Here is a 288,358-nt window from a genome sequence, read left to right on the forward strand (position 1 = left end):
CCACCACTTAAACCAAGAGATTTAAATCAATTTTGTCAGCATTACAAAAAACATTTTTTGAACATATTCGGGACATTTCCTTGACTTTGTTTTCTTGTAAGATATGCTTTACTGTGGGCATCACTTTTAATGACTTAATTTGATGATGGCTGTCAGGGTTTACCTTACATGCACTGTTTTTTTTAAGTAGACTGGTCAGACTGTTTGTTATTCCAGAAGCTTCTAAAGGATGTTTTCTGGCTTCCATACCTACTATTTCTAAGTGAATTTAACAGGTTTCTGTACAGTCCTATGAGTTGCGAGGTGAAAGTGCCATCTTTTCCTGCTCAAGCCTGTCTAAGACTGAGACATTGCTCCTCTTTATATGTTCCCAAAGTTCTACAAATGCCCTTGGTTCCTTTTTTGTTTTGAGTTTTTTCTCGTTGGGCTGATTCGCCTGTGTTTTTAGATGTGCCCACCCCTCAGTTTGGTTTCCTTTTGACGATCCCCAGGTTATTTTCATCAAGGCTGTGTTCCTCAATGGATGAACATCTACAGCTGAGCAGATTTGAGATGGGAAGGGTTATAGCCTCAAGGGAGTTTTCTATGTGCCCAGTGTTCCATTTCTTCTGTGGGTGACAGTATAACCCTAGGTTGCTTATTATACTCAAAGCTGTGACTCTCAATCTACTTTGGGAAAAGCAATTTACAATGAGTACAAAAAAAAAACTATTATATTAACCTCCAATTAATTATTCACTACTGTCTAGGCCCTCCATGGGAAGATATCTTCAAACATCCCATATAACCTTCAGGCTGCATTCACATCTGCTGAGGGTTGCGGGAACACATGGACCTACGTAGTGTTTTATTGGCCTGGAAAATTCACATAGGCCAGTAAAACAAATAGATCAGCTTAAAATCACAGCCAATTACAAGTGTAACGTTGGTTGGGTTTAAATGAGTCACCAGTAAAAACCTGTAGATGAATAAACCTTACCCCCACAAAATAATGAAATGATTTTTGAATTTGATTGATTGTTGAGCAGGAGTTAAGTGCTAAGGTACAATGATTGTAACTTGTTCTATATTCCAGAATATTATACTCTGGAGACAGCACAGATCTTGTAAGGATGTGGAGATTGTAAAAATGCATAGATAGGATCATCTCTTGGAGGAGACAGATTATTTGGTATCTCAAAAGTAAATTGCTGTAGGAGAGTTGTAAAGAAAAGGAAAAGTTCCATTCTGGCTAGCTGTTCTCCCAGACAAGCCCGTCGACCTACCAAAAAAAAAAAAATAATAATAATAATTACAGGGATAATATTGCTATTTATATTTTCTTTAACTTTTTACATAAAATAAAAGCTCACATGTTCTTAATGTGGTACAGAAAATTGTATAAAACATTTCTGCAAAAAAGAGGCATTAGGAAGATACTGACTATTTTGTGAGATCCTTTTCTTTCTCAGAATGCCTTTTAAACACCTGCTTTAATAGGCAGGGTTAAAATTCAGTGTTTTCAGTAGTGGATCACAGTATCTCACAAAAGTAAGTACACCCCTCACATTTTTGTAAATATTTTATTATATGTTTTCATGTGACACCACTGAAGAAATGACACTTTGCTAAAATGTAAAGTAGTGAGTGTACAGCTTGTATAACAGTGTAAATTTGCTGTCCCCTCAAAATAACTCAACACACAGCCATTTTTGTGTAAATTGCTGGCAACAAAAATAAGTACATCCCTTTGTGAAGATGTCCAAATTGGGCCCAAAGTGTCAATATTTTGTGTGGCCACCATTATTTTCCTGCACTGCCTTTTGGGCATGGAGTTCACCAGAGCTTCACAGGTTGCCACTGGAGTCTTCTTTCAATCCTCCATGATGACATCACGGAGCTGGTGGTTGTTAGAGACCTTGCGCTTCTCCACCTTCCATTTGAGGATGCCCCACAGATGCTCAATAGGGTTTAGGTCTAGAGACATGCTTGGTCAGTCCGTCACCTTTACCCTCAGCTTTTTTTTAGCAAGGAAGTGGTCCTCTTGGAGGTGTGTTTGGGGTCATTATCATGTTGAAATACTGCCCTGTGGCCCAGTCTCTGAAGGGAGGGGATCATGCTCTGCTTCAGTATGTAACAGTACATGTTGGCATTCATGGTATCCTCAGTGAACTATAGCTCCCCAATGCCAGCAGCACTCATGCAGCCAACAGACCATTACACCCCTACCACCATGCTTGACTGTAGGCAAGACACACTTGTCTTTGTACTCCTTACCTGGTTGCACCCACACATGCTTGACACCATCTGAACCAAATAAGTTTATCTTGGTCTCATCAGACCACAGGACATGGTTCCAGTAATCCATGTCCTTAGTCTGCTTGTCTTCAGCAAACTGTTTGCAGGCTTTCCTATGCATCATCTTTAGAAGAGGCTTATTTCTGGGAAGACAGCCATGCAGACAAATTTGATGCAGTGTGGGACGTATGCTCTGAGCACTGACAGGCTGACCCCCCACCCCTTCAACCTCGGCATTAATGCTGGCAGCACTCATATGTCTATTTCCCAAGACAAATTCCGGATACGATGCTGAGCACGTGCACTCAACTCCTTTGGTTGACCATGGCGAGGCCTGTTCTGAGTGGAACCTGTCTTGTTAACCACTTCCCCACTAGCCACTGTGCTGCTACTGCGGCACAGTGGCTCGTTATCGTCTAGCGACGTAGACCTACATCGCTAGACTCCTCCCCTGTAGGTGGCACTCGCGCGCCGCCGGAGGCGCGCTCCCGCTGTTTTCATTCACAGCGGAAGTCGGGCCAGGGGAGGAGCGGCGGCGATCGCCCCTGCTCTGCTCCAATCGTTGGGGAATCCAGTTTGGAGATCCGCCCGCCTGTGTAAACAGAGCGGGCGGATCTCCTAAGTGACAGGGAGTGACAGATCGGAGTGTTCAGCATAGCTGAACATCCGATCTGTCCCTGGCTCACACAGTCACCTCCCCCCCCCCACACGTCAGTAAGCACCAGGCATACATTAACCCCTCCCTCTCCAATAAAATGAACCCCTTCCCTGCCAGTGTCATTTTTACAGTAACAGTGCATATTTATAGCACTGATTACTGCAGTAATGTCACTGGTACCCCCAAAAGTGTCAAAAATGTCAGTCAAGGGTCCGATCTGTCCGCCGCAATGTCGCAGTCCCGCAAAAAAAAAAATCGCAGATCGCCGCCATTACTCGTTAAAAAAAAAAACACCAAAAATGACATAAATCTTTCCCTTAGTTAGTAAACGCAATAACTTTTGCGCAAACCAATCAAAATACGCTTATTGTGATTTTTTTTACCAAACATAGGTAGCAGAAAACAAATTGGCCAAAAATTAGGTTTTTACATCTTTTTTGGGGGGAATTTCATATAAAAAAATGTTAAAAATATTGTTATTTTTTCAAAATAAACGCTATTTTTTTGTTTATATAAATCGCACAGGTGATCAAACACCACCAAAAGAAAGCTCTGTTTGTGGGAAAAAAGGACGTAAATTTTGTTTGGGTACAGCATCGCACGACCGCGCAATTGTCAGTTAAAGTCGCACAGCGCCGAATCGCAAAAAGTGGCCCAGACGTAAGACAGCAAAATGCTCTAGTGGTAAAGTGGTTAAATTGCTGTATGGGCTTGGCCACCGTGCTGCAGCTCAGTTTCAGGGTCTTGGCAATCTTCTTATAGCCTAGGCCATCTTTATGTAGAGCAACTATTCTTTTTCAGATCCTCAGAGAGTTATTTGCCATGAGGTGCCATGTTGAACTTCCAGTGACCCGTATGAGAGAATGAGAGTGATAACACCAAATTTAACACACTTGCTCCCCATTCACAACTGAGACCTTGTAACACTAACAAGTCACATGACACCAGGGAGGGAAATGGCTAATTGGGCCCAATTTTGACATTTTTACTTAGGGCTGTACTCACTTTTGTTGCCAGCGGTTTAGACATGAATGGCTGTGTGTTGAGTTATTTAGTGGGGACAGCAAATTTACACTTTTATACAAGCTGTACACTCACTACTTTACATTATAGCAAAGTGTAATTTCTTCAGTGTTGTCACATAAAAACCTAGAATAAAATATTTACAAAAATGTGGGGTGTACTCACTTATGTGAGATACTGTATGTATGTAGCAGAGTAAACAGGCTGCTAACACTTGTCAGTTGCTGGTATCTAAGCAGATTTCCCTGCCATTTGTGTTTATTATAGTGATCAGTAAGTTTTTTTATGCAATATTGAGATTCAAAAGCATTAACATTGCAGATAACATAACAAAGAAAAATAGTGCAGTGCTAAATTAAACTAAATAACAAAATTCCATAAATCATATAAGATAGTCCATAAAAGTCCATCAAATGAGCAGATCAATCGTCTAGGGAGAAAGCCTTCAGTGAAGAGAGATGAGTATCATGCAATACTGTTCCATGTGTGACAGCCCATCCACCAAGAAACCTACTGCCTCTCACCTCCACTATTCAATCACTAGGGGTCACCAGGCCAATCAGTAATAACGATGGATCCAATCCTATATAGGGAATCTAAACAAGACACTGTCACAGTGCCAATAGCAGTCATGATAAGAGCAAAAATCTTGCCAGGCGGCTGCGGGTGATGTCAAACTCCTCCCCCTGTACGTGTTAGGTCAATGGGCGTGACTTCGTCAGCAGTGTCGGAAGTATGCCAGTTCCCCGCTCATTAAGAATGCTACCACATAGCAACTGGAAGCCAGATCGGGTAACCAGGAAGGGAAAAGAGAGCCGACACGCCCCCCATCCTCTTTTTTGTCATTTTTTTGTCATTTTATATCTTTTTAGTTTCAATTTGTTTACTATCATGCAGTCGATATTGTGTATTTTATTGCTTTGTGTTTTGATGTTTTATTCTTTGTGATTGCCATTGGGGGCCGCGGTTTACGTCACACTCTTATATATATTTATAAATGCTTATACGCAGTCTAAATATTTAAACCTATTTTTTATATATTTTTTATTTACTTGGGCTGTATCATGGCTATATGGCTTTGTCTCCATCTTCTGGTAAGCAGGATTCTCTTGTCTAGCAGTTCCGGTGTCTCCTGGATGTGGAGCGGGTCTCCCTGTTAGGAGGGGGGGGGCGTGTCAGCTCTCTCTTCCCTTCCTGGTTACCCCATCTGGCGTCCAGTTGCTATGTGGTACTGGCATACTTCTGACCCCACTGACGAAGTCACGTCCATTGATGTAACGCGTACGGGGGGAGGAGTTTGATGTCACTCGCAGCCGCCCGGCAAGATCTTTGTTCTTATCATGACTGCTATTGGCACTGTGACAGTGCCCTGTTTAGATTCCCTATAGAGGATCGTATCCATCGCTATTACTGATTGGCCTGGTGACCCCTAGTGTTCGAATGGTGGAGGTGAGAGGCAGTAGGTTTCTTGGGGGATGGGCTGTCACACATAGAACAGTATTGCATGATACTCATCTCTCTTCACTGAAGGTTGTCTCCCTTGAAAATTGTTTTGCTCATTTTATGGACTATCTTATATGATTTATGGAATTTTGTTATTTAGTTTATTTTAGCGCTGCACCATTTTTGTTATTTACTGCCTAAGGTTTTATGGTTTGGCCTCTTCAGTGTTCAGCAGCTGTAGCTCCAGAGTTAGATGTGATTGATTTAGCGCTGAATATTTTTCTCTTTAATTGCAGATAACATGACATTAAATAAGCCATTATCTTTAGAGAATATGGAAGCTCAAAACTTTTCTATCGGGTTACTTATAGTAGGATACGTTCATGACTTGTAATTACTCAATAATCCCCACAAATCATATCTTTGGAATACCAGCATAAAACAAAAAAAATTACACTTTGCCCTGTTTAATGTATACAGTACCTGCGGAAAATGGAATGAAGGCCTCTCGCTTTACAAACTTGCCATTTTCATCAAGGAAATGCTTTGGATAAAACTGGTATGGCTTTTCCCAGACCTGCTCATCTTTTAGCACAGAGGATAAATTGGTGAAGATAGTAGTTCCCTTAAAAAATAAAACAATAGGATTTGGAATAATTATTTCACCTAACCTGCTACAGGTATATACATGAACAAAAGTCTGCAGTTAGAAGTTAGTGAATGTGCATGGATTCATTTCGCAGCCATTTGTCACACCCATCAAGTCTGAAAATTGTGAACTTGGGGTGAACCTGGAAAAATAATTCTGCCCATTTTCAGGGCTAATAGGCAAGGGATTGTGAAACAAAGGGCATGAGGAGCTGGGCACTGCACTGGCAGACATGTATGGATGCAAATTACAGTTTAAAAAACACCATTTAGCAGGGGGAAAAGGGGGTAAGCTGTACAGTATGTGATGATATTGAAGGGTACAATTTTCACAGATAGTGTCAGTGACAATGTATTCTAGCAGATTTAAAATTAAAGCCTGCAGCTGACTAAGTTGAGATGCTAGCTGCTTTTACGCAGCCTGGTCATGGGCGAACTCAAGCTTTGTGACTAAAGCTGGCCATAGACTGAACGATTTCCCCCGTGGTTGCAGGAAAGAAAATTCCTCAATTTCCCTTCAACACAAGGGGCAGGCTGAGAACACAGTGATTAATGCTAGCAGCTAGCAATAATCGCATTAGAAATCCAACACGCTAGTTGCACCCAAACTGTTTGATCAAAGCTCGGCTCAGCCCTGCTGAACCGGTCAAATTTCAGCTTTAGCCTAAGAGGAACTGAGCCCTGGGCGAGTCCATAAGTAGCAAGTAGCTGAACATTCTGTACTCTGAGAAATTCACTACATTACTATTACAGCATCTATCATCCTCCCCGCTCAGCATCCCCCACTCCCCACCTCTCTCCTTGACTCTACTTAGACCAAAGTGTTCATTGTTTTAACAGCTGCTGTTAAGGAAGTTGTTGAAGGTAGTCTCAGACAAAGTGATAGTTTTTGTGTACAGAGTTTAATTTTTTTATAATGATCCTTTGTACCAAAGTTTATGTGTGCCTGTGAGACTGTCAGTTGTAGCAGAGTAATTAGGGGTATTTTGTAAGTATTATGATTGTGGCATATGTGTGCATTGTTAACCTGCATTGTTGACCTGCATCTAACTAATGAATAGAAAAATAAATTCACTTTCTTAGAACGTTCTTTTCCTAAGTATTTTCATTTGAAATCTATGGCCAGCTTTATTCTTGATGCCTGCACTCTGTGCATTATTTGCATTAACTACTTTTGACAATTAGCAGAGTAAGCTCAGGTTTTTTTTTCTTTTACTAAACTTATTTCAGCCCCTCCCACTGTTAGTTTGAATTGGTCACACCCACTATTCACCATGGCATGCTATACAAGACCCATTATTTTTCACCTTGGGCTGCTCAAGTGTGCATTGGGTGCTTCACAGTCATAGTTACACATCTGTAGAACATGCTATAAAAAGAAAATTAAAGTTGTAAAGTATTTATAATAGAGTGTTTATACATTTTAATTTACCTTTGGAATGAAAACTCCACGAATTTCCATGTCTCTGTAGGTCATGTGAGGAAAGGCTAAAGGAACAATATCACTAAAGCGCTGTATTTCATGGATCACGGCATTGGTATATGGCATTTCTAGGATATCCGCCATTGTTGGTTTTCTATTTCTTCCAATTACTTGATCAATTTCTTCATGGACTTTTTCTAAACCAAAATGTACATCGCTATATAAGCCTCACAGACAGATACCAATCTCACCGCTGATCAATGTAGAACATCTAATAGCCGTTTATTTATGGATTACATAACATTTATTATTGAATACAAACACCCATTATATATTTACTGAGCGCAGTTTTATTGTTACCTAGGCTTATACACCCGTCTTGTCTCTATCCATGTAATTGTCTCTCACTGTCATTGTCTCAACTCCAGGTAAACCTAAATATTGACCCTTGCAGTGGGCAACCCCACCCCCACTGCAAGGGGTAAAAACTGTGTTTTGTCTACGAACAGGGGCATTGAGTGTACATATTTGCCTAATTCCTCCTTCCAGCAAGCTCTTCAACCAATCCCCTGCAGCTGTCTGTGTAAGCTGCAGTCCAGCCCCCTTAGTTTACAATCCAACCAATCCCCTGCAGCTGTCTGTGTAAGCTGCAGTCCAGCCCCCTTAGTTTACAACACAGGGTCAAAGGTCCTGTATTGTATGTGATGATGCCGAAGCTCTGCCCACAGACCAGAGCTTTAGGTAGTAGAGGAGAAATCTGGAGCCAGCCTCAACAGAGGTCTAAGTAAACCCCTAGGCATAATGAGCAATTCACCCTTGCATTGTGGGGGGCGGGGGCAGGACTGCAAAAACATATCAGTGTAATAGTGATTTATCAGCTCAAATGAATAAATGCAGTTTGTTAGATTCCATTTAGGCAAAAGCTAGCTAGTAGGGAAAACGTTATAATCAGTATTGAACTAATGGATGCTGAAAACTTGGAAACATAACAGTTTTGTTTATTTTCTAAACCACATGTTTTTCCACTGAAGTCCATATTTAATGTATATAGTTGTATACTACCTATTTTGTGAGGTAAACAATAAATAAACAAGTACAGGCAGTTCCCAATTGCACGCAGCCAAACTATGAATGACAGCTAGTAAGCCATGATTGGTAGGGATTGCTTGTTATTATCATTCTGTCTGAAATATGTTGTTTGACCCCCTTGTTGTTTCCGTATTGCCAAGCATTGTTACTTACGTTGGATGTTGGGGTACAGAAGCATGTATATTAGTGCCCACCTCAAGGTGGTACTTGTAGTACCTGTCCCGGCAGTAAATAAATCATATGTTGAATACAAGAGATTTCTGTCAGTAAAACTAGAATCACTGTCCTTTTCCTAAAATAAGAGAATATTTGAGATAAAAACATAAGCTTGTTTGGATTGTATGCAGCATCATCTTGTTTTACATTATGTTTTGAATCACTAAGAGACACAATGCAAATTGTATTAACATTTGGGTTTTGTCTTTTTTGCAGTCATTCATTTCTGGAAAAGTAGGCTTTAATGAGTTAAAAAACAAAACCAGAGAAATTCCCAACTCAACTCCGCAACCAGTCTTCTTACCAACTGAATTAAGCTGTCTAACAATAAAACAGCGATTGCCTAAATTTAACAAAAAAGTACACAAATGCAACAATATATGAATAAAGTGCTAAAATATTCCACAACTGTAAGTGCAGCAGTGCTTCAAATGTCCATAAAGTGCATAGATGTGCTTGAAAATATAAAGCGCTGGAGTGTTTAAAAACCATCAACTGGTGCAGGGTGCTTCACTCCCCTCCTATGTCCCCACTCACCAAAAATATTGGACCCTCAGCTGTTTCAGATGTATTTCTGGTATGAAAACCATTGACCTCACTTCTTGTCCTCTGTGGAACGCACGCTAGCATAGCTTTCCCGGAAGAGTTGTACTCTCCAAAAGCGGAATCTGTCCGATTTTCTGTAAGTAGCGTTACATTGTGCGCACATAAATAATTGTTTTACGGACATCACTATGCCAGCCCTTTATTTTGTTTGAGCCTCAAAGATCGCACGATAGCTGGTGAGCAACGGAATGTGGCAACAAGGAGGACCATTGGCGCTCACTTCACTGATTTTAAGCTTTACTGACCCCAGACTGAAACAGCTCAGGGTCCAAAATTTTCGGTGAGTGGGGACATAGGAGGGGAGTGAAGCACCCTGCTCCGGTTGATGGTTTTTAAGCACTCCAACACTTTATATTTTCAAACACATCTATGCACTTTATGAACATTTGGCATGGTTGCACTTATAGTTGTGGAATATTTTAGCACTTTATTCATATACTGTTGCATTTGTGTACTTTTTTGTTAAATTTAGGCAAGTGCTGTTTTATTGTTACTTATTTATTGCTGAGTCTTACTTAGTGAACAGCAGTTGCCCATTCAGTGTTAATTTCGTCGACTAAAACCGACTAAAACGTTTTCGTCTACTAAATTAACACAATTTTAGTCGACTAAAATACAACTAAAACTAAAACAATTCAGATGACTAAAATACGATTAAAACTAAAATGGCATTTTAGTCTTAAGACTAAAATAGGACTAAAACTAAAATGGCATTTTAGTCATAAGACTATAACTAAAACTAAATAAAAAATTGGCATCATCAAAATTAACACTCCTCTGCTGGCCATTTCTATATCGGCAACACAATTCCACCCAGAGCATGTAATAATAGCACATTAAAATTTAAACATGTATTGCACCACCGCATACGCATAAGTAAGGAGCATCTACTAAGCGGCTGAAAACTAAACAATTAAGAAAAAAGCTTTTCTTATATTTTTCCCTAATATTTAATGTTGGTAATATATTCAGGTAATATGTGCAATGACATTACAGCCTATGGAGTTTACAGCAGTGTTAATTTCGTCAACGAAAACGTTTTCATCACCGCTTTCGTCACCGGCATTTTTCAACTGACGAAAACGAGACGCAAAGTATAGCACATTTTCGTCAAATGACGACAACTATGACGAAAATCAAATCCGTTTTCATTACCGAACGAAAATTAAACAAGGATGTGAGGCAGGGACGTTTACCCAACTTCCGGTTTTCACGGAGCTCCGCCTGTGTGGCGTCTGGCGTGGCGTGCCCCGTGACGTCCAACGTGAGGAGTGGACTACTACAAGAGAGTCGACTCAAGACCAGTCACCTAACCTCACCAGAGCACTGCAGCTGCAGCACTACAGCCAGACGCACCTGGCCCGACTCATCACACGGCACTGGCACCCGGCCACCACCACATCCAGAGCAGAGCACCCACTGTGAGTTAACAGCCAGGCCAGCTATTACTGCCTCCTTGAGTCCCCTCAGACCACTCACCAGTCACCACTGGCATCTGATTCCGCCATCCATCCAGGAGTGTGTGCGTACATATAGGCCGCTGAGGCCCGCCCAGCCCATCCTGTTCAACAACTTCAGTTCAGAGTGAGACCAGAGACCACCCTTAAACCTGAGACCCCCATCCAGCACTCTGAGCAGCACTGTATGCACTCACTGCACTGACTGCAGGCAGCAGCATTATAGGCCTCCTCTCTGACCTGACCATCACCATTTAGATGACTAAAATGAGTTTTAGTCTACTAAAATGTAGGACGTTTTAGTCGACTAAAATGTAAGATGTTTTAGTCAACTAAAATGTACTGGAGTTTTAGTCGACTAAATACGACTAAAACTAAAACACTTGCAGAAGACTAAAATGGGACTAAAACTAAAATGCCATTTTAGTCCTAAGACTAAAACTAAATTGAAATTTGCTGCCAAAATTGACATTGTGCCAATTATTATTAGCACTTTATTGATGATTTGCACATCATTTTCTCTGTATATGTCTATATATGCAAGCACTATTTTTATTAATATTTAACCTGTCTAACAGTATGCATTAAGAGCAGGGGTTTTTAAGGAGGATTGAGCTACCTCCATGCCCACCTGCCCCCTATCTATCCATTAGAATGCATGTGCTTCCACTGTGGAGACTCTCATAAATTTACAGGAGTTAGGACTGCAGGTAATACAGGGTGACATGAAGTGGCCTTGCAGCTTACGCATGTGTTTGCAAATTTGTGCTTACTAAACCCCTGTTTATAACGCAAACAGTTAGACAGGTTAATTCAGTAGGTAAGCAGGCTGGTTGATGAGCTGAGCTGGGAATTTCTCTGGTTTTGTCTTTAATGAGTTAAAATATACGTATTACATACTTACAAAATAAATCTGTAAGAAAATAAGAAATGGCTCAATCCTTTCACATTATAGACCTCTAAAAAAAAAAACCTTAAAGTGATAAAACTAATTTTTTTTACATCAATCGCTCTTCAATAGCAAGTATATCATGGCTCTGTTTCTTTTTTTTTTTTCTGTTTTTTTTCAGGCTTTTTTTTGTCCTGTATATGCTCCCTATCTTCTACTGATGCACCTCACAGCTTCTAGTGAAGGGCAAGCAGTGCCATTATTTCTGGTCACATGCTCCGCAGTATGTGTACTACAGTTCCCATAGAGCTGAATTTGTCTGCATGTAGATGTGTAGTCGATCTCAGGGGCAAGCAGAAAAGGGAGGCTACATTCACATACACAAAGGGGGCATAAAGAATGAATGTAACCACCTTATAACAGGAAGTCAGAAAACTGCAAAAAAAAGCTTGCATTCGAGAGATGAAACAAAGGAGAAGAGCGACAGAATGTACATTCTCCTTAAATTTAAACATATTGCATTTATTTTATTTTCTAAAAAATATGAAATTTGTCGCACTTTAAGTCAAAAACTAACCATCATTATCAAATACCCAATGTAAATATCTGTTCACCTCTGTTTACCTTTTGCAGTACAGGTTTGGTTGGAAAAACTCTATTTCTGTATTAATTTATCAATATATTACAAATAAGTTTATAGGTATCTAAAAGCCTTTTACTGGCTTCAAGTTAATGTCTAAATTATGGTTAACAATCCATTAAAAACAATGTTGTTACTATAGCAACAGGCATATTTATGCTATTCTATGGAAATAGATTAGCATACACGCTTTCTTTTTTAATTTTTTTTTAATTTTCCTAATATGCAAGGGATGGGGAGAGGAAACATGCACCAAAAGTATGCATTACTGGCACCTCCCCAATCACCACTAAGGTGGTTGCTAAGCTTTTTGGTCTTTTGGTCAAAAATCAGAAATCTGTTAAAATATAAATATACTAGTAGTCACTATACAAAACTCATAAGGAATTTTCAAGTATATGTAAACCCTAACCAATAACCCTAATTTGCTCCATTTTGGTTTGTTAAATATGCTATTGAAAGTGTTTTATTATATGTTTGGTAAACAGTTGAGCCTGCCATAAATCCAGTGCTGTACTGTATCCTGTCCACTCTGCCTGTGCTGCATTATAAAAACAAATCTTAAGCAGCGTTACTTTCTAACTCTAGCCCCCCCCCCCCCTTCCCCCATGAGAGAACATTCCCCATAGGAATGGTGGGATGAGGTGATGTTATGCAGTTCAAATTAGGGGGGAGTAGTCAGTAATAACAGTGTTCCTTCATGGATACACTACAGTACGAAAAAAAAAAGGACCTGGTAATCTAAGAATATAAAGAATTATTAGAATGTTCCTCATTGGAAAGGCTATAATATGGTTAACAAGGAGGAAATCCAGCTGTGTCTTCCCTTCCCTCCTATAGCATTAGGTGTGGTAATACTTGCAGCATCTATTTCTCCAGGTTAATGTGCACGGTGCATGTACACCTTTTTTTTTTTCCTTACGTTGTACCAGTTTTTTACCTTTTCCATTTCTTGTAAATAAGCATCAATGAAATCACGAATATAATTGGGATTATAACTTTTCCTGTGTTCTGAAACAATTTCCTTTAAGAATTCCATTGCTTTATGATCTGATTTAAGAACATAGTCAGCAAGCCCTGGAATATTCAACAGCCAAGGAATTTCATTTATAACCTAAAAAATAAAACCAAAAAAGATTATTTCTTTTTCTTTATAATTTATAATAAAAGAGAATGATTCTACAAATCTGTTATTGCTTTATATTTGACTCATGGAAGCAATCATAACATTGGGAGTCTTGTTGCATGACCTTAGTCTCTTGTGTATTGTAATTATCTAGCAAGCTGACTTCTTCCAGGTTAGTGATTTACCAAGTTGTAGATAAAGAATGAATATAACATCCCAGGAGCTTAGAAAATCAGAAATGACATCGCTCTTATTTCTGACGTAATAGGTCAGAGGTAACATCAACTTCTGTAGGGTAGAAGGTGTGCATTGCATTACACTTTGGAGGGTAGACCCACTGACCAAAGCATAAAGGTATTACTCATGCACCACGAAGCTATGGTGATAAAGGCAACATAAAGGAACATCTTCCTTCTCCTTCCTTTACACACTATGCTACTGGATGGGTGAGCATGTCACCACTGCTGCTGCTAATGGCTGACGCAGAGGGAACAATTGAACTCTATTTGTAGAGTAGGTGCCAGTATCATTTTAGGAGGCAGTCTGGTGTTGTATTGTGAGGGCATACATAAAAATAAGGTTTGTCAATTAGATTAGGATCTAATCTCTCTCTCTCTCTCTACTCTCCCAGGGACTTCCATTTAAGGTGGACATGACAAAACTCCTAATGTTTTTTTGCTTTCTCCCTTTCTCAAATGATATATATGCCTTAAAGATTTGTTATTTGTAAGCAATATATAATAAAATGGAGTCTATACAATTGATTTAGGGTTGAAATTTTATATTGGTAAGAAAATGTTACTTATACTATTGTAGATACTTTGAGAAAAGCTTAAAGTGGAAGTCCAGGCTCTAACTAACTAAGCCTAAAACCCCCTTCTAACTCCTATAGTATACTAACTACCCTGTAAAAGAAAGATGCATATACTTACTTATTTTCAGAGCTCTCTGATCCAGTCATGTGATCTCCACAGCTGCCAACTTCATGGGAAAGGAGAGAGCGCAGGCAATGGCTGAAATGCCTGGGCAGTGACATCACCCATAAGCATACTATAGGGCATCTGTTGTCAGTTGTCCCTCCTCTTCTCTGAAGCCACCACTGGGAGTCAATCACACTCTAACAATAGGTTAGTACAAGCATTTTCTTTCTACAGGGTAGTCAGTATAGACATTAGAAGGAGGTAGGCTTAGTTAGTTAGAGCCTGGACTTCCTCTTTAATATTTCTCCCCTCCATAACTCCAACACCCCCCTCCTACACCTCTCTCCGCAACTCCATCACTCTCCTCCCACATCTCACTCTGTGACTCCAACACCTTCCTCCTATACCTCCCTCCATAACTCTTCTCCTACACCTCCCTCCATACCTCCAACACCCTCCTCCTAAAAAAAAAAAAAAAAAATAATATTTCTCTGAAGAAGAGTTTATTTCAGGAAATCCATGAGAACCTGTTTAAATTTTACTATTCGTGCACAAGTATACATGTTTCAATAAAGAAAAAGTAGTTTGTCGAAAAACGCTCATATGGAATGTTAATTGATTAAAAAGCAAATGTACAGTATGCATAATATGGGCGATTATGTGGCAATATTCATGGACATATATGTAGAGAAATTACAACTAATCATATTTTTCATATATTTTGAAATATAAATGATTGGTTTTCATTTTAATCAATGTATGAAAGTTTAGTGTACCCTTTCATCAAGGCTCAAAATTTCAAGTCATGAGCTATTAGCCAGGCCTTATAAATTACTCGCCACCTGTTGCCCCACCCAGCCCCTACCCTGCCCTGCCCCTAAATCCGCCCCTAAACATGCCCTTGGGAATTATCTCATGAAATTACACTGTTAAGGCTCCGTTTCCACTATTACAGCTACAAAGTCGTGCTACTTCTAGCTTAACTTTGTAGTGTAAGTTGTTTGCGGCTTTCAGTGTGACTTGTCCCTCATTATAGAAGGAAGTTGCACTGAAGTCGGCCCAAAAGTAGTGCACAAACTATTTTTCAAGTCGCTGCGACTCAAGTCGCAGCAGTTATGTATCAAGCTGCCCCCAACACTACTAAACAAAAGACATATAGGACCCCTGCAATCTGGTGAGTGTGAATTTCATCTACCTTTTCACGGTGAAACACTAGAAGGGACACCAGGGCAAGAGCGATTACATTTATCACGGAGCACCAAGCACTAATCCCTTTATGTTTGGACATTCTCTGGCAAGAAGTCACAACTGGGTTTAATCTTTTACTTGCACTTATATTATATTTTAATTGCACCTGAATTTATTAATTTTTGCACATGAACTTTAAGAACTTTTTTTGTGATTGATATATTGTTTCTATAATACTTGTTTTTACATATTTTAATAGATATACAGTTTTATTCTACCGTATTTTATATTTATTACAATTTTACCTCAGCGCTTGTTTTCTATTGCCAAGTTACAAATCCCTCTGTCGGATTAGCCCATGGCACTTGTCTTTTATTCTTTCAAAGATTTCTGTAAATAAATAATGAAGTGGTGGTGGCAGAGCGACACACAGCTGTGCCAAATTCAAAAAGTGACATGAGCCACCAGATAGAAGCACATCTGTGATCCTGCCAGAGGGAGAAATTTGTTTAGTAGTGTGGGGGCAGCTTTATACCATGTTACATGTCACACCCTAAATATCGAAAGGTAGAGTTAGCCTTTAACTAATATTAAAATAAATATAAGATAGCAGTGATAAGAAACTTACTTAACCCCCTCTTGCCCAGCCCTGGCATCCCTTCAACAAAGTCTTAATGCAGATTAGGAAGTATTGACAGATCGATCTAGGATTCATTAATATATAGTACCTGGGCCAGAAATCCAGAATCAGACTCTAAGGCTGCTTCCAGAAGATGTAGAAGTTTTTGAAATTTTGCATCATCATATTCAAATCGATCTCCAAAAGTTATGGAACAGATGACATTGCTAACTGCATTGTCAATAAGATGATGAGGATCAAATAGATGACCTAAGACGCAAATAACATAAGGTCATTAAATATATGCTGTAGTCAAAATAAAGTATAAAGTCATATGTATGAAAATATACTGCAGTGGAAAGTAGCATATCATATATGTACATAATAAGCACCATCATGTATGGCGTGCACAGGGTCCAAGATCCACAACAGTGGGCAAATTATTTACCCACTTCCTAGTCAGTTGGCATAGGATATATCCAGTGGCAGGGATTTTCTGTTTATGGCAGTCACCAGCCACAGTTGGGATGGTGGAGACTGGCATCAGGTTAGATTGCGATGCACAGGTTGTACACTCACAGGTTTCAAACAGGCTTCAAAAAGTGATAGAAAGTTTTAGACATGACAGATTCCAATTTTTGAAATATGAAAAGTACAGTATAAGGAATGTCAGACACAGTGAGGTCAATATCAAATGAGAAACCTACAGTAAAGCCAGGAAGTACTAAAGGAGGAATGGGAGTCATGATCAGAAGGAATATCAGTGGTCAGAATCAAGGACTAGAGGTCAGGGGAAAATTAGCGTATAAGGTCCAGGAGAGGACTAGGAACTTTTGGCCTCTGGGGTAAACACAACCAACTAGCCATCTCATGACTAAGACAGTTTTATGTGAGCTAAAAAGGTGCACCACGAAAGTGTGCTGTGATGCTACATTGGTGGCCATGGTAGAAGGTGGGTGTTAACCTAAAGGGTGTATGTATATATATATATATATATATATATATAGTAGGGGATCAGACTCAAGGCAGGGACACGCTCACAGTTTATTGAGAAAAAATGTCATGTTTAATCCACACTCAAGTTCATGGCCAAAACAAACAAAAGTAGACTTCCGCTCAGCTGAGCCTTACTGTGTCCGTAGTCCGTTAAAGTCCTTGTTCAAAGGTAAGTGTCCTTTCCAGAACAAACATTGGTATCTATGTTTTAAGGGACAAGCAGCCATGCTCCCAGTTGCTTCCTCTAATGGAGACATCCACCCTCTCACTGAGATTCAGGTCCAGCTGCCTTAATCAAGGCCTAGCCAGAGACCATCAAACTGTGGTCCACGGAATTGGGAATCTGTCCCACCCAGAACACTATCAGATTCCCAGTAAAACCAGCCCCGGGACAGACTTTACTAATAAAGGTAAAGAACTAGCACTCTTTACCATAATGTCTTTGCTGATTTTACCTTAGATCGAAAAATCTAAGAAACCGTGGAGGAACATAGATCCCATCAACCACTTCCCCTGCCATTTGGAGCTGTTTTACCAGAACCCTGCTACAATATATATATATATATACAGTATATATATATATATATATATAAATATATACCAAAAAGGTGGATTTTAACCGATGAGCTGAACAAGATGATCTCTGAAATTATATGGACTGGCCTAAATAAAATACTATACTCCCCCTTAGTTATCCTGTCATTGCCTTTTTGAGTCCTACACTACACCCAATGTATGGTATGCTTTCATTGATACAGAAATCCGCAGATAGGAACGAGACAATTTACTGTTGCTATAGCACTAATTATGCAGCTCACTTGCCTTCAAACCCTCCCTGTAGGATGGTCGATCAGACCTCTTGTAATGTATCATGTTCTTTTGCATGTAATATGCCATGAAAATAAATAAAGATTGCTTAAAAAAATAAAAATAAAATACCATACTATTATTACCTATAACCCTCAATGTTCTTTAACAAATGGGGTCAGTACATTTCCCATTTTAGTGTCACAAAGTAAGTGGACGCTTAAAGATTTTCCTCTTATACATTCCACCTACTCCTCCTATGCGAGAGGTGTTGCTATTCTGCTGCATAAAAAATGAACCTGCATGGTTGAGCATGTGGTCACGGACACGAGAGCTGATTTGCTATTGTTGTATTGAATATTGAAACCCAATTGGTGGCTACACTCAGGCTGGGTGCGGAGCCCTTTGTGAAATTCTCAGTTTTCCCTATAATTAAAAGAGTTCTGGGAACTCAATGAGGGCACTGCTGCTCCACCTGTGGTGTAGGACGCCTTTCAAGGCATCTGCCCTGGGGGCTTATTTCTCAGCCATAAAAGCTGCTAGGGTTGAACAAAATTTAACAACTAAGGACCTACAGGACAGGGAACAGGACTCATTTTCCCCCTCTTTTTTGGCTGAATTGCAAATGGCTAGAATGGCATTACGAAAACCTTACTCAATGTGTATCCCAAAAACAAGCAGAGGATTTTTTTTTAAAAGGGCGATAAACATGAGAAATTACTGGCTATGCTCACTGCTGCTTCCAAGCAGGATACAGTGGTCCCCTGCATTGCCTCCATAGATGGCACTCTGGTAAGGGATGAGGAGGGCATTATGCAGATTTTCGTTGACTTCTATTCCTGGTTGTATTCTCAAAGTCAAAAATCCTGCACCTGAGATCCCATCCTATGCTGGGGGGAGGGGGGGGACAGATCCAGCTGCCCCATCTCCCTTAATGTCTCTCCTCTCCTGACTTTTTTAAAACTTAAAGTGGATGCTTGGAAAAATCTCCTGCTTTTGCTTATTGGTAGGATAAACCTGATCAAGATAAAAATGTTGCCTATATTTCTCTGAACCTCCCCAGTGTGGATCCCTAAGTCTGTAGTTAAATGTATTGATAGTTTGATATCTTCATTTCTCTGGCATGGGGGGACCACCCCCCAGCTTAAATTGACCTTATTACAGCAGCCGTGGGGGGAGGGGGGCCTAGCAGTCCCTATCTTATATAAATTCTTTCTAGCTGGTCAATTAACTTTTGCCCACCGTTGACTGACCACCCCTTTTGATGATGCCTCTGTATCCTTGGAGGCGGCCTGTGTGGGATAATACGAAGCCCCTACTTATTTATTATTATAAAACCCCCATACTGTCTCACCTCCTCTATGCGCTCAGTTATTAAAGCCTGGCGTGTGGCGCATGGTCTCTATTGGCCAACCCTGGTCAGTTATCTCCTCATGTCCCATTATAGAGGAACCTAAATCTCCCTCATTTTTTTTATTTGCCAGTAATGTGGGCTAAATTTTGCATCAAGACACTACATGTTCAACTTTGTACAACATTGTACAACATCACAACTTTTGATGAACTTAAAGTTCGCTTTAACTTACCTAACATGCATTTTTTTGTTTTTTCCAACTAAGACCTGCCTTTACATCCCAATTTGGCACGGGCCCCCTAGACATTGAACCCTGTGAACTGGAGCTGTTAACCTGCAGTGATGAACTAACCAAACCGCTGTCTACCATATTTAAAGACCTGTTTCCCAAAACAGCTCAGCTATTGCAGCCCTGCAAATACGTTTGGGAAGCTGACTCCCCTGCACTAAACTGCGATGATTGGGACGATGTTTGGGAGGCCCCATTTGCGTGTTTAGTTTCTACTAGAGACCGGTTTATTATACATTGTACAACATCACAACTTTTGATGAACTTAAAGTTCGCTTTAACTTACCTAACATGCATTTTTTTCTTTTTTCCAACTAAGACCTGCCTTTACATCCCAATTTGGCACGGGCCCCCTAGACATTGAACCCTGTGAACTGGAGCTGTTAACCTGCAGTGATGAACTAACCAAACCGCTGTCTACCATATTTAAAGACCTGTTTCCCAAAACAGCTCAGCTATTGCAGCCCTGCAAATACGTTTGGGAAGCTGACTCCCCTGCACTAAACTGCGATGATTGGGACGATGTTTGGGAGGCCCCATTTGCGTGTTTAGTTTCTACTAGAGACCGGTTTATTATACATTTTAAATTCCTATACTTCACTCCTAGTAGCCTGGCTAGAATATATAGGGATCAATCCTATAGTTGTTGGAGATGTTTAATGTCAAGGGAAAACATTTTGCATATCTTCTGGGATTGTCCTGCCAAAACCCTTCTGGCAGGAGGTTGCAGCATGTATTGCTTCAATCACTTCCATCTCCATTCCCCTCTCAGTGGAAGTCTACCTATTGAGTCTGGTTGAACCCCTGGTGACTAGTAAGGCTATACATACCCATCCTACTATTTAATTTTTTTTATGCTAGAAAGCTGATCATCTTATTCTGGAAAAAGTCTTCTGTGCCAACATTGGCAACATGGAAATCCTTAGTGAATAAAGCAGTCCCCTTTTACAAAGCCACTTATATGAGTAGGAGGGCCCTTACCAAGTTTGACAAGGTTTAGGGGGGGTTGGATCTCATCTTCAGATACAGTCTCGGATTGATATGGGGTACTATTCCTCTGTCCCTTAATGCTTACTTCCTGTTGGTATCCAGTGGTTTATTTGTACAGTGGTTCTTACGGGAAATGGAATGCTGATCAGAATGACCTCCTATGAAAATCACCTGAATGATTGTTTTATGTGGGATTGTGCTCTCCTGGTGGGAAGGGGAACATGGGACTTCTTACAATTGTTGTGATAGGGTAACATCTCACTGGCTTGACAATCATCCTTCTCCGGCCAGAGGTTTTCATTGGTGCATGTTCTATGGGGCAAATGTCTAGTTTGTTTTTTATTTTTATTTTGTAATGGTTTTATTATCCGCCATTGTGGGTTGGTATCTTTTATGTACACTGTTGTGTATATTTTTTTTCATATTGTCAAACTTCAATAAAAAATGTAATTTGCAGAAAAAAAAAATGATTTTCCTCTGTCTGGTCTTGGGAGCACAGGCCTAATCAGCAGACAACTATAATATACAGTGTAACACCCAGCAGATGGCATTAACTGAAGATCTTGCTCTAACTGAGGGGTGAATAAGGAGAAGATAGGGGCTGGAGGGGGATGAGGTTCTCCACCAATGGCCAGCAGCACAACATACTTTATATTATTGGTCCTGGCCTCAGGGAAAACTGCCTCCTTGTCCTCCAGCACAGTTCTCTCCTGCAAAGGTACAGTACAGTAAATTCAGGGCAGATAGAGAGTGACCAGGAACTGGGAACCAGGTAGGCAAGGGAACAAAGCCAGGACCAAAGACTTCACATTGGCAAACTTAACAAAATACTTTCTGAAGTCTAGACATACAGGAAAAGCTACTGGATTCAAGACCACACAAAAGCACACCCTATGCAGAGTAATGTGAACACTACAAAAAGCAACCAAAGAGTAGAGCAGTCAGGACACTTGTGCCTATATACAGTATAGTGTCCAAAGAAAAATATGTGATTGGGCACACAAGATACACAGGTCACAGGGGAAAGGAAATTTAAAAATCCATATTTTAGATTGATGACCGTTAGATAAATGTCAAAAAAACGATCTTGCAGCATCAGAAGCACGCGGTTGAGGAAAATCACACTGTGAACAATAAAAAAGATAAAAAAGGGTACAAAGACATATTGAGGGGGAATTTATCGAAACCGGGGCAGCCGGAATCTGGTACAGCTGCACATGGCAGCCACTTAGCTTATATCTTCAGCTTAGAAAATGAAAGATAGACACTGATTGGTTGTTATACACAGCTGCCCCAGATTCTGACTTTTCCGGTTTTGATAAATTCCCTTCATTGTGTATTATCCTAGGGAAAACTGATATAATAAAAAACAAGATATGCACTCACAAGAGAAAATTTTAAACGTGCTTATGAACTTTATCACATCATAGTAGATTTCCCCTCTGCTACTCAAAAGTGTTTGTGAGCTGAAGCTGTGAGGATGCCACTGCTCATTGCTATCTGGCAGGTCCTTCACTTCGCTCCTGGAAGACCCATTGCAGAATTCTCATTCTACCCAAAGCTTCAGCTGATGTCGACAGTTGAGTGGTAGTCTGTGGATCACACGAGGCTGTTGATAAGTGTATTTATAATATTCTCTTGTGAGTGCATATCTTACTTTTTATTGTATCAATTTTTCCTTAGATAATTCATTAAGTCTTTTCCCCCATTTTTTCCTTCTTTTGTTGTCCCTATACATTATACAGTTTTTATACGGTATTCAGACCCTGATTTAATACCCACCATTGTAGGATTTAAATGCAGTGCATAAACACTGAGCTTCTTCTGCCACTCTCTCCTCCAGAGACTTTTTTCCCATTCCAAAGTTTCTTAATGTAGACAATGTAAACCTTCTTTGCTCTCTCCAGGATTTCCCATATCCAATAATTACCAATCCTAAGGAATCATAGCAAAGAACATTTTTATTTTGAGTTAGTACATTAAGGTAGTTAAAGCTGTACTCCAGCTAGATATAAACGATATAGAATAATTGAAAGAGGAAAAAACCCCAATAGTGGGATTTATTATAGCGCTTGCTGATACTATTCAGGGGTAGGCAATTGCTTGTCTGTACCCTGGATAGTGAAATTTAGGCCATCAAAGTGATATAAATAAATAAATTATGTGTATGACACGTGAGTGTGTTAAATATTTTCACAATTAATATTGTATAAATAAATCGCACAAAAATATAATCCACAGTAAATGATATTAAAATTCACAATAAAAATTTGCACAAAACATACACAGTAAAACCTAGTGTGTCATAAAGTGCATAATAGTGCCAAGAGATATAATAAAATAGTGCCAGGGAATGTCCAAATACACAGTTCATAGGTGACTTTAGTGCATAAATGAAAACTTTGGTGCCAAGTAGGTAAAGTGCAGGTGCTTAGTGCGGGTCCTCCAGTAGTCCAACTGCTGGTACTTGGGCGTGATTAATATGGATTAATGGGGATGTGCACTTACCAGATGTAGTGGGTCTTAAATACCGTATGGCAAAAAGACCTTCAGGGCTTTATGGCCTCCTGGGCCTGGAAAGGTATCTGCTGGGCCTTGTAGTCCCTCTGTGGTCCGGGATCCCTCTCCTTGATATCGATCCTCAGGGTCCGTTTTTAGGGAAAAATAAAGTGCTCCAGATAGTGCAGTGCCATTAAAAAGTAGCCTTTATTAAATATTGCTAATGCACAGTACAAAAAAGTTTAAAAGTTCAAAATTGCGCCTGCTACAGATGGTGCCTGTGAGTGGAGAGCGGTAACTACCGGCTTGCGTTCCACCAGGCTCCCGGAGCGTGCAGCGTGCGTTCCACCATCGAGGTGATTTTAGAGAGATCTCCTTTAACCAATGTGTGTCTGGAGCAGGCAGTGGAAGAAAATCTCCCGATAGGACACAGGGGTCCTAGCTATTCCCAACTAAAAAAAAATATTTTGGCTTTATATATATTCCTTAAGACTCGATTCACACTAGCGCGACCTGTCAGGCGACTTGTCAGCCTGACAAGTCGCGCTCCCTCGCGGTCCATTGACTGCTACAGAAACCGTTCTAATAGGAGCGACACAAGTCGCTCCGACTTAGAAAAAGGGTCCTGTACTACTTCGGGGCGACCTCGGAGCGACTTGCATAGACTTCCATTAGGTGAAGTCCATGCAAGTCGCTCTAAAGTTGTGGTGCATGGGAATGCACAAGTCTCCCCCGAAGTAGTAAGGAGTCGTGTTGCCCCAGTGTGAACCGAGCCTTAGACTGAAACAGAGGGTTTGTTTTAATTTGTTTTTCCTCCCGGTGAATACAAAGAAACTGGACTGTTTACAGTGTGTATGTATATGTATCCATTATTGCATATGTAGCACTGCCCCCGTAAGGACTGCCAGATTTCACATTTTTGGGTCCCCCCGAGTTACCAGCATACAAAAATGACAATTTCATGTCCTTACTTTCTCCTTCCTTGGCTCACTCCAATAATCAGTCCAGGGGTATTTTGGTTGTTTTGTGTTATTATTATAAATTAGGGTTAGGAGAAGGGAATAGTGGGATACTCCAAATTAACTATGCACAAGTGGTTGAGGACTCCTATCTTCAGGTACAGCCAGGCTGTTGATTCACCCTCCCACTATGGGTGAATTTAGGATTTTTCCTAAGACGACTTGGTGGACTAGCAATTATCTTCAGGACACTCTCACTAGCATCCTCTTTCTCTTCACTGTGGACACCTGTCCACTGACTATCCTACACATGTGGTGGCCCCCCCCCCAGGTCAGGACCCTTGACACGAGTCCCTGTACTCTTGATATTGGGACCCCAGGGTCTCCAGTGTCTCCCTCTCAGTCAGCTTTCCTGGACCTCTGGGTTCAGCTCCTCTCATCCGTTCCCCTGGCCCTCAGGATGACCTCCTGCGGCCGCATGCCACTGCTACAGAGGAGGAGGCAGCTGCCCCTCCCTCCGGGACTCCGCTCTCCAGCCAAAGACCCCGCAGCACATGTGCTCCTGGCTTTTATACAGTATCCCAGAATGTACCAAGGCGACCTGCCCCCTGACAATCATCTTTGGTAGGCAGAGAACAATATAGACTTACCTGCAGCCCTTCTGGCAAGCAGACAAGGCTAAAAACTATACTTTCTCACTTGCACCTACCTAGGAGGGTGATACACATAATGTAATATATTTTTTTAAAATGCAACAAGGGACAAGGCAAAAATTTGAACTGGTATCTGACTTTTGCAATCCGATGTACAGCACCACTCTAGGAAAATGAGAGAAGGAAGCAGGACCTGCCAGGAAGGCTGCATGTAAATGTGTTGAGAAGAGAGCAAATGGATAACCTCATCAGACTGCTGCTGCTCTTTCACTGTGTAAAGCGGAGTTCCACCCATTTTGGTGTTTATTAAAAGTCAGCAGCTACAAAAAGTGTAGCTGCTAACTTCTAATAAACACACACTCACCTGTCCCATGGTCCCCTCTCCACCCCCCCCCCCCCCCCAGCACCAGCATCTCTAGTGTGACGTATCCCAGAAGATATCAGGGAGGGGAGGGGGATAGGAGAACTTCCGCTTGACCTGCCTAGGCGGCCCGAGCAGAAGTGGGAGCGGGCATCTATCATATCTAGGTACCTGCCCCCCCCCCCACACAAAAAAAATGGCATGCCAAATGTGGCATGTCAGGGGGTCAGGAGGCCTTAAAGTGGAAGTTCCACTTTTAGGAGATAGATGGGGATGTGCTGTGTGAGCAGGCTGTGTAAATCTCAGGATTGGCTACACAGAAATATAAATACGTTGGCAAGTAAGACAAATCCCTTTGATTTTTTTTTTCTATATGTGTATATGGATGTTTGCCTGGTGTTCATCGTTGAAGCTTTAATAAATGAGAGTCACTGATGATATCCCTCTTTGTGTGGGGGTGTAACGTTAAAAAACCATACCCCGTGGAGAAACCATACCCTCGTCACTTCCGGGCTGAAACAGCTGAGCAGCGCAGCAGTGCGCATGCTCAGAGCCCCGGATACGTGATTGAACATTAAAGAATTAGACAAGTGCGCATGCTCGGTGGGCATGAAATTCTCACGGCACTGTGTCTAATGTAAAACTTGCGGCGCTTACATTAAAACAGCTTATCTGAAACGTAAATCATCTCCGCTCTTCGCCCTGTCACTGCCCTCATCTCCGGTAATAAATATAAAAGCGGTGGCGGGTGTATGTGATGTAAATGTGACGGCGATCGTGGCTCCGTGATCCGCTTTTATATTTATTACCGGAGATGAGGGCAGTGACAGGGCGAAGAGCGGAGATGATTTACGTTTCAGATAAGCTGTTTTAATGTAAGCGCCGCAAGTTTAACTACCGTGAGAAATCCATACCCTCCGTAGCGGAACCGGAAGTGACGAGGGTATGGTTTTCTCACGGGTATGGATTTTTCACGGAACACCGGGACTGGTCTTGTATCCTCCCCTGTAATTTTCTTCTGGGTCTACTGGGTCCCTCCCACAGCTATGCTATCTGCACAGGCTATATGCAACTCAGTGATAATGGAAATCATTTTTACAAGGTACTATCTGGGTTTGCATAGGAATTTGGTGCAAGCAAAGTAGATTTGTATATTTTGTGGCAATTGAGGAATACAATCAAAGTAGGGCAGTGCCAGGGAGTGCTGAAGTGTGCTAAAGCACCAGTAAAAATCAACTAGCAACCCCAAAAACACCCAGCCAGTGGTAGTGGGCAGAGAGGCATCTGACTCCTGACATGATGTGTCTCAGTCTGCAGTGTTTTCAGCAGTGTAAACAGGACTAAACTTGCCTTATTAGCTCCCTGCTCTCACCTGTAGAAAAAGAGCAGAGGACGTTTTGCACATAGCACTTGCTTTATAGCTCTGACAGATTAAATGAGAGCTGTAAATAAAGTGACTAATATAAAACAAGTAAAAGTTATCCAGGTTGTTGTAGAGCAGAACACTCCCTGTGGTCGTTTCCAAGCACTCCCATTCAGTTGGGGAGCGTGGGACTGCTGTAACGAACTTCAATATGAAAAGTAGGAGGAATCTGGGGAACTGCAATGAATAAGGCCTGGAAACAAGAAGTATTTTTTCTCTTTTGGTTTAATTTAATTTATTGCAGGATTTGTGCCCGATTAGCTGCAGTGGGGGGCATAGGTGACATTTGAGGTTTATAAGACTCCTGCTGTCTCCATAAAGAGTACCTGTCACCTGCCCATGCTGTCAAATAGGAGGCTTGTAAGTCCCCTTGTGATAGAAAAATATATAATGAATAAAAAGGGGTCAAGAAATTTTAATAATAACAAAATAAATATTATTAATTGTTAACTCTAAATTGAGAACCTGTAAATGCCTTTAAAGCTTCACTAACTATGGTCCAGAAATATTTAGACAAGGGGGGATGAAGCGCCTGGACCAGGTGGCATCCACCCACCCATCCTAAAATAATTGAGCGCTGTAATTTCAAAGCCTCTGTTTTTAACTTTTAGGGACTCGTTAAGGACTGGAATAGTACCACTGGATTGACAAAGGGGCAATGTGGTGCTTATATTTAAAATGGGATCAAATTCTTTGCCAAGACTGTATTTGCACATATACAGTGCTTTGTGAAAGTATTCGGCCCCCTTGAACTTTTCGACCTTTTGCCACATTTCAGGCTTCAAACATAAAGATATAAAACTGTAATTTTTTGTGAAGAATCAACAACAAGTGGGACACAATCATGAAGTGGAACGAAATTTATTGGATATTTCAAATTTTGTTAACAAATAAAAAACTGAAAAATTGGGCGTGCAAAATTATTCAGCCCCTTTACTTTCAGTGCAGCAAACTCTCTCCAGAAGTTCAGTGAGGATCTCTGAATGATCCAATGTTGACCTAAATGACTAATGATGATAAATAGAATCCACCTGTGTGTAATCAAGTCTCTGTATAAATGCACCTGCACTGTGATAGTCTCAGAGGTCCGTTTAACGCGCAGAGAGCATCATGAAGAACAAGGAACACACCAGGCAGGTCCGAGATACTGTTGTGGAGAAGTTTAAAGCTGGATTTGGATACAAAAAGATTTCCCAAGCTTTAAACATCCCAAGGAGCACTGTGCAAGTGATAATATTGAAATGGAAGGAGTATCAGACCACTGCAAATCTATGAAGACCTGGCCGTCCCTCTAAACTTTCAGCTCATACAAGGAGAAGACTGATCAGAGATGCAGCCAAGAGGTCCATGATCACTCTGGATGAACTGCAGAGATCTACAGCTGAGGTGGGAGACTCTGTCCATAGGACAACAATCAGTCGTATACTGCACAAATCTGGCCTTTATGGAAGAGTGGCAAGAAGAAAGCCATTTCTTAAAGATATCCATAAAAAGTGTCGTTTAAAGTTTGCCACAAGCCACCTGGGAGACACACCAAACATGTGGAAGAAGGTGCTCTGGTCAGATGAAACCAAAATCTAACTTTTTGGCAACAATGCAAAACGTTATATTTGGCGTAAAAGCAACACAGCTCATCACCTGAACACACCATCCCCACTGTCAAACATGGTGGTGGCAGCATCATTGTTTGGGCCTGCTTTTCTTCAGCAGGGATGGGGAAGATGGTTAAAATTAATGGAAAGATGGATGGAGCCAAATACAGGACCATTCTGGAAGAAAACCTGATGGAGTCTGCAAAAGACCTGAGACTGGGACGGAGATTTGTCTTCCAACTAGGGATGATCGAACGGTTCGGGTCCACCATCGGTTCGGCCCGAACATTGGGTGTTCGAGGTTCGGCCGAATTTAGAACTTTTTGCCCAAAAAGTTTGGAATTCGGCAACCAGAACTGCCCAAAATGCAATGCTTCAGGAAATGGGCTTTAAAAGCCCGTGATTGGACCAGAACCATTAGCAAAAGCCAATTGAGGTGGCAGGAGAATGCTAGGAATGTGATTGGAGTGACTAGGGGGTCCCTAGACCAATCATTAGTGAATACGCCCCCCAGTATATAAGATCGCCCCCGCCATATTCCCAGCATTGTTATACTGGACATGGAAGAGAGTGGAAGCAGTTCTGTTAATTTTACTTTAAAAGTGTCATTTAGCTATTTTTAGTGTGAGGAAAGGGATATCTAGTGTAGTTAGAGTGCTCCTTTACACTTAAGTTAGCTTCAAAAATTTAGTTTCTGTAGGGAAAGTGTTAAGTGTCAGGGGACCGTAGTGTAGTGTAGGGTTAACTGGCAGTGACTGCTATGGCAGGGTGACAAAACCCCTCCATAGCAGAGTGACCGCTATAGAGAAATGATCATTTCTCTGAATAGCTTCGGGACACCATTATGGCTTCTCCCCAGCCTAGCATTTTTTATGCTGCAGGGGCTGCCATTGCCAGTGCTTTTTTGAGGACATGTTTGATGTCAGACATGACATCTGAACATGTGTATAGGGGGTATATATAGACATATATGTCTGAATATATACCCCTAGACATATATAGGTGTGATAGTAGCAGAAATAAATGCTTGCGCTAATGAAATCGTTTACAGTAATATATTTCTGCTACTATCACACCTATATATGTCTAGGGGTATATATTCAGACATATATGCCTATATATACCCCCTATACACATGTTCAGATGTTTTGCCTGCCTCAAAAGAACCCCAAAAAATGCCAAAAAAACGCTAGCGTCAAAAAAAAAAATGCCCAGGTGTGTTTTTGCTGGCATTTTTTGGGGGGTTTTGGAGGCAGGCAAAACATCTGAACTTGTGCACAGTACCACTATACACAAGTTCAGATGTTTTTTCTGACTGCAAAGAACCCAAAAAAATGCCTGCTTTGAAACCGGCAAGGTGTTACAGCAGCGAAGCCATATTCCTGTGCTCAAAGTTTTCTAATACAAACAATCCTTTTTTTTTTCTGGTTCTGGACATGCTACAGAGCTGAAACTTAACAGGTACACCTTTTAGACCCCCCAGACACAAAATCACACAAAAAAGTTCTTAAAAATTGTCATTTTTGATAAAAAAAGCCAATTATTGAAAAATTAAAAAAAAAAATTAAAAAAAAAAGAGATTTTTTGATTTTTACTTTGGATTTAGTATCTGGGGGGTCTAAAAAGTGTACATGTGAAGTTTCAGCTCTGTAGCATGTCCAGAACCCCCCAAAAATTAGCATTTTCTTATAATTTTTATTAGAACAGGAATACGGCTTCTCTACGGCGCTTTTTCTTGCATTTATCGGGCATTTTTGGAGGCAGGCATGACTTTTTTTGGATTTAGTGTCTGGGGGGTCTAAAAAGTGTACCTGTGAAGTTTCAGCTCTGTAGCATGTCCAGAACCAGAAAAAAGATCATTTTTCAGTAGAGCAGGGATGGTGGGACCCCTCTTTTACACTTATATGATCTTTTTTTGGGGTTCTGGACATGCTACAGAGCTGAAACTTCACAGGTACACCCTTTAGACCCCCCAGACACAAAATCACACACATTTTTGATAAAAAAGCCAATTATTGAAAAATTAAAAAAAAAATAAAAAAAAAAAAGAGATTTTTTGATTTTTACTTTGGATTTCAGATCTGGGGGGTCTAAAAAGTGTACATGTGAAGTTTTCAGCTCTGTAGCATGTCCAGAACCATAAAAAAAAAAGATTGTTTGTATTAGAAAACTTTAAGCACAGGAATATGGCTTCTCTGCTGTAACACCTTGCCGGTTTAATAGAAGGCATTTTTTGGGGTTCTTTGCAGTCAGGAAAAACATCTGAACTTGTGTATAGTGGTACTGTGCACAAGTTCTGATGTTTTGCCTGCCTCCAAAACCCCCCAAAAAATGCCAGCAAAAACACACCTGGGCATTTTTTTTTTTGACGCTAGCGTTTTTTTGGCATTTTTTGGGGTTCTTTTGAGGCAGGCAAAACATCTTAACTTGTGTATAGTGGTATTGTGCACAAGTTCTGATGTTTTGCCTGCCTCCAAAACCCCCCAAAAAATGCCAGCAAAAACACACCTGGGCATTTTTTTTTTGACGCTAGCGTTTTCTTTTGGCATTTTTTGGGGTTCTTTTGAGGCAGGCAAAACATCTGAACTTGTGTATAGTGGTACTGTGCACAAGTTCTGATGTTTTGCCTGCCTCCAAAACCCCCCAAAAAATGCCAGCAAAAACACACCTGGGCATTTTTTTTTTTGACGCTAGCGTTTTTTTTGGCATTTTTTGGGGTTCTTTTGAGGCAGGCAAAACATCTGAACTTGTGTATAGTGGTATATATACACACATACATATATTTATATACACACCTAGACATATATAGGTGTGATAGTAGCAGAAATATATTACTGTAAATGATTTCATTAGCGCAAGCATATATTTCTGCTACTATCACACCTATATATGTCTATAATCATATAAGTGTAAAAAATCTCTTTTTTTTTTTTTAATTTTTCAATAATTGGCTTTTTTTATCAAAAATGACAATTTTTAAGAACTTTTTTTTGTGTGATTAATAGTTAATGGGGCATGACCCAGAACCCTAGGCACTTTTTAGGGGCATTTATTGGGTTTTGGGGCTTCAAAATTGTGTTTTTTGATTACCGAAGTTCGGGTCCCATTGATTTCAATGGGGTTCTGAAATCCGGGCCGAACTTTCGGGAAGTTCGGATGTTCTGGCCGAACCGAACTTTTCAAAAGTTCGATCATCCTTACTTCCAACAAGACAATGATCCTAGACTTAAAGCAAAATCTACAATGGAATGGTTCACAAATAAACATATCCAGGTGTTAGAATGGCCAAGTCAAAGTCCAGACCTGAATCCAATCGAGAATCTGTAGAAAGAACTGAAAGCTGCTGTTCACAAACGCTCTCCATCCAACCTCACTGAGCTCGAGCTGTTTTGCAAAGAAGAATGGGCAAAAATTTCAGTCTCTCGATGTACAAAACTCATAGAGACGTACCCCAAGCGACTTACAGCTGTAATCGCAGCAAAAGTTGGCGCTACAAAGTATTAACTTAAGGGGGCTGAATAATTTTGCACGCCCAATTTTTCAGTTTTTTATTTGTTAAAAAAGTTTGAAATATCCAATAAATTTCGTTCCACTTTATGACTGTGTCCCACTTGTTGTTGATTCTTCACAAAAAATTACAGTTTTATATCTTTATGTTTGAAGCCTGAAATGTGGCAAAAGTTCAAGGGGGCCGAATACTTTCGCAAAGCACTGTATATTCAACAATAAGTGACCATTGTGTTCACCTCACTCAAAGTCCCAAAGGGCAACCTTTTTCGCTTGTTATGTATGCAGTGAATATGCCCAGATTGTATTTAACCATACCTAGTTAGGACACATTTTAATCTCATGTAGCTGCATATGCAATTTGCACACAGCAGCTTTTCTCTCTTTACTGCACCTAAGGGAGTTCAGTCTGTATTATTATTAAGCTGTGACGGCTTACTATATAATATTAACATTTTTAATTAATGAACAGACATGGCAGAGATCAACTATGAGGAAAGATTGGCTGAACTGAATTTTTTCTCTTTTTAGAAGGAGAGATTAAGGGGGATATGATCAACATATGTAAATACGTAAGTGGTTCATATAGTGACCTTGGTGTTATTAACTTTAAAGTCATCACAAAGGACAAGGGGGCACTTTTTATGTTTGGAGAAAAAGAGATTTCACCTCTAAATACGGAAAAGCTTCTTCTCAGTCAGAGCTGTGAAAATGTGGCATATAATCCCTCAATAGCTGTTTCTAGTCAGCTCAGTAGATTGCTTTAAATAAGGCCTAAATTATTTCCTAACTGCACAAAATATAACTGGATACTAATATTTATAGGTCAGGTTGATCCAAGGAACATATGATTGTTTCCTGGGGGATCAGGAAGGATTTTTTTCTCTCACTGGAGAAAATTGAATCATGCTTTATTGTTTTTTTTTTTTCCTCTGGGTGAACTGTTGGTATGAGATTGTGTATATGGAGGTTTGTGTGTGTGTTTTTTTCTCTCTGTGGGTTGAACTGGATGGACTCGTTTTTCAAGCAAACTAACTATGGAATCACTAATGTGTATGTATATAACAATGAATGTCTCTTATGGTCTGTTAAAGATACAGTTGAAAGAGTTGTGTCCCAAATTTTTTTTTTTTTTAATTCTGTCCTCCTTACCCCCCATGTAATCACAATGCTGCTTCCCCATAGATATAGTAAGTGAATGAGCATTGTCACACTAGAAAGTGTTTTACTAGTTAAGTTCACCAGGAGAAGATAAAGGAAAAACGCCTGACAAAAAAAAGGAACGATTGAATATACAACATCAAAGCACTGATAAGTCGCAATATTACATTTTTGCCCTTGCAATTAGAATTGCTTTAAATTATAGTGGTTTTTTTTGTACTTGGGAATTCAGTTAAATTAATGTCAGAAGGATTTTTTTTTTTTTTTTTTACAAAAATATGATTTTAAACTCTGTAACGAGCAGGGCCTTCTAAGTCCTCCTGTATTGAATTGTTTAGTAAATATTGTAAAGCGCTGCACAAACTGCGCTATATAAATCCTGTATAATAATATTAATAATAATAGTTACATAGTTAGTGAGGTTGAAAAAAGACATCAGTCCATCCAGTTCAACCTATGATGTGTGTGTGTTTGCTTTTAACCGTACATTGTATACCCCTGTATGTTGTGGTCTCTAAGGTGCCCATCTAATAGTTTTTTGAAACTATCAATGCTCCCAGCTGATACGACTGCTTGTGAAAGAGAATTCCACATCCCTACCGCTCTTACAGTGAAGAACCCCTTACGCATTTTAAGGTTAAACCGCCTTTCCTCTAGTTTTAGTGAGTGGCCACGTGTCTTATTGTATCTCCTTTCTCTGAATAGTTTGTTCCTTATGCTAGGGTCGCCAGTACAGTATTTTTACATTGATATCATATCCCCCCTCAATCGTCTCTTCTCCAGAGAGAATAAGTTCAGTGCTTGTAGTCTTTCCTCATAGCTGATGTCCTCCTGTAATGTTCTGGTACCTCTGGTACCCTTATTCCACTTTCCAATTCAGTGTATGCGTCCCACCATTCTCTTCTGGTAGGTGCGCATACACCTTTAAGACCGATGCTGTCATCACTGAGCGCCGCAGAGCGGCTATTTCAACCGCCGGCGTTCTCACTCACATGTTCGTTCAACCGTCATGGTTGGATCGTCCCTGTCTGAAGTCGGCATACCAGATGTTACTCGCTCTTGTATCTCGCTACCTGAACTTGTTCCATATCTGATCCTGTGTCTCGCCACCCGATCACTCCCGGCATGCTGCTTTCACCCTTCACTCTTCAACCTGCCTTGAAGCTCATATGCTTACAAGCGTACCTCGCTGTCGGAACCTCGCTACTGATCCCTGTATCCCGCTACCGGATCACTCGCTCATACCGAACCTCTCTACTACTGCTTGCTATTAGTGATAAGTACCCTGCAGGGGAATCCTCCATAACCTTCCTACTAAGCTTACACTATCTAGCTCTGCATATTAAGGACTGTTACTATCATCTGCACTATTATTTAGATTGCTAGCTCTTGAGCCTACTAACATCTATCCTTGCACTGGGTTAGTCTCTCCTGTATGTCATCTGCTATCTTACCACCTACTACCATACATGATTGCTAACCTATCTGCATCCTACCTGTTACCATCTATACTCTCATGAACATTTCTCTCAAGTGCTGTTCACCTATTGTCACTGTTCATACCTGTCTCTTCAGCTCACCACCACTATACTGCTATATACATCTATCACTCCAGGAACATCTTATTGAGTGTGTATATTTGTATGCTGAATCAGACAGACCACAGTGATGAGTCTTGGGAGTTGGAATTGGTATTTCAACGTATCTCTACATGACTGCTGAGTGGAGTTTTTCTGCAGCTGCAAATCCATCTTGTTTCAGAAAACGCAGGAGTGTTACACCTCCATTCCCCTAATTATTTTTGTTGCCCTTCTCTGGACTCTTTCCAGTTCCAGCACATCCTTCCTGAGGACCGGTGCCCAGAACTGGACAGCATACTCCAAATGTGGCCGGACCAGGGTCTTGTAGAGTGGGAGAATAATCTCCTTATTTCTGGAGTGAATCCCCTTTTTTATACATCCCAGTATTCTGTTGGCTTTGCTTGCAGTGGCTTGGCATTGCATGCCACTGCCAAGCCTGTTGTCTACCAGTACCCCAAAGTCTTTTCCATCCTAGACTCACCCAGAGGTTCCCCCCCTAGTGAGTAGCTTGCTTTCTGGTTTCTGGCACCCAAGTGCATTACTTTACATTTTTCAACATTAAACCTCATCTGCCATGTAGTTGCCCACCCCGTTATTTTGTTCAGGTCCGCTTGTAAGGTTTCCACATCCTGCATAGAAGATATTGGCATGCTTAGTTTAGTATCATCTCCAAATACTGAGATTGTACTCGATATCCCCTCCTCTAGATCATTTATGAATAAATTAAACAGGATTGGTCCCAGGACAGAACCCTGGGGGACCCCACTTTCCACACCCGCCCAATCCGAGTACTCCCCATTAATCACCAAACTCTGGACTTTCCCCTGGAGCCAGTTCTCTATCCAGGTACTCACCTTATGGTCCATACCTACCTTCCTTAGTTTGTACAGTAAGCGTTTGTGGGGAACGGTGTCAAAGGCCTTTGCAAAGTCCAGATACACCACATCCACAGGCTTCCCTTTATCTAGGTGGCAGCTCACTTCATCGTAGAAGGTTAATAGATTGGTTTGGCAAGAACGATTTTTCATGAATCCATGCTGATTACTACTAATAATACAGTTTTCATTACTAAAGTCTTGTATGTGGTCCCTTAACATCCCCTCCAAAATCTTGCAGACTACAGATGTTAGGCTGACTGGCCTATAGTTACCCGGGATACATCTCGGCCCCTTTTTAAATATTGGTACCACGTTGGCTTTTTTCCAATCAGCTGGCACCATACCCGTCTGTAAACTATCCTTAAAGATCAAGAATAATGGTCTGGCAATCACCTGGCTGAGCTCTATCAGAACCCTCCGGTGCAAGCCATCCGGTCCCGGGGATTTATTTATGTTAAGTTTCTCTAGTTTAGCTCTAAGTCTATCCTCTGTTAGCCATGGCGGCACTTCCTGAGGTGTATTATTTAGTTCGGCCTTACAAGCTGGGTTAGTGTAGCCCCCCGATTCTTTTGTGAAGACTGAAGAGAAGAAATTATTTAACACTTCCGCCTTTTCTCTGTCCTCAGTGGCCATATTTCCTTTATCATCTTTTATGGGGCCAATGTGTTCTGGCCTCGCTTTCTTACTGTTTATATACTTAAAGAACTTCTTGGGGTTCTTTTTACTCTCCTCCGCTATATGTCTCTCGTGTTCTATTTTAGCCGCCCTGATTTCGTCTTTACATTTCTTATTACACTCTTTGTAATGCTTAAATGCAACCAATGACCCCTCAGTCTTGTATTTTTTGAAGGCCTTTTCTTTAGCACTAATATGCATTTTTATGTTGGAGTTTAGCCACCCAGGGTTTAGCTTTGCTCTTTTAAATTTATTTCCCTTTGGAATGCACTGGCCAATCCCCTTGTTAAGTATGCTCTTGAAGCACTCCCATTTTTCCTCCGTGTTCTTTGTTCCCAGGGTTCTATCCCAATTGATATTTTCTAGCAGCGAGCGCAGTTTTGGGAAATTGGCTCTTTTGAAATTCAGCGTCTTAATATTACCCTTGTGCTTCCTATTACTGTAATTAATACTGAAACTTATTGACCTATGGTCACTGTTTCCTAAGTTGGCCCGTATTTCTATATCCGTGAGCAGGTCTGTATTGTTAGTAATCAGTAGGTCAAGTACCGCATTGTTTCTTGTCGGTGCATTCACCATCTGACCCATGAAATTGTCCTGCAAAACATTTAGGAACTGCCGAGCCTTGGCCGAGTGTGCGGTTCCTTCTGCCCAGTCTATATCAGGATAATTAAAGTCCCCCATTATAATGACATTTCCCATCCTTGCTGCCAATCCTATCTGTAAAATGAGGTCCACCTCCCCCTCCTCCCTCTGGTGGGGGGGCCTATAGCATACGCCCAATATTACCTTCCCAACCGTGCCTTCCCTTTGAAGCTCTACCCATAGGGATTCTGCCTCGTCCTTAGCTCCATTATTAATATCATCCCTCCTATTTACCTGTATACTGTTCTTAATATACAAACATACCCCTCCCCCTTTTTTACCTTCTCTATCTCTGCGATAAAGGGAATACCCCTGAATGGTCGCCATCCAGTCATGAGAGCTGTCAAACCAAGTCTCAGTTATCCCCACAAAATCTAAGTCCTCCTCAAACATCAGTAGCTCCTGCTCTCCCATCTTGTTGGCCAGGCTTCTGGCATTGGTATACAAGCCCCGTAATTTTGACCGGTTACAAATATCCTCATTTGATGTTTTTAGGCTGCTCTTGTGATTTTTCCCCATACCCACCTTGGGTATAGGAGCTCCGAACACCCTACCGCTAATGCCCCCATTTCTGCCCCCTGAATCTTGCTTTCCACTGGCTAATTCTACATCTGTACCCTACCCCCCATTCCCTAGTTTAAAAGCCCCTCTAACTTTTGTGGCCATCCTCTCACCCAGTACGGCTGCACCCTCCCCATTTAGGTGCAATCCGTCCCTACCAAAGAGCCGGTGGCCCACTGAGAAGTCGGCCCAGTTCTCCAGGAACCCGAAACCCTCCTTACTACACCAGCTCCTCAGCCACTTGTTAACTTCCCTAATCTCCCGCTGCCTCTCTGGTGTGGCTCGAGATACAGGTAGTATTTCGGAAAATACTACCTTGGAGGTCCTTCTCCTCAACTTAGCGCCTAAGTCCCTGAAATCGTTTAGGACTCTCCATCTTCCTCTGCCTATGTCATTGGTACCCACGTGTACCATGACAGCTGGGTCTTCCCCAGCCCCACCCAATAATCTGTCCACCCGATCCACGATGTGCCGAACCCGAGCGCCTGGCAAACAACAGACTGTTCGGCGCACACGGTCTTTGTCACAGATTACACTGTCTGTCCTTCTAATAATTGAGTCCCCTACCACCAGCACCTGTCTTTCCTTTCCCTTTCTCCCGGCCTCACTGGAGGAGTTCTTCCCCTGGCAGCTAGGGGCGTCACTCTGCTCCAGCAATGCTGGTCCTTGACTGGTTTCCCCAACACCACGCAACGGATCAGCCTCCTTGCCTTGTTCCCTTCTACCCCTCCTAACTGTCACCCCTCTACTCTGCTCTGATGCCTGCACCTCCGATACTCCACCCACCTCTGTGCAGACCCCTGCCTGCACCTGACTGGTACAATCCTGGCTCTCCTCCGGTATGGACATTCGTCTCAGTGTTGCCAGCTGCTTCCCTAGATTCAGGACCTGAGCTTCCAGGGAAGCAACTTGCTTACATTTTGCGCATTTGTATTCGCCCTCGATCCCATGACCAAGGAATGCATACATATCTCAAGATGTACACCGAGTCGCATCTCCACACCCGCCTGGCATTGTACCTACTAATCTAATCTAATGGGGATTCAGTGATTTAAGTCTATCCTATGTGGCTATTTCCTGGCTTCCTAACTCTACCTTCTCACCCTCTGGTACTTCGCTACCCTCACTTTATACTCAATTGCACAACACTCACAATCTCACAGCCCGGTCAGTCACACAACACTCCCAGTCTCACAGCCCGGTTCAGTCGCACCACACTCACAGTCTCGCAGCCCAATTCAGTCGCACCACACTCAGTCGCACAGCCTGGTCAGTCGCACAACACTCTCAGTTGCCCAACACTCAGTCGCACAGCCCAGTCAGTCGCACAACACTCTCAGTTGCCCAACACTCAGTCGCACAGCCCGGTCAGTCGCACAACACTCTGTTGCCCAACACTGTCAGTCGCACAACACTCTGTTGCCCAACACTGTCAGTCGCACAACACTGTCAGTCGCACAACACTGTCAGTCGCACAACACTGTCAGTTGCACAACACTGTCAGTCGCACAACACTCTGTTGCCCAACACTGTCAGTCGCACAACACTGTCAGTCGCACAACACTGTTGCCCAACACTGTCAGTCGCACAACACTGTCAGTCGCACAACACTGTCAGTCGCACAACACTCTGTTGCCCAACACTGTCAGTCGCACAACACTGTCAGTCGCACAACACTCTGTTGCCCAACACTGTCAGTCGCACAACACTGTCAGTCGCACAACCCTCACAGACACACAGCCCGGTCAGTCGCACTCAGGTAGCAATAGGTATTCCCAGACACTCAGGTAGCTATAGGTACTCCCTATAATAATAATGTCTTGGAAAAATAGTGAGCAACAGAAAAATAAAATTATACCTACAGTATAAGGACATCCTGTATGCAAACGGTATCCAGAATGGTATCTACAGTATGAAGGTTTAAAGAGTCAGTAGATGCTCAGTAGCATTAAGAACTACAAAGCATGGAGGAGAAAAGCCTTTTACTACATAGGTATGTAAATACGTTTTTTGTGAAGAAAAACTGCGAAAACATATGGAGAATGAAGGTAACACTTCAGGCAGGAATACAATTCTGAAACAATTGCATGACTGAGACAGACTCGTAGAGATTGGAAAGTTATAAAGATAGTTTTAAATACAAGTATTACTATAACTCAAACTGCATGTTGTCGAAACTCTTAGCTAGTACCTCTCCCTGGGGGAGGAGTTCCAAATTTTAACAATAAAGATTCCTTTTTGTAATCTAAGGGTAAATCCCAAATTGTGGAAAATATGATAGGGTAATTGGCGCTGCCAAATTGTGAAAAATGTACAAAGGTGTGTCTCACAAATCTAGGTACATATAGGTGATCAATAAATAATATCAATAGTATAAGTGATAGTCCTTATATATACCTAATGGTTCTGATATTAGGCCACAATAGGTGTTATAAACATCAATAAATTACCAATAATTTATCAATTAATAATACTAATAAATACTTAATAGAATTCAATAAAAAAGAAGAGAACCAGCATAAATAAATAAAACCGTGAGCAGTGTCTCAAAGCTGAAAATAAAGTGACTCTTTGTAATAAATGATGTGAACACTAGGTGGCAGTGCTGGTTAAAATTAATAAGTGTGGATATCCAAGTAAAACAAGTAATAAGTGGTACAAGGTGCCAAGTGCTATAATTATATCATATTTTCCATAACCTGATATAGTTTTTACTATATTTTTGGGGTAGGCTGCAGCCAATCATAGTAGATCCATTTGCGCGGAATTCTTTCTTTATTAAATCCCAAATTGTGGTTGCACGACCTTAGCATAAACAGTTTAAAACAGTAACAGTTCACCTTTGATATATTTGTACATTGCAATCAACCCCCCGAAGTGCCAGTGTGAATAAGTAATCTTTGTAATCGATCTTCATAGCTAAGGTCCTCCATCCCCCATTTAATTTTGCGGCCTTTCACTGAACTCTAATTTAACAAAGCCTTTCCTGAGAATTAGTGAACCAAAATTGAACTGCATATTTAAGGTGAAGCTGAACCAGTGATTTGTAAAGGGGTAGAATTAGGGCTCATTTAGACAAGCAAAGAAATTTAAGTGCCCAATAATGCACCTAATTCCTTAAGACATGTTAACTGTGCGTTTTTGTTGCATTTGATACTCTGAACTATCCCTAACACCTCATGTCCAATCACTGTCCAAATCTTGCTGCCTCAACCTCTGCAACATCCCCAAAATATGCCCCTTCCTTACCTCGGTTACTGCAATTCCCTCCTTATTGGATTGCTTTTACATAGACAATTCCCCCTTCAGCCCATCATGAATGCTGCTGCCAGGCTCATTCACGTTAACAGTTGTTCAGTGTCTGCTACTCCTCTCAGTCAGTCCCTCCGCTGGCTTCTGCTCACTGAACAAATTAAATTTAAAATACTAACAACTTACAAAGTCATCTACAACTCGGCAAACAGCTACATTACTAACCTAGTCTCAAAATACCAACCTAATCGTTCTCTTTGTTCCTCCCAAGACCTCCTGCATTTTAGCTCCCTCATCACCTCCTCCCATGCTCGCCTCCAGTACTTTTCCTGAACCTCTCCTATCCTATGGAACTTCCTACTCCAATCTATCTGACTATATCCTACTCTGTTTTTAGACAATCCCTGAAAGCTCTCCTGTTTATGAGAAGCTTATTCTGCCCCTACCTGAAAACCCTCAGCTTCAGAGAAGCCTATTATGCCCCTAACTAACAACTCTACTTTTTTTTCTCCATCAGCTTATCCCCCACAGCTATTAACTTTTGTATCACTTGAAATCCACCATTACTAAATATGGTAACTTGCATAACCCTACTCCATTTGAAAACTTGTGCATGGATATGTCTTACGTGCCTCATCACTTCACCACTTATCTCCCCTGTATAAATTACTGATAGCCCCCCACAGGATTCATCTTGCAGTACATTCGCAAGTGGGAATAGGATCTGCAGTTGACTTTCTCCCTGGCTCAAGTCGAATTGGACTATATTGTTTGCAAACAAGTCTTCTATTGCTAACACATTTCAGGAGCAGGGCTACACGATTTTATGTTGTTGGTACAGGGTCCTAACTACATTACATAAAATCTTTCTGCACACATTTAGCCTATGTTGGTGATGTGGTACAAAACGATCTCTTCCAGCCCTCAGAGGTCCCCCACTGTATAATAGGACTGTGAGACAATTTCAAATGCTAGGTGAATGCAGCCTTTCATGGATAGGGGAATTCAATGGGGAACTACAAAAACAAGGAGACAGGAAGGCGCAAGCACCTAGTGTATTACCGCAAAAAATGTACTTGAGCAAAAAAAAAATGGATAAAAACTGGATACTTACAAAAGTGCAACAGGTAAAAAAACATAGACCACAAGATACCATATAATGTAAGATATGTATGCTCCAAAAGTATCCCACTATATAGCCAATCTTATGCGTTTTGGGCACGCACCCTCTTCCTCAGAGCTCAGCTAAATCTTTTGCAGTAATTTACTAGGTTCTTGCGCCTTCCTATCTCCTTGTTAATGTTGGTGATGTGGCAGGGAAGAAGGCTCTTATCTGCACATCCTTTGGACTGCTCAAAACATCCGTCCATTTTGGGAAGTATAACAGTTGGTATTCAAGCTTACGTTGATGGAACTGGGCAGTCATCCTATAGGCTACTTGCTCCATCTCAACAGTGTCCCGCTTTTTACGTTATAAGTCTTCACTCACAGTAAATTTTCTGAACAAAGTCCAGGCCTGTAGCCCAGGTCTGTACCCTGGTCCTTAGGAAAGAAGGCTATACACCTCCAATCTCTTTGTGGCTTACAAAAATCAATGATATTAAATGCATTGAAATCCTTACAGCCTCCTTTAACCATAGGGAGGAGAAAATGTGGAACACGTATCCATGGTTATTCTTTCCCTGTTTTGCCACATACCAGGAATTAATCAGCAGGTCCGTATTTAGAACACCCCAGGGCCCTCTAACAGGTGCACCCCCCCCCCCCCCTCCCAGTTTACATCTGTTCATAAGCCAAGAAAGACAGGAGAGGGGAAGTGATGCTCTTTCCTGCTCTTAACTGTACCCACAGTTTTACAAGGGCTGGTGTGCACCAACCAACAACCTCGGACAAATGGGCAGCCCTAAAATATTGAATAACCTTTTTTCTATTGATGTATTTGAAAATAGATTTGTCTAACTCGCTTCATGAATGCATTTCATGTATTGCAGTTTAGTCCCATTGATTGCTCCCTTGCATTTCTTGTTGTATTCCTTGTATATTTGGAATGCTAAGGGTATCCTTTCTACTTTGTACTTTTTAAAGGTCTGTTTCTTGTTGTATTTCTTGTACAGTATATTATTATTTTTATTATAATTCAGGAGTTATATAGTACCAACAGTTTGGACAGCGCTTTACAACATGAGGTCATACAATACAGTTACAATACAATTCAATACAGGAGGAATCAGAGGGTCCTGCTCGTTAGAGCTTACAATGTAGAAGGAAGGGTTTTGTATATCTGGAATACTAAGGGTGTCCCTTCTACTTTGTACTTTTCAAAGGTCTGTTTTTGTACTGAATAATCTATTTCTTTGTACAATGGAATGTAGCCAAATAGGTTTTAGTTTTATTCAATTGCAATGGTCAAGTCAGCAAATTATGTTCAGATCAAGTTCAATAATTCAGTAAAAAACAAACAGAGCACCTGCATTAGTGGATTGATTTGGAAAACAGTGTAGGGCTATGTATTTTCCCTTGTTTATAAACCTAAAATAAATTCACTCGACAAGAAAAAATAGGTGGTGTATTTATAAAGAAAATGATCTCAACATTTATTTGCTCACTGTAACTTTCACCCCATTTATGACGTGGCTATTGTCACATTCTGTGTGCATTCACTGGAGAATTTCACATGTAATAATATAAATGCTAAATGTAAAACCATGTGCATCCAAAAGCCCAGAACACCAAGAATATAGGGCAAGGCAATGGGACAACACATTTGCAGCCCAGTGCCATGCTGATAACAACCTGGACAACCTTCAACATTGGAAAGGCCATTTGGAGGGGTCCCCAAAAAGTGGTTTCTTATCTCAAAGTACTTGTGCCTGAAGCTATCCAGAAGGGGAGTCAGAATAGAGCAATAGACATGACATGTAATTGTCCGTAAACAGGGTATGCTAGTCTGTGAGGAGTTAAAAAAAACAACAAAGATGTCTTCTCTAATCCATGGACCTTCTTGCACATTTAGTCTAAAGGGACCTATTGTGTAAACTATTTCTAAGAGTTTACTAAATTAAACATATGAGTACACGGGATCGTGTCAAGCGGCCTGACCTGAGGGGGGCCACCCCAAATGTAGGATAGTCAGTGAACGAATGTCCCGAAGAGAAATGTAATTCACCAAGTCTTCTGGCAAGAGACCTAAATCCAAACCTACCTAAGTGGCAAGGTGGATCAGCAGCCTAGCTGCATCATCAACTAGGAGTCCTCGCAACTTGTGAAAAACTACATACCCCTGGACTGATCATTGACTGAGCCAAATATTAAAGTGTTAAATTGTGAATGACAGTGTTGCTAACGGTAACCCAGGGGGACCCAAATCTGTGTTATCCAGCAGTCCTCAAGGGGGCAGTGCTACATTTGGGGGCATCATCTGGGATGCACTCCTGGGTTACCGCAAAGGTTGCTAGTGGCAACGGCCAAGAAATTCAGCCAAGTAATGACATGCTTTCCCAAGTAATGTACTGGAGTGTCAGTGAAGAGGATAATGTCTGCATTACAGTGATCAGTGAAAGTGTCCTGACAGGTCAAGTTAGTAACTGTGATTGCCATTGGCAACGAACGGACATTTACCCAGGAAACAGTATCTGTTCTCAAGTAAAATGCAGGAGAGTTGATGGAGAAGAAATGCACTGTATTGTACAAAAAGACTGTGTCTGCTTTACAATAATCAGTGCAAGTGTGGATGAAGAGAGTAGTGACCCGGGACACTGGGATCGGTGTGTCGGGGGTCATGTCTGTACATGCACTGTGAAGAAAAGTGTTGACCATGCAATTTATGACAGCGGGACAATTTTCCTAAACAGTGTGGGAAGACTTGTCTGTACATATGCTGTGGAAGGTCAGTTGGCTTGGCAAGATAGAAGTGCAACTGATGCCCAGGTACAGACAGAGATGGTGGATGTGTGTGGATTGTGGAACACAATCTGCCAGGCAGTGATCTTTGTGCGGGCTGAGCAGATTTCTAGCAGCAGTGAAGAGGTTACTGCACCGCGCAGAAAAGCACGCGCTGAGGAGATCTGCCTAACAGGAGGAGCCCCGACCAGAGAGTCAGCTAGTCATGAGTTGTGGGCAGGGTTGGTGCCCACAGACTGCCAATCTGAGAGGAGGAAGAGAGCTGAGACATCACTTCCACCTTCTAATGTAGATGAGATGGAGACACGTGTGTGGAGGAGCAAGATAGCGGATGCCAGAGTGAGCCGGAGCAGGGGCTATCCCACGTGTTGGCGGAGTACCCGAGAAGCTGATGGAATTACCGGAGTTGGTCCTGTGGGACACCGGAGTTCAGTTGGGGCCCAACGGAAGACTGGCGCTGTGCAGTAGAGGAGGCAAGAAACATCTCGGGCTGGTATGTGGCAAGTGCTTGAATGTGTCCTTGCGGCTGCAGGCCTAGAGTCAGTGTGGACACTGTGGTGAACTACTTTTGCAGGCAGTGCAGAGTGATTGTCGGCCTAGGAAGCTGGGTGTGAGCTGGGAGACAGGATTCACTCAGGAGTTGCTGGTGCCCATGAGGATCCCTGTGGGCAGAGGAAGGGGAGTGCTGAGAGCGCTGCTGGAGCTGGGCCCAGGTGCAGATTTACACTGCCATATGCCAGACCAGGGAGACTCACACCTTGGAGGTGAAATGTACCCAGGTGATATAGGCTGAGTCGCAACCAGGAAGAGGGCAAGCTACACCTGCACAGGCAGAAACCATGGCTTCAATCAAGGCAGAGGGGAATCAATGGACTCCCGGGAGAGAGACCTCCAGTGTGTCAAGTGAAGAGGAGGTCAGAGCCATTGATGTAGGGTCACCCAGCTTCATGCATCGGTTCGGGTTCTTGGAAGAAGTCATAGATGTTTGGAAGTCGGAGAAAGAGACAGCATGGGACTGGGGAGCAGATGAAAGGAGCTGCTCTGCAAGTCCCAGTTTATCTGATGAGGAGCAAAAGGATTCTGTGGTACGCATGCAGTGTGCCTGGAATCTGGGGTTCTGTGAGGCCTATGCTACGAGGGTCCCAGATTTGTCTCCACCTCGTACCTACACCTGGGCTCTGGATCAGAACGAGGCCTACTCTAAGCAAGCTCACGAGAAGAACAGAGACCCTATACTCCCCACCTGGAAGAGGAAATAGGCAGACCCTTCCCAGGTTCTCAAGGTGTCAATGGCTCATACAGAGGAAGGTGGCCCTGGAGTATGGGTATGATTACCCCTATGCTCCTCTGGAGATTATGTTGAAGATTGAGGCTGGAAGAGAAGAGTAGTGCAATTATGTGATTTTGGAGTTCCTTTACATCCCCAGGCTGTATCAGGACAAAGAAAGGCCTGAGCTATGGGACACCTTCTGCTCTACAAAAACAAACTGGAACCTAGGGCGGGCCATCTACATAGACTGTGTGGAGGTCCATCACCCAAACAGAACTGGCCAGGCTTGGTCTGTCCGTGTCCAGGACTCTGAGAGGAAGTCTGTCCAGGTCTCTCATCCTGATTCCTGACCATTACTGCTAAGGATGTAGGACCCCACCCTTGCAGAGGTACTGTTGCTATAAGGCTGGCTAGCCTAAGAACTCTTTGAGAAGTAAAGGGACTGGTGAGCCCGAAGTTCAAGTGCAAGTTGAACCTGGGTGGCTAAACTCCAACATAAAAATGTATATTAGTGCTAAAGATAAGGCCTTCAAAAAATACAAGACTGAGGGGTCATTGGCAGCATTTAAGCATTACAAAGAGTGTAATAAGAAATGTAAAGACGAAATCAGGGCGGCTAAAATAGAACACGAGAGACATATAGCGGAAGAGAGTAAAAAGAACCCCAAGAAGTTCTTTAAGTATATAAACAGTAAGAAAGTGAGGCCAGAACACATTGGCCCCATAAAAGATGACAAAGGAAATATGGCCACTGAGGACAGAGAAAAGGCGGAAGTGTTAAATCATTTCTTCTCTTCAGTCTTCACAAAAGAATCGGGGGGCTACACGAACCTAGCTTGTAAGGCCGAACTAAACAACACACCTCAGGAAATGCCGCCATGGCTAACAGAAGATAGACTTAGAACTAAACTAGAGAAACTTAACATAAATAAATCACCGGGACCGGATGGCTTGCACCCGAGGGTTCCTAAAGAGCTCAGCCAGGTGATTGCCAGACCATTATTCTTGATCTTTAAGGATAGTTTACAGACGGGTATGGTGCCAGCTGATTGGAAAAAAGCCAACGTGGTACCAATATTTAAAAAGGGGCCGAGGTGTATCCCGGGGAACTATAGGCCGGTCAGCCTAACATCGGTAGTCTGCAAGATTTTGGAGGGGATGTTAAGGGACCACATACAAGACTTTAGTAATGAAAACTGTATTATTAGTAGCAATCAGCATGGATTTATGAAAAATCGTTCTTGCCAAACCAATCTATTAACCTTCTACGATGAAGTGAGCTGCCACCTAGATAAAGGAAAGCCTGTGGATGTGGTGTATCTGGACTTTGCAAAGGCCTTTGACACCGTTCCCCACAAACGCTTACTGCACAAACTAAGGAAGGTAGGTATGGACCATAAGGTGAGTACCTGGATAGAGAACTGGCTCCAGGGGAGAGTTCAGAGGGTGGCGATTAATGAAGAGTACTCGGATTGGGCGGGTGTGGAAAGTGGGGTCCCCCAGAGTTCTGTCCTGGGACCAATCCTGTTTAATTTATTCATAAATGATTTAGAGGAGGGGATATCTAGTACAATCTCAGTATTTGCAGATGATACTAAACTAAGCATGCCAATATCTTCTATGCAGGATGTGGAAACCTTGCAAGCGGACCTGAACAAAATAACGGGGTGGGCAACTACATGGCAGATGAGGTTTAATGTTGAAAAATGTAAAGTAATGCACTTTGGGGCCAAAAACCAAAAAGCAAGCTACTCACTAGGGGGGGAGCCTCTGGGTGAGTCTAGGATGGAAAAAGACTTGGGGGTACTGGTAGACAACAGGCTTGGCAGTGGCATGCAATGCCAAGCCGCTGCAAGTAAAGCCAACAGAATACTGGGATGTATAAAAAAGGGGATTCACTCCAGAAATAAAGAGATTATTCTCCCGCTCTACAAGACTCTGGTCCGGCCACATCTGGAGTATGCTGTCCAGTTCTGGGCACCAGTCTTCAGGAAGGATGTGCTGGAACTGGAGAGAGTCCAGAGAAGGGCAACAAAAATAATTAGGGGAATGGAGGACATCAGCTATGAGGAAAGACTGCAAGCACTGAACCTATTCTCTCTGGAGAAGAGACGACTGAGGGGGGATATGATATCAATGTACAAATACTGTACTGGCGACCCTAGCATAAGGAACAAACTATTCAGAGAAAGGAGATACAATAAGACACGTGGCCACACACTAAAACTAGAGGAAAGGCGGTTTAACCTTAAAATGAGTAAGGGGTTCTTCACTGTAAGAGCGGTAAGGATGTGGAATTCTCTTCCACAAGCAGTCGTATCAGCAGGGAGCATTGATAGTTTCAAAAAACTGTTAGATGGGCACCTGTAAGTTCCAGCACAAGTTTAGTTGTTGTTGCTAGGGCCAAAGCCCTATTCCCATATCCCCCTTTCCCTTCTATCCTTGCAAGAGGGATTGGGAATCAACAGAATTGCTACCACTGTGTAGTACCATCAAAAGAGGGCCGACCCTCTAACACACAACAGACTTTCTGTTCAGAGGACTTCAGTTGTCACTTGGTGTCATGCTTCAGTTACTATCAGAAGTTTTATTCACTATATGTTCTAACCAGATCCTTTGGGTCAAAGGCCAGGATTACCTACTGGAGCAATTCAAGAGACACTTTGTGAAGAAGCTTTGGCCAACGGGCCAGGAGAAAGATTACAGAGAGAGAGGATTCCTTTACAAAGATACTTTGCTCAAAGGATACTTTGTGAAGATCCTGTTGGGCCAATGGGCCAGTTGGGAGAACTTTGTGCGAGTTGCTACCTCAGACAAGGAGGTAGAGGCTCATTGTCTCTTCAGAGGAGGGGATGCCAGAGGAGGGACCCCTCGAAGAGATGTTCAAAACTTACAAGTGGCACAAGCTTGCTCAGGCTCCAGCAATATAGCTTGTCGCAGAAGAAGATGTGTTGCCTTGATGTTACAGAAGGAAAAGACACTGTGAACACCAGTCGGGTGGACTCTGCATGTCATTATTCTGAACTTGTGGGTCTGGCTATAATAGGAGGAGAGTCAGTGCCCTAGTGTTGAGGAGGGACTGTGCCTATTATCTAGTCACCAAAATGATTCTTAGATAGATAGTTAGCTTGACAGGATCTAATTGTTATCTCTTTCAGGAGCAACAATGGAACATTGAGTCAAGTGTGCCCTTAGGGGGCATGAATTGAAGAGAATCTCTACAAGAATGTGTAGTCAGAACTAATGTGGTGAGAAGGTCACCTCTGAGGAGAGGACAGTCTCACTGGTGTAAGTAGCAATGTATTTATGCTTAACCAACTTTCTTCGCAGGCTTGCTTAGGATTTTCCGGGTCTTGCTAGGTCCTCCAGTACTCAATGTAAATTTCTATGTCATGCAGATACTGAATCTAGTTAGTTAAACAGGGTAATGTATGTTTACCTGTCCAAGCAGATTTTTGTTTGGCAGGGGGTGCATTGATTTAAATGCACCTGCCATGTGTATATAACCATGTGAATATCTGTACAGTAGAGTCATACAGTATATTGTTTTTACATAAAATATTATATCTACTGGCCACAGATGGGGTATGCCCCATGGCCTTATACAGTACATTTGTTAATTCCCTTTTCCCCCTTTTCCAGGATTGTGGGATACTCCGTGGAAATTTTTGGAAAATAATTTTTGGAGGGGCGGCTGCCCAGAGCCAGTGAGGACTATAGTATAGTTTTTGGCTCTGTCTGCCAATCAGCAGGCAAAATCTATATTGCTTTCTGCCTACCAGAGAGCAGGATCTGTGAGTTAGGTCTGCTCAGCGTGCTCAGTGTGTGATTCATTGGGTCTAGATAGTGTTTCACACTGGTCCAATAGGGAGGCATGTTGGACAGTGGGAGGAAACCTGACCAATGGGTGCACAGGCTTTGATACAGTCCCAGTGATTGGTAGAGACCGGCTGTCTCGGTTCATGATGGGATACTGTATAAAAGCCAGGAGGACATGTGCTGCAGGGTCTTTGGCTGGAGAGCAGAGTCCCGGAGGGAGGGTGGTGGCTGCCTCCTCCTCTGTAGCAATGGCACGTGGCATCAGGAGGTCGTCCTGAGGGCCAGAGGAACGGAGCTGAACCCAGAGGACTAGGAACTGACTGAGTGGGGAGACCATAGAAAAACATTATCGTGAGTACAGGGGATCGTGTCATGGGGCCTGACCTGAGGAGGGCCACCCCAAAAGTAGGAAAGTCAATGGACGGGTGTCAGCAGTGCAGAAAGGAGATACTAAGAAGAGTGTCCTGAAGAGAAATGCAGTTTCTGGCAAGAGACTTAAATCCAAATCTACTTAAGTGGCAAGGTGGATCAGCAGCCTGGCTGCATCATCAGATAGGAGTCCTCACAACTTGTGAATAGTTAAAAAAAACTACATACCCCTGGACTGATCATTGGCTGAGCCAAGTATTAAAGCGTTAAATTGTGAATGACAGTGTTGCTAACGGTAACCCAGGGACCCGAAAGTGTGTTATTCAGCAGTCCTCAAGGGGGCAGTGCTACATATGTTTCAAGTACCAAATAAGAAGAGCAGGTCTCCTGATAATCATAGATCAACTGAAGATATCACAGTCTTTTGAGTTCCACATTCACAGGCAAGGTCTGTCATCATTTTCCACCGAATAAACAAAAATGGAATATATTACAGCTTAGCAGTTTTTATTTGTGGTGGCTGCATTAGTTTTCTTTTTTCCCGTTTCTTTTTAAATAGTGGTCCTGTAAGTAAGAGTTAGGAGTAAAGAACATCTCCCCCTCTCATTTTCTTGCTGGGAACAATACAAACTGGTAACAGTGAGCAGAGGCAGAAGGCACAAGAAAATATCAAGTCACAAAGTTTCTGGCAAGATTTTTACCATTTTATGTACGTATTAATTCATCTGCAAAAAGAAGAGTAAATTAGAAATCCACCTACCTAATTTTAGCTAATGGTCCAAAAGCCCTCCTGGCTAAATATCGCAGTATGTTCTCTAACTTAGACACACTGCTTACATTCTTTTGATTTATTTTATTTTAGTTACCTTTTGTGTTGCCTGTGAATCCTAACTTCTCAAAGAGAGGAAAACGCGGGCGATCTGCTATATCCTCAGATCTGTTGATTAAGGCTTCCTTCATTGCTTCAAATCCATTAAGCACCACTATCTTGTGCCAGAAGAAATGCACACTAACAATGTCTCCAAACTTTTGCCTCACCTGTTGAAAACATACTACATGAATTTTATTGCAATAATAATTTGTGTATAGTGCTAAGATATAAATAATTAAAGCATATGTAAACCCTCACCCTGTAAAACAACCCATTCAGTTTAAAATATAAATAAAAGGCAAAAATATTTGTGTATAGGTATAAAAAAAAAAACAATAATAACCACTTCCTGCAAGCTCACGTAGCTCTATGTCAGCTGCAAGAAGTGGCTGTACCGGGGTAATGCCTGCAGCTAAAGGCATCATCCCAGTACCATATTTTAGAGCCGGCGGTCGGCTTTTAGGTGGTAATGGCTGATGCGGCTCGGGAGCCGCTCGGTCGTTACCCCAGCGAGCAGGAGGGGATGCCCCCCCTCCCGCCGCTTTCCGCGGCTCTGCCCGAGCAACCAGCTGGCGCCTCTGCCGGCTGGTTGGAGTCCCGAACTAAGCCGGATTCGGCTTCGATCGGATCTCCAAAGATGTAACCCGGAAGCGGCATTCATGACGTCACATCCGGGTTACTCGGTGGCTAAAGGCGCTGAAATTAAAAAAGTGACAGTATTCATAAATTAAGTTTTTGGCATTTTGAATACATTGAAGAGCAGTGGAGGGGTCGGGGGTCTTTTAGACCCCTGATCCCTCCATAAAGAGATCCTGTCACTGCCTATTGCTGTCACAAGGGATGTTTACATTGCTTGTGACAGCAATAAAAGTGATCAGATTTGTTTATTTAAAAAAAAAAAAAAACCTCTGCTAAAATTAAAAAAATAAATGGGAAAAAAAATACATTTTAAAGCGCCCCTGTCGCCATGAAATAAAACGTATACTGAAGTCGCACCCGAAAATGAAAGCGCTGTTCAAACCACACATGCGAGGTATCACTGTGATCGCCAGAGCAATAATTTTTAAAAAAATAGCTACTCTGTAACTCTAAACTGGTAACCGTTAACATTTTTTAAAGTGTTGCCTATGGAGATTTTTTTTGACCGTAGTTTGTCACCATTCCTCTGGTGTGCGCAATTTTAAACCAAAACATGTTAGGTATCTATTTACTCGGCGTTACATCATCTTTCACAAAATAAAAAATGGGCTAACTTTACTGTTTTGTTTTATTAAATGCAGTGAAATTTTTTTTTTTTTTTAAAATGGCGTTTGAAAGACCGCTGCGCAAATCTGCGTGACAAAAAATATTGCAACGACCGCCATTTTATTTTCCTTGTCTTTGCTAAAAATATATATATATATATATATATATATATATATATATATATATATAATGTTTGGGGGTTCTAAATAATTTTCTAGCAAAAAATACAGATTTTAACTTGTAAACAACATGTGTCAGAAATGGGCTCCGTCAGAAGTGGTTAAAAAACATTTTTCCCTTTTTTATAAGTGATTACATCCCCTCTGTTCTCAGCTGGATAGTAGCTGGAGAGGATAAGTACACAGATCTGCACAGTGAATGACTCTGCGGGGGGCTGTCAGGACAAATCTGAACATTGGAAGGGAGCACACTGAGTTCCCAGCTATAGCTAGAGAACTGACCAAGGTGTGTTCTCCTGCTTAGTGAAGTCAAGTTAGGTTATAATAATCCCACTCCTGTATATACAACCAAAATAAAAACTGTACCCTTGGATTTTACACAGGTACCACCTTTATAAAATTAATTGCAATAGTTTAAAATGTACGCATATCTTTTTTTGCATAAAAGTTTAATTAAAGTTACATATTAAACAACAAAGCTAAATCAAATATTTATATAGCATCTTTTACCCTGGATTACCACTATATCGTTTATCTTAATTTTCAAAGTTAATTACACAATATGTCTTTGTCATGTGGGCCAGTATTCCGATACACATAGAGAAAAAAAAGGAAAATTGTATCATACTTACCGTAATTTTCCTTTCCTGGTGCCTATCCATGGCAGCATACCTGTGATAGAGCTCCGCCTCTACTCCGCCTTCAGGACTAATGAATAGCATAAAAGAAAGACGCCCCCTACTCCCAGCATTCTCCTGTGATATAAAACACCGAAGGAGGGAGTGTATGCTGCCATGGATAGGCACCAGGAAAGGAAAATTACAGTAAGTGTGATACAATTTTCCGTTTTCCTGGTGCCTCCATGGCAGCATACCTGTGATAAATAACTAGCCGAAAAAGGGTGGGTAGATGCTAAACATAAAGAAAATGTTTTATTTAGATGAAGAAAGGGCTTCCTGCACTGCCCTTCTTCCAAATTCTACAGAGGTCAGTGCTCAAGGGCCAACTCTATAATGTTTTAGAAATGTGTGCTGAGACAAACAGGTGGCAGCCCTGCAGATGGTCTCCAGGAAGACGTTCGCTCTGGATGCCTACGAGACAGAAATTGATCTCTTAGAATGAGCCCTTAACTGCTCTGGAGGAGCGCCCTGTACAGTTTACGAATCAGTTTGACAATCCAGGATTCAAGAGTCCTGCTAGAGGCTTCCTTCCCTCTGTTTTTCCCCATGGGATAACAAACAGCCTGTTAGATGTTCTAAAGTTTTTGTAGCCCTGAGATACTTCTTGAGGACTTTTGATATGTCCAAGTTTGGATCTATTTCTGACTGGGAAAAGACTGGCAAGGCCCATGGTTCCCTGAGATGACTTGCATGACCTTAGGGGTGAAACCTTGAATAGGTCGCAGTTCCACTCTGTCTAGAAAGACAGAGACATGATCATCCTGGATTCCCAGGGCTTGCAACTCTGATATCCTCCTGCCAGATGTAATTGCTAAAAGAAAAGCTGTCTTTAAGGATAAGTTCCAGATTGATATTTGTTCCATAGGAGCAAAGGGATATTCCGATAAGGCTTCCAGGATTAAAATTAGGTCCAATTTTGGAAAAGTGTGTCCGACCGGAGGGCGTAACTTTAACACCCCTCTAAGGGACGTAATTATGAGAGGGTTGACCGCCCATCTTGAATTTGTTGCCACTGATAATAATGCAGCCACCTGGACCTTTAATGAGCTGAGACCTAGGCCTAGGTTAAGTCCAGTCTGCAGGAACCCCAAAATATTGGAGACTGAAGGTGAGGATGGATCTAAATTTTTTCCAGCTGCAAAGGTTTGGAACTTTTCCCACACTCTTGAGTAGATGGAGTTTGTGGATGGTTTCCTTGCTTGAAGGAGTGTCAAAATGACTTCCTGGAAACAGCCTAAGGCTTCAAACCTCCACTCAATTTCCACAACCATAGATCCTGTCTGTGCAGGCTTGGATGAGAGACTCTGCCTTGCTGTAGAAGTTGAGGGAACAGGTGAAGTCTCAGAGGTGTGCTCACAGACAACCGCATGGCCAGCAGAAACTAAGGTCTCTTGGGCCAATAAGGAAGAATCACCAGGATGTGTACTGGTTCCTTCAGGAGCCTCAGGAGGAATTTTAGGATAAGAGGGCGAGGTAGGAAGGCATATGCTGTGTGGAAGTCCCAGGTGTATGTCAGAGCATCCACTGTTTCCGCCTGGGGGTGTGGAAAGCGGGAGATAAATCTGGGAAGCTTGGTGTTCCGAGGTGTAGCAATAAGATCCACCTGCAAGAGGATGTAGTCCAGGTAGTGATATACTCATAGGCCCTTTGACCTGAGAGGGGCTATGGTAGAGACTAGGGCTGAACGATAGTCGATGTGATATCGACTATCGTTCTGCAGGCATGGGCGATATTCATATCGCCGAAGACACGATATTCAGGCATTAGGCAGGGAGGCAGGGAGAAGTCGGGACTCGGGGGGAGGAGGAGGACTCACAGTGATTACATCCGTCCCACACTTCCCTTCCAGCTCCGCCTCTAGTATCCAGCCGACCATTACTCCGCCCTGCTCCGCCCATTGTCTCTCCTGGCTGCATCGGGGGCGGGATCAGGCTGTAATGTTTTGTAAATAGATTCAATGGAGAGACAATGGGCAGAGCAGGGTGGAGTAATGGTCGGCTGTTGACTAAGAGGCAGAGCTGGGAAGGCTGGAGTGCGGGGTGGATTGCATGGCGGCGGAGAGGCTACAGTGTTTGCAGCAGGAGAGGGGGGAGAGACGTCCGGAGCATGGCGGAGGAGCAGCGCGGGACAAAGGCTGCTACCGACACTTCACTCAGCCTGCTTCCTCTACACTACGGCTCCGACACAAGGCTCGGGCTGTCCAGGCGGGAGAAGTTCTACGAGTGTGGTGGATCCCCTGGCAGAAAGCTGAGCTCTGCTAACTGATCCCTCCTCCGGAGACTGTCTGGGAGAAATATTGCGATATATATAGTTAAAAACAAAATATTGCAATATACCTTTTTCCCCAATATCGTGCAGCCCTAGTGGAGACCAGGCCCTTCGTGAAGACCCGAGGAAAAGTGCCTAAGCCAAATGGGAGGCCCTGAAACTGAATATGTAGGGGACCCACTGCAAACTTCAGGTATTTCTGAAAGGATGGAAGAATCAGAATGTGATAGGCATCCTGAACATCTATTGAGAATAACCATTCTTTTGGTTGTACCGCCTGGATTATCGCCTGCAGAGATTCCATCTTAAAAACTTTCTAGATCGATATGTTGATTGAGCTTTCTCAGGTCTATTATTGGTCTCCATCCCCCAGTTTTCCTTGGAACGAGGAATAGAGTGGAGTAAAAACCAGTATATTGTTCCGAAGGGGGCACTGGAACCACTGTGCTCTGTACTTGGAGGGACTTAATAAACTGTAGAAGAGTTTCCACTTTTTGTGGTGATGTTGGGGGTCTCTGTCCTCTTGAAGTAATCTTGAGGAGGCTGAGGAGAGAAAGTCCAGTAGTGTTCGTGTTTTATTGTAGATAGGACCCAAGCGTCCTTGCATCTGTTTACCCAAACTGGCACAAAATGTTTGAGCCTGGCTCCCACCGGGAGTGTTTGGGCCTGCCCTATGTCAAAAGGATTTTGTTTTATCCTGGGGGTGGAGAAAGGCTCACTCTTTCTTGTCCCCAGAGAGGAAGACAGGGTACCCCTACGGGTTTTCTATCCTGGTGAGATTGTCTGAAATTTCTTGACCTGGATTACTGAAATCTAGAAGTGAAGTTTCTGGATCTCCCGGCCCTTCTGTCTTGTGGAAGTAAGCCTGACTTGCCACCAGTCACTCTGGAGATTGCTTTGTCCAATTTCTCCCTAAAGAGCGCCTTCCCATCAAAGGGAATCTTGCACAAATTCTGTTTTAAAGCAATATCCGCTGCCCACGGCTTTAACCATAAGGCCCTTTTGGCTTTGACTAAATGCAGCATTGCTCTGACTGAGCAGCAAATAGTGTCAATTGCTGCTTCTTTGATTAAATCGTCTGACATCTTCAACTCGTCTAGTGCCCTTATGATGTTTTTCTTTGGCACCTCTCGTCACATAGGTGACTTTATGTTTTCTGTCCAGGCTTTTATTGCTGTGGACACTGATGGAAGGGCTATTGCAGGCTTACAAGCTGCACCTGACGCTAGATCGCTCCATTTGAGATCCAGATCCATACACCTCTCTAAGGGATCTTTAAAGGTTGCCAGCAAGCCCCAGACTGATTGATCAAAATTTATAGGGAAGGGGAGGGAGGGAAATCCCTGGGACCTCTTCTTCCTGGCAAAAAAGGCAATATTTCCTTGCTGGTTTTTTTTTTTTTTTAAAAAAGATGAAAGATCTTATGACTTGACTTTTAATTTAATCTTTTAACTCTTCTTTCCCATGTTTATCTGTTTATCTATTTATTTTATTTATTTATTCAATTTTTTTTTTCACTCCTATCCAGTTACCGACTGGAATACAGGAGTTAAAATGGCCGCCGAGGCCTTCGCCGTCGCTACCACGCATGCGCCCACGTCCGCCTATCTGTCCCTGGCACGCATGCACAATCCGCCAGGCACGCCGAAGCCGAGACCGTGGACCGCGCTGCAGACACCGCAGCCGCTATACCCCTATAGTGAGTGGAGGTTTTGAGATGCCCTATTGGAGAGCCGTTCTGTACACCTTTGAACCTACATGCCTGCTTGATGAACGCGGGGTTCACTCCCTCAGTTCCCAGGCTGGACATAACCCCTGACGATCTGTAACCCCTAATAACAATTGATACCTTACTGTAAGTTATACCTTTAATTGGTTTGAGACCTTGTGCCTATTGGATGTATACTGTTGTTCATGTATGTACATCTCTTTTAGATACTTGAATTATGCCTACTCCTGATGAAGTGAAATTAGTTTCACAAAACGCGTTGAGTTCAATACAGGCAATTCCGTTATTACAAGCTTATAATATGCAATCAATTGTTCTACGGCCGTATCTATTTTGTTATTTTGTATTGTACCATTCTGTTATTATCATGATAATAATGTATTATCTTGTACCATTGTTATGGTTTATCTACATTTATATTTGTACCCTCCATGTTTACTCCCATGTTATGGGTTACATATTTAACAAGAATGTTTTTAATTTTTATATTTTTTATTTTTATGAATCTATGGATCTTGATTATTGGTCTATGGATTTTAAATAAATCTACCATCCTACTATATATTCCTTTCCTTTCTTTTTATGCAGTTCCACTATTCTATATTAGCTGGCCACACCTCACATAAAGTCCCAATTTTATGTTTGTCCTTTTGCTATATTGCATATAGGGATGGAGACTCTGGTGGTCATGAGTCTCATATAAAGTCCCAAAATTTCCTCCCCCATGTTTCACTAACTCTGATAAAAGCTAAAGAAACGCTGAAAAACACAAACTCCCCCCCCCCCCTGCCTCCCGGAAATCGCGGCTATTCAGTGTTTATCAACATTTTTGAGCCATAAGCTTTTGTGGGAGTATAGGTTTTGCTAAAAAAAAGCTAAAAAATGCTACTGCTGAAAAAAGCTAAAAAATGCTGAAAAACGCCTTCTACAGCTACAGCTTTCTACTGACGTTTTGATAATGTCTAGTGTGCATGAGGCCTAACATATATTTTAATCTAGTTGATGAGGGCACAAATTACCTTTTTTTGGGAATCAATTCAAATTGCAGCCTTTGACGTAAACATTTGATGCATGCTTAGTGAACGTAAATGTCATCCAGTATACATATACAAACATATACACTCTGTGGGGAAGATTTACTAAAACTGATCCACACAGAATCTGGTGCAACTCTGCTCAGAAACCAACCAGCTTCCAGGTTTTATTGTCAATGGTTAATTGATCAAGCCAAAGTTAGAAGCTGATTGGTCACTATGCACAGCTGCACCAAATTCTGTGTGCTCCAGTTGTAGTTAATCTCTACTACTGCATTTTTTTGTTTTTTAACACTTTTTTGCACACTTTATTTTTTCAATTTGCCTGCTGGACAGAGCGAGAACAGTTTAAAGTATGTACCAGCGCTGATGCTGAGGGATAACTTGCTTTGCAGATATTTTGCTGTTAAATTCTTAGTAACTTTCAAATGAGGATATTGTTCCTTCATTTTTATTTTTTAATGCCCTATTTTGTTCTTATGTTTTTTGCAACTTTGAACATGGTTTTACTTTTAGCCTCTATTGCTGATTTATTTATTATTATTATTATTATTATATTATTATTTATTACAGGTATTTATGTAGCACCAACAATTTATGCAGCATTTTACTTATATATTGTACACTCACATAATCCCTGCTCTAATATGAGATGGAGAGGTAGAGCGGTGATGCCACTTCGTCCAATCAGAGAACACTTGGCATTCATTGAGAAAATTCAAGTGTTCTCTGAATAACAGCCATCCTGAGCGAGTGACCTCCTGTGTTCCCTAAGCAGCAGGGCAGCCGCTCAGTACGGGGCCCTAAATCCACCAGCGATGCTTACTTCAGTGATTTCCAGCTTCTGTGGGGATCTTTCAGGTATGAAACATGCATTGTGTCCAAGCTAAATCAATGTAACTATGCAAAAATATGCAAACCTAAACTTCAGCTTTAAGCTACCATTTTGTATTTCCAAGTCCTCTATCAGATTAAATATTTTTATTGGTTTTGTTTTCTGGTGTTATCATTGTATTTATAATTCTCATGCATTTATCATGCCATACATCCTAGGAGGCTAAAGAACCAATCTCACGACATTCTGCCATCTTGTGCATATGCAGTAGGGAGCTGGCTGTGATTGTTCAGTAAGTCGGAGCTTGCTCCCAAATCAAAGATGTTAGTGTGATAATTAAGACAGAGATGAAGACTTTGGGATGTAGGAAGACCATACTGGACTTCTTGGACTGGTAAGTATGTGTTTTTTTAAGTCAGCAGTTGCAGTACTTTCAGATTGATGACTTTTTACTTTTTCAAACCTTGGTGAAGGTTCTCTTTAAAGTATATATCAAGCCAAAACATTTTGTTTAGGTTTTGGATAAAGTGGGCCATAATTGTAACTGTTTTTGGGATTTTACTGCTACCCGGGGCTCCATTGGAAAGATTTAACCTTACCTCCCGTCCTGCTAATGACAGATTCACCAAACAAGAAGGGAGGGAAAATCTGCAATAGGGACATGAAAAGAAATAAAAAATCTGACATGGGTTCTGGTCTTCCCTTTCTCTACTAAAATATAGTATATTTATTTTGTTTGATTGCTATTGGATCACCAGGTATAATTTTAAGCCAATTTTAGGAAAATATAAAAGAAAAAGGAACAGCTAGAACGTCATATTAGGTTTGAGTGTTTGAATTTAGATACACTTTAGGTTAAAGCAGGACTGGATCCAAGGGAGGTGTTGGGGTGGGCTATGCCCCCCAGGTCTCTGAGAGTGCGTCCACTGATCCATGAGCCAGTTTTATGCAGGGGACCCTGATGGGGACAGTGATGTAACAGAGCACTCTGATGGGGACACCTGATGTAAGGGGGGACTCTGAAGGGGACACCTGATGTAAGTGGGGACTCTGACGGGGACACCTGATGTAAGGGGGGGACTCTGATGGGGACACCTGATGTAAGGGGGGACTCTGATGGGGACACCTGATGTAAGGGGGCACTCTGATGGGGACCCTATTGTAAGGGGGCAATATCTGATATAAGGGGGCACAGGTTCTGTTTAATCATCCTAATCTAATGACAGCCTAAAATATACATACTAGTGCTTCCCAGGTTGTGACACTGTGTGACAGACTGTCAGTGACTTAAACCCAGTGTTGACATTATGCCCCCTGGGTTAAAGTAGAAATGTAGGCAGCTTTATGGATCAGACAACCTAGTTACTCCAACACATTTACAGGAACACGCAAAACCTTTATTAAAATGTATCTCAATTCAAGAGTAATGTGTATTTTATTGCAGCTTACCAATCCTTAGATATGGTGGCAACATTTTTTTTCCTTTTTTTTTTTTATGTTTTTTCTCCTATATTTTCACCTGTTGATTCTATCAGTAACATACTTCTAGGGAGCAAGAACAGTTAATTGGTAGGGATTCCATACACTAAGGCTGGTCATACACTATACAATTTTCTTATTCATTTTTCTTTAGATTTACCTTCAACTATGTAATGCAAGAGCCTGCCTTGATGCAAACACATTGAAAGTGTTTAGGTTTGACCTCATATTATATGGTATTGGTAAATCCAAAGGAAAATTGAATAAGACAATTGTATAATGTATGGTCAGCTTAAGGTAAACTTATGAAGCTAGTATATATAGCTTACCTGGTTGAAAAAGGCCATTGGATGTCTGAAGTCAATCTGTAGAATGTTACCTAGAAATGGCACTCCACTGGGACCTGGAGGAAACCGTGGGCCCTTTTTTCTCTTCACAAAATCCAACAGGAAAAGACAAATAAAGACTGTGAATACTAGTAAAAATACATTAGAATACAAAAAGGGGATAAGCCCTAACTTTGACATATTTGGTATGAATTCTGAGATGATCTTCTAGCGTCAATTATTTGCTTCAGGATCTTGCATCTGTTGTAACGTGCACTTTGCCTAATGATTCTTCTGTACAATGTACAAAGGCTCTACTGCCAGCATTAAGCAACATGGGTAAACAACTGCATGTTACGCCTCCCACTGAGGTCATCTTCTGAATTTAAAGTGGCAACAACCATAGGATGTAGTGAGGGTGCAATGGACCCTTGTGCACAGCAGTGCAATCATTTTTGAGTGTGTATTCAGTATATGTATAAAATAATACCTGTATTAAACAATACAAGGTTTATCAAATTACAATAGCAAATACAAGTGAAAGCATACTGCTGCATTATAATACTTCTGAAAATGGTGGTCCCTAATTTAAAAGTTTAAACTAAACTTAGGCTCACCTAGACACAGCAACCCCTAACTATAGTAAGGCTGATTTAAATGATTTTTTGTCTTGTCTCCTAACTAATTTGTTACTACATTAGTGTTTTTGTGCTGTTAATTATTAAACACGTAAAAAACAATTAAGTGAATGCAAAATATGTTTTTTTGGTTTTCTTTTTGCTTTGGATAGAGTGTAGGAGGGTTAGAAGCATTGTCGGGTTTTTTTTGCTGCCTATGTCCTCACCATTGTCCTAACTATTGTTCCTATTCCTAAACCTTGCGCTTAACCAGTAATGAAATGAAATGATCAATTGAAAGGAAACAGCATTTCATCTTTATTGTATTTATTATTTATTTTACTCTTTACTGGGGGATAAGATTCAGATGTGGATTTTATTTTATTTATTTTTCAGGTTCTTGAATGTCAGTCAAATTTATGTTGAGAGAATTTTGGTGCAGCACATAAGGTATGGGAGCTGGATAACTTAGTCCACACAGCTGCTATGGGGGCTGGGGGTGGAAGGTGGAAGGGGGCCCAATTAGTAGGACTCTTGAGGCAAACATTAAAAAATCAGTGTACATTTGAAGAAACACAAATCCAGTACTGTATTATCTGGGCTTTTTTGTCAGAGAAAAGGTGCAGGAACTCAGAATTCCCCCACCACCCCTGCCAGTAGTGATGTGGCGCATTGTGCATGCCTCGCCCAATAAAAGGTAACTTCCTATGACTATGTCTGTGATGATGAAATGCGTCAGAACGTCAGTGTTGCCATGTAACACTGCAATCCCTGATTGTTTTTCACTGGATGTCTGTAAGTGTATTCCTGTTCTTTCTTTGCAATAAATCTAAACAGTTTTACACTATGTCGGCTTTGTCTGACTTATCCCTTTTCATGTTATCGTGAGGGACTTCCTGGCATCCACAAATGAAAAGCTCAGACCACCTTAAGGAAACTTCGAGTGATTCAGCTACTTTTGGGGAGTTTTCAGTTAAACCAGCCTGTATGACCCATTTGCTATAAGGTATATTGGGTCCATACCCTCAGGTGAGTGCATTTATTGTTTTCTTGGTGGTGGGATTATCTCATCTCTAAACGTCACCTAAAGATTTGGAGATTTTGCTTTTTTCACCTGGGACTCACCTTTATGAACATTTTAAATGTTTACTCCTTCACTACGTTTTACACTATGTTTTTAGCGCTGCACTTATATTTGTATTCTCGTTCAATAAAGGATGTGACCAAATTACCTAGTGGGAGGGTCCTAAAGGGGCACTGTTAAAACTAGGAGTAACAGGGTTCAGGAGTAAGTAGTAAAAGACCTAAGCGCTGACCATAAACAAGATGTAGAAACCAGGCAGAATAGAGTGTGATAGAGAACGAATTATTAGCAGCCAATTCTAAGTAGTGTCACCACATACATAAAAGCAAAGGAATAATCAAATAATGAATTGGCGCTTAATTAATCACATAATACACATGGACATAGCAAGAATACATAAGAGCTACAGAATATATTAATATTGCTAAAATGATTGATAATATAGTGATGTGGTAAAGTGCACTGTGCTAAAGGTGCTAATAAGTGAACCACAATAAATAATGATATAAAAACTTCAATCACTGAAAGGAAACAAATAATAAAGTGACAGTGAATCAATGTGCACTGTGTCAAATCTGATTCAGTAAAAAATCTGATCAGGAGGGCATAAAAGTGGTAAAGGCACACTATAAATAAATAGGTGCGAAAAAAGAAAAATATATTAAGAGTATAAATACCCCCAAACAGCAAAAAAGCTGGGGGGGGGGGGGGTAAAAACAGCAAATACTCCAAAGGTAAAAGTCCTTGTAAAGCAATAATGACGTAGTATACAAAAGTTCATAAAAGAGGCGACAATCTTAGTAAAAAGTGCTGGTGTCTAAGCAAGTTGCCAGATGTGCGGGAGAACAGGAATAATCCGGTAATAATGGTGAGCATGTATCCATAAATAAGTGCAATGGGCGCTCACCTCCAAATCACTCATAAAGAGCGTTTGTACCAATAGGTAGCAAGGTCTCCACTGTGGATGGTTTGATCCGCTTTCCAGTAGCCAAAGGGGTCACTTCTATGACAGGCTCCTTAATCCCTTCTAGACAGCCAGCATCAAGCATCAATGGATATATTGTCCTAAGCAGGGTTTGTGGCTCAGACCATAGATAAAAGGAAGAACTTCATAGTGTAGTAAGTTTGTAATACATTTATTGAAAAAACATAGTAAACTCACATTTCAGAATATGAATAACAGCGTGGTAGCGTGGCAGCGGTATGGCGGTGAATACCGGTAGCTTCCGGTCTCGGCCGAAGACCAGAAGTGACATCAGACGGCTTCTCCCGACGTGTTGCGTCACAGCACAACGTGACTTTGGAGTATTTTCTGTTTTTACCCCCCCCCCCCCAGCTTTTTTGCTGTTTGGGGGTATTTATACTCTTTATATATTTTTCTTTTTTCACACTTATTTATTTATAGTATGCCTTTACCACTTTTATGCTCTCCTGATCAGATTTTTTACTGAATCAGATTTGACACAGTGCACCTTGATTCACTGTCACTTTATTATCTGTTTCCTTACAGTGATTGACGTTTTTATATCATTATTTATTGTGGTTCACTTATTTGCACCTTTAGCAAAGTGCACTTTACCACATCACTATATTATGAATCATTTTATCAATATTAATATATTTTGTAGCTCTTAAGGGTTCAGGAGTGGGTTATGTACAGGGTGATTGGGTTCAGGAGTGGTTATGCAGAGGGTACAAGGTTCAGGAGTGCATTTGGCACAAGGTAATTTTATGTCTTTTTGTGTGAAAGTAAGCAAAAAATTATACAAGGGACTGTCTGTGAATATACTATACCTGAACTTTGCATAAGCCCATGACACAGTTCCCCACACACAGCTAATTGGTAATTTAAAGTCTGAAGGTTTACAACATTCAGTTTATAAAATGGATAGAAAACTGTCTAAAAGACCATATTCGGAAAGTAGTGATTAATGATTCATGCTCTAAAGTTAATAGTGGTGTACCCCAAGGTTCGATATTGGGATCCTTACTTTTTCACCTATGTAGTTAATAAGTGATATGGAGTTTTGAGATTGGGGTTATTCACAGGGTATGTAGTGCAGGAAAATGTACACATTTGCAAATTTACCTGCATCACGCAAAAACATGCTGCCTTTTGCAAATGTACGCTTATTGCACAGTTTGATTGGGTAACTATGTGGCAAATCAGGTTTAATGTTGACAAGAGTAGGTTTAAGCATGTAGGAAATAAACATATGCATGCATCATACATTCTAGGAGGAGAACAGCTGTGGGAGTTAATGGTGGAGAAGGATCTGGGTGTTCTTGTAGATTATAAACTTAAAGTGGTTGTAAAGGCTGAAGTTTTTTTTTTACATACATGAAGGTAAAAAACCTTCTGTGTGTGTCACCCCAGCCCCCCCCCCCCCCCTAATTCTTACCTGAGCCCCCTCTGATCCAGCGATGTTCACGATAGCCTCGGCTGTATGGGGACTCTCCCTCCACATTGTTGGAGACAGCAGTGGGAGCCCATTGGCTACCAATTCTGTCAATCACAGCCAGTGAGTCAATGAGGAAAGAGCGGAGGGGGCAAACAGAGGTTCTATGTGTCTTATGGACAGACAGAGCAGTGGCTCTGGATTAAGCGTGCAGCGGTGCCTCCAAGGAAAGCAGCTTTCACTGCTGGGGGCGCTGCTAGAGGAGGAGGAGCCAGGAGCATCTGCAGGGGACCCGAAAAGAAGGGGATGAGAACTGCTCTGTGCAAAACGACTGCACAGAGCAGATAAGAATAACAAAACACTTTTAGTGTAGCGCCAGTCTTGTGGGCCACACTGGACCGGGTGGCAGGGCCTAGGAGGCAAATCGGTCTGGCGCCCCCATAAAGCGAATGCACTGCTGCCAGTATGATAATAATGGCCGGCGACCGATGATTGGCCTGATGTTTGGACAGATTAGCGGCCGCACCTAATACAACTGGAGGCCGCAAATACTAGTAAGTGTGGCACTGGCAGCAGGTCTTAGGAGCCCTAATGCTCCGCCTACCCTCTGCAGCATACCAGACTTTTGTAGTCTTCTGGATGATAATTAAAGCTGGAACATATACTTTTTTTGCTCATGGTTTTTGCAACCTGTTGATTTGTCTTAGGTTTTTCTCTATAGGAACATCTTAATGCCAGTTAATCCTGTTTTATTTAGCAAAATGTATTGTAATTAAACATACACAGGTAAAAGATCTTTCAGTCTGTGTGTTGACATATTTTGGGGTCATTTTTGGCCTGAGTCCTAATGCTTTGACTATTAAACTGGTTTGTGAATGTCACATGACCACCTTCAAATGGAACTAGGGCTGCACCATATTGGAAAAAAAGTACATTGCGATATTTGTTTTCCCAACGATATATATTGCGATATTGAGAGAGCCATCAAGCTAAAGTCAACAATTACCATTGATTATTAATAATTTCACAAATAAGCAAGCTTTATTACAAGTGACAAAAAGGTCACTTATTATTTTATTACAAAATTAGAACATTTCTTGTAAACACAAAAGCAGAACACATTTTTAAATAAATAACAAAATAGTGCAGCGCTAACAAGTATAAAGATGGTATCAAGGAGTCCAAGGTGCAGATATGGTGAACCATGCACAAAATAAATATTCAGTGCTCTTTGTAATCCTCCACCCGGTCTCATCAGCCTCTCACCTCACACTTAGCTCCTGTGTCACCAGACGGGCTAAAAAGACATACACTTTCTCCAGGGATATCACCAATATGGATCAGATCATCAATCCTCTTCATCAATAAATATAGCTCACAGGTAACAGATCACAGATCCACGCAGCAGGTCACAGATCATTCATTAGATGTGGTGTCTACATCAGTTTTCTTTTCTTTAACTTTTCTCTTGCGTTTACACCTGGTGATCTGGACAGCAACACACCTCCTTTTGCTGCTGTAGGTCTGCTGGCACCTGTGTTTCCACAAGCTTGTACTCTGCACTGAATTAGCAGCTATCTAGATAGGTCAGCTAAGTCAGTGAAGCAAGAGCAGAGACACAGGGGCTAAGTGTGAGGTGAGAGGCTAATGAAACCGGGTGGAGGATTACAAAGAGCACTGAATATTTATTTTGTGCATGGTTCACCATATCTGCACCTTGGACTGTTCTCCTTGATACCATCTTTATACTTGTTAGCGCTGCACTATTTTGTTATTTATTTGATATTGGGACTTTTTGGTTTATTGATCCTTAAGTGCATAGCAGCTTTCCATATTCGTTTATTTCAGTTGCGCTGATTTTCTTTGTTTATTATTTCACATTTTTAAATAAAACAGCAGCTTTACACCAACCCCCCTGATTGGTTTACATTACAACAATATAACTTAACATATTTTTTATAAAACAACTCACAAGCATTTTGGTTCACAATCTTTTGTTTTTAAGTCAACTTTTCTTAGCAAAAGTGCCAAAGTAAAACAGTGTTGGTCATCAATCATCACAAATAATCATGGCTAAACAAAATTAAATAAAACTTCTAAACTGAGTATTCTTTAGTATGATCATTCATGATCATGCATGGCTGCTTATGTATGCTGTTTGCTTACTCAAGGTTTTTAGCTAAGAACACAAGTCTATCAACCTTTGCAGGCTTGAGACAGGTTTGTTGGCAAGTGACGATGTTGCCACTAGTACTGAAAAGTCTCCCTGACGACGAGCTTGTCGCAGGAATACACAGGTATTTGCGGGCAAGTCTGGCGAGACGAGGAAAGCTTATTTTGTGTACTTTCCACCATGCAAAAGGATCCTCCTCTTTGTCTATTGGAGGTGTTAGCAGGTAGGTGTTTAACTCTGCTTCCAAAGCATCCTTTAGGGTCAGAGAGGAATCTCTGTTTAAAGAAGCTTCCCAATGACTTCTTTGCTTTCTTTGCCTGGGGTTCACTGGTAACGTTGGGCTCCACGTCAGGGCTGCAGCTTGATTTCTCCTGCCATTCCATCATCTGTGATGCCACTCTGGCCTTACTTGGGTCTTGTCTGCACTGATGAAGTCCATCTTGAACCAGGGGTCCAAAAAAGATGCCATATCTAGTAGCTTCTGAGTATCATCATCTTCTGAGGTAGTCCAGCATCTTCTTCTTTATGTTCTTGATCAGGTCTGTGTCTTCCTCTCTCATTTCCAGTAGTGAAGTGTTGAAGAACTGAATAACTGGCTTTACAAAGGAGACACTTACGTATTCATCCCCTGAAAGTGCATCAGTAAAATCCAGCATTGGGCCCGGTGACTTGCTTCCAGATTCCAGGACATCTATATCTTGCCAGGTTGGAATTAGATGCCGCAGCTTCTTGTCTGCAGATATGAAACGTTATTGCGTCTGTTATCTCTTTCTGTCGTTGAGAGCCTTTCTGGTAAGGTGTCACACTGGCAAAGGCATCACAAATATTTGTTTGTTTTGGTTGACAACATCCAGATTTGACTTTGCATTCGCCGTAAAGAGGTTTGTGGTGCCGTTTTAAGTGATCAGACAAATTGGTGGTGTTTCCTTGTTTTGTGGCCACAACTTTATTGACACTCCATCCAAAGTACCTCTTTTTGGTCAACATCGTCCTTTTTGTACCCGAAATACTCCCAAATACTTGATTTCGACTTTCTTTTTGGTAAGAAATCATTTTTTTGTGGCGGATCCTCTTTGTCTCGCATTTTTAGTAGTGATGAATGTTGTGAATGTTGGCTGTGACTGAGCGGCGAGCGCCGTGAGCAGCGGCACAGCAAACCAATCACGTGTGACCAGGGCTGGCCCAAGACATTGTGCTGCCTGGGTCCAAGAATGAAATGCTGCCCCCCATCCCCCCCCCAAAAAATTCACGCCCTCCAAAAGGCCCCCACTTTCTATAGGACTATGAAAGCAGTCAGAGGGGTGTGAGTGTGTACGGAGTGACAGCAGGAGCAGGACAGCAGTAGACACTGGGCAGATGAGCGCACCAGGCTCTCTCCTGTCTATAGTGCCACAGTGCCCTGCAGTGCTGCGAGCATGGTACAGGAGAATGCAGTGCTGTGGGCATAATACAGAAGAATGCTGGGCTACGGGCATGGTACAGGAGAATGCAGGGCTGCGGGAATGGTACAGGAGAATGCAGGGCTGCGAGCATGGTACAGGAGAATGCGGGGCTCTGGGCATAATACAGGAGAATGCAGGGCTGCGGGCATGGTACAGGAGAATGCAGGGCTGCGGGCATGGTACAGGAGAATGCAGGGCTGCGGGCATGGTACAGAAGAATGCAGGGCTGCGGGCATGGTACAGGAGAATGTGGGGCTGCGGGCATGGTACAGGAGAATGCGGGGCTGCGGGCATGGTACAAGGGAATGCGGGGCTGTGGGCATGGTACAGGAGAATGCGGGGCTGTGGGCAGGGTACAGGAGAATGCGGGGTTGTGGGAATGATACAGGGGAATGCGGGGCTGTGGGCATGGTACTGGAGAATGCCGGGCTGCGGGTATGGTACAGGAGAATGGGGGGCTTCGGGCATGGTACAGGAGAATGTGGCAGAGGGCATGGTACAGGTGAATGCGGCAGCGGGCATGGTACAGGAGAATGCGGTGGCGGGCATGGTACAGGAGAATGCGGTGGCGGGCATGGTACAGAAGAATGTGGTGGTGGGCATGGTACAGGAGAATGTGGGGCTGCGGGCATGGTACAGGAGAATGTGGCGGCGGGCATGGTACATGAGAATGTGGCGGCGGGCATAGTACAGGAGAATGTGGCGGTGGGCATGGTACAGGAGAATGTGGTGGCGAGCATGGTACAGGAGAATGTGTCGGCGGGCATGGTACAGGAGAATGCGGGGCTGCGGGCATGGTACAGGAGAATGTGGTGGCGGGCATGGTACAGGAGAATGTGGCGGCGGGCATGGTACAGGAGAATGTGGCAGCGGGCATGGTACAGGAGAATGTGGCGCCGGGCATGGTACAGGAGAATGCGTCGGCGGGCATGGTACAGGAGAATGCTTTGGCGGGCATGGTACAGGAGAATGCGGGGCTGCGGGCATGGTACAGGAGAATGTGGCGGCGGGCATGGTACAGGAGAATGTGGCAGCGGGCATGGTACAGGAGAATGTGGCGGCGGGCATGGTACAGGAGAATGCGTCGGCGGGCATGGTACAGGAGAATGCAGGGCTGCGGGCATACTACAGGAGATGCAGTGCTGCGGGCATGGTACATGACACTGCATCTTCTGTAGTATGCCCGCAGCCCCGCATAATGGCAGGTAGTGTGGCTGTGGAGGAGTGTCACTTACCTGTTCCTGAGGCTTTAGATTTGAAAATGGCACCGCCCGCCACCAACACGCCGCCGCTCGGGAAAGCCCGCCCATGTTCGGCTATTCCCGGAAATAGCCGAATATGTACGGGTTTTACTTGAGCTGAAGAAGAGAAGAGGCGGCCGGGGCCGCCCCTCTCTGAGTGCCGCCTGGGTCCCATGGTCCCACCGGGACCCATGGTAGGGCCGGCCCTGCGTGTGACTGTGCACTGTGCAGGCATGCGGAACGTGCAGCCTTCTGACCATACAGGGATAATGTTAATGTAGGGCAGTACTGCAGCCTTCTGATTGTAGCATACAGGGTTAATGTTACTGTAGGGAAGTAGTGCAGCCTTCTGATTGTACCATACAGGGTTAATGTTACTGTAGGGCAGTAGTCCAGCCTTCTTCTGATTGTACAATACAGGCCAGAATTAATGTTACGGTAGGGAAGTAGTGCAGCCTTCTTCTGATTGTACAGGGCAAGCCAGGGTTAATGTTACTGTAGGGAAGTAGTGCAGCAGCCTGCTTCTGATTGAACCATACAATGCAGGCCAGGGTTAATGTTAATGTAGGGAACTGGGAAGTATCACAGCAGGTTAAGAAGACAGTGTGGTTGAAGGCAGAGAAGTCAGGACTCACAGTGGTAGAAGAACACAGCCTGACATCCGTCCCACATGTTCAGTCTGCCTTGGAGCTAGTTCTCCTGACTGAGCGGTGAGCACCGTGAGCAGCGACACAGCGAACCAATCACGTCGTGAATAGTGGCATAGCGAACCAATCACGTGTGCAGGCACGCGTGATTGGTTCGCTGTGCCGCTGCTCACGGCGCGCTGCTCACCGGAGAACTAGCTGCAGGGCAGACTGAACATGTGGGACGGATGTCAGGCTGTGTTCTTCTACCACTGTGAGTCCCGACTTCTCTGCCTTCCATTGCATGTTCCGGCGATATGACTATCGCCCATGCTCACAGCATGATATCGATGTGAACATCGAATATCGTTCAGCCCTAAATGGAACTGTAGTTGGGCAGGTCCCCATCCCCCAGTGTTCCTCCCGGTATAAGTGGCACTGACAGCCAAGAGCGGTACCTGTGTTGTCAGATCAGCATTGTATGTCCAATAATCCACAAATATGGATTTAGTCCAACCCGATCTGCTGGCCCAATGTGATGTCATCACACCAAATGTGCTCCACCATTTCCAACAAATATAACTCACCAGATAGGAAACCAGCACTCGCACTTAATAGAAATTTCCAGCATGATGGTTTGTATTTGAAACTTCAGCCATAAATCTTCATAGACATATTAGTCTCACAATGTTGCCAGATGGGGATAAGGGATGAGAGGAGAAAGAATGCCAGAATAGTGTAACTTCGTATTAAATCATTTATTTAACCGGTTACCGACCAAACGCCGCCTATTTACTGCGGCAGCGTGGCTCTCCCAGGCAAACCGACATAGGTGTATGTCGGTCGCTTCGAGGCAACCAGGGCGCAAAAGCTTCTGCCTCCACTTGACAACGGGGAAGCCGATGCAGCGGCCAGACGGCCACCTGCGATCATTCCCCGTTGTAAACACAGCTGACCATTCTTCTCCCTGGAATGATCACAGAGCACCTGTGATCCTTCCATACAGGATCACATGTCTCTGTGGTCATTTCAGTTAGAATCACTCCCCTAGACTCACATTTAACCCCTTGATCACCCACAATGTTAACCCCTTCCCTGCCAGTGTCATTATTACAATAACAGTGCATATTTTTAGCACTGATTATTGTAGTAATGTCACTGGTCCCCCCAAAAGTGTAAAAAATGTCAGTCAGGGATCCGATCTGTCCGCCGCAATGTCGCAGTCCCGGAAAAAATCGCAGATCGCCGCCATTACTAGACTAAAAAAAAAAAAAAAAACAATAAAAATGACATAAATCTTTCCCGTAGGTAGTAGACGCAATACCTTTTGCGTAAACCAATTAAAATACGCTTATTGCGATTTTTTTTGCCAAAAATATGTAGCAGTAAACAAATTGGCCTAAAATGTTAAAAAAAATTATTATTATTTTTTTTGGGGGAAATGTCATATAGCAGAATGTGAAAAATAATGTTTTTTTGTTTTCAGAATTGTCGCTCTTTTGTTTATAGCGCAAAAAATAAAAATCGCGCAGGTGATCAAATACCACCAAAAGAAATCTCTATTTGTGGGGAAATAAGATCGTAAATTTCCTTTGGGTACAGCGTCACACGACCGCGCAATTGTCAGTAGCATTTTCAATTGAAATGTTCCAAATGTTCACCCAATTCTTTGTCAATGAAATAATGTGAAATGTGCTGCACAAATCTGTGTGACCTATATAGACACTTAATATCACTTTAGTAACACAATAACTTTGAAATCACTGATATTGTATGTAGTTGTGAATGTACAATAAACTTCTTTTGTGATATTAGTTTTATCTCTCTGTATGGGGAAAATATTTTTCTAAATATCCTGTGTTGTGAAATATATAACAACCGTGCACAAAATAAAAACAAGTAAACACAATTAATTAGTGTCCAATTCCATATGCCATATATCCAAATTATAAGTGTCCAAAAAAAAAGTGAAGTTTGTCCCAAGCACCAGTGATCTTATCTTGTTTTAGGACTTGCCAGTATTGCTGGATTATCTGTCCCACCGCTTTATGTTGTATGTTATAATATAAAGTACAACTACCCCATCTGATGGTACGCTATAAGGAGATTTCTTTCCATATTCATTAACTCATTTCTTTCTTTGTCTAACTGTTCCTTCAGGTATCCCTTTTTTGTAAACATCTTTGTTAGTTTATTTGATTGTAGCATATACTCCTCTATCTTGGTACAATTTCTCCTGATTCTAACATACTGGCCCTTTGGTATGTTATAAATCCAGGGTTTGTGGTGACAACTATCTGTTGGTATGTACAAGTTACGGTCTGTATTTTTGAAATGTGTTTTTGTTTAATCTTACATTTTCAATCACTATTTCCCAGTCCAGGAACGTGATGGTTTTTCTACTAATTGTACTGGTAAGTATGATGTTCTTATCATTGTTGTTTAATTGGCTTATGAGATTTTCCATTTCAAACAAACACAAATAAATTACAGTTAATTAATGTCCAATTCCATCTGCGATATATCCAAATTATAAGTGTCCAAAAAAAAAAAAAAAAATATATATATATATATATATATATATATATAATAGCCGAGCCACTTATAATTTGGATATATCGCATATGGAATTGGACACTAATTAGCTGTGTTTTATTGTGTTTATTTTGTGCACGGTTGTTATATATTTCACAACTCACAAGGATATTTAGAAAAAAAAAATTTCCCCATACAGAGAGATAAAACTAATATCACATAAGAAGTTTATTGCACATTCACAATTACATACAATATCAGTGATTTCAAAGTTATTGTGTTACTAAAGTGATATTAACGCAGCACATTTCTTATTATTTTATTTAAATTACACTCACGGCAAGGGAATGAACAGTGCTGGCAGCATTTCTAGTCCACACCACCATAGATTGCTCGCAGTCCTTTTCAAATATTTTCAATTCTTTATCAAATTGTGCAAAGAAAGGGTGATTTTTGTGATCACCCATAAGCGAGTTTAAATGGAATTCAATTCCTTATCTATTTCTTTTAATCGTTTTTGATATTCCCCCATAAGTAAGATCATCATTCTAGTTTAGCAAGGTTGTAGATTTTTTTCCTATTCATTTTTAAAGGGTACGTCGATATTTTCCAATGTTGGACAAATCTGTATCCACAGCCCAAAAGGGGCAATGTTATTTTTGATATATTGCTCAAAGGAATGAATATGCCAGTGGTTTGTCTTCTTCAATGTGATTGTTCATGTTTTTATGTAGGCAAAACTAAACCTGAATTCTGGACACGGGCATATCGCCACATAATTAGTATGAAATCCTGTAATCCCGACCTCCCCCTAGGGAGACATGTTGCCACTGTTCATAATGGCAACTTCCTGAAAATATTGTTTACAATCCTGGATCGAGTACAGGTTTTGGGGGGGGGGGGGGGGGGGACTGGAACAAAATCCTTTTAATGCGCAAGCAAAGGTAGATATTTAGGCTCAACGCCAACTATCCGCCAGGACCTAACGAATCCATATCTTACAAACCATTTTTGGAAGGATTTGTTTCAGGAATTCCCGAACTAGATTAGTCTCATTGGACATTCATCTACACCAGTGTTAATTTCGTTGACTAAAACCGACTAAAACATTTTCGTCGACTAAATTAACACAATTTTAGTCGACTAAAATATGACTAAAACTAAAACAATTCAGATGACTAAAATACGACTAAAACTAAAATGGCATTTTAGACTTAAGACTAAAATATGACTAAAACTAAAATGGCATTTTAGTCAAAAGACTATAACTAAAACTAAATCAAAATTTGCTGCCAAAATTAACACTGGTGCATGCTGAAAGCTTAATACCATAAATAATAACATATTCGATTTTTCACTCCAGGACCAGCAGTAGTATATAATGAGTTTGGAAATTGTATAGAAATGCTTAAATAATGCATTACAAATTACAATTGAACTACACCCATTCGATTATAGATGACTAAAATTAGTTTTAGTCGACTAAAATGTAGGACGTTTTAGTCGACTAAAATGTACTGGAGTTTTAGTCGACTAAATACGACTAAAACTAAAACACTTGCAGAAGACTAAAATGGGACTAAAACTAAAATGCCATTTTAGTCCTAAGACTAAGACTAAAACTAAATTGAAATTTTCTGCCAAAATTAACACTGATCTACACATACATACCCCCCATATCATCAGTCAATAAAAAGGGATCTAGTATTTCACTAAAATTTAATTTACCCTACGTTTTCTCTTTTCCCCTCCCTCCTTTTTCAGTAGGTTATATATTTAACTAATTTAAGGATATCAAAATTCATTATCCCATACAGTAAGTGATAGATATTTGGTCAATACTTACCTCAATTTTGTGGATTTTCTTATAAACATAGATATACTTGTTGTAATAGGTTCATCTTTGGGACCCTTTCCTTTATGTTTGACGCTTTTTGTATCTATATATGTATACAGTTCATGCCTATGTGGGCGTTTCAGGTCATCCACCAGATGGCACTGTTGGGACTTCACCCCCGGTTTTCCTTCCACACGGCGCACAGGGGCAGTCTGGGACACTGATTCATAGTTACATAGTAGGTGAGGTTGAATAAAGACAATAGTCCATCCAGTTCAACCAGTTCAACATCGCTCTCGGCCTTCTCTTCGGTCCAGGAGATTAGGTAGCTTCCCGATCACAGTGGGACCTTACGTGCGTCGGTAGGCAGTTGACATACGATGCCACTCCCTTGGTTGATGGGCGCACGCGTCGCATTGTGGATGACGTCACTGCACGTGTAGTGCTTGGCATCCTCGGGCAACAGTCTCCATGCCACCACCTCTCTCTAGGGTTGAGGAGCAGCACCGTGCGCTGCTCACCCAGGGGGCTGTCTTGGAGCGGCCAGGTGCAATACTGCAGTGATGAGAGACACTCCTCCTCCTATGATCTATATAAAAAGGCCCAGTAAATCTAGATGCCTCAGTCATAGATATCATTGCGGCTTGCTGCAGGATTCATTTGTGAGGTTTCAGGTAATGGAGCATTTAGGAACAAGACTATGCTTAGAGAACTATTTGACGACTGCCTTTCTTAACTATTACCCCATTGGGGGCCATTGTGTGTTTTTCTCACTTGCCCTCTCTTTGGGGTGTAGTTGGGCTGAGACCATAAATATATTTAGTCTATTTACCTTTTTATGATTGGCCCTACTGCCTTAAAATCCAACAGTGGAATTATGCTTTGAATTACTATTAGGATATCATTTTAGTGGGCTTCTTACATGAGGTGCCTGATTTCTCTCTCTGCAAACCAGTCCTTAGCTATATTATATTAATTTGCTTTACAGATTTATATGAATATTATCAACGTAGGGCTTTTTCCCCCTGATGCTCCTTTTCTTTCCTCCACTCCCCTGCCTCAACCTGGGGCTCCTACATTGGTCTGACTGACAAAAAATACAGTCCAGGTATGTATGGGAGGATTATTAATCGTAACTGAAAACCATGAAAGTTTGCATTATGACTATTCTATTTATTCTTGGCAGATTGGTTCTGTTTTGAAAGAGTGGTCATCATTCTTTGCCCCTTGCGGTTGGAATCAATTGGGGTGTGAACTCACAGGTAAAAAGGATCCCGAAGAGCATGCAATGGCAGAATAATCCTTCTGTTTTTAAATGATGCGGTACATGTCTATGTGGCCTATCTAATCATGGGTCAGTACATGTGTTTATATGTAACATATTGTTCTATATGTACAATTATAATAATTTTCTGTTTTTGATGTATAAACTGTCAATGTTCTACATTTGTAGAAAGAATCTGCTGCTAAAGAAGAAAAAAACGGAATTTTGTAAAATCTTACCTGTAAAATTCCTTTCTCTGAGTCCTCCGACAGTCGCCGCCTCTTCATATTCGTCACATATGGGGTATTAGACTTTGCTCCGAAGGAGTAGCTAGGCAACAGAATATGTTAACATTAAAGCTTTTAACATATCCCACCCTCAAGGGGTGGTCCCCTCAGTCAATACCCTCCTACTTCCTGCAACCATATCTCAGTTTCAGTGGAATAGCAGTAGAGTATACAACCAAACCCCAAAAGAGGGGCGGGGGCGGCGACTGTCGGAGGACTCAGAGAAAGGAATTTTACAGGTAAGATTTTACAAAAATTCCGTTTTCTCTTACGTCCTCCGACAGTCGCCGCCTCTTCATATTCGTCACATACGGGGACGTCCCAAAGCAGTGCAAACATGAGGGGTGGGAAACGCATCCGCGCCGAAAGGCAACGCAGTCTCCGCATCAAAGAAAGGAACCTTACCAAAGGAAGGAAACCAGCTGGGCTACAGGAAAAAACAAGTGCTCAACAGGAGCAAAAACCCAGGAAAAGACAAATAACCAGGGGATAAAAAACTTATCCCAACAGCCAGAGGTCCCCAACAAGGGACCCTAGGGAATTGCCGCACTAAGAACCTTGCGGCCAAAGGAAGCATCCGCCGATGCCTGAACATCTACTTTGTAGAATTTTGTGAAAGTGTGCACGGTCGACCAGGTCGCCGCCTTACACACCTGGGCTACAGAAGCCCCATGACGACAGGCCCAAGACGTACTCAGAGATCTAGTAGAATGCGCCCTCACAGGCATAGGGGGAACCTTCCCCTGCAAAGCATAGGCCTGTTCAATGGTCTGCCTGATCCATTTGGCGATGGTAGAGGCCGACGCCGCCATGCCCTTCCGAGGACCCTCTGGAAGAACAAACAAGGAGTCCGTCTTTCGAAAAGACTCAGTCGATTTAAGGTAAACCCTTATCGCCCGAACAACATCCAAAGAATGTAATCTCACCTCCTTTGGATGTTTAGGCTTCGCGCACAGCGAAGGTAAGACAATATCCTCATTAAGATGGAATTCCGAAACTCGCTTCGGAAGAAAAGAAGGATTAGGTTGCAAGACCACCTTATCCAAATGAACAACCAGATACGGAGACTTGCAGGACAAAGCCGCCAGCTCCGACACTCTGCGAGCCGAAGTGATCGCAACCAAAAAGGCGACCTTTTTGGACAACATAGACAACGAGATCTCCCTGATCTGTTCAAAAGGAGCACGTTGTAACACAGATAGAACGAGATTCAAGTCCCAAGGGGGCAGAGGATCCCTCCTAGGAGGAACCAGATGCTGCACTCCCTGAACAAAAGTGCCAACCAAGGAGTTGGAAGCCACGGGACGTTGAAACAGAACGGCCAGCGCAGACACCTGACCCTTTATCGTAGCCAGCGCCAAACGCTGATCGACACCCGTTGGAAGGAAGGACAGCACTCGGGAAACCGAGTACATGCGGGGTGAAAACCCCCTGGACTCACACCAGGCAAAATAGGCCTTCCAAGTACGGTAATAAACCTTCCCCGAGGAAGACTTCCTCGCGTTGATCAAGGTACGAATGACCTCTGGGGAGAGACCCTTCTCCTTCAGGACCTCGGTCTCAACAGCCAGGCCATCAAAGCCAGCGACTGTAAAGCAGGATGGTATATCGGCCCTTGAGACAGGAGATCGTCTCGAAGAGGCAGACGCGCCAGATTCACGAGGTCTGCGTACCAGGACCGGCGAGGCCAGTCCGGTGCCACAAGAATCACCGTGCTGCGTTCCGAGTGTAACCTGCGAAGGAACCTGGACAGCAACTGAACCGGTGGAAACGCGTACATCAGCCCGAGAGTCGCGCGTCCTTGCCACGAACCTTCTCACCTTGTTGTTGAGATGAGACGCGAACAGGTCCACATCTGGAAGACCCCACTTCGCGCACAACATCTGGAAGACAGCCGGGTGGAGAGACCATTCCCCCTGATCCAGGGTCTGGCGACTCAGATAGTCCGCCTGCCAGTTCTCCACCCCTGGAATGTGAACCGCCGTTATCGCCGGGACATGAGTCTCGGCCCAAGACAGAATGTCGGCCACTTCTCGAGCCGCTCGGGCACTCCTGGTGCCCCCTTGGTGGTTGATGTAGGCCACCGCCGTGGCATTGTCCGTCTGCACCCGAACCGGGCAGCCCTGCAGCCGGTCCGTCCAGCGATGAAGACAGAGATTTATCGCACGCAATTCCAGAATGTTGATCGGAAGAGAGGACTCCCCCTCCGACCAAGTCCCCTGGGCGGACAGAATGCCCAGAACACCACCCCAGCCCGACAGGCTGGCATCCGTGGTGATTACCGTCCACGAGATAGGACGAAACGACTTGCCCCCGGACACCATCGGGGACTGGAGCCACCACAGAAGGTCTCTTCTGGTGCGATGACTCAACGAGATTTGAAGATCCAGAGATTGAGGTCGCCCGTCCCACATGGACAGGATCTCCGCTTGGAGACCCCGCGTGTGAAACTGGACGAAGGGAATCGCCTCGAAGGCCGAGACCATCAATCCCAGACATCTCATGCACGTCCGCAGAGACGAGTGCGGAACGTCCCTGAGGGACCTGACTTCCTCCTGAAGAGTTCTGAGTTTGTCTTCCGGCAGGAAGACCTTCGCCTGCACCGAGTCCAAAATCATTCCCAGGTAGGGAAGACGAACCGACGGACTCAGTGTCGACTTGGGAAAATTTATCGTCCAACCAAACTCCTGCAGAGTTTGCATCGTGACAGACAGGTCCTTCTCCAGACCCTGGCTGGTCGCAGACCGAACCAGAATGTCGTCCAGATACCCCAGGACAGAAATGCCCTGGGCCCTCAATAATGCCAGAACCGGTGCAAGCACCTTGGTGAAGACCCGCGGAGCCGAGGCGAGACCAAAAGGCAACGCCACGAACTGGTAGTGATCCTCCGCAATGGCGAATCGAAGGTACCTCTGGTGACCCTCGAAAATGGGGATGTGAAGATACGCATCCTTCAAATCGATGGAGGCCATGAATTCCCCCGGAACCAGGGCAGCCACCACCGACCGCAGGGATTCCATGCGGAACTTGCGAACCCGCACAGAGCGGTTCAGAGCCTTCAAGTCCAGAATTGGACGAACCTTGCCCTCCTTTCTGGGCACGGTGAACAGATTGGAATAAAACCCCCGAAATCTGTCCCGATGAGGTACCGGAACCACCACTCCCTGAGCCCTCAGGTCCCGCACCGCCAGGTGCAGGTCCCGTAAACGCTCTGGAGACAGTTGAAGATTTGAGGGAAAAAATCTGCTCTCCGGCCGAGAGAGAAACTCGATCTTGTAACCAGATCGAACGATCTCCTGAACCCATCTGTCCCGCACGCGGGCCAACCAGGGCTGAAGAAAACCGAGCAAGCGTCCCCCCACCCCAAAACTGGGTGAGGGCGCCCCTTCAGGCCGCACTGTTATGGGCTGCGGATCCGGATTGACCGGACTTCTGTTTACCAGACCAGGGCTTCTTCTGAGAGCCTTGACCTTTGAACGGTTTGCCCTTGTAGTGCGACCGAAAGGCACGAAAGGACCCCTGAGGGGGCCGAAAATTAGCATGCTTCTTCCCAGAAGCCCCCTTAGCCTTGGGGAAATGGGGCAAGAGAGTGCTCTTACCTCCGGTGATCCCCTTAATCAACACATCCAAGGACTCCCCAAAAAGGCGAGACCCATCATAAGGCAGATTGGCTAAGGTCTTACGTGAAGATTGGTCCACCGACCAACATTTCAACCAAACCAGGCGGCGAGACAACACCGCCACGCTGTGCACACGTGCAGCCAACGGGACTAGGTCCAAGTCCGCATCACACAGATACATGACACCCTGGTGGATTTGATCCACCATATCCAGGGTCGCCGGCGAGGCCGAATCGGCCACTAGGACGCGCCTAAGCATCTGCGTCCAACTTGCGACAGCCTGGGCCGCCATGAGAGAGGCAAACAGAGCCTTAAGCATAGAACCCGTAACAGAATAAGTATGACGGGCAAGAGACTCCAATCTCCTATCCGTGGCATCACGGAACACAGGGGAATCCTCTGCAGGAATCGCAGTGGATTTGTTTAAAACTGCAATTGCGTGATCCACTGGGGGTGGCACACACCACCTTTCATCAGTGGAAGGCGAGAAAGGATAACGCAGCTTGAACCTACTTGGTACAGCAAAAGGTTTGCGTAGATTGCGCCATTGTTCCTTAACAGCGCGCTGAAAATCATCATTGCAGGGAAAAACCTGCGGCGTCCTGCGTTTCCTCTGCATCCCATAAGCCGCCAAGGCAGCGGGGGGACACACTTCATCCTGCAAATGCAGCGTTTGTTTTATGGAAGCAATCAATTCATCCATGATTGCAAGCTCTTCAGGCGAGCCAGGGGGAGAATTATCAACCCCTTCAACTTCAGCCTCCACCTCGGACCCCACTAGATCCAGGGAGGAGCGGGACCCCGATAAGGAGGCCCCCGCCATAACAGCCCCATCACCTTCACCCTCAGAATCAGAGGAAAGAGAAACTCTGGGTCTTTTAGTAGATTGAGCAGCCACCAGCATCTGCACCTGAGCAGCAAGGCCAGCCACAATAGTGGCTAAATCCCCCCCTGGGGGGGAAACAGCTGTCCCCTGGCTTTCCACCAAGGTGGTAGGAAATTTGCCCTCCTGAGAATCCATTGCCCCAATTACAAATGCCGGATAATAAAGGGTTAACTGCCCCTTTACCAAGCTCGGCGAGCGCAGCCCACCGCACCACACACAAGCACAATGAGACCCCCACAGGGACAATAAAACTGACACAGGCAATGGATAAGAAGGATATAACCTGAGGAGACCCTCGCCGCTGCTGCTGCCTCGATCGGTGTATCCTGGAGAAGAGGAAGTGATGCGGCCAGGGCGCTCTATTAAAGCCTATGGGAGGCTACAAGAAAATGGCCGCCATGCATGTAGAACATGCGGCCGGAGCGAGTGTAGGCAAAATGGCGCCGTTTGGCGCCGAAACCGCCGCTCCACAGTACAGTAATGCACACATGTTATCCATGTATAAAAAAACATGTTAGATCGCCGCAGCGATCGCTGTATAGTGCCCAAACATGCCACAAAACATGCCCCACAGCACACAGCTTCTCACACTGACAAGGCTGACACACACAGTGTCACACAGCTCCCCCCCCCCTTGCAGCCCACAGCATGCAGCCGAGTGATAGGGAGACAAACAGTGAGAACAGAGGCAGGTTACACAGTCCCAGACTGACACTCCCCCAGACAGACAGGTCCCCACATAGATACACTTACCTCACAATGGCGTGGGGGACCCGCACAGGCGAACAAGCCGCTGCACATGAGGCAGGGAGAGTCGCATACAAGACGCACAGAATGGGGGTTAAGAAACCGCACAGCGTCCAGTGAGGTAGCCACCTCACCAATCATCCCTGCACCGAACAGGGATGGGTCGTTCACTGTGCCAGGAGCGTTACCTGGCTGAACGCTCGATGGCAGGCTGGGAAGCCACTGACCCACGACCTGCGACCAGGGGGATCAGCCCGAGACCCAGCCCGCATGATCCTCTTCATCCGAAGAACTAACTAATGCTGACAAAAAGAACAGCTAAGTAAAGGTAGAGAGAAAACTCAAACAAAAAATCAAAAAAGAAGAAAGAGTCTGGGGCACAAAGCCCCAGCACAGAGAGAGCCAGCCACTCCTGACAAGCTAGACATTGAAACTGAGATATGGTTGCAGGAAGCAGGAGGGTATTGACTGAGGGGACCACCCCTTGAGGGTGGGATATGTTAAAAGCTTTAATGTTAACATATTCTGTTGCCTAGCTACTCCTTCGGAGCAAAGTCTAATACCCCATATGTGACGAATATGAAGAGGCGGCGACTGTCGGAGGACGTAAGAGAAAGTTTGTTTTCAAAACGCGTCGGACTATCTTCTGTCACACAACTTTGGACAGTCTATGCATTGTTACCTATGTATTAGTCCACCAACTGGTGTTTGTCTACCGCATATTTTTTAAGATGTATCATTGATTGTTTGTTCTGTCCTTTTGAATAAAACTTTGTTACATTTTTCTTACTCTTGATTATCTTTATGACCTAAAAATCCCACCAGAGGGTTATCTTTGTCCATATTCTTCACCAAAAAGGACTGGGACCTAACATTCTCCAAAAAATTTTGGCTCTATACACTAATTCCTCTGCGAGAATACTCTCTAATGGAATCCTCCCAGACCCAATAGTAATTTGAAACTGGACTCACCAGGGATGCCCCCTTTCTCCCCTTTTTATTATGTTTTGACCATGGAACACCTTGCGGTGGCCATCCGCAATAACCCAGATTTTAAGGGTATTTTAGTTAGTTCCCATCATTACAAACTGTCTCACTATGTAGAGGATCTTCTTCTTTATATTTCTTCCCCTCTTACTTCCCTGTCTTCGCTAATGAGGGAATTTGCAGACTTTGGACATGTGAGTAATTTTAAAGCTAACTTGGGTAAGACGGAGACCTTTAACATCTCCTTGTCCTCCTTAGAGAGCTCTAGACTTTGTTCTAACTTCCTTTTTAAGTGGAAACCTCAAGCCATTAAATATTTAGGTGTGCATATCCCTGCTACTCTCTCTAAACTGTCAGATCTAAACCACATACCCCTGCTCTCCCTTATTCACACTTGTCTTAAATTATACGATAAGCCCACTATCTCTTGGCTTGGGCATATAAACTTCATTAAAATGGACATACAGTGGGGATTGAACGTTTAGGCATTGTATTAATGTGCATAAAGAAGCCAAGGAAAGATGGAAAAATCTCCAAAAGGCATCAAATTACAGATTTGACATTCTTATAATATGTCAACAAAAGTTTGATTTTATTTCCATCATTGACACTTTCAAAATTACAGAAAACAAAAAAATAGCATCTGCAAAAGTGTGGGCACCCTGCAGAGTTAATAGCATGCACTGCCCCCTTTGCAAGGCTGAGACCTGCCAGTGTCATGGATTGTTCTTAATCATCGTCTGGGAAGACCAGGTGATGTCAATCTCAAAGGTTTTAAATGCCCAGACTCATCTGACCTTGCCCCAACAATCAGCACCATGGGATCTTCTAAGCAGTTGTCTAGAAAACTGAAAATAGTTGATGCTCACAAAGCTGGAGAAGGCTATAAGAAGATAGCAAAGCGTTTTCAGATGTCAATATCCTCTGTTCGGAATGTAATTAAGAAATGGCAGTCATCAGGAACAGTGGAAGTTAAAGCAAGCTCTGGAAGACCAAGAAAAATATCAGACAGAACAGCTCACAGGATTGTGAGGAAAAACAATTCAAAACCCACGTTTGACTGCACGATCCCTCCAGAAAGATCTGGCAGACACTGGAGTTGTGGTACACTATTCCACTATAAAGAGATACTTGTACAAATATGGTCTTCATGGAAGAGTCATCAGAAGAAAACCTCTTCTACGTCCTCACCACAAAAATCAGCGTTTAAACTTTGCAAATGAACATATAGTCAAGCCTGATGCATTTTGGAAGTTCTGTGGACCGATGAGGTTAAAATGTAACTTTTTGGCTGGAATGAGCAAAGGTACGTTTGGAGAAGAAGGGGCACAGAATTTAATGAAAAGAACCTCTGTCCAACTGTTAAGCATGGGGGTGGATCAATCATGCTTTGGGGTTTTATTTCAGCCAGTGGCACAGGGAACATCTCACGAGTAGAAGGAAAAATGGATTCAATAAAATTTCAGCAAATTTTGGATGGTAACTTGATGCCATCTGTGAAAAAGCTGAAGTTAAAGAAAGGATGGCTTCTACAAATGGATAATGATCCTAAACACACCTCGAAATCCACGGGGGATTACATCAAGAGGCGTAAACTGAAGGTTTTGCCATGGCCTTCACAATCTCCTGACCTCAACATAATTAATTGAAAATCTATGGAAAGACCTTAAAAGAGCAGTGTGTGACAGACAGCCCAGAAATCTCAAAGAACTGGAAGACTTTTGTAAGGAAGAATGGGCAAAGATACCTCAAACAAGAATTAAAAGACTCTTGGATGGCTACAAAAAGCGTTTAGAAGCTGTGATACTTGCCAAAGGGGTCAGTACAAGATATTAACTCTGTAGGGTTGCCAAACTTTTGCAGACGCCATTTTTTTGTTTTCTGTTATTTTGAAAGTGTAAATGATGGAAATAAAATCTAACTTTTGTTGACATATTATAAGAATGTCTAATCTGTAATTTAATGCCTTTTGGAGATTTTTCCATCTTTCCTTGGCTTCTTTATGCACATTATTACAAATTTTTACCTGGGGTGCCCAAACTTTTGATCACCACTGTACTGCCCAAATTGCTTTATACTTTTCAAACGGTTCCAATAGCTCCCCCCTACGGATTCTTTGCTCATGTTAACACACATATACGTAACTATATCTGGCAGCATAAAAAATCAGCTCCAAGCTCTTTCTGCCTAAATCTAGAGGTGGGGCTGCTCTACCTCACATACTACTATGCCATAAAGCATCCTGTATTCTCAGAATTCTTGATTGGTACCAGTGCCGAGACTCTAAATAATGGACGGTCCTGGAAAATTACCTTCTCACTCCTGACATCACGTCCTTACTATGGACCAACCCAAAAGACAGACCACATACGGATGCCTTACCCCTCTTGGTGGCTTCTAATCTTCATACTTGGGCCCCTATGTAGGGAGGGGTTTACTCACATTGAGACCTAGCCCACTGTCGCCACTTTTGAGACTCTTGCATTTTCTCCTACCTGACTTTCTTATTTGGAATAAGGCACACAAACTACTACTTTGTCACACCCTGCAGAATTGTACATTGATCCCAATGTCACAACTGCTAGGGTCTTGTCATACCCAGGCCAGGGCTTGGATGGAATATTCTCAACTCCATCTTTATCTTTCCTCTAATATACCTACAACTGCCCTGATTATACCACTTACTGATTTCGATCAGTACAGTCACGATCACTTACAGATTGGGTCAGCTTGCTAACCCAATCTGACAGGCTGATACACTGCTTATCTCACATATACCAAGTTTTGCTGAAGACCACCCTGCCACAGGACCCTCCATTCATTGCTAAATGGGAACAGGAACTTAATATCCCAAGTAGTGACTTTGACTGAGACAAAATGCTGACATTTACTTACAGGACCTCTATATCCTCTAGAGCAAAAGAGCTCAAATATAAGATCCTTGCCAGGTGGTATCAATGCCCTACTACCTTACATAAAATAGACCCATCCATTCCAAACACCTGCTGGAGATTCTTTAAGGCCCCAAGCACCATGACTCACATTTGGAGCACTTGCACACTCCGAACTTCTTTCTGGGACAAAATACTATAAAAATTCACCTCTACTATGATTTAGTCATAACAAAATTGATAATTCTCCTCTCATTACCTTGCTTTCAATGATGGCTGAATCTTAAAAACAATAAACAAAACAAAAAAGTCTTCTCCGACACTTCTTGATTTCTGCACGCACTGTAATTGCCAGGGCCTGGTGAAAACCACAGCCCCCGTCCTTTGGGGATTGGGCCTGTGAAATGGATTCTATTTGCCACCTAGAAAGGTTGACCTCCTGGGAGATATAGATAAAACTGATGATTATACCTTGACTAGGACAGTCTGGAATCACTTTTGATATTCCTCTAAATTTGATTCCTAATTTTTATCCCCCTGACATAACATTTGTTATCTTTCCTGGATGCCTGGTTTTGTCTTTCTTCACAGTGCTTTTTCTCTCCCCTTCTCCTCTCTTTCCTCCCTCCTCCATATATTTTTATTTTTTTATTTCTTCTTTTCTCCTCTTTCTGTACCCTCATTTGTGCATGTCTACCCACGTTTCCTGGTTATTAGTATGGCGTATAGACTTTTATATGTTTGTCTGGTTAGAACTATAAAGTTATTATGTTTATGTTGTTGAAAGCCCTCTTTTGATGAATATCATCCAACGCTTTCTATGTTGCTGGTACAAACATACTGTTGAAATCTCATTCTATGCTAATGTTGGATGTTTACTTATGATGGCCCACTTACTAAGGTGGATAGGTGACCATGCTTTATTTCCACTTACCTTATGTACCAGTATATATAACCTACTGTTGCTACTATGTGTTGTACTGCATACGGATCTCATCCTGAACTTTACAATCCTTCTGTTTGTTTCTTTTTTCTTTCATATGTATTTGTGTGCTAACAAAACTCAATAAACAAAGATTAAACATACTCTAGATCAACTTAACCCGCTGCGGTTTGCGTGGTTTAGTCCGCACTGCATAATAATCCTCAGCACTGCACAAAAATAAACCCCAGCACTGCAAAATTATAACATACCATATTAAAAATTTCTCAGAACTGAAAAAAATAAATAAATAAACCAAATGACAACCGTGCACAATAACTGCCAGCAATGTACAGTAGTGCTCAGTAGTTTTATCTGTGTCAGGAAAAAATGAATGCCACTATAGTTCTGTCAATAATATATCTGAACTGTTGCTAGTGTAGGTAATATAACCTTTACCAATAGTTTACTTCAGATGTATTGTATAAATGTCTCATTATTGTTAGGAAGCTGGTGGGTTCCAGCTCCTTATCATCGATGACTCATCCCTGTAGCTGACAGTAAGTATGAGTCACTCGTTGTTAGGATGCTGGCGGGTGCCAGCTCCTAACAACCAGTACAAATGCCACTGTAAAACGGATCAAAAAATAATTTTGATGCATGTCCTTTGAAGTCTTCGAACCACAGAATCACACTGCATTGCACCAAACTTTCACAGAACCCTTTTCAAAGTTGGATCGCAGTTGCTCTGCATGTATGTGAATGGGCTCCATAAAAAACAGATGTTATTGTCATGCAATTCAATGCTTTCCAACTCGCATTAGAAATCAGTGTGAACTAGGGCTTAATCTGCATGCCTCTCTAGTCCCCAGTACTTCCCGACCAATTATACATTTATATCTTTTCCAATAAAATAGGTTATTGATTTCCACTTATTATTTATGCAGAATGCCTCAATGCTATTCATTAAGCCTTTAAGTGTCAATAAACCCATACTATGAAAAACTCTCATTATGTGCTATATAACAGACTGTGTATACTCACAGAGCCATAAAAGCATTTATTTTGTGTAGAGTGAAATATACCTGGTTGATCCTGCCTTTAGCTGTCCTTCCTATTTTCTCTGTGTCCCCACTGCAGGATTGTGTAAACCATCTTGTGTCCTCTACGGAGCATGCTCAATTTCAGCTCTCTTCTAAGCTCTTCATTGCCTCCCGTTTCTTATCTGTGCAGCCTACATTAGCATACAGTTACACATGTAGGCATATACACAGTGCTAAATGACACTCCTGTCCCCCTCCATGTCCTCCTATTTCTAAACAATATGGGGGTGGGATATAGTATGCTGGTTGATTACATTCACTAAAAAACTCACAAGAATGCTTAGTTATAATACAAATCTGTATTAAGTATACCTGTAAATGCTAATACCTGTAAAGTAAAAAAAAAGAACCTTGGATGCTGATGCAGTCTGAATAAAATGAAAGCTAGTGCCATTCATCTTTGACTACACCATATTAATGTACAAAAAATACACATTTGAAGTTCAATAAAGATTTATTGGGAGCTGTAAAACAGTTATTTGATATTTCTAATCTAATCTGAATTGCTCTTCTGAAACTGCTTTTTTCTTTAATCATGTGACTGGCACAGCATCAGTCAGGGTGTGAAGACACAGACTCATACTGTAGAGAGGATACATCAGAAGAGTAACAGAAGCCCTCCCAAAGATCTTACCCTGCAGATGTGAAAGAAACAGTGCTGAAAGAAAAAGGTACTTAAAGGATTAAAAAAATAAAATAAAAAATACAGTGCCATGATTTATGTGAACAAATTATGGCAATTAACACTTATCTGTTTAGTTCCACTTTAACCACTTGCCGACCGCTCACATTGGTGCTACTGCGGCAAAGTGGTTCAATTCCATCCAGCGACGTAGACCTACGCCGCTGGACTCCTCCCCTTGTGGGCGGGCGTATTCAGCTACAGCAGGAGTCGGGCCAGGGGAGGAGCGGCGGTGATCACTGCCGCTCTTCCCCGATCGTCGGGGAATCGAGTGTGGAGATCCGCCCGCTTGTGTAAACACAAGCGGGCGGATCTCCTAAGTGACAGACAGGGTCAGATTGCAGGGTTCAGCATAGCTGAACCTGCGATCTGTCCCTGTGTCACTCAGTCACCTCCCCCCACACACGTCAGTAAGCACCAGGCATACATTAACCCCTCCCTCTCCAGTAAAAATTAACCCCTTCCCTGCCAGTGTCATTTTTACAGTAACAGTGCATATTTATAGCACTGATTACTGTAGTAATGTCACTGGTACCCCCAAAAGTGTCAAAAATGTCAGTCAAGGGTCCGATCTGTCCGCCGCAATGTCACAGTCCCGCAAAAAAAATTGCAGATCGCCGCCATTACTTGTTAAAAAAAAAAACACCAAAAATGACAGAAATCTTTCCCTTAGTTAGTAAATGCAATAACTTTTGCGCAAACCAATCAAAATACGCTTATTGCGATTTTTTTACCAAAAATATGTAGCAGAAAACAAATTGGCCTAAAATGATAAAAAAATTTGATTTTTACATTTTTTGGGGGGGAATTTCATGTAAAAAATGTGAAAAATATTGTTATTTTTTCAAAATTGTCGCTCTTTTTTTGTTTATAGCGCAAAAAGTAAAAACCGCACAGGTGATCAAATACCACCAAAAGAAAGCTCTGTTTGTGGGAAAAAAGGACGTAAATTTTGTTTGGGTACGGTGTTGCATGACCGCGCAATTGTCAGTTAAAGTTTGACAGTGCCAAATCGCAAAAAGTGGCCTGGACGTAAGACAGCGAAATCCTCCGGTGGTAAAGTGGTTAAGTTGGTTGCAGCCGATTGATTACATGGCAAATTCTTTTTTGCTGAAGATCCATTGTGTGAAATCCTCAGCTCTGCATAACTCCTGTCATGAAAAAATTCAGATTACATCTTTTTTATAAAAGGCACAACAGGCTTTTCACTCGCATAGTGAATAAGACAAAACAACTCCCTGTAACTCCCAGTCGGGGCCTCTTCCGGATCTCACGAAGATGTTCTCAGGTCCAAAAAATTAAAGCGGCAATACACACACACATTTAAAACACATTTAAGTCCAAACAAAATAAGATAAACAACGCTTATGCAGCATTTAGAGAAATGGTGCCACATTGAATTAATAGACTTTGCCTGAAGTGCAAGGTCTGCTTTAACACTTGATTTACCAAAATTCTGGTAGCTGATAAACAAAGCAGCTACTGGAACTTGATTTTTGACGTCTGCATAGTACATCTAGAGTCAACATGAAAAAAAAAAGGAACAAATGTGCACAATCCAGTTTAAATGTTTAGCAGTGTTTTTTTTTTTTTCTTTCAAGAAACATATTACATTTAATTTACACAACAGTTTTATTTTTCATAAATCACACATCTTAACTAGATTATAAAACTCACAGTAATTTGTAACAAATAGAATCTTCATAACATTTATTATAAATATTTTTATCAGCTTAATACATTGATATTTGGAGTTCTATGAAAAAAAACTTCTAAAATATACTGTACATAGTCCTCTTTATTAAAACAGATCTCACATGAAAATACAAGTCTGCTATGCTGAGAGCTTCCCTTCAACTGAATAAAAAAAATCGAATGAAAGCTGTCAAAATGGGAAAAACATTTAAAATAATACTAGCTTTAGATGCAGCTTATGCCCACTAATAGAAGGTGCTGGTGGTGACATGCCTTACCACTGCCATCACAAATAAAGTGCAGGAACTCATTCACATGGGATTTCAAGCACTCACAAGGCAGCAGTGAGGCACGGTAATGTCACCAATGCCTCCAGGAAGTGGGCAAAACCTGCGATAGAGGAGTTTTTTTGTAAAGAAAAAAAAAAGGTTTATTTTGGCAGTTTTCATGAGTTTATTTTATTTAGGGAAAGGGGGCTGTCAGCAAAATGTACCTTGTAAATGCATACAAGATCCGCTTTATTAGGTAAAACATTGTAAATATGAAATCGTATATAGTATCTTCATACATTAAACAATACGTAAAATACAAGCAAAGTATAATCTTACATTTGGAACTGTGCCTTTTTCACCCATCCATTAAATGCACAGGTGGAATGTAGAATGATACTTTGCTTGTGACTTTCCATTCTTTTTGTATGGTACACATTGTGTATTAATGATCATAGTAGGATTTAACTTAATGGGGTTGATGACCTTTAAAGGAATATTCACTTTAAAAAGTGTAAGCGCCTGTTCACACATAAATGTACAATAAAATGCATAAAAATACTTGAAAAATGGATGTGCTTTGCTTCAATTAATGTGTGTTGATGTGCATTTTTATCCTCATTAAATTGGTATGCATTTTGAAGGTTAATTCCTCTGATATCACATTCTTTTCCTGCTTATTGTTTGAGAGAAGGAGTGAAGGAGAAAAATAATGAGAAACAGAGAGATGGACACATTTTTGTTTTGGAGAGACATTAGCAAACAGGATATCTAGTGTAATAGTCCTAATCATTGTAAATGCACTAGTTATTTTGTTTTTTATGTGTCCTTGCGTTGACCTGCATTCTTCCAGTGTGGTAAAATACAGGTCACTGCAGTATATGTGAACAGAGCATAAGTTCTTATATTTTAGCAAATAAGGGGAATGCTATGTTTACTTCGAGTACCCAATCATGTGAAAAAAAAAACAAATTTTGAAGTGAACATAGGCCTTAGTCAAACTAAGTGTACAGTCCCTATTATTTTAGTAAAGCAAACCCCATATGTCCTAATTATATGACTTTCTGTAAATCAGAGTGCCTAAGTTGGTCTGTAGTTCTTTTTTTCTTAACAACATTACCATGGCTTTAGGCGGTAAACAATACATATAATATATGAACTATATATATAACAGATTTCATAATGTAGAATTTTGATTATTCAGATTTCCAATGATTTAAGGATTTATTATTCTTATTTCAAACAAAGTCACAGCAAAGTGTTTTCTTTAAAGAATAAGTTCATGTTATATGTTTCACCCGTTTTTAGTTCCTGCACCTTCTTCCCTCTTTCCCCACTCTCTATGATGGTGGGCGAGGGTTCCTCATCCCACACCCGCTGTCACTTTTTTTTTAACACTTTTTAATTAACAAATGTACGTTACAGTAACAATTTCAACAAAATGCTCAACATGAGCACCATAGCAATAAAATACAGTTAAAATGACATGTATCAAGTTATTTGAAAATGTATATACAGTTTGCTTGGATCACAAAATAAAAGATATAAAGCATACAATGAGTCACCATTATTTCCCCAGGTATTAGATATCAACTTTGAGAAGTCTGAATTCTAATGGTTATTATAATGTACGTCTGAGTCGATGGGTTTCTTAATTAGTGGAAACGGTAAGGGTAGATGCATACCACACATCCCAAATCTTATTATATTTTGTTGGGCACCCTCTTTGTTCATATACAAGTTTTTCATATGGCAGTGTTTGGTTTACCATCTTTATCCATGTACGAACAGATGGAGGATTGGGTTAAATCCATTTTAGTGCAATGGCTTTCCTACCCAGAAACAGTGTTTCTTTCAGTAAGACTCTGTGATATACCTCTGCCACTGTTCCTCATCCAGAATACCCAAGAGGCATTTTCTAGGGTACATGGAACAGGTAATGATAAGAATGAGGACAGAAGATCTATCACCTGTTTCCAGAAACGAACTATGACAGGGCATACCCAAATTACATGTGCAAAATCAGCTTTTGTGTGATTACATCTCATACAGTTAGACGTGGGTATGCGATAGATAGCATGCAATCTCACCGTAGTAAGGTAAGACTGGTGTATCATGTATAGCTGTGTCAGCTTGTTAATAATTGCTGGAGACACCTAAAAATGAGAGGAACAAACCTCTTCCCAATCCTCCTCAGCTAAATCTGGTATGATTTATTGCCATTTAGATGGTACTATCAGTGGATTTTTGCTAATAGTGGCATTTAAAAGATAGGTATAGACTTCGGAAATTAGTCCTCCAGGACCTTGTGACTTTAATATGCCTATGAGTGGGTAATTAGAAAAATTTGAGACATAAGTCTCAAACTGAGCATGCAATGCATGCCTAAATTGAAGGTATTTGTAAAAGTTCGTACGGGGAAGGTCAAGTTTCCGCTGTAATTCAACAAAAGATGAATGGACAGTGCCATTATAGATATCCTCTAGAGCACAGGTGTCAAACACAAGGCCCGCGGGCCGAATGCAGCCCCCCAGGCCATTTCATGTGGCCCTCGTACCTCTCCTGCAGCTGCAGCCCCCCCTTTGTCTCTGCCCCTACATTGTCTCAGTAGTCGGCAACAGATGGGACAGAACTCCTTTGATAGATCCAGCGATTCTCTGTGCAGCTGCAGAAAGGCTCGTCTTTGTCCTCCCCCTTCTTAGCAGTCCGCAGCTGAGAGGAGGGCAGAACTCCTCTTACAGATCCTGCACCTCTCTGTACAGCCACAACACCACCTTGTCTCTGCCTCCCCTGGTCTCAGCATTTAGCAGACTCTAGAAGCTGACTCCAAAGGGTAAGGGGGTGCATTGTGATGTAAGGAAGGGTGGGTGACTCTTGACCTCTGATGGTGGGGGGGCTCTTGACATCTTATGTAAGGGTGTAAGGGGGCTTGGGATGCTCTGGACATCTAGTCTTACAGATATAAAAGACCCTTAGAGGGCAACCATAATGCTGATGTGGCCCGCGATTAAATTGAGTTTGACACCCCTGCTCTAGGGTATTTAAACCTTTTTGTTCTGCTGTTACTTTTTAAATGTAGCACAGCTGTTCAAGCCTTCACCCACTTTGCCATGGAATAAACTAAAAGTACCATCAGCCAATCCAACAGATGTATTTATAGTCTGAAAAAACTGCAGGTGCACTTTATCAGCACAATCGTAGATAATTCACACCGCCTACAAGTCTGCAATGACAGCTGGTACAGATCTACAGGCAACAGACCTGCAGACAGTGTGTGCAGCAGCCTGACATCGCACCCACAATCTGCTGAATTTTTTTGCCTGCAAAAAGATATATATTTCTTATTTTTTATGTAAAGGTGAACATAGCCTTTAAGGCCTCCTTCACACCCTGTGCAGAGACGTGAGGTTTACTACACCTCTTTCTGCATGGTACAAAGAAGTCCATCTTTTCTGCCCAGAAATCTGTAACGCGTATGCAGTTTTCTGTACAGAAACCTCAAATTACATCATCAATGCGGTGTGGACAGTGCACATAGAGAAAAAAAAAATTTTTGTGCACTTGCAAAGAATTTATGTTATATATTTCTGTGCAGAAAAAATAAATTGTGACAGCAGTGCTATGGTGTGATCACGGCACATAGAAAACTATTTGTTTTTTTTTTGTGTCCTTGCCGAGACCTACATAATACATACATCTCTGCACATAGTGTGAACAAGTCTATGCAAGCCAAATCTGCACGCTTTTTCCATCAGTTTTTTTGTACATATGTGCATAAAAACTGATGGAAAAAGCACACAGATTTGACTTGCATAGGTGTGCGCAATTTTTACTTGTATTTGTAACGCTGGGCATTTTTCCTGAACTTGCAGAACTCTATTTGCCCATAAGATGGCAGTGTCCACTACTTTGCCTAATCATAGCTCTATCACAAATGCCCAGAGTAGACTGGGAGATGTAGTCTCGAAAGAGGATCTTGAACACAGTGATGTTGGGGTCAAAACTACAAGGCCCACCACAAGCACCATAGAGGGGTAGGGATGATATTTAAAAAAAGCTGGGGAAGAAGCCGGGCAGTTGGGCAAAGATGCCCCACCAAAAAGTTGTGATAGCCATGCAATGCTGTGTCTGTGTTGAACCAGGCCAGGCTGAACTGCATTTGACAAGGCCGAACCAGAGCCAGAGGGGGGGGGGTTCTGCTGAGCCTTATAAATAACCACAGGTGGAGCATCCATCGTCCGAAATCACTGTTCAAGCTGCATTTAGCATGACCCCCATTGCTTATGGGGCCCCCACCAAACAAACTACTCATTGTAGCATGAGGATTGCTGCAAAGGGATCCAGTGAGAGGATCTCTCACCCACGCAACAAGCACAACCAGCAGTTTAATTTGATGTAAGGTAAAAACCTTCTGCATGAAGCTTTCCCCGCAGTCCCCCCCCCCCACCCCCAGATACATACCCAAGTCAAACTCGATCTAGCAATGTGCATTATAGCCTAGGGACTCTCAGCTCTCTCACTCCTCATTGGCTCAGATATAGCATTGGCTCCCGCTGCTGTTAATCAGAGCCTGTGACAAGGGAGTGAGGGCAGAGCTGAGCCCCACTTTGTGTGTCTTATGGACACATTGAGCAATGCTCAGGAGCAAGCACGCAAGAGTGCTTAGCTGGTGGGAGGAGCCCAGAGCACCGGCAGGGGACCTGAGAAGATGAAGATTAGGCCTGCTCTGGGCAAAAACATTGCACAGAGCTCGTAAGTAGACCATGTTTGTTATTTTAAAACCAAAAAAAATAACTTTTAATAATACCTTAACTCAAGTTTTCAACTCAAGCCCAAGGGAATGCCATTATCCTTGACATTTCTCCCACTAGAGGCCAGACACACTTGCTGTCATTTAGCAACAGCTAATAACAATACAGACAGCCCCAAAGCTACAGTTACTCCAGATTGCTGACGTTACTTCTTGTGCACCACTTTTTACTGCATAATACCCTAGCAATAACTCCATCCAATCCTCTCTCTACATTGCATTCTCCTTTTCTTTGAACGTGTTTACTTTTACCTAGCTGCCTTAAAGGTTGCATACCCACTGACTGAGTCAAACTCTTCATCTAACTTTTCTTGAATTATTAGAATCATTGCACTGTTTTTGTGTGTCAACATTAAAGGGCCCCAGCTGTGCCGGCTAAAGCTTACATCAACAAACTGTTCAGATCTTATTGCATATCTGGGGCAAAACTGGGTTGCTGATAGGGTATCAAACTTACAGACCTAAGCCTAGCCCCTCTTGTTTGAAATCCCTCAAGTGAACTAGCCTGCCATACCTATTGTTAGTTCTCTATAGTCACTTGGGACATAAGCCCTCTTGGTACTACAGTATTTGCAGAGTCTATCCGTAAAGGTACCTGGGTTAATTGCATTGTATTTATATTGTACTGTTTTATCACATGATGGCACTGAACTACTGATCTGCTGTGTTACTCTTTTTTACTTTGGTCTGCCAATACAATCTGTTTAATCTCTAACGGTCAACGTGTGCCAACTTTGTGTGACTGCTGGGAGTTCCCAGCCAAGGTATTCTGATAGTGTCAGCATGAGTGAGTGAGGAACCAGAGAAAGAGCAAAGGACCCACAATAATTCCATGGGCTTGTTCATGTGCAGAGATGTGCATATTTGTTATGTAGGTCTCTGCAAGGATACAACAAAAAAACAATTGTTTTTATGTCCTCTGTTCACAACATAACACTGCATGTCACTTTTTTCTGTGCAGAAATATGTAACATAAATTCTCCTCAAGGGCACAACAAACAATTGTTCTCTATAGATTATGAATTCCAACAGCACAACAATAAAACTTTAAAGGCATCTTCAGCCAGAGAGGGGAAGATGAAGGGTTAATGGTGTTTTCATGCTGTATATTCTTCTCTATTTCTCATGAAGCTATCCTTGATTCATAGTCATAACATTTTGTTTGTTCAGCTATGTCTGACTAGAGCTGCACGACTAATCGTTAAAAAATCCAGACCTCAATTCACCCCCCTCACCATCTTAAAACAGCATGTCCTCGATTCTTATAGAGCGATTATCTGCTCATTCCCAGCTGTCAAAAAAAAAAAAAAAGAGCCTCCAGCAAATGTTACATAGTTAGTGAGGTTGAAAAAAGACATCAGTCCATCCAGTTCACCCTCTGATGTGTGTGTGTTTGCTGTTAACCGTACATTGTATACACCTGTATGTTGTCGTCTTTAAGGTGCCCATCTAATAGTTTTTTGAAACTATAGATGCTCCCTGCTGATACGACTGTTTGCGGAAGAGAATTCCACATCCTTACTGCTCTGACAGTAAAGAACCCCCTACGTACTTTAAGGTTAAACCGCCTTTCCTCTAGTTTTAGTTAGTGGCCACGTGTCTTAATGTTCATCAACATTGTTAAGGCTGCTAGATAACTATAAACACAATGTTTTACAATGTATCTTTTCGTTCTTTTAGAACAAAGGAATGAACTTCCGTCTGTAAAGGAGGGCAGTTTAACTGCCTAAAGACTAAGCCTTTTTCTGGCACGTGTTGCTTACAAGTTAAAATCAGTATTTTTTTCTAGAAAATTATTTAGAACCCCCTAAACATTTTATATATATATATTTTTTTAGCAGAGAGCCAAGAGAATAAAATGGTGATCGTTGCAATCTTTTATGTCACACTGTATTTGCGCAGAAGTCTTTCAAACGCAGTTCATTAAATACACTTTAATGAATTAAAAAAAAAAACTAAACAGTAAAGTTAGCCCATTTTTTTTTTTTGTATAATGTAAAAGATGATGTTACGCCGAGAATGATGAGAGAATTGGGATCTTTAAGCGAAAAATGTTGGTTTCTAATTTTATCCAGAATCGTGCAACTCTATGTCTGACTCTGCTGAAATAGTTGCACAATAGAACATCTGATAGGTAAATTTGTTATGGGTACACTTTAAACTGTTGTAGTATGCCAAAAAGTATCATGTGATCGTGAGTCATACTGTAGCCAAGCCACTTAATACGAAATTAACTTTTCTGTTGTTCTAACTGTATATATGCTTGGGACATTTCCTGAAATAAACAAACATACTTTGATTCTACCCTCATGTGTCTCTGTTTGTTCCCAAATATTCGTAGGGAGTCCATCTAGCCGTCCGGTTCAAAAGTCCCTTAAAGAAGAGTCTGAAGATTTCAAATCAATGTCAGAAAGAAAAACGTGAAAAAAAGTGAGAAAGAGGAAACTCTACCAATGATGGTTGCTACTGGATCAGATGTCCCCAATGGGAATTTTCTCTTCTACTACTGTTCTGGGGAGAAATGTAAAATTTTAGATATACAGTACTCTAGCATTCTTTACTGGTGACATCAGTGATCATGACAGAAGGTGAGAAGGTGGACACAGTATTGGAAACTGTCCAGAACTGTCCACTGTCTATTCTGTCTAAAACAAAAACCAAAAAAGGTTTTGGCTCACATTCCACTTTTAAGTCTAACTTCAGGATATCAGCAACCCACCCCTGCCCCTTCCCCACTAATTAACCTCTACAAGAAAAAAAAAAAAAACCTATCCAAATGCAAGTTTTACTTACCTGAAACCCCGTGCACTTGATAATCCACATCACTGCCTTCTCGATGTGTACACCTCCTTTTGGTGGTGGCAACATTTCCAGCGGAAATGGCCTCTCTATATAAGCAGAGAACACATGGGGGCATTGAGGGGACCAGTGCCCAAGAAGATAATGAGTGGGTAAAAATGCCTGATCCCTGGGGCAGACAATTAGCTTACCTCCTAGAGGAAAACTTTGATCCATTACACTGCAGAATGGCTTAGGAAGAGGAGTTTGGAAACAAGTTTGAGGAAAAAGGTAATTGGTGCACAATTTTATTTTTGTCGTAAATTGGGCTTTAAGTACTGTACCTAGTTTTGCAGTAGTTAAGGACTGTTAAGAGATAACTAACACTTTAAGAACTATGGTACCATTTTGATTTAGTCTGTTACACTCTGGGCACAGCACAAATCTCGTAGGGATGTGGACTAAGTGTGAATGCATATATTGGATCATCTCTTGGGCGAGGCTTTTTACTTGGTATCTCAAAAGCAAATTGTTGCATCAAAGTTGTGAAGAACAGGAAAAGTTCCATTCTGGCTAGCTTTTCCCCTAAACAAGCACGTCGACCTGCAAGAGAAGACAAGCAGATAGTAGATCAATGTTTCAGACAGTGCTATAATACACCATAACTTCAGTATATGCAGACAAATTAAGCAAGTTTATACTTTGTTTTCTTTCTTTTTCTATGAGTTGGCAGCTGGTAGTAAACTCACTATCTTTGATTTCATTTTGTTTACTTTAACCACTTGACTGCCAGGTGATTTACCCCCCTTCCTGACCAGGCCATTTTTTGTGATACAGCACTGCATTACGTAAACTGACAATTGCACGGTCATGCAACGCTTTACCCAAATAAAATGTATGTGCTTTTTTCCCAAATATAGAGCTTTCTATAGTGACCTATAGTGGTACTGCGATATTGCGGCAGACAAATTGGACAACTAACTGATACTTTTTACACTTTTTGGGAGCCAGTGACACCAATACAGTGATCAGTGCTAAAAATAAGCATTGTTACTGTACTAATGACACTGGCTAGGAAGGGTTTAACATCAGGGGCGATCAAAGGGTTAAATGTGTGCCTAGCTGGTGATTCAGTGTAGTGGGGAAGATGCTTTTACTAGTGAAAGGCATGGATCGGTGTTCCTGCTTCACAGGAACACAGGATCCATGCCTTCTGTACTGGCAGAACAGAAATCTTGTTTAAATAGGAAGACATAGGTGCACCCCCCCCCCCCCCTCCGTATAATGTGCTGGTATGCATCACATACAGTGCTCAACATAAATGAGTACACCCTAACAGATTTGTCAGAAAACCTTTACTTTCCTTTAAGAATCAACATTTTCTATGGGACACTATACTACACAATACTGCCAGAAATGTAGGCCATTGATTGCAACCAAGATTTGTTACTTTGCACACACAAAAAAAAAGGTATTTTTCCTAACAAATTCATTCAAGACCATTTTGCAAAATGAATACACCCCAATGAAAGTCTTAGGAGCAAAGCCAAATTTTAGACTACAGGTGAGTGTAATTATTCAATAAACAGGTGTCCAGCAGACAGTTGAATATAAAAGGGTGCTATTTAACAAAGAAAACCCCTTCCCATGTCAGCAATGGCACCGTATAGAAGAGAAATGTCACAAGGCCTGAGAAAGAAAAGAATTTCTTTACACAAGAAAGGTGAAGGCTACAAGAAGATCAGCAATACTTTACTTATCAGTCAGTATACTGGATCGAATGTGATACAAAAATGTAACAGAGATGGAACTGCAACCCTCTCATAGAGACGTCACAGCCATCCACAGAAGTTAACACCTTGACAGGAGTGTCTTCTGATGAAAGGGTTGAAGAAAATCACCATGCAAGTTCACTGCAGTTAGCTAAAGAACTGCAAAGCCAAACTGGGGTGATTGTGCTCTGTGACACAATACGGCGTACACTGCAGAGGAATGGCATGCATGGGTGTTGTCCACAAAGGAAGCCTCTCCTTAAGCCTGTGCTGAAAAAGAAGACTACAGGGACTCTGTACTCTAGCGTGATGTGATGAGACCAAGATAAATGTTTTTGCAACTGATGGCTTCAAAACTGCATGGCATTACAAAGGTGAGAATTACAAAGAAAAGTGAATGGTGCCTACAGTGAAACATGGTGGTGGCAGTGTCCTTTTGTGGGGCTGCATGAGTGCCTCCCTCTGATTACCTTTCCCTTCGGGACCCTGCTCTCCAGCTGAAAGCCCCCAAGCACATGTGCCCTTGCCATTTATACAGTATCCCAGCATGCACCGAAGCACTTTTCTCTGTGCACTCTCTTGTCAGGTTTCCTCCGAGTGTCCAATATGCCTCCCTATTGGACCAGTGCAAAACATTTCAGACAAGCTGAGCTGCACCTGAGCACCATGAGCAGACCTCACTAATGGATCATGTTCTCTGGTAGGCAGAGAGCAACATACATTTACCTGGCAATCTCTTTAGTAAGCAGAAAGACCCAAAAACGATACTCTCTCTCTACCACCTACATAGGAGGGTGCTACACTTACTTTCATGTAATGAGCTAAACAAGTGTTCTATAAAACTCAGTTTTGTCAAAACTTTGGAAATTGTTCTTGTGTTCATTAAGATAATTTATTAAAATCTTACTTTTCAAAAGGGGTGTACTCATTTATACTGAGCACTGTACTAACACTTAATGAAAGACTTACCTTAGAATGAAAAGTCTTCCTACTGGGTTCGCCACAGTGTTGCCAATCGTCAGTATTTTTAATGGCAGTCAATAAAAAAAAAACTGACATTTTTCTACTGCCACTAAATACCAGTGACAGGAAAAATATGGCAGTAACCCTCGGCTCGGAACTGCGCATGCATGTGTGCTGTACTTTTTATAGGCTTACCTGTAGGTACAAGTAAACAAGAGGGACTTTACTACTGAGAGGCTGAGCCAGGTGCCAGTCCATGGTGTCCAGGGATCCTGACTTAATGTGGCAGTCTTGCCCCAGCCTGGCCTGGCTCTGTGATGTCAGCTGCCAGCAGGATACAACCCGCTGTCTGCTGAAAATAGGTCACATAAGTGCAGAATGAACTGCACTCCTGTGATCCAAATGAGCTTTGGCTGTACTTCTTAATTTTTTTTTAAGATTCATGACTAGACGAGTTAACTTCAAATTTGCAGAGGAAATATCTTAATAAAAGCAGAGGAAATATCTTAATAAAAGCATACCAGAGCACGCAAGTTAAACTATCAACATCTCATAAAATGGCATGCATGTATGCATTAAAATAGTAACTAAAATGAATAAACAGTTAATATGCATAATTCCCCTGATCCTGTGAGATTAGGCAGATATGAGAATGCCTTGAATTCTATAATGTATGGTATTGTCATGTTTATATATAGTATATAGTAAATAAAAGCCAATAATACTCAAGGAAATTAATGAAAGTTTGTGACAGAGCTACTAAACAAACATAGTATCACAATTTGGCACCTGCACATATGTTGCCCAAGTCAACCAAGAAAGAAAAAAGTTTAACAGCACAAAAAAGTTATATTTACCTGCTGAAAACGGCATGAAAGCTTCTCGCTTTAAAAACTTGCCATTCTCATCGAGGAAATGTTTGGGGTAAAACTGATATGGTCTTTCCCAGACTTGTTCATCCTTCAGAACAGAGGACAAGTTGAGGAAGATAGTGGTTCCCTTTGAAATTAAAAAATAAATGAAATAAATAAATATTTAATAGTGCTTTTTAGCATACTGTGCCTGTATATATGCTCATACATATTTATAATAATTAAGAAGGAGGGTTTAGGGTCTATTATTGATAGTCGGATTAGAGACAAAATTAAAAGGAGTTCTTTTTCAATTTTATCCTAATAGTAGTGTGGTGGCAGCCTTAAGGCCATAGATGGTTTGAATCTCGACCGGTTCAGTAGGAAGGGCATGCTGAATTTACCCAAGTTGACCAGCCTGCTGGCCATTACATGCGGTTATAGTCATAATCACTGTGCTCTCCCGGTGGGGACAGCTTCCCCTGCCAGGAGAACACAATGAATCCACAGGAGGAATTCTCCTGTCATCACTGTCCGTGGTTGCGGGAAATAAATTTTCTCCGTCTATTGCCGGCCTTAGTCACATTAGAATAAATTAATGAAAAAAATGAGCACTGGCTTGTGTGTATATCCTGTGATGATAAATAAATATATATTCAAGATAAGTTGATATAAATAGTATCTGTATCAAAAATTTATAACCAATGTATAAATAGTTTATGATACCTAATAAAATGATAAAATATACCAAATAATATACGCACTGTAGTAATATATATTGTGACTTAGGTGACTTAGGTGATGATTTAAATCATAAATGTGACAATGGTGATAAAATATAAGTCTCTTCCTGACAATCTTTGAAATGAAGCTCCACTACCCTGTTTCTACCCCTGTTTTCTACATCCAGTTGATGTAACTTCGTTGTTATTGTCTTTTTTGATGAAACCAATAAAAATGTATTGATTGAAAAAAAAATATAAGTCTCTTCCTAAGGACGCGATAAAAGCAAAATGCATTGTGGTCTTCTGTAAACCGGAAATCGAGAGAGCCAGCGACGTCACTTCCGCTTTGTCTGGAATGCACGCCACCGCTGCCACGCCACCAGAGGCTGTGTGTGAGAGACACTGTCTAGGACAGAACACCTAGAGTGTCATCTCCACAGATCTCAATTTGCAAACAGCGCTTCCACCCAGTGCCAGGCTAGGCACTTCATATTGTAAGCAGCCAATTCTTTTATTTTATTTCTCTAATAAAAAACGGAATTACACAATTTTTTTGGCTTCCCCACCATTTCTTTTTACATACATCTGCCTGAGACCACTATCCTGATCCTGATCCACCCTAGAACATCAACTTACTTACTTACTTACCTGGAGTGGACAAGTTTGGTGGAGGATTGATCCATCCTTTAAAGGGATCAAAGGCGATTTAGGTCCTTGCGACCTAAAGCGATCTGGTAAGAAGCAAACATTGCCCACTTTTACCAAGAGCACAAAATTGGAGCACAAAAGCACTTTGAAGATTCTATTTATTTATTTACTATCACGGACTATTTCGTCAGTTGCACTAATAATTTTATATATTAAGGATTTTACTGTCAGTCATATGCGATTTTATGCAAATCCAGTAATTTAATTATTTATATTTTATCACCATTGTCACATTTATGATTTAAATCATCACCTAAGTCACAATATATATTACTACAGTGCGTATATTATTTGGTATATTTTATCATTTTATTAGGTATCATAAACTATTTATACATTGGTTATACATTTTTGATACAGATACTATTTATATCACTTATCTTGAATATATATTTATTTATCATTACAAGATATACACACAAGCCCACTATATTACCAGCGCTCATTTTTTTCATTAGTTTTAACATTTGATGTTTTTTTTTTATATTTTACCATAAAATAAAAAAGAGCAGCAGGTATCCCACATCCTACACAGGGCTAGACACAAAAACTAGGCACCTTCACCCTGATAAATAAACATTAGAATAAATACTACAACAATTACACAAGCAGGAGGCTTGAACTAAACATTCCATAACAGTAGAAGCAGAACCAGGTTCGCCTGTCAGTTTTTCCATGCATTCCTATGGGCAAGGAGTCTGATCTGGTCCGCAAAAAAACCCAGACAATTTTCATCCTCTTCTGTTTAGGTGGATTGGATCAGAGGGTAGTCGGGTGTAAATAGAAAATAGAGTCCATTTACTCCCGGCCACCCATAGAGCAGAGGTGCTCTGTCCGTGTCTTCTCTCAGAAACTGAGCAGACACAGACATTCCATCCACCTGCTCTGCTTTGATCAGCAGTGGATCTGTGAGCTGATCCCCCTGCTGATCGGATCAGCCCCATGTATACATAATGTATAATTGAAGTGCACCACTTTTTGTTTCTAGTTTTAGATTGAGTGGGAAAGGATTAGAATACCTATCGGGGTTTTTATTACTGTCTATGTCCCGATTAGTGAGATTAATCCTGTTTATACTAGTGACTGTTATCACCGTAGAGTAGAGAAGCAAAATTTCAATAGGGATGCTAGTTCTGCTGCCCCTGGTGACTACCAGGGTTTTGGCTCACCTTTGAGGGATTTTCTCTCACTTCCTATTGTGTCTTTAGGAAAGGAAGTGAAGGGAAATCTTCCAAATGGGGCACAGACAGAAAGTGGTGTCAGCCAGAGGTGTAACTAGAACCTTCAGGGCCCCGGCGCAAGAAACCATGAAGGGCCCCCACAACCCTGGCCGAGGCCCTTCCCTTCAAGCCTGGGGCTCTTCCCACTGATCCTGTGGCCCTTTACTCTCATTGTGGGGCCCTTTATTATGGTCCTGCAGCAGGACCCTTTAACAAGTTCAGCAGTGGGCCCCCTTCCTGCCATCTTGAGGCCTCCCCACAGTGGTGGAATGCCAGGGCCCGGTCACAAGTGTGACCTTTGCGATCCTGGAAGTTCAACAACTGATGTTGATAGTTTTTATTTTTTGGTAGTTTAATTGTATTATTTTTTATCATTTTAATTTATTTTTTTACAATGTCACTGACTATGACTCTGTCCATTCAGAAAAGGAAAGAGCTGGTAAATTACATATTTACCGACCCCTTCCTGGTTTTCTATTGTGACACATCCCCTGCAGCAGCCGGCAGGAGAGGTAAGGGAGCACATTAGGGGGGGTGGGCAGCACAGTAGGGGGGGGGCAAGGGGAGCACACAGGGGCCCAGAGACAGCAGAACACAAGTGAACTGGGTAGGAGGATTGGCGGTGGCAGCATACAGAGGAACCAATCTCCTCCATTTTCTCCCGCAGCTACAGGAGGAAAAAGGAGGACAGTGATTTCTCTACATGCTGCAACTGCCGCCCCTCCTATCCAGGTGTACAGGGGAGCCACACAGGCCCCCTAAAGCATGTGCAATTGTAACCCCTGCAACCCCTGTAGTTACGCCCCCTGTGTCAGCCTTGCCAAGTTTTCTTCTGCTAAACTGATAAAAGACCTATCTTATTGTCCACAGTATATACACTTATTAATCTGCCTTTAAAAATAACAACCAGGAGGGGAAAACAGTATCCTTTAAATAATGCAGGCAGAGAGCACATAATGCAGAGCAGTGCTGAACTGCTGACAAGATCTACAGGTATTGTTTTTCTACTTAACAAACAGATATAATAAAATGTTTTCAGTGGGGTATGTAACAGATTAAAAGGGAGCAAATAAGAGAAGTTAGGGTTAACAAATGCTTTAATTAAGTGTTATATAACATTTTATTATGGACCGTGGTCTGACTCCACTATGGAAGCCAATGGCTCCTAATGAATTAGCTGGACAGTTTCTGTGATATGAAACAAGTAGCCTAAAGTGTGTTCTTTGTGTTGAAAATATGGGATTTCATTAGAAATGAGGGAATTTGGCTGAGTTCATATTGCAGAGGGTTGGTGAATCCTGTTTGAAATTTAACAAGCTCAAACTTAGTCGCAAATCCTATTAAAGTCTATGGAGGGCATACTGTTAGTGTTAATAGGCAGACTACTGTAAAAGGAGCCATGGGAAGCTGTGCACTGCCAAGTGGGACATGTATTTGTAAAATGTTTTAAAAAATACTGTACAGCGGGGAGAAAGCCTTTTCATGCAGCTTCGTAGGCAACATTAATATTAAACAAATCCTTTAAATAACATGTCAGGCCCCTCAAGCTATATGAGGTGTTACAGAACATTGTGTGTTTTTACAGGCAGTCACAATACAATGACAGCATACAGTGGCAGCGCATATTTGGCTGTGGAATTTCTTTTCGTTTAGAATTAGCTAAGTCCTAGAGACAAAGAGCAGAGGCAGGGATGTTACTACAACAATTAAGATACTGCAGAAAATACAGCAGTGTAAAATTGGATGCAGCATTTTAATTGGGGATAATAGGCTTAACCAGTGTAAGAATAACGGGGTTGTAAAGTCAGAAGGTTTTTTAACTTAATGCATTCTATGCACTAAGATAAAAAATCTTCTGTGTGCAGCAGCCTTTCCTAATGCTTACCTGAGCCCCCTCTCGATCCAGCTGTCCACGACTGTCTCAGCCGCCCGGGAGGATTCCCCTCCTCATTGGCTAAGACAGAGCAGCGGCACCATTGGCTCTCGCTGCTGTCAATCAATGTCAGTTAGCCAATGAGGAAAGAGAAGGGGCAGAGCCAAACCGCAGCTCCGTGTCTGAATGGCCTCACGGAGCTGTGCCTCGGCTTGGGTGCCCCCATAGCAAGCTGCTTGCTGTGGGGGCACTCAACAGGAGGGAGGGTCCAGGAGAGCTGAAAAGAGACCCGGGAAGAGGAGGATACGGGCTGCGCTCTGCAAAACCAACTGCACAGAAGAGGTAAGCAAAACATGTATAGCACTATTCCCAAGGGAGCTGCTGATTACGGGTTCCCCTGGGTTACCACTAGCAACAGTAGAACAATCTGGCATTTTCCCAAGTGTTTTACCTCAGACAAGAATCAGTCCAGTTTCTTTGGTTTTTTATGTTTTATTTGGAACTTGCATAGGAGAAGGGATGAGTGGGATACTCCAACTGGACAGAACTATGCACAATAGGCAGGGACAACTTGAAAAATGCTGATTAACGCTGAGTAACGCTGAGTAACGCTGAGTTGAGCTAGTCATGGCTAGGCCGCTGCTTCACTTTGCCCTATGCTGTGAAAGGAGTTACTTAAGCTTCCTGAGGTAACACTCTATCCTGAGGCAAGCTGTACATTGAGGTAGACTGTGCTGCTGAACTACTTCAGGGAACTTCCTGGCACCCCCTTTGTCCCTAATCTTCAGGGTTAGCTACTTGGCACCCCCTTTTCTGTAACTCTCTGTGTAAGCTGGCTCCTTGATCCCCTGACTTCTCTGGAGTGGTCCCCTCTCTTAGACAGACCCTTAGGCAGATCCATCAGTACTCACAATACTGTTTTACCCAAAGACTTCTGCCCAACAACTCCACTGGTCAGCACACTGGATCCTCTGCAGGCCAGCTCCACACCTGGTCTCTAGGCCGAATGCCTGGACCACCTTCCTCACACCTGCAGGAGGAGACAGCCATCCACCTCCTCCGGGGACTTTGCTCCCGCCAAAAGACACTCTGCCACATGCCTCCTCAGGATTTATTACCAATCCCAGGATGCATTGCAGCAATGTCTGCCCACTGGGACAGTCATAAACCCTGGTGTGCTATCGGTTAGGTTTCCTCCACTGTCCAACAAGCTCCCTTATTGGATACAGTGGGGAGACTCCCTATACCCAAAGTGGACAGCTTTACCCCAGATGCCTGCATTGTTAGATGTGCCTCTTTTAATGATCAACCATGTGAGTTGCTAAATGTTGTACCTTCATTAGATGTAACCACATTGCTACACTTAGAGGCGCCTCTCTTCTCTTTTATACTCTATAGTTCCTGCTGGATTTTGCTTCTGATCCCCTTGGGGAGGAGCCATTTGTGGATGGACATTTTATGGTTACACAACCTATCATATTGCTATAATCTTTTTATATGGACTATAAACTGAAGGACTTATGAATAAATGGTTGTGGAACGAACCATCTGATTTTCCATTATTTCTTATAGGGTAATTTGCTTTGATATACGAGTGCCTTGGATTGCAAGCATGCTTCCGGAACGAATTATGCTCGCAATCCAAGGTTTTACTATAGTTACATAGTTAGTGTGGTTGAAAAAAGACAAGTCCATTCAGTTTACCCCCCCCCCCAAAAAAAAAAATAAAAACACACACACACACATAAAAAAACCTCCATATTCACAATCGTATATCCACAGTTGATCCAGAGGAAGTCAACAAAATCCCCAATAAAGCAGGATCCAATTTGCTCCAGTGGGGGGGGGGGGGGGGGGGGGAAATTCCTTCCTGATCCCCCGAGAAGCAATAAGATATTCACTGGATCAACTTCACCTATAAATATTAGTATCCAGTGCATATGCATTTAGGAAAGAATCAAGGTCTTTTTAAAAATATTCTACTGAGCAGGTTAGAACCACAGCTTTTACTGTGAAAAAACCATTCCATATTTGGAGGTTAAATCTCTTTTCCTCCATACATTAAGAGTGGCTCCTTGTCCTATACACCAAGTTCACTATATGGACCCCTTATGTATTTAAACATGTGGATCATACCCCCCCCCCCCCTCCTTTAATCTCCTCTTTTCAAGAAAGAATTCATTTAGTTCAGCTAATCTCTCCTAATAGCTGAGCTCCTCCATGCCTCTTATCAGTTTGGTTGCCCCTTTTTGTACTTTCTCCAGTTCCCCAATATCCTTTTTGTGAACTGGTTTCCAAAACTGAACTGCATATTCGGAATGGGGTCAAAATTATATCTCTTACTGTCTCTGGAGTCTACACTTCTTTTAATACAAGAAATAATTTTGCTCACTTGGAAACCGCAGCTTTACATTGCATGCGATTATTAGGCTTACTATCTACAAGAACACCCAGATCCTTTTCCACCATTGATTCCCCCCAGTATGTGTGATGCATGCATATTTTTAGCCCCCAAGTGCATAACTTTACATTTTTCAGCATTAAACCTCATTTGCCACATAGTCACCTAATTAAATAGTGGATTGAGGTTGCCTTGTTAGTCCCCTTACAGTGAGGGGAGTTACTTATCCACAAGTCCTCATATTGGCCCTTCTTAGCCTGCTGGCTATACTCAAAGTGAATGTATACTACACTCTTTTCTTTTTTTTTTTTTGTTTTTAAAGTGTAAGTTCATCTTCAGGAAGATTTTCCAAAACAAAACCCCCATGCAATTCTATACCTATGAATAGCACACAGGGCCAGATTAACGTAGGGGCTATTGGAGCTGCAGCTCCAGGCCCCTACCTTTTATATAGGCCCCGGGTTGGCCATATTCACTGTGACCGCTCTTCTGTCACTTGTAAAAACAGAAGTCTGGCTTCTATGCTCGCTTCCCCAGGCAGCACCCTCAGAACCTCCCCACACAGCGCGAAGGCCTGACAAGGAGGGACAGTTGCCGATGCATGGATGTGTTTATGGGCTTCAGAGACAGCATCCCATGTTGAATTAGGCATGCATGGCTGCACCCTTCCTCCTCTGGGTGCATGCCAAGGCACGGCCCTTAAGGCCCTTCAAAATCCTCAGCACCAAGACCATGATGCTCTTAATCCGGCCCTGATAGCACATACTAGACCTTCCACAGTTGTAAATGGGGAAGGCCCTCCGATTACAGAAGACCTCTCCAGAAAAATGCTGGCCCCTTATTCCCCTCCATCCTTTTGTTAAAACTGTGCTCGTACATAGTGCACCCTGTCCTGGCTCCAGCTGAGCTTACTAGTGGTCGTCAGGGCTGTTTAAACTGTATGCATGCACAGTGCATGTTCTTGTGCATGCGCAGTTTGAACGACGCAGAGCAGCTGCTACTAAGCTCAGCTGGGGGCAGAAAAGAATATACCATGCATGTGTACAGTTTTAATGGACCAGAGCTTCCACCAGGGGACACATTATTGTGATATTCAGCCTGTCCTGCAAACAGCCAGACAGATGAGGATGAGGACCCAGTGGTTTTTCTGGAGAGTAGCCCCAATAGCTGCATATGTAATGGGTGGACCTTCACTATTTACAGGACTAACTCTAGTATGTACTATTCATTGGATATAGAATTGCATAGGGGGTAGATTTTGGAGAATATACACTTCAAATTCTGAGCAAATCTGCACATACATTCTCTGGGATGGCAAATTTCAAAACCGGAGGATTCACCTCTAATGCATGGTAGCAGAAAACCTGAACTTTAATCTTAGCTTTCACAACTAAGACAAAAATATACACCAGTGACAGTAGTTCTAAAGGCAGAAGGTAAACAACCTTCTGGGTTCAGCTCCCCTTATACTTACCTAAAGCCCCATTTCGGTCCAGTGAAAGAGCAGTGGTTCCCCTGGGTCTTTCCCTGTTCATTGGCTTACACAACAGTGACAGTAGTTCTAAAGGCAGAAGGTAAACATCCTTCTGTGTTCAGCTCCCCTTATACTTACCTAAAGCCCCATTTCTGTCCAGTGAAAGAGCAGTGGTTCCCCTGGGTCTTTCCCTGTTCATTGGCTTACACAGCTAGTGAGCCAATGATGAGAGAATGGGGGGCAGGGTAGAGCCACGTTCTGTGTGTTAATGGACAATGCCAATTCACAATGCTTTTGGGGCAAAATCATTACAGAGAGCAGGTACAATTTGAGTCCAAGATGGAGAAACAGTCCCGTTCTTTACTTCGCCAGGGGATGCTGCGGCCTTGATAGATACTCTATGTAAATAATGCTGTTCTGGCTCTTCTCTGCTCCAGTTGTTGTTTATGGTGTGCGCTAAAGTATGCTGTGAAGGTACTTTACTGTGGTTTGGTTTCCTCTTTATGCCTCTAGGATATACAGCACAGCCACGATCACCTATGCCTGCTGATGTTGCAGCCCGGAGGGAATCTTGTCAGCAAATAGATTGCTTAGCACCACTTCACTTGCAGGCCTATCAATTGGTTGCATTGTACCAGTGCCTTCTACAATATTGATTTCTTCCCGCAGCTGTACACTTTTTACATTGCTAACATTTTAAGATTATACCCCCAGTTACCACTGGGTGTCTGCACCGTACTTCAATCCAATTGTTCTGGTTCCTGTGATGTCTCTACTTTACTTCGTACCCCTACGCCTTTTGCACACTGTGCCCCCTAATGAAATTATAACATTTTTAGGGTTGGGTTAAAGGCCTCCCCAGGTTTCTGTGGGAAATGGCGGGGAGGATGTTCAGACGTTTAATGTGTTGGCTCGATTTTTGTCGAATCTCTCCATCACAACTTTGTGCCCTGGGACAGTACATTTTTGTATTTCTCATGTTTCTTTCCAATCGGGTCCAAACCATGGCCAGTCCTAGTCCTACATACTTTTTGCCTAATTTTGCTATGGTCCCTTGCACTATAGTCTCGTGGAATACGAGAGGATTGAACTCCCCTATCAAACGCTCTTTAGTGTTTCAATTCCTTAAAGTCTATCGTCCTCAGATTTGCATCCTGCAAGAGACTCACCTGGTGGGCGGTAAGACCCTCAGCTTAAAGTAGCCATGGGTGGATTACTACTACCATTCTACTTATTCCAACTATTCCAGAGGTGTGAGCATTCTGATACATAAATCCCTCCCTTTTTGGTTGCTGGTCCTGGTGTTGGACAAGGACGGAAGGTATATCATCATTCATGCTATTGTTGACTCTATGGAAATGGTTTTATTAGGACTTTATTTACCACCTCAAGCCCCAATTCAGCTGTTTAATACTATCGTGGCATGCCTGTTGGAGTACTCTACTAATAACATGCTAATTTTGAGTAACTTTAACAGGGTCCTTGACCCAAGGGTGGACAGAATGACCTCCAACAATGCAACTTACACTGACCTTTTGGTCTGAGCTGAAGCATCTTACCTTACAGAGGTTTGGAGATGGCGGAACCCTTCTCTGTGGGAGTTTACTTGCCATTCGGCCTCCCATAAAACTTTCTCCCACATTAACTTGTTTTTTGCAGGGGGTTCTGTCATTCCAAGGATCCAGGAAATTACTATCCTGCCATGGGGCATATCGTACCATGCTCCTGTTCTGCTGTTTTCACTACTGAGACACAGTTGGTGGGGCTATGGAGATTGTCTAGATTTTGGTTAGCTGATCTGAGGGTTGAAACGCCAATCAGACAGGACTTGTCTGAATATTGGACACACACTGCCTCCTCCTCTGCCACTTGAGATGCTTTGAAAGGGTAGGGTGGGGTTAGAAAAGATTTGAGAGCTGGACTCACTACCTACTCAGCCCTACAATTCGCTCTTAAGGAGGTTGCACTCCTCCATGCCTCTAGGACTAAGACTCAAATTCTCCATCTCAAAAGGATTTTTGGGCAAGGGGAAAAAAATGGGAAGATGCTGGTTTGGCTGGCAAAAGACCACTCTGCCTCTGTCACAATTTCACAGATTTTTTTCCACTGAGGGAGTAATTTTAACAGACCCCACCTGATAAATGACAGTTTTGCTTCATACTATCTAAGCCTTTATAGCTCTAGAGTGACATATGCGGAGCAGGACCTTCCAAGACTGATGGACAGCTAAATGGAGAGATTGGATGCCCCCAATGCACGCTTTAGGCGGTACAAACAGCAATATCTGCTCTCCAATCTGGAAAGACACCTGGCCCTGATGGCCTCCCCACAGAATTTTATAAAACATTTTCTGATGAGTTAGCCCCCAGACTCCACTCGCTCCTTCTTCATCCCCCTGGATTCAGGAGCCCTGCCAGCTTTCATGCTGGATGTGGTGATTGTAGTGATCACTAAGCCTGGCAAGGACCCTGACTTATGTTTCACCTATAGGCCAATTTCAGTCTTAAACATGGATGCTAAAAGCCTTGCAAAAATTCTATCTAACCGCCTAAATGTGGTTATATCAGCCTTGGTACATCTGGACCAGTCTGGGTTCATGCCAAGCAGGAGGACATTGTTTACTCAAATGGCTGTGGCCGCTGAAGACAGTCCGGGGGTGGTGGTCTTCTTAGACGCTGAAAAAGCTTTTGATTCTGTTGAATGGACCTACCTTTGGGCTGTCCTTCAGTTATTCGACTTTGGCCTTTGATTCATTGCTTGGTTGCGCATGATTTATTCAAACCCTCTAGCCAAGGTACGTACAAACAATTATATAACAAAAACTATCAGCGCAAAAAAATATCAATAGTGAATGGTGCAATAAAAAAATGATATAAAGACCAGCTGCACACACTAAAAGTGTCTAAACCACACAATGTAAACTAAATAAACCAAAAAGTAGTGTTGCGCTAGTCATGGGCACACATAGTGTAATAAAACTCAAAATCTGTGTCCATACATGTTCCAATGTCCATACAATCAATCAAATAAACGGTGAATCCACGTGTCCAAAAGAATCTTGTGCAAAACGTAATTAGTGCTTTCGTGATTAGTGCAATCCCACCACCAGGTGAATTGGTCTATCTCCTCCACTATAGACCCACTGCTGGGTCAATCACGCGTTGTATATACACAGGGACCTTCAGATAGTAAAGGCTATGGATAGCCTATCACCTCCAGAGGGATTCTCACCGATAGACATAAAAGGGGAACAAAGGAAGAGATCTAGTGCTCTCTGTATGGTTGCAGTAAACCACTTTATTGAGTAAAGGAATGGTACTCACAAAGGTGGCGCTTCCAAATCGCATAGCAATCAGCATAAACGGTATCTAGGAGGAGACAGCTTCCAGCACGTAGGCTCTGTCCCCTATTCGCGTGACGTTGAATATTCTTATTTCCGGGGTCCTGAGCTGCATAAAAGGCACAGGGAGGGCAATATGTAAATAGATCCAATCAGCTTCACTGATTGAAGCTGCGCAGCACACCATGCAGTCTCCACCCCTACTGAGGAAGTCAATGCCTGTGGTTGGGCTTCGACGTCACGCGTATAGGGGACAGAGCCTACGTGCTGGAAGCTGTCTCTTCCTAGATACCGTTTAAGCTGATTGCTATGCGCTTTGGAAGCGCCACCTTTGTGAGTACCATTCCTTTACTCAATAAAGCGGTTTACTGCAACCATACAGAGAGCACTAGATCTCTTCCTTTGTTCCCCTTTTATGTCTATCGGTGAGAATCCCTCTGGAGGTGATAGGCTATCCATAGCCTTTACTATCTGAAGGTCCCTGTGTATATACAACGCTGTGATTGACCCAGCAGTGGGTCTATAGTGGAGGTGAGAGACCAATTCACCTGGTGGTGGGATTGCACTAATCACGAAAGCACTAATTAAGTTTTGCACAAGATTCTTTTGGACATGTGGATTCACCGTTTATTTGATTGATTGTATGGACATTGGAACATGTATGGACACTGATTTTGAGTTTTATTACACTATGTGTGCACATGACTAGCGCAACACTACTTTTTGGTTTATTTAGTGTATGAACAATTCACTATCCCTCTTCTTTCTTCTGCCCAGGGGAACAAGACAGGGCTGGCCCTTTTCCCTGTGTCTGTTTGCCCTTGCTCTAGAGCCTTTAGCTGTCTAACTTTGTGATGCAGATTCAGGTAAGGAAATAGAAGTTGGTGGAATTGAAGACAAACTGTCCCTGTACACGAACAATGCCCTTTTATATCTTAGAGACACGTCCTCCTCTTTACAGGCAGCTCTGAGGATAATTGAAGAGTTTGGCACTTTCTCTGGGATTATGATAAACTGGGAGAAATCTCTGACTTTCCTGATTAGCCCTTCAGACCCTAAACTGGCTACAAATATCTGCTTTGTTGGTTAGAGAGATTTAAATAACTTGGGATACATATGGGCACATTGGACAGCTCCCTGACATCCTACATCAAGCTCAGCCTACTCCCTCTCCTTGGGCTCTTCTCCCAGAGATGTGCCTCTTGGAAGTCATTCCCTCTCACTCCAGTAGGCAGGGTAAATCTTATTAAAATGGTATATTTGCCAAAATTTCTTTATTACTTTTGGAATACCACAATTCCCATACCAAAAATGTTTTTTTTAACAAACTTGATAGTGTTGCCCTCTGCTTTGTATGGTCTGGAAAGGTCCCACGTCTAGCAAAGACAACACTACAACTCCCACTGTCACAAGGTAGATTATCACTCCCAAATTTTCAGCTGTATCATTGGGCAGCAGTGCTGGTAACAGTCCGCTGGTGGTTTTCGCAGCCTAGAAACAATTCCGCAGTTCGTTTGGAGATGGCCCTGTTGGACTCCTATGGTACTTTAAGTAATTTTATTTTTCGAGTTGTCAGGTCTATTCCAGCTATTACCAGCCCAATGAAAACAACCCTTTTAGTATGGCATAGTGCTAGGACAAAGTATCAATCTCCCCTGTCCTTCTCTCAGCACACACCTTCTTGGGGCAACCTTAATCTCCCTCACCTGCGTAGTATCCCAGGTCTACAGCTGTGGGCAGCTCATGAAGTGGTGGGCCTCAAGCATATTATGTAGAACAGAAGACTGACCAATTATAACCTTCCTATTTCTATGTTCTTCAGATATCTACTGCTGAGGCATGCAGTCCAGGGCCAATTTCCTGCCCCCTTACTGTTGAGTCAGACCCTATCGAGTGGTTGCTTACCTCGAGCGTGATGGGGAAACCTCTCCTCTCTGTATATTAGACTCTATTTGGCTTATTATTAATACCTCGACTCATTCTTATCAAAAATGGACTACTTACTTGACAGATTTGGATGGAAAGGAATGGGAGACTTGCGCAATCCACTTTGTTACGAATATGATCTCTGCTAGAAAGAGGTTTTTGCAGTTAAAGCTCTTTCTCCATACAGCTCATTTTACATAGTTACATACAGTGCCTTGCGAAAGTATTTGGCCCCCTTGAACTTTGCAACCTTTTGCCACATTTCAGGCTTCAAACATAAAGATATAAAACAGTAATTTTTTGTGAAGAATCAACAACAAGTGGGACACAATCATGAAGTGGAACGAAATTTATTAGATATTTCAAACTTTGTTAACAAATAAAAAACTGCAAAATTATTCAGCCCCTTTACTTTCAGTGCAGCAAACTCTCTCCAGAAGTTCAGTGAGGATCTCTGAATGATCCAATGTTAACCTAAATGACTAATGATGATAAATAGAATCCACCTGTGTGTAATCAAGTCTCTGTATAAATGCACCTGCACTGTGATAGTCTCAGAGGTCTGTTTAAAGTGCAGAGAGCATCATGAAGAACAAGGAACATATCAGGCAGGTCCGAGATACTGTTGTGGAGAAGTTTAGAGCTGGATTTGGATACAAAAAGATTTCCCAAGCTTTAAACATCCCAAGGAGCACTGTGCAAGCGATAATATTGAAATGGAAAGAGTATCAGACCACTGCAAATCTACGAAGACCTGGCCATCCCTCTAAACTTTCAGCTCATACAAGGAGAAGACTGATTAGAGATGCAGCCAAGAGGCCCGTGATCACTCTGGATGAACTGCAGAGATCTACAGCTGAGGTGGGAGACTCTGTCCATAGGACAACAATCAGTCGTATACTGTTCAAATCTGGCCTTTATGGAAGAGTGGCAAGAAGAAAGCCATTTCTTAAAGATATCCATAAAAAGTGTCGTTTAAAGTTTGCCACAAGCAACCTGGGAGACACACCAAACATGTGGAAGAAGGTGCTCTGGTCAGATGAAACCAAAATCAAACTTTTTGGCAACATTGCAAAACGTTATGTTTGGCGTAAAAGCAACACAGCTCATTACCCTGAACACACCATCCCCACTGTCAAACATGGTGGTGGCAGCATCATGGTTTGGGCCTGCTTTTCTTCAGCAGGGACAGGGAAGATGGTTAAAATTGATGGGAATATGGATGGAGCCAAATACAGGACCATTCTGGAAGAAAACCTGATGGAGTCTGCAAAAGACCTGAGACTGGGACGGAGATTTGTCTTCCAACAAGACAATGATCCAAAACACATAGCAAAATCTACAATGGAATGGTTCAGAAATAAACATATCCAGGTGTTAGAATGGTCAAGTCAAAGTCCAGACCTGAATCCAATCGAGAATCTGTGGAAAGAACTGAAAACTGCTGTTCACAAACGCTCTCCATCCAACCTCACTGAGCTCGAGCTGTTTTGCAAGGAGGAATGGGCAAAAATTTCAGTCTCTTGATGTGCAAAACTGATAAAGACATACCCCAAGCGACTTACAGCTGTAATCGCAGCAAAAGGTGGCGCTGCAAAGTATTAACTTAAGGGGGCTGAATAATTTTGCACGCCCAATTTTTCAGTTTTTTATTTGTTAAAAAAGTTTGAAATATTCAATAAATTTCGTTCCACTTCATGATTGTGTCCCACTTGTTATTGATTCTTCACAAAAAATTACTGTTTTATATCTTTATGTTTGAAGCCTGAAATGTGGCAAAAGGTCGAAAAGTTCAAGGGGGCTGAATACTTTCGCAAGGCACTGTAGTTAGTCAGGTTGAAAAAAGACACAAGTCCATCTGGTTCAACCAAAAAAAAAAAAAAAGCAGTATTGAAAACCCAACCATACAATCCCATATACACAATCCTATATCCGCAGTTGATCCAAGGAAGGCGAAAAAAACCAGCAAAGCATGATCCAATTTGCTACAGCAGGGAAAAAAATCCTTCCTGATCCCCCGAGAGGCAATCGGATATACCCTGGATCAACTTTACCTAAAAACAATTTTTAGTACCCAATTAATGTATATTAAGTACACCCAGGAAAGAATCCAGACCTTTTTTAAAGCAATCTAGTGAGCTAGCCAGAATCGCCTCTGGAGAGAGTCTATTCCCCATTTTCACAGCTCTTACGGTGAAGAAACCTTTCCGTATCTGGAGATGAAATCTGTTTTCCTCTTGACGTAAAGAGTGCCCCCTTGTCCTCTCTGTTGACCTTAAAGTGAACAACTCAACACCAAGTTCACTATATGGACCCCTTATGTATTAATACTTGTTGATCATATCCCCCCTTAATCTCCTCTTCTCAAGAGAGAATAAATTCAGTTCCTCTAATATTTTTTCATAGCTGAGCTCCTCCATGCCTCAGTTTGATTTTACCCTGCAACAGCTGGCTGCAATCTCACATTGTTACTATTCCTCCTGTACACGTTGCCACTCCTCTGTTGGATCCTTCCTACATATGGTGTGGACTTGCCCCTCTAATAAACCTTTTTGGATGGCAGTGGTGGCTGAACTTAATAGGTTGAGTGATTCAACCCTCAGATTGGACCCTAAGGTGTTCCTGCTACATATCCTGGATGGTGTGTACTTGGGTCGCTATGTAAAGTTGTTTATTTTCTTTGCTACTTTTTGTGTCGCAGGGAGATCCTCTTTAAATGGAAGTCGCCTCACCCTCCCACCTTCTTTTTATGGCGTACCGCCATTAATACTGCATTACCAATGTATAAGTTGACATATGTAAGTAGGAACTACCCCCAAACATTTGACATGATATAGTCCGTCTGGATAGACTACTGGGGCTCTAGTCAACCTGTATAATGACAAAAGTGGAATTGTACCACGTAGTGACTCTATTTAATGGATATCGTGCCATTCCCCCTCTGTGGCTGCTTTCCTCTTCCTCTGCCCTCACGATTCTTCTCTACCCTGCATGTCCTCTCCCCTGTCATCCACTGTCCCCCCCCCCCCCACCTTCCATTTTTATTTATTTTTTCCCTTTCTCCCTTCCTCACGCTGTGAGAGTGTCCTTATATCATTTAAAGATCTTCATGTAGACTACACTCTTTCATTGGTTGCTTATAGACCTTTTTTGGATAATCCAGTCAGTATATTGTTCTTGTTAATTGGCTTGGGGCGCCTTTAGATCAGTACACAGATGTAACTCCTTTGCTAGTGACTTTGTATTCGATGATGGTGGATTGTACTCATGTTTAGCCTATTTGCTTTTTGTATGGTTATCATGTTGCTCAGCTGTATTTGTCTGATTTATACTCAATAAAACTTTCTACTTGTTAAAAAAAAAAAAAAAAAAAAAATATAACGTGAAAAAAAAAACTTTAGAATCACTTTACAAGAGCTGTAACTGTATTACTGCAAAAGACTATATCTGACCTCACCCCTAGGGTCCTTTCTTGTGTCTCTGCTACAAATAAACAAATACATCTTCCTTCTTTGTGTGAAGAAATGTGATATTATAATAAAATTAGATTGTGTTTATATTAGTTTCCCTGAAATTATATTTAGATCAAGCAGTATTAAGATTAGATTCCCAAATGCAATGTTGTGTTCTGACTTTCTAGCATCAATACTTAAAGCAAAGTAAGAAGTCGTTCCCTGCATATTTGATCTGGGCCAGTGACTCAAAGTATTAAAGCAAGAGGGCCAGCATGATAGCCAGACACCTAGCATTTTTAGAAGGAAAGGCCAGCAATAGACACCTGCTTAGGGTAAATGTAGAGCAGATAAGCATTATGTTTAGGTGCATATAAATACAGCATTACCTTTGGTAAAAAATACCCTTGAATTTCCATATCTCTGTATGTCATATGGGGCAAAGCTAAGGGACTGATATCTCCACAGCGCTGAATTTCATGGATCACAGCATTAGTATACGGCATTTCTAGGAGATCTGCCATTGTTGGTTTTCTCTCTCTTCCAATCACTTGATCAATTTCTTCATGGACTTTGGCTAAATCAGAGCATATATCACTATATATTAATGTATAATACACTTGGATAGTTTACCATAAATAAAGTAAATAGAAAAGAAAAAAACAATATTTTGTATTGTTTAGGACAAAAATGTAAGTTAAAAACCACCATTCTTTAGACAAGGTGTAAATACAAAGTTGAGATACTACAGGGGCATGTGCCATGGTTCTCCTGCCTGGTGCCCTGGGTTTCGAAAGACCAATACAGAACAAAGAAGAGAGTATATGCCGCTAGCACACCATAGATTCATATCATATACTCCAAATATTTATTGGGGTCACCACATCATAAATATTTCAGGTGCAATGTTTCAGGGTCATATGCCTTGCAAAGAGTTCCTGTGTGATTCAAGGGTGTTGCGTTTGTACTATTTTTGATTTGATTGCTTTAATAAATATTTGGGCTATATGATATGGATCCATGGTGTGCTGGTGACATACAGTGGGTACGGAAAGTATTCAGACCCCCTTAAATTTTTCACTCTTTGTTATATTGCAGCCATTTGCTAAAATCATTTAGGTTCATTCTTCTTCCTCATGAATGTACACATAGCACCCCATACTGACAGAAAAACACAGAATTGTTGACATTGTTGCAGATTTATTAAAAAAGAAAAACTGAAATATCACACGGTCCTAAGTATTCAGACCCTTTGCTCAGTATTTAGTAGAAGCCCCCTTTTGATCTAATACAGCCAGGAGTCTTTTTGGGAAAGATGCAACAAGTCTTTCACACCTGGATTTGGGGATCCTCTGCCATTCCTCCTTGCTGATCCTCTCCAGTTCTGTCAGATTGGATGGTAAACGTTGGTGGACAGCCATTTTTAGGTCTCTCCAGAGATGCTCAATTGGGTTTAAGTCAGGGCTCTGGCTGGGCCATTCAAGAACAGTCACGGAGTTGTTGTGAAGCCACTCCTTCGTTATTTTAGCTGTGTGCTTAGGGTCATTGTCTTGTTGGAAGGTAAACCTTCGGCCCAGTCTGAGGTCCAGAGCACTCTGGAGAAGGTTTTTGTCCAGGATATCCCTGTACTTGGCCGCATTCATCTTTCCCTCGATTGCAACCAGTCGTCCTGTCCCTGCAGCTGAAAAACACCCCCACAGCATGATGCTGCCACCACCATGCTTCACTGTTGGGACTGTATTGGACAGGTGATGAGCAGTGCCTGGTTTTCTCCACACATACCGCTTAGAATTAAGGCCAACAAGTTATATTTTGGTCTCATCAGACCAGAGAATCTTATTTCTCACCATCTTGGAGTCCTTCAGGTGTTTTTTAGCAAACTCCATGCAGGCTTTCATGTATCTTACACTGAGGAGAGGCTTCCGTCGGGCCACTCTGCCATAAAGCCCCGACTGGTGGAGGGCTGCAGTGATGGTTGACTTTCTACAACTTTCTCCCATCTCCTGACTGCATCTCTGGAGCTCAGCCACAGTGATCTTTGGGTTCTTCTTTACCTCTCTCACCAAGGCTCTTCTCCCCCGATAGCTCAGTTTAGCCGGACGGCCAGCTCTAGGAAGGGTTCTGGTCGCCCCAAACGTCTTCCATTTGAGGATTATGGAGGCCACTGTGCTCTTAGGAACCTTAAGTGCAGCAGAAATCTTTTTGTAACCTTGGCCAGATCTGTGCCTTGCCACAATTCTGTCTCTGAGCTCTTCAGGCAGTTCCTTTTGACCTCATGATTCTCATTTGCTCTGACATGCATTGTGATCTGGAAGGTCTTATATAGACAGGTGTGTGGCTTTCCTAATCAAGTCCAATCAGTATAATCAAACACAGCTGGACTCAAATGAAGGTGTAGAACCATCTCAAGGATAATCAGAAGAAATGGAAAGCACCTGAGTTAAATGTATGAGTGTCACAGCAAAGGGTCTGAATACTTAGGACCATGTGATATTTCAGTTTTTCTTTTTTAATAAATCTGCAACAATGTCAACAATTCTGTGTTTTTCTGTCAGTATGGGGTGCTATGTGTACATTCATGAGGAAGAAGAATGAACCTAAATGATTTTAGCAAATGGCTGCAATATAACAAAGAGTGAAAAATTTAAGGGGGTCTGAATACTTTCCGTACCCACTGTATACTCTTTTCTATGGTGATAACAGTTAACCAGCTGGTTGTTGCTGCACCCTCTTTTTTCCAGGTTTTTCCCAGAATGTACATAATATAACTGGGTACTAGGTAAAGTTGATCCAGGGAATATCTGACTGGGGATCAGGAAGGAATTTTTTCCCCTGCTGGAACAAATTGAATCATGCTTTGTGAGAGTTTCTTGCCTTCCTCTGGATCAAATGTGGGTACAGTATGGTGTATGTGGGATTGTATATATATATTTTTCTCTTTTATTGGTTGAACTAGATGGCTTTTTGTCTTTTTTCAACTTGACTAACTATGTAACTATGTAAGAAAGGAGTGCAATGGGAATATAATATATGTCAGAGTGACTTTCTCTGTTATATGCAGGCAGCACTGGGCAGAGGAATATCTAGCTCTGTGGTACACGTGTACTCTCAATCCGACACTTCTCTATTGACCAGCAGCAAGGGAGATCCTCTCCACTGAGCTGCAGCAGTGGACACTTCATCACTGACCAGCAACATTATTATTTACACAGGATTTATAAAGCAACAACAGTTTGCTTTAGCACTTGACAAAATAAAGGGAGACAATGCAATTTAAGACAAGAAGGTCAGGGACCCCTGCTCATGGCAGCTTGCAATTGAAAGGGAAGTGTAAGTGATACAAAAGGGATTAGCTGTGTGGGGATGAGTTGATCAGGAAAGTAAAAGTTCGGTTACTAACTAGAGGCAAGATAGGAGGTAGACATGTGAATGTCATTGGTATGTCATAAAGTCAAGCAAAGAAAAGAGATACCATATATACTCGAGTATAAGCCGAGTTTTTCAGCACTTTTTTTGTGCTGAAAACGTCCCCCTCAGCTTATACTCGAATCAAAAAAAAAATGTCCCCCCGGCCGGCCCGACGTGCTGTAGATTTACAAATGGCGCCGCCCGGCGCTGACACGTCATTGCGCATGCGCCGCCACCGCTCGGGACAGGCCGTACACGTTTGGCTATTCCCAGGAATAGCCAAACATATATGAGCTTTCCCAAGCGGCGGCGGCGCATGCGCAATGACGTGTCGGCACCTGGCGCTCCATTTTTAAATTTAAGGCGCCTCTGGAACAGGTAGGTGAAACACAGCCGCACTACATGCTATTATGTTGGGCTGCGGGCATACTACAAGGGATGCACTGCTGCGGGCATGGTACACCTGTACCATGCCCGCAGCACTGCATCTCCTGTAGTATGCCTGAAGCCCCGCATTCTCCTGTACCATGCCTGCAGCACTGCATTCTCCTGTACCATGCCCGGAGTTCTGCATTCTCTTGTACTATGCCCACAACCCTGCATTCTCCTGTACCATGCATTCTCCTGTACCATGCACGCCGCCCTGAATTCTCACCCTGGGCTTATACTCAATCATTTTTCCAATTTTTTTGTGGTAAAATTAGGGGCCTCGGCTTATACTCGGGTCGACTTATACTTGAGTATATATGGTAAATGATTGCTTATTCTACCAAGATATTCTAAAATGTACTGAAGCTATTTTTTTGTACCCCTGGAAAATATTAAAATAATTGGCTAGCAGTAACATTTCAAACAAACTGTTTTCTCTAATCTTCACATTTCTTCAGTCTTGTCATCAAGTGAGTTAGACTGTTTAAATGGACAAAAGTAGTTTCTCTGCTGTTTGGTATCATCGTGTGCACCACACTGAACATGGAACAGAAAAAGCAAATGGAAGTTCTCTGAAGAGATCAGAAAGATCTCAGAAAATGATAGTCTAGCACATCAAAGGCAAAAACGATAAGATTATCTTCAAACAGCTTGATGTTCCAGTAAATTCTGTTTGCTCAAGAAGAGTGGACCGAATTACCTCTTGGCAGATGCAGAAGTCTCATTCAGGTCAACAGAAATTATTTGCAGTGATTACTTTTGAAGTAAAATTCACAGAGGCCTGGTCAGTAAATTTTTCTTCCAGTAGAGGTCCAAATATCATCTTTGTGCTATGACTCATATCAGTGTCCTCAGTTATCCCTTCATATCACAGACTCTTTTCACATCGCAACCCCTCCTTCACACCAGTGTTCTCAATTCCCCATTCACATCACAGTCCCCAGTCCCATATTCACATCACAGCCCCTCCTTTACATCATTCCCCTGTTCACATCACAACCCCCCCCCCCCCCCTTCATATCAACATCTTTATGTCTCTCTTTTTCTGGAGACTGGAGAAAAAGAGAGACATGAGGGACACAGAAATGTCCTGCTGAAAGAACAGAGACTGCGGAAGCTGACCCAACAAGTGTGAAGGCTACACAGGAGAAGTTCTGGTCCTTAAAGATCCTGGGCAATGTGCAATAATCTTGAGGGTCTTAATTTATCTGCAATCTGGTGAGTGGGGAACCTTGAGGGGCACCTTGTCACTTTGCAAGCACCTGAATTATTTTTTGGCACCTTGGCACCTTAATTGGATCACTTTAAGGACTTTTTGTTTCAAGCATTGAATATTCTTTTGGAGTATATCTAACCACTTATGTGTATACATGCACTTTATAATTTATTGGATATTGCATATTTTTTAGCACTTAGCACTTTGTATATATGATCCTTTTATGCACTTTATAAATTATTGAATATTGTTTATATATCACAGCACTTATCACTTTATTGAAGCTAGCGCTGCATAAATTCGTTTTTATCACATCTTTAGTTTCCACTTCTCATCACAGGCTGCCCCTCACATCACAGTCTCCCCCTTCCTTCACATCATAGCCCCCCTCTTTACATTAGTGTCCTCTGTCCCCCCTTCACATTGCGGCCCCCCCCCCTTCCTTTACAGTTCTGCCTTACACAGCTTCATGGCAGAGAGAATAAGGCAGAGCAGGACTGGACAGAGAGCAGGGTTGGTTGTGTATATTGATAAGCACATGATGCAGGGCAGTCCTGGCAACCAGAGGATCACAACTGAGACAGGAAGACCCAGGAGAGGAATTTAGCTGTGCTGGAGGCTACATGTTGGCCGGGCAGGAGGAAGAAGTGGAGAGAGAGAGGGACACCCTGGTTGCTGAGTGGCATCCGGTTAATGAGCATAGCTGCTATACTTAGGATAAACACTCTGAACCATATTCATTTATCAGAAATGCATCACAGTCTGGATAGGACTCTTGGTCAGTTCCACCATTTAATGGTATCTCTAAAGCCTTTGCAACAAAATATTAGATTAGGGGCCCATCTTTTTTTAATTCATAAATATAAAAATAAAAAAAAAGATCAAGCACACCCTGTAGTTACCTCTAAAAACTTTTATTTATTGGCCAAATCAGACAAAAGAGCAATTAAGCAGCATTAGATCCCACCAGCCACTAGAGAGACCTCGGCTAAACCCACTCCACTCAACTAAACCTACCCTAACTCACTTGAAATTCCTAGAAGAACACCCCACCCATAAAGGTACTCCCGTGGGAGCTGGTGTTAGACTCCCCTCCTACCTGCCTATTAGCCTGCCACAGACAAAACACCACAAATAAAAAAGATATTATACTATGACCTGTCAATACCCTGAGAGGCCAGCACCTTAAAACCACTATGGGTGAATGGGGTTCTAGAACGCTACAAGGTAGGGACTACATCTGGATGGAAGCAGCAAAAAATATATATAAAGATAGTGCGGAGCTCAACAAAAAAACCAAGAAAAATGTAAATGATCATCCATAAAGGCAAAGATGGATCCTTTAGATCATAGCAGACAGGCACAAAAGCGAGCTGGGATATTGGCCCTAGTGCCAATGTGCAACTACAAGGATCATATAAGCAGTGAGTAATCACATAACCTTGAAAGTGGTGTTATTTAATCAAATGAAAAGTCTGGGTTAGTGTCTATTAATCATATGACAGTTCACCATTGATATCACAGCTTATGGAAATCACACCAGCACGGACCAAGGAGAGGATATATGCAGAGCGTCCAGTCCATGGAGTTGCTCCCTAAAATTATACTTACCTCCATCTTCTCGCTCCGGGTCACCTGAAAAACAAATGAATAATCTGGATTTTTTTTTTTTTTTTTACTTACCTCGTTTAGAAGAAAATATACTTACCTTACTTCTTTCTTCCTCCCCTCGGTGGCCACGGCGAGTCATCACTTCCTGGCATGCAATGATTCCTGGGAGCTGAACGTCATCGCTCCCAGGAATCAATGCGCCTGCACCGGCCCCAACGTCAGTTCCGGTGCAGGCACCGTCATACCTTGCAAAACAGCTTCTGGGCATGCCCAGAAGCTGAGCAGGGATGACGCTGCGGCACCGGAAGTGACGGCGGGGCAGGTGCAGTGCATCGTGGGACCACAGAAGACGGAAGAGGATGCAGAAGAGGATCCCGCTGGCTTCAAGCTGCCCACACCTGAGATGGCAGCGCTGGAGTATAAATTTTCAAGGTAAGTATTTCTTCTAAAAGGTAAGTGCAACCCAGGACAGATCAGAGGCTAGCCATTGTGGAATGCACTAGCCCTGACTGTCCCGGGGGTATTTTTTAAAAAAAAAACGTTCACTGGGTGGAACTCCGCTTTAATGCTTGAGATATATAACACACATAGACTCTAATAGGTGGGTGTAGTCCGGCCTGTAGCACTGGGGTGGTCCCAAAAGTTGAGTAACCCAAACCCCTATGCAACATACAACTGATATGACCATTCACACAACCACCTTCGGTTTTTAAGGGCTGCAGTACTCACGTCCCTCGATCCATACAAATGGTCTCACTTTGTGCTGTGTTGTGTCTGATGCTTGTCTCCTGTGGGGATGGATGATAGTAAGCAGGCTCCCGTTACTGTGCCAGACTAGGCAGTGATATGATAAGTACGTTGGTCATGGTGGTAGTAACCACTCCCACTGTGTGCTGCAATCTCGGATAGTCCAGACAGGTACAAAAAACAGGCATACCAATAAGTAAAGTTGTGCGGCAAGGCAGGGAGGATGGGGCTCGTCCCTAAACTGTCACTGTGTCTACATGTTTTGTTCCGTCCACCAGTAACTTAGTCAGAACATGTGAGACATGAGTTAAAGCCAGGTTAAATTCCCACCCCTTCATCCGGAGATGACCCCTAATTCAGGTCTATGATCAACTCACTACGGGGAAAAGCATATACATTAGTCAAATTTCCCCAAATAAATCAAACAGGTGGAAAAAACATGGAGATCAGCCCCTATAATAGGGGAGTGCATGTAAATAGAAAAACAAATGTATAGAGACATGTGGAAAGAAGAGCCAATGTCAAATATGGATTACAGCAGACAGTATAGTTAGTTCATATTCATTAACAGTATATGTATACATTCTAAATGGACCAGAGCCCATATCTCTTACACAACCCTCACAAGGCATGTATGCCTATGGGGTCATAACGTACAGTATCTCACAAAAGTGAGTACACTCCTCAAATTTTTGTAAATATTTTACAAGGAGGAGGAGCAGGAGGAGGAGAGCAGCCAGAAAGAACGAAGCTAACAAAGTATGTAGAGGCACCATTTTTCAATGACAGTAATAAAATGTAGGAAGGATCTATAAAAAGGGGCTGGCGTGATTTTTTCTTAACTGCAGAGTACGCAGACAGGGCTGTCCCAGGGCCAGGAGAGGCGGGGCAGCCGACCTGACACCCCTCCAATGTGTGGCACCCGGGGCGGACCACCTGATCCCCGCTCCCGTTGGAATAAAAAAACTTAGGCGTATAACACGCACCCATTGTTTGCACTATATTTTCAGGGGAAAAAAGTGTGTGTTATATGCCGATAAATACTGTAATTGTTTAAATTCACTCTGGTGTTTGGGAGCGTGTTGTTCCTCCTTGCAGAAAACTGCCCTGATCTTCTGTTCAACTTCATTATTAATCCAAAAAGCCATTCTGGGTTTTAATGATTAAAGACACTTGTGTATGCTAAATACCAAAGAGTTAGAGGGGAGGTTGTAAGTTGGTACTATACAGAACCCCACCTACCTGGAGTAACCTATAAAGGTGGTTGTGAGGTTGTAAAATGGTCATCAGTGATATCAACTAGGGCCAATTAGTGGGGCGAGAAGAGTGAGAGTGAGAGATGACAATGACCCCAAAAGAGATCATAAAAAGTGGGGGGGTAGTGGTCTATGGGAACCGATGCTGTACAGTCTCAGAAAACTGAGATCTCAAAACTTTGCAGACCTCTAACCAGAAAAGTGGTCATATAAGACCAGAATATGCAATTTTGTCAATTTCTCCTCCTCCTTTGAAATATATCAGTTGACTGTGTGGTATGATATATGTAGGAATATCTAGACGCAAATTTAGCAAAAGGATGGGGGAGCACTTGACAAGTATTACCACAAAAGATGATGATTCACGATTTACAACATACTTTAGGGATGCATATGGTGCATCAACTAAAAGCTTTAAATGTTTGGTGATTTACAAGTTGGAATTATCAGAGAGAAGAGGGGATTTCAATGTTTCTTGTGATCAATGAAAAGGACCCCCACACCCCTGTCCCTCGTAGCTTTTCTTACTATAAATCAACTATATTCTTATTTGCCTAGTCCTGGTATCAATAGCAGACTAAGCTTATTAGCCTTTAAAAACTCCTAGTATTAGATAATAAAAAAAACTATATATATATATATACAGTAAAACCTTGGTTTGAGAGCACTTTGCAAGACAAGCACATTTTTTAAATACATTTTGACTTGCTATACAAGCGATGTCTTGATATACAAGTAGCGTCATGTATAAAAAAGAAGAGAGGAGCCTCTAAGTGTAGCAATATGGTTACATTTAATGAAGGTTCAATATTTAGCAACTCACATGGTTGATGATTAAAACAGGCACATCTAAGTATGCAGGCATCTGGGGTAAAGCTGTCCACATAGACCATCCTCTGCCCAGCCATCTTCATCATCCCTTCCCCGCTGCACTCCACGAGTGATCCAAAGCCTCACTTTCAGATCACTCTACTGAAGGCTATTCTTCCCGGTCACGATTGCAGACTGACAGTGGTGAGAGCCGGTGGTTCAGAAGATGATCTATGTGGACAGCTTTACCCCGGATGCCTGCATACTAGGTGTGCCTATATTAATCATCAACCATGTGAGATTCTAAATGTTGAACCTTCATTAAATGTAACCATATTGCTACACTTAGAGGCGCCTCTCATCTCTCTTATATTCGGTAGCTCTGCTAGATTTTGCTTCTGATCCCCTTGGGAAGGCTACATATTGTGGATGGACATTTTATGGTTACACAACCTGTCACATTGCTATAATCTTTTATATAGACTATAAACTGAAGGACTTGTGGAACGAATCATCTGAGCTTCCATTATTTCTTATGGGTAAATTCGCTTTGATATAAGAGTGCTTTGGATTACAAGCATGTTTCCAGAACGAATTATGCTCGCAATCCAAGGTTTTAGTGTATATATATATATATATATATATATACACACACGTTATGACCCCATAGGCATACATGCCTTGTAAGGGTCATGTAAATGATATGGACTCTGGTCCATTTAGAATGTATACATATACTTTTAGCAAATATGGACTTTACTGTGTGCTCTAATCCATGTTTGATAATGGCTCCTCGTTCCACATATTTCTAGACATTTGTTTTTTATTTACAGTACATGCACTCCCCTATTATAGGGGCTGATCTCCTATGTTTTTTCCACCTGTTTGATTTATTAGGGGAATTTTGACTAATGTATATGCTTATACCAGTAGTGAGTTGATCATAGACCTGAATTATGGGTCATCTCTGGATGAAGAGGTGGGGCTTAGCCCTGATTTAACCTGGAGACAACTCATGTGTCACATGTCCTGATGAAGTTCCAGTGGGTGAAAGGAAACATGTAGACACAGGGACGGTTTAGGGACGAGCCTCATCCTCCCTGCCTTGTCGCACAACTTCACTTATTGGTACGCCTGTTGTGTATACCTGTCTGGACTATCCTAGATTGCAGCACACAGTGGGAGTGGTTACTACCACCATGACCAACGTACTTATCGTATGACTACCTAGTCCGCCACAGTAACGGGAGCCTGCTTACTATCATCCATCCCCACAGGAGACAAGCATCAGACACAACACAGCACAAAGTGAGACCATTTGTATGGATCGAGGATCGTGAGTACTGCAGCCCCTATAGACCCAAGGTGGTTGTGTGAATGGCCATATCGGCTGAATGCTGCATAGGGTTTGTGTTACCCAACTTTTGGGACCACCCCAGTGCTACCAGACGGACCACACACCTATGAGAGTCTATGTGTGTTATTAAGTACTGGAAGCTTTGCATATATCCTCTCCCTGGTCCATGCTGGTGTGATTTCCATAGGCTGTGATATCAATGGTGAATTGTCATATAATTGATGAACACTAACTCAGACTTTGCTTTTGATCAATTAACATCACTTTCTGTATCGTTCCAATTTTAGTATATGTGCTGCCGAGGCAAGAACTTAACATCACTTTCAAGGTTATGTGATTACTCACAGCTTATATGATCCTTGTAGTTGCGCATCAGCACTAGGGTCAATATCCCAGCTAGCTTTGTGCCTATCTGCCATGATCTAAAGGATTCGTCTTTGCCTTTATGGATGATCATTTAAATTTTTCTTGGTTTTGTTGTTGAGCTCCGCATTATCTTTATGTATATTTTTTGCTGCTTCCATCTGGATGTAGTCCCTACCTTGTAGAGTTTTAGCACCCCATTCACCCATAGGGGTTTTAAGGTGAGGTGCTGGCCTCTCAGGGTATTGACAGGGCATTGTATAATATATTTTTTATTTGTGGTGTTTTGTCTGTGGCAGGCTAATAGGCAGGTAGGAGGGGAGTCTAACACCAGCTCCCACAGGAGTACCTTTATGGGTTGGGTGTTGTGCTAAGAATTTCAAGTGAGTTAAGAGTATTTTTAGGGATCTGATTCTGTTTAATTGCTCATTTGCCTGATGTGGCCAATAAATAAAACTTCTTAGAGGCAACTACAGGTTGTGCTTTATCTTTTATTTTTCTGTTTTTATATTTATGATGCTTGCCTATTGATTACATCCCCCCTCCCCCCTGATATTTTAAGGTGATAGGACCTCTTTTTCTTGTGTGGATAGTACAGAACTTCCAGATACATTTTGTTTTCTTTTTTCTTTTTCCCTATTTCTTTGGATATTTTTACCCATCTTTTTTGACCATGCCATTTTCATTTGCCTTATTGTTTAAAAGATTCTGTTGAATCCAAATCAAAGTCTATTTTTTATTAAATATGGAATACCTTTCACACATACGGTCCGTTCAGTTCATCAGTTCAGTTGCGTCAAAATGTATCAGTTTTTCATCCGTTTTTATCAATTTTTCATCTGTTTTTCGTCCTTTTTCATCCGTTTTTCATCCATTTTTCATCCGTTTTTTTTTTTACATCCACTACCAATGAAAAACAGACCATTTGTCCGTTTACATCCGTTTTTTGTCCGATCCGTTTTTTTGACGGATGAAAAATAGGGCATTCATCCATTCAAAAAAATGGACATTGACGGAAGCGGATGAAAACGGATGATATTCCGTTGTCATCCGTTTTTACATAGAGATGCATTGATGTCCGTTTTTCATCCGTCAATGGATGGATGAAAAACGGACAAACAGACCGCATGTGTGAAAGGGGCCCAAACAATGATAGATGCCAGTTTGATCAGTTTCAAAGTATTTCAGAGTAAATTGTGTTTTTTTTTTTTTCCAATGGAAGGATACCAATGAATTTGGCCCCATCTGTATACTTGTATATAAATGAAACAATATTCAGTGCTGACATTAAGTCCAGACCATATATAGATTAGCAGCTGAACACTCAAGGGCAATCACATAAAACCTCCATGAAATATAAGTAAAAAGTGCAGTGCAATCATATGGAAATACACATTATAGCAGCAATTGATGTATCCAAGTCCACTTATACAGAGACAAATCTCCAATACAGCAAGAGAAAAATATATGACTCCAGTCTGTAAAGTGCAAAGTAATAGAGACAGTCCTTCCGTGGGTATTAAGAAGCAGAAACCTCTCTTGACATCCCACCACCAAGGCATTCTCTGCCTCTCACCTTCATATACAGACCCTACAGGGCCAGCCAGCGTTCAATGAGATATCCTGATGCTGACACTCCTGATCTCCTAAGGGTAGCTTTCCCAGGTCTCCTCTGTAGTAATTATATGCAGGGGGGAAAGAAAGATCTAGTGCTCTCTGTATATTTTGAAGGATTTTTATTAAAGATAATCATTGCAATCACATGAACAGATAAATGAAAAGCTTCAAATTAACAAACTGGGTGTGCATCGGCGTGTTCCTGTTGTTTCCTTGGTGTACCAAGATGGCCTCGGTCACGTGACTTCCCCCCGTACACGTTACGTCTTTGAGTAGGTGGGACTTCGTCAGCAGGGATAGGGAAGCAATACACAGACCTTGTTTTTATTGCCGCACCTCCGCCCTTCTGTTGACAGGGGCGTTACTTATTACCTACGCAACACACTCCTCCTTCGCCTCAGAAGAGACTTCCAGCTGTCAACGGCGGTAGATTAAACCGATTGTAGCAAATAGCGGCCTCAAAGAAGAGGATCGCAGGTATACCCTTCATACCAAGAAACATATTTTAGCAGTAACAAGGAGTATTAATAGGATTACTCCAGATGGGTCACAAACAATGTGAAACTAACTGCTATTCCAAAGGAATCACCTTAAATTATCCATGTAATCATAAGATGATAATTGTCAGCAATGACCCCTGCCATCTCAGTAATAACCATCAGGTGGCAGTAACACACCAAACACATATTATAAATATATTTCCAGCACAATATATAAAACTAAGTATTTTAAAATAATTAAAACTTCTAATCAAAAGACAAAACCACAAAATACACTGAATATAGAGAACCAAAAAATACTTTATCTATCAGAAATAAAACAAGTTAAGTCAAAGTCCACATTAAGTCCCAATAGAGTCAAAACTTTGACCTCATATATCCAGGAGGACTCTCTGCGGCTAAGTTGGCAAATAAAATTCCCCCTGTCCAGTGGCGATTCACCTTTTCTATACCCCAAGACTTCAAACCGTTTGGATTTCTCTGATGGTAATCTCTAAAATGTCGGGATACACTATGTGTGACTAGGCCCTTTTTTTATGTTATTTACATGTTCACCGACACGTACATGAAGCGCTCATGAAAAGTTTGTCCGATGTACTGTAATCTGCATTCGCATTCCAACATGTACACCACTCCCTGCGTAGCACTTGTAATGAGATTTTCAATTTTATAGATTTTTTGTGTAGCCTTAGAGACAAAGTCCTTTCTCTTTTTGATGTTCTTTTTACAGCTTTTGCATGTGGCACATTTACCACGTGCATAGAAGCCTGACAGAAAAGAGAAAAGGCAGTTCTCTTTATTAATAGGGAGATCTACAACTCCCGGGGCTACTTTGTCTCTTAAGGAGGGTGCTTTTCTGTACACAAATTTGGGATGTTCAGATAGAGACTGGCCCAAGATCTTATCCTGTCTCAGAATATCCCAGTGCTTCCTAATAATCCTGTGTGGTTGGGGGTGTAGCGCTGATCGACAGATTAGAAATTAAAAGTCCATATGAAGTGAAATATATCCATGTGACATATAAACCACACCAACAGTCTTGATAATGCAAAAAGAAGTGCAGTAGATCCGCCACCAGAAATATCCTCAAAATGCCCTTACCAGACTAATAGACCAAACAGGTCATAAGAAGCAGATTGTAGGTAGCAGAAAACCAAGGGTCTGAAATACCAAATTCTTCACTCTCTGCATATTATCTTGAACCGCCTGTGAGCCTTAGTGAACTCTGTGTCCTGCTGGTGTCAAGGGTGCCTGTATCCGCCTAAGCTTTAGTCTGCATTGAACCCAAGATGCCTTATTAGTTCCTCCGCCTGTAGCTTCCTGACAGCCCGTGCTTGAAGGAAACGCTATTTAAAAGGCACCAGAGCCTCCGACGCCTGGAACTTTTCTCTTTCTTTCACTGATGGACACAGCTCCATATTCTTGAACACCTCAAGATGTTTAACATCCAAACCTGGTAGGTTAAAGGTGAATTTATTTCTTAAATGGGAATAATTATTTGTAGAAGGGACAGAATTCTTGACAATTGGGCTAAAAAGCAAATATTTCTTAAAGCGGAGTTCTGGCCTCAAAAAAACACTTTGGGCCATCCGCTTGCTGACAATCACCTGAAAAAGAAATGGATAGTCCCGATTTTTTTTTTTGTTTACTTACCTTGTTATTGAAGAAAATATACTTAACTTTCTTCCACTTCCTCCCTCTGCGGTCTCTTCCTGCTTGCATTGACTCCTGGGAGCTGAACGTCATCGCTCCCAGGAATCAATGCGCCTGCACCGGCCCCGCTCGTCAGTTTCAGTGCATGCACGTTATTCCCTGCTGAACAGTTTCTGGGCATGCCCAGAAGCTGTGCAGGGATGACACGCCTGCACCGGAACTGACGAGCGGGACTGGTGCAGGCCATTCTGGGACCAAAGAGGACACGGAAGAGGATGCTCTGGCTTCAGCTGCCCACACCTGAGATGGCAGCGCTAGACCAGACATTTTCAAGGTAAGTATTTCTTCTAAAAGGTAAGTGCAACCTGGGACAGTTCAGAGGCTATCCATTATGAAATGCACTAGCCCTGACTGTCCCGGGGTATTTTTATCTAAAAAATAGTTTCCGAGGCCGGAAACTCCACTTTAATGCTCAATTGCCTAGTGAATTCTGTCTTTTGAAACCTTTGTCCTCCTCTGCATCCTCTCTGTCTTTTCTTTTCCTTATGCTGTTGTTGACATTGTCTGGCTGGGTATAATTCCCTTTCCACGCATAATCCTGAGTCGGAGTCCTTGGAGGTAGGGGATACATATATAGTTACATAGTTACATAGTAGGTGAGGTTGAATAAAGACAATAGTCCATCCAGTTCAACCTGTGTAGGTGTGTGTGACTGTAATCATCTAACATAGCCCTCAATCTCCTGATCCTTGAGATGTAAGTCTAAGAGTCTTTTGAAAGTCACCATACTACCCGCAGAAACCACCTCTTGTGGTAGACAATTCCACAATCTTGTAGCCCTAACAGTAAAGAACCCCCCACGTTGCCTGAGGTTAAAACGCTTCTCCTCTAATCGCATTGTATGTCCTCGAGTCCTCATGCAATTCCTTCGAATGAACAGCTTTTCTTCTAAGCTGAGATCCCCATTAAGATATTTATAAATTGCTATCATGTCCCCTCTCAGACGTCTTTTCTCCAGGGAAAATAAATCGAGCGATTGCAGCCGCTCTTCATAGGTAAGGTCCTCCAACCCCCTAATCAGTTTAGTTGCCCTTCTCTGGACTTTCTCCAGCTCCAACACATCCCTCCTGAGGACTGGCGACCAGAACTGGACAGAATACTCCAGATGCGGTCGGACCAGAGTTTTATAAAGTGGAAGGATTATAGTCTTATCTCTGGAATACATCCCTTTCTTTATGCATGCTAATATTCTGTTGGCTTTGGAAGCTGCCGCTTGGCATTGCATGCTGTTGCCTAATCTATCATCAACTAAGACTCCCAGATCTTTCTCCATTTTTGATTCCCCCAAGGGTTCCCCTCCTAACGTGTATTGTGTTTTTATGTTTTTGGTCCCCAAGTGCAAAACCTTACACTTCTCCACATTAAACCTCATTTGCCATGTCGTTGCCCACTCCGTAATTTTGTCCAGGTCATTCTGTAGGATATCTGCTTCATGCTGTGCAGTTATTGCCCTGGCCAATTTTGTGTCATCTGCAAAAACTGATAACAAACTACTGATCCCTTCCTCAATGCTGTTTATGAATAAATTGAACAAGGTTGGTCCCAGGACTGAGCCCTGGGGCACCCCGCTTACTACCTCAGACCAGTCTGAGTATGCGCTGTTTATTACTACCCTTTGGACACGGCCTTTTAGCCAATTCCGTATCCAAGAGCAAACCCTGCTGTCGATACCTGCAGACCTTATTTTATAAATTAAGCGCTTGTGGGGAACTGTATCAAACGCCTTAGCGAAATCCAAGTACACCACATCCACTGGTCTCCCCCTATCTAGCTCACAGCTCACTTCCTCGTAGAATGCTAAGAGATTGGTTTGACAAGATCGCCCATTTGTAAACCCGTGCTGGTTACTACTGATGATGTTGTTGTCTTTAGCATACTCTACGATATAGTCCCTTATCATCCCCTCCAAAAGTTTACATATTATTGATGTCAGACTGACAGGCCTATAATTTCCCGGGATATGTCTCTGGCCCTTTTTGAATATCGGAATCACGTTAGCCTTCCTCCAATCCCCTGGTACATCTCCTGTCCTAATACTGTCAGCAAAGATCAGGAACAGTGGTCTAGATACGTATGCCACCTGGTGGTTATTACTTAGATGGCAGGGGTCATTGCTGACAATTATCATCTTATAAAGAGGTAGAAAGATCCGCGCTTAGGATAGAAGGCTAAAAAGTTATCAACCAAGGCTGCTGCCCACTTCAAAAAATGCAACCCTAAAAGGGAAGCATCAAATGTATGAGAAAAGAGGAGGGAAGTGATTGGCGCTGCCAGATAGGGATAAGGTAATAGGAAATTAAGACTGTATTACTTAATGGTGTTGGATCACTCCTCAGATATGTTGCCAGGTGATTTTAAAAATTGCACATCTTAGGGAATAAATTATGGCTGGTTAGATGTATCGGGTGTATTTCAAATGTATAGATGTTGTACTTATGTAAAGTTGCCTAAAAATGGCCAAACCGTGTAATTGGATTATATGGATAAGTGGTGATTGAAAGGTTAAAATTAAAAGTTAAAATGTATGTGCATCCGTATTAGGTAAAAACATAAACACTCCAAAGAATATAAATGTGGTATAAGTAATCCAATATATAGTAGAAAATGTAGAAGTGGTGCAAAGGTAGCTGTGTACGTATTACTACAAAAAAATTATTATAAATAAGAATGTGTGCAAAACCAGCAATGAACCTGTGCAAATCTAGCGGTATAAATAAATATAGTTCCAAATATGTGCAAATATGCTAACAAATAAATATCTATGTGCTAAACCAGCAATAGACCTGTGCAACTCTAGCAAAATAAATAAATATATTACCAAATATGTGCAAATCCGCTGACCAATATGTATGTGGAAAACCCGCAGTATAATCGTGCAGGTCCAACAAAATAAATAAATAAATAGGGATATTTCTAAGTGTGTGCAAATCTGCTGTCTAAGTGCATATAGTCATATGTGTATGCAATAAGTGTGCATGTGCATATAAATACCAAAATTAAGGAAATAAAATGCAATAGTAGGTACAGATAAATGAAAAAAGTGCCTCACTTGTAGACAAAGAAAAAGTATATATATATACTCATACACTTAGGGTGTATATAGCTCTAATAGTATAAATACAGTAGAACTTATGTGCAAGCTCAGCAAAAAAGATAAATATAACTGCCCATATGCGGATGCAGCAGTGCAATTTTAAAAAGTGAAGAAAGTGCAATCTCAGCAAGATAAATAAATGTAACTATATATAGGCACATCCAATAAGTCCAGGTGTCATGCAATCAGAATTGGTGAAGAAATCCAAAAAGTCCTAAAAATATATAGTCCATAGGCAGATTGTTAAGGTGCTCTTTTCTCTATGGCCCGGAGTGCAGTGAGTGGGCGGAAGGTAGGGTGCTCCCCTTCTCCTAAGGTCCCGCGCTTACCAGATTTAAGTACCCCTGCGGGGGTGAGTAGCGGGTCGATATTGGGGATCACTCCCATGCACCGGCAATCTGGTCACTGCTCCTAGTAATAGTAAGTAATACAGTCTTAATTTCCTATTACCTTATCCCTATCTGGCAGCGCCAATCACTTCCCTCCTCTTTTCTCAATTATCATCTTATGATTACATGGATAATATAAGGTGATTCCTTTGGAATAGTTTCAAATTTTTTGTGACCCATCTGGAGTAATCCTATTAGGACTCCTTGTTACTGATAAAATGTGATCCTCCTCTTTGAGGCCGCTATTTGCTGCAATCGGTTTAATCTACCGCTGTTGACAGCTGGAAGTCTCTTCTGAGGCGAAGGAGGAGTGCGTTGTGTAGGTAATAAGTAATGCCCCTGTCAACATAAGGGCGGAGTTGCGGCAATAAAAACTAGGTCCGTGTATTGCTTCCCTATCCCCGCTGACGAAGTCCCGCCTACTCAAGGATGTAACGCGTACGGGGGGGAGTCACGTGACCGCGGCCCTCTTGGTACACCAAGGAAACAACAGGAACACGCCGATGTACACCCAGTTTGTTCGTTTGAAGCTTTTCATTTATCTGTTCATGTGAGTGCAATAATTATCTTTAATAAAAATCCTTCAAAATATACAGAGAGCACTAGATCTTTCTTTTCCCCCCTGCATACGATTACTGTGGAGGAGACCTGGGAAAGCTACCCTTAGGAGATCAGGAGTGTCAGCATCAGGATATCTGGTTGAACGCTGGCTGGCCCTGTAGGGTCTGTTTATGAAGGAGACCTGGGAGAGCTACTCTTAGGAGATCAGGATTGTCAGCATCAGGATATTTGGTTGAACACTGGCTGGCCCTGTAGGTTCTGTATATGAAGGTGAGAGGCAGAGAATGCCTTGGTGGTGGGATGTCAAGAGCACTTAAACCATTTATTGTATGAATTTGCTATCAGCACCTGGTTTCTGCTTCTTTATACCCACGGAAGGACTGTCTCTATTACTTTGCACTTTACAGACTGGAGTCATTTATTTTTCTATATGTTGTTCTGGAGATTTGTCTCTGTATAAGTGGACTTGGATACATGAATTATTGCTATAATGTGTATTTCCATATGAATGCGCTGCTCTTTTTATTTATACCCATCTGTATACTGCCATTGCCATGTAACATACAATGAAAAATCAGCACTTTGACCAGCTTTTTTTTTTTTAAACTATAATACTTTTACGTAGAGTGGCTTATGAGCTGCATAGAAGCTACATTAAGTGGGGAATCCTAAAAATGTGCTGTGCCTGGCTGTTGCTTAGAATGTTTTTGTTTTTAACATGTAAGAGCCAAGACTGAATTTAATATTACACTTTAACATTTGTCCAATGACTAGCAAACTTGGCAAGAAAATAAGGTAGTTTGTCCTTTTTAGTGGATTTCTTCATAACTAACTATTGGTTTGTAGGTGACAAACTGTTTAAATAATATCTGAGCAATGCAAGTCGAAATACAGCTGTTTTTCTTAAATTCAAAATAATTGAGCATAAACTGATGATGCTCAAAAGATAGCCCTATATTAGTCTTTGAGCACTCACTGTGCAGGCTCAGCCAATGTTGAGGAGAACTGTAGCTGGAGATTATTAATTAAAACAAAGTCATGCTCAGAGCAGGACTGTGCCATCTTTAAAGTAAGCAAGCAGGTGGTGTTGTGGTTTGTAGTATTGTATTGTTCGTCAGGGCAAGGAAAGGTGGGCTAGAGCAAAAGCAGGCTTGTCAACTTTGTAGGAATGGCAAAATCATATACAAAACTGAAAAACAATTTGAAGCTTGTTACAAGTATTTTTATACAGATTTGTAAATGTTAAGGATAGTATGGTAACATAAGGGAATTTTTATCTTACTCTATACCACAACTGCTGGAGTTTGCAAGCGCATGAAGGGGTGAAAGCCATATTCCACATGTGGGATGCTAGTTGGTATTTTGTATCACAAAGGACCTTGTGGGACCTGGAAGCCTTATAACCTGCGTAAATGGTACCTCACTGTCATGTTACATTTCAGATGTGTTCTGCCAGACAAAATTCACAAACTATATGTTGCATGAGGCCTTCTTAAACAATCAGATGAAATTATATCAGCTATGTGAACATTGACTTTATATCTATGGTGGCAAACTAACACCTGCCTTTTGGCATATTTCACTGGGAACGTTGATCAGGCAAAATAAATGACACAGGAAGCATCTCCCGTACAACTTTCATCCTCTCTCCAACCCTCAAAGCATTGATATCAACATGCTCAATCATTAAAGATGGCCTTGTCAATTGATGGAATGCCTTGTACAAATCTCAGATTTTCTGTCCTGAAGGAATTTGAATTGTATATGTACTGTATGCACGGCTGGGACAAGGGGTGGGCAGGAGGGGTAGCTGCCCAGGGCACAATGGTTTATTGCAGGGATGTGGGCACCCTGACCTAATCCTAAGGCAGGGGGGAGGGGGGGGGCGCAGTTTGGCATCTTTGCCCTAGGCGCTGGATGGTCTTGTCCCAGCAATGACTGTATGTGTGACAGCTGTTTAAACTCAATGTAAAAGTTCACTTTTTATACACACTCAAGACAATAGATATGCTTCATAAAAATCGGATTCCATTTAAGCACTAAATGATACAGTATATGATCCCTTGTATATGCTTGCTCCAGGTTGTAAATAGTACAAAAGTATGGTCACTTACACTGGATGTCCTGGTATAGTAACATGTAAATGAGAGCCCATCTCAGTGTCGTACTTGTGGTTTCTGTGCCAGCTCCAAATAAATCATTTGTTGTTAAGAAAAGATTGGTCTCATTGAAACTAGTGTTCTTTTCACCTTTTGCCTATAAAAAGGATAGTGTGTTTGAAAGAAGAATCATGGAAGTATATTTGTTTAAGTAAACCTGTCATGAGGAATACATGGTGGCTGCTACTGAAAATGCTAGTTATCGGGTTATGTTGACTGGTTTCAGTGATTTCTGGCTCACTGGCACCTGTGTCCAGATGAGGGAAGTCACAAGTTTAGGCTGGATACCTGCTGCGTGTCAGTGACCCAAACGATTGAATCAAGGGGGTCAGCATTATAACCAGACAATTAGCATTTTCAGAAGAAGGACAATGGTTTTTATGTTTCTTGCATACCAGGTTTCCTTTAAATTCACAAAACATACACTATACTGTATCTTCCAGTAATAAGTATAACAATGTAAAAATCATAGGACAGATTTATTATTAGACTTTATTAGAAGTTTGTATTGCTTAAAAAAAAAAAAAAAAAAAAAGAAAGAAAGAAAGAAAAACTAGTACTCGGGATAGGCTGTGTACCCTGTTTGATATGCTAGGAAGAATCAGGCATAGGGACCCACTTTTATATGTATATCTAATTAAAAGAGTTTGTTTATTTTAAGAAATAAAAAAATAAAAAAGAAAAGACTTTATAATATATAATGATCACACCTACAGTACTGTGAAATAGTATTTGCCCTATCCTCATTTTTTCTTTTTTTGCATATATGATTCAAATCATTAAACACATTTTAATATTACACAAAAATAACCAGAATACAAAATGCAGTTTTTAAATGATGATTTAATTTATAAAGGGAAAAAGGCTGTCCAAATCTGCTTGGCCCCATGTGAAAAAGTAATTGCCCCCTACTCCTAATAATTGGTTGTGCCACCCTTGGCAGCAACAACTGTAATTAGGCATTTGCGATAACTGGGGATTTTATTTAACTCTGGACTTTGACTGGGCCACTCCAAAACCTTGATGAACTTTTTTTTCAGCCATTCAGAGGTGGCCTTGCTGGTGTATTTCGGATCATTATCCTGCTGCTTAACCCAAGTGCGCTTGAGGTCATGAACTGATGGCCAGACATTCTCCTTCCGGATTTTCTGGTAGAGCACAGAATTAATGGTTCCATCAATTATAGCAAGTCGTCCAGGACCTGAAGCTGCAAAGCAGCCCCAGACCATCACACTACCACCACCATGTTTGTCTGTTGGTATGACGTTTTTTTAATGAAATGCTGTGTTAGTTTTACGCCAGATGTAATGGGATGCACACCTTCCAAACAATGCAACTTTTGTCTCATCAGTCCATAGAACATTTGCCCAAAATCTTGGGAATAGTCAAGACGTTTTTTGGCAAATATTAGATTTGTGTTCTTTTTGGTCAGCAGTGGCTTTCACCTTGGAACTCTCCCATGGCTGCCATTTTTAGCCAGTCTCTTTTTTATTGTAGAATCATGAACACCAATCTTAAACTAATTGTAAAGTCTTGGTCTTTTTTTTTTTTGTTTTTTTTTTTCAAATAACAAACATATTATACTTACCTGCTCTGTGCAGTTGGTTTTGCACAGAGCAGCCCAGATTCTCTTTTTCTCTGGTCCCTTTTTCTTGCTCCTGGCTCCTCCCTCCTATCGAGTGCCCCCACAGCAAGCAGTTTGCTATGGGGGAACCCAAACCAAACTGCAGCTCTGTGTGTCCATTCAGACTTGGAGCTGCTGTTTGGCCCCACCCACTCTCTCTCCTGATTGGCTAACTGACTTTGATTAACAGCCGCGGGAGCCAATGGCGCCAGGGCTTTGTCTCAGCCAATCAGGAGGTAGAGTCCCGGACAACCGAGGGAATCGTGGCCATGGTTTGACAGAGAGGGGCCTCAGGTAAGTATAAGGGGGGCTAAGCGGAGGCTGCTGCACACAGTAGGCTTTTTATCTTAATGCATAGAATGCACCTTCTGACCTTACAACTCCTTTAACTGAGGCAAGTGAGGCCTGCAGTAGTTTAGATTTAGTTCTGGGTTCTTTTATGACCTTCTGGATGAGTTTGTTGTTGTGCTCTTGGAATAATTTTGGAAGCCCGGCAAGTCTAGGGAAGGTTCACCACTGTTCCAAATTTTCTCCATTTGTGGATAATGGCTCTCACCATGGTTCGCTGGAGTCCCAAAGCCTTAGAAATGGCTTTGTAGACTGATAAATTCCCTTTCTAGACTGATAAATGTCAATTACTTTGTTTCTCATCTATTCTTCAGATTATGGCATGATGTGTTACTTTTTGAGATCTTCAGACAGCTTCTATTTAGGTGATTTCTTGATTTTAACAAGTATGGCAGTAATCAGGCCTGGATCTGGCAAGTAAAATTTACCTCAGCTTTCCAAAAAATGTGGTTAATCACAGTTCATTCGTGTTTTAGCAAGGGGGGCAATACATTTTTCACAGAGGTTCAGGCAGGTTTGGACAGTTTTTTTTCCTTAAATGAAATCATCATTGAAAAACTGCATTTTTGTATTTTCTCGTGTATTTTTGTGTAATATTATAATTTTATTGACCTGAATCATTTAAGTGTGACAAATGTGCAATAAAATCAGGAAGGGGGGCAAATACTTTTTCACAGCACTGTAAGTGTTGTGCTGTATTTTATGGTGCAAAAGCATAATACTATATTTCATAACCTATTCTCTGCAAGATCCTGCAGAAATATAGTATAATAGAGCTGTGAGTGAGTCCGTAACAGAGTTTTGAATGTTATTTCCACTTAACTAGTTCTAAATGAAAATTTAGGAGAATAATCTCTGTCATCTTTTCCCTTTTCTTCTTCATTCTTTTACTGGAAGGTTATAAAGACATAACTTTGGATAGAAGGGTATCCAAGATAATGTGACATTATTTAAAGAGATAAAGTGGGTTTAGGCAATTTTCTGTTATCAATTCAAGCACAGGTTCCTAACTCTGCCTTCAGATTATTCAGATGTTTATTTACAGCATGATGAAATACAGTGTGCACAAATAAATGTACTACAAATTACATTGCTGCGTTATTAAACATTTTTAGATTCCTTACCTTTTCAATTTCTAGTAGATAGGCATCAATATAATCACGGATATTATCAGGATTAAAACTTTTCTTGTGTTCTGTAATGATGTCTCTTAGGAAAGCATTCAAATGATATTGGGCTTGCAAAACACGATTAACTAACCCTGGAATAGTCATTAACCAAGGAACTTCATTTAGAATCTAAATAAACAGATATATATAAAGAAAAAAAAAAAAACCTTGTTAGCTTGTGTTTTCATTTGTAAGCCATGAACTGTAGACAATTGGACCTTATGCTGTGTTGTCTTGTGTAGTATTTGCGAAATGAAGCATCAGGCTTGCAAGGTTATTTAAAAACACACTATGAATGTCAGGGCCGAAATTTAAGTAGCTCACAATATAGGTTTATATATATCCATGTCTTAAAAATTGAAACATGATTGCAGCACTAAAAACGAAATATAAAATGTGAAACAAATGATAAAGAAATAGTGTTACACCAATAGAGTCCACATACATTAACATTAAAAAAAAAAAAACAGCCCTAAATTGTGCATCCACCATAAAATATGTCTCCACCAGAAGCTGAGACAGTCTCTCTTCACCAAATAATACAAATTTGCACTCCCCACAAATAGATGCTGCCAGACTATAAGCAACCAAACAGCATTTAAATTTTTTCACTCCACCCAAATTTGTGGCAGTTTCTTTTCACCATACAGCAGAAATGCACACTCACCGCAGATCAATGCTGCCAACTATAAGCAGCAAACATACATTGAAGTAATGCAGGTAAGATCATACACAAGGTCCTCAGTTCCTCTTCTCCTCTATTAGGGGCAACAGCAGCATACATGTTTCCTCATAGAAAACAGTCAGCCCATACAAAGAAATAGTCTCATAGTGTAGTATTTATTAAAGGATAAGTTCACTTATACTAAATAAATAATAAATGCACATTTTTTAGAAAATATGCATTTATTTATTTATTTATTTTGTTAGGGACCTATGAAGCATTGCACCCATGGCCCTGCAGACTGTCAGGGCAGGCAGTTAAACTCTGACAGGTAGCTCAATTAACTACCTAGCGATCAACTTCGCTGTGGTAGTTCATCGAGAACTACAAGACAACAGCAGCAAAGGCTGTTGGGACTTGTAGCTCTTCCCATTCACAGAACACTGTGAATGGATGACATAGCCAAGCGGGTGGAGCCCCACACGACCTAATTTTTTTCAGATTGTAACAGCAAGCATAGGAGAAGATCCCCGCTCATTGTCAAAATGGGGACTGGGGGGGGGCTGGGCATTTGTAACACGTTGCATCCTGAATATGGGTGTAACATGCAACCTTCTACAAAAGGTGAATTTATCCTTTAAACTCTTCAAATAAAAGACATCACATGGAAACATCTATTTAAAATAAACAGATATCACCAGCATATAAAATAGAAAAACAGAAAAAGACGCTTCTCACTCACATCAGTGTCCTCTATGGAGACTGACTACTGTGGCGCCATTACGTCACAAATCTAGTTTTGCCCAATGCATTCCACCGTACCCCTGATGACATGCAGTGGGGCAAAAGGATAAGGAGTCACCTATTTTGTAGACGTGGCCTTCATGAAATTAGCTAGATGCATGGAGTTGCCATTGGAGGATGCTGTATCCATCAATGGTATACTCAATCTTGGTGATTGGATGTGTCCTTGGGGAGTGAGGTGTCCTCTGGGGGTAACTTTTAACTTTATATGTTGATCTTTACCTTAGAAGGTATTTCTGTTGGCAATTGCTGTCTGTGAACCTGCCTAAACCCTTGTCTCTTCTCAAATTAAATGTAAAATAGTAGTTCTACCCCACAGAATATTTCTGGCAAGTGAGAGATTTTGTCTGCATTGTGGAGACTGAAACTGCTCTCTTCAAGGGCAAGCTTCAATTGATAGAAAAGAGCTAAGATTGCCTGTAGTCTGGTCTCCTGCCTCCGAGTAGACACATAAAAAAGCATCTGAGTGTGGAGTATTCTAAACAGCTATTTGTTAGTGAGGAATAAATATAGCAATCACATTTGACAGAGGAAATATCAGCTTGTCATTTGTGGAAGTATTAATCTCTAGCAGAGATCAGCAGGCAAGCGGCTGGTGTTGAGCAGAGATCGGCAGAAAGCTACTGGTTAGTGAGAAGGAAGCGCTGGAGAATGGGAGAGTTTTTCCCTATGGTTTGACAACGGGGTGGAGCCCCGAAACACGCAATTATGCTCCCCTGATGGAAAGACATCATCACCTTATCCCAGCGGAGATTACCGAGCAAGCATAGGAAACCGAGAAGCCACCGCTCTACAGCGTTGCACACCGTTTAGCTTCCCTAGCCACAGCGCTCCTGTCTGTTTCTGCCCAACCAACCTGGCCAAACTCTGCAGCACAGAGACACAAGAGTGTCAAGTACGCCTACGACGCCTAGATGCTCATGGAAGGAGCCTGTGACGTCACTTCTGGTTTCTCCTAGACCCGGAAAATGGTGAGAGAATAGGGAGCTGTATTCACTGCAGAGTTTATCAGATTGATGTTATTTTTACAAGATGTTCAAAATGTGAGTGTATATAAGAATGAACCTTAATAAAGATAGAAGGTTTTGATAAACTGCACGATTAGAGGTTTTTTTATTTTTATTTTTAACAACTCTTGGAGAAAGGAGCCATTTCCCTGGAATAGGGGACCCATATGCAGAGGCGGACCAGAGGGGATATAGATCAAAATAACCCTATTTGAATAACCAAACCATGATTATTGACCTTTTAGGTCATAACATGAAGGTAAGCGCATAGTGCACACAGAGGTGAATAGATGGTGGTTGGCCTTTCAAGAAGAATAGTCACTAACACAAGCACCTGGGAATAAGGATTGCTTTTTTTGCTGATTGCAACACTCCACAATGGTGGATTGATGGACAGTTTATAATTGCCCTTTATATTATAGTGAATTACCATTCTTACTAGCATTTAGGAACAAGGATTATTAATTGTTTGGTAGTTAATACATTTCATATGGTACATTGTTGAACTTTCTTAATTACACTGCATTTATGTTGTCCATTTTTCATCTATAGGGATTTGCACCAAGGAGTGGATGATTTGATCAATCTAATCATATTGTTTGTGATATATATAGATGTTTTTTGCACTTATTTATTTTTGTGCTATTTTGAGAGAAGCGCACCACTGTTTATTTTTATTAATTTGTACAGATGCTGATGCACACCATCTGGCCTCTTTATTCTGTAGCGTCCTCATCCAAGAAGTCAGCAAAGAGTTCTGCTTTCAGGGAAACGGGATGCTTCCTGGTTATTTTGAGATTGTGCCACACATACATATCTTTTGGATACCTAGTTGCTCCTCTTCTGACAGGAGGGTACAGCTTTGGTCTTGGACACTTGGATCTTCAGGACAAGCACTTCAGGTCATGTTTGTACAATCAGTCACCTTCAAGCCTCTGATTGTGCCAGGAAGAACCTCTTGCTCCAGCAACAATAGACAAGTTCTGCTAACCAACCTCAGATCTTAACACCTCAGGGGACGTCAATACCAATCCCAGCAGATGAGATTTTAAAACCAGTGCTATTGTTAAGAAGGATGCCCATGTCCAACTCCCCACAGCTGTCTCTTTTTGATGTACCTCTGTTTCTAGATGGGTTAAGACATTATGCAGATTACATGCCAGCTAGTTTGATTCTCAGTCTGCTCCTTCTCAAGATAGAGGTTGGCTGGCTAGTGTTTTCCAAAAAGGATCATCCGACCCCTACACAAGTCCCTGTGTATCTGAGAGCCTAATTTATCATATCAGAATACATTTTTTTTTTTTTTGCCGCTAGAGCATACTAGTGGTAGGGCATTGGGTTATTCTGGCAGTCCTCTGTTCACTTAATAGCATTTCAATGACTTATGATGATCAGGGCCATGTTCTCTCCCAACCCTATATTAAAAGTGAGCTCAATGGAGGAGGCTCCCTGTCCAGAACGTATTTTTCTCCAACATTGGACATGCACCAAGCTATTCATATCTCAAAAACATGCAGACGAATTGGGTGCTAACACAAGTAAATCATCTGTGCTGCATAAATATGTCCAGTGGAATCCCCCAGTTTAGGAAGTTGTATCGAAAATTCCAGATTTCTGGCCAGCCCTTGTATATTCCCTGTGCCTTTCATCACCTTACAGTAGACTTTTTAGCCTCAATGAGGCTAAACAGCATGACAGTGGCATACTACATCAAGGGGCATGTCAGAACCTACAGGGTCAGTCTACTGAGTGAGTTAAAAATGATTGTGACTTGGGTAGAGAGAAATCTCTCTAACATTTCAGCAAGTCTATGTTCAGAACTTATTTTGAGGCCCAATTGGGCAACAAGCGGTTCCTACATCCAAGATCCTTCAATTAGATTTAATCTCTGGGCAAGATTCTAGAGTAAGATCTGCTTGCAGCTCCTTACTATTGCAAGCTGGAAAGTCTTTCCCCAAGGAGCCTAGGCCAGCAAGCCCTGGGAGTGGATGCTGTGACAGATCAAGAAAGGTTTCACAAGCTGTAAGGTTTTCCTCCAGTCCTATCCATATACGGTTTTTAGGTCTATTGCTAATGACAATGGCAATCATGGCAGTGATTCCCCATTGGTTAAACAAAGAGACCTTGGCTCCTGTTTGGTACCGAGTTTTCAGAACCCAACCCTTTCTCTCAGGTGTGATCTTTTCATCCTGAGAGGAAAAGACTAATCAGCCTTGGCTGTTTATCTCTAAGCTGATATATCTACATCCTACAACTGGATTTGAATAAGCTTGTTCAATTCAGCCTGTTTTTTTTTTTTTTTTTTTTTAATTTTTTAATTTTCTATTTATTCAGAAAGGCTCATCATTACAACAAACAGCCAAAAAGGATACAAAGTAAGTCATAAGCTGTCACAGGATAGATTAGTATCGTACAATAGTGTTTACATGTACAGATTTTACATGGAAAAATAGGATGTACAGCAGTAGGCCTCTGGTGTAACCCTTCAAGTTTTTCCAGAGTACTTTTGACAGATAGTATACCCCCTCTGCTATACAGGCGGTGGGTGGAGACGGAGAATAGCAGAAATTAGAAAAACTGAGGGGAGAGAGAGGGGAAAAAAAGGGAAAGAGCTCCACCCTGGGGGAAAAAAAAGCTGCAATAAGGTCTTCCATAGTCTGAACTTCACTTACTCTGCCAAACCATTACTTAAGCGTTGAGGGGATGTCCATTTTTTACAAAATGCAAGCTTTGACTGCGTTTTATTTTATATCTCTTCATACATAGGCGTTATTCCAGCTAACACTTTTTAGCCAATTACAGCAACAGATTTTATGTTCTTTTAGATAAAGATTTCACATAAATGAATAGACCTGATGATTGTAAGCTCTCCTGTCAGTGGTAAATGGTCTCTCTCAACCCACTAACTGCTCCAAAAAAAACCCGACTTACTGGCCAGATCACCAGGTGAAAAAAAAGAGAAGAAAGCCTAAAAATACAACACTAAGGAAGCCATCACATCTAAGAGTTGGTAAGCAGCAATATAATAAATGTTTGTTTTGGGATTAATACCACTTTAACTCGTTGTTAAGAAAGTTTACAAAAATGATAATGAGATCTGCCATAATACAGACAGAATTAATTGAATCAAACGTAACTCCCCAGACCCTTCTTTACCATTACATGGATGGAAAAGCTAGATAGGGTTTTAAGAAAGTAAAAAGGTAAGGAGCAATACATGTATAAATATTTTTTAAAGCTGTACCATGTGAATGTACATATGGAACAAATATAAAGTTAAGTGTTATCCCAATTTGGCTGCAAAAGTGAATACACTTTTAAAAATGTTATGGTTATTCAGGGTGTCTTTTTTTTTTTTTCTTAAACTTTTTGCACCATCGCCTGGTGTTTTTTTTTTTTTTTTTTAAACAATATGACAATAGAATTCTATTTCAAAATATTTCAAATACCTGTGCTAAGAATCCAGATGCAGCCTTTAAAGATTCATCAAAAAGGTGTAGAAGTCGTAGAAATTTAGCATCATCATATTCAAAACGATCTCCAAATGCTATAGAACAAATCACGTTGCTAACCGCATTGTTGATAAAGTAGCAAGGGTCAAATGGATGACCTGGGAATTTAGAAAACAATCAAGTTGTGTCTCATGCAGCCATACAGTTATAAATGTTGATGCTCTTTTGACAGTGATATGATCCCTTATCACAAGTCCATGCCCCCACGACTGAGGTTTTCCTGTTTACTACAGATTTTAGGAAAGCAACATGGGGAGGACACTTTGCAACTCTGTACGTATTTGTTCTTTGCAGGTGGAAGTAGGTGAGGTCCATGAGGCAAGGTCAAGACAAACAGACAAGAAGTGGGGGGGGAAATTCATATCTTCCAACTGCCCCTCATTTGTAGGGGTTTCCATCTTTTGGAACAAAATCCCTCTGTCTCTTTCCTTCTCAGTAGGGCCTCCTTTTTATTTTAGAACAAATGTTTAGGCCTCAAACTCAGTGCTTAACTTCCCAAAGTGTACATTACACTAGACTAGACCATTCACACAAACCATTTCTTAACTCCTTCCCATACGCGCTACAGCCTATATATGGCTGCAGCGCGGACTTGAATTTTCGGGAGGCCGTTTTTAAACGGCCTCCCAGAAAGACTCTCCCCGCGCGCTCCCGCGAGCGCGCATCGGGGAGAATCTGTGTCGGCCGTGTCCCTTGGACACGGCCGATCACAGATCGTGGTGAATGTCCAATCACAGCGGCCATTCACCACGTGATCAAGCCGTCCAATGAGAGATGATCTCATATGTAAACATATGAGATCATCTCTCACCGCCGGCGCTCCTTCCTCACACAGACACTGCAGTGTGAGGAAGGAGGGGGAGCCGACAGCCGCTGGGGACACAGAGAAATGTAATCAGGGCACTGATCACCAGTGCCCTGATTACTAAAGGTAAAAAAAAACACACATTGCCCCCCCCATCAGTGCCCACAGTGCCCGCCATCAGTGCCCCCATCAATGCCCACAATCAGTGCCCATAGTGCTGCCAGTCAGTGCCCATCAGTGCCTGCTCATCTAGGCACTGATGAGCACTGACTGGCAGCACTATGGGCACTGAGTGTGGGCACTGATGGTGCTGCCCATCAGTGCTCATCAGTGCCGCCCATCAGTGCTCATCAGTGCCACCCGTCAGTGTCCATCAGTGCCATCCGCCAGTGCCCATCAGTGCCGCCTATCATTCCCCATCAGTGCTGCCCGTCAGTGCCGCCTCTCAGTGCCCAGCAGTGCCACCTCTCAGTGCCCAGCAGTGCCGCCTATCAGTGCTCATCAGTGCTGCCTATCAGTGCCGCCTATCAGTGCCGCCTATCAATGCCGCCTATCAGTGCTCATCAGTGCGGCATATTAGTGCCACCTCATCAGTGCCCATAAGTGCCCCCTCATCAGTGCCCATAAGTGCCACCTCATCAGTGCCCATAAGTGCCACCTCATCAGTGCCCATCAGTGCAGCCTATCAGTGCCCATCAGTGCCGCCTCATCAGCGCACATCAGTGAGGGAGAAAAATTTATTTTCAAAATTTACTCGCAGAAAATAAGAAAAACTTTTTTTTTTTTCAAAATTTTCTGTCTTTTTTCTTTTTTTTTTGTAAAAAATAAAAAACCCAGAGGTGATTAAATACCACCAAAAGAAAGCTCTATTTGTGTGAAAAAAATTATAAAAATTTCATATGGGTACAGTGTAGCATGACCGCGCAATTGTCATTCAAAGTGTGCGAGCACTGAAAGCTGAAAATTGGCCTGGATGGGAAGGGTGTTTAAGTGCACAGTAGGCAAGTGGTTAAAACATTGTTTTAAAAAGCCAGTATAAAGCAATCATAGTAAAGAAAAAAGCACGTTGGGTTTAGCCAACAATTTTATTCATTCTGCATGGGCCACAAACCTAGGGATGTGACAGTGTGTCTTTTGCTAAAGAGTGAGATAGAGTGAGAGAGAGTGAGAGAGAGAGAGAGAATGGACAGATGCACAAAGCACATTAAACATGATATTTATTCTTATGAGTAAAGAGTTCAGAGTAAGTTTATATTTTTCCTACCTCTGTGAGATCTGAATTCAGTACACAAATACATTGCTTCCTCAGCCACTCTCTCCTCCAGTGACTTCTTCCCCATTCCAAAGTTTCTCAGTGTTGTCAGGGCAAACCTTCTTTGTTCTTTCCAGGAATTCCCATACTCAATCAATAACAGACCTATGTATGATACAAGTAATCATGTATACTTAAAACAGAAATAAATTGAGCTAGGACATGAATATATTAGAAATCTTACAAAGGAGAAAAGGAAAAGTCCATGAAGGGCAAATGAGCAGCAGACACAATGTCCTCTTGGTGAAGGATAATCAGAGATTCAAAATAAATTAGCCACGCTCAGGGCCGGATTAAGAGCATCATGGGCTTGGTGCTGAGGATTTTGAAGGGCCTTAAGGGCCGTGCCTTGGCATGCACCCAGAGGAGGAAGGGTGCAGCCATGCATGCCTAATTCAACATGGGATGCTGTCTCTGAAGCCCATAAACACATCCATGCATCGGCAACTGTCCCTCCTTGTCCGGCCTTCGTGCTGTGTGGGGAGGTTCTGAGGGAGCTGCCTGGGGAAGCGAGCATAGAAGCCAGACTTCTGTGTTTACAAGTGACAGAAGAGCGGTAACAGTGAATATGGCCAACCCGGGGCCTATATAAAAGGTAGGGGCCTGGAGCTGCAGCTCCAATAGCCCCTACGTTAATCTGGCCCTGGCCACGCTCAGAGGAGATACAAAGTTCCAAAACGATCCCCCAGTGCAAATTAAAAACAAACTCGTGCTGTCGGTATATCCACCACCAGGAAGGTATAAACATGCAGCCTCTTACCAGATGGTCTAAGGGAAACAGCATTCAATCTGGATGAACCACATGAAGCAGGCATCTGTTACAGACCAACAGGCGAATCCAACCAGGTAGCATAGGTATCAATCATATAAAAGTGTATGTCCAGAGAATTGGACCCAACATATAGAGTTGTTCCTCGCAGTAAAATAAATAAAATGACAATATCATTGCACAGACATCCTTAAAACGGCTTTATTCAAACCTATAGTAGAACTCTGCACACAGGGTACTCACATTTCATCCAAAGATAATAGGCATATAGTAAAAACAGCATGTGTCTGTTTCTCATCCAAAAAACATGGCCGACCTCCAACAGCATGCCAGCATCATGTGGTTAGGCTCCTCCCAACATGTTTCGTCACACTTGTGATCATCAGGGGGCGTGGCTGTAAGAGCTGTGAAAATTTGTAACAGACTCCTTCCAGAGGTGGTTCTGGCCAGCTCAGGAGATTGCATTAAAAAAGGCCTGGATTCTTTACTAAATGTACATAATATAACTGGGTACTAACATTTATAGGTAAAGTGGATCCAGGGAATCCAGAAAATATCTGATTGCCTCTCAGGGGATCAGAAAGGAATTTTTCCCCTGCCGTAGCAAATTAGCTCTTTGCTGTTTTTTTTTTTTTTTTTTTTTTAACTGTGGGCATAGGATTATGTATATGAGATTGTATGATTTTTTTTCTATTTTTTATATTGGTTGAATTAGATGAACTTGTGTGTTTTTTCAACCTAACTATGTAACTATGTAAATGGGGCAAGTAGAGTGTTATGTACAGTAAGAGATTCTGTAACGATTGCATTCTGTAAAGAGAGGTACACATACGTTTAGTTTCTGGGTTGTGAATTGGTTGCCTGCAAACCTGGAAAATGATTTAGGTCCCATTCAGGCCTGTACATTGTGGTAGTACAACCCAACCCACATCTACACTAGGTGCACATGCATCTGAACTGCAGCACACCACAAGGAACGTGTCCTATGTTGTGGTCCATTGGATCAAAAAAAAAAGGTACAGGGAGTTTTTTTAAGTCTGTTGCCACACAATTCCAACACAATAATGGTTAACACACCTGTGGTAATTAGAGATGTCCCGAACTGTTCGCCGGCGGACAGTTCCCAGCGAACATCGCTTGTTCGCGTCCGCCTCTGTGGGCGAACATATGCGATGTTCGGTCCGCCCCCTATATTTCATCATTGAGGCAAACTTTGACCCTGTACCTCACAGTCAGCAGACACATTCCAGCCAATCAGCATACCCTCCCTCCCAGACCCTCCCACCTCCTATAAAAAAGCAAGGGCAGAATCCATCTTAGATCATTCTGAAGCAGTGTGTGTAGTGAGAGCAGGGAGAGTGTTGCTGCTGCTGCTGCTGCTGTTAATAGGGACAGTTGTTAGTCAGTGTTCTCGGTCCACTCCTGCTGTGTAAGGACAGCATCCTGACAGCACCCCAAAAAGCCCTTTTTAGGGCTGGTATTTGAGTAATTTATATATATATATATATCTATTGTCCCCAAAAAGCCCTTTTGAGGGCTGGTATTTGAGTAATTTTTTATATATATATATATATATATATATATATATATATATATATATATATATATATTGTCCCCAAAAAGCCCATTTGAGGGCTGGTATTTGAGTAATTTTTAATATATATATATATACAGGGCTTTTTTTCAGCGGGAACGCGGGGGAACGCAGTTCCGGCACCTCTAGCACTGTATGTATTTTATGGCATGGAGTGCTGGGGTGTGCCTGAAGGTCTATTGATGCTGGCTGCTGGGGGATCTATTTTTGTTGGTGGAGATCTATTTTTTGTTGGTGTCTATTGTTGCCAGGCATGTCTATTGTTGCTTGTGGGGGGGTCTTATGTTTCTAGGGGGTAAATTGATGCTGGGAGAGGTTTATTGTTGCTTGCTGTTGGAGGGTCTATTGATGCTAGCTACCGGAAGATCTGTGGTTGCTACTGGGGGTATATTGTTGCTAGGATGGTATTTTGTTGTGGGGGGTCAATTGTTGCTGGAGAAGGACTATTGTTGTGGGGGAGGGGGGTCTATTGCTGCAGGAGGGTCTATTCTTGCTTGAGGGGGTCTACTGTTGCTGGGGTGGGGTCTATCAAATTCCATACAAGTTACTTAGTAGCACAAAATGATACTTGGTTCTGTATTCTCTAAAAGGGGCAGTACTGGAAGGTGGGTAGGGGGTGAAACCTAGGGACCCTGCTCAGAGGTGGGTAGGGGCAAAGACGAAGGGTGACTCAGAAGGTGATAGTTCCTGTACCTTTTCTCTGAGAAAAAAAGTCCTGTATATATATATATATATATATATATATATATATATATATATATACAGGCATACCCCGCTTTAAGTACACTCACTTTAAGTACACTCGCGAGTAAGGACACAGCTTGTTCAGCTTGGCATGACACTACTCTCGGTTTTTAACATTGGCGTCTATAGGAAATTTTGGTCAGCTTGACATGGCACTGCTCCCAAACCATAAGTGACAGGGATACCAAACTTAGGGAGCACCGAGAGGGGACCCAGGACTACAACATATCATGTTTGTGGTCGGCCAGCTTGCCTAGGTTATCTACTATGTCATAGTCCTGGATCCCCTTAACATGCTCCCCAAGATTGGTGTCCTTGTCACATTGTTTGGGAGCAATGCCATCTCAAGCTGACCAAGATTTCCTATGGAGCTAGTGTATTTACATGCATTAAGAAATGAAAAAAGGTATTGCTTCACTTTAAGTACATTTTCGTTTTACATACATGCTCTGGTCCCATTGTGTACTTAAAAGTGGGGTATGCCTGTATGTATCTATTGTGTGCAGTTGCCTGCCCACCGTGTGTGAGAGGCCACAGACCCACATATCTATTGTCCCCAAAAAGCCCTTTTGAGGGCTGGTATTTGAGTAATTTTTTTTTGATATATATATATATATATATATATATATATATATCAATTGTGTGCAGTTGCCTGCCCGCCGTGTGTGAGAGGCCACAGACCCACCACAGACTGTACTGTGTGCTAACCACACTCATTTCAGGTGGCACAGGCACAGTACCTTGCAGTTTAAAAAATATTTTTTTTTTCCTCTGTCATAATTGCAGAGAGTGTCAGGTCCACAGAGTGTACTGTGCCCACTGCAGTGCCCACCACTGATATATACGGTGGCACAGCAGCTTTCAAATTAAAAATATATATATTTTTTATAATTGCAGTTGCCTGGCCTGCCAGTGACTGTCAGGTCCACAGAGTGTACTGTGCCCACTGCAGTGCCCACCACTGATATATACGGTGGCACAGCAGCTTTCAAATTAAAAAAATATATATTTTTTTATAATTGCAGTTGCCTGGCCTGCCAGTGACTGTCAGGTCCACAGAGTGTACTGTGCCCACTGCAGTGCCCACCACTGATATATACGGTGGCACAGCAGCTTGCAAATTAAAAATATATATATTTTTTTATAATTGCAGTTGCCTGGCCTGCCAGTGACTGTCAGGTCCACAGAGTGTACTGTGCCCACTGCAGTGCCCACCACTGATATATACGGTGGCACAGCAGCTTTCAAATTAAAAATATATATTTTTTTTTATAATTGCAGTTGCCTGGCCTGCCAGTGACTGTCAGGTCCACAGAGTGTACTGTGCCCACTGCAGTGCCCACCACTGATATATACGGTGGCACAGCAGCTTGCAAATTAAAAATATATATATTTTTTATAATTGCGGTTGCCTGGCCTGCCAGTGACTGTCAGGTCCACAGAGTGTACTGTGCCCACTGCAGTGCCCACCACTGATATATACGGTGGCACAGCAGCTTGCAAATTAAAAATATATATATTTTTTTATAATTGCAGTTGCCTGGCCTGCCAGTGACTGTCAGGTCCACAGAGTGTACTGTGCCCACTGCAGTGCCCACCACTGATATATACGGTGGCACAGCAGCTTGCAAATTAAAAATATATATATTTTTTTATAATTGCAGTTGCCTGGCCTGCCAGTGACTGTCAGGTCCACAGAGTGTACTGTGCCCACTGCAGTGTCCACCACTGATATATATACGGTGGCACAGCAGCTTGTAAATTAAAAATATATATATTTTTTTATAATTGCAGTTGCCTGGCTTGCCAGTGACTGTCAGGTCCACAGAGTGTACTGTGACAGAGAGGAGACAGAGAGGAGGAGGAGATGAGTTGGAAGCAGGAGGAGGTCATCGCAAGGAGCTAGTGGCACAGTCAGACAGCATGTATCGCCGGCACTCGGAGTCAGCCAGACAGCACGCCAATCAACGCAAGCTGTTGCCACCACCAGAATGCCATCATTGCAAAGCTCAGCAGTGTGGCATTTTTTTTGTGTGTCTGCCTCTGATAGCAGCGATGCCATTTGTAACCTGTGCCAAAAGAAACTGAGTCGTGGGAAGTCCAACACCCACCTAGGTACAACTGCTTTGCGAAGGCACATGATCTCACATCACAAACACCTATGGGATCAACACATGTGTAAAAGCAGCACACAAACTCAAAGCCACCATCCTCCTCCTGGTCCAGCATCTTCAGCCAGGTCAAACACTGCTGTCCTCCTTGCCCCCTATCAACAACCCGCCCCTCCGCCTCTCACCTTCAGCAGTTCCTGCTCATCTGCCCACAGTCAGGTGTCTGTCAAGGAAATGTTTGAGCGTAAGAAGCCAATGTCACAGAGTCACCCCCTTGCCCGGCGTCTGACAGCTGGCTTGTCGGAACTCTTAACCCGCCAGCTTTTACCATACAAGCTGGTGGAGTCTGAGGCCTTCAAAAAATTTGTCGCTTTTGGGACCCCGCAGTGGAAGGTACCCGGCCGAAATTCTTTTTCACAAAAGGCAATCCCCAACCTGTACTCTATTGTGGAAAAGGAAGTCATGTCATGTCTGGCACACAGTGTTGGGGCAAGGGTCCATCTGACCACTGATAGCTGGTCTGCAAAGCATGGTCAGGGCAGGTATATCACTTACACTGCGCATTGGGTAAACCTGCTGGCGGCTGCCAAGCATGGAATGCGTGGCTCTGCTGCAGAGGAGTTGGTGACACCGCCACGACTTGCAGGTAGGCCTGCTGCCACCTCCTCTACTCCTCCTACTCCATCCTCTTTGCTAACCTCCTCGGCTGAGTCCTCTTCTGCTGTTGCGTCTTGCTCCACACCAACTGCACCCCCCCAGCTCCCCAGGGGCTATTCCACATGCCAGATACAACAGTGTCAAGCTGTCTTGGGGTTGACTTGCCTGAAAGCAGAGAGTCACACTGGACCAGCACTACTGTCCGCCCAGAATGCACAGGTGGATCAGTGGCTGACCCCGCACCAACTGGAGATCGGCAAAGTGGTGTGTGACAACGGAAGCAATTTGTTGGCGGCATTGAATTTGGGCAAGTTGACACATGTGCCGTGCATGGCACATGTGTTGAATCTGATTGTACAACGCTTTGTGCATAAGTACCCAGGCTTACAGGAGGTCCTCAAGCAGGCCAGGAAGGTGTGTGGCCATTTCAGGCATTCCTACACGGCCATGGTGCACTTTTCAGATATTCAGTGGCGAAACAACATGCCAGTGAGGCGCTTGATTTGCGAAATCCAGACACGTTGGAATTCAACACTGCTAATGTTCGACCGCCTGCTCCAACAAGAAAAAGCGGTCAAGGAGTATTTGTATGACCGGGGTGCTAGGACAGCCTCTGTGGAGCTGGGTATTTTTTTGCCATGTTACTGGACGCTCATGCATAGGTGACAAACCTAGTCAGTCGCACCGAAGGCACCATCAGCGACATCATCCCATATGTTTTCTTCCTGGAGCGTGCCCTGCGAAGAGTGCTGGATCAGGCCGTAGATGAGCGTGAAGAGGAAGAGGAAGAGTTGTGGTCACCATCACCACCAGAAACAGCCTTACCATCGCTTGCTGGACCTGCGGCAACGCTGGAAGAGGAGTCTGAGGAAGAGGAGTCAGAGGAGGAATGTGGCTTTGAGGAGGAGGAAGACCAACCACAGCAGGCATCCCAGGGTGCTCGTTGCCACCTATCTGGTACCCGTGGTGTTGTACGTGGCTGGGGGGAAGAACACACCTTCAATGACATCAGTGAGGACGAGGAATTGGACATGAGTAGCTCGGCATCCAACCTTGTGCAAATGGGGTCTTTCATGCTGTCATGCCTGTTGAGGGACCCTCGTATAAAAAGGCTGAAGGAGAACGACCTGTACTGGGTGGCAACGCTACTAGACCCCCGGTATAAGCAGAAAGTGTCTGATATGTTACCGAATTACCGGAGTCGCAAAGGATGCAGCAGTTACAAAACAAGTTAAAAAGTATGCTTTACACAGCGTATAAGGGTGATGTCACAGCACAACGGGAATCCAACAGGGGAAGAGGTGAAAGTAATCCTCCTCCTACCACAACCACGCCGGCAAGGACAGGACGTTTTACAGACGTCTTGTTGATGGAGGACATGCGGAGCTTTTTTAGTCCTGCGCATCGCCACAGCCCTTCGGGGTCCACCCTCAGAGAACGACTCGACCGACAGGTAGCAGACTACCTTGCCTTAACTGCAGATATCTACACTCTGAGGAGCGATGAACCCCTTGACTACGGGGTGTGCAGGCTTGACCTGTTCCCTGAGCTATCCCAATTTGCCATTAAACTTCTGGCCTGCCCCGCTTCAAGTGTCCTGTCAGAAAGGACCTTCAGCGCAGCAGGAGGTATTGTCACTGAGAAGAGAAGTCGCCTAGGTCAAAAAAGTCTAGATTACCTCACCTTTATTAAGATGAATGAGGCATGGATCCCGAAGGGACTGACAGTGGGGGATGCATTTGACTAAAAAATCCCTGATGAGATGCCTTGGGCTAAAAATGGTCCACACGCTGCTGTATTTAATCTCTGCATGCCGGATGACTTACGTGATGTCTCCGCCACCAACTACGGTTCAAGCCGCAATGTTTTAGTGCACTTTCTGCCTTGAAAACCTCAATTTTTCCGGCCACTGCTACAGCAGCGGCTGCAACAATACCTACTTTTTCATGCATGTGTACATGCCTAATTTTTCTGGCCTCTGGTGCTACACTGTGGCTGCAAAAAAAACAAAAAACAAAAAAAAAGGCACATACATGTGTCAATTCCCCTTCTTGATCGTTACCTTGTCGTGGTGAAGGGGCTTGCGTATCACAATGAAGCGGGATAATTTTTCATAGAAAAAACATTAATTTTCTTTAATTTAAAAAAAAGAGGACAGCCTCTGCGGAGCTGGGTATTTTTTGGCCGAGTTACTGAATGCTCATGCACAATGGCTGTAGGCTCATGCGTCCTTTTGCGGAGGTGACAAACCTGGTCAGTCGAACCCAAGGCAACATCATCGACCTCATCCCATATGCGTTTTTTCTGGAGCATGCCCTGCGAAGAGTACTGGATCAGGCCGTAGATGAGCATGAAGAGGAAGAGTTGTGGTCCCCATCACCACCAGAAGCAGCCTTGTCGTTGTCGATTGCTGGACCTGTGGCAACGCAGAGAGAGGAGTCTGAAGAAGAGAAGTCAGAGGAGGAAGGTGGCTTTGAGGAGGTGGAAGACCAACCACAGCAGGCGTCCCAGGGGGCTTGTTATCACCTTTTGGGGAGCCTTGGTGTTGTACATGGCTGGGTGGAGGAAGAGACCTTCAATGACGTCAGTGAGGACAAGGAACGGGACATGGCTAGCTTGGTATCCAACCTTGTGCAAATGGGGAGTTTGCGGTTGTGCAAATGGACTGACTGACTGTTAAATGGGTGTCAGGTCACCTGTGGCCAGGTGACAACTGCACCCTGTTGGAGGCAGGGGCGCAGCGCAAGGTAGTGAACCCGATAGCAGACTGCTGCGGATGGACCGGAACATGAGCCCAAGATTCCCCAGGGCGCGGAGTCTAAGACCCAGCTGGTGTTCACCAGAGCCTCTAGTGGTGAGGATGGACTGCAGCTGGGCCCAGGTCGCGGCCCCTGGGGTCCCCCAGGTCACGCTCCGTAGGGAGAGAAGGGAAGCAGCCACTCAGGACACACGAAATGGTGATGGGTAAGCCGAGGTCGGGGTAACAGGCAGACAAGGGTAACCACGGGACAGGCCAAAGGTCAGGGTAAAAGCCAAACAGGAATAAAGTCAAGTCGGTACACAGAACAGTAGATCAAGCACACAGGAAACAGGAAACTAGCAACAGGGAACGGCAAAGCTGACCTGCAGTGCACTGGTTAATATAGACTTCCTGGAATGGCCTGGGGTGGAGCCAAACAGGGAAGAGAGATGATAAAAGCAGCCAGAAGGAAGAGTCTGGCCCTTTATGCAGACATGAGGATGAGGAACAGGTAAACTACCAGACATGTATTGCATGTCCATGACAATGGGGAGTTTTGTCTGTCAGAGTTTGGTCAGACTGTCACTGTGAAGCAGGCGTAACCCTTACATTGCCTGATTGATACAACATCATACCTGATCGTATACACACACTGGATGTTTTAAAGCACGTTATTCCAAACAATTTAGGAATGTTAGGTGATTTATGCCCTTTATGGATTAAAACCCGACTCTGCGTCAACTACGTAATTTTCCATGGGAGTTTTGCCATGGATCCCCCTCCGGCATGCCACAGTCCAGGTGTTAGTCCCCTTGAAACAACGTTTCCATCACTATTGTGGCCAGAAAGAGTCCCTGTGGGTTTTAAAATTCGCCTGCCTATTGAAGTCTATGGCGGTTCGCCCGGTTCGCGAACATTTGGCGATGTTCGCGTTTGCCGTTCGCGAACGGCAAATTTTAGGTTTGCGACATCACTAGTGGTAATGCACATTATTGTTTATGTAGTAACGCACCATAATGGACTGTAGAGGTTAGAAGTCAAATTTTTTCGCACTGTGAGCAGTTTCTTGTTTTGTGTGGTGACTGTGTGAAACCTTGATTTATTTGTGTAGTATGCTTTTGCAGACTTCATACTTTAATCACACTAAGATTACTCTAAATAGACCAGAACTATTGTACCAGTTTATGCTTTGGTTTTTGATTTATGTGATGTTAAAACAGTATCAGTTAGCAACTTTTTCTTCATAGCAGAATAGGTATAATGGAAAACCCATGATTATTTCAGTTTCAATATGTTTATTAAGAGTTTTTCTAGAAAAACCACAAAGAGTAAAAAAAGGTCCACAATGCACCTGGAGCATATTAATACATCGATGACAAAAGTAAAGAGATCTGAATATTACACCAATTAATTACTAATGACCCAGATCTAATCCCAGATGTAGGAGTCTGGGACAACTTGGGTTCTAGCGATCACAGGATGATCACATTTAGCGTAAATCCCAAGATAGCAAGGCAAGAGGGGAAAATAAGAACCCTAAACTTCAGAAGGGCAAACTTTCCTAAACTGTGATCAATAATAGAGAAAATAAACTGGGACCAAACCCTAGGAACCCTGACCATGGAGAAAAAATTGGGAATGCTTTAGGAACATACTAAACAAAAGCATCTCACAGTGCATTCCTATGGGAAATAAATTTAGAAGAGCCAAGGCCAAACCGGGGTGTAGTACTGTACCAGTACTGTAAAAAACTTATTAGGGGGAAAAAAATGGCCTTTAAGAGATATAAATCGTAGGGGACATTATTGGCTTTCCAGCAATACAAGGAATCGAATAAGAAATGTAAATACAAAATCAAGAAGGCTAAAATCAACTTCGAGAGACAAATAGCAGAGGAAAGTAAAAGGAACCCTAAGAAATTATTTAAATATATCAATAGCAAAAAAAAGAGGTCAGAGCATGTTGCACACATAACTAACTATGATGGGAGGATGGTTACAGAGGACACAGAGAAAGCAACTGCGCTAAATGCTTTCTTTTCCTCAGTCTCAGTTACACAGGAAAAGGAGGAGTATACTGACCATGACTGTATGGTTAGCAGGACTTCACATGACATGCCGCTATGGCTAACAGAGGGTGAAATCATGGAATGGCTGGATAACATTAACACAAATAAATCACCAGGACCATCCGAGTGCATCCAAGAGTACTCAAAGAACTCAGTAAGGTTATATCTAGAACACTGTTCCTGATCTTTGCAGATAGTATTTTGACAGGAACTGTACCAGGTGACTGGATGAAAGCTAACGTGATACCAATATTCAAAAAAGGGCAGAGGCATATCCCGGGAAATTATAGGCCGGTCAGCCTGACGTCAATAGTATGTAAACTATTGGAAGGGATGATAAGGGACTATATCCAAGAATTTGCTAAAGTCAACAACATCATCAGCAGCACTAATAAGCACGGGTTTACAAAAGGACGTTCTTGTCAAACCAATCTGTTAACATTCTACAAGGAGGTGAGCTAGATAGGGGAAGACCTGTGGATGTGGTGTATCTGGATTTTGCTAAGGCATTTGATACAGTTCCCCACAAACACTTAATTTCCAAACTAAGGTCTGCAGGCATAGACCACAAAGTTTGCTCTTAGATAGAAAACTGGTTAAAGGGGCATGTCCAAAGGAAAGGGTGGTAATAAATAACGCGTACTCAGACTGGTTTGGAGTGGAAAGTGGGGTCCCCCAAGGCTCAGTCCTGGGACCAATTTTGTTCAATTTATTCATAAACAGCTTCGAGGACAGGATCATTAGCTCAATCTCAGTTTTTGCAGATGGCAAAAAATTAAGCAGGGCAATAACTTCACATCTTGATGTAGAAATCTTACAGAATGACCTGAACAAAATAACAGAGTGGGCAACTACATGGCAAATGAGGTTTAATGTGGAGAAGTGTAAGGTATTGCACTTGGGGACTTAAAAAAAAATAAACTCAAAATTCACTTTAGGGGGGAACCTCTGGGGGAATCAAAAATGGAGAAAGATCTGGGAGTCTTAGTAGAAGATAGACTAAGCAATAGCATGCAATGTCAAGCTGCAGCTGCCAAAGCCGATAGAATATTAGCATGCATAAGGAAGGGGATATATTCCAGAGATAGAACTATAATCCTACCACTTTATAAAACCATGGTCCGATCACATCTGAAGTACTCAGTCCAGTTCTGGTCGCCAATCCTCTGAAAGGATGTGTTGGAACTGGAGAGTGTACAGAGAAGGGCAACTAAACGAATTATTAATTTTATTGATTTATTCTCTCTGGAGAATTGACGCTTGAGAGGCGGAAACAGGAAGTGCACGGAAGCAGTGTGGGAGGAGCAAGCAGCAGCAGCTGCGAGGAGAGCTGTGTGGAGGAGAGCGTGGAGGAGAGCCGGGTGACACGTGCGGGGGAGCCGCACTAGGTCACTAGAAGCCGGCGTGGGTGCAGGGGACCAGGACAGAGAGCGGCGGCTGCGGGACCGAGACGGTAAGCGGCGGCTGCAGGACCGGGACAAAGAGCGGCGGGACCGGGACTTGAAAGCTGCGGCGGTGGAGGACGGACACCGCACAGTATTGAGGAGGCAAGTGTTCCCGGAAGCAGGGGAGGAGGAGCAGCGGTGACTGGTGAGTATCTCTGCAGCTGGGTCATTATTCCTTGTGACGGTGCTTGGGATTGTGACTGACTAACAGACCTGTGACTGACTGACCATAGGGATCTGTGACTGACTGACCACTTAGGGATCTGTGACTGACTAACAGACCTGTGACTGACTGACCATAGGGATCTGTGACTGACTGACCACTTAGGGATCTGTGACTGACTGACCTTGCTTGCGACCTTCAGCGACTGACAGACTGCTCTGCGACTGACAGACTGCTCTGCGACTGACAGACTGCTCTGCGACTGGCAAACTGCGACTGACTCTGCGACTGACAGACTGCTCTGCAACTGACCGACGGTGCTCTGCGACTGACCGACTGGTGAGTATCTTGCGACTGGTGAGTATATTTGTGACTGGTGAGTATATTTGCAACTGGTGAGTATCTGCGACTGGTGAGTATCTTGCGACTGGTGAGTATCTTGCGACTGGTGAGTATCTTTGCGACTGGTGAGTATCTTTGCGACTGGTGAGTATCTTTGAGTCTGTGCTATCTTTGCGACTGGTAAGTATCTTAGCGACTGGTTAGTTTATTAGAGACTGGTGAGTACCCCAGGTTTAGTACCAGGGAAGTTAGAGGTAGGGTAGGTAAGGAAGAGCAGGTCGTTAACATTATCCCCATAGAGTAGTGGGTAATAATGTCCGACAGGATTGGGGGTGCCACTCAGTGCACTTCTTGCAGCATGTATGCGTTCCTTGATGATCCAATCGAGGACGAATACTGCTGTGCGAGATGTGAGCAACTGGTTGCTCTGGAAGCCCACATCGTGGATCTAAAGAACACAGTGACAAGACTGCGTGGCATCTACAACCTGGAAAGGAGCTTGGACTTTACCCATCAGGCGCTGGCAGGGGTCAGCATAGAGGAGGGAGGAATGGAGGAGACGCAAGCAGCAGAGGTACGCAGCTGGGTGACTGTTAGGAATGTTAGGGGGAGGAGTGTCAGGGAGGCCAGTCCTGAGTTGATAGACCCCAACATGTTTGCCGAGTTGCAGGTTGAGGGGGATATCAACTCAGGGGTGGCAGTGCTGGAGCATGCGCCCTCCCCCAGCTGCCAGGGGGGGGTCGGCTCCAGGAAGAAGGGGGGCCGTAACTCAGGAAAGGTTAGAAAGGTTGTGGTAGTGGGGGACTCAATTATCAAGAGGACAGAGAGGGCAATCTGTAAAAAAGATCTCGTGAACCGAACAGTATGTTGTTTACCGGGCGCCCGCGTTCGGCATATCGCAGATCTGGCAGACAGATTGTTGTGCGGGGCTGGGGATGACCCAGCGGTCATGGTGCATGTGGGCACTAATGACAAAGTTAAAGGTAGGTGGAGGATCCTTAAGAACGATTTCAGGGACTTAGGTAATAGATTGAGGAAAAGGACCTCCAAGGTGGTTTTCTCTGAAATACTGCCTGTACCTCGAGCCACACAGGAGAGGCAGAAGGAGATTAGGGAACTTAACAAGTGGCTGAGGAACTGGTGTAGGAAGGAGGGGTTTGGGTTCCTGGAGAACTGGGCTGACTTCTCAGTCGGCTACCGGCTCTTTAGTAAGGATGGGCTGCACCTTAATGGGGGCGGTACAGCTCTTTTGGGGAGAAAGATGGCCACCAAGTTGGAGGAGCTTTTAAACTAGGAGACGGGGGGGAGGGCTCAGAAGTAGAGTCAGTTAGGAGGGAGCAAAGGACTGAAGGCAGTTGTAGGGTCAGCAGCGACAGTAGGTCCACAACGTCTATTGGTAGGTCTGTGCGGGAGAACCGCAGACCAAACAGGAATAAACATAACCAATCACGTTTAACTTCCGTAAAACTAAGAGGGGTATATGCTAATGCCAGGAGCCTAGCTAATAAAATGGATGAGTTGGAAATGTTAGTACATGAGGAGGACATAGACCTAGTGGGAATAACGGAGACTTGGTTCGACCCCTCACATGACTGGCTGGCAAATATCCAAGGGTATTCAGTGTACCGGAAGGACAGGGTAGGAAAAAGAGGGGGAGGGGTATGTCTCTACGTCAAGAATAATGTAAGGGTGATAGAGAGGAGTGACATTATGGAAGGGATGAGTATGGAGTTAGAATCTGTGTGGGTAGAACTCCATAGGGAAGGAGAAAAGGGAAAAGTAATTGTGGGGGTTTGCTATAGGCCACCTAAACAAGGGGAGGAGGTAGAGCTGGAATTTTTAGCACTTTTGGGTAAAGTGGCAAAGCTAGGATCAGTCATCATATTGGGGGACTTCAATTATCCCGACATTGACTGGGGAGAGGGGACTACACACTCACATAAGGGCCGTCAATTCACGGAAACCTTACTGGATAATTACATGTCACAGTTGGTGGATTCCCCTACCAGAGAAAACACAATCCTGGATCTATTGATCACTAATGACCCAGACCTAATCTCGGAGGTAGGAGTCCAGGACAACCTGGGCTCTAGCGATCACAGGATGATCACATTTAGCGTAAATAACAATATAGCAAGGCAAGTGGGGAACATAAGAACCCTTAACTTCAGAAGGGCAAACTTTCCAAAATTGTACTTGTTGATGGAAAGGGTAAACTGGGACCGAACCCTGGGATCCCTGACCACAGAGGAAAAATGGGAATGCTTTAGGAACATATTAAGCAAAGGCATCTTGCAGTGCATTCCTATGGGAAATAAATTTAGAAGGGACAAAGCCAAACCTGGCTGGCTAAACTGGAGCGTTAAAAAACTTATAAGGGGAAAAAAATTGGCCTTCAGGAAATATAAATCAGAGGGCACAGTATTGGCTTTTGACCAATACAAGGAGGCAAATAGGAAGTGTAAACACAAAATCAAGATGGCTAAAATAGACTTTGAGAGACAAATAGCGGAGGATAGCAAAAAAAACCCAAAGAAATTCTTTAAGTATATCAACAGCAAAAAAACTAGGGCAGAGCATATTGCACACATAATTAACAATGATGGGAGGATGGTTACAGAGGACACTGAAAAAGCAACCGTACTGAATGCTTTTTTCTCATCAGTCTTTACACAGGAATCGGAGGGGTACACTGACCATGACTGTATAGTCAGTAGTAATACACAGGACTTGCCACTATGGCTAACAGAGGGGGAAATCAGGGAAAGGCTGGATAAACTCAACACAAACAAATCACCAGGCCCGGATGGCGTACATCCGAGAGTACTCAAGGAACTCAGTAAGGTTATATCCAGACCACTGTTCCTGATCTTTGCGGACAGTATTAGGACAGGAGATGTACCAGGGGAGTGGAGGAAAGCTAACGTGATTCCGATATTCAAAAAGGGTCAGAGGCATATACCGGGAAATTATAGGCCTGTCAGTCTGACATCAGTAGTATGTAAACTTCTGGAGGGGATGATAAGGGACTATATCGTAGAGTTTGCTAAGGACAACAGCATCATCAGTAGTAACCAGCACGGGTTTACAAATGGGCGTTCTTGTCAAACCAATCTCTTAACATTCTACGAGGAGGTGAGCTGTGAGCTAGATAGGGGCAGACCAGTGGATGTGGTGTACCTAGATTTTGCTAAGGCGTTTGATACAGTTCCCCATAAGCGCTTAATTTATAAAATAAGGTCTGCAGGTATCGACAGCAGGGTTTGCTCTTGGAACTGGCTAAAAGGGCGTGTCCAAATCGTGGTAATAAACAGCGCGTACTCAGACTGGTCTGAGGTAGTAAGCGGGGTCCCCCAAGGCTCAGTCCTAGGACCAACCTTGTTCAATTTATTCATAAACAGCATTGAGGACGGGATCAGTAGTTCAATATCAGTTTTTGCAGATGACACAAAATTAGGCAGGACAATAACAGCACAGCATGAAGCAGATATCCTACAGAATGACCTGGACAAAATAACGGAGTGGGCAAAGACATGGCAAATAAGGTTTAACGTGGAGAAATGTAAGGTTTTACACTTGGGGACTAGAAACATAAAAGCACAATACACGTTAGGAGGGGAACCCTTGGGAGAATCAAAAATGGAGAAGGATCTGGGAGTCTTGGTTGATGATAGACTAGGCAACAGCATGCAATGTCAAGCGGCAGCTGCCAAGGCTAGCAGAATATTAGCATGCATAAAGAAAGGGATGTATTCCAGAGATAAGACTATAATCCTTCCACTTTATAAAACTCTGGTCCGACCTCATCTGGAGTATTCGGTCCAGTTCTGGTCACCAGTCCTCAGAAGGGATGTGTTGGAGCTGGAGAGAGTCCAGAGAAGGGCAACTAAACTAATTAGGGGATTGGAGGACCTTGATTATGAGGAGCGTCTGCAATCGCTTGATTTATTCTCCCTGGAGAAGAGACGCCTGAGGGGGGACATGATAGCATTTTTTAAGTATCTAAATGGGGATCTAGGCTTAGAAAAAAAGCTGTTCAGTCGAAGGGATTGCATGAGAACTCGGGGGCATACAATGCGATTAGAGGAGAAGCGTTTTAACCTCAGGCAACGTGGGGGGTTCTTTACTGTTAGGGCTACAAGATTGTGGAATTCTCTACCACATGAGGTGGTTTCTGCGGGTAGTATGGTGGCTTTCAAAAGACTCTTAGACGTTCATCTCAAGGATCAGAACATTCAGGGGTATGCAAGATGATTACAGCCACACACATCTACACAGGTTGAACTGGATGGACTTTTGTCTTTATTCAACCTCACCAACTATGTAACTATGACATGATAGCAATTTACAAAAACCTCAACGGTGTTATCAGCATAGAAAAAAACTATTCAGTCACAAGGAATGTAAGAGGACAAGAGGCCATACAATGCGATTAGAGAGATTTAACCTAAGGCTATGCAGGGGGGTTTTTACAGTAAGGGCTATAAGATTGTGGAACTCTCTACCACAAATGGTGGTAACTGCAGGGAGTATGGCTACTTTTAAAAGACTCTTGGACGTACATTGATCTTTGAGATGTACGTCCAAGAGTCTTTTAAAAGTAGCATTCGGGGGCGTGGCTTGCCGGCACCAGAGATGGCCGCTTAAGCCTTTCGCTCCGAGCGACAGGGAGACTCACCAGCGACTACAGCCCGCTCGCGTCCGCATCAGCCCGCCGACTTACTCCACGGACCCCCGCCGAGCTCCGGCACACGATGTCCCGCAAACGAAAAGATGATCACCGGCCGAAGAAGCTGACGGCCTTCTTCACCCGGCCCCCGCCACGGGATCCTATGAGGCAAGATGGCGCCGGCGCCACTGCAGCATTACTCCACACGCAGCCAGCGGATGACACCGGCGTTTCCAGTGAGGTACTGCCACCACTTTCCTCACCTTCTTCCCCACCCAGACCAGGAGACTATTCCCCTGCTTCCTCCAGCCCAGCTAAGGCCCGCATGAGATTGGAAATGCAGCCCTCCAGTCTCCCCCTCAGCAGCCAGGCCTCCAGTCCCCTGTTAGCCCCCGCTCTTATGGCATCCATAGCTGACTTTCCCACCACAGGTCAGCCTGTCCTGGACACAACCCTCAAAGACATGCTGATGACCTTCCAATCCTCCCTATTTCAGAACCTGACAGCTCTATTTGGCAAAGTTGCATCTGATGTTCAGGGGATGGATTGCAGAATCCACTCTGTGGAGACACGGATGGCTGAATGCACAGACACCATTAATGACATTATTGACACCTGCGATGAAACGAGGGATGAACAGCACTGGATTAAGGCTAAATTGGCTGACTTGGAGGACAGATCAAGACGTAACAACGTCAAATTGCGAGGTATCCCCGAGTCTGTTCCCCAAAGTGAACTCCACGCATATGCCAGTTCCCTCATGGCTGCCATGCTCCCTGATTGCACTGCTATGGACCTCACTATAGACCGCATCCACCGACTACCCAAGGCATCCCATCTTGCTGACTCAGTCCCACGGGATACTCTTATGAGAGTGCATTTCTATCAAACGAAGGATCACCTGCTGGCTGCTTCCCGTCTTCAGCGTACACTCCCGGCCCCATATGAGAACATACAGCTGTTCGCAGATCTCTCTAAATATACACTCCAAATGCGGAGACAGCTTAGTTCCATCACTAAGGCCTTGATGAACAATAACATTCCCTACAAATGGTGCCATCCGGCAACTATCCTTGTCACCAAAAATGGGATCCCGCATACCATCTCCTCCATGCAAAACGGCATGCGACTGCTCCATTCCTGGGGTATCATCCCTTCCCCACCGCAGGAGGAACCTATGCAGACCTCGGCCCCTGGTCCACGCCAGCCCAGGAATCATCCTGATGGAAACAACCGCCAACGTCCGTGAATATCATGCGCAGCGGATCTCAACATCCACCAGCTCTCTTCCCTGTCACCATCGCGGAGTACTTCTGAAAACTCTTCCCCCCATATCGCTGGTAGTTACCAAGTTGTGATACCTGCCAGTGCATTACTCCACCCGCCTTCTGGGCACTATCGCAACCATACTTCATCTGACGCACAGTTGTGTCTATTTTCTGTTGTTACTGTTTTTTTTTTTCTTTCCTCTTTTTCTCTTTTGTGTTACCTCACAGCTGCTGATCCACGCTAGTATTGTTCGAGCTCCTTGCTAGACGACGACCCTCCGACCAACCAGGTTCTACGTGCTCCACAGGACTCGGCCACTCGATCTACCTATCTGTGTCACCTCATCCAAGTGTGAGTAACTCCAACCTATCTGCATACATACCCCTTTCTACACCATGCCGCTCACAATATTGTCTCTCAACGCTCGGGGATTGAACCACCCGGCCAAACGGAAATCATTGTGGTCAACCGCCACTGCTCACCACAGTGACATTCTATGTGTACAAGAGACCCACTTCTCTCAAACACCTTTGCAGTACTGCCGGCACAAAAATTTCCCCCACGTCTTCCACTCCTGCTACAATGCCAAAAAAAGGGGAGTGATGATCGCTATCAGGGACTCTGTCTCCTTTCAACAACACCACCTGACTACAGATGCCCAGGGCCGCTATCTCGTCCTTGTATGCTCTATCAATAATGTGGTATACACTATCCTCAATGTATACGCACCTAACCAACGGCAGATTCCTTTCCTCTCCAAAGCTCTTAAAGCCACTGCCAAAGTCCACAAAGGACATTTAATTGTCTGTGGTGATTTCAACATGGTTCCCGATGTAACTCTTGACTCTACTGCACCTTCCAAGCGCCACGACTCTCGGCTGAAAAAATTGCTCCATTCCCATGACCTCCATGATGCATGGCGCTGTCAACACGCCGAAGAGCATGACTATACGTACTTTTCCCCATGCCACAACACTTATTCCAGGATTGACCTCTTCCTACTGGACAAGTGGTTATTGCAAAATGTTTTGTCTTCTGAGATCCACACGATAGCCTGGTCGGACCATGCCCCTCTGACACTCACCCTGTCAGACAAATCATCCCAACAATCCCATTTCATTTGGCGTACCAACAATTTTCTGCTCCAGCAACCTCATGTTGTCAATCACATCTCTACTCAACTTGAACAATTCTTTGCCCACAACCAGCATTCTGTATCCGACCCGGCTGTGGTGTGGAACGCACATAAAGCGTTTGTGAGGGGTCTGCTCATCCAGGCGGGCTCTAGGGAGAAGAAGAGGAGATCCGCCCGTGTGGACTCTCTTCTCTCTTCTATAGCTGCCCTGGATGAGTTGAATAAGAAGCACCCTGATCCTAACCACAAACTGAAGCTTACTACTATGAGACATGAGTTGCGGTCTCTATTGTTGGTGGACTTTGAGCGCTTTCATCGCAGATGTAAGGCGACTTCATACTCCACCTCCAATAAAGCAGGGAAGAGCATGGCACAAAAAATTAAAGGTCAAAGAGTTAAGTCCAGAATCGAATTTATACATAACCCCCTTTCCTCCAAAAAGGAATATAACCCACAAGACATAGCTAACGCTTTCAGTCTTTACTATGAGGCCCTGTACAACATTAATCGAGATCCAGACACGCACCAACCCTCCAAAGCGGAGGTTGATGAGTTTCTGGCAGCGGTCTCACTCCCCACCCTTACCACGGAACAACTGGCAGTCCTGAATGCCCCGTTCACAACACACGACATTTCGACTGTCATCTCAGCCCTGCCATCCAACAAAGCACCTGGACCTGACGGTCTGTCGGGCGAGTACTTTAAGCAATTTCACTCCGTCCTCTCACCTCATCTGCTACCTGTCTTTCTTCAAGCTGCCTCTTCCTCTAAGTTCCCTCCTGAGATGCTCCAAGCTTTGGTCATCACCCTTCCAAAGCCTGGGAAGGCCCCTACTTCCCCCCAAAATTTCAGGCCAATATCCCTCTTAAATTTGGATGCCAAAATCTACGCTAAATTGCTTGCCAATAGGATCCAGGATGTCCTTCCCTCCCTGGTTCACTTGGACCAGACGGGCTTTACGCCTTTTCGCCAGGCATCAGACGCTACCAGGCGACTCCTCAATATTGTCTATCATGCTGAGACCTCTCGGACGCCTTCTCTGCTTCTTTCCTTGGACGCAGAGAAGGCGTTCGACAGGGTCCACTGGGACTATCTCAGAGCTGTACTGACTAAATTCGGTTTCCAAGGTACTATCTTGTCGGCGATTCTTGCGCTGTATTCCACTCCCTCGGCAAGGGTTTACACTTCCAACATGCTGTCTCGGCCCTTTAACATCACAAATGGCACTCGTCAGGGTTGCCCCCTGTCCCCCCTGATTTTTAATCTTCTCATGGAACCATTAGCGGCTCATATCCGCTCTATTCCCCTTATTTCGGGGTTTCAGTTTGGATCGGTTAACCATAAAATCAGCCTATTTGCGGACGACGTAATAGTGATGCTGTCTGACCCTCTCCAGTCCCTCCCGGAAACGTATCGTATCCTCCAATGGTTTAGCAATGTATCATACTATAAAGTAAACGTGACCAAATCAACAATCCTTGATCTACATCTTGACCTAGCGACTAAATCCATCCTCCAACAAAGATTCCCGTTCTCATGGGCAGAACACTCCATTCCTTATCTCGGTATCCACTTGACTGCGTCGGTAAAATCCCTTTTCAAAACGAACTATGCCCCCTTCCTTTCTAAAATGCAATCTGAATTACAATCCCTCCAGCATCACGAATTCTCCTGGTCAGGCAGACTTGCTGCATTTAAAATGATGATTCTCCCCCAACTTCTGTACTTATTCCGCACGTTGCCTATCCCCATTCCCAACTCGTATTTCACATCCCTACAATCCATCCTGAGAGCATACATGTGGCAACATAAGAAACCACGTTGTGCCCATTCGATCCTGATTAAACACCGCCTAGCAGGGGGAACGGGCTATGTTGACTTCTGAGACTACTATTTAGCTACCCTGACAACTCAACTGAAGGAATGGTTCCGCTCCTCACCCACCACTAGTTGGGGTCAGATTGAAACTACCTTAGTACCCAAACTGTCCTTGCGAACCTGGTTACTCAGCGCCCCTAATAGTCCCAAAATACCTTCGTCCTTCTCTCCCCCTATGGTGGCTTCGCTTGCTACCTGGTGCAAACTCTTGCCCCTTACAAAAACCTCCTCCAACATCACTTCACTACCAATCCCGTTGGAAACCATCACCCTGTTGATCCCTGACATTTCTCTCGCAGACTGGACATTACACGGCGTCCTGACGCTTCAGCATCTTTTTCAAGACAATGTCCTGAGACCTTTCCCTTCCCTACAGCTAGATTATGGCCTCTCCCCTTCAACCCTCTTTACATATCTAAGGATTAAACACCTCCTATCTACTCTTCCCTCTCCAATCTATGGCCTTCCATCCCTCCTTTGGAACTTCTTGAACTCTCCTGCCACCTCCTCAAAGGGCATTTCGCTGATATACTCGATCCTGCAAGACAAGTCCACACTTTCCAAATCTCGCCCTCTCCTCCAATGGGAGGCGGACCTCCAACACTCATACACACTGGGCCAATGGCAGACGGCACTCCGTCATGCCTACAAACACACCAAATGCTCAGCACTTTGGGAACAAACGGTTAAGATTACCCTCCGTTGGCATCACACGCCCTCCAAACTAGCTACATTTTACAAGTCCTCCTCTCCGCTCTGCTGGAGACAATGCGGACATGTAGGTAACATATTCCATATCCTTTGGGATTGCCCATCTCTGCGCAGCTACTGGCTAGATGTATTTGCCAAACTGGGGGAAATCACTAACCTTACCGTGGCGTCCTCTCCGGCTCTTGCCCTACTGAATCTCATGATAGAAAAGTACCCTCCCGAATCTAGGCACATCATCACCCATGTACTCTTAGCAGCCAGGTTGACTATCACCAGACACTGGAAAGGTTTACATCCCCCCAAAGTTCAAGAAGTCTTGGACATGGTGCACACTCACTGCTCATATGAATTAATGTTTGCCTCCAGTAGAGGGAACTACCAAAAATCCCTCTCCTCGTGGCAACAGTGGCTAACATGGCAACGCTCGCTTGCCAACCTTGCTCTTCCTTGACTCATATATAGCTCTTGTGGGCTGGCTGCCGATACGTCCTACTATCCATATGATGAACCCATATTTCTATGTTGCACTTTGGATTGTTACAGTTTACTGCTCCTTGTACCTGTTGAAGTTATTGAATTTCACTGCTTGGAACAATGTTTGTACACGACTTTCTTTGTTGTATTGTGTAAATTTCAATAAAAATTCATTGAAAGTAAAAGTAGCATTCGAGGGTATGGGAAATTAATATGTCCACACACACCTAAACAGGTTGAACTGGATGGACTATTGTCTTTATTCAACCTCAACTACTATGTAACTATATAACTATGTAACACCACTAAATCTTCCACAGTCACAAAGTTTCGCCATAGAAAAGTACAAGCTCAAAAAAGGGGGGGGGGGGGGAATCTCTACATCCGCCCGACCCACCTGCCAGCTTTTATGGGCGAACCCAAGTTTATTTGTCAGCATCAGATCTTCATTGTCTTCAAATTCCCATATATTTACTTATCCATTTCAGAAATATATTTTTAACAGTTACAGAGGGAATGACCAAAGATATTAACGTAGTTTTACTGTGGCAGGTCAGCTCTATTACGCTTTTTCATGGGAGATCCTGCTTGATTTTCCTGCCTGGCGGAAACGTGATGCATCGGGCAGGGGGAGGTCTAAGTACCTCCCCTAGCCTACGTGGACTGTGTTCCTCGCTGAATTGCGGCCTGAGTGTGCATGCGTGGCCTTTTGCGCATGTGCAGTACGGCGCATCGGACTACATATAGGGGACTACATAAGCAGGCATTCATGCTTGCTTGTGTGTTATTATCCTTCAAGCCAGGGGACTATGTTGGCGGTACCAACTTGAGGATGAACTCGTTTTTCTTCCACTATATGGCATTTCTCATAATCCCCTGTGTCCGGGGGGAAGCATGCATTTGCTGGGCTGTTCCATAATCTTGGACGACTGGTGTGCCTTATTTGGTGAGCAGAAACATCTCCCATGTCTTTGTTCCCCCATACCTGTGTCTTACATGTATGTATATATACATTTTTTGTATGGTCACCTTCGATTTTGATTTGGCATGTCTTTATCTATTTGATGTGTTGTTGTATATATGTTTTTGCTTTATACTTACCTTCTACTATTATATTCTTTAGAGCAATCATAACAATCATCCTCCTGAAGAAGCAAGTTATTACCTGCGAAACATGTTGGGGATCTAAAAATGCTCCATTTTGGAAAGGTTTATGTTACGCTTCTTGAGTGTACTAAATATTTATTGCTTTAGTAGATATTAAGCCATGTTTGGTTATACATATGTACTTCCCCTATGATAACATTTTTTTGGACATGCATCCTATATGTCTATTTTAAAATCTACCTGTTTGCTGAATAAAATTTATATATATTTTTTTATTTATTTTTTTGTGTACACGTTTATGTGTTTATGGTACCTAGAAAGTCCTACGTCCCCCTATTCCTTGGAGACTTAAGTTGGGGAACTAGTCTCCACCTCTCTTTTCTGTAATATACTTCTGGATGTTGGTACCAGTACCTCGTTTATACTTATTGGCTCTTTGAATTCCAGATATCTTTTAGGAAATAATAGAAGCAGCAGAATAACATTCCCATAACTGATTCTATCATATGAAACCCATCGTTAGTGACTTTATCATAATATACACCAGCCCCATTACCAGTATAATACCTTAACCTTGATAATGAAAACAATATCCACTGATTTATTACACTTCTTATGTTAAATATACATGTAGCACTTCCCCCTAGAGGACTTCTGAGAATTGCACTTTCTGGATTCCCCTACACGTAGCAACAGTCTATGGAAATGTATCACTTTAGATGCTTGGGTCAGACAATGAACAGTCCAGGGGATTTGTTTTTTTGTGTTCTATTTAGAACTGGGATAGGAGAAGGTAGGAGTGGGATAATCCAACTACGAACTATGCACAAATTCTGACGACAACTAGCTATAGTGACAGGCAAGGCCGCTGCTTCACCTTCCACTGAAGTGAAGATAATGAATATGATCCTGTTAAAGTTATCCTTCAGGGTCCTAGCTTGGCACCCCCTTTCTCACTTGCTGTGTGTGCTAGCTCCTGTCCACTGACTCTCCCCTGGAGCGGTCTCCTTCCTGGGCAGACCCCTGGCAAGCTTCCCGGTACTCACGGACACTGTTTTGCCCAAGGTTGTTCTGCCTCCAACTCCGCTGGTCAGAATCCACTGGACCTCCTGGCTCAGCACCACACTTCTGGTCCACTAGGCCGACCGCCTGTGACCACCTTCCATACAGACAGGAGAAGAGACAGCCGTCACCCTCCTCCTGGGACCTGGCTTCCCGCCCAAAGACACCCTGTCACATGTGCCCTTGGCTTTTTTAACATATCCCAGGATGCACCACTGTTTGTGCCAACCCACTGGGATAGTTACAAAGCCTGTGTATCACTGGCTGGGTTTCCTCCACTGTCCAACAGGCTCCCCTATTGGATACAGTGGGGATACTCCATCAGCCCAGATTTATCACACATGCAACAGGCATAACTACTGATCAGGCTCCCCTGATAAGCAGATGGAGCAGACTATGATTTGCCTGCTGCTCTCCTGTTAAGCAGGCAGAGCAAACTATTCTGCTTCCTAGCACCTATCTAGGAGGGTGCTACATACACTTAAGATTATTAGTTTGAAGTTCCAATAGTTTCATTGCCCCACAAAAACATATCTTATCTCATGCTTTAAATGAGATCTCTCTAAAAATATTTGTGAGATTTAATATGTCTTAAACGTCCAAAGGATTACAATAAAATGAGCTAGCATTGTTTTTTCTACCTTGATACCGTGTAGCAGATATTCTTTTGTTTAAATAGTGAACCCCTTACATAGCAGCACTAACCGACTATCACATTATACCACCTTCACCCATTTCATCTCGTTTTCTGCTTTCAGTCAATGTAATACTGGTACATACACCACCTGGAAGTTACCTTTCCCAGTAGATCACACATCAGCCATATAACACCCTACCTGCTGTAGGCTGTGGGTGCAGCTGCTAATGGCAAATCTCCTAATTCACAACCCTTCATCCTTTTCTTCCATTATGCCATGCTTTGCAATAAGCTTTTCACCACATTTACTTAGAAATATCTACATTTTAGTTATATTTATTATTTCTCGAATATATAAAACAGCTACACTATAAGAACTTATTTCAAAAGTGACAATTACAATAAATTTGTATAATCATAATTGAAATACTTTTAACATATCAGCCAACTGCAAATGTATAATGTTATGAAAGTTTTGTGCTATATAGCACATACAATAGAGGACCTCCAACCAGGCTCCAGCAGCACACACAAACAGTTTTATCAAGCACAAAGCACATGACCTAGGGCTTTTGCTCATCATCAGGCTTGTCTTTGAGCTCTGGAGGCCACGTGTAGCCGGGCAGAGCCTCCTGCCTTTTAGCAGCATTGTTGATCTATTGTTTGCTATTATTGTTTGTAACAGAAAGTCATAAATAATTATTACCAGTAATATATTGCAGCAAAGGTGTACAGTATATAAAGGGGGGTATTGTGCAATCCCCCCTAAACTGTGTGCAACAAAAGTACATAGATTTAAATCCAGCATATAAAGAGCACCAAAATAACTTTGAGCACTTTGCAGAGTATGCAGGAACCATTTATGCCAGTATCTGACCCCTGAAATAGAGTAATGGGGCATAACGTAATGGGGCATAACAGGGTGTGAATGCCCCATTACGTTGAATGGGGTGGAGATGCCCTTGGGGAGGTGGTGCTTCAGTGTGATGGAATAGAGAGAGAGTAAAAGAAGTTTGTGGTGAGACAGCTCCAGGTCAGCATGCTTTTCCTTACGGGTGGGGGGGGGCATTTGGAAAGTGAGGCCCCTGAGATAGGGATAGAGTGGGGAAACAGCCAAAATGCAACATTGGTTGCTTGATTAATATAAGACTGTGCTATGCAAGTACCTCAACCTTCCTTATCTTGCAATGCCTACACAATGACAGCCAGGGGTGTCAAACCTAATTTCATCACAGGTTGCATCAGAATTATGGTTGCCCTCATAGGACCAGTTGTATCTGTAAGACTATATAAATGTATCTACTCGTTATCAAATTAAATAATTGCTCCTACATTTAATTATTACTGGTCTTAATAATAAAGCATTTGTTATCCCAACACTTCATATTCCTGATATGTGCCTGCTGTACCATGTACTTGTATTATAAAGTATCCTGTTCTCTTTGTATTGCTTTCTTTGTGGGAAATCTCTGGTGTTTCTGCCAATCCCTCTGCCTTTCTATTAAAAATGACCACACTAAGCACACTGAGCACACTGTGGTCAGTTCTCTAGCTGTGCTGGGAACTCAGTGTACTCTCCTCCAGAGATCATACTTGTCCTGACACACCCCCATTGCACAGCCATTCAATGAGAAGCTCAGTCTTCTCCAGCTTCTCCTCCCCCCAGCTCTTATGCAGCTGAGAACAGAGGGTTGTGATCAGTTATAAAAAAAGGTATTTATAATGTTTTTTTTTTTAATTCACACAAACATGTTTTGCCTTTTATTTCTATTTTAAACTGAATGGGCTGTTTTACAAGGTGATTGTTTACAGTCACTTTAACTTAGGACTTAAGCTGTGAAAGGGAACGGAGCCCACCCACACTCCTTTAGCAGATGATGCAAATCTGAAAACAAGGGTCACATACCGCTGGTATAATCCACAAGAAACTTTATTGGAGACTGATCGGATAGAACATGATTCTGCCATGGTGTTTTGTCTGAGCAGTCTCCAATAAAGTTTCTTGTGGATGATACCAGCGGTGTGCAACCCTACTTTTCAACTGGAATTGCATTGTATTATTCTCATAATAATTATAAGCAGATGTCCAGAGCACCCCCCCCCCCTACATCAGATGTCAAAAATAACCCCCCCCCCCCTTACCTTGTGCTGCTGCCAGAAAGAAGCTGGGGCAGAGTAGGGAAGCAGAAAGTGCATGGTCTGGAGGGGGACCAAAGGAGGGCTGTAGTCAGCTGAATGCTGGGACCAAAGGAGGCAGAGACAAGGGGGTGCTGTGGCTGCACAGACAGGCACAGGATCTGTAGGAGTTCTGTCACCTCTGGGAAGAGGGGAGAGGAAGGGGCAGAGACTAGCCTCTCCATGGCTGCACGGAGAAGCACAGTATCTGGCAAAAGAGTTCTATCCTCCTCTCTGCTGCCAATTGCTGAGAAAAGGTGGGCTCAGGGATGAGGGGGTGCAAGAGAGGTATGAGGGCTGCATGAAATGAACTGGTGGACAGGATTTGGGCCACGGGCCTTGTGTTTGACACATGTGTCAAAGCCTAAACAGTCTGCCAGTCATACACACATTAGGGTAGGGTTTCTTAACATGAAGTTCATGGACCCCTAAGTAGTTCATGGATGGATTTAAGGGGGATTTGAGGGTCAGATAAAATATAGCATTTACATTCTCTATACAGCCTTGCCCCTTGCCCCAATCAATGGTTTCCCTTTGAAATAAATTAAAGAAAATGCACCTTGACACTGATTATAGTGCTGACCACTAAGCATCTCATGAATTGCTGTGTGTAATGTGCTTTTCCCCCGTGTAATGTTCCCTGCCTCTACATAATGTGCCCTGCCCCTACGTAATGTGCCCTGCGCCCAAGTAATTTTCCCTGCGCCCATGTAATGTTCCCTACTCTCCTGAAATGTGCCCTGCTCTCCAGTAATGTTCCCTAACCCCATGTAATGTTCCCTGCTCTCCTGTAATGTGCCCTGCTCCCACATAATGTGCCCTGTCCCATTAAAATGTGCCCTTTCCCGACGCAATGTGCCCTGCTCTTCTGTAATATTCCCTAACCCCATGTGTAATGTGCCCTGCTCTCTTGTAATGTGCAATGCTCCCACATAATGCGCCCTGTCCCCATGAAATGTGCCCTGCCCCCATGTAATGTGCCCTTCCCAAACATAATGTGCACTTCCCCGACGTAATTGCCCTTCTCCCAAGTAATGTGCCCTGCCCCCACGTAATGTGCCCTACTCTACTGTAATGTGCCCTGCTCCCATGTAATGTTCCCTGCTCTCCTGTAATGTTCCCTGCTCCCACATAATCTGCCCTTCCCCATGTAATATGCCCTGCTCCTACATAATGTGTCCTGCTCTCTCCTAATTTGCCTTGCTCCCACATAATGTGCCCTGCCCTCACGAAACGTACCCTGCTCTACTGTAATGTGCCCTGCCACCATGTAATATGCCTTGCTCTCCTGTAATGTGCCCTGACCCTGCGCATTGTGCCCTGCTCGCTTGTAATGTGCCCCACTCCCATATAATGTGCCCCACTCTCCTGTATTGTGCCCTTCCCTCATGTAATGTGCCCTGCTCCCATGCAATAAGCCCTGCTCTCCTGTATTGTGCCCTGCTCTTCTGTAATGTGTCTTGCCCCATGTAATGTGCCCTTCCCCCATGTAATGTGCCCTGATCTTCTGTAATGTGCCCTGCCTCCATGTAATGTGCCCCTGCTCTCCTGTAATGTGCCCTGCCCCCATGTAATGTGCCCTTCCCCTATGTAATGTTCCCTGCTTGCCTGTAAGGTCTCCTGCCCCCATGTAACATGCCCTTCTCCATGTAATGTTCCCTGATCTCCTGTTATGTGCCCTGCCCCTATGTAATGTGCCCTTACCCCAAGTACTGTGCCCTTCTCTCCTTTAATGTGCCCTGCACCCACATAGTGTGCCCTGCCCCCATACAATGTGCCCTACCTTCATGTAATGTGCCTTGCCCCCATGTAATGTGCCCTGTTCTCCTGTAATGTGCCCTGCCCCCATGTAATGTTCCCCGCTCTCCTGTAATGTGCCCTACCCCCATGAAATGTGCCCTGTTGCCAGGTAATGTACCCTGCCTCTATATAATGTTCCCTGCCCCCACATAATATGCCCTTCCAACTACCCTCATATAATGTTCCCTACTCTCCTATAATGTGCCCTTCCTCCATGTAATGTGCCCTGCTATTCTAAAATGTTTACTGCTCTCCAGTAATGTGCCTTTCTTTTTTTCTAAAACACTATTTTAGTCAACTAAACAATGACTAAAACAGGTCAGATGACTAAAACACAACTAAAACTAAAATGGCATTTTAGTCAAATGACTTTAACTAAAACAAAATTGAAATTTGACGTCAAAATTAACACTGCTGCTCTCCTGTAATGTGCCCTGCCCCCATGTAATGTACCCTGTTCTCATGTAATGTGCCCTGCCCCCTTGTAAGGTACCCTGCTCTCATGTAATATGCCCCACCCCCATAAAATGTGCCTTGCTTCCATGTAATGTGCCCTGCTCCCCTGAAATGTGCTCTGCTCGCAAATCCTTGGCCCAAAGCTGCAGGATTAAGGATCAGGTAAGAGAGACAGCGGGGACACAACTGTGTGGAGGAGGGGCTTTGTGTGGGTGTGGATTGAGTATGGGTGGGGACACAGGGGGCCCCATGATCTCTTATTGCCCAAGGGCCCCATGAGTTGTCAGTCTGCCCCTGCACAGATGAAGTACATATAATTGAACTACTTTATCTTTAAAAATATTTTTATTCCTGTTCATTCTGTTCTTTGATTTACACAGCTTTGTCACTGCACAGCCAGCTAGATGCCACTATTCTCAGCTGTAGGCTGTAGAAGGAAAACCTCTCTATCCTCTGTCTGCTGATTGGATAGTAAAGGTAGAGCAGCAGATTGATGATGTCAATGTTCTGTTCATTTCAGTCTCTTTGATCTGCATGCATTTGCATACAGAATACCTAACTGACTCTTAGTCCTGTCCCTCGTGTCCCTCCCGTACCCAGTCTGAGGGTTTCTGAAAAGGGAAATTGCAAGAGCTTGATTCCACATCCAATTCAGGTTTGTACGCTTGTGGCATTTACCTTTTTTTACAAGAAGAAAAATCATTATTGACATCCATTTTTACACTGGTCTTGTTGAATCACTTACCTTTGCTAAATGAAGTTTGCATTGCTAAATTTCTTTTACATTGATTTGAAGAAATTACCTTTAGTTTCACTTTTATATCCCAATTTCTCATTGAGGGGAAACAGGGGACGATCCGCTATATCCTCAGATCTGTTTATTAGGGCTTCCTTCATCACTTCAAATCCATTGAACACCACTATCTTTTTCCTGAAGAACTGCAAACTATAGATGTTTCCAAACCTTTTATGTAGCTGTTGAACAGATAAAAAAAGTGGATTTTCATAGAATAGTTTGCAAATATTAACTTTGGCAATGTGATATGGATTTATGAACTAGAAAAAGGACCTGAGTTCAACTGGAGTAATGGCACTCTTGGAACAGCAAAATGGCAGAATTTTTTTTTAAGCCTATACAAGTTTAATTTTATGGTATAGTTTATAGAAGTCCCAACTAGAAATGATGCTCTGTTGGACCTATTCATTTTAAAACATGCAGAGCATTTGGCTAATGCTCATATAAAAGAACATCTGGGTATCAGTGACCCTGAGATAACATGATTTAATTTAATGTAAACAGCAAACAACAAACATATGTTGGAAAGATAAAAGCACTTAATTTCAACCTCCCTGGCGGTATGATTGTTTCCGATTTTAGGTGCTGAAAGCGGTACAATTATTTTGCTAGCAATTCATAAGGATGAGCAGCCAAAACCAACTAGTTACATATGATTTTTTTTTACTGTGCGTTCTTCTTTATAACATCTCAGGTATGATAAAGTTTGAAACACAAAATCATAAATTATAATATAATAAATAACTATAGATAAGTTAAAGTATATATATATATATGTGTATATGTGTATATATATATATATATATATATATATATATATATATATATATATATATATGTGTGTATATATATATATATATATATATATATATATATATATATATATATATATGTGTGTATATTGTATATATATATATATATATATATATACACACAAAGTACAGTAAAACTGCAGGAAAGGGCACTGGGGGGCAAACTAATGTTCATTTATTTTATTTTGTAATGTAATCCAATAAGATTACAATATATCAGTGTGTTTGTGTGTTTTACTTTTCAAATTTGCCGCCGGTTCCACCCCCTGCAAGCGTCACGTCGCAGGAGATGGAAGCCATGGCTCACAGCATCGGGCGGAAGATCCGGCTGCCATATGCTGAATGGACACATTGCAGGATCCCGGGGACAAGGTAAGTAACCTCTACCAGGATCCAACGATGCTCCCTGGCAGTACCCCGAGTGTGGCTTGGGGTTACTGCTAATGGCACTAAAATTTCACCCCGAGCCACACTCGGGAATCCCGCTAAGGAGGTTAAGAGTATGGTTTCCAAGAACGAGGGCTGCTCTTCAAGACTGGGAGGTCATATTGTCATCAAAGAACACAGAAATAGGAATGTTTCAAATCGACTGTAGGCAATAAGAAAAGCCTAAGAGACAAATTACAAGGTGCTGTACCGCTGGTACTTAGTCCCGATTAGAATTTCACAGTATATTCCAAATACAGGACTATATTTATGCAGATGCTCAGAACCAAGAACTTATAGTCATATATGGTGAACATGCCAGATTGCCCAACAGCTCTATACTCTGGCTTTGGGCAGGTTTATCTGTCATGTTAGCTATATTGTTAGGCTTCACTATCTCTGCAACGTCTAGAGAGGCATTGCTTATCCTCAAACCAGATGGACTTACTAAATGCCTGTTCAAACTGATGTTGCACGTTCTTACTGCTGTTGGCAGATAGAGGTTAATGCTGCCCTGGTTGGAAAGGGTATGTTTAACTGTGTTCCCCGGTTTTTTTTTTGGCGGGCTTTGCTTGGTCTGACCCATTGGTTCCGTGTGATATAAAAGGAACAGGGAGTCTGCATCCAGGGTGCCTGGGGAAGAGAGATAATGAGATTGGAGTTAGGAAGATGCGCCACTTGTCAGCTTTGCCAGAGTATGGATCGACAGTGCCATGCTGGGATTGGAATTCCCGCTACTAGAGGAGACTGCCAGGGCTTGCAGTTCTCCTTAAGGAACCCTCTGATGGACTCCACCAGACATGAACTCTCATCCTATGCAGGTATGCTGGGCAGCCACAAGCCTGAAGTTAGAGAATAGGGATTTTGGGAAAAAGACTGCATTTTTCTATTGAACTGTTACCTGTGAATGTTGTCATGCTAAATTATTTAAGTAAAACTTTTGAAACTTTGCCGTTGCCTGGTCTGAAGTTACTAAAGGGGTGTAATGCAAGTAACCGGCAAATATAGTCTACAGCTCGGGTCACTACATACATTAGGGTATGAAGACATGAATGCAAGGGTTAATACAGTCTTAAGTACAAGCAAATGGTTACCAAGGGTAATAAGGTTTCTCTAGCAGCCTGTCATGTGTCATGTGAGATAGTCTCTTGCAGCGAGGGAGATGTCAGCACTCCCATAATAATGGGAGCAGATCTGCACTGCCAAGGCCCTTAGCCTGAACGCAGGTATAGAAGAGAAAGAGTTTAATTAAGTGCACGCATAGGGCAAGGGCTCTGCGTGTCTCTCCTAAAGTGGCCGTGGTGATGTAAATTACATCAAAAGAGTTTATTAGAGTTCAGTCATCTGCTCAAAGTAAAGGTATCCCATGTGTAAGGCAGTGACCCTATACAAAGTGCCTAACGTAGCACAGAAGAACCCACCCTGGGTTAGGCCTCTCATGTGACCCTTGCTTGGTACCCAATGAGGAGGGAAACATGGAGGGCTTGACAACCACCACATGACACCTACCAAACCCCCGCCCACCCCCCCCCCCCACACACACACACACACACACACACCCATACACGGCAACCAATCAAATCATAACTAAAGTCTGGGTGATAGATTCTCTCTCCCTGACAACAAGAAGAAATAGGCTACTCAATGGTTAAATTTCACAAAACCTGGGACCCACATGTCATATATTTCCTGCCATTGGATTTTGATCATTGTTTACTGGATCTCTGAGATAAAAGGGACTCCAATACATAGATACCAAAGTGTGGTTGTAAATGGGGTTCATTTAGAACAGAGACCAGTCACTAGTCGTGTACCACAAGGCTTTGTACTAGATCCTGTTCTATTGAACCTATATGTAAGTGATATAACTAAAGGATTGGTGGGTAAGGTAGGTTTTTTTTGCTGATGACACAAAGGTGTGCAATAGTGTTGATTTCCCTGTCTGTAACATGGAACATGATATGGCTTTGCTGGAAAACTAGTGAAAGCAGTGGAAACTGCACTTCAATGTTTCTAAATGTGAAATAATGCACCTAGGGGTAAAGAATCCTTTGACTGGAGAAAATATTGGGGTACAGTATTGGCCAGCACTACAGAGGAAAAAGATTTGGAAGTACTTAGAGTATTTAAAATAATTGCAAAATGAGCAAACAGGGTGGAAAGTGGGAAAGACGAATATAATTCTAGAATGTATCACTAGAGGGATTACCAGCAGGAGGAAGGAGGTTCTGATTCCCCTTTTTAGATCTTTGGTTAGACTTCATTTACTGTGTTCAGCTCTGCACCTTGCTTACAAAAAGTAATTGATAAGATACAGTAGAACAAGTCCAGACAAGGGCAACAAAAATGGTAAACTTAACATGAATAGCCTGGAGGAAAGAAAAGAAAGAGGAGACATGATTGAAGTCTTTGAATACACCAAGAAGGCAGAATAAGGTTCAAGGGATAGTATTTTTAGACAAGCAAAAAATTGGGGGAGCAAACCCTGAACATGTATATCTAAAGACGGTGCAGCTATGAACCAAGCGACATGTAAATTTAAAAAGAATAGCGCACACATGCAAAAGAATTGACTATCAAATATGGAGACAATCCATAAATAAAAATGGGGATTTGGTCCCACCATATGGCCATATCGTGTTCAAGCCCACCACTACGTCAAAGTACCCCATTGCCAGTGGGTCCTACACTATCCATAAAAAAGTGGTGAATTCAGCCTCATTAACCCTTGGAGACAACACTCCTTTCTGGGAGAGATGTGCTAATGCACTACAAAGGACTCCTCCTATATCTACTTGATAGTGGACACTGATAGAGTACAGCAGGCATCACTAAATGGCGGCCTGCGGTCCAGGTCTGGCCCCAATCACTCTCTCACCTGGACCGCAGCGGTCGCGCCATTTAGGAGCATGTTCTTCTCCCAGCTGTCATGCTTTCATCTTCACAGAGCCGACAGCGGGAGGCGGGGACAGTTCTGGAGGGAGGGCGGAAGCTAAACAAGCCAGTGATTGCTTGTTAAGATAAAGGACAGTCCAAGCAGCCAATCACCAGCTTGAAGCTTCGTCCATTCAGAGCTACTGTGCCTTCCGACCTCCCGTCTGTGTAAGGCAGGGGAAATGTGTGAAGAGAGAGAGGTGATGTGTGGCGGGGACGGAGTAGGAGGAAGCAGGGAGTGCAGCACAACAAGGTGGAGTGTATAAATAGGTCACTATTTTTTCAGCATAAGAAAATCATGATCACTGAGTGGGGAGAGATGTAGCAGCAGTGATCACTGTGAAGGAGGTAGTAAGCAGTGATCACTGCTGCTGATTGATGGGAGATCCTGTCAAAACCTGTGTAAACCCTACATCTGGAGCCTGCTATGTCTGCTGTGTGTGATGGTTGCAGGAGACATTGAAAGGGATCAAAATGCTAACTAATTGTCAGAGTGCTAAAGTGCTTTTTTTCTCCTATCTCAATCTTAAGTGCAGTCATTGTTTGCTGCCCCTTATTTTATGTTAAGGGGCACACTGATGGGCACAGCAAAATGTGTCCATCAGCATGCCCCTTAAAGTGGTTGTAAACCCACCCCAAGTAGTGTTTGTACCTATAGATTAGCCTGTGATAAGGCTTACCTATAGGTACTGTTAATATCTCCTAAACTTGCACAGTTTAGGAGAAATGTACATGGCATGCAGCCAATGACGTTATCAGCACATGCACTCTGAATGAACCCGTATGCCCTGTGCCGTGAACGGCGTCTCCCGCGGGCATGCACGGGAGTGACGTTATCACTGCTCCGGCCAATCAGGTGGCCGGATGATGCAAACCCGGAAGTGAGACAGCTGAAAATGTCAGCCATGTTACCAGTGAGCGGCCGGTGCTGCGGGGGCTTCGTAATAAGGTAAGTATTTCATAATGATCTAGTATGCGATGCATACTAGCTCATTATGCCTTTGTCTTTCAGGTTTTCTTTTTTTTTTTTTTCTGAGGTTTACAACCTCTTTAACATAAAATGTACCTATCAGAGTGCCCCTTAACATAAAATAAGGGGCATGCTGATGGGCACATATTATGTTAGTGGGCTTACCCTGATGGGCACATATGTTAAGGGGGCACTCTGATGAGTACACCTGATGTAAGGGGGCACACTGATCTGAATACCTGATGTAAGGTGGCACTGTGATGGCACCACCTGATGTAAGGGGGCACTCTGATGGGGACTCCTGATGTAAAGGAGCACTCTAACCTAATTTGATGGGTACAAATGATGTAAGGGGGCACTCTGGTGGCACCTAATGTAAGGGGGCCTGATGATGAAGAAACTTGATGTAAGGGGGGCATTCTGATGGGGACATCTGATATAAGGGGGTACCCTGACAGTGGCAACTGTTTTATGGGGGGACCCAATGTAATGAATCACTCTGGTAGGGGCACCTGACGTAAGGGGGAACACTATTGGGGACAGTTACAGAGTATTACCAGAGCGTGTGGGGAAAATAGTAAGAAAAACATCATAGAGCGTGGCTGTGCCAAAAAAAGGAAAGTATAAGCGTACAATCTTTCATGGCAGAGACTTAAGATTCGGACCTTGACCAGAAGAAAATTTTAGTGACCAGACCTCCTTGAATTTTAATTCACTACCCTTGGAGTACAGGTTTGTGTGGGGGGTGGGGTGCTCAACCCCAGAAGTCTGGTTAGACCGAATACATAATAAACAAGCAAAGGGATAGTATTTTTAGACAAGCAAAAAATTGGGGGAGCAAACCCTGAACATGTATATCTAAAGCCGGTGCAGCTATGAACCAAGTGACATGTATATGAACCGGAACCGGAACCGGAAGTGAGGGTTCGTGCGGTTCGTGCGGCAAGGGAGAGAGGAGGAAGGAAGAGGAGCTGCGGGGACACGTGCGGGGGAAGCCGCACAAGGGGTGCGGGTGCACCGTGCAGGGACCAGCAACTGAGCGGAGGTGGAGGACGGGAGCCGAGGCAGAGAGCGGCGGCGGCGGCGGAGGTCAGAACCCGCCTTCCTTAGTGCCTGGAAGAAGAGGAGGAGGACCGTCCGTGCCCAGTGAGGAGGAGGAGACATCCGTCCCAGTGTGTGTGTGTGTGTGTGTGTCAGCAGCTGTGAGTAGAGCAGCAGCTGCAAACAGGGGGAAAGCTGTGTGACTGTACTCTGTAAGAAATCAATAGCTGTTTGTCTGTACTGCGACTGACTGCTGTGTGACTGTCTCTGCAACTGAGTACCTGGTGAGTATCCTTGCGACTGGTGAGTATCCTTGCGACTGGTGAGTATCCCTGCGACTGGTGAGTATCTTTGCGACTGGTGAGTATCTTGCGACTGGTGAGTATCTTTGCGACTGGTGAGTGTCCTTGCGACTGGTGAGTATCTTTGCGACTGGTGAGTGTCCTTGCGACTGGTGAGTATCCCTGCGACAGGTGAGTATCTTTGCGACTGGTGAGTATCTTTGCGACTGGTGAGTGTCCTTGCGACTGGTGAGTATCTTGCGACTGGTGAGTGTCCTTGCGACTGGTGAGTATCCTTGCGACAGGTGAGTATCCCTGCGACTGGTGAGTATCTTTGCGACTGGTGAGTATCTTGCGACTGGTGAGTATCCCTGCGACTGGTGAGTATCTTTGCGACTGGTGAGTATCTTGCGACTGGTGAGTGTCCTTGCGACTGGTGAGTATCTTTGCGACTGGTGAGTGTCCTTGCGACTGGTGAGTATCCCTGCGACAGGTGAATATCTTTGCGACTGGTGAGTATCTTTGCGACTGGTGAGTGTCCTTGCGACTGGTGAGTATCTTGCGACTGGTGAGTGTCCTTGCGACTGGTGAGTATCCTTGCGACAGGTGAGTATCCCTGCGACTGGTGAGTATCTTTGCGACTGGTGAGTATCTTGCGACTGGTGAGTATCTTTGCGACTGGTGAGTGTCCTTGCGACTGGTGAGTATCTTTGCGACTGGTGAGTATCCTTGCGACAGGTGAGTATCCTTGCGACAGGTGAGTATCCCTGCGACTGGTGAGTATCTTTGCGACTGGTGAGTATCTTGCGACTGGTGAGTATCTTTGCGACTGGTGAGTGTCCTTGCGACTGGTGAGTGTCCTTGCGACTGGTGAGTATCTTTGCGACTGGTGAGTATCCTTGCGACAGGTGAGTATCCTTGCGACAGGTGAGTATCCCTGCGACTGGTGAGTATCATTGCGACTGGTGAGTATCATTGCGACTGGTGAGTATCTTTGCGACTGGTGAGTATCTTTGCGACTGGTGAGTGTCCTTGCGACTGGTGAGTATCTTTGCGACTGGTGAGTATCTTTGTGACTGGTGAGTATCTTTGCGACTGGTGAGTATCCTTGCGACTGGTGAGTATCTTTGCGACTGGTGAGTATCTTTGCGACTGGTGAGTATCCTTGCGACTGGTGAGTACCTTGTGACGGGTGAGTATCCTTGCAACTGGTGAGTATCCTTGCAACTGGTGAATATCCTTGCACTGGTGAGTATCCTTGCGACTGGTGAGTATCTTGCGACTGGTGAGTATCCTTGCGACTGGAAGTATCTTTGCGACTGGTGAGTGTCCTTGTGACTGGTGAGTATCTTTGCGACTGGTGAGTATCCTTGCGACTGGTGAGTATCCTTGCGACTGGTGAGTATCTTGCGACTGGTGAGTGTCCTTGCGACTGGTGAGTATCCTTGCGACAGGTGAGTATCCCTGCGACTGGTGAGTATCTTTGCGACTGGTGAGTATCTTGCGACTGGTGAGTATCTTTGCGACTGGTGAGTGTCCTTGCGACTGGTGAGTATCTTTGCGACTGGTGAGTATCCTTGCGACAGGTGAGTATCCTTGCGACAGGTGAGTATCCCTGCGACTGGTGAGTATCTTTGCGACTGGTGAGTATCTTGCGACTGGTGAGTATCTTTGCGACTGGTGAGTGTCCTTGCGACTGGTGAGTGTCCTTGCGACTGGTGAGTATCTTTGCGACTGGTGAGTATCCTTGCGACAGGTGAGTATCCTTGCGACAGGTGAGTATCCCTGCGACTGGTGAGTATCTTTGCGACTGGTGAGTATCATTGCGACTGGTGAGTATCTTTGCGACTGGTGAGTATCTTTGCGACTGGTGAGTGTCCTTGCGACTGGTGAGTATCTTTGCGACTGGTGAGTATCTTTGCGACTGGTGAGTATCCTTGCGACTGGTGAGTATCTTTGCGACTGGTGAGTATCTTTGCGACTGGTGAGTATCCTGGCGACTGGGGAGTACCTTGTGACGGGTGAGTATCCTTGCAACTGGTGAGTATCCTTGCAACTGGTGAATATCCTTGCACTGGTGAGTATCCTTGCGACTGGTGAAGTAACTTGCGACTGGTGAGTATCTTGCGACTGGTGAGTATCCTTGCGACTGGAAGTATCTTTGCGACTGGTGAGTGTCCTTGTGACTGGTGAGTATCTTTGCGACTGGTGAGTATCCTTGCGACTGGTGAGTATCCTTGCGACTGGTGAGTATCTTGCGACTGGTGAGTATCCTTGCACTGGTGAGTATCCTTGCGACTGGTGAGTATCCTTGCGACTGGTGAGTATCTTTGCGACTGGTGAGTATCTTTGCGACTGGTGAGTATCATTGCGACTGGTGAGTATCTTTGCGACTGGTGAGTATCTTTGCGACTGGTGAGTGTCCTTGCGACTGGTGAGTATCTTTGCGACTGGTGAGTATCTTTGTGACTGGTGAGTATCTTTGCGACTGGTGAGTATCCTTGCGACTGGTGAGTATCTTTGCGACTGGTGAGTATCTTTGCGACTGGTGAGTATCCTTGCGACTGGTGAGTACCTTGTGACGGGTGAGTATCCTTGCAACTGGTGAGTATCCTTGCAACTGGTGAATATCCTTGCACTGGTGAGTATCCTTGCGACTGGTGAGTATCTTGCGACTGGTGAGTATCCTTGCGACTGGAAGTATCTTTGCGACTGGTGAGTGTCCTTGTGACTGGTGAGTATCTTTGCGACTGGTGAGTATCCTTGCGACTGGTGAGTATCCTTGCGACTGGTGAGTATCTTGCGACTGGTGAGTGTCCTTGCGACTGGTGAGTATCCTTGCGACAGGTGAGTATCCCTGCGACTGGTGAGTATCTTTGCGACTGGTGAGTATCTTGCGACTGGTGAGTATCTTTGCGACTGGTGAGTGTCCTTGCGACTGGTGAGTATCTTTGCGACTGGTGAGTATCCTTGCGACAGGTGAGTATCCTTGCGACAGGTGAGTATCCCTGCGACTGGTGAGTATCTTTGCGACTGGTGAGTATCTTGCGACTGGTGAGTATCTTTGCGACTGGTGAGTGTCCTTGCGACTGGTGAGTGTCCTTGCGACTGGTGAGTATCTTTGCGACTGGTGAGTATCCTTGCGACAGGTGAGTATCCTTGCGACAGGTGAGTATCCCTGCGACTGGTGAGTATCTTTGCGACTGGTGAGTATCATTGCGACTGGTGAGTATCTTTGCGACTGGTGAGTATCTTTGCGACTGGTGAGTGTCCTTGCGACTGGTGAGTATCTTTGCGACTGGTGAGTATCTTTGCGACTGGTGAGTATCCTTGCGACTGGTGAGTATCTTTGCGACTGGTGAGTATCTTTGCGACTGGTGAGTATCCTGGCGACTGGGGAGTACCTTGTGACGGGTGAGTATCCTTGCAACTGGTGAGTATGCTTGCAACTGGTGAATATCCTTGCACTGGTGAGTATCCTTGCGACTGGTGAAGTAACTTGCGACTGGTGAGTATCTTGCGACTGGTGAGTATCCTTGCGACTGGAAGTATCTTTGCGACTGGTGAGTGTCCTTGTGACTGGTGAGTATCTTTGCGACTGGTGAGTATCCTTGCGACTGGTGAGTATCCTTGCGACTGGTGAGTATCTTGCGACTGGTGAGTATCCTTGCACTGGTGAGTATCCTTGCGACTGGTGAGTATCCTTGCGACTGGTGAGTATCTTTGCGACTGGTGAGTATCTTTGCGACTGGTGAGTATCCTTGCGACTGGTGAGTATCCTTGCGACTGGTGAGTATCCTTGCGACTGGTGAGTATCTTGCGACTGGTGAGGATCCTTGCGACTGGTGAGTATCTAGTGACTGGTGAGGGTATTAGCGACTGGTGGGTACCCCAGGTTTTGTACCAGGGAAGTTAGAGGTAGTGTAGGTAAGGAAGAGCAGGTCGTTAATATTATCCCCATAGAGTAGAGGGTAATAATGTCCGACAGGATTGGGGATGCCACTCAGTGCACTTCTTGCGGCATGTATGCGTTCCTTGATGAAACAATCGAGGACGAATACTGCTGTGCAAGATGTGAGCGACTTGTTGCTCTGGAAGCCCACATCGTGGATCTAGAGAACACAGTGACAAGACTGCGTGGCATCTACAACCTGGAAAGGAGCTTGGACTTTACCCATCAGGCGCTGGCAGGGGTCAGCATAGAGGAGGGAGGAATAGAGGAGACGCAAGCAGCAGAGGTACGCAGCTGGGTGACTGTTAGGAATGTTAGGGGGAGGAGAGTCAGGGAGGCCAGTCCTGAGTTGGTAGACCCTAACATGTTTGCCGAGTTGCAGGTTGAGGGGGATATCAACTCAGGGGTGGCAGTGCTGGAGCATGCGCCCTCCCCCAGCTGCCAGGGGAGGGACGGCTCCAGGAAGAAGGGGGGCCGTAACGCAGGAAAGGTTAGACAGGTTGTGGTAGTTGGGGACTCAATTATCAAGAGGACAGAGAGGGAAATCTGTAAAAAAGATCGCGTGAACCGAACAGTTTGTTGTTTACCGGGCGCCCGAGTTCGGCACATCGCAGATCTGGCAGACAGATTGTTGGGCGGGGCTGGGGATGACCCAGCGGTCATGGTGCATGTGGGCACTAATGACAAAGTTAAAGGTAGGTGGAGGATCCTTAAGAACGATTTCAGGGACTTAGGTAATAGATTGAGGAAAAGGACCTCCAAGGTGGTTTTCTCTGAAATACTGCCGGTACCTCGAGCCACACAGGAGAGGCAGAAGGAGTTTAGGGAAGTTAACAAGTGGCTGAGGAATTGGTGTAGGAAGGAGGGGCTTGGGTTCCTGGAGAACTGGGCTGACTTCTCAGTCGGCTACCGGCTCTTTAGTAAGGATGGGCTGCACCTTAATGGGGACGGTACAGCTCTTTTGGGGAGAAAGATGGCCACCGAGTTGGAGGGGCTTTTAAACTAGGAGACGGGGGGGAGGGCTCAGAAGTAGAATCAGTCAGGAGGGAGCAGAGGACTGAAGGCAGTTGTAGGGTCAACAGCGACAGTAGGTCAACAACATCAATTGGCGGGTCTGTGCGGGAGAACAGCAGACCAAACAGAAATAAACAAAACCGCCAATCACGTTTAACTTCCGTAAAACTAAGAGGGGTATATGCTAATGCCAGGAGCCTAGCTAATAAGATGGATGAGTTGGAAATGTTAGTACATGAGGAAGACATAGACCTTGTGGGAATAACGGAGACTTGGTTCGACCCCTCACATGACTGGCTGGCCAATATCCAAGGGTATTCGGTGTACCGGAAGGACAGGGTTGGTAAAAGAGGGGGAGGGGTATGTCTCTATGTCAAGAACAATATAAAGGTGCTAGAAAGGAGTGACATTACGGATGGGATGAGCATGGATTTAGAATCTGTGTGGGTTGAACTCGATAGGGAAGAAGATAAGGGAAAAGTAGTTGTGGGGGTTTGCTATAGGCCACCTAACCAAGGGGAGGAGGTAGAGCTGGAATTTTTAGCACTAATAGGTAAAGCGGCAAAACTAGGATCAGTCATCATATTGGGGGACTTCAATTATCCCGACATTGACTGGGAAGAGGGGACTGCACACTCGCATAAGGCCCGGCTATTCACGGAAACCTTACAGGATAACTACATGTCGCAGTTGGTGGATTCCCCTACTAGAGAGAATGCTATCCTGGATCTATTGATCACTAATGACCCAGACATAATCTCGGAGGTAGGAGTCCAGGACAACCTGGGCTCTAGCGATCACAGGATGATAACATTTAGTATAAATAACAATATAAAAAGGCAAGTGGGGAACATAAGAACCCTAAACTTCAGAAGGGCAGACTTTCCAAAATTGTACTCATTGATGGAAAGGGTAAACTGGGACCAAACCCTGGGATCACTGACCACAGAGGAAAAATGGGAATGCTTTAGAACAATATTAAGCAAAGGCATCTTGCAGTGCATTCCTATGGGGAATAAATTTAGAAGAGACAAAGCCAAACCTGGCTGGCTAAACCGTAGCGTTAAAAAACTTATTAGGGGAAAAAAATTGGCCTTCAAGAAATATAAATCAGAGGGCACAGTATCGGCCTTCCAACAATACAAGGAGGAAAATAAGAAGTGTAAACACGAAATCAAGATGGCTAAAATCAACTTTGAGAGACAAATAGCGGAGGATAGTAAAAAAAACCCAAAGAAATTCTTTAAATATATCAACAGCAAAAAAACTAGGGCAGAGCATATTGCACACATAATTAACGATGATGGGAGGATGGTTACAGAGGACACTGAAAAAGCAACCGTGCTGAATTCTTTTTTCTCGTCAGTCTTTACGCAGGAAAAGGAAGGGTACACTGACCATGACTGTATGGTTAGTAGTAATACACAGGACTTGCCACTATGGCTAACAGAGGGGGAAATCAGGGAAAGACTGGATAAACTTAACACAAACAAATCACCAGGCCCGGATGGCGTACATCCGAGAGTGCTCAAGGAACTCAGTATGGTTATATCTAGACCACTGTTCCTGATCTTTGCTGACAGAATTAGGACAGGAGATGTACCAGGGGATTGGAGGAAGGCTAACGTGATTCCGATATTCAAAAAGGGCCAGAGACATATCCCGGGAAATTATAGGCCTGTCAGTCTGACATCAATAATATGTAAACTTTTGGAGGGGATGATAAGGGACTATATCGTAGAGTATGCTAAAGACAACAACATCATCAGTAGTAACCAGCACGGGTTTACAAATGGGCGTTCTTGTCAAACCAATCTCTTAGCATTCTACGAGGAAGTGAGCTGTGAGCTAGATAGGGGGAGACCAGTGGATGTGGTGTACTTGGATTTCGCTAAGGCGTTTGATACAGTTCCCCACAAGCGCTTAATTTATAAAATAAGGTCTGCAGGTATCGATAGCAGGGTTTGCTCTTGGATACGGAATTGGCTAAAAGGCCGTGTCCAAAGGGTAGTAATAAACAGCGCATACTCAGACTGGTCTGAGGTAGTAAGCGGGGTGCCCCAGGGCTCAGTCCTGGGACCAACCTTGTTCAATTTATTCATAAACAGCATTGAGGAAGGGATCAGTAGTTTGTTATCAGTTTTTGCAGATGACACAAAATTGGCCAGGGCAATAACTGCACAGCATGAAGCAGATATCCTACAGAATGACCTGGACAAAATTACGGAGTGGGCAACGACATGGCAAATGAGGTTTAATGTGGAGAAGTGTAAGGTTTTGCACTTGGGGACCAAAAACATAAAAACACAATACACGTTAGGAGGGGAACCCTTGGGGGAATCAAAAATGGAGAAAGATCTGGGAGTCTTAGTTGATGATAGATTAGGCAACAGCATGCAATGCCAAGCGGCAGCTTCCAAAGCCAACAGAATATTAGCATGCATAAAGAAAGGGATGTATTCCAGAGATAAGACTATAATCCTTCCACTTTATAAAACTCTGGTCCGACCGCATCTGGAGTATTCTGTCCAGTTCTGGTCGCCAGTCCTCAGGAGGGATGTGTTGGAGCTGGAGAAAGTCCAGAGAAGGGCAACTAAACTGATTAGGGGGTTGGAGGACCTTACCTATGAAGAGCGGCTGCAATCGCTCGATTTATTTTCCCTGGAGAAAAGACGTCTGAGAGGGGACATGATAGCAATTTATAAATATCTTAATGGGGATCTCAGCTTAGAAGAAAAGCTGTTCATTCGAAGGAATTGCATGAGGACTCGAGGACATACAATGCGATTAGAGGAGAAGCGTTTTAACCTCAGGCAACGTGGGGGGTTCTTTACTGTTAGGGCTACAAGATTGTGGAATTGTCTACCACAAGAGGTGGTTTCTGCGGGTAGTATGGTGACTTTCAAAAGACTCTTAGACTTACATCTCAAGGATCAGGAGATTGAGGGCTATGTTAGATGATTACAGTCACACACACCTACACAGGTTGAACTGGATGGACTATTGTCTTTATTCAACCTCACCTACTATGTAACTATGTAACTATATAATATAAATTATGTGTCAATATATATATATATATATATATTCTTTTTTAATAGTATTTTTAGTATGAAGCCAAGAGCAAGAACACAGGGACCTCAAACTTACAGGAGAAAAGCTAAAAACTGATCTTAGAAAATATTTTTTTCCCCAAAGAGTAGTTGATGCTTGAAATAGACTTCCCGCAGAGGTAGTGAATCAGTCAACAGTAAGTGGATTCAAACATACTTGGGAAAAATATCTATATGCAGACAAAAAAAGTCTAGAAAAAAATAATAAAAAAAAAAAAAATGGGGAAGACTTAAAGGATCACTTGGTTTTCCTTCTCTACTTTACTCTTATTTTCTCTGTAATTTTTCAGCTTTCTCCATACGTAATAATACACAGGATTTGGGGTTTGTTATTTAGATCAATTGTTGTAAGGTGATATTAAACTTTCTTGCCAATATGTATGCTAATGCTTGAACCTATTGTACTTATATTGACTGGGTTTTCAATTGCTCTGCAGGAAAGGGCTTTGAAAAAATATTAAAGATAAGGAACACGCTCATCATTCGAAAGTTTCAAAGAATGTAATAAATCTATGTAAAAAGCAGTGGTGTAACTGATCTCCATTTTTATCCTGCGGCCTTTGAAAGCCTGCTTCTCCTTCTCTCCCTCCCGCAGGCAATCAGCAGCAGCAGCAGGAAAATTGAGGAGTTTGATTGCTCTACATGCTGCCCCCAGCCACCCCTCCTTTACAGTTTATTTTTATTTCTGCTGCCCCCATGCCCCTGTGTGATCCCCTGACCCCCCCCCCCCCTTGTCCCACGCAGCTGTGCCACTTCTCCCCTCCCCTTTCCCTTAGCCTACTGTGGGGATGTGTCATGACGGAGAGTGGGAAAGGGGCCAGTAAATATGTCATTTACCAGCCCCTTCATTTTCTGAATGGACAGAGTCAGTGATCGGTACTGATCACTAACTCTGTCCATTCATAACTGAAGCATAGTAAACTGTGTGTACTATACTTCAGTTTGTGAAGGAATGGGAAGTTCTGTACGAACTATTCCTGTTTATTCATTCTGGGCAGCTGAGACTGCCGAGATGGAGATTGAGGGCTGTGTCCTCAATCCCTTTTCTCTGTTTCAAAGGTGAAATATTAGGGGTCTAAACAACCTCCTAAAATAAATTGTAAAAAATAACAAAGAAAAAATATAATGGTGAAAAAAATGAAAAATAAAATAACAAAAATAAAAAACTACTGACAATAGTGGTGGAATTACTAGGATCGCAAGCGCACTTGCAACTGGGCCCTGGCATTCTGCTACTGGGCTCAGAGGGAAGGGCCCGGCTGGGGGTCAGCGGGGCTCTTCATGGTTTCTTGCCCCAGGGCCTGAAGTTTCTAGTTATGTCTCTGGTAAAAAGGTATTCAGGGCTGCAAAAATTCAAAACAAATGACAGGTTGCAAAAGAGTAGGAAAAACCCCAATACAGGTCTTTATAAAAAGGTTAGCCCTTTACAAGATAATTTAGTGTTAGAGATTGAAAACAAAGAAAAGGCATTTGTATTAAATATCTTCTCTTCCGCTCTGTATATACAAATGAAAATGGGGGCGAGGTCTATAACAAGGATAGTATTGACAAAACAACCACAATAGTTTAAAATTTAAATGGTCCAGAAACATTTAGACAAAATAAAAGTGTCACAGTCAGTGGTCAGGCTCAGAGACCAGTAGCTATAGCAGTAAAGAGACTCCCACTGACCAGCAGGATAGGTATACAAAGGAGAAAAATTTGAGAAAGCCGATTGGGCACAACATGACAGGCGGATGTTGACATCATCATGCTGGGCGGGGCAAGGACGCCATTTTGTTGGATGTGTTACCTAAACAATTGAGGTCACTATGTACCTTATTACTTCTTCGCTTATGAGTGAACATTTTTAAAGATTTTTTAAATAAAATTATCTTCTGGCATACTGCGCTATTAGCTATCTCCCACCCTAGCATGAAACAAGAGATGGTTCCCATGGTGGTGATTATCAATACACACTGAGATATATCGGCCAATTAAAAGAAGGGATGTTTGTCCAGTGGATATCCCCATAAGGAAGTGTCCAGTGGAGTGAGTTTGGAGAAGACTTGAGAGAGTTCTTATACATACAAAGTGTCATTTGTATTGATATCTGGTGAATGCCCATTACCTTAAAGGGGAGCACACGTTGCGTGGTGAAGGAAGACACTGCCTTGATAGCACCTTAAACACACGGAGGAGCACCAATGGGATGAATTGTATGGACTTTATGTATTAATGCGATAACCCTTAAGAACTTTATGCACAGTCGCTTTCATCAATTTGGATATTTGAGGGAAATTAAGAATAGTGTGTAACAAGTACACACTAGCACTGCTAAGTGTTGTTATTGAAGTGTGATTAGATGTGCTTTTTTAATGACATTATTTTGAGTATGGATATGATATACTTGGACTTTGCTAAAGTGTTTGACACAGTTCCCCACACACAGGCTAATGTGTACGTTAAAGTCGAAAGGCTTTTTTACTGGAAAAAAAAATATAAAGGTTTAGAAAATTCAGTTTGTAAAAGGATAGAAAACTGGGTAATAGTCAGAGAGTAGTGATTATTAACTCTGAATGGTCCAAGGTTATTAGCAGTGTACCCCAAGTGTCAGGACCCTTCCTTTTTAACCGATTTATAAATTATATACACTACTGTGCAAAAGTTTTAGGCAAGAATGTTTTCCGAAGTGTTAATGGTTTATTTTTATCAGTTAACAAAATGGAAAGTAAATGAACAAAGGAGAAATCCAAATCAAATCAATAATTGATGTGACCGCTCTTTGGCTTCAAACCAGCATCAATTCTTCTAGGTACACTTGCACACAGTTTTTAAAGAAACTTGGCAGGCAGGTTGTTCCAAACATCTTGGAGAACTAACCACAGTTCCCTAATTTAACATTGTAACAGGCACTGTAGCTGGCATTTTCCAAAGGAGAGGTCAATGATGGCAACCCACATACTCTCTCACTACAGGTTTTCTTCAACTATCAATGTGCTGAAATAATCCAGCTGAAATTACCCAGATTGACGTTCCCCAAAAAAGCTTTGGTAGATATTGGCTTCAGCGGGTTAAGTCCTATAGACAAAAAATTCCCCAATCCAAGCAAGCAATGCAAGTAAACCGTTCCATTGGGCAAATATCCAATGTAAATACTATAACAGAAAGATGAACTGATAAAGCAGATCACCTAGTAACTTAAAACCAACAGATCAGAAAAAATTAAATGGGAGAAAGTATAAAAGGCTGTAGCTATACATAACATAGTGACAACAAAGCAGTTTTGTAAACTGTAAACCTATACCAGTTAGGCTATATTTCCCCTCTGTATGATAGGTGTTTAAGTTGAGTCATACACTCATTTTACATACATTACTATTTATCCCTTAACATAATGTGTTTAAATAAAAACCGTACAAAAGAAGCATTCATTTTTTTTTTTTTTTTTTTTTTTTTTACCACTGCCATGCAATGCTCTAAACCACAGAGGTATGAATGTGTAGCTAGGTGCTGGGCTACTGCAATGTGGAGGAGGAGACATTGCCTTTTTTCTTCTCTCCCTCTACTGTAATATTGATGCTATGCTGCACCAACCTCCAGCCAGCAGAGGGAGAGCTAAAGTTTAGCAGGCCTATATACATCTAGGCACAGTGCTGAGAATCCTGGAAATTGTAGTTTGAGACAGCAGCCATATAATGGGGCCAGTGGACTGCTTACACTACAGATCCAAATAGGCACTGTGCAGAAAGAGGAGTGAATATAACATTCCTCCTTTTGGCACTGAGAGAAAGAGAGCCCACGTCTGCCTACCAGTGGAGGTTAGAGCCTGAGAAGTGGAGTGAGAACACCCAGGGCCAGTGCAGCACTGCCCACATAACTGCACCTGCACCGCTGCCTCAGGGAGACTGGAGCATCCACTCACCCTCTGCTTCCCACTGCTGATCACTGGAGACTTTCAGGGAGAGAACAAGGTAGCCCATTCTTCTACAGCAAGAGGTCATCGCATCATCTGGTGGACTTGTAAGAGGACTATTCTCCCCTTACTAACACTGCTTGCAGGGGCTGAGCCACTGAGAGCAGGACACCAAGTATACCCAACCCATGCCGCACCAATACTGCACTCTATATGCTCGTTTTCCAAATCAAGACTGCACTTATACCAGCTCTATACCACATTATACCGAACCTTTACCACATCTACCTTGCACCTGTGCATGGGCGTCCGCAGAACTTTTTTCAGGAGGGGGCATAATTTTAAGGTCACCCATGCTCCGCCCCTTTTCAACAATGTCATGAAGGGGAGGGGCTTAGTCATTATACATATTTTGAGTATTTATTCTTAAAGCGCAAACAGCAACATTTATTTTTAAAGCATTTGCCAACATAAAAAAAAAAAAGAATTGATCCTGCTCCCTTAAAGCACGGTATACAGCACAATGCTTGTGATGTGTAATTTGGCCCCTTCTATCACCTAAAATAATTGGCTGATCCTGCCTGGCTATGTCCTCCCTTCTGTAAACTGACCACGGTATACCATGGCTGCTGAGCCCTGACACTGTGGTCAGTTTATGTACCTCCGTCATCCGCAGCCCTCCTGTCCTCTATTCCCCTCTCCCCCTCTCTCCCTGCCTGTCTGCTCCTGTGTCAGTGCCCCCCCCCCCCTCCTTTCCTGCTGCTGTAGTTTAATTTAATGTTTCATATTCTGTCTACAATCTATTTAATAATCCTGTGTGCCCCTGTGTCTGTGTTTATAAAAATCAACCATTCTTTACAAGTTTTCAGAGCGCCACTCACCACTCATGTGACCCCCTGCCTCTCTCCTTTTCTCCTCTCCTCTTCCTCTCCATCTCCCCTCCCGACTGACATCAGTGAGAAATCCTCGGCTCCGCCCACTGCAGGCAGCTGTCAGACGGGGAGAGGAGAGAGCCGACGGGTCACGTGAGCAACGCTCGGCCCTCTGAAAACTGGTAAAGAACAACTTATTTTTTTAAAACACATACACAAACTCAGGGGCACACAGGATTATTAAACAGAATAGACAGGATGATATAAAGTGGCTTAACAACCACTTTAAAGGGGAAGTTAAGATTCCAGAGGGGGGCATTTTCCCCCCCTTGCCCCTACCTGCGGATGCCCATGCACCTGTGCCAAAACAATACCATACCTATACTGTACCTATACTATATGCAATTTATTAGGGCTGCCGTTAAGTGCGCTAACACTTTAAATGGCCCCAACCCTAATCGACAGAAGAACATCTCAAAGGACTGCCCCTCCCATAATAATTATTCAGAAAGTCCTCTTTTTTCCCCGGGTTTTATTAAGGACAGTGCATACCCAGTCGGTCCAGGACTAGCATCACCGCCATAAATGCCTATTAGTACATAAACCCATACTTATTCAAATATCATCTATTCCACAGTGTTTAAATGTTCATATAACCATAAATCAAAAAAATATAATTGAGGTACCAAGTAACATTGGGTGGGAGTGTCCTAAGTTACAGGGCTCTTGAAGTAAGGTTTTTGCCCTGATATGAAAGGTCTTGGAGATACTCAATTTTGAACAGCCTAGTATTGCTCCATTATATTATACAGGATTTATAGCGCTTTACATTAAGGGCAGATAGTACAATTATTATACATTTTAATACAGTAGGAATCAGAGCGCCCTGCTCATTAGAGCTTACAATCTAGGAGAATGAACCAGTGGAGAAATTGTCTCACTCTACGCAAAAGTAGATTTTTTTTTATGCTGCTAGCTGCTAAACTCACCATAGCTTGTTCTTGGAAGAAACCCACAGTTTCTATGTCCATGTTTAGATACAAGGTCTCCTGGATTAAGCTTGATGAACACTTTGCCAGCATTGTCAATGACACAACTAAACGATTTGAGAAGGTTTGGAGTCCAAGGGCCAGCTATGTTCACATTGAGCTTTAGGAGCCTTTATCATTTTTTGTGTAGTCCCAATGGAGTTATCCTTTTGATTACTCTCTCTGGGTTTCCCTCCTCTCTCTTTTCACTCCCCTCCAGCTTCAGCACTTTTATTATATAGACCAGGCACTTTGCACCTGGAATAGCACAAGCATCATCTGTTCACCATATATATTGTTTATTGTACTGAATTGTTTTTTGCTTTATCTACCACTTCAGCATGGAAATCTATATTAATCGGGCATATTTTGCTAGTACAGGGTGTACCTATGCTTGGTTTAAGCACTTTATACTAAGTAGTTTTTCTGAGCACTGCACACAAATTTATATATTGGTTTCTGCTAATATTGATCAAGTATTGTTTATACACTGTTGGAATATTTATTATTTTGATTTTGAGACACTGTATGTATCAGCGCCTTTTCACCCCTTTATTTTCATTAATCAACATTTATTCAAAGCGCTGAACAATTTTAATTATATAATTTGCTGTATTGGGTTAATGATGGAAAGGTTTTTAATGATGTAAGTGTGCACTTTGGAGGAATATGTTTTATAAACAAATAAAGGGTACTACACTTTCCATTGTGTTTTACTTGGGGCATGTGAACAAAATGGTAATAGGAGGAGAAGAGAGTGCCTGGAGGATATGGAACTCTGGAAGCCTGGAAAGCTAATTTAGAGGGAGCATTGCTCACTTGCCTTTTTTTTGGCCCATATATTAAGCTATAGGTCTAGTCAATAATATCTGGTGAGTGCATAATAACGGTGATGGTACAAGGAGCACACGTTATAAATCTGGAGGTGGAGGGATGGATTTGTGTATTTGACACTGGACACAGGAGAAGAGGAAGTGTATTATTGTATTTGGGTTGTTTGGAGAAGCAATTAAGGGCTATTTAGTATCAAGCAATTTATGTTTTTTTGAACATTAAAAACATTGTGGAGAATATCCAGAGAATTACCGGGCACTCGAGTTCGGCACACCGCGGATCGGGTAGACAGATTATTAGGTGGGGCTGGGGATGACCCAGCGGTCATGGTGCATGTGGACACTAATGACCAAGTAAGAGGAAGGTGGAGGATCCTAAAGAACAATTTCAGGGACTTAGGGAATAGATTGAGGAATAGGATCTCCAAGGTGGTTTTCTCTGAAATACTGCCGGTACCTCCAGCCACACCAGAGAGGCAGAAGGAGATTAGGGAACTTAACAAGCCGCTGAGGAACTGGTGTAGGAAGGAGGGGTTTGGGTTCCTGGAGAACTGGGCTGACTTCTCAGTTGGCTACCGGTTCTTTAGTAAGGATGGGCTGCACCTTAATGGGGATGGTACAGCTCTTTTGGGGAGAAAGATGGCCATCAAGTTGGAGGGGCTTTTAAACTTGGAGACGGGGGGAGGGCTCAGAAGTAGAGTCAGTCAGGAGGGAGCAAAGGACAGAAGGCAGTATTAGAGTCAGCAGCAACAGTAGTTCCATAACGTCAATTGGGGGGTCTGTGCGGGAAAACCTCAGACCAAACAGAAATAAAAATAATCACCATTCACTATCAACTTCCACAAAACTAATAGGGGTATATGCAAATGCCAGGAGCCTAGCTAATAAAATGGATGAGTTTGAAATGTTAGTACATGAGGAGGACATAGACCTTGTGGGAAGAACGGAAACTTGGTTCAACCACTCACATGACTGGCTGGCCAATATCCAAGGGTATTTGGTGTATCAGAAGGACAGGGTAGGAAAAAGAGGGGGGGGGTATGTCTCTATGTCAAGAATAATGTAAGGGTGATAGAGAGGAGTAATATTATGGAAGGGATGAGTATGGAGTTAGAATCTGTGTGGGTAGAACTCCATAGGGAAGAAGTAAAGGGAAAAGTAATTGTGGGGGTTTGCTATAGGCCACCCAACCAAAGGGAGGAGGTAGAGCTGGAATTTTTATCACTGTTGGGTAAAGTGGCAAAACTGGGATCAGTCATCATATTGGGGGACTTCAATTATCCCAACATTGACTGGGAAGAGGGGACTACACACTCACAGAAGACCCGTCTCTTCATGGAAACCTTACAGGACAACTACATGTCTCAGTTGGTGGATTTTTCTACTAGAGAAAATGCAGTGCTGGATCTATGGATCACTAATGACCCAGACCTAATCTCAGAGGTAGGAGTCCAGGACAACCTGGGCTCTAGCGATCACAGGATGATCACATTTAGCGTAAATAACAATATAACAAGTCAAGAGGGGAACATAAGAACCCTAAACTTCAGAAGGGCAAACTTTCCCAAATTGTGCTCAATGATGGAAAGGGTAAACTGGGACCAACCCCTAGGAACACTGACCACAGAGGAAAAATGGAAATGCTTTAGGAACATATTAAACAAATGCATCTCGCAGTGCATTCCTATGGGAAATAAATTTAGCAGAGAAAGCCAAACCTGGCTGGCTTAACCTTAATGTTAAAAAACTTATTAGGGGTAAAAAAAATGGCCTTCAAGAAATATAAATCAGAGGGCACAGTATCGGCTTTCGAGCAATACAAGGAGGAAAATAAGAAAAGTAAATACGAAATCAAAATGGCTAAAATCAACTTTGAGAGACAAATAGCGGAGGATATTAAAAAGAACCCAAAGAAATTCTTTAAATATATCAACAGCAAAAAAACTGGAGGTGAGCTGTGAGCTAGATAGGGGGAGACCAGTGGATGTGGTGTACCTGGATTTCGCTAAGGCGTTTGATACAGTTCCCCACAAGCGCTTAATTTATAAAATAAGGTCTGCAGGCATCGACCACAAGGTTTGCTCTTGGATACGGAACTGACTAAAAGGGCGTGTCCAAAGGGTGGAAATAAATAGCGCATACTCAGACTGGTCTGAGGTGGTAAGTGGGGTCCCCCAAGGCTCAGTCCTGGGACCAACCCTGTTCAATTTATTCATAAACAGCATTGAGGGCGGGATCAGTAATTCCATACAGTATAAGTTTTTGCAGATGACACAAAATTGGGCAGGGCAATAACTGCACGGCATGAAGCAGATATCCTACAGAATGACCTGGACAAAAAAACATAGTGGGCTACGACATGGCAAATGAGGTTTAATGTGGAGAAAAGTAAGGTTTTGTACTTAGGGACTAAAAACATAAAAGCACAATACACTTTAGGGGGGGGGGAACCTTTGGGGGAATCAAAAATGGGGAAAGATCTGGGAGTCTTGGTAGAGGATAGACTAAGCAATAGCATGCAATGTCAAGCGGCAGCAGCCAAAGCCAGCAGAATATTAGAATGCATAAAGAAAGGGATGTATTCTAGAGATAAAACTATAATCCTATCACTTTATAAAACTCTTGTTTCGACCACATCTGGAGTATTCTGTCCAGTTCTGGTCGCCAGACCTCAGGAGGGATGTGTTAGAGCTGGAGAGAGTCAGGGAAGGGCAACTAAACGAATTAGGGGATTGGAGGACCTTAATTATGAAGAGCGTCTGCAATCACTTGATTTATTCTCCCTGGAGAAGAGACGCCTGAGAGGGGACATGATAGCAATTTATAAATACCTCAATGGTGATCTCAGCATAGAAAAAAAGCTATTCATTCGAAAGGATTGCATGAGGACTTGAGGGCATACAATGCGATTAGAGGAGAAGCATTTTAACCTCAGGCAACGCAGGGGGTTCTTTACTGTTAGGGCTACATGATTGTGGAATTCTCTACCAGAAGAGGTGGTTTCTGCTGGAAGTATGGTTGCTTTCAAAAGATTCTTGGACATACATCTCAAGGATCAGAACATTCAGGGGTATGAGAGATGATTACGGCCACACACACCTACACAGGTTGAACTGGATGGACTATTGTCTTTATTCAACCTCAACTACTACGTAACTATGTAACTATGTAATATGTCATTGGAGTAAGCACAGGTATATGTGTATATTATTTTTTTTTGCAAGAGCAATTTATTTGGTGCATTTTTTTATTTATGGTTATATGAACATAACCATTATGGAATAGGTGATATTTGAATAAGTACACATTTATGTACTAATAGCACATTTTAATATTGATTTATTAATATGTGCTAAAAAGTGTTAGTTAGGGGGTGATAGCGCAGCACAAGTTTTATTTATTTTCACATAATTGGGGTATCCAATTTTGGATACTACAATCTCGGTGCTAGCAGCTTCCTGAATATATTATATAGAAATCTGAGCCAAAGCACAGATAATAGTTACTCAACAGATACAAAAACCATGTGCTGCTAATTATATAATATACACTACCATTAAAAAAATGTGAAAGAGCAGCTATCACTCCACGGGGAAATCACCTTTCCTTTTCAATCTGCAGCTCTGTAATTTTCTGTAAAATGCAATGCAATATTGCAACCTGGATGTGTTCTGTGGGGGGGGGGGGGGGGGGCAGAAGACAAACATACCTACCTAAAACAAAGAGGAGGAGCTGAAGAGGTGCTAGACACTCATACATCACCTAGAAGTATCTTAGCATAGTCTGCCGTAGTGTTATAGTGAGTCCAGAACGCTCATACCTTATTGAAGTTACAAAGTTACATAGTTAATGAGGTTGAAAAAAGACACATGTCCATCTTGCTCTACCAATAAAAAAAAACAAAAATAAAAAACAGTAAAGAAAACCCAACCATATAATCCCATATACACAATCCTATACCCACAGTTGATCCAGAAGAAGGCGACAAAAACCCCAGCAAAGCATGATCCAATTTGCTACAGCAGAGGAAAAAAATTCCTTCCTGATCCCCCCAGAGGCAATCGGATATTCCCTGGATCAACTTTACCTACAAATATTAGTACCCATTTATATTATATACACCCAGGAAAGAATCCTGGGGAAAGTGTGAAATCATGTCCTGAAAAATATGGATCAATTGCTCCATTTCAAAAATGTTGTTGATGCGAGAGAACCATTTTGCCACAGTAGGAGGTGCAGAGAATTTCCAGTCAACAAGGATGCATAGCCTGGCAGCGTTCACCATGTGCATGGCCAATGACTTAAAGTACTGGTGTTTAGGCATACTGGAGTGATGGAGTACTGTAGATACTGTGCAGGAGTAGACTCCAGAGGAAGGTTTGTGACTCCCACAGTAATCCTGTAGGCCACTTACCAGAAAGTGTTCAGAATGGGGCACTGCCACAGGATGTGTAGCAGGGAGCCACTTTGTTGTAAAAAGCGCCAACACTGATCAGCTACTGCCGGATAGTATTTGTAAACCATGATACCATCGACCGAGCAGTTTGAAGCCACATTCTTGAACATTCATGTTCAGAGATCCCTTATGAACCTTATTGTGGATCTCCTCCCACTCTTCATCAGTGAGCAATATATCAAGGTCTCGTTCCAATTTCAAGTGTGTCATCAAGCAGCTGGAAGGCTGCAAAGGGAACAAGGGGGGATAGATGGAAAAGATAACGTGTGTTTGTGGTTCATGTGAAGAACAGAGAAATTTGAAAGCAGTGTGAGATCAAGCATATAGACCCCTGTCCACCTGGGAGACAGAAAGGAAATTATGAACTTGAAAATAGGCCTAGTAAGGTCTCGAGGAATCCGGGGTCAGGGTGGATACCGCTGTCCTATCCAAGAAGCATCTCTGATAAAAAAAAAAAAGCAATCAGCTCACATTTTTGATTTAGGCCAAAGATTCCCCAGAAACCGGTCAGATAGGCCAGGGAGGAATTCCGGATTAAAGCAAAGGGGTGTAAGTGGGCCCTTCAGCAAGGAGATTGCAAACTGTTTGCACGCTAGGCTACAAACTCTGAGCATAGGGCCGATGATAGGGTGGGTATTAAGCTGACGGTAAGCCAGAGAAGAGGGGAGCCAAGGGAGAGTATCCAATGGTACAGAAGAATACAGCTGCTCTACAGTAATCCAATGATTCTTCCGTTGGTGAATTGACCAATCAACCACTCTGGCCAGATGGCAAGCACAATTGTATTTTTAAGGGTCAGGGAAGCCACTACTGCCTATGAGTTTAGGAAGGGTTAAAAGAGCATGGCTTAACCAATAAGTCTTCCTTTTCCATAAGAAGGCAAGCATTATCTTACACAGGGGCAAAAAAAAAAAGGAAGCTGGAAAGAAAATAGACATAGTCTGGAACAAATACAACAAGCATAGCAGAATATTAATTTTAAGAATGGATGCCCTGCCGAACCAGGAGTAACAAGGTTTATCCCAGTGATGAAGATTTTGAGTAATCCGGGATAGCTGAGGTAAGAAATTCTGACTTTAAAGGTCGGACAAGCAGGTAACTGAATCCCCTAGTAAGTGATAGCATCGTTCCACCGGGTAAACGGGAAAAGTTGCTTACAGTACAAAGCCTCTTCCTTCGTAAGGGATACATTCAGGTTATTAGACTTGGAGTAGTTAGTCTTTAGGTTAGACAAAGATTGGAAACAGTTAAGAGCGAGAAGCAGACAAGAATAAAAAAAATGTAATCCGCAAATGAGGCCAGTTTTAGCTTCTTCCCGTTCATTACAATTCCTTTTAAGAGGTAATGCACTATTGCCTGTTCCATTCTTTTTTGGGCACTATCTGTCACTGAGCGTGAGGGGTATAGGAGAGAGACCAACCCCCCATACAGCAACAGGAGTCAGAACAAGATTTACAAGAAAATTCACTGCCTGCTAGTCTGGATAGTTTGCCTGAGGATTTGGAGAACATTATCACTCACCATCTGACCTGTGAAATACTTGCCTTTGGTAAGAGTTTTGATATACCACATATCGGGTGGAAGAGTGAAAGGTTGGGACGTCATATCTATTACACTGGCTGGTGTCATCTTCTCAAGTGTTTTATTATGTTGAGTTGGTAAGGGTATTACCTTTCTTTTCTTTACACGTGGGTGCCAAGAGGGATTTGGTGTTTGCACGTCCTCTTCTTCACCTTCATTCACCATCAAGAAGATTTCAGCTTATTTTTCATTTTGGACTTGTTTTGGATTGCTCATATTTTCACAGCACGTTTTTGTTCACATTGTGCACCATTTATAATATCTGTGTATATTTATTCATTAGGTATTTTGTTCATTGTGTTTTCCCTTTTGGTTCAACACACATTGCTCCCATCTAGCGCATCCATTTTTTGCACATCACACGTTTACTTTATCACAGTTAAAGTTTCGGTTGCTGCTGGAGATTAATTTTTTGTTTGCGCACCTCTTTGTTCAACAAGGAAAGGAAGCAGCCTATTAGCAAAAATGCGAGCATAGAGTTTTATGTCAACATTGATGAGCAATATAGGGCAATAGCTCTCTACCTGTGTAATATATTTGCCCCCTTTAGCAAGCAAGGTGAAATGTGCCTCCAGGAGAAAGGAGGAAGGAGAGGGAGGGTCTGCCAGAGAGTTAAAGGCTACTAAAAAACCAAGGGGCAAGTGTCTGATGAAAGATCTTGTAGTATTGAACAGATAGACCATGCTGGCCAGGGCTCTTACCAGGCTTTAGGAGTCTGAGGGCTTTGATATGCTCCTTTGCTGATATTGGGGCCTCTAAACCATTGACATCAAAAAGCAAATTTTTTTACTGACAGTGGAAACATGACAAAACTCTTATTAGAACCTAAGACAATTGATATTTAAACAGTATAAAACATGATATGTAGGCATTGACAATACCCATAACAAGTAATTTGCCTGGTTTACATTTAAAAAGTCAATAAAGCGTGACAAAATAGTTGCCACCCTGGAACAAAGTTGAAAAACAAGTTCTGCTATGCATGCAACAGAGAGCAATGGATAAGACCAGATTGTGACAGTGGGGGGGGGGGGGGGGTTAAAAGAGAATGATTAAATTAAACAGAACTGCTTCCTGACCACCTACCTCTAAATTAACTTAGTAACTGCTTGGGTGCATACACATTGCCATGACCTCATTGCTTCATAGCTTCGTGGTGTGGTAATTGTAACTCGACATGTCAATTTTACAGGCAGCACCACCTGTCAAACTTTCCCGTTGAAGTCGATGGGACTGCGCCATAGCCACAAGCCACATACTTGGCTTGTAGTTGTGACACAGTACTTCAATGCAAAATTCCCATTTGGCTGGAAAAAAACTGACATTTTTAGGCAGCAATATCATCTTCTGAATGCTTCTGAAAAGTCTTCCACCTTGGAGGGTTGTAGATATTATTTAGTGCTAGACATACTACAGAAGATGGTCAGAGACTGCACACATGTTACAGGAGCTGGTCAGAGAACGCAGACATAGTACAGGAGATGGTAAGAGACTACAGACATGATAAAAAAGATGGTTAGAGACTTCAGACATGATACCAGAGATGGTCAGTGACTGCAATCATAGCATTTAGAATTATATATTTTGTTTCCATGGACACTTGGATGAGAAATTTACTTAAACATGTCATTCTCTAGAACAGGCTTATAAATTATTTAAAATTATTGTAAAGGCTGATTTTTTCATTAAAACAAACAAGACGTTATACTTACCTGCTCTGCTCAATTATATTGCACAAAGTGGGCCCTTGTCTCCTCTTTGGTGGTCCCCCACTTGCGCTGTCAGCTTCTCCTTCTGTTTGGTTTTCCCTCAGCAAATGTGGTGGGCACGCTCCCAATCCAGGCTGTGTGCATCAATAGACACACACAGTGCTGGTAAGCCCTTCCCCCTCTCTCTTTTTACAGGAGTTTGACGAACAGCAGCAGGAGCCTATAGCTCTCGCTGTTTTCAGTTTCTCCTGTAAGAACAGTGTAGCACTTATGGCTGCAGGAGCCACTTGATATGACGGGATCTCTGTTCTGCAATGATTCTTTGACATGCTCAGTCCCCACAGACACACCTTGATGTAAGCTGGAGGCTGCTCACACCTGTGTAACTTATAGCATTTGTTATATCCAACACAGCATATTCTTGATATGTGCTTTCTGTACCATGTACTTGTATGAGAAAGTATCATGTTCTTTTTGTATGCTTCCTTTATGTAAAATCACAGGTGTTCAGGCCAGTCCCTTTGCTTTCCTATTAAAAACTGAAAATAAAGAAAAGCTCCAATACTTGCGCTAGAGTCCGAAAATGTCCGCAAAACAGCATGAACAAAGCCAAAAGAATCCACCAAGAAAAGGTTTAAATAGTTCACGTGCACATTGCCATGCAGCTCCATAAACCACTGGGGGCTGTGAAGACACTGGGGGGCACTGGGGCCTCAAAGGACAGGTAAGCTCCCAGCTCACATTGGGATCAGTTAAATCAATTAAAGTACTTATATGGACCAGATATGAGGTGCCTCATAAGAATTAATGGACATCCGTAGGAAAATAGAGGTCCTGTAACTGAAAATATGATCCCAAAAATCCTTACATCAAAAAATGGAGTAAAGAAATCTGCACCCTTCCCATTCGGGAGGAAGAGGAGAAATGGCGCCGACTTTGAGGTGAGGCCATTTGTGGCCCCTCTAGGACTAGAAGCTCTTCCCCTTCCCTCACCATCAGTCTTTTCTTTTTCTTTCTTTGCCTCTCTCCTTCAGCATAGTTACTGATAGGAGATATATACATACATCTTTTTTTGTTTAAGGCACCGCAATATATGGAGTAATTTTCTCTCTCATACTCCGTGGCCCTACTGGGACAAAAAGGCTCTGCTACCTGTATGTGTAGGGGGACCAGGCTTGGACCCATATCCGCCTCTTAACATGGACATAAGCTTTGAAGGCACTTGTTGGAAAGGACACATGGATGGATGTATTCATCCCCTTTGATACACCAGAAATAATTAGTGGTGGGTATGTGTTTTTGCTCCCAAGTGGGGGATTCTAATTCCAGGCAGTGATTTGATAATATCTGATGTATTTCTGTTTACGTTTTTTTTTTTTTTTTTTTTCTTTTTTTGTTTTGTTCAGAAAGAAGAGACTGCAATATGCGAATTTCCCTGATGAAGATTTGAACTACAAGTTCCCTATTTAGTCGAAACGCGTTGGTTTCTCTCCTCCCCAGGGGCTCTCATGTCTTTGTGGAGGTGTATTTGTATTCCCTTCTTGACTCATTTTCCGTCTATTTATTTGAGATGAGAATGTCACCATTTTGTCTTACTTATGCATATATGGTCACTAATGTGTTTATATGGATGTTCTAGTGCCCCAGCCACTGTTTTGTCAAACACTACCCATGTGGTTGATGTGGCTGTAGGTTTGATGTATTTGTTTCTTTTTATCAATTTTCAATAAATTTTGTATTTTTTATATATATATATATATTTTGTTTTTTATTGATTACCTTAAAAATCCCGAACTAGAGGAGATAAAACTATGTGTATTTTCATTTACTGAAGAACAGAGCCGTGCTGTAGCCGTCTTTCAGGTATAGCGCGGGTCTGAAGTCTTTAAATGTGTTCAGTTGCTTGTTTACTGATTCATGTATGGTTTATCTGTCTCGCCATAATACACCTATTTACTCATGGCCTATTTTCTGTGTGCTGTTTTAGAGTGGTGGCATGCTAATGCTTAAAGTGATTGTAAATAATCGCCTTGTAAAGCAACCCATTCAGTTTGAAATAGAAATTAAAGCAAAACATTTTTGTATAAATACAAAAATACATTTTAAATACCTTATGTCCCTTTTTTTAAGTGACCACATTTCCTCTGTTCTCAGCTGTATAAGAGCAGGGGGTAGGAGAACCAGCAGCACACTGAGCTTCCCAGTGAATGACTGTGCAGTGGGGGTGTGTCAGGACAAGTCTCATCATTGGAGGATGGCATACAGTCTGCTCTCCTAAAAAGAGTGGTCAGTGTTTAATAGGCATAGGGAAAAAAAACAGAGCTCACAGGCTCCTAGTGCAACACCATTTTTAATAAGACAATAAAGGTGGCCGCACAAGGCACATGTTCTGACGAGATGCTTGGGTATGTCCAATCTGAATGGCAAAGCTCCCACATGGCCACTGCACATAAACAGCCAGGTGGGAGCTTTGCAGTTAAAGAAGCTGAACTAAATTGGGTGAATACTGGCCTATAATATAGCAATTACCTATACTGTGACAAGACTAACCAAATTTTAACTGGCACAAATGGTAAAAATGACAATGTTGTATAATGCTATTAACCCAAAAAGGTGCACTCTTCATTTACAGCCCTTTAGTGGGTGGGTGCATGCGTTCCTGACAAGGGGTACCCTTGGAAGTTGCGACAAAATATCTGGTGCCTAATTGTTAGTATTAGCTGGCTATCATTGGGGCTTATCTGTACGATGGTCCCTTTAAGACTGTATACAATGAAGGGGCTGATGGGCTGCCAAGTAAGGAGCAGTCTCTGTTAGCATTAACTGTGGGGAGTAAAAGAATAAACTGGGTGGTTCCACTCACCACTCCTGGTATGCAATGGAACTGGTCCAATACACTTGATGGTCATTTGTCCCAGAAGGCTCAGTCTTTACGAACAGGTCCTCACTAGTGTTGAGCGAACACGGACTGTATTATTCGTGTTCGTACCGAATAATTGGATTTTTTGTACCCGAACACGGACACGGACACTTTACTGTATGTTCGGGTAAAAATCCGTGTTCGGTCGTTTTATTTCCGGGTTTTGCATGCTTTGGCGCTCTTTTCATGGCGGGCTTTCAACAGCCAATCAACAATCGTTTAACTGGTGTGCCTTAAGCCATCCCAGCCATGCCTGCAAATGTCTCAGTAGCTGTGATTGGCCGTCTGAAGCATGTGACCAAGTCTTTATAAGTTCGAGGCAGCCGCAGCGGCGTCATTATGCTGCTTAGATTCAGGGACAGAGCACACATCAACGTGCTGGCTGCTGATTAGGGAAAGATAGGCAGGAAAAAACCATTTGTGTCCGGATAGAATTGAGGGACAGGTCGGAGTGTTTAGGCAGGGCGAGTTGTAGGCATTTTAGGGATAGAGTCTGCTGAATTATAGGGTCAGTGTCTTCTACAAACTACAATCGATATTGCTGTGTGGGGGGTGGGGTCTGCACTCAATCCTGATCTACGATCTCTTCTCAATCCTGTTAGGGACAGAGTCTGCTGAATTTTAGGGAAACTGTGTTCTACAAACTACAATCGATATTGCTGTGTGGTGTGGGATTGGAGATAGGCAGGTGTCAGTGATCCACATCCATTTTTCTGTGTGTGAGCTGCAGTGAACACAATCTTTTTGGGCTGCAGTGAACACAATCTTTTTGGGCTGCAGTGAACACAATCTTTTTGGGCTGCAGTGAACACAATCTTTTTGGGCTGCAGTGAACACAATCTTTTTGGGGTGCAGTGAACAAAATCTTTTTGGGGTGCAGTGAACACAATCCTTTTTGGTGTGCAGTGAACACAATCTTTGTGGGGTGCAGTGAACAAAATCCTTTGTGGGGTGCAGTGAACACAATCTTTTTGGGGTGCAGTGAACAAAATCCTTTTTGGGGTGCAGTGAACAACATCCTTTTTGGGGTGCAGTGAACACAATCTTTTTGGGGTGCAGTGAACAAAATCCTTTGTGGGGTGCAGTGAACACAATCTTTTTGGGGTGCAGTGAACACAATCTTTTTGGGGTGGAGTGAACAACATCCTTTTTGGGGTGCAGTGAACAAAATCCTTTTTGGGGTGCAGTGAACAAAATCATTTTTGGGGTGCAGTGAACACAATCTTTTTGGGGTGCAGTGAACACAATCTTTGTGGGGTGCAGTGAACACAATCTTTTTGGGGTGGAGTGAACAACATCCTTTTTGGGGTGCAGTGAACAACATCCTTTTTGGGGTGCAGTGAACACAATCTTTTTGGGGTGCAGTGAACACAATCTTTGTGGGGTACAGTGAACAGAATCTTTGTGGGGTGCAGTGAACACAATCTTTGGGGGGTACAGTGAACACAATCTTTGTGAGGTGCAGTGAACACAATCTTTGTGGGGTGCAGTGAACACAATCATTGTGGGGTGCAGTGAACTCAATCTTTGTGGGGTACAGTGAACACAATCTCATACTTCTGAAGGTTTGAGGGTGCTGCCTGTTCCATACTCCCCCTACTCCTCATCTAGCCTTTTAGGGGTACAAACAATAGTAATTGGGGCCTAGTGTGGTTGTGTACGTGTGATATACATACACTTTTTTGGGATCATATTTTCTATTCCGCTATTTAATCAAAAACCTTTGGGGATCAGTTAAATTGGGGGATAGTCTGTGTTGGTACGTGTGAGAGAGATCCACCTTTCCAAGTTGTTGGGGTTCATCTCATACTTCTGAAGGTTTGAGGGTGCTGCCTGTTCCATACTCCCCCTACTCCTAGCCTTTTAGGGGTACAAACAATAGTAATTGGGGCCTAGTGTGGTTGTGTACGTGTGATATACATACACTTTTTTGGGATCATATTTTCTATTCCGCTATTTAATCAAAAACCTTTGGGGATCAGTTAAATTGGGGGATAGTCTGTGTTGGTACGTGTGAGAGAGATCCACCTTTCCAAGTTGTTGGGGTTCATCTCATACTTCTGAAGGTTTGAGGGTGCTGCCTGTTCCATACTCCCCCTACTCCTAGCCTTTTAGGGGTACAAACAATAGTAATTGGGGCCTAGTGTGGTTGTGTACGTGTGATATACATACACTTTTTTGGGATCATATTTTCTATTCCGCTATTTAATCAAAAACCTTTGGGGATCAGTTAAATTGGGGGATAGTCTGTGTTGGTACATGTGAGAGAGATCCACCTTTCCAAGTTGTTGGGGTTCATCTCATACTTCTGAAGGTTTGAGGGTGCTGCCTGTTCCATACTCCCCCCTACTCCTAGCCTTTTAGGGGTACAAACAATAGTAATTGGGGCCTAGTGTGGTTGTGTACGTGTGATATACATACACTTTTTTGGGATCATATTTTCTATTCCGCTATTTAATCAAAAACCTTTGGGGATCAGTTAAATTGGGGGATAGTCTGTGTTGGTACGTGTGAGAGAGATCCACCTTTCCAAGTTGTTGGGGTTCATCTCATACTTCTGAAGGTTTGAGGGTGCTGCCTGTTCCATACTCCCCCTACTCCTAGCCTTTTAGGGGTACAAACAATAGTAATTGGGGCCTAGTGTGGTTGTGTACGTGTGATATACATACACTTTTTTGGGATCATATTTTCTATTCCGCTATTTAATCAAAAACCTTTGGGGATCAGTTAAATTGGGGGATAGTCTGTGTTGGTACGTGTGAGAGAGATCCACCTTTCCAAGTTGTTGGGGTTCATCTCATACTTCTGAAGGTTTCAGGGTGCTGCCTGTTCCATACTCCCCCTACTCCTAGCCTTTTAGGGGTACAAACAATAGTAATTGGGGCCTAGTGTGGTTGTGTACGTGTGATATACATACACTTTTTTTGGATCATATTTTCTATTCCGCTATTTAATCAAAAACCTTTGGGGATCAGTTAAATTGGGGGATAGTCTGTGTCGGTACGTGTGAGAGAGATCCACCTTTCCAAGTTGTTGGGGTTCATCTCATACTTCTGAAGGTTTGAGGGTGCTGCCTGTTCCATACCCCCCCTACTCCTCATCTAGCCTTTTAGGGGTACAAACAATAGTAATTGGGGCCTAGTGTGGTTGTGTACGTGCGAGATACATACACTTTTTTTGATCATATTTCCTATTCCGCTATTCAATAAAAACCTTTGAGGATCAATTGAATTGCGGGATAGTCTGTGTCGGTACGTGTGAGAGAGATCCACCTTTCCAAGTTGTTGGGGTTCATCTCATACTTCTGAAGGTTTGAGGGTGCTGCCTGTTCCATACTCCCCCTACTCCTCATCTAGCCTTTTAGGGGTACAAACAATAGTAATTGGGGCCCAGTGTGGTTGTGTACGTGTGATATACATACACTTTTTTTGGATCATATTTTCTATTCCGCTATTTAATTTAACTGGGCCTCCATGCGAGACCTGTGTGCCTTGTTGCGCTGTTTTGAGTACTCCACCAACATGGCCAGTGGCAATGACGCCGTTCTCAGCTTAACTATCCCACTTCTATGCCTCCTTGAAAAAACAATTCGGGCGATGATGGAAGAGGATGTGGCACAGGATGAGGAGGAGGAGGAGGATGAAGAGGTAACATTTCCAAGGCTTTCAGGGCAGTCATTCGCAAGGGGCTCCGAGGGTGGGTTCCTGCACACGCAAACGCCAGGGACGCAATTGTCCAGCAGGGGCACAGTTCTGGAGGATGAGGAGGATGAGGAGGAGGAGGAGCTGGAGGAGGAGATGGAACCATGTTCACAGCAGGGTGGCACCCAGGCCAGCTCATGGCCATCACTGGTGCGTGGCTGGGGGGATACAGAGGACACGGACGATACACCTCCCACAGAGGACAGCCTTTCGTTGCCTCTGGGCAGCCTGGCACACATGAGCGATTACATGCTGCAGTGTCTCCACAACGACCGCCGAGTTGCCCACATTCTAACTTGTGCTGATTACTGGGTGGCCACGCTGCTGGATCCCCGTTACAAGGACAACGTACCGTCCTTAATTCACTCACTGGAGCGCGATCGCAAGATGCGCGAGTACAAGCGCACGCTGGTAGACGCCATGCTGCTGGCATTCCCATCTGACAGCGGGGCCACAGTGGAAGCACAAGGCAGAGGAGGAGGAGGAGGAGGAGGAGGTCGCCAACGCAACCAGGGCACCGCCAGCACCTCAGAAGGCAGGGTTAGCATGGCCGAAATGTGGAAAAGCTTTGTCAGCACGCCACAACAAACAGCAGCACCAGCAGCTCAGATGGAACGTCTTAGCAGGAGGCAGCATTTTACCAACATGGTGGAGCAGTATGTGTGCACACGCCTACATGTAGTGAATGACGGGTCTGCCCCCTTCAACTTCTGGGTCTCCAAATTGGGCACATGGCTTGAGCTTGCCCTTTACGCCTTGGAGGTGCTGGCGTGCCCTGCAGCCAGTGTATTATCTGAACGGGTATTTAGCACGGCTGGGGGCGTTATAACAGACAAGCGCAGCCGCCTGTCCAGAGACAATGTGGACAAGCTCACGTTCATTAAAATGAACCAGGCATGGATCCCACGGGACTTTTCCGTACCTTATGCAGAATAGCAATGGATACCGACCTTACCCACCCATTGTTCCATTTTTGCTCTTTCTCACTCTTTTGGGGTGTACCCTCATTTAAAATTTTTGAAAAGAAGCAGTGTTGGCTACCTCGTCCTCCTCCTCAGGGCCAGATTAATGTAGGGGCTATTGGAGCTGCAGCTCCAGGCCCCTACCTTTTATATAGGCCCCGGGTTGGCCATATTCACTGTTACCGCTCTTCTGTCACTTGTAAACACAGAAGTCTGGCTTCTATGCTCGCTTCCCCAGGCAGCACCCTCAGAACCTCCCCACACAGCGTGAAGGCCGGACAAGGAGGGACAGTTGGCGATGCATGGATGTGTTTATGGGCTTCAGAGACAGCATCCCATGTTGAATTAGGCATGCATGGCTGCACCCTTCCTCCTCTGGGTGCATGGCAAGGCACGGCCCTTAAGGCCCTTCAAAATCCTCAGCACCAAGCCCATGATGCTGTTAATCCGGCCCTGGTCCTCCTCCACCGCCGCTTCCACCTACACCGCCCATAGGTGTGCGCAGCCTATTGCATTAAGGTGTGCACCCCAAAGTTGAAATACACATGCATGTGTTTGCCAGCAGGGAGAGTAATGTATCGGGGCCATGTACCTGTAGGCAAGGAGAAATAGAGCAGAGCAGGTCCCAGGGAGATCTTTCCCATCTCCTCACTGGCAATGCTATGTGCCCTAGGTGATTAGGGTGTGCCCAGGCACACCCAGCACACCCTGTGCGCACGCCTATGTCACCGCTAGGCTTGTGACGGTATCAGATTTTCATGCTGCGATTAATTGATTAAGGTTTTGCCACGGTATACGGTATTATCACGGTATTCTATTATTAAATTTAAATTATTAAATTTCCACCTCACTTCAATTTCATTGCTGAATTTAGGGGCTTTGGTTCACTTATGCACATTATTATATAGTCAGTCAGTACAGACTCTGTGAACCAGGCCTAAAATAGGTCATCAAGCAGTGTCTGGCCTAACTGGTGATAACTGGTTCTGGCGCTCGGCTCCGATCCGATGGCCTGGTCATTAAGAGGGCAAATCCTTGTGGTCAAGAAGTGGTTAAACCTGAAGGAGGTGTTGTTTATAAATTACTTTACTATTGCTTTAGGCCTGGTTCACATGTATGCGGGTTGGTGGTTCACATTTGCACAGGCATAGCAGCCCATTGATTTGAATGGGCTGCTATGCCCTCATTTTCCGCAGAAAAAAGGTGCATGCAGCATTTTTTTAAAATTCAGTGGCCTTGAAATCCATCCTGCTTTTGCACCATGCGACTAACCTGCAGTTCCTGCTCTGGCAAGCTTTCTGCATTTTTTGTATACGTGGGCACGGCATTTAAAAATAAACAGTTTGCGTGTGCAGCAACGGCAGGTAAGTCGCATGGTGCAAAAGAAGGATGGATTTCATGGCCACTGCATTTTTTTAAATTCTGCATGCACCTTTTTTCAGCTGAAAACGCAGGCATAGCAGCTCAAGCCCATTCACATCAATGGGCTGCTATGCCTGTGCAAATGTGGGCCCCCAACCCGCATACATGTGAACCAGGCCTAAAGCAATAGTAAAGTCATTAATTGGTTAAACCTGCAGGAGGACCGGTGTTTTTATCTATTAATGACTTTACTATTGCTTTAGGCCTGGTTCACATGTATGCGGGTTGGGGGCCCACATTTGCACAGGCATAGCAGCCCATTGATGTGAATGGGCTTGAGCTGCTATGCCTGCGTTTTCAGCTGAAAAAAGGTGCATGCAGAATTTAAAAAAATGCAGTGGCCATGAAATCCATCCTTCTTTTGCACCATGCGACTTACCTGCCGTTGCTGCACACGCAAACTGTTTATTTTTAAATGCCGTGCCCACGTATACAAAAAATGCAGAAAGCTTGCCAGAGCAGGAACTGCAGGTTAGTCGCATGGTGCAAAAGCAGGATGGATTTCAAGGCCACTGAATTTAAAAAAAATGCTGCATGCACCTTTTTTCTGCGGAAAATGAGGGCATAGCAGCCCGTTCAAATCAATGGGCTGCTATGCCTGTGCAAATGTGGGCCGCCAACCCGCATACATGTGAACCGCCAACCCGCATACATGTGAACCACCAACCCGCATACATGTGAACCAGGCCTAAAGCAATAGTAAAGTCATTAATAGATAAAAACACCGGTCCTCCTGCAGGTTTAACCACTTCTGGATCGCAAGGATTTGCCCCTTTAAAGACCAGGCCATCGGATCAGAGCGCCAGGACCAGTCATCACCAGGTAGGCCAGACACTGCTTGATGGCTATATAATAATGTAATGTGGGCTGCTAGGCGTGTGTGTGTGTATATATATATTTATTAGAGCTGCACGATTCTGGCCAAAATGAGAATCACGATTTTTTAGCTTGGAATAAAGATCACGATTCTCTCACGATTCTCTGTGTAACAAAAAAAAAAAAAATTGGGATAACTTTACTGTTACGTTTTTTTTTTTTTTTTTTATTCATTAAAGTCTAATCATTGCGTTTGAAAGACTGCTGCGCAAATACAGTGTGACATAAAATATTACAACAATCGCCATTTTATTCTGTAGGGTCTCTGCTAAAAAAATATATAAAATGTTTGGGGGTTCTAAGTACTTTTCTAGCAAAAAAAAAACTGATTTTAACTTGCAAGCAGCAAGTGTCAGAAAAAGATCCAGTCTTTAAGAGGTTAAACTTCCTTTCTCCCTGGCAGAGGGAAGGAAAAGATACAAATGTAATCATTTTTGTTTATAGTTAGGAGACTTAATGCTGAAAGGTGTTAGCTGAGTGAGTGAATGAGTCATCCAGCTCACTGAAATGTATCAATTCACAAGTCAGGCAGACTTGACAGAGAAACTCGGTATTTTAAAAATGCCACAATAACAATACCGTGGCTATGCAATACCGCGATATATCGAATTACCGAAAACCGGCATATGTCTAGTCACCGCCACATCCACCACCACCTCAACCTCCCTCCTACTCCATATGGGCCTCGTCCTTCAGAGATGAAGAAGAACATTGTTTTATTTTTCTGTTTTTTTTTGTTGTTTTAAGTTATTTCCCTATCCACATTTGTTTGCAGAGCACTTGCCATGCTCTTAATTACGTTTTGCTGCCATTTGCAGCACTCTAGCCCTTTCCTTTGGTGTTTTAGAGCCATTTTAGTGCCTTAAAGTTCGGGTCCCCATTGACTTCAATGGGGTTCGGTGTCCGGGAAAAGTTCGGTAAAAGTCCGGGACACGGACCCGGACTTTTTTTTAAAGTTCGGCCGAACCCGTCGAACACGGACATCTAGGTGTTCGCTCAACCCTAGTCCTCACAATAACACACAGTGACTCTTTGTGGCTCAGTCTTTTAGCTCCCTGGATGCTCACAACACACCAGTGGGTCTGCCCACACTGGTTCCCTTGCTGGTCTGTCTCTTCTGTAGCTGTACCTGTGGTGGAGCTCTGGCAGGTCCAAATGGCAGGTCTGCACACTTTCCTTTCCTTTAGAAAAAGACCCAGACCTCTCTAGAATTGCCCAGTAAAAGCCAGACCCTGTGGGTCTTGAAGTCTGCACCTCCATTAGCCTTCGTTGTACAGAGCTCCATGGGGACTACATATCTCAAGGTCCCATGCACAATTGCCTCCTCCAGTCTGCTCGCTGCTGCTTCTAGAAAGAGGGGGGAGGAGTGGGCAGAATACACAGATCCCACGCTGCCTCCTTGTCACTGCTTCTGTAGGCAAACCCTGATGTGGAGGGTGAAAGTGGTAGGAGTGGTTGGAGAGCATACACAGCCGCACTGATCTTAGTGCAGCAGCAGGGGGAGATCCTGGTTAGGGTTGAGCGAACACCTAGATGTCCGTGTTCGACGGGTTCGGCCGAACTTTAAAAAAAAGTCCGGGTCCGTGTCCCGGACTTTTACCGAACTTTTCCCGGACACCGAACCCCATTGAAGTCAATGGGGACCTGAACTTTAAGGCACTAAAATGGCTCTAAAACACCAAAGGAAAGGGCTAGAGTGCTGCAAATGGCAGCAAAACGTAATTAAGAGCATGGCAAGTGCTCTGCAAACAAATGTGGATAGGGAAATAACTTAAAACAACAAAAAAAAACAGAAAAATAAAACAATGTTCTTCTTCATCTCTGAAGGACGAGGCCCATATGGAGTAGGAGGGAGGTTGAGGTGGTGGTGGATGTGGCGGTGACTAGACATATGCCGGTTTTCGGTAATTCGATATATCGCGGTATTGCATAGCCACGGTATTGTTATTGTGGCATTTTTAAAATACCGAGTTTCTCTGTCAAGTCTGCCTGACTTGTGAATTGATACATTTCAGTGAGCTGGATGACTCATTCACTCACTCAGCTAACACCTTTCAGCATTAAGTCTCCTAACTATAAACAAAAATGATTACATTTGTATCTTTTCCTTCCCTCTGCCAGGGAGAAAGGAAGTTTAACCTCTTAAAGACTGGATCTTTTTCTGACACTTGCTGCTTGCAAGTTAAAATCAGTTTTTTTTTTGCTAGAAAAGTACTTAGAACCCCCAAACATTTTATATATTTTTTTAGCAGAGACCCTACAGAATAAAATGGCGATTGTTGTAATATTTTATGTCACACTGTATTTGCGCAGCAGTCTTTCAAACGCAATGATTAGACTTTAATGAATAAAAAAAAAAAAAAAAACGTAACAGTAAAGTTATCCCAATTTTTTTTTTTTTTGTTACACAGAGAATCGTGAGAGAATCGTGATCTTTATTCCAAGCTAAAAAATCGTGATTCTCATTTTGGCCAGAATCGTGCAGCTCTAATAAATATATATATACACACACACACGCCTAGCAGCCCACATTACATTATTATATAGCCATCAAGCAGTGTCTGGCCTACCTGGTGATGACTGGTCCTGGCGCTCTGATCCGATGGCCTGGTCTTTAAAGGGGCAAATCCTTGCGATCCAGAAGTGGTTAAACCTGCAGGAGGACCGGTGTTTTTATCTATTAATGACTTTACTATTGCTTTAGGCCTGGTTCACATGTATGCGGGTTGGTGGTTCACATGTATGCGGGTTGGCGGTTCACATGTATGCGGGTTGGCGGCCCACATTTGCACAGGCATAGCAGCCCATTGATTTGAACGGGCTGCTATGCCCTCATTTTCCGCAGAAAAAAGGTGCATGCAGCATTTTTTTTAAATTCAGTGGCCTTGAAATCCATCCTGCTTTTGCACCATGCGACTAACCTGCAGTTCCTGCTCTGGCAAGCTTTCTGCATTTTTTGTATACGTGGGCACGGCATTTAAAAATAAACAGTTTGCGTGTGCAGCAACGGCAGGTAAGTCGCATGGTGCAAAAGAAGGATGGATTTCATGGCCACTGCATTTTTTTAAATTCTGCATGCACCTTTTTTCAGCTGAAAACGCAGGCATAGCAGCTCAAGCCCATTCACATCAATGGGCTGCTATGCCTGTGCAAATGTGGGCCCCCAACCCGCATACATGTGAACCAGGCCTAAAGCAATAGTAAAGTCATTAATAGATAAAAACACCGGTCCTCCTGCAGGTTTAACCAATTAATGACTTTACTATTGCTTTAGGCCTGGTTCACATGTATGCGGGTTGGGGGCCCACATTTGCACAGGCATAGCAGCCCATTGATGTGAATGGGCTTGAGCTGCTATGCCTGCGTTTTCAGCTGAAAAAAGGTGCATGCAGAATTTAAAAAAATGCAGTGGCCATGAAATCCATCCTTCTTTTGCACCATGCGACTTACCTGCCGTTGCTGCACACGCAAACTGTTTATTTTTAAATGCCGTGCCCACGTATACAAAAAATGCAGAAAGCTTGCCAGAGCAGGAACTGCAGGTTAGTCGCATGGTGCAAAAGCAGGATGGATTTCAAGGCCACTGAATTTTAAAAAAATGCTGCATGCACCTTTTTTCTGCGGAAAATGAGGGCATAGCAGCCCATTCAAATCAATGGGCTGCTATGCCTGTGCAAATGTGAACCACCAACCCGCATACATGTGAACCAGGCCTAAAGCAATAGTAAAGTAATTTATAAACAACACCTCCTTCAGGTTTAACCACTTCTTGACCACAAGGATTTGCCCTCTTAATGACCAGGCCATCGGATCGGAGCCGAGCGCCAGAACCAGTTATCACCAGTTAGGCCAGACACTGCTTGATGACCTATTTTAGGCCTGGTTCACAGAGTCTGTACTGACTGACTATATAATAATGTGCATAAGTGAACCAAAGCCCCTAAATTCAGCAATGAAATTGAAGTGAGGTGGAAATTTAATAATTTAAATTTAATAATAGAATACCGTGATAATACCGTATACCGTGGCAAAACCTTAATCAATTAATCGCAGCATGAAAATCTGATACCGTCACAAGCCTAGCGGTGACATAGGCGTGCGCACAGGGTGTGCTGGGTGTGCCTGGGCACACCCTAATCACCTAGGGCACATAGCATTGCCAGTGAGGAGATGGGAAAGATCTCCCTGGGACCTGCTCTGCTCTATTTCTCCTTGCCTACAGGTACATGGCCCCGATACATTACTCTCCCTGCTGGCAAACACATGCATGTGTATTTCAACTTTGGGGTGCACACCTTAATGCAATAGGCTGCGCACACCTATGGGCGGTGTAGGTGGAAGCGGCGGTGGAGGAGGACCAGGGCCGGATTAACAGCATCATGGGCTTGGTGCTGAGGATTTTGAAGGGCCTTAAGGGCCGTGCCTTGCCATGCACCCAGAGGAGGAAGGGTGCAGCCATGCATGCCTAATTCAACATGGGATGCTGTCTCTGAAGCCCATAAACACATCCATGCATCGCCAACTGTCCCTCCTTGTCCGGCCTTCACGCTGTGTGGGGAGGTTCTGAGGGTGCTGCCTGGGGAAGCGAGCATAGAAGCCAGACTTCTGTGTTTACAAGTGACAGAAGAGCGGTAACAGTGAATATGGCCAACCCGGGGCCTATATAAAAGGTAGGGGCCTGGAGCTGCAGCTCCAATAGCCCCTACATTAATCTGGCCCTGAGGAGGAGGACGAGGTAGCCAACACTGCTTCTTTTCAAAAATTTTAAATGAGGGTACACCCCAAAAGAGTGAGAAAGAGCAAAAATGGAACAATGGGTGGGTAAGGTCGGTATCCATTGCTATTCTGCATAAGGTACGGAAAAGTCCCGTGGGATCCATGCCTGGTTCATTTTAATGAACGTGAGCTTGTCCACATTGTCTCTGGACAGGCGGCTGCGCTTGTCTGTTATAACGCCCCCAGCCGTGCTAAATACCCGTTCAGATAATACACTGGCTGCAGGGCACGCCAGCACCTCCAAGGCGTAAAGGGCAAGCTCAAGCCATGTGCCCAATTTGGAGACCCAGAAGTTGAAGGGGGCAGACCCGTCATTCACTACATGTAGGCGTGTGCACACATACTGCTCCACCATGTTGGTAAAATGCTGCCTCCTGCTAAGACGTTCCATCTGAGCTGCTGGTGCTGCTGTTTGTTGTGGCGTGCTGACAAAGCTTTTCCACATTTCGGCCATGCTAACCCTGCCTTCTGAGGTGCTGGCGGTGCCCTGGTTGCGTTGGCGACCTCCTCCTCCTCCTCCTCTGCCTTGTGCTTCCACTGTGGCCCCGCTGTCAGATGGGAATGCCAGCAGCATGGCGTCTACCAGCGTGCGCTTGTACTCGCGCATCTTGCGATCGCGCTCCAGTGAGTGAATTAAGGACGGTACGTTGTCCTTGTAACGGGGATCCAGCAGCGTGGCCACCCAGTAATCAGCACAAGTTAGAATGTGGGCAACTCGGCGGTCGTTGTGGAGACACTGCAGCATGTAATCGCTCATGTGTGCCAGGCTGCCCAGAGGCAACGAAAGGCTGTCCTCTGTGGGAGGTGTATCGTCCGTGTCCTCTGTATCCCCCCAGCCACGCACCAGTGATGGCCATGAGCTGGCCTGGGTGCCACCCTGCTGTGAACATGGTTCCATCTCCTCCTCCAGCTCCTCCTCCTCCTCATCCTCCTCATCCTCCAGAACTGTGCCCCTGCTGGACAATTGCGTCCCTGGCGTTTGCGTGTGCAGGAACCCACCCTCGGAGCCCCTTGCGAATGACTGCCCTGAAAGCCTTGGAAATGTTACCTCTTCATCCTCCTCCTCCTCCTCATCCTGTGCCACATCCTCTTCCATCATCGCCCGAATTGTTTTTTCAAGGAGGCATAGAAGTGGGATAGTTAAGCTGAGAACGGCGTCATTGCCACTGGCCATGTTGGTGGAGTACTCAAAACAGCGCAACAAGGCACACAGGTCTCGCATGGAGGCCCAGTTAAATTAAATAGCGGAATAGAAAATATGATCCAAAAAAAGTGTATGTATATCACACGTACACAACCACACTGGGCCCCAATTACTATTGTTTGTACCCCTAAAAGGCTAGATGAGGAGTAGGGGGAGTATGGAACAGGCAGCACCCTCAAACCTTCAGAAGTATGAGATGAACCCCAACAACTTGGAAAGGTGGATCTCTCTCACACGTACCGACACAGACTATCCCGCAATTCAATTGATCCTCAAAGGTTTTTATTGAATAGCGGAATAGGAAATATGATCAAAAAAAGTGTATGTATCTCGCACGTACACAACCACACTAGGCCCCAATTACTATTGTTTGTACCCCTAAAAGGCTAGATGAGGAGTAGGGGGGTATGGAACAGGCAGCACCCTCAAACCTTCAGAAGTATGAGATGAACCCCAACAACTTGGAAAGGTGGATCTCTCTCACACGTACCGACACAGACTATCCCCCAATTTAACTGATCCCCAAAGGTTTTTGATTAAATAGCGGAATAGAAAATATGATCCAAAAAAAGTGTATGTATATCACACGTACACAACCACACTAGGCCCCAATTACTATTGTTTGTACCCCTAAAAGGCTAGGAGTAGGGGGAGTATGGAACAGGCAGCACCCTCAAACCTTCAGAAGTATGAGATGAACCCCAACAACTTGGAAAGGTGGATCTCTCTCACACGTACCAACACAGACTATCCCCCAATTTAACTGATCCCCAAAGGTTTTTGATTAAATAGCGGAATAGAAAATATGATCCCAAAAAAGTGTATGTATATCACACGTACACAACCACACTAGGCCCCAATTACTATTGTTTGTACCCCTAAAAGGCTAGGAGTAGGGGGAGTATGGAACAGGCAGCACCCTCAAACCTTCAGAAGTATGAGATGAACCCCAACAACTTGGAAAGGTGGATCTCTCTCACACGTACCAACACAGACTATCCCCCAATTTAACTGATCCCCAAAGGTTTTTGATTAAATAGCGGAATAGAAAATATGATCCCAAAAAAGTGTATGTATATCACACGTACACAACCACACTAGGCCCCAATTACTATTGTTTGTACCCCTAAAAGGCTAGGAGTAGGGGGAGTATGGAACAGGCAGCACCCTCAAACCTTCAGAAGTATGAGATGAACCCCAACAACTTGGAAAGGTGGATCTCTCTCACACGTACCAACACAGACTATCCCCCAATTTAACTGATCCCCAAAGGTTTTTGATTAAATAGCGGAATAGAAAATATGATCCCAAAAAAGTGTATGTATATCACACGTACACAACCACACTAGGCCCCAATTACTATTGTTTGTACCCCTAAAAGGCTAGGAGTAGGGGGAGTATGGAACAGGCAGCACCCTCAAACCTTCAGAAGTATGAGATGAACCCCAACAACTTGGAAAGGTGGATCTCTCTCACACGTACCAACACAGACTATCCCCCAATTTAACTGATCCCCAAAGGTTTTTGATTAAATAGCGGAATAGAAAATATGATCCCAAAAAAGTGTATGTATATCACACGTACACAACCACACTAGGCCCCAATTACTATTGTTTGTACCCCTAAAAGGCTAGGAGTAGGGGGAGTATGGAACAGGCAGCACCCTCAAACCTTCAGAAGTATGAGATGAACCCCAACAACTTGGAAAGGTGGATCTCTCTCACACGTACCAACACAGACTATCCCCCAATTTAACTGATCCCCAAAGGTTTTTGATTAAATAGCGGAATAGAAAATATGATCCCAAAAAAGTGTATGTATATCACACGTACACAACCACACTAGGCCCCAATTACTATTGTTTGTACCCCTAAAAGGCTAGGAGTAGGGGGGAGTATGGAACAGGCAGCACCCTCAAACCTTCAGAAGTATGAGATGAACCCCAACAACTTGGAAAGGTGGATCTCTCTCACACGTACCAACACAGACTATCCCCCAATTTAACTGATCCCCAAAGGTTTTTGATTAAATAGCGGAATAGAAAATATGATCCCAAAAAAGTGTATGTATATCACACGTACACAACCACACTAGGCCCCAATTACTATTGTTTGTACCCCTAAAAGGCTAGGAGTAGGGGGAGTATGGAACAGGCAGCACCCTCAAACCTTCAGAAGTATGAGATGAACCCCAACAACTTGGAAAGGTGGATCTCTCTCACACGTACCAACACAGACTATCCCCCAATTTAACTGATCCCCAAAGGTTTTTGATTAAATAGCGGAATAGAAAATATGATCCCAAAAAAGTGTATGTATATCACACGTACACAACCACACTAGGCCCCAATTACTATTGTTTGTACCCCTAAAAGGCTAGGAGTAGGGGGAGTATGGAACAGGCAGCACCCTCAAACCTTCAGAAGTATGAGATGAACCCCAACAACTTGGAAAGGTGGATCTCTCTCACACGTACCAACACAGACTATCCCCCAATTTAACTGATCCCCAAAGGTTTTTGATTAAATAGCGGAATAGAAAATATGATCCCAAAAAAGTGTATGTATATCACACGTACACAACCACACTAGGCCCCAATTACTATTGTTTGTACCCCTAAAAGGCTAGATGAGGAGTAGGGGGAGTATGGAACAGGCAGCACCCTCAAACCTTCAGAAGTATGAGATTGTGTTCACTGTACCCCACAAAGATTGAGTTCACTGCACCCCACAATGATTGTGTTCACTGCACCCCACAAAGATTGTGTTCACTGCACCTCACAAAGATTGTGTTCACTGTACCCCCCAAAGATTGTGTTCACTGCACCCCACAAAGATTCTGTTCACTGTACCCCACAAAGATTGTGTTCACTGCACTCCAAAAAGATTGTGTTCACTGCACCCCAAAAAGGATGTTGTTCACTGCACCCCAAAAAGGATGTTGTTCACTCCACCCCAAAAAGATTGTGTTCACTGCACCCCACAAAGATTGTGTTCACTGCACCCCAAAAAGATTGTGTTCACTGCACCCCAAAAATGATTTTGTTCACTGCACCCCAAAAAGGATTTTGTTCACTGCACCCCAAAAAGGATGTTGTTCACTCCACCCCAAAAAGATTGTGTTCACTGCACCCCAAAAAGATTGTGTTCACTGCACCCCACAAAGGATTTTGTTCACTGCACCCCAAAAAGATTGTGTTCACTGCACCCCAAAAAGGATGTTGTTCACTGCACCCCAAAAAGGATTTTGTTCACTGCACCCCAAAAAGATTGTGTTCACTGCACCCCACAAAGGATTTTGTTCACTGCACCCCACAAAGATTGTGTTCACTGCACACCAAAAAGGATTGTGTTCACTGCACCCCAAAAAGATTTTGTTCACTGCACCCCAAAAAGATTGTGTTCACTGCAGCCCAAAAAGATTGTGTTCACTGCAGCCCAAAAAGATTGTGTTCACTGCAGCCCAAAAAGATTGTGTTCACTGCAGCCCAAAAAGATTGTGTTCACTGCAGCTCACACACAGAAAAATGGATGTGGATCACTGACACCTGCCTATCTCCAATCCCACACCACACAGCAATATCGATTGTAGTTTGTAGAACACAGTTTCCCTAAAATTCAGCAGACTCTGTCCCTAACAGGATTGAGAAGAGATCGTAGATCAGGATTGAGTGCAGACCCCACCCCCCACACAGCAATATCGATTGTAGTTTGTAGAAGACACTGACCCTATAATTCAGCAGACTCTATCCCTAAAATGCCTACAACTCGCCCTGCCTAAACACTCCGACCTGTCCCTCAATTCTATCCGGACACAAATGGTTTTTTCCTGCCTATCTTTCCCTAATCAGCAGCCAGCACGTTGATGTGTGCTCTGTCCCTGAATCTAAGCAGCATAATGACGCCGCTGCGGCTGCCTCGAACTTATAAAGACTTGGTCACATGCTTCAGACGGCCAATCACAGCTACTGAGACATTTGCAGGCATGGCTGGGATGGCTTAAGGCACACCAGTTAAACGATTGTTGATTGGCTGTTGAAAGCCCGCCATGAAAAGAGCGCCAAAGCATGCAAAACCCGGAAATAAAACGACCGAACACGGATTTTTACCCGAACATACAGTAAAGTGTCCGTGTCCGTGTTCGGGTACAAAAAATCCAATTATTCGGTACGAACACGAATAATACAGTCCGTGTTCGCTCAACACTAATCCTGGTACTCTGCTACACCAAAGAAGAGAGGAAATCGGTGCTGAAGCTGGGACAGCATTGGATAATGAGAGGAGTTAGGCAAGTGCTTAGGGATTTGGGGGGGGGGGGGGTTAGTGAGGATTTTTTTTACGTTAGTGCAAAGAATGCATTAAGGTTAAAAAACATTTTTGACTTTAGAACTACTTTAAAATAAAATGAATGGAACAGAACCTGGAAAGATTATGTGTCCACACGATAAGGCACCCGCCATCAGAACTTGATATTCTCAATTCCTAAGCTCATCTTAATGCAAAGTGACAAGCTTGGCAAACTGGGGAATTACAAACATTCCCCAATACTCATTCAAGGTGGGCCAGATTATTTTATTATCTAGTGTTAAGCTACACATAGTACAGTTTTCCTCCCCTTGCAGTAAAAAGTTTGATATCGTATGAATGGTCAGGAAACACTTCCTCTATGTTTTAAAATAAGCTGTTAAAAAAGGCACAAGCAGAAGGCAAACTTGTAGAACAGCACATCTCTATGACAGACATAATCACCTCTGATCTCATGTCCAGTGCTGAGCTGCATGCAGTAAATACAGTAAATAGCCGGCCAATTGGTGAACTTCTAGGCATGACCTCAACTCGGGGCAACAGGGTGTGTCCATGTGCGCGCCTGTGCGGTGACAACATGTTGCACATCCAGATTGAGAACACAGCTCCAGAACTGCTCATGCACAAATCAGAGTTGGCGCAAGAAGATTTTTTTAAACTGCTTTTCTCCTGTCCTCAGACAAACATAGACAGGAGAAAATTGCCTGTGTTTTTACAAACTTTCCATAATTTTATGGATAGTTGGTAACACATTTTAACTGTCAGGCGCCTGTAGATCGACACTGAAGCTCCAAAAGCTACATGAGCTACTTTTAAGGCAGATGTGAGTAGTGTCAGCCCAAAAGACTTCAATGGAAAGCCTGAAAATGCTTGACTTATGCATTTGAATGTTTTTTTCAGGTCAATTTTAGGCAATTTTAAGCTTGTAAAAACGTCTCTTCCCCCTTTAGTGTTTTCCAATTGCTAAAAAAAAGTAAATAAAGACATGTAAAGACATTTTCACATGTAAAATACTTGCAATTCTTTTCTAAAATGCTCATGTATGCACGGAAAAATGCTCACATTGAAAAATCAATCTGCTCATGCGTGAACATGGCATTTGACAAGGTGTCAAATGTAAAGCTAGCCAAATGCTAGAAGATTTTCAGCCATTTGTATGATAATTCTCAGCCTTGATGAATGCCATTCAAAAGTACGATGAAAAGGAACACTGATTTCATCCTCTTATGAAAATTGAATGAATGTTCCTAAAATGAAACATTTGGAACAAAATTAGACTAGTATATGGCCTGCTTAACTATGGAGTACAAGTTTTATTCAACTTTGACAGCTGGAGACACGGAGGACGCACAGGATTGATGAGAAGCCGCCCGCTGCAGGTAAGTGCACGCTGGTCTCTGCACACTGTGATGATCGCTCTGCAATGTAAGGGGACATGCTGTGGGCGCTCTGCAATTTAAGGGGTCATGCTGTGGGCACTCTGCAATGTAAGGGGACATGCTGTGGGCGCTCTGCAATTTAAGGGGTCATGCTGTGGGCGCTCTGCAATTTAAGGGGTCATGCTGTGGGCACTCTGCAATGTAAGGGGACATGCTGTGGGCACTCTGCAATGTAAGGGGACATGCTGTGGGCGCTCTGCAATTTAAGGGGTCATGCTGTGGGCGCTCTGCAATGAAAGGGGACACGCTGTGGGCGCTCTGCAATTTAAGGGGTCATGCTGTGAGCGCTCTGCAATGTAAGGGGACATGCTGTGGGGGCTCTGCAATTTAAGGGGACATGCTGTGGGCGCTCTGCAATGTAAGGGGACATGCTGTGATCGCTCTGCAATGTAAAGGGACATGCTGTGGGCGCTCTGCAATTTAAGGGGTCATGCTGTGGGCGCTCTGCAATGAAAGGGGACATGCTGTGATCGCTCTGCAATGAAAGGGGACATGCTGTGATCGCTCTGCAATGAAAGGGGACATGCTGTGATCGCTCTGCAATGAAAGGGGACATGCTGTGATCGCTCTGCAATGTAAAGGGACATGCTGTGGGCGCTCTGCAATTTAAGGGGTCATGCTGTGGGCGCTCTGCAATGAAAGGGGACATGCTGTGATCGCTCTGCAATGAAAGGGGACATGCTGTGATCGCTCTGCAATGAAAGGGGACATGCTGTGATCGCTCTGCAATGAAAGGGGACATGCTGTGATCGCTCTGCAAAGAAAGGGGACATGCTGTAGGCGCTCTGCAATTTAAGAGGACATGCTGTGGGCGCTCTGCAATGTAAGGGGACATGCTGTGGGTACTCTGCAATGTAAGGGGTCATGCTGTGGGCGCTCTGCAATGAAAGGGGACATGCTGTGATCGCTCTGCAATGCAAGGGGACATGCTGTGGGCGCTCTGCAATTTAAGGGGTCATGCTGTTGGCGCTCTGCAATGAAAGGGGACATGCTGTGATCGCTCTGCAATGAAAGGGGACATGCTGTGATCACTCTGCAATGAAAGGGGACATGCTGTGATCGCTCTGCAATGAAAGGGGACATGCTGTGATCGCTCTGCAATGAAAGGGGACATGCTGTGATTGCTCTGCAATGAAAGGGGACATGCTGTGGGCGCTCTGCAATTTAAGGGGACATGCTGTGGGCGCTCTGCAATGTAAGGGGACATGCTGTGGGCATTCTGCAATTTAAGGGGTCATGCTGTGAGCGCTCTGCAATTTAAGGGGACATGCTGTGGGCACTCTGCAATTTAAGGGGACATGCTGTGAGCGCTCTGCAATTTAAAGGGACATGCTGTGAGCGCTCTGCAATTTAATAATATTTTTTTGTAACTTAATTCTGAATAAAACATTCAAAACAGTGTAATTTTATGAGATATTTTTTGAGGGCGTGTTTAGGGGCGGAGCAGGGTAGGGTTTGGGTGGGGCAACAAGTGGCGAGTAACTCTTAAGGCCTGGCTAGTAGCTCATGACTTGAAATTGTGAGCCCTGGTCTAGAGAATACGACATTAAATGCCAAGAGTATATGGGAGAGAGAGGTTCACCCATAAATCATTTTTTAAAAAGATTTTCAGCGTGTATGCTCCACATTTTATAACCAAAGGCAGCGAAATTAATTTTATTATTTAGATAGTAAATATGCAATAATGAGATTGTAGAGCAGCACAGTCTAAGTCAGTCTCATGACTAATTGGATTTGGAATAGCACCCCAGTAGCAGTGTTACAAAAAGATGATTTTGAAATGCTACTAGACTGTTGAAACATGTAACATACCTGGTTCAGAGAGACATGTAGATTCTTGAAGTCTATCTGCAAAATATTACCCAGAAATGGTACTCCTGTGGGACCCTGAGGAAAGCGTGGGCCCCTTTTTCTGCTTTTTAAGTCCAGAAAGAGAAGGAAAATAACAGCAAAAATTCCCAGAAAAAATGTGTTAGAAAACAGAGAAGCGAAAACTTCTGGCTTCCACATTTTTACATGCAGCTGTTTAATCGACTTTTAGTGTCTACAAAGACCACACTTCACCTTTGTGCCGATTTGCTTTTCACCAAGGCAAAGTACAGGTTTATAACAGCTTTAAAGAATGTGACTCAACAGCTGCCTGTAACACTTTTTGCTGAACTCAAGTGACTCCACAACTATGTTAGGTTTATTTTACTGCAGTCTATGTACCTGCACAATTCTGAATATTTCCGTAGATACAGCAAATGTTGCACTTTTAAGGAAAATTTTGCAGGTTGAGCCAGTAATCCAGTGGGATAGAGATATCTCTGTCTCTAATATTTCTGTCTGCTTTATGTTTGTTGATCAGCCAAATCATGCACTATAGCCACCTGATGTCTATGGCGTTCAAGGAAATGTAATGATGGTACTGACACTCAACACAGGATAACACACAGGAGGTTCCGACTTCACCCAAAGAGTATTTTCTTGTACACTAATTTTAGCAACAGGCCACAGAAGATACAATTTTTTTTTCATCAGCAGCCTGATTACTGTACCTGGACCATTAGTCAGGAAATCTGACAGCCCAGCCTTCAAGACAATAAGTCAACTTTGTAAGGAAACCATGTGGCTAGGTCTCTCCACTGAAGCACAGTAAGAATTGACCATAATCAAGTCATGCAGTACCACAACGAATGACCTCCCTCAATCTATGCTTTCATCCACGGGGTGTGTGGTACCCAAGCTTTAGGAATGCATGTTTGTCAGTCTTCAACTCTTCTCACTCTGCCAAACAAAATGGACATGAGTCAACAAATGTATGAACACACAACCTTGCAGATCCTAGGGCAACGGTAACTACAGTACCTCCCATTTTGTGCAATGAAAGACCCAAAAGGTGGCATATAACAGACACTGAGAGGGAAGTCAAATGTCCACGGTCCTTGCCATGCCAACTACTGGGAAAAGAACCAAAGACTGTATAGCTGAAGACTAGTTGATTTTTTTACATAAACAGAGAGATTTCAGCAATCTGCAAACTCAAAAGGATTCTTATGTGATGCCTTGTTGCTAGGTGACATTATGTGTGAGATGGATGAAAAGGGAGAGGTCTGTGGTGTGGGGGTGCAGATTTGAGGCCACATCTCCCCACCTACTAGACTAGACAGGCCAGGAAGAATTTGAGAGACAAGGGCAGGAGCCCAAAAAAAAGGAGTGTGCAAGCGGCTATGGAGAGTTCTAGGGGAGTGAGTGGAGACTGGGAGAGAAAGAGGACTCACAACTGGGAGTTTTGAGCCTGTGAAAAGAACTGTGCAATCTCCAACACATTTTTCCACTCTGAGTCTGGAGCCTCTGGTATTTGAGAGAAGCCATTCGAAATATGAGGAATCTTGCTAATTTCTAGTCGGTCTTCAGAGGCAAGTTGTCAGTAAGAACTGTTAACTGGATACCTAGAGTAACCAGCTCATACCTTGAGCCGGGCTACTATAATCGGGCTTCACCGGCAAAGTGATCAGCCAGTTACATCAGAGAAACTCTTCACCAGGTACCAAAGGCAAGTGATCAGCCTGTTATCTTATGCAATATATCAATCAGTTACCTCAGGAAAAATCTTCTACTAAATACTATAGGCAAGTTGTCAGCTCGTTAATTCAGGTGAATTCATTACTGAATACTTCAGACAAGCTCACAGCTGGCTATTATAGAAAAGTTCTTCTAGAGCACTTCTAGAGAGGCATCAGCTCTTCATCAGATAAATTGATAAATTCCCAAAGTAAATTGGTAGCCACTGTAGCAATCTGTAACATTAAGTAATTCAATTAAGATTAATTATAATTTAAGTTGTATTATTATTGAAAAAGCGTATCTACTGTTGAAGCTATTGGTCAAGCTGTTTGACCATATACAGGCCGTCCCCCATATATTTGACCATATACAGGCAGTCCCCGAGTTACAAACATTCAACTTACAAAGCACTCATAATTACAAATGAAGTGAGAGAAAAGGAAGTGAGAGGAAATCTACCCCTAGGAAGGGAAATTCACTCCTGAAAGAGTTATCATTGGAAAAAGGTGTCCCCACTGAAGCTTTATCACCAATCCTTATTTCCACAACAACCCAAAATTTTCAAAATCCAATCATCATAGGGACAGAAGGTGAGGTGAAATTTTCATGAACAGCAACATAGACAGCAAAACAAACGCTACAGGGGTGTTAACCCTTCCCCATGCTATCCCCAAAAAATTTTTTTTGGCTGGACTTACACTTAAAAAATTACCTATTCCAACTTCCATGCAAATTCAAAATGAGGGACAGAAGAGGAGGAAAGAGGGACAGAGGGTCTCTCGAAATCAAGGATAGTTAGGAGCTATGTACAGTATCTCACAAAAGTGAGTACACCCCTCACATTTTTGTAAATATTTTATTATATCTTTTCATGTGACAACACTAAAGAAATTATACTTTGCTACAATGTAAAGTAGAGTAGAGTTTACGGCTTGTACAACTGTGTAAATTTGATGGTCCCCTCAAAATAGTTCAACACAGCCATTAATGTCTAAACCGCTGGCAACAAAAGTGAGTACACCCCTAAGTGAAAATGTACAAATTGGCCCAAAGTGTCAATATTTTGTGTGGTCACCATTATTTTTCCAGCAACGCCTTAACCCTCTCAAGCTTGGAGTTCACCAGAGCTTCACCGCTGGAGCCACTGGAGTCCTCTTCCACTCCTCCATGATGACATCATGGAGCTGGTGAATGTTAGAGACCTTGCAGCTCAGTTTTAGGGTCTTGGCAGTCTTCTTATAGCCCTGGCCATCTTTATGTAGAGCAACAATTCTTTTTTCAGATCCTCAGAGAGTTCTTTGCCATGAGGTGCCATGTTAAACTTCCAGTGACCAGTATGAGAGAGTGAGAGCAATAACACCAAATTTAACACACCTGCTATTTACACCTGAGACCTTGTAACACTAAGGAGTCACATGGCACCGGGGATTGAAAATGGCTAATTTGGCCCAATTTGGACATTTTTACTTAGGGGTGTATTCACTTTTGTTGCCTGCGGTTTAGACATTAATGGCTGTGTGTTGAGTTATTTTGAGGGGACAGCAAATTTACACTGTTATACAAGCTGTAAAATCACTACTTTACAAGTGTCATTTATTCAGTGTCACATTAAAAGATATAATAAAATATTTAGAAAAATGTGAGGGTTCTACTCACTTTTGTGAGATACTGTATATACACACATCCAGCAGGATTATTATATTCTTTATCAATAATGCCCTGCAGAAAATTTCAAATTTAACAGGACCACCTTAGAGTGAACAGATGGAGAGTGAACAGTCTCTGTGATGCACTTCAGAGATGAAAATTGTAAAGCTGTGAACAGCAGACACAAACCAGGGACCACTGAGCTGGATGGCGGTATGCCACACCACTGTGGATCAGTAAGCTGTCAGCATGTGCATTGAGCCCTCTGCCGATCAATCGATGCTGCAAACTGAGAGGACTGAGTAGCGCTGGAGTTGGACTCACAGACATTCAGGACAGCAAGGAGAGTGGGGGATCCACTCAACACTTCCCATTGAGAAATCAGCGTGAGAAGAAAAGTGAAATAAGCAATAACTTCCTCTAAGAGAAAGTAACCCCGATTGGACACGTGCTTGGCGTTTGGAACCATCCTGTTCAAAGGGATTTAACAAGCGCATTTGACCATTTATATGATGGTACACTGGATCCGGTAAGAGGCTCTTTTATTTGGTGTCATTTGGTGGTGGAAGCACTGAAAATTTGGGAGTGTGGGGACACCCATATGACAACTGGATTGCGGATTATTTCTTTTTGAACTTTGTTTTAAATATTTTTCCTAATGCCCTCGCTGATGGGCTCTTATGTACTGACTATTTCTCTCACAAAATACGTTTGGTGTCACTTTACATTTTATGTTTGTCACAAAATAAGTTTGGTGTCACTTTATACACATATATTTTGAAATGCATTATGCTTTAATATTTTTCAGACATTGGTTTAATACTGAATCATTTGTTTATGGATTTGGCGCTGCTTCCTTATAATATTATACTTTTGCTGTTGGTGTCACAAATGCTCATTTTTTTCTATTAAAATAACAAATATGGTATACTTGCCTCCTCTGTGCAGTGGGTTTTGCACAGAGCAGCCCAGATCCTCCTCTTCTCGGGTCCCCCACCGGTGCTCCTGGCCCCTCCCTCCTGCCGATGCCCCCATAGCAAGCAGCTTGCTATGAGGGCACCCCAGCAGGCTGCACTGTGTGTCCATTCCCAAATTAGGTGTGGTACGCACTGCTGTCTCAGCCAATGAGGGTGCTTCTTCTGCTCTCCTGGCCCCTCCCTCCTGTTAAGTGCCCCCACAGCAAGCAACTTCCTAATGAGGCACCCGAGCCAAGCTGAAGCTCCATGTATCCATTCAGACACGGAGCTGCCGTTCGGCCCCACCCCCTCTCTCAACTGATTGGCTAACTGAGTTTGATTAAAAGATGGGGGAGTCAATGGCGCCACTGCTGTGTCTCAGCCAATCAGGAAAGAGAGTCCCGAATGGCTGAGTCACTCCTCCTGGACATTGCTGGATAAAGAGGAGGCTCGGGTAAACATTAGACGGGCTCAGGGGGTATGCTGCACACAAAAGGCTTTTTATCCTAATGTTTAGAATGCATTAAGATAAAAAAAACTTTTGACTTTACAACCCCTTTAAGCAGCTGCTTATTGAGAATACATACGCTCCAGCCCAGGTTTTCCGTATAATCCCGGATCACTAGTTATGCCTTTATTGCCATTCTGTACCCAGTTTATACTGCATAGCAATTTATTTCCATCATTTGTTCCCCTTGACAGCTGCTATTGACTGCTACTTAATGCTTTCACACAGTGGACTTTTATATTGTGACACAACAATCTTTTTTGAGCACTTGAGTATGTGCCTTAGGGCCCTTTCACACGGGCACTCCGTATGTCCGCAAATCATCCTATTTTTTTCCGGATGATTTGCGGACATAATGTAAGTCTATGGCATTGCGGATGTCAGCGGAATACCATCCGCTGACATCCGATTTTCTTCCTGTCAGTTCTGTTCCGTTTTTTGGAACTGAACAAAACCCTATTTTTGTTCCGTTCAAAAAACGGAAAGGAAGGAAAATCGGATGTCAGCGGTGTCATCCGCTGACATCCGCAAACCCCCATAGACTTACATTATGTCCGCATATCATCCGCAAACGGATGGGATGATATGCGGGCATACGGAGCGGATGACAGAAATGTCATCCGCTCCGTGGAAAAAAAAAAAAAAAAAGGACCGCAGCGGAGCTCTCACACGGAGCGGCCGTGTGAAAGAGCCCTTAGGGCAATTTATTTTATGTTTTGGTTATCCAATTTAGTGGGAATCTCTAGCAGCACCAAATAGATTATTTGTTTGTAATTATCCAACCTTTTCAGGTGGTCCACTTAATAAGAGTGTCCTATGCCTATTTTGTTTGATGTTACTTTCTCTTATGTTTATCTCTAATCAATACCATGGATAACAAGGATTTATTTCCTCCAGACAAAAAAGATTTGATAATATATTTTCACCTTTTTTACAATTCCAAATAGTTCTTTCCCTTACCCCTAGTACCTCAACACGGTGCCAGATATGAGCTGCATTTGCAAAAACTTTTCTATAGACTAGAAGATTTAGTTATAGCTGAGAACCACCAGTGATGGGATTTTTCATTGTTTTTTAAATATTTAGAGTCTAACATTACTACAGGCATAAGAATGTATAAAAAAGTGACTTTCTCAATCCAGATCTGCTAAAAGAGTGACGTGAGATTTCTGAGTTTTGCAAATCAAAATGGATAAATATAATTATTAATCTCAGAGAGAGAAAACTAGCAAAATATAAAAGAGTGCTTGATAACACACTTGAGGAATTTCAGAAACACCAGTCCTTTATTTTGAAAGAAAGATGGGTCTCTGATAAAATATTCAGAGCAGAAAATAAGTTGCGTATAAAAAAAAATAAAAATAAGTTAGACAGGGATCTTCAGGATTATAGAGAGGATAGAGTTTCTCCAGTTCTTCACACTAGATCCCCAAAAATAAAGATCCAACTCAGAATAGAAGTACCAATACCCATAGCAAGGCATCAGCTGTTCCCAACCCACCCCCACTTGCAGTTACAGGTTCCCTTAGCTTAGCCAACAGCCCATCTATGTCCTGTGACCATTGTCTATTTCCTGTAGCAAACAGCAACAATCCATCTAATCCTGTGACTTGTGAGAATTTGTCACCTTCTTCCAATAACATCATCCCCTGTCCTCTGGTGAGGTATCTAAATCAGTCCATTTAGGTCAGTGATGGCGAATCTTTGCACCCCAGATGTTTTGGAACTACATCTCCCATTATGCTCAACTATACTGCAGAGTGCATGAGCATCATGGGAAATATAGTTCCAAAACATCTGGGGTTCCAAGGTTCGCCATCACTGATTTAGGTTGTGCCCCCATTAGTGGCACATCCTTCTACATTCACAACATCTCCTTGACTCCTATTGAGGTTCCTGGGGTTGTTCACCTAGTTGGTTCACCTTCCATCACTAATACTTCATCTTCCTTCAATCTACAGAATCTAGAGTTAACTCCCTTCTCTCCTCCTAAAGAAAAAAGAGAGAAGAGAAATAAGAAGGGAAGGGAAGAAAAAGAATAAAGCCAAACTCAATACTCACACTTCCCATGATGCAATAAATATTTTTAACTTATTATCTCACACTCTGTCTCCTCAAGAGACTTCATTATTAAAAAGAGCTTACATTTCTTTCACACTGCTTTTACACTTTCCTGGGATTTGAATACATTCATTCATAAATTAACTCTTAAAAGATACGTTAACGTCAAGACACCTTCCGTCCCCAAGATAACCACCTTTCCCCAGGCCGAACAAAGTCTTGACAAATTAAACTTACAGGCCTTAGATGACTTACAACACTTTTGGTCCGGTGACCACAATCTGAGCGACATCATTCTATCATATTGTGTTCCGGATCTAGTACACACTGACTTGTAACCTGAAATCTATCTTCTACCCCACTCATGCAAAGGGGTCATTCATAGATACCTTCTATTTGCTGGTATATGATGATATTATGGATCTGTGTTGCCCTCACAGCATGGAGAAGTGTCAACATCACAACCGTAGTCCTCTTGAACGCAAGGCTTTAGAAAGCCTGAACAATAACAACAATCTAATCTTTAAACAGGCTGATAAAGGTGGGAGAATAGTAGTCCTAGATAGATCCGACTATGTAACAGAAGCCCATAGATTACTAAAAGATCTGGTTACCTATCATAGGCTCCGCCTGAGACCCATTGGAATAATACAAACTGGATCTTAAATCTCTGTTTGATGCAGCTAAAACCAATAAGGTAATCAACAATAAAGAATGAGAATTTTTGTTTAGAGATGTTTTTAAGATCCCATATTTTTACAATTCAAACGGTTCCTTTATTGAAAAAACTTGGAAAGACACATTCAAAAAGTTGGACAGCAAATACACAGTATGAAACAGCCAACAGATTACATAAACAGTGATGACAGCAAGGACAGCATTAGTACAATAAAACAGGACATATTAAGCAAACCTTCCCATGCCCCCAGGCCCAGAAGCACCAATAATAAAAGCGGGCGGTCAGCCCCGGTCAGCCCGAGGGGGTCAACCACGGCTGCCACACCCGATCAAACTTCTTAGGGCAATTGCGCAACATGTAAGTCATCTTATATAACGGCAAAACCTCATCAATAGAGTGCTCCCAGGAAACCACCAAGGGGGGGGGAAGGAGCAATCCACTTGATAACGATTTCCCGCTTGGCATAATACAGCAAATATGTGATCAACAGTTTAGTGGGACTGGGTCTCTGGTCGTCATACATAATGCCCAGCAGGGCCAGAATCGGTGAGACCTGGAGAGCCAAGCCCAACCTATGGTTGATGACATCAAACACTTGTAACCAAAACTCGGCCACCTTGGGGCAGTCCCAAAACATATGCAAAAAGGTACCCACACTGGTAAGGCAACGTGGACAGTTCGGAGATCTCTGAGGGAAAATCCTATGTAGCTTCTGGGGGGTATAGTAGACTCTATGCAGAAATTTGGTCTGGATCAAACGGTCCCTGGCAGAGATCATCATCTTAGTGCCTGCCTCAAAACAGTCCTCCCAATCGTCCCTCTCAAGGCCAGGCAGGTCCTCCTTCCACATGTCCCACAACTTATCCATTCTAGGAGAATGGGAGCACTGCAGAGTAAGATAAAGAGAGGAGAGCGGCTTGGCCAAGAGCTCATGGGCAAGCAGCTCCTCCACCGGGTCCATCCCCAGAGTAATGGCCACAGGGAATTGAGCCCGAAGTGCATGTCACAACTGCAGGTACCTGAAATACATCCATCCAGATAGGCCCTTCACCCCCCGAAGGTCAGGAAAGGGGAGAACGGAACCTCCGGGGCACACATCTCGGAGGGTCCGCACGCCATATCGCGCCCACAGCTGAGGATCCGGCAAGGACACCAGATGCCCCAGATTAGGATTCCCCCATAAGGGGCACACCGGTGACCACTGGGTGGGAGACAGAAACCTGCGTCTCGCCGCCCCCCACACCCGCAGTGTCACCCTGGTAGATTGAAGGGCAGGAGGGCAAGCCCGAAGATCCCGATAAACCAAATTACTAAGGCCCTGCAATGAACCCACTAGAGCAGCCTCCAGACAGACCGCCGCATTATCTCGAGACTGCGCGTACCACCAGCCAACGGTGACCAGCACCGCCGCCCAGTAGTATGTCCGGTAGTCAGGCATCGCAAGGCCACCACAGCTCGACGGCAGGCACATAGTAGATCTAGCTAAATGGGGAGACTTACCCGCCCAGATAAAGGAACTCACACAACCATCGATAGTCCTAAAAAGGGGACAGGTAACCAGACAGGGCAGTTGCGAAAAAAATTTAAAAATTTAGGCAGAAAAAATCATCTTAAGCAAATTAATTCTACCCATGAGGTTCAAAGGCAAAGTGGCCCAGAGGGCGCACCTATCCCGAAGGTGAGCTACAAGGGGATCCAGGTTCAGAGATCTAAAGGAGGCCGGGTCCCGTCGCACCTCGATACCCAGATATCGAAATTGGTCCACCCAGCGCAGGGGGTCGGGGCCGCCGCCACCTTAGCCCCCGGGTCCAGAGGGAACAAGATCGATTTCGACCAATTGATACGCACCCCAGAAAAACGACCAAACTCATCAAAGATCTCAAGGGACGCCCGCAGGGAACCATTAGCATCATGCAAATACAACAGTGCGTCGTCCGCGTAAAGGGAAATTTTTTCCTCTAGAGGACCCACCCGCAGACCCACCACAGAGGGGGAACCCCGGAGCAGAATCGCCAAAGGCTCTAGAGCCAGAGCGAATAAGGATGGCGAAAGTGGGCAACCCTGGTGGGTACCCCTCTGCAGGGGGAAAGAATCCGAGATCCCACCAGAGGTGCGAACCTGAGCAGTGGGTAGACGATAAAGCATGGTCAGCCAAGTGAGAAATTTGGGGCCGAAGCCAAACTGTCGGAGAACTTCCCACAAGAACCCCCACTCAACTGAGTCAAAAGCCTTCTCGGCATCAAGAGAGGCTATGACTCGCTGCCCAGGGTCAACATGGTCCGCTACTAAGTTCAGGAAAAGTCTCCGCAAGTTAATATCAGTTCCCTTACCCGGCATAAACCCCGTCTGATCCGCCTGCACCAGCACATCCAGTACTCCTGCCACCCTGCGGGCCAACACCTTAGCCAAAATTTTGGCATCAACATTTATTAAGGAGATCGGCCTGTACGAGGCACAATCCTCCGGGTCCCTCCCGGGCTTGGGGACCAACACGATCACCGCCTCCCGCATAGACTCCGGGAGAGAGCCCTGGGCAAAACTATGCTCAAACAGGGAGACCAGACGGGGGGCCAGGATTTCTTGATAACCCACATAGACCTCCGTGGGGATGCCATCAGCTCCAGGGGTCTTACCAGCCTGCAGGAGGCCAAGAGCCTCCTGCACCTCCTCCAACTTAATGTCAGCCTCCAGGGCATTCCCAACCTCAGCGTCTAGCACCGGGAAGTCTACGCGATCCAGATAGGAGCCCAGCTCAACAACAGTGTAATCCACCCTGGAAGAGCGAGATCTAAGGAGTCCCCCATCCAGAGCTCTAATCCCACTAATATGAACCGACGGGGTAAACCCTTTAGCCAACCATGCCAGGAGCTTCCCGTTCTTATTACAATATTCATAAACCCGTTGGGCCGAGGAAAGCATCGATTTACGGGTCAACTCAACCCGCACCAGGTGGACCTCTCGAAGGGCACACTGCCAGAGACCGTAAGTGGTGGACGAGGGGTCAGCCACATAGGCCTCCTCTCTCACTCGCACCTCCTCCTCCCGTTCCCTCAGAGATCTCTCAGAGTCCCTACGCACCTCAGCAATGCGCATGCCATATTCCCCCCGAAGCCAGGCCTTGAAGGAGTCCCAAAGGATATGCGAAACCCGAATCAGTAGCCCGAGGGCAAGAAAAAACAGTTAGGAGGCACATGGCTAACCGGACCGTCTCAAAGAATCCCGGAGCCCCAGGATCCCAGATGGTATAGACGGCCCGGAGTGTCTGAGGCAGTCTATCCCATAGGAGATGCCGACCAGCAACAGTCAACAGTGTTCAGTAACAGTTCACCTGGGCAAGCCAGGGGCACATACTTGAGGTAGAGCACATTCCCATAAGGAAAAACAACTTGGGGAGAAGAAAAAATAAAAAGGAGGGGAAAAAATGTAAAAGTTCAAAATCCACGTGTAGGAGAATGTAGACAAAAGGACAACGGTATCCAGAACCGGGCAGGAACCAGGATATCGCATCTGTAGGAGCCAACTCCAGTCCCCAGTCTCCCAGGAGGACAACGGCCCAACCCCACAACAGGTGAGTATCCAACAGGGACCATGGAGAATCAAAGGGGTAGTCAGACCGAGGGATAAGTAACAGTTACCTGGTCAGTATATCAAGGGAGTCCGAGGATCCAGAGAACACCCAGTCAAAGGAAGGAAAGAGAGATCCAATGGCACAGCCAGGGAGCCAGGAACATCCATCAGCCCCTATGCTGATGGGGAAGGGTATCCACCCAGGCCGCAGGTTCTTTAGGGGAGTGGAAGAACCGCACCGACTCCCCATCCACCACCCTCAGCTTAGCAGCGAAGAGGACACTGTACTTAATTCCACGAGAGCGCAGAGAGGCTTTTACAGCATCGTAGGACTTGCGCATCTTCTGCGTTTCCATAGAGTAATCCGGGAACAGCATCAGGCGATTGTTCTGGAACCGAAGCTCCCCCAGGGCCCTAGCCGCCCGGAGGATTTCATCCCGGTCGCGGAAGTTAAGCAGCCGCAGGATTAAGGTACGTGGGGGGGATCCAGGTGGGCCCGGCTTGGGCGGGACCCGATGTGCACGTTCCACAGTGAAGTGCTGGGACAGGTGGGCCTTGGGCAGTAGGCCCCGGAACAAATCCTCCACAAACGCCGTTGCGTCCTTGCCCTCCGCCAGGCCGATGATGCAGATGTTATTCCGCTGACAACGATTTTCGGCATCCTCGGCCCGATATTCCAAAGTCTTTACCTTGGTCTGCAGGGTGCGGATGGCTGCAGAATGGTCTGCCACTGCGTCCTCCACCTGTCCCACGCGCCCCTCCACCTCAGCCACCCGGGACCTAATTTTGTCCCTGTCCTGTCGGATCAAGCTAACATCCAACTGCACCGCCTCAATTTTGTTAGTGAGAGCCGCCTGGCATGCCGAGAAAGCTGCCATCACCTCCGGGATGCCTGGGGGCTGCGCTGGCGGGGTCTCTTGCTCCCGCCGAGACGCCATCTTGGAGCGCAGCACCGGCCCGCCACCCCTCAAGACCGCCCCGGGAGCAAGATCAGGGATTATTGGAGGAAAACGAAGTGTCTTCCCGCCCTTCGTCCGTCCCGAGGTTCTGGACGGAATCCGCAGTCAGAAAAGTCCCAACTAGAGTGGATCAGCAGGATTAATTAGGAGAAAAGAGCCGGATTTCAGCAGAGCTCCAGGGAAGACGTCTGCTCACGCCGCCATCTTAGCCACTCCCCTAAGATCCCATATTTTTACATTATTCCCCAAATTCTTAAAGTCCCAGTACCCCCCCAGGGAGGCCCATTATAGCCTCCATGGAGAGCCTAAGCCATGATTTGTCCATTTTGATTCCTTTCTCCAGCCGATGGATGGTTACATATAAGAAGATTCCTACCTCTGGGTGTCCCTGGATGTATAGTCTTTTTACACATCCATATTCCATGAGGATGGTATGGCATCTATTTCCCATTTCCTGAGCTTCAGCCCTGAGCTACATCCCGCCCAGTTTCTGTTCATTCTGGACAGTATTTGTTACTGTCTAAAGCATAATTATTTTACCTTCCTTGGTGAGTTTTTCCTCTAGATACAGGTCACCACTATGGGAGCCTCCTTCACGCTCCGTTACACCAAACTCATCATTGGTTGGTGGAAGAAGTCCTGTATCTGAAGGAACAACCTCTTTGCAAGACACCTGGGTTTTTTGTATATTGATGACATCATTGTCATGTGGGATGGTACTCCCTCAGAGATTAAGGCCTTTTCCCAGCACTGCAACAGCAATGACATGGTTTTGACCTTCATCTATGTGTGGAACCAGGACACCTTGATACTTCTAGATCTGAAGTTAGGTCATCTAGGTCAGTGGTCCTCAACTCCGATCCTAAGGGCCCACTAACAGGCCAGATTTTAAGTATTACCTTGGGGAGATGCAGACTAGAGTACTGCAATCACTGAGCAGCAAATGATATCACCTGGGATGTATTTTAGTTATCTTGCAAACCTGGCCTGTGAGTGGGCCCTGTAGGCCAGGGTTGAGGACCACTGATCTAGGTAAAAAGATTATACCCAAAATGCATTTCAAGCCAACATCTGGCAATTCTTATCTCCACTCGGATAGCTGTCACCATCCGAAGTGGATCAAAAGCATCCCCAAAGGGCAATACACCATGTTGAGGAGAAACTATATCTTTGATATGAATTGCAACATTCAAGAAGCTTTACTTAAGAAAAAGTTTTCGGAAAAGGTTATGATGAGGGGGTATTGTCAAAGCCCAAGCAGAATTGCTGGTTAGTTATTTGTCCAAAAGAGATCATGACACAGTGCAGCCTTTTCAAAATGATTTGAAGTTTATCACTAATTTTCACTCTAAACACAGGCAGATGGAAATGATAATATTGAAACACAGGCCTATTCGGACTAAAGATTCCAAATGCAAACAAGTGATTTTGTCCAGACCCCGTTTAGTTCTAGCATCAAAAACATGATAGCCCGAAGAAAAATCAAGGTGGCCCCAAAGCCTGCATGTCATCCAATGCAACCTTTTGTAAACTGGAAGGGATGATTCAGTGCAATAAGAAACCATTCAAGATGTGTCCTTATGTACATTGCCCAAAAACTCTCACAGCCCTGTAGGGCGTTATAGGTTTGAGAATATTTTCTCGAACGAAAATTATAACGAGTTCTTTTTTTATTGATTGATTTCTTTTTAACTGCATATACAAATTGATATGAATACAGACTAAATAGGGAATATATATTTATTCATAAGATATGTATTTACAATAAATAGTTAGATATGAGTGAAATGAAAACAAAACCTTACATAACATCCAAACTTTAATTGCAACACTACTTAATAGGTTTTTGCTCAGCAATATGAATGAACTGAAAGGATTACTTTTCCCCAGAAGAAGTAAAAACCATATAATAAAGAATTAATTATCATACAAAATTGTCTGCGATTTGCGTAGCCAACAGATACTTCTCTGCACTTGGAGTACATATACGGGAAAAAAAATCTTCAAAGCATTAGTGTTATCTGTATTGAGGAGTGGAGTCTGGTGATCCCTGTCCAGTAATCAGGAGCCGCTTACCCGAACATGGCTGTGTATTTATCTACATGCCTTAGACCTATTTGGCACTGGTAAGCAGCTTTTGTTGGGCACTGCAGTGTGGTGTGCTGTTTTCTCACATGGAAGCTGGTGATGGGATCTCATCCTTTTAAATGGATCATGGACTCCTATGGTTTTCACTTTTAGCGCTACATAAGGACTTTTACATATTACTATTTACAATCAACAAATTTATGCTGCCCACTTTTATGTTTTTATTTAGCTATCTTCTTATTTAGCGCAGATATTTCCTATTGTTTTTCTGATCACACTTTGATGATGTCATAGATATTCACAACTTTATTCCACATAACCAAATGGACAGTCCCTGCCTAAGGACTGCCCTCTCTGGCATGTTTCAAAACTTCATTCGTTGTTTTAATTTTTTTTTTATGGCTTTTATTTTCTTTTCTTTATTTTTTTATTGGTCCTTTATTTTCCAGCCAATAAGTCAGCCTCCATTAATAGACCAAGCTGTTCAGCAAAAGTAGAAGTTAAAGGGTTGAAATAAATCATTAACCACAGACAGGGGCATACAATGGTAAGCTTTTATTATGTAAAACCTTTACATATCCCAAACCCCCCAAAAAAAAACACACAATCCCAAACAGAAAAAAAAAAACGAATTCTGTAACTGCTTAGAAAGTGTTAGCTCAAGTACAGCTTTAACCACCTGCCAACCTTTCACAGTAAATATACCGCAAGTGGGCGGTAGGTGCAGGCACGATTACGTACCTGTATGTCGGAACCTTCCTTCGTGTTTGTGGGCATGCATGTGAACACCCCTTGCAGACCGAACTGTCAACAGCACAAGTTTGTCAGCAGGTTTAGGCCAATGATTTTGGCAGTGAACCTGCTGATCGGCTGTAGCCGATCACAGAATTGTTTGTAAACAGACACAGGATGATCTCAGTTCTTCCCTTCCTAAACCCCATTTTGGTTCAGGAAGAGAAGAAAGCCGGATGCCCAGACTACATGGGGAGCAGTGTCAAAATGGTGTCACCCTTGTTTTGAAAGGGGTACCACTTGTACATAGAGAGCTTTTATACAAGCATGCTGCTTTTTAGACATTTATTCATTAACCGGAGGATTTTCCTGCTTTACGTCCAGGCCGCTTTTTGCGATTCGGCACTGTGCGACTTTAACTGACAATTGCGCGGTCATGCAACGCCCTACCCAAACGAAATTTACGTCCTTTTTTTTCCCACAAACAGAGCTTTCTTTTGGTGGTATTTGATCATCTGCGCTTTTCATTTTTTGCGATATTAATTAAAAAAAAAGCGACAATTTTGAAAAATTAACAATATTTTTCTACTTTGACAGTTAAAAAATTTCCAATATATTCAATTTTTGTCATATATTTAGGCCAAAATGTATTTAGCTACATGTCTTTGACAAAAAAATTCTCAATGAGCGTATTTTTAACCACTTTAAGACCGGAAGATTTTACCCCATTCCTGACCAGGCCATATTTTGCAATTCGGCACTGCGTTACTTTAACGGACAATTGCGCGGTCGTTCGATGCTGTACCCAAATTAAATTTATGTCCTTTTTTCCCTTCCCCACAAATAGAGCTTTCTTTTGGTGGTATTTGATCACCTCTGCGATTTTTACTTTTTGCGCTATAAACAAAAAAAGAGCGACAATTTTGAAAAAATAACAATATTTTTCACATTTTTTCTATATAAAATTCCCCCCCCAAAAAAATGTAAAAATCTAATTTTTTTAACATTTTAGGCCAATTTGTTTTCTGCTACATATGTTTGGTAAAAAAAAAATCGCAATAAGCGTATTTTGATTGGTTTGCGCAAAAGTTATCGCAGCTACTAACTACGGGAAATTTATGTCATTTTTATTGTTTTTTTTTTAACTAGTAATGGCGGCGATCTGCGATTTTTTTTGCGGGACTGCGACATTGCGGCGGACAGATCAGACCCTTGACTGACATTTTTGACACTTTTGGGGGTACCAGTGACATTACTACAGTAATCAGTGCTATACATATGCAGTTACTGTAAAAATTACACTGGCAGGGAAGGGGTTAACTTTTATTGGTGATTAAGGGGTTAATGTATGCCTGGTGATGTATGCCTGGTGCTTACTGACGTGTGGGGGGAGGGGACTGTCAGCTATGCTGAACCCTGCAATCTGTTCCTGCCTGTCACTTAGGAGATCCGCCCTCTTTGTTTACACAAGCGGGCGGATCTCCACACTCGATCCCCGACGATCGGGGAAGAGTGGCAGTGATCACCACCGCTCCTCCCCTGGCCCAAATCCCGCTGTGACTGAATACAGCGGGAGCGCGCCGCCCACAAGGGGAGGAGTCCAGCGACGTAGGTCTACGTTGCTGGACGATAACGAACCACTTTGCCGCAGTAGGCTCAACGTGAGCGGTCGGCAAGTGGTTAAAGAAATTGGCTAATGTGGCACCATGCAACCTAATCTCTGCGGCTTCCCCCAACTGCTTGTTAATACCCCACTTAGAAAGGGGGAGAAAATCTGCTTGTGCCATGAAGACCTACTCTCAGGAAGGGCAAACGGGATGTATTCATCCTGTCTTCCATTCACGCAGACACGATGGTCCAAATTAACAAGGCATCTGGTGTTATGTCGACGACTATAATCTTTATTTGGGAGGCATATATTTCAAGGACCAAATGATGAAGCGGCATTTAGTTTCCCGCACAGTTTGACACAAAAAGTGTGGTACAACAAAAAAAAAGTGTCTATTTACAGTTTTTTAGTAGGGTTGCAAGAGTCACACTTGCAACTGGGCCCTGGTGTTCCGCCACTGTGTGGGGGGGCCCCAGGCAATGTTGCGAACTGTTCAGTTTAAAAAAAACAGCTTGATTCAGACAGTTTTGTACAATCTGTAAATGCGGAGACTGGTGGCTGCAGCTAAACAGAGTGTCTATATGAAACTTGCACAGCCCAGCGAGCATTGCAGGAACCAAACAGGAATTGCTGCAGTTACCTCACCGCATCAGTGTGGATGGGGGAATCCTCCCGCTGAGACAGTGATGGAACTACCAGGGTCGCACTTGCGACCAGGTCCACCACCAGGGGGGTTTCCAGCCTCCTCTTGCTGTCCTGCCCCTATTATTGACAATGCCAATATGGTGTCTCTGTCTCCTTGGCAGGGGCTGCAGCACATTAGGACCCGGTACAGGTTACATTATGGGGCTTATGGGTGCATGCACAGAGGGATGGCGGGCAGCACTACTGGTTGTAAATAGCTGAGCTCTCTGCCAGTCGCCTAGTGCAAAGCCTTCTCTGTTGATATGGTGATCTGGATGTGATTGGGGTGATGCTCCCAATCGGATCTAATAATAAATATGATAGTGGTTTTATTAATTAGAGCCCTCACCTTACTGACATGGAGCCCACACGGTTGCTGAGCAATAAATGTGATTGTACTTTTGATTCTATTAAATACTGTGTTTATGTCCACTTATTCAATCCAATCGGGAGCATCGCCCAAATCGCATCCCAATCAGCAAGTCAACAGAGAAGGCTATGCAGTGTCATCGCTGCTAGGCGACTGGCGGAGAGTTTAGCTGTCTACAACCAGTAGTGCCAGCCCTCCCACACATTTGTGCATCAGCCCCATAATGTAACCAGCACTGGATCCTAATGAAGACAGAGACGCTGGACCGACCCTGTCAATAGCAGGGGCAGGACAGCAAGAGCAAGTGCAACCTTTGCAACCCTGGCTGTTCAGCCATTACATTGGACCCTTATATGGAGTTGCCTGGCGCACTGGTGACATATCTCTTTCTTTCCACCACCATGGGGGGGCCCAAGATGGCAGGAAGGGGGCCCACTGCAGAACATGTGAAAAAGTCCAGCTGCGAAACAGTAATAAAAGGCCCCTGAATCAGTGGGATGTGCCCCAGAAACGAAGAGAAGGGCCCGGAAACGATGGGTGGGGGTCAGGGGGGCCCTCTATGGTTTCTTGCACAGGGGCCCTGAAGGTGCTAGTTACGTCTCTGGGCTATGTACAATGCTTTTGTCATTTATAAAGCTACTGTAAGAACTGGATTCTTCCTAAAATTTTGGGAAGCAATCATTACAGCCCTTTTGTATTCAGAAGGCGCTGTGTCCCAAAGCCCAAATCCAGATGCAGGTAGCCAGCTGCATGAAAGGCATTTTCTAGATGTTCTCCCAGGTACCCCAACCCAAAGGACACACCAATAAAGATGTCATGTCCATAGTGAATGCAGAATGGGGCATAACGCCTGTATTTTTTTGAATGATCCAATGTTGACCTAAATGACTAATGATGATAAATAGAATCCACCTGTGTGTAATCAAGTCTCCGTATAAATGCACCTGCACTGTGATAGTCTCAGAGGTCCGTTTAAAGCGCAGAGAGCATCATGAAGAACAAGGAACACACCAGGCAGGTCCGAGATACTGTTGTGGAGAAGTTTAACCTTCTCACATCCGCGCTACAGCCTATATACGGCTGCAGCGCGGACTTGAATTTTCGGGAGGCCGTTTTTAAACGGCCTCCCATAAACACGCCCGCCGCGCGCTCCCGCGAGCGCCCATCGGGCAGAAGCTGTGTTGGCCGTGTCCCTTGGACACAGCCAATCACAGATCGAGACGAATGGCCAATCACAGCGGCCATTCGTCACGATCGAGGCATCCAATGAGAGATGATCTCATATGTAAACATATGAGATCATCTGTCATTGCCTCGGTAGTAACAGACTCCCCGCGCGCTCCCGCGAGCGCGCACCGGGGATAATCTGTGTTGGCCGTGTCCCTTGGACACACCCAATCACAGATCGTGACGAATGGCCAATCACAGCGGCCATTCGTCACGATCGAGGCATCCAATGAGAGATGATCTCAAATGTAAACATTTGAGATCATCACTCATTGCCAGCTCTCCCTCCTCACACACAGACTGCAGTGTGAGGAGAGGAGAGATCGTAAGTGCAAAAAAAGTGCCCACCATTGCCCACCAGTGATCACCAGTGCCCACCAGTGTGCCCAGTCTCATCAGTGCCCACCAGTGTGCCCACCAGTGCCCACCAGTGTGCCCACCTGTGCCCATCAGTGCCTGCCCAGTGCTCATCAGTGCCGCCCAGTGCTCATCACTGCCGCCCAGTGCTCATCACTGCCGCCCAGTGCCCACCAGTGTGCCCATCAGTGCCCGCCCAGTGCTCATCAGTGCCGCCCAGTGCTCATCAGTGCCGTCCAGTGCTCATCAGTGCCGCCCAGTGCTCATCAGTGCCGTCCAGTGCTCATCAGTGCCGCCCAGTGCTCATCAGTGCCGTCCAGTGCTCATCAGTGCCGCCCAGTGCTCATCAGTGCCGCCCAGTGCTCATAAGTGTGCCCAGTGCCCACCAGTGCCCACCAGTGTGCCCATCAGTGCCGCCCAGTGCTCATCAGTGCCGCCCAGTGCTCATCAGTGCCGTCCAGTGCTCATCAGTGCTCATCAGTGCCGCCCAGTGCTCATAAGTGTGCCCAGTGCCCACCAGTGTGCCCATCAGTGCCGCCCAGTGCTCATCAGTGCCGCCCAGTGCTCATCAGTGCCGCCCAGTGCCCACCAGTGTGCCCATCAGTGCCCGCCCAGTGCTCATCAGTGCCGCCCAGTGCTCATCAGTGTGCCCAGTGCTCAGTGTGCCCACAGCGCTCATCAGTGCTCATAAGTGTGCTCATCAGTGTGCCCACAGAGCCCATCAGTGTGCCCATCACAGTGCCCATCAGTGAGCCAGTTTAACCATGCCCATCAGTGTCACCGTGCCCATCAGTGTCACCAACGATGGCAAAAAAATTTTTCTCAGCCGAGGAGGCCTTCAATATAATCAGTGAGGACATGGACAGGGAGCTTTCTGCTTCGGAATCTTCGGAGTCAGAGTCTGACTCCGAAGTAAATTACGAGCCGGTCATTAGCAGCGGGACGCAGACCGACTCCGACGAGGAGGAATACTGCCCGCCTGCCAAACGAAGGCGTTCTGGTGAGGAGGAGGCAGTGCCATCCACCAGCTCCGCGGTGCCATCCACCAGCTTCGCAGTGCCATCCACCAGCTCCGCAGTGCCATCCACCAGCTCCGCAGTGCCATCCACCAGCTCCGCAGTGCCATCCACCAGCACCACAGTGCCTCGGCAAGAAAGGCCAAGCTCAAGTGGGGTGTCACCTCGCCCCCAAAGGGTTAGGACCAACGCCAGCCTTCCCTATGCCCTTCTGAACCCCCTGTGGCTTCCTCCCAACTCAGGAGAAGCCATCATCCCCCCTTTCACTGCCCAGCCAGGAGTCCAGGTCAACACGGAGAACTTTGCCCCAATTGACTACTTCCGTTTAATTTTTACGGAGGACCTGCTGACGTCCATTGTGGCCCAGTGCAACCTGTATGCACATCAATTTATCCAGAGTAACCCCACATCTTTTTATTCCCGTCCCTTTGAGTGGAGAGACCTAACGGTGGAGGAGTTGAAGATATTTTTAGGCCTCACCCTCAACATGGGACTCAATAAAAAAAACGAACTGCAAGCATATTGGTCAACCAAACCAATCTACCATATGCCCATCTACTCTGCAGTAATGCCCAGGGCCAGGTATCTGATGATCATGAGGTTCCTCCATTTCAACGACAATACCCAGTGCCCTCCCCGAAATTCCCCAGCATTTGACAAGCTGTTCAAAATTCGGCCACTTCTAAATTATTTTTCAGAAATATTCCCTCAATTATTTACCCCAGACCAAAATATATGTGTGGATGAGTCCCTTGTTAAATTTACCGGCAGGCTGGGCATCAAACAATTCATTCCCAGCAAACGGGCCCACTATGGGGTGAAGCTTTACAAACTATGTGACCGAGCCACAGGGTACACCTATGCCTTCAGGGTGTACGAAGGGAAGGACACCCAGCTGCATCCCCCTGAATGTCCGGACTACATGGGATCAAGCGGGAAAGTCGTTTGGGACCTCATTTACCCCCTCCTTGAAAAAGGCTACCACCTGTACGTAGACAATTTCTACACCAGTTTGCCCCTGTTCCGAAACCTTCACAGAAAGAAGACTCCTGCATGTGGCACGGTCCGAAAAAAATGGAAAGGCTTTCCTCAAAGGCTAGTAAACACCAAGCTGAGAAGAGGGGAGACGGCGAGTCTGAGAAATGAGGAAGTTCTGGCTGTGAAGTGGAGGGACAGAAGAGACGTGTACATGTTGTCTTCGATCCACAATGACAACTATGTGGAATCCCGACGAAGGAATGGCCCAGTCCGAAAGCCAACATGTGTACATGAGTACAACTTATTCATGGGGGGAGTGGATTTCAACGACCAAATGATGGAACCCTATCTACCCACAAGACGTACCTATCATTGGTACAAAAAAGTAGCAATTTATATTTTTCATTTGGCCATATACAATTCCTACATTTTATACCGCAAATCCACCGAAAGCCCCCAACCCTTCCTTTATTACCTGGAGGAAATCTTCACAACCCTCATATTTCCAAACGGCCCACCAGAAAACATTAGATCTGACGTAATAAGCAGACTGTCTGAACGCCATTTTCCAAGTAAAATCCCTCCCACACAAAGAGACCAAAAACGGCAGAAAAAATGTAGGGTGTGTACCAAGGCAGGAATTCGAAAAGACACCCGCTATTATTGTCCCCAGTGTCCTTCCCAACCAGGCCTCTGTGTAGACGACTGTTTCCGCCGTTACCATACTTGTCTAAATTATTAGTATGGTAAACGTAGTCCTCCGCTTTCACCCCTTATGCCACTGTATGCTCCTGAAATGACCCTGGACTGTTATACAACGACGCCTTTGCCTGCTGATTTTGTACCTATGTCTGCCTGCTCCGGAACTGACCCTGGCCTGTTTTTTGACCATGCTTCTGCCTGCTGATTCTGTTCATACCTCTGCCTGATCTGGAACTGACCCTGGACTGTTATTTGACCACGCCTTTGCCTGCCGATTTTGTACCTACCTCTGCCTGCTCTGGAACTGACCCTGGACTGTTTGACCACGATTTTTGCCTGCCTCTGGAAGTAGTGGGATTCATACCACAGGGGTCTCGCATATGTGAGGGGACCAGAAATGTTTTTCTGGATGAAGAAAACAATTTTTTTTGTTTTTCTTCTTCTCAGATTAGGGTCTGGATCCCGGAGGCTTCAAAGCGATTTGGGTGGGAGAAGCCTCTACCCCTGTCCCCATTCTATCCCGACAGAGGCCCTACTTCTGCCTGCAGGACTTACTGCCATCATGCCTCTGCCTGCCGCATGCACTGACACTGGACTGGTATCCTTGCCTGGAGAATTGCATGCACTGTTGCTGACCAAGTCCCTGCCTGCTGCCTGGACTCAACTCCTGTGGACAACTGCGCTTCTAAAACTACAGGTAAGCTTTTGTTTACCCTTTGCTCAGCAGAATGTATTGTGGGGTGTAATTCATGGTATGTGCATGCTATGTGTCTTTGCATGTTGGGCCTCTGTATGTGACCTGACTGCGTAAAAGTCTCACACATGTGGTATCGCCATACTCAGGAGGAGTAGCAGAATGTATTTTGGGGTGTCATTTTTGCTATGTACATGCTATGTGTTGGAAATATCTTATAAATGGACAACTTTGTGTAAAAAAAATGCGTTTTCATTTTTTTTCCACATTTTCCGAAAGATTCTGGAAAAAAATGACATGTTCAAAAGACTCATTATGCCTCATAGAATATACGTTGGGGTGTTTGCTTTCCAAAATGGGGTCATTTAGTGGGCTTTTTCATTGTGCTGGTGCTCCAGGGCCTTCAAAAGTGTAATAGGTGGTTGAGAAATGAAAAGTGTATTTTATGCTCCGAGAACGCCTGGAGGTGCTACTTCAATGTTGGACTTCTGTATGTGGCCTGGCTGTAAAAAAGTCTCACACATGTGGTATCGCCATACTCAGGAGGAGTAGCAGAATGTATTTTGGGGTGTCATTTTTGCTATGTACATGCTATGTGTTGGAAATATCTTATAAATTGACAACTTTGTGTAAAAAAAATGCGTTTTCATTTTTTTTCCACATTTTCCGAAAGATTCTGGAAAAAAATGACATGTTCAAAAGACTCATTATGCCTCATAGAATATACGTTGGGGTGTTTGCTTTCCAAAATGGGGTCATTTAGTGGGCTTTTTCATTGTGCTGGTGCTCCAGGGCCTTCAAAAGTGTAATAGGTGGTTGAGAAATGAAAAGTGTATTTTATGCTCCGAGAACGCCTGGAGGTGCTACTTCAATGTTGGACTTCTGTATGTGGCCTGGCTGTAAAAAAGTCTTACACATGTGGTATCGCCATACTCAGGAGGAGTAGCAGAATGTATTTTGGGGTGTAATTTTTGCTATGTACATGCTATGTGTTGGAAATATCTTATAAATGGACAATCTGGGCTCTAGCGATCACAGGATGATCAAATTTAGTATAAATAACAATATAACAAGGCAAGTGGGGAACATAAGAACCCTAAACTTCAGAAGGGCAAACTTTCCAAAATTGTACTCATTGATGGAAAGGGTAAACTGGGACCAAACCCTGGGATCCCTGACCACAGAGGAAAAATGGGAATGCTTTAGGAACATATTAGGCAAAGGCATCTTGCAGTGCATTCCTATGGGAAATAAATTTAGAAGAGACAAAGCCAAACCTGGCTGGCTAAACCGTAGCGTCAAAAAACTTATTAGGGGAAAAAAATTGGCCTTCAAGAAGTATAAATCAGAGGGCACAGTATCGGCTTTCGAGCAATACAAGGAGGCAAATAAGAAAAGTAAACAAGAAATCAAGATGGCTAAAATCAACTTTGAGAGACAAATAGTGGAGGATAGTAAAAAAAACCCAAAGAAATTCTTTAAATATATCAACAGCAAAAAAACTAGGGCAGAGCATATTGCACACATAATTAACAATGATGGGAGGATGGTTACAGAGGACACTGAAAAAGCAACCGTGCTGAATGCTTTTTTCTCGTCAGTCTTTACACAGGAAACGGAGGGGTACACTGACCATGACTGTTTGGTTAGTAGTAATGCACAGGACTTGCCACTATGGCTAACAGAGGGTGAAATCAGGGAAAGGCTGGATAAACTCAACACAAACAAATCACCAGGCCCGGATGGCGTACATCCGAGAGTACTCAAGGAACTCAGTAAGGTTATATCCAGACCACTGTTCCTGATCTTTGCTGACAGTATTAGGACAGGAGATGTACCAGGGGATTGGAAGAAAGCTAACGTGATTCCGATATTCAAAAAGGGCCAGAGGCATATCCCGGGAAATTATAGGCCTGTCAGTTTGACATCAATAGTATGTAAACTTCTGGAGGGGATGATAAGGGACTATATCGTAGAGTTTGCTAAAGACAACAAAATCATCAGCAGTAATCAGCACGGGTTTACAAATGGGCGTTCTTGTCAAACCAATCTATTAACATTTTACGAGGAGGTGAGCTGTGAGCTAGATAGGGGGAGACCAGTGGATGTGGTGTACTTGGATTTCGCTAAGGCGTTTGATACAGTTCCCCACAAGCGCTTAATTTATAAAATAAGATCTGCAGGTATCGACAGCAGGGTTTGCTCTTGGATACGGAATTGGCTTAAAGGGCGTGTCCAAAGAGTGGTAATAAACAGCGCATACTCAGACTGGTCTGAGGTAGTAAGCGGGGTGCCCCAGGGCTCAGTCCTGGGACCAACCTTGTTCAATTTATTCATAAACAACATTGAGGTCGGGATCAGTAGTTCGATATCAGTTTTTGCAGATGACACAAAATTGGCCAGAGCAATAACTGCACAGCATGAAGCAGATATCCTACAGAATGACCTGGACAAAATTACAGAGTGGGCACGGACATGGCAAATGAGGTTTAACGTGGAGAAGTGTAAGGTTTTGCACTTGGGGACTAAAAACATAAAAGCACAATACACGTTAGGAGGGGAACCCTTGGGGGAATCAAAAATGGAGAAGGATCTGGGAGTCTTGGTTGATGATAGATTAGGCAACAGCATGCAATGTCAAGCGGCAGCTGCCAAAGCCAGCAGAATATTGGCATGCATAAAGAAAGGGATGTATTCCAGAGATAAGACTATAATCCTTCCACTTTATAAAACTCTGGTCCGACCGCATCTGGAGTATTCTGTCCAGTTCTGGTCGCCAGTCCTCAGGAGGGATGTATTGGAGCTGGAGAGAGTCCAGAGAAGGGCAACTAAACTAATTAGGGGATTGGAGGACCTTGACTATGAAGAGCGTCTACAATCGCTCGATTTATTCTCCCTGGAGAAGAGACGTCTGAGGGGGGACATGATAGCAATTTATAAATATCTTAATGGGGATCCCAGCTTAGAAAAAAAGCTGTTCATTCGAAGGGATTGCATGAGGACTCGAGGGCATACAATGCGATTAGAGGAGAAGCGTTTTAACCTCAGGCAACGTGGGGGGTTCTTTACTGTTAGGGCTACAAGATTGTGGAATTCTCTACCACAAGAGGTGGTTTCTGCGGGTAGTATGGTGGCTTTCAAAAGACTCTTAGACTTACATCTCAAGGATCAGAACATTCAGGGGTATGTGAGATGATTACAGCCACACACACCTACACAGGTTGAACTGGATGGACTATTGTCTTTATTCAACCTCACCTACTATGTAACTATGTAACTTTGTGTAAAAAGAAATGCGTTTTCATTTTTTTTCCACATTTTCCGAAAGATTCTTGAAAAAAATGACATGTTCAAAAGACTCATTATGCCTCATAGATTATACGTTGGGGTGTTTGCTTTCCAAAATGGGGTCATTTAGTGGGCTTTTTCATTGTGCTGGTGCTCCAGGGCCTTCAAAAGTGTAATAGGTGGTTGAGAAATGAAAAGTGTATTTTATGCTCTGAGAACGCCTGGAGGTGCTACTTCAATGTTGGACTTCTGTATGTGGCCTGGCTGTAAAAAAGTCTCACACATGTGGTATCGCCATACTCAGGAGGAGTAGCAGAATGTATTTTGGGGTGTCATTTTTGCTATGTACATGCTATGTGTTGGAAATATCTTATCAATTGACAACTTTGTGTAAAAAAAATGCGTTTTCATTTTTTTTCCACATTTTCCGAAAGATTCCGGAAAAAAATGACATGTTCAAAAGACTCATTATGCCTCATAGATTATACGTTGGGGTGTTTGCTTTCCAAAATGGGGTCATTTAGTGGGCTTTTCCATTGTGCTGGTGCTCCAGGGCCTTCAAAAGTGTAATAGGTGGTTGAGAAATGAAGTGTATTTTATGCTCCGAGAACGCCTGGAGGTGCTACTTCAATGTTGGACCTCTGTATGTGGCCAGGCTGTAAAAAAGTCTCACACATGTGGTATCGCCATACTCAGGAGGAGTAGCAGAATGTGTTTTGGGGTGTAGTTGTAAGTATGCATATGCCATGTGAGAGAAATAACCTGTTGAATATGACAATTTTGTAAAAAAAAAAAAAAATTAATTTTGCAAAGAATTGTGGGAAAAAATGACAACTTCAAAAAACTCACCATGTCTCTTATTAAATACCTTGGAATGTCTACTTTCCAAAAAGGGGTCATTTGGGGGTCATTTGTACTTTCCTGGCTTGTTAGGGTCTCAAGAAGTGAGATAGGCTGTCAGTACATTAGGTGTGATCAATTTTCAATGATTAGCACCATAACTTGTAGACTCTCTAACTTTCACGCAGACCAAATAATGTACACTTATTTGGGTTATTTTTACCAAAGATATGTAGAAGTATACATTTTGGCCAAAATTTATGAAGAAAAATTACTAATTTGCAAAATTTTATAACAGAAACTAAAAAAAAAACGTTTTTTTTTTAAATATGCGGTCTTTTTTCATTTATAGCGCACAAAATAAAAAGCCCAGCGGTGAATAAATACCATCAAAAGAAAGCTCTATTTCTATGAAAAAAAGGACGAAAAACTTATATGGGTTGAGTGTTGCATGACCGCGCAATTGTCATTCAAAGTGTGAGAGCACTGAAAGCTAAAAATTGGTCTGGATGGGAAGGGGGTTTAAGTGCAAAGTAGGCAAGTGGTTAAAGCCGGATTTGGATACAAAAAGATTTCCCAAGCTTTAAACATCCCAAGGAGCACTGTGCAAGTGATAATATTGAAATGGAAGGAGTATCAGACCACTGCAAATCTACGAAGAGCTGGCCATCCCTCTAAACTTTCAGCTCATACAAGGAGAAGACTGATCAGAGATGCAGCCAAGAGGCCCATGATCACTCTGGATGAACTGCAGAGATCTACAGCTGAGGTGGGAGACTCTGTCCATAGGACAACAATCAGTCCTATACTGCACAAATCTGGCCTTTATGGAAGAGTGGCAAGAAGAAAGCCATTTTTTAAAGATATCCATAAAAAGTGTCGTTTAAAGTTTGCCATAAGCAACTTGGGAGACACACCAAACAAGTGGAAGAAGGTGCTCTGGTCAGATGAAACCAAAATCTAACTTTTTGGCAACAATGCAAAATGTTATGTTTGGCGTAAAAGCTAGAGTTAAGCGGACACCTGGATGTCCGTGTTTGGCGGGTTCGGCCGAACTTGAAAAAAAAGTCTGGGTCCGTGTCCCGGACTTTTTCCGAACTTTACCCGGACACCGAGCCCCACTGAAGTCAATGGGGACCCGAACTTTCAGGCACTAAAATGGCTCTAAAACACCAAAGGAAAGGGCTAGAGTGCTGCAAATGGCAGCAAAACGTAGTTAAGAGCATGGCAAGTGCTCTGCAAACAAATGTGGATAGGGAAATAACTTAAAACAAAAAAAAAACAGAAAAATAAAACAATGTTCTTCATCTGTGAAGGACGAGGCCCATATGGAGTAGGAGGGAGGTTGAGGTGGTGGTGGATGTGGCGGTGTCATAGGCGTGCGCACAGGGTGTGCCGGGTGTGCCTGGGCACACCCTAATCACCTAGGGCACATTAGCATTATCGCTCTGTTTGCCAGTGAGGAGATGGGAAAGATCTCCCTCGGACCTGCTCTGCCATAAGAGAAGTGCCACACACTTCTATTTCACTTTGCCAGCAGGGAGAGTAATGTATCGGGGCCATGTACATGTAGGCAAACACATGCATGTGTATTTAAACTTTGGGGTGCACACCCTAATGCAATAGGCTGCGCACACCTATGGGCGGTGTAGGTGGAAGCGGCGGTGGAGGAGGAGGAGGTAGCCAACACTGCTTTTTTTCAGTCATTTTAAATGAGGGTACACCCCAAAAGAGTGAGAAAGAGCAAAAATAGAACAATGGCTGGGTAAGGTCGGTATCCATCTCTATTCTTCACAAGGTACGGAAAAGTCCCGTGGGATCCATGCCTGGTTCATTTTAATGAACATGAGCTTGTCCACATTGTCTCTGGACAGGCGGCTGCGCTTGTCTGTGATAACGCCCCCAGCCGTGCTAAATACCCGTTCAGATAATACACTGGCTGCAGGGCACGCCAGCACCTCTAAGGCGTAAAGGGCAAGCTCAGGCCATGTGCCCAATTTGGAGACCCAGAAGTTGAAGGGGGCAGACCCGTCATTCACTACATGTAGGCGTGTGCACACATACTGCTCCACCATGTTGGTGAAATGCTGCCTCCTGCTAAGACGTTCCATATGAGCTGCTGGTGCTGCTGTTTGTTGTGGCGTGCTTACAAAGCTTTTCCACATTTCGGCCATGCTAACCCTGCCTTCTGAGGTGCTGGCGGTGCCCTGGTTGCGTTGGCGACCTCTTCCTGCTCCTCCTCCTCCGCCTTGTGCTTCCACTGTGGCCCTGCTGTCAGGTGGGAATGCCAGCAGCATTGCGTCTACCAGCGTGCGCTTGTACTCGCGCTCCAGTGAGTGAATTAAGGACGGTACGTTGTCCTTGTAACGGGGATCCAGCAGCGTGGCCACCCAGTAATCAGCACAAGTTAGAATGTGGGCAACTCGTCGGTCGTTGTGGAGACACTGCAGCATGTAATCGCTCATGTGTGCCAGGCTGCCCAGAGGCAACGAAAGGCTGTCCTCTGTGGGAGGTGTATCGTCTGTGTCCTCTGTATCCCCCCAGCCACGCACCAGTGATGGCCATGAGCTGGCCTGGGTGCCACCCTGCTGTGAACATGGTTCCATTTCCTACTCCATCTCCTCCTCCTCATCCTCCAGAACTGTGCCCCTGCTGGACAATTGTGTCCCTGGCGTTTGTGTGTGCAGGAACCCACCCTCGGAGCCCCTTGCAAATGACTGCCCTGAAAGCCTTGGAAATATTACCTCTTCATCCTCCTCCTCCTCCTCCTCCTCTTCCTGTGCCTCATCCTCTTCCATCATTGCCCGAATTGTTTTTTGAAGGAGGCATAGAAGTGGGATAGTTAAGCTGACAACGGCGTCATCGGCACTGGCCATGTTGGTGGAGTACTCAAAACAGCGCAACAAGGCACACAGGTCTCGCATGGAGGCCCAGTTATTGGTGGTGAAGTGGTGCTGTTCCGCAGAGCGACTCACGCGTGTGTGCTGCAGCTGAAACTCCACTATGGCCTGCTGCTGCTCGCACAGTCTTTCCAGCATGTGCAAGGTGGAGTTCCACCTTGTGGGCACGTCACATATGAGGCGGTGAGCGGGAAGGCCGAAGTTACGCTGCAGCGCTGACAGGCGAGCAGCAGCAGGGTGAGAACGCCGAAAGTGCGCACAGATGGCCCGCACTTTCTGCAGCAGCTCTGACATATCAGGGTAATTTTTAAGGAACCTCTGCACCACCAAATTCAGCACATGCGCCAGGCAAGGGATGTGCGTCAAACCGGCTAGGCCCAGAGCTGCTATGAGATTTCGCCCATTATCGCACACCACCAGGCCGGGCTTGAGGCTCGCTGGCAGCAACCACTCATTTGTCTGCTGTTCCATGCTCCTCCACAACTCCTGCGCGGTGTGTGGTTTTTCCCCCAAACAGGCAAGTTTTAAAACTGCCTGCTGTCGTTTACCCCTGGCCGTGCTGAAGTTGGTGGTGAAGGTGTTACGCTGACCGGATGAGGAGGCGGTAGAGGATGAGGAAGCGGAGTAGGAGGAGTTAGGAACAGGAGGCAAACTGAAGCGCCCTGCAAACCTCGGTGGTGGAAGGACATGTGCCAAATTGCTATCCGCCTCAGGCCCATCCGTCACTGCATTTACCCAGTGTGCCGTTAGGGAGATAGAACGCCCCTGACCGTGCTTACTGGTCCATGTATCGGTAGTTAGGTGGACCTTGCCACAGATAGCGTTGCGCAGTGCACACCTGATTTTTTCCCCCACTTGGTTGTGCAGGGAAGGGATGGCTTGCCTGGAAAAGTAGTGGCGGCTGGGCACGACGTACTGTGGGACAGCCACAGACATAAGGTTTTTAAAACTGTGCGTCTCCCCCAGACAGAATGACAGCATTTCAAAGGCCAAGAATTTTGAAATGCTGGCATTCAGGGCCAGGGATCGCGGGTGGGTAGGGGGGTACTTCCTCTCAAGTGTTTGGGAGATGGAAAGCTGAACGCTTCCACGGGACATTGTGGAGATGGTTGGTGACCCAGGTGGTGGTGTTGCTGACAGATCGTCTGTTTGCGGGGTGGCAGGTGCCGGTATCACTACAGATGTGGATGGAGAGGCCGAGACTGCAGCAGAAAAGGAAGAAGGATGAGCCAGAGACGTTTCTTGGTTTTGAAGGTGTCTACTCCACTGCAGCTCGTGCTTTGCACTTAGATGCCTGATCATGCAGGTTGTGCTCAGGTTGAGAAGGTTTATGCCTCGCTTCAGGCTCTGATTGCACAGGGTGCAAACCACTCGTGTCCTGTCATCAGCACATTTTCTGAAGAACTTCCACGCTAGAGAACTCCTTTGAGCTGGCTTTGGTGCGCTCGTTCCCTTGCTGCGTTGGGCAGTAGCAGGCGTAGTGTCTAGGGCATGGCCGCTCCGCTTCTGCACCCTGCTCCCTCTTCTGCTGTGCTGGTGGCTCTGTGCGACCACCGCCTCTTCCTCCAAACTACTCAGGTCACCTGCATGACCTTCATTCCATGTGGGGTCGAGGACCTCATCGTCCTCCACATCATCTTCCACCCAGTCTTCACCCCTGCCCTCCTTGTCGGTCTCCACAATTCTGAATGCTGCAGCAGTTGGCACCTGCGTTTCGTCATCATCGGAGACGTGCTGCGATGGTCCTTGCATGTACTCATCTTGAGAAATAAGTGGTTGGGCATCGCTGCACTCAATCTCTTCCACTTCTGGGGCAGGGCTAGGTGGATGGTCCTGGGAAACCCTGCTGACAGAGTCCTCAAAAAGAAGAGACTGCTGTATGACTTGGGGCTCAGACTGCTTGCCTGATTTGCAAGGGGGTGAGGTGAAAGACGGTTGGACATTGGCTGCAGGTGCCAACTCTGACCTTTCTGCAGTAGACTGGGTGGGAGACAATGTGAAGGAACTGGAGGCACTGTCAGCAGCAAACCAATCTACTATCGCCTCTACTTGTTCTGGCCTCATCACTTCTAGAGGCGTATGATGCCCCACCAAATACTGCTGCAGGTTCTGTCGCCTACTCACACTTGAGGAAGGTGTTTCACTTGTGCGTGTAGCTGGCACAGATCGACCACGTCCTCTCCTTGCAACAGGAGCTCTACCAGCAGCACCACGACCCAGGCCACGGCCCCTATTTGACGGTCTCCTCATATTTCTGTAATTTATGATTTTGCCCTAGAAAGGTGTTTATTGAATAGCGGAACAAAACAACAACAGTATTGCACGGGTGTATCTCAGTCAAATATGCAAACTATGCCGCAATTTAATTTTTTTTACCCCAAAAGGGTGTATATTGAATAGCGGAATAGGAAAAAGGATAAAAAAAACGGTTTATCTCACACGTACAAACACAGACTAGGCCCCGATTAAAATTTTTTGTACCCTAAAGGGAGGATGAGGAAGAGGAGTAGGAGTAGTTCGGAACAGGAGGCAAACTGAAGCGCCCTGCAATCCTTGGCAGTGGAAGGAGATGCGCCAAACAAATTTAAAAGGTGTATCTCACACGTACCGATACAGACTATGCCGTAATTTAATTTTTTACACTCCAAAAGGGTGTATATTGAATAGCGGAATAGGAAAAATTTTATAATAAGGTGTATCTCACATGTACAAACACAGACTAGGCCCCGGTTACAATTTTTTGTACCCTAAAGGAAGGATGAGGAAGAGGAGTAGGAGGAGTTGGGAACAGGAGGCAAACTGAAGTGCCCTGCAATCCTCGGCAGGTGGAAGGAGATGCGCCAAACAAATTTAAAAAGGTGTATCTCACATGTACCGACACAGACTAGGCCGTGATTACTATTTTTTGTACCCCCAAAGGCAGGATGAGGAGTAGGAGGAGTTCGGAACAGGCAGGAGGCACACTGAAGCACCCTCAAATCCTCGGCAGTATGAGATGCGCCCCAAAAATTGGAAAGGTGTATCTCACACGTACCGACACAGACTATCCCGCAATTTAATTGTTTTTACCCAAAGGTGTAGATTAAATAGCGGAATAGAAAATATGATGTCAAAAGGTGTATGTATGTCACACGTACAGAACCAGACTAGGCCCGATTACTATTTTTGTACCCACAAAGGCAGGATGAGGAGTAGGAGGAGTTCGGAACAGGCAGGAGGCACACTGAAGCACTCTCAAATCTTCGGCAGTATGAGATGCGCCCCAAAAATTGGAAAGGTGTATCTCACACGTACCGACACAGACAATCCCGCAATTTGTTTTTATGCAAAGGTGTAGATTGAATAGCGGAATAGAAAATATGATATCAAAAGGTGTATGTATCTCAAACGTACCGACACAGACTATCCCGCAATTTAATTGTTTTTACTCCAAAGGTGTAGATTAAATAGCGGAATAGAAAATATTATCAAAAGGTGTATGTATCTCACACGTACAGACCCAGACTAGGCCCAAATTACTATTTTTTGTACCCCCAAAGGCAGGATGAGGAGTAGGAGGAGTTCGGTACAGGCAGGAGGCACACTGAAGCACCCTCAAATCCTCGGCAGTATGAGATGCGCCCCAAAAATTGGAAAGGTGTATCTCACACGTACCGACACAGACTATCCCGCAATTTAATTGTTTTTACCCAAAGGTGTAGATTGAATAGCGGAATAGAAAATATGATATCAAAAGGTGTATGTATCTCACACGTAGAGACCCAGACTAGGCCCAAATTACTATTTTTTGTACCCCAAAAGGCAGGATGAGGAGTAGGAGGAGTTTGGTACAGGCAGGAGGCACACTGAAGCACCCTCAAATCCTCGGCAGTATGAGATGCGCCCCAAAAATTGGAATGGTGTATCTCACACGTACCGATACAGACTATCCCGCAATTTAATTGTTTTTACCCAAAGGTGTAGATTGAATAGCGGAATAGAAAATATGATATCAAAAGGTGTATGTATCTCACACGTAGAGACACAGACTAGGCCCAATTACTATTTTTTGTAACCCCAAAGGCAGGATGAGGTGTAGGAGGAGTTCGGAACAGGCAGGAGGCACACTGAAGCACCCTCAAATCCTCGGCAGTATCAAATGCGCCCCAAAAATTGGAAAGGTGTATCTCACACGTACCGACAAAGACTATCCCGCAATTTAATTGTTTTTACCCAAAGGTGTAGATTGAATAGCGAAATAGAAAATATGATATCAAAAGGTGTATGTATCTCACACGTAGAGACCCAGACTAGGCCCAAATTACTATTTTTTGTACCCCCAAAGGCAGGATGAGGAGGAGGAGGAGTTCGGTACAGGCAGGAGGCACACTGAAGCACCCTCAAATCCTCGGCAGTATGAGATGCGCCCCAAAAATTGGAAAGGTGTATCTCACACGTACCGACACAGACTATCCCGCAATTTAATTGTTTTTACCCAAAGGTGTAGATTGAATAGCGGAATAGAAAATATGATATCAAAAGGTGTATGTATCTCACACGTAGAGACCCAGACTAGGCCCAAATTACTATTTTTTGTACCCCAAAAGGCAGGATGAGGAGTAGGAGGAGTTTGGTACAGGCAGGAGGCACACTGAAGCACCCTCAAATCCTCGGCAGTATGAGATGCGCCCCAAAAATTGGAATGGTGTATCTCACACGTACCGATACAGACTATCCCGCAATTTAATTGTTTTTACCCAAAGGTGTAGATTGAATAGCGGAATAGAAAATATGATATCAAAAGGTGTATGTATCTCACACGTAGAGACACAGACTAGGCCCAATTACTATTTTTTGTACCCCCAAAGGCAGGATGAGGTGTAGGAGGAGTTCGGAACAGGCAGGAGGCACACTGAAGCACCCTCAAATCCTCGGCAGTATCAAATGCGCCCCAAAAATTGGAAAGGTGTATCTCACACGTACCGACAAAGACTATCCCGCAATTTAATTGTTTTTACCCAAAGGTGTAGATTGAATAGCGAAAAAGAAAATATGATATCAAAAGGTGTATGTATCTCACACGTAGAGACCCAGACTAGGCCCAAATTACTATTTTTTGTACCCCCAAAGGCAGGATGAGGAGGAGGAGGAGTTCGGTACAGGCAGGAGGCACACTGAAGCACCCTCAAATCCTCGGCAGTATGAGATGCGCCCCAAAAATTGGAAAGGTGTATCTCACACGTACCGATACAGACTATCCCGCAATTTAATTGTTTTTACCCAAAGGTGTAGATTGAATAGCGGAATAGAAAATATGATATAAAATTGGTGATTTATAAATAGCACATGTCAACAGCAGTGTCTTATATCAGTCAGCTCTGTTGCAGGCTATGGAGGGAAAAAAAAAGAAAATTCCCCTTTTAAGTTTGTAATTTTTAACTAGATTAGTACAGACTATGCCACAATTTAATTTTTTTAACCCAAGGGTGTATATTGAATAGTGGAATAGAAAAAAAGTGTATAACTTTTGAAATCACTCAATAATAGCACATGTGTGAACACAGCAGTGTATTATCACAGTCAGCAAAGCAGCACTGAAGTAAAAACGCTGCACACAACTGACTGATAAAAAATACTTTTTTCTCCCTCCTCCTCAATGGGCAAAAAGATTGTGTTCACACCACCCCACACACAGCAAAATCGATGTGGACCACTGACACCTGCCTATCTCCAGACTCTCCCTAAAAGGATCGATAAGATCGGTCACTGCAAACCCCCCCCCCCCCCACTGAATATCGATTGTAGAACACTGACCCTAAATATCTCCAGCCTCTCACTAAAAGGATTGATAAGATCAGTCACTGCAAACCCCCCCCCCCCCCACACTGCAAAATCGATTGTAGAACACTGACCCTGAATATCTCCAGCCTCGCCCTAAAATGCCTATATCTCGCCCTGCCTGCAGCACTCCGACCTGTCCCTCAATTCTTTTCGGACACAATATGATTTTTTGCCTGTCTGTCCCTAATCAGCAGCCAGCACGTATGATGTGTGCTCTGTCCCTGTACTACAGCATAATGACGCAGCGGCGCTCGGTCTCGAACTTATAAAGACTTGGTCACATGCTTCAGATGGCCAATCACAGCTACTAATACATTTGTAGGCATGGCTGGGATGGCTTAAGGCACACCAGTTAAACGCTTGTTGATTGGCTGTTGAAAGCCCGCCATTAAAAGCACGCCAATACATACAAACCCGGAAATAAAATGACCGAACACGGATTTTTACCCGAACATACAGTAAAGTTTTCGGGTCCGTGTTCGGGTAACAAAAATCCAATTATTCGGTACGAACACGAATAATACAGTCCACGTTCGCTCAACACTAGTAAAAGCAACACAGCTCATCACCCTGAACACACCATCCCCACTGTCAAACATGGTGGTGGCAGCATCATGGTTTGGGCCTGCTTTTCTTCAGCAGGGACAGGGAAGATGGTTAAAATTGATGGGAAGATGGATGGAGCCAAATACAGGACCATTCTGGAAGAAAACCTGATGGAGTCTGCAAAAGACCTGGGACTGGGACGGAGATTTGTCTTCCAACAAAACAATGATCCAAAACATAAAGCAAAATCTACAATGGAATGGTTCACAAATAAACATATCCAGGTGTTAGAATGGCCAAGTCAAGGTCCAGACCTGAATCCAATCAAGAATTTGTAGAGAGAACTGAAAACTGCTGTTCACAAACGCTCTCCATAAAACCTCACTGAGCTCGAGCTGTTTTGCAAGGAGGAATGGGCAAAAATTTCAGTATCTCGATGTGCAAAACTGATAGAGACATACCCCAAGCGACTTACAGCTGTAATCGCAGCAAAAGGTGGCGCTACAAAGTATTAACTTAAGGGGGCTGAATAATTTTGCACACCCAATTTTTCAGTTTTTTATTTGTTAAAAAGTTTGAAATATCTAATAAATTTCGTTCCACTTCATGATTGTGTCCCACTTGTTGACGATTCTTCACAAAAAATTACAGTTTTATATCTTTATGTTTGAAGCCTGAAATGTGGCAAAAGGCTACAAAGTTCAAGGGGGCCGAATACTTTCGCAAGGCACTGTATGTGATATGAGGATCAAAAAATTTATCAAAAAAACAAAGCGATTGGTCCATATATAAATAAAAGTGATGTGAGTCTATATAGAATAAGTCCATATATAAAAAAAAAAAAAGAAAATTTATAAACAAATATAAAAGAAGTCCAGCCAGCAAAATGTAATTTCTGTTGTTGATATAGAGGTCAAACAGCTGCAAACAGATGAAGATGATGAAACCTCACATTGGTGGTGTATTAATATGCGCTTACCACAATATATGGACTCACAGTACCTTACGGTAAGTAAGTCAAATAAGCCAGTAGAGAGCACTGCAAGGAAAATAGGAAGTAGATGTCGCCAATTCTCCTTGATGTATGTTTTCTCAGATAAGGAGAAAAGGGAAGATCTCTCATTGAATTCCAAAAAACAACAATATCTCTCCTGCGCTCAGGTGGTATGCGGGAAGGGGAATCTTCTAGGCGGTTTTATGACACAAATGAAGTGGTCTTGCTGCCCCCCTCAGGACCAAGGGTATCCAAAAGGCACTACAAGAAAACAAAAAAAGAGAAGGGCGCACCGACCTTGTGCATTACCACTTAAAAGTTTATTAAAATCAAAGTAGGGTAGCGTACAATATACTCACAAACGTAGCATATGAACAAGCATATAGGAAAGGGGCACCGCTCCCTTCCAGGACACTTCTCTACTGCTGGATAGCGTGATGGCATCCTCAAAACCTGATGTGGCTTACGCGTTTCGAGGGAGGACCCTCTTCCTCAGAGCCAAAATCGCCACTCAAGTGTAACAAATTCCTGGCAATATTACACTATATATTTTTCCTTTTCTTCTGGGCGGATTATACATCTCTGGCCAATGAGATCTTCCCTTGCTCCTTATCTGAGAAAACATACATCAAGGAGAATTGGCGACATCTACTTCCTATTTTCCTTGCAGTGGTCTCTACTGGCTTATTTGACTTACTGTACTGTGAGTCAATATATAGTGGTAAGCGCATATTAATACACCACCAATGTGAGGTTTCATCATCTTCATCTGTTTGACTTCTATATCAACAACAGAAGTTACATTTTGCTGGCTGGACTTCTTTTATATTGGTTTATAAATTCTTTTTTTTATATGGACTTATTCTATATAGACTCACATTACTTTCATTTATATATGGACCAATCGCTTTGGTTTTGTTCATTGGTTTTTTGATACATTTTCTGATCCTCATATCACATATGTAAATTATTCTTAATTTACTCTTTAGCGCTGCACTTATTTGTTTGCTAAAATATATGTGCTTGTTTATTGACAATACAGCACTGGCCAATATTTGGTCTAGTATTAATTATACAAAATACACATTGCATTACACAAACTAGAACTGCATTTTTTTCTGTGTTTTTGTCCATTTCTTTGCTTATTATAAAAAAAAAACATATAAATAAACTAATAGTATGGGTAAAAATTATTTTACAACTCTCCAGGCCTCCAAATTTCAAGGGGGCCTGGCATGTCCGGACCTCCACAAATATTTTCTTGCGTCCCAGCTTACTTATTTGTATGGCTGGCTTGGCGATTCTCCTGGGAACTCCTCCACTACCCTTGTATGGGCCTTGCATGGCTCGAGAATACAGGCTCTGGATGCTCTCCACAGGTCGGTTCCCAGGCACTGCTCTCATGCTTCTCCCGTGGAGGTTGGGTGGCTTGCAGGCAACGCAATGCTGTCAGATGTACCCACGGTGTCTCCTAATGCCCCGTTGTGGGATAATCCCAACTTCCCTGAGCTCTACAGTCATCCGGACTCGGGCTGGTGGTCTGGACTTGGGGTGACTCCTGTCTCCCATGTTTTTCGGTCAACTTTTTTTTGTTTCCTTTGATGACCTGAAGGCCCGCCATGACGTGAGCAACCGTTCCTTTTTTAAATATTTGTTACTACGCCACGCCACCCGAGCGCAATTTGCTGGATTGACCCTAGAGCTCGAGGAATCCCCAATGGAAAAGCTATTGTCTGTTCCAGAGATAACTAAACTGGTCACTACATTTTACTCAAGGTTGAAGGCGGCGGATGCTGACCCGTTTAAATTGGCCATGTGCAAGTGGGTAGCACTCCTTCCTGAGCTATCGGAGGAGGTATGGGATGAGGCCATGGAGGTGTGCTTCCAGGACCTTATTAGTTCTAACCACAGGTTGATACAGTTTAAACAAAGAACACGGAGGAAAAATGGGAGTGCTTCAAGAGCATACTTAACAAGGGGATTGACCAGTGCATTCCAAAGTGAAATAAATTTAAAAGAGCAAAATTAAACCCTGGGTGGCTAAACTCCAACATAAAAATGCATATTAGTGCTAAAGAAAAGGCCTTCAAAAAATACAAGACTGAGGGGTCATTGGCAGCATTTAAGCATTACAAAGAGTGTAATAAGAAATGTAAAGACGAAATCAGGGCGGCTAAAATAGAACACGAGAGACATATAGCGGAGGAGAGTAAAAAGAACCCCAAGAAGTTCTTTAAGTATATAAACAGTAAGAAAGCGAGGCCAGAACACATTGGCCCCATAAAAGATGACAAAGGAAATATGGCCACTGAGGACAGAGAAAAGGCGGAAGTGTTAAATAATTTCTTCTCTTCAGTCTTCACAAAAGAATCGGGGGGCTACACGAACCTAGCTTGTAAGGCCGAACTAAACAATACACCTCAGGAAATGCCGCCATGGCGAACAGAAAATAGACTTAGAACTAAACTAGAGAAACTTAACATAAATAAATCACCGGGACCGGATGGCTTGCACCCGAGGGTTCTTAAAGAGCTCAGCCAGGTGATTGCCAGACCATTATTCTTGATCTTTAAGGATAGTTTACAGACGGGTATGGTGCCAGCTGATTGGAAAAAAGCCAACGTGGTACCAATATTTAAAAAGGGGCCGAGATATATCCCGGGTAACTATAGGCCGATCAGCCTAACATCTGTAGTCTGCAAAATATTGGAGGGGATGTTAAGGGACCACATACAAGACTTTAGTAATGAAAACGGTATTATAAGTATTAATCAGCACGGATTCATGAAAAATCGTTCGTGCCAAACCAATCTATTAACCTTCTATGATGAAGTGAGCTGCCACCTAGATAAAGGTAAGCCTGTGGATGTGGTGTATCTGGACTTTGCAAAGGCCTTTGACACCGTTCCCCACAAACGCTTACTGTACAAACTAAGGAAGGTAGGTATGAACCATAAGGTGAGTACCTGGATAGAGAACTGGCTCCAGGGGAGAGTTCAGAGGGTGGTGATTAATGGGGAGTACTCGGATTGGGCGGGTGTGGAAAGTGGGGTCCCCCAGGGTTCTGTCCTGGGACCAATCCTGTTTAATTTATTCATAAATGATCTAGAGGAGGGGATATCTAGTACAATCTAAGTATTTGCAGATGATACTAAACTAAGCATGCCATTATCTTCCAAGCAGGATGTGGAAACCTTACAAGCGGACCTGAACAAAATAACTGGGTGGGCAACTACATGGCAGATGAGGTTTAATGTTGAAAAATGTAAAGTAATGCACTCGGGGGCCAAAAACCAGAAAGCAAGCTACTCACTAGGGGGGGGGGAGCCTCTGGGTGAGTCTAGGATGGAAAAAAACTTGGGGGTACTGGTAGACAACAGGCTTGGCAGTGGCAAGGGGAATGGAGGACATCAGCTATGAGGAAAGACTACAAGTACTGAACCTATTCTCTCTGGAGAAGAGACGACTGAGGGGGGATATGATATCAATGTTCAAATACTGTACTGGCGACCCTAACATAAGGAACGAACTATTCAGAGAAAGGAGATGCAATAAGACACGTGGCCACTCACTAAAACTAAAGGAAAGGCGGTTTAACCTTAAAATGCGTAAGGGGTTCTTCACTGTAAGAGCAGTAAGGATGTGGAATTCTCTTCCACAAGCAGTCGTATCAGCAGGGAGCATTGATAGTTTAAAAAAACTGTTAGATGGGCACCTTAGAGACCACAACATACAGGGGTATACAATGTACGGTTAAAAGCAAACACACACACACATCATAGGTTGAACTGGATGGACTGGTGTCTTTTTTCAACCTCACTAACTATGTAAAATTCATTCACCATTTACATTACACACCTCAAAAGTTGATCTGTATGGGGGTTGCCCCGGGCGCCGCCTGTCCTAGGTTCGGCTGTCCCGCAGCAGACCTCCTCCACATGTTTTGGTCCTGTCCCCATATCAACAGTTACTGGACATCTATCTTAGCATTTTTTTAATAATAAATTGCACCTACCAGTCCCACACATGCCTGAGGTAGGCCTGTTGAATAATATCATACACCGTGTACATCCTAGGATCTTGCTCTGTATCCTACTGTTTTATGCCAGGAAACTTATTTTACTGCATTGGAAAAGTGTTGAACCGCCTACCATACAGCAGTTCTATGTTTTAGTGCGATGTGATGTACCGCTCTATAAACTGATCTTTAAGAGTAGAGGGTGTCCGGATAAGTTTACTAAAATTTGGCAGCCTTGGCTTGATGTGGAGGATTCGTTCTGGACAGATGTCCCTCTGCCCTCTAGCTTGACTGCTGACTGAGACTATTGTGGTCCCAGGTGTCATGAAGGATTATCTGGTTAACATGTTGTGTATTACCTGCTCCCTCCCCCCGCGGGGGTGGGTACTTGAGGGTAGAGGGAGGTGTGTGCGAGTGGTTGTGTGAGTGTTGGGGTTGTGTGTCTGTGTTAGTCGTCTTGTTCTGTTGTTCTCCCCCCCCCCCCCCCCCCCTTGTCCATCCTAGGGCGGGGCTCATTTATGGTGTTCTGCTGGGTGTGCTCCAATGCCGCTGCTTGGCATTTCGGGGGAATTTTTGTTATGAGCCCCCCCTCTTCCCTCCCCATTCCTTCCCTCCCTTTTCCCCCTCTAGGCTCTGTTGGCCTTCTTGCTATGTTTATTCTACGTCTTCCATTGACCTGGTATATTTTCACTGCTGGTTGTCTATATATTTTTCTTACTGACATTGTCTGTACCTGTATTCTGTGTTGTTAATTGAAAAATTCATAAATAAACACCTTTCAAAAAAAAAAAATATTTTACAATGCAAAGTGGTAAGAAAAAAAGTTATTGTTGAGAAGTCAGTACATACGAAACGTCAGTTTGTTATGTCCACAAAGGTTTTGTTGATCTCTGGACATGCATGGAATAAAGGACACAGGAAAATACATTTCTGTTATACAAAATATTTTAAAAGTCCGACAGGCACAGAAAAAAAAACTAAAACACAGTTTTTGGTAAATGTGTATTTTGGATACTACTTACAAAACATTGCATTTCACATGGCCAGGTCTAACAATGTACTGCTCTTTTCTTGACATCAATAGATATTTATATAGATATATTTACAGAAGTAGAAAAGTAAACACTTGAATACAGTAAAAACCAGAGAGCGCAAATGAAAAAAAGTCCTTTTATAAACGTAGCCTGTACATGTTTTTTTACCCATTTATTTACAGATAAAAAATGGAACGCATCAGGATAAAGAACAGAACAGAAACAAAATATTTGGAGCAATGTAGTAGTTTAGGTCCAATTTCTTTTTGCAGAGAATGTAGGTAGTTGTAGTTGAAATGCAATGGGTTGATTTACAAAAGAAGTACAAGCTGTTCACTTACCAAAGTGAATTTTAGTGCATAAGGTGAAGCTGTATTCTTTTTAAAAACCTAATTATGTGCTATTGAGAAAAAAAAAAAAAGTATTTTCAAATTTACACACACGCACTATTTAAAATGATTACAACTTCACCTATTTCACTAACATACAAATCCCTCTGCTTTCTCATAGTATCCTGTAAAATCAAAGGTTCTCAAATCTTACGAGAATTGTAGGTAAAAATGTTTCTTTCGCTTTTCTTTTTCTCATTTTTTCCCTGGAGGAGTGGAGGGGGGGGGGCCTACTAGAAAGTATTTGCATTTGTAATTTTGGTGCAAGATCTGCTTTAAAAAAAAAAAGCGAAAATATGTGTATATATACATACATACAACTTACAAAGACATTAAGGCAGTCCACAGAGGAGTCTTTTTTTTTTTTTTTGCTGATCCACCGAGTTGAATAGGAAAAAAAAAAAAAAAAGAAGGTTTGATTCCCACATCCACACACTCAATATGTGTCATTATATTCTGACAGCGAGGAGACTTCCTCACCATCACCGATCAGCAGTGCCAGCTTTAGCCAGTGGTGCTAGCTGCTTGGGGAAACTGACAGGGCAGTCCTACAGAAGTAGATTAGTATATCGACTTCTGTAAAACCTCCTTGCCCATACGTGGATTGAAATTCAGCCAGTACCTGCTGAATCAACCAATTTCTGGCCAGCTTAAAATACATTAACTGCCAACTCCTTTCAAAATGGATGCTTCACTGAGACTCCCCTATTTTGCCTTTAGGCCTTTCCACGTTACTCTGGCATCTGGGCTCCAATTATTTGGTAATTCATAATGGAGAACTTAGCACACCAACACACCATAATTTGGCTTCCTAATGGTGGGGTAAAGTTGGGTACACTATAGGAATAATACGTCACCAAATTCTCCCAGACAAAAACTGGCTTGCCAGCATGCATTTCATTTTTCCTGCAGCCACACAAACTGAAATAGCAATTTCAAGCTGATATGGATTTTAGTCCTGGGTCACATTCTTGCGGCTGCAGCGATCGCATGTAATATCGGAGCGTACTGCTTCTTCATTACATGTGATCGGCTGTGCGGTGCGAATTCAGCCATACATTTTGTATGGCTAAATTCGCACTGCACCCGCACCAAAGTCGCACAGGACCCTTTTTTTCAGCGGCATCAGAATCGGATCGCACAGTGGTTCACACTTGTGCGATCCGGACTTGTGCGAACTGTAAAGATCGCACTGCGATATGCGATCAAACTGGGGGTGTCGTTAACATTTCATTGACACCCCCAGCGTATCGCATATGGCAGTGTGAACTGTCAGAGGTGCGTTTGCGATGCGGGAACAAACTGCGAATTCGCAGCCTTCCCGCATCGCATAAGTGTGAACCGGCACTTAACAGACAGTTTTATTCTACTAAACTAAGATTTAGACAAAATAAATACATCAAAATATACACATCCGTATATCCATTTGGGGGAAAATTACTAGAATTATACACCGTATGTAGAGTCATAGTGGCCCTACATTTAAAAATAAGCCATATTTACAAATGAGCAAATAATTTTTATAGTTTCTCATTCCTAAAAACAAAAAACTTAGGAAAAAAGAAAACAAAAACAACAAAAAAAACTTTTAAAACCTATTCTGGCGCATTATACAGGAAGTACAAATGAACCCAAGACTTTCTTTGTTTAGGCGTAAATCGATTCAATACAGCTCACTAAGGAGAACACCCATTCTTAAAATACCATTTGTAAGATGTGTGGATGTAAATTTCTAGTCTTGAAAAAGTCAGATAAATATCTGTGTATTTATACAAACTACAAGTGTATACATGGTTGACAAACATTTACCCAGATTCAATTAAAACTCTCGAACCTCAAAATGAGCTAGTTCACCTTATCAGAAAAAAAAAAAAAAAAAAACGTGAACACCCCCCACCCTCCCAGTCCCCACTGCACTTACCTTCATGGGTGATACAGTTTGAGTGTCCATGCAGCAATACTGGGGTTTGAAAACAGAGCTGTCATTCCCAGGGATGTCAGGAATATCAGCACGGTCATGGTCAGAATTACTAAGATCTATCCCAGCCTCCCTAGGGAGAGAAAATGATCATAGAAGTTTTCTAATCCCCAGATCACTGCACTAGGCTGCATGGACGGAAACTATATCACCCACAGATGGGAGTTTATGGGTGTAATTCAATTTTTCTGGAAGGGAACTTACATTGGACAGTCCAATTTTCTAGTGCCAAGATTCAGTAGTGGCACAGTAAATTATTCCTGGATCTAGATTTCTAAAAGGATGCCAATTCAATACCAACTATCAGACAGCTTAAAGGGGTTGTAAAGTCAGAAGGTTTTTTATCTTATGCATTAGGATAAAAAGCCTTCTGTGTGCATCAGCCCCCCTAATACTTACCTGACCCCCTTTTCGGTCCACAAGTGCTTCAGCCATCCAGGACTCTTTGCTGATTGGCTGAAACACAGCAGCAGCGCCATTGGCTCCCGCTTCTGTAAATCAAATCCAGTTAGACAATCATGAAAGGAGGGGGCAGAGCCAGACGGCAGCTGCGTGTTTGAATTGATACACAGAGCTGCAGCTTGGGTGCCCCCACAGCAAGCTGATTGCTGTGGGGGCACTCAACAGGAGGGAGGGGCCAGGAGCTCCAGCCAGGGACTCAAGAGGAGGATCTGGGCTGCTCTGTGCAAAACCATTACACAGAGCAGGTAAGTTATGTATTGTATTGTTATGTAATGGGAAAAAAAACAAGACTTCACAATCACTTTAAGCAGCAGTGCAATAGCTGAGCAAGGCCACAAAAAGGGAAATTCTGCTGTGTGTTGTTATGGCCATTTTTAAGTTGGTAGCAAGTCTGTTAACATCATTACCATGCAAGCCCTAATTAAATAAGACTGAATATGTGTATATGATGACATGCTGAGTGTGTAAACAACCAAACAAATTTATGTTTTAAAAATTTGTGTGATTTCTGTGTGCAGTATGTTTTTACACAATCATTGTTCCAAAAGACAATGGGATTTTCTCTTTTTAAAAGGTCCAGTTCACACTAGTTTGGTTTCTCCTGCATCTGCTGTTGCGCTGTAATGCGTGACAATAGAAATCACATTATACTCTATGGTGCCTGTTCCCATCTATGCCACATAGTGCAGTGCAATTCTCTGAAAAGGTACAGGTACGTTTGGTGCAGCACAGTCTGTTTTTAGCCCTACAAACTAGAAATGTAGAGCAAGAAAAGCACATGAAAAATGCATGGGTCTCCTCCTCTTATAAAAGAAACGGCATCAGAAATGCACTACAAAAACCCAATGAAAAATGCGAGCTCATGCAGCAACACTAGTGTGAATTTATTCTAAAGTACACGCATTTATCTTCAATCCAATGAATTAAGGAAATAACTAGGAGGCAAATCTTTTTATGAAGAAACCGTAAACTAAACTATCTTGTCCTAGATCGGATTGCAATATTTCAAGAAGAAGACATTCTCACTAAATGTGTTGCTGCATTTTGGGTGCATTAAAAACGAGTGTCTCATTAATGGCAATTATTGGAAGCCTTAATGTGTCACAGCACACTGAAATTGCGTGAAAATTTGTAACATCAGAATGCCTGATTCCATATGATTTCAAGTGTGTCTGGTGAGAATAAGCCCTTAATGGCTGGAGTCTGGGATCTATTAGCAATATATTCTGTTTTTATCGTGTTTAGGTATTTAACATATAAATAAAAACAGAAAAAAAACTCATGACAATGCATCAAGTGGGAACAAGTGGCTGGTAGGGGACAGAGGTGGTTATGGGAGCTCATGAATGGATACCTCCAGAAATAACTGTCCAATACTCCCCAAAAACTAAAATATAATCTCAATGTTGTGAAGCGAACAGTTTAAAATAAAATGCCAAACTGTAAAAATTAATGTAAAAAATAAAAATAATACCGCTAAATCAATAAAATTATATAATATATATTAAAACCATTAAATACAGCTGTCAATATGAAAATAAAAATGAATGTCTGTCCCTCTCCTAAAAATGATAAATTATAAAACCATTGATAAGTTACGGATAAGTTAGGTACAAATAGGTAAAACATAAGGAGACGTCATGCCAAACACAAACATTTCTGCATAGATTTGTGAAAAAATTAAAAAAAAAAACGTTTTTGACTTTTTCATTTTTAAAGGATGAATGTCTTAGATCTAGTGAAAGGCACAAGTCACCAAGGTACAGTGATAATTCTAACCCCTAGAAAGGAAATTTGTAATAGAAGTTACAAGTTGGAAAGGATTATAGCTTATAGTGCAGTGCTCCTTTTCGACATTTAACCTCTCTGTAAATGTCCCCAAAATAGCACAAATGGAGAGCCATCTACCGATGAGTGCATTCATTTTATTTACCCATCAATGATGGTTAAATATTAGAACTAGGAGAGCACAGAATTGGTAACCAAGCCTATTTGCCCATAATGTTCAGACACAATAGCTATCGTTTCATGTACCAGATTTTGCCTATAGCCTTGTACACACCACTGGTGTTTTTTGTTCAACTCAGCGGGTTGAATGAAAAAAAAAAAAAAAAAGAAGAACTGACAGCCCAGGTTGCAGCCACTGTACTAACAACCCCATGTTAGTACAGGGATCTCCCCTTCTGATCTATTGTGTTCTAAAAAGGGGGGATATACCCCCCCCCCACCAGAATACTCCTGTCAGCAAACCTTTTTCTGTCATGAGCCTTCAACAAAAGCAAGCCGTTCGACCGGCTTCTGTTGGACTGGCTGCCATTCACATGGCTCACATGGCTACATCTCAAATTTATTAGAAAAAGACATATGGGAAGTGTCTGAACTATGAAAGAAAATTGTGTGTACATAAACTGCTGCACAGCATCTTTGCACATCATTGCTTTTACCTTATTGAATAATCACAAAGATCAGCCATTCATACACCCAATCAGAAATACTCTTTCACCAGTTTCAGCCTGAACAACTGACCTTGGTACATCAGGATTGCTCTTAGCACTGTCTAAATAAATAAGCCCACTGGTTTCCTGAGCTATGAATGTGCCATGCACTCTGCAATGATATTTTCTCCAAAGGATGACAAAATCGTAGCCTAAATGTAAATACCAATAAACAGCACTGGACTGAATGAAGTTTTGGTCCAACTTATTGCAAAACCCATGTTCCAGACATAAAAAGGTACAGAATAAATTGTAGAAGCATCTATGAGCAGACTTTGGGATACCACACCAGTGTCAATGGGTACATTTCTACAGATTTTGAAATGAACAGCTTTGCATTCTTTCGATTTGACAAGCATGTGATCTATGTCATTACAACTACCGTGTCTCTGTTCCGATTTATTTCGGTGGGAATTTAAAAATTCCCACTGAAATCAATAAAAAAAAAAAAAAAAAAATGGTCCGCGATGCTTTTAAATGTTGTAATACAAAAAATAGCAGTGTATACAACCTGGAAGATATATTCACTGCACAATTCAGGAGTAGAAAGACCTGCATGACTAAAGTATCTAAAAATACTAAATAACATCCCTTTTTACTCCAGTTTGGACGATAGGCCCATACTGCAATATCACTGAATTCATTCTCCGCTTCAATCTTGTTTTCAAATCCCCACACATTAGATAGATATCAATAACAGACTGTATATTCCTGAATGAAGATAAATATGAGGCCAGGGTAAACCGTGTGTCTCTCATGAGGCTGCCATAGCTGTGCCCCCACTAAGCTTGACCATCATTTGCTGACAGTCATGGTATGAGCGTCTGTCACCCACTTTTTCCAAAGTCCGTGCTGCTTCAGCCAACATCACTGCTCTCTGTCCTGGAGAAGATAAAAATGATAGAGGCAGGTGCCGACAGGCCAACAAGATGGCAGTTGCTCGTTCTCTCTGTCCAGGTAAAGAGTACACATCCCCTGGTTAAAACAAACCAGAAAAAATTAACAAACCTTTACATTGAAAGTATGTAATTCTTTACGGACATACCCTTATAAGAAATAACTTTAAATGTCTAGGAAATACAGTGAGGGGAAATGATTTGATCCCCTGCAGATTGTGTAAGTTTGCCAACTTACAAATAAATTAAGGGCCTATATTTTTTATCAAAGGTGTACTTTAAATGATAGAGAGAGAATATATATAAAAAACAAAAAAAAAACAGAAAAAACAAATAAAATAAATGTTATAAATTAAGTTGCCTCTCACTGAATAAAATAAGTATTTGATGCCCAAGCAAAACATGACTTAGTACTTGGTGGAGAAACCCTTGTTGGCAAGCACAGAGGTAAGACATTTCTTGTAGTTGGTGACCAGGTTTGCACATATTGGTCCACACTTCTTTAAGATCTTCTCTAAATCCTTAAGGTCTCTTGGCTGTTTTATGGCAACTCAAAAGTTTTAGCTCCCTCCATACATTTTCTAGACGATTAAGGTCTGGAGATTAACTAGGCTGCTCCATGACCTTAATGTGCTTCTTCTTGAGCCCCTCCTTTGTTGCCTTGCCAGTATGTTTTTGGGTCACTGCCATGCTAGAAGACCCATCCATGACCCATCTTCAGTGTTCTGGCTGAGGGAAGAAGGTTCTTATTCAAGATTTTTTAATACATTGGGCCCTTAATGCGGCAAAGTCGGCCTGTAACTTTAGCAGAGAAACCGCCCCAAAGTATAATGTTTCCATCTACATGCTTGACTGTAGGGAAGGTGTTCTTAGGGTTAGTGTCAGCATTTTTCTTCCTCCAAACATGGCCAGTCAAGTTCATGCCAAAACAATTACATTTTGGTCTCATCTGACCACAGCACTTTCTCCCAATCCTTTTGAATCATTTAAAATGTTCATTGGGATAAATATACATGTGCCTTCTTGAGGAAAGGGAAACAAAGGGTTGAGGGGCACACCCTAAACATACATTTCTAAGGTTGGTGCTGCTGTACAGACCAATATACAAATTGAACCATAGAGAATAGTGCACACATACACATAAAAAAGGTTGCTTCCAAATCTTGCAAGCCTACTTAAAAACACCTGATCTTAATAAGTAAATATGGGGATTTAATCACACCATATGACTATACTCTGCTTAAATTAAAAGAAAAATGTCAGCGCCTAATCCACAAAAAATAGCAGCTTGCAAAACAGTGTGAACATACAAACACCAGTGAAATAAATAAAAGGTTGCAGCGCTAAACAAGAATATGAAAAGTGTCTGAAAAATCAAGTCCATTTATGGAGCATAAGTCCAAACAACTCATAAATCCAAGTGGAAGACGATATTCTGTGTCAATGTAAATTCAATACCGACAACAGCTAGTGTTTCTCCACCAAGTAAAAAGTGAACACTCACCGGACCCATATGCCGTCTTATCAGGACAGCTGAAAGCGTGAGATGAAGCCAAGAGGAATCAAGCGGGGAATGATCTTATCTCTTCACTGGACATGCTTTCCTCAGATGTTAAATCCAGAGTGGCAAAATTAACAGGCAGGAGAGAAAAGAGATCTCCTCATGGTGTAGTATGTATTAAAACTTCCACAAGGATTAAAAACAATGTATAAAAACACAAATGGAGATCCATACAGTGCAACAACATACAGTGGGTACGGAAAGTATTCAGACCCCCTTAAATTTTTCACTCTGTTATATTGCAGCCATTTGCTAAAATCATTTAGGTTCATTCTTCTTCCTCATGAATGTACACATAGCACCCCATACTGACAGAAAAACACAGAATTGTTGACATTGTTGCAGATTTATTAAAAAAGAAAAACTGAAATATCACATGGTCCTAAGTATTCAGACCCTTTGCTGTGACACTCATATATTTAACTCAGGTGCTTTCCATTTCTTCTGATCATCCTTGAGATGGTTCTACACCTTCATTTGAGTCCAGCTGTGTTTGATTATACTGATTGGACTTGATTAGGAAAGCCACACACCTGTCTATATAAGACCTTCCAGATCACAATGCATGTCAGAGCAAATGAGAATCATGAGGTCAAAAGGAACTGCCTGAAGAGCTCAGAGACAGAATTGTGGCAAGGCACAGATCTGGCCAAGGTTACAAAAAGATTTCTGCTGCACTTAAGGTTCCTAAGAGCACAGTGGCCTCCATAATCCTCAAATGGAAGACGTTTGGGGCGACCAGAACCCTTCCTAGAGCTGGCCGTCCGGCCAAACTGAGCTATCGGGGGAGAAGAGCCTTGGTGAGAGAGGTAAAGAAGAACCCAAAGATCACTGTGGCTGAGCTCCAGAGATGCAGTCAGGAGATGGGAGAAAGTTGTAGAAAGTCAACCATCACTGCAGCCCTCCACCAGTCGGGGCTTTATGGCAGAGTGGCCCGACGGAAGCCTCTCCTCAGTGTAAGACACATGAAAGCCCGCATGGAGTTTGCTAAAAAAACACCTGAAGGACTCCAAGATGGTGAGAAATAAGATTCTCTGGTCTGATGAGACCAAAATAGAACTTTTTGGCCTTAATTCTAAGCGGTATGTGTGGAGAAAACCAGGCACTGCTCATCACCTGTCCAATACAGTCCCAACAGTGAAGCATGATGGTGGCAGCATCATGCTGTGGGGGTGTTTTTCAGCTGCAGGGACAGGACGACTGGTTGCAATCGAGGGAAAGATGAATGCGGCCAAGTACAGGGATATCCTGGACAAAAACCTTCTCCAGAGTGCTCTGGACCTCAGACTGGGCCGAAGGTTTACCTTCCAACAAGACAATGACCCTAAGCACACAGCTAAAATAACGAAGGAGTGGCTTCACAACAACTGCATGACTGTTCTTGAATGGCCCAGCCAGAGCCCTGACTTAAACCCAATTGAGCATCTCTGGAGAGACCTAAAAATAGCTGTCCACCAATGTTTACCATCCAACCTGACAGAACTGGAGAGGATCTGCAAGGAGGAATGGCAGATGATCCCCAAATCCAGGTGTGAAAGACTTGTTGCATCTTTCCCAAAAAGACTCCTGGCTGTATTAGATCAAAGGGGGCTTCTACTAAATACTGAGCAAAGGGTCTGAATACTTAGGACCATGTGATATTTCAGTTTTTCTTTTTTAATAAATCTGCAACAATGTCAACAATTCTGTGTTTTTCTGTCAGTATGGGGTGCTATGTGTACATTCATGAGGAAGAAGAATGAATTTAAATGATTTTAGCAAATGGCTGCAATATAACAAAGAGTGAAAAATTTAAGGGGGTCTGAATACTTTCCGTACCCACTGTATGCCAGAGGTCCATAAGACACCAGTCGGTTTAGTCTGGTGGCTTTATATGTAAGTGCCATATATGTTGTTGCACTGTATGGATCTCCATTTGTGTTTTTTACATTGTTTTTAATCCTTGTGGAAGTTTTAATACATACTACACCATGAGGAGATCTCTTTTCTCTCCTGCCTGTTAATTTTGCCACTCTGGATTTAACATCTGAGGAAAGCATTTCTGGTGAAGAGATAAGAAGATCATTCCCCGCTTGATTCCTCTTGGCTTCATCTCACGCTTTCAGCTGTCCTGATAAGACCGCATATGGGTCCGGTGAGTGTTCACTTTTTACTTTGGTGGAGAAACACTAGCTGATGTCGGTATTGAATTTACATTGACACAGAATATCGTCTTCCACTTGGATTTATGAGTTTTTCGGACTTATGTTCCATAAATGGACTTGATTTTTCAGACACTTTTCATATTATTGTTTAGCGCTGCAACCTTTTATTTATTTATACTCTGCCTAAGCCCAGCACTGTGTTAAAGTACCCCATTTTCAGTGGGTCCTACACTATTCATAGAATGAAAAATAAATCCCACTTCGCAAAACCATTAGGCTGCATTCACACTTGAGTGTAGCGTTTTACCGCGATTTTACCACGATTTTACCGCGATTTTCAGGTGTTTTTGGAGGCAGGCATTGACATTTATCAAAAACGTTGGTAATCAGCCCAAAAAGAAGCTCATGTACTTTTTTCAGCTACAGGCGTTTTGCAAAACGCTCAGATGTGAACAGGGGCCATTTAAATGAATGGGGTTTTACTTGTTGGGCGTTTTGGAACGTTTTTTTTTGAGCGTTTTTGGAGCTGAAAAACACTCAAAAACGCCCAGGTGTGAATGGAGCCTTAGGCATACTCACTCCTTACATGGGAAAAGTGTGCTAGCTGCAGATTCCTCTGCTTAACCTGCACTATAAAGGGGGGAGGAGCAAAAAACGGTCACCCCTAATGCAGGAAAAACATGAAATAAGGAACCAGACTGGCTGTTACAACCACATTTTTCTTTTTATACTCTATTCACACAGCCTTTCACATATGTATATTTTCCGCATGAAAAGCATGTTTTGCTGGCAGAGCTAGCAGAAGATCCTACATAAAAAAGATGCCTAAAGTACTTGCATCTAGACGAGTACAGTCCTTCTAATGACTTATGTATTCAACGCAGTCCTACACATGTGTTTACACATGTAAAATTTGCAGATATGCAAAGCCCATATAACAGTCCTACTTTTTTTTACACCACTAAAGGCAGCGCACATTGTAGACACAGATTTGTGTGTATGGCCCCAATGATTCCCGTATTGCTGCATTTAGATGCGTACAAACGTATACGCTGTATGCATCTAAATGCAGCATTTTAGACACCCATGATTGCGCCATTAGAACATGGTTTATATTATTTAATGTCAAGTTTTATTTCTTTAAAAATACAGATCTTTGTAAATGGGCTTTTTTTCTCTTTTTTGTTAATTTATGCTAGTAGGCTATAATAAAATGCATTTTCTTTTCTGGCTCTTGCTTTCTACTCATTAATATAGAGAAATGGCCCTAGCCACGGGACTTCAACAAAATGGAGCGGACCATTTCCTGTTGGCCCTCTTAAGACTATGTGCTGCCTATAAGGTATGCATTTATATCTGTTTAACCTAAGTTTTTTTCCTGTAAATTCAGTTTTTACTTTTTGCTAACCCATGCTGGTTGTTTTTCAGTCATTTAGCTGTGTCCGACTCCTTGTGACCTCATGGATCATATCACGCCAGGTTTTTCGGTCCTCCACTGCCTCCCAGAGCTTGCTTAACTTCATGCTTATTGTTTCGATGATGCTATCTACCCATCTTGTTTTCGGTCGTCCTCTTCTCATTTTTTTCCTTACCAGCATCAGGGTCTTTTCCAAACAGTCCTCTCTTCCCATTAGGTGACCAAAATATTTGAGTTTCAGCTTCAGGATCTGTCCTTCCAGTGAATATTCAGGGTTGCTTTCCCTCAGGACTGACTGGTTTAATCTTCTTGCCATCCAAGAAACTTTCAAGAGTCTTCGCCAACACCATAGTTCAAAAGGCATCAATTCTTTGGCGTTCAGCCTTCCTTATGATCAAGCTTTCACAGCCATAGGTTACTACTGGGAATACCATAGCTTTGACTATACAGCACTTTGTCGGTAGGGTGATGTCTCTGCTTTTTATAAGGTTGTCTAGGTTTGCCATTGCTTTCCATCCAAGAAGCAAGCGTTTCTTAATGTCATGGTTACAGTCACCGTAGAATGGCGCCTGCTCCCGCACCTTCCTTCTAGCGGTGGTTTTCTATTTAGTAATACAGACTGAGGAAAAATAGCGGCGGCCATGGAACTTCAACCAAATGGCGCTGCTCACTTCCTGTTGGCCTTCTAGGGACTGTTAGTTAATCATACAGGTTATTTAAAGGGACTCAGAGTAAGTGCACTGCTGTAGATGTTTTTACTACTTGGCATCTGGAGGTTTATCATTTTTATGTAATTCTTATGCATTAGTAAGATTTACTACACTACATCTGGGCCCTTTTAGTATTTGGCTCCTTGAGCGAGTGCTTCTTTTCCACCTAGTGCGGCTTTGGGCTTTTCCAAATCTCCCCCAGTGGTGGGCTGCGGCTGTTAAAGTCAGAGGACCTCAGGTGGATGGATAGATCTGGATGTCCATAGAGTGGAAGCTGAGATTGTTCATTCCCAATGCTTGACTTGCTGCACTGGCAGCTAGTGGGCTGGTGAGTGCAGTCTTTTTTGGATGGTGGAAGCAATACACGGACATTTCTGGAGTTAAATTACTTTTTATTCGTTGATTTATGCATTTTTGTGTGATTTTTACTTTCACGTTTTTATGCACATAATTTATAGTGGATATTTTAGTTTGCTTTTCTATTAAGGCACTGCATACTTACCACTGTTTATATACATAAGCAATATCTGCATCTATTATGAACAATATATCTGAGGTATTAATATTTCTGTAGAGCTGCTGCAAAAAAAGAAAATTACATTCAAGCTTACCTGGCTTGCTGGTGTTTGGAGGACGTTTCCGCAAGCTGTGTTGCAAAAGCTGGTGTGTGCGGGTTGG

General features: G+C 43.3%; 3 protein-coding genes across 3 annotated transcripts in view; all 3 read right to left on the reverse strand.

Annotated features, from left to right (window-relative positions):
• Positions 1 to 938: 938 nt before the first annotated feature.
• LOC309561248 (cytochrome P450 2D15-like) lies at positions 939 to 60,724 on the reverse strand. Its single transcript, XM_082265045.1, has 9 exons — positions 60,412 to 60,724; positions 50,629 to 50,800; positions 22,441 to 22,593; positions 16,332 to 16,492; positions 13,310 to 13,483; positions 8,715 to 8,853; positions 7,482 to 7,669; positions 5,885 to 6,026; positions 939 to 1,261 (listed from the first exon to the last, which is right to left on the reverse strand). The coding sequence occupies exons 1-9, from the start codon at positions 60,607 to 60,609 to the stop codon at positions 1,080 to 1,082; spliced, it is 1,509 nt and encodes a 502-aa protein (XP_082121171.1). The 5' UTR covers positions 60,610 to 60,724; the 3' UTR covers positions 939 to 1,079.
• A 36,937-nt stretch (positions 60,725 to 97,661) lies between these two features.
• On the reverse strand, positions 97,662 to 233,874 carry LOC309561247 (cytochrome P450 2D17-like). The gene is made up of 9 exons (XM_082265044.1): positions 233,618 to 233,874; positions 181,293 to 181,464; positions 150,436 to 150,588; positions 148,304 to 148,464; positions 142,335 to 142,508; positions 139,194 to 139,335; positions 118,398 to 118,585; positions 100,896 to 101,037; positions 97,662 to 97,906 (listed from the first exon to the last, which is right to left on the reverse strand). Exons 1-9 carry the CDS (start codon positions 233,813 to 233,815, stop codon positions 97,725 to 97,727), a joined length of 1,512 nt encoding a protein of 503 aa, XP_082121170.1. The 5' UTR covers positions 233,816 to 233,874; the 3' UTR covers positions 97,662 to 97,724.
• Positions 233,875 to 281,418: 47,544 nt separating this feature from the next.
• SREBF2 (sterol regulatory element binding transcription factor 2) overlaps positions 281,419 to 288,358 on the reverse strand; it is a 90,898-nt gene continuing 83,958 nt past the window's right edge. The window contains exons 18-19 of the mRNA XM_082264879.1: positions 288,292 to 288,358; positions 281,419 to 281,927 (exon numbers count right to left, since the gene is read on the reverse strand). The exon at positions 288,292 to 288,358 is cut by the window's right edge and continues 45 nt beyond it. Coding sequence (XP_082121005.1) covers positions 281,707 to 281,927; positions 288,292 to 288,358 — 288 coding nt within the window. The 3' untranslated portion in view covers positions 281,419 to 281,706. The remainder of the gene's footprint in view (positions 281,928 to 288,291) is intronic.

This window comes from Pelophylax lessonae (assembly GCF_965119305.1).
Source record: "Pelophylax lessonae genome assembly, chromosome: 8".
Taxonomy (NCBI): domain Eukaryota; kingdom Metazoa; phylum Chordata; class Amphibia; order Anura; family Ranidae; genus Pelophylax; species Pelophylax lessonae.

What these genes read in the sequence shown, in the direction of transcription:
- LOC309561248 (XM_082265045.1), bottom strand. Translation starts at nt 60,609, where the DNA reads ATGTCAAAGTTAGGGCTTATCCCCTTTTTGTATTCTAATGTATTTTTA. An exon ending in ATTCACAGGCAACACAAAAG is followed by an intron (nt 22,594 to 50,628) that starts GTAACTAAAATA and finishes ATGATTCCTTAG; the next exon opens with GATTGGTAATTATTGGATAT. An exon ending in ATTTACAAGAAATGGAAAAG is followed by an intron (nt 8,854 to 13,309) that starts GTAAAAAACTGG and finishes CTCTTATTTTAG; the next exon opens with GAAAAGGACAGTGATTCTAG.
- LOC309561247 (XM_082265044.1), bottom strand. Translation starts at nt 233,815, where the DNA reads ATGTGGAAGCCAGAAGTTTTCGCTTCTCTGTTTTCTAACACATTTTTT. An exon ending in ATCTACTAGAAATTGAAAAG is followed by an intron (nt 139,336 to 142,334) that starts GTAAGGAATCTA and finishes TCCTTTTTATAG; the next exon opens with GCAAAAGGTGAAAAGAACAC. An exon ending in AAGGGTATTTTTTACCAAAG is followed by an intron (nt 101,038 to 118,397) that starts GTAATGCTGTAT and finishes TTAATTTCAAAG; the next exon opens with GGAACCACTATCTTCCTCAA.